This window comes from Lacerta agilis, chromosome 7 (genome assembly GCF_009819535.1).
Source record: "Lacerta agilis isolate rLacAgi1 chromosome 7, rLacAgi1.pri, whole genome shotgun sequence".
NCBI classification, from domain to species: Eukaryota; Metazoa; Chordata; class Lepidosauria; order Squamata; family Lacertidae; genus Lacerta; species Lacerta agilis.
The window spans coordinates 50,964,509-51,252,866 of record NC_046318.1 but is presented as its reverse complement, the minus strand read 5'-3'; the positions used below and the strand labels follow the sequence as shown (position 1 = coordinate 51,252,866).

Here is a 288,358-nt window from a genome sequence, read left to right as displayed (position 1 = left end):
AAAATCTCTCACTGCCTCCATTTCTTCCCCTTCTTCTTTTGTGGTATTATTTTCAAATCAATTGATCACTCCACCTTATTTTTTATACTTTCATTATGTTATCTTCCCCAATATTCAGGGAATTAGAATTAGATTTTTAAAAGAAAGAACGAAAATAGATTAAATGGCACCTAACATCAATGAGTGCAATTCTCCAACCCTCTCCACCCTCTCCTCAGTTGATGAAAGGGGGAGTTGAGTGGGGATTTGAACCTAGGTCTCCCAGGTTCTAGTCTGACACTTTAACCACCACCACCCCCCTTGCAGTGGCAAAACCAACAATAAAACAAACCTTGCTGCTCCTGTATCTTTGAATGGTATTTAACCAATGGCATAATAATTACTTTCTCCATGTGCATCTATTCAAATATGGATGATTTTGTCTCCTGGTTAGCTGAAGAAAAAAAGAATCCCCCAAAATGGCTGAGGGGTATGTAGGAAAGCGACGCTCAGCATGCTGACTTTCCAATTCAGCTAAGCAAATTTGCCTCTGTGCTTCTTTTAAACTAAAGAGACACTTATCGCATCTCACTTGTTTAAATTAGGAAGGAATTTGAGCTATGGAGGGCATACATGAGGAAAGCATCTGGCTCTTGGCTGGTAATTTAAAGGGTAATTTGGTTAAAACACCGAAAGACATTTAGGCCAAGGCATTATCGTACAATATCAATGCAGAGCAGATCTCTTCCCAGATAATCAGGTCTTGGGTTTTTTGAGATGTTTTTTTTTTTTTACACCCGATAATAATTTATTCCCATTTTCTTCATACTTCTCCCGTATGTCTTTAAAATATTAAAGCTGTGTCTTAATTTCTTTATGCCAAAATATTAGACCGAATATAAGTGGTGGAGCCTGTAGAAATAAAGTGTTTTAATATACAAAGAGCCTTGTTGGATAATAGCTCCTGAAAGAAAGATGACGCTAAGCTTGGTTTTTCTCTTTTGTTAAAACCCAGACTGGTATTAATCAGGCAGCCCAGTGTGCTTTAGCTCCTAGAGTAGTGCAAGCAAAGTATTTCACTTAAGCCTGTAAAAGCAGCAGCCTAAGCAAGGATGCCAACTTAAGCAATGAAGCACCCCAGTTTCCTATTGTCTCTACTTAAATAACCAGCGCTCCTCCATTCACATGAAATGACCTTGATACAAACCTTGAGCCAGACATCCCGGAGAGTGAAGTCAAATGGGCCTTAGAAAGCACTGCTAATAACAAGTCCAGTGGAAGTGATCATATTCCAGCTGAACTATTTAAAATTTTAAAAGATGATGCTGTTAAGGTGCTACACTCAATATGCCAGCAAGTTTGGAAAACTCAGCAATGGCCAGAGGATTGGAGATCAGTCTACATCCCAATCCCAAAAAAGGGCAGTGCCAAAGAATGCCCCAACTACCACAGAATTGCGCTCATTTCACACGCTAGCAAGGTTATGCTTAAAATTCTACAAGGCAGGCTTAAGCAGTATGTGGACCGAGAACTCCCAGAAGTGCAAGCTGGATTTCAAAGGGACAGAGGAACCAGAGACCAAATTGCAAACATGCGCTGGATTATGGAGAAAGCTAGAGAGTTCCAGAAAAACATCTACTTCTGCTTCATTGACTACGCAAAAGCATTTGACTGGGTCGACCACAGCAAACTATGGCAAGTTCTTAAAGAAATGGGAGTGCCGGATCACCTCATCTGTCTCCTGAGAAATCTCTATGTGGGACAAGAAGCTACAGTTAGAACTGGATATGGAATAACTGATTGGTTCAAAATTGGGAAAGGAGTACGACAAGGCTGTATATTGTCTCCTTGCTTATTTAACTTATATGCAGAATTCATCATGCGAAAGGCTGGACTGGATGAATCCCAAGCCAGAATTAAGATTGCTGGAAGAAATGACAACAACCTCAGATATGCTGATGACACAACCTTGATGGCAGAAAGTGAGGAGGAATTAAATAACCTTTTAATGAGGGTGAAAGAGGAAAGCGCAAAATATGGTCTGAAGCTCAACATCAAACAAACTAAGATCATGGCCACTGGTCCCATCACCTCCTGGCAAATAGAAGAGGAAGAAATGGAGGCAGTGAGAGATTTTACTTTCTTGGGTTCCATGATCACTGCAGATGGTGACAGCAGTCACAAAATTAAAAGACGCCTGCTTCTTGGGAGGAAAGCAATGACAAACCTAGACAGCATCTTAAAAAGCAGAGACATCACATTGCCGACAAATGTCTGTCTAGTTAAAGCCATGGTTTTCCCAGTAGTGATGTATGGAAGTGAGAGCTGGACCATAAAGAAGGCTGGTTGCTGAAGAATTGATGCTTTTGAATTATGGTGCTGGAGGAGACTCTTGAGCATGGACTGCAAGAAGATCAATTCTGAAGGAAATCAGCCCTGAGTGCTCACTGGAAGGGCAGATCCTGAAGCTGAGGTTCTCGAAGTGACTGGCATAAGTTTGGCCAAACTGCGGGAGGCAGTGGAGGATAGGGGTGCCTGGCGTGCTCTGGTCCATGGGGTCACGAAGAGTTGGACATGACTGAACGACTGAACAACAACAACAAAACCACAAAAACTTCACTGTTGAACAGATAGGGTAGTCACTAGAGAAAGAAGAAAGTATGATCACATATTCAGATGGAAAAGAAAAATAAGACAGGCAGATAAATAATGAAGACTATTTTTTTAGTAAACCAGTAAAAAAAATACTATAATAATCCATGCAAGATAACATCAGGGGACAAGCTATAAAGAATAAGTATTAGAGAAAAATAGGAACAGTTTTTTGGAAAGATGCAATAGTTGATTTCTTTCATTTAAGAAAATAGGCCAAGGTGGCTATCAACTTCGCTATTAAAAACAATAAAAATTAAAATTAAAAAACCTAAAGAGCCTAAAGGTGCTATGAAACAGTAGCAGAAGACAAACAATAACTGCAGTTAGAAACTCACATGAGCAGCACAGAATCATATGAAATCAGTTATTAAACCTAGATGTTAATGAAAGCTCTTTATGATTGGCCAAAATATAATGATGAGAGCAAAACAAACTTACCTTGAGAACTGTGGACAAGACCAGCCAATCAAAGAAGCACAAGAAGAGCAACATCAGACCAATTTAAAGGATGATGATGATGATGATGATGATTTAGTTGTAGTAGTAGTAGAACCATTATTAGACAGTAGCAATAGCAAAGGAACTAATCAGAAGCAAAGAGGGAAAATAAGAACAAGGCTCCATTATATATTTCAAAGCAGGAAAGATCATTATGCCATAGGGAACTTGACTGCGGCTTTCCACAACCTTAACTTGGCCACATTTATAGTGCTCCACTAAGAGTGCAGAAAAGTGCTTTCAGTGGCAGGGATTCAAAGAGCTACTTTAGGCATGACCAAACACTTGTGTACACAGCAGACTTTCTTGATTCTCCCCACTCCCTTACTTGGTGCAGACTATTCTAGAAACTATGCCATGTGTCCTGGTAGTCAGGGTGCGGGTTGCTTGGGCTCATGAGGATTCATTCCATGGTTCTTTGGATCTCAGCTGATGGCCAAAAGGCAGCTTCGCTGAAGTGGGGAAATTATCTCCCCAGAATGACCACTGGGAGGAGCGCAGAGAGAAGAAACTCCATGGTGCACCTGTAGCAGCAAAACGGGATGCTTTAATCTGCCCCACCTGCAATAAAACATGTCTCTCCTGTATCGGTCTCTACCGATGCAGTGCCACAGCAGGCACTGTAAGTCTTCAACGGTTTGACTTCACCCCTCTTTCATTGTCTCCCGAGACAGACGGATGCGAACAACAAGAAGTCCATATTTTATCTGGAAGCCAAACTGCTAGATTTCAGGAAGATTGATTTTAAATATATTGCTGAACTAATGGGCTAACAGCAAGATAGTCCCCTCTAGATATATGTGATCATTTCACTACTGCTATTACAAGCTCAAAAGGCACACTCAGAAGCAGAAGAATACTGCAACGATTGTTTCTACATTCAGTGTTTTATGCTGCAGCTATTATAGAACTATTGTCCCTCTGAAAGTATCTATTGCCCTGCTATCATTTATACATGCTTCATATTCTCATCTAGTGGTTATTTTTTCAGTTTATAATCATACAAATGCATGATTATTAGAGCCCAACACTTCTATGCATCTATAAAAATCACATACTGTACATGCTCTCCTAGGACTTTAGAAAGCTATTTTTAATGATACAAATGGCCAGCAATATTGCACTTGTCACCGACATGAAACAGGAGAAGTAATCTTCAAAATGTGTTGCAGTTTTCTGCACTCTCAGTTTGGGACCTAGGCATAACTAATTAGTACACAGTTCAGCCGGTAAGGGAGAGAAGAGAACAAGAAATTAAAGACAGGCGCTTCTGAGCTCCTTTCAGAGAAGTCAAACGAGGTGTTAGGCTGGCAGACATGTCTGTCAGAATACCAATTTCCTACGTGTGTTTGATGAGGAGGTGAGGGATGCTAAACACTTCGCCATCGTGCACTTGTCCCAAAAGTTAGCCTTCCTTGTAACTGAATTTTGTTCCCAGTGGAACTTCAGCACCAGAATAATCCTGCCCAAAGACAAATGGCTGGAGCCATAGGAGCCAACTCCTAGGGGCCTAGGTCCCTTTGGCCCCCGAATAATATATTTAAGGGGGCTCACCCCCCAATTTCTTTCATACATACATAATTCATTCATTATATTTCTATGCCACTTTTCACTCACACAAGTCACAAAGCAGGTGACATACAACAAAAAAGAACATAGTAGGACATTGCCTTTACAATATATATCATATAAAATGATTGACAAATCATCAGTGAAACAACCACCTTCTATAAAACACTATAGACTAAACAGCATCACCACAAGAAATGTCATATTATAAACTTCACAAAGCACTCATAATCCACAAAATAATATTAACAACATTAACAAACTAACACCCAAAAGCAAACTAAGCACTCTCTCCACCTCCACGGCTCATAGGTGTCCACTCATTTCATCAAAAGATACATACCCATAATGCCCATGGTGGCAACTCCATTCTGAAGGCTTCTAGCAATAGGCCCTGCCAGGTGTTTATCCCTATGCCCTGGCAAATGCCAAGTGCTGGAGCCAGCCATGGTTTTAAAGACTGAGGGGTAGAACTTGGCAGGTTTTGATGATTTAGGAGAAGGAGAAGCCAAGTGAGTCAGAGTAGAGTTAATGGGGAAGGAGAAAGACATTTAAAATCCCTGTTGAAAATACTCAAATTGTTTGACCATTATTCAGTATCTTTGGCCTGAGGCCAAAATAACACGTGGACATGTAGTTGCAAACCTGACAGTTGCAAACCTACATTCTTCTGAAAATAAACCGAAGTTTAAGGTATTTTATTTTCATCTAATAATTCTTGGGATGTTTGAAAACGTCACAAATACAACTCAGTGGAATTTATGGTCCCAAAAATGTAAGGTTGCCACATTACATGCCTAACCAGCTATATGAGAGTCCCTACATTATAAATTGTCAATTTCATTCAAGTCATGGGGTAAGAGGGGCTATCAGGGAAGCGAAGTGGGCAGAATATTCTCATTCAGTGACTTTTGAGCAACTTAACACCTTTTAACCCCACTCTCCAACCCATCCAGGTTCTTACTGTAAGTGCTATGGACCGTGGACCACAAACATCCACAGCAATATCCTCCCAGCCCTTGTCTATGGTAGTGACAGAGCAAAGTTGAACAAAAAAGAAAGAAAAGGGGGGTGGCATGTGTCTGGTGGGATTGAAATAAATGCCACACACATACATTCCAAGAATGGTACTCACCAATTTCAGTGAGAGCCAATGTGTTGTAGTGGTTGGAGTGTTGGATTAGGACATGGGAGACCACTTGGAAATGAAGCTCATTAAGTGACCTTGGGCCTCTCGCTCACTCTCAGGGTTGTTGTGAGGATAAAATTGGGGGGGGGGGGGTGGAGAACTAAGTATGCCACCATGAGCTCCTTGGAGGAAAGGTGGGATAAAAATGTAAATAATAACTTTCAAAGAAGAGATGGGCAACACATTCATGTTTGCTGTGGATACTGGAGTTCAGAGTAAACTCACGACAACTATTTATTCTTCATTTTCCTCTCAGATAGAAAGCTGCGAAAGAAAGAAAGAAAGAAAGAAAGAAAAGATGAGGTTACTGGGAGACTAATAAGAGCTCAGAAATACTAAAGAGGTTCCTTGTGCAGGTCACCCTTTTAGTCTCTGGGGAAACTCTTCTCCATGTCTTTATTTTTTGTTTACTTCAAATGAAAGATTTATAAAATGGGACAAAGGTGGGGCAGGGATGAAAAGAAGGTAGGGAAAAAGAAAGTGGATGGACTGACAGCTCCTTTTTCTTAAAAGCAAAATACGGAGTGTGAAGATGACAGAATTTTTGGATGGGCAACAAAGAGCCATCCATAGCAAGGGGTCGCGACATCTTCTTGGCCTTGTTCTAGTTCACTGAACAGCAGGACACTTATGTCTGCCTCAGTGCTAGACTAACCGGAAAAGAGATCATGTTAAAAAATATGAGTCAAGTGTCACAGGAAAAAGACTTACTTGCTTCATAAAATAGAACCTCTGGCATTTTCTCCCCCTTCTCTCTATTTCTCTATCTTCTTTATTCTTGCTTTTTTCAAAATGCTATTGTTGATAGCGAACTATGAACAAAATTGCCAAGAACTATTTCTTGCAATATATTCTTTCCAAAATGTTATCTACCCCCGCCATATATACAGTGGGGAGGGGATGGCATGCAACGAAAGTGAAACAAAACAGTTCTGTAGTGATACATCCTTGGCTAATCAGTATCTTGTTTGTATGTGGAGGGAGGGAAGTTACCGGGATCAATCTTTCGGTCTCCCCCTAAGAGGGTGAACAGCAGCAAACAGCACCTTCAGGTGGGGTAGGGTGGTTCCTATTGGGGGAATGGAAGGAGGGTTAAATCAGAAGTGGGCAATCTTTTGGGGATCAAGGAATCAAGGGCAAAATTCTCTGAGAAGCAGCAACAAAAAATACAAAAAAATTATTTAATGCACTGTGCCTGCTCTTCCCAGCTGCTATTCTTCACAGATATGTTACGGACCACCCAAATGATGCTTGTGGGCCACCCATGGTACATACACAACAATTTGGGAACCCCAGTTCTAAAGAGCACACTCTCTTCTTACTATTGCATTCACAGAATAAATGGGGATCCAAACCGATGATCTGTCATTCAGCATCAGTCACTCGTACATGCCTTACTGTGTCAAGAATAATCACTGTCATATCCCTGTGTTGTTGCTTTAGTTTGTTTTGGCTACTGGGTGTCTTAAACCAACATTACACAACTACTAATTCTGGAGTAGTTGCACGGGTAGCTGAAATTAAACATGAAGGGGATTATAGTCCAAATTGTGAATGAGGAATCTGTGGCCCTCCGGGTATTTTTGGACTCCAACCTGACACTAACAAAACATTTAAGCAAAGGAGCTTAAAGATGCATTTGGGGTGACTTAAAAAAGCAAGTGGAGCAAACCCGCATGCTTCTTTTGCCCATGTTTAGTGTGGGGTACCATTTGGTGTGTCTCACTGTATGCCTCTGCCTGCACCACAGCAGGTAACAGGGTAGAGTAGGATCATGCTGCCACGACTAATTTAGAGATCCAGGGCAAGAGAAGGGGGCAATCTTGAGCCTGCAAAGATACTGGTGACAATGACATGGCTGTGTTAATTGTCATTCACACAGTTTTATCAGTTGTGTCCAGCAGAAAGCAGTATTCAGAGGTTTAACATTCAACAAGAATAAATAGCTAAGATGCATATTATATTGCTAATAAAGATCTGAACAATTAGCAGAAAACGATTCTTCAGATTCAGAGCCTGGGTTACAGTGATAAAATGAATTTACTGGGTAAATACTTGCTGCGGACAGTTTATTGTGTGTGAATACATCATGAACTTTTTAGAATAGTTGTACCTTTGACATGCAATTTAATCTTCCATTTATTCAGTATTTAAGGAAAGAGGACAATGCGTTAATTTTCTTTATCTCCATTTCTTCTTCTTTTTTTACCAAGCTGCTAAAGCCGTGCTTTCTTTATTGCAATTCATCCATACATAATCCTCTGTAGTAGTTTTTTTTTTTTTTAAGTGCATCTAACATTTTCAGACCCAACTTTATAAATTGGTTTGATTTATTTCTGTCTCTAAGGCCTAAAACCATTTATTAAAACAACAAAACATTCTGCTATTCTGGTGATGGAGGAACAAAGTCTCCCCATTTACTGTGTAGTGAGAATTGACAGATGGCCAAATGGGGTGATAGATTTGATTTTAATGTGTCTTAAGAGAGTAAATGAACCAAAGGCAATCTTCATCTCATGTGAAAAGTTGGATTTTTGTGTGGCTTGTCTGCAACATTGAGGTGCAATTCTCACAGCACTTCATTGATTTTCCAATCAACCATGACCATTCAGATGGCAAAAAGCAGGGTCACAGAATTTTTATAAAGGCTCTCCTCTCTCCACCCACACCGCATTTCTCTGAAACAGCTTGCACAGACTTGGGTGCAGAGTGCATTTACACCATTTACTGTGTGCTTTTCTCCACCCAAATGTCCTTATGGGTTTGCAGATTGCGAGTTTCATTCTGCATAAAAAGAAGCAACTGTGTCAAGAGAACCATTTGCATCCAAAAGTCAGTTAGAAGAAAACACATTCACACCCCCCCCCCCAGTTGTTATAAGACAAGTGACAAAGTGGATTGCATTATTGGTTGAAGCTTGGCAGGGGAGCACATGCCAATAGTGGCACATGAACAACACCTGATGCTGCAAACATGTGATATGCAATAGGACACTATGCCATTGTAATTAAAAGCTTCTATCTTTCCTTTTAGAAGCCCCAGGCTGCTTGCTCTGGACTGGGGGAAAGGCAAACCTGTATGATTTGTACAACAGACATATAGTCTATCTGTCTCCCACGCCCCGCCCGATCCCTGGTCAGACAGCTGGGCCATATCCCTGCTCTGTTTACATTGGGGTGCCCTAGTCATCGAGCTTTATGAGTCCTAGGACTCAGCTACATTGACAAAGGAAAAGCGCTTTATATGTGTTGTTTACACCTTCTAACACTGTGACACCAGATGGCACTGTGGAGTCCCGTTTTTGCTAACCCGATTTCTCATACAAAGTTTGAGACGCGTTTAACTGAAAAGCTTATTTGATGTGTCTAGATCCAGCCCTAAACAAGACAAAACACAATTATTTGACAAAGTAAAACCCATGAAAGACTTGTCTGCTATACTGGACATAGTTCCTGCTCAGGTATTCTGGTCACTTGCTCTACACAGAACATTCTCCATTTGCTAGAATAGAATCATCTGGCTTCCTCCACATGTGTCAAACAGAGATGGGCAAACTATGCTTTGCCAGATGGCAAACTATCACTATGGTGGGGTGGCGGGTTCCACTGGAAATTTTCTTTTGCTAAGGCTGGATGACCTCGTAAAGCCCTGAAGAGCAGCTCTTGTCTCCCAGCTACAACAATATACTGATAATGAAAAGAAGTTAAATAAAGTCAACAAGATGTATATTGCAAAGTGTACATTTCAGTGAGGCTTACGAGGAACCATATAGCACAAAAATAATTATCATTGTATTGAAGCATGCTCTAAGCAGCTGACAACAGACAGGCTTTCAGATAAGGTCCTGTTTTGAGGATCTTCCTCAGTAAACCTCTTCACATTACCAGTATATTGTTGTTACAGTCCTGTGCCTTTCAGCACCTTTTCATGGTTGTTATGTATAGAACTGGCCCCTTGTATGTGATTTTGATCTTGTCTCATTGCTGCCAGAAGGTAAGTTTTGGAGAAAGAGAAAGGGTTGGGCGGAGCTTATATTTTGGCTCAGAGCATAAACATATTTCCAGTACAAAGACAGACCTGCTGCAATTCCACAGATCAGCAGCACCCCTAGAGATACCGTGCATGCGTATCACAACTGTGATACATGCATGCTAGCTGTTGTACATGCACACCCCAGTCAGGGCCTCTGTATCCGATTTCCAACTGCTATGACTGTGGTATACCAGTATTTATATTAGTACTGGTATATTAGCAGTTTTCATTAAGTTTGCTAATTCACACCGTAATCTACCAATTTCAAGCATGTTGTTGCAAATCACTACAAAGGCAGTTGTGATAGTGAAAAATTAGTGGCTCTACATGGCAAGTGATTACTCACCAGTAGTTCACCACACAGAACAGCCTCTCTCTGGTTGCAGATCTCAAAAAGTTGCTCATATGGGAACTGAGGTCTTCATGTATCAATCTGCTATGCCCACAAAAAGGTAATGGCACAATAAATCAATTCACGTCCCACACCTCTTTTTTTTCTTTTTGCTGCTATAAACTAACGTGACAGCTGTTGTGGCACATGCCTTTAAACACTGTCCTCGGTATCATACTTGTGGAGTTATAATAGCAGAAATATAAGCATAGTTTCATAGATAGTTGGTGAGTCATGTACTTCTATAGAAAATGTGCATAGTGAGTAAGAATCATGTCCTGCAAGCCTTTGAAAATAGGCACATGGAGATATATTTTAAAAAACGTAATTCATATCTTCTCTGTCTTGCTTTTCTTGCATGGAAAATGGAGATGATTCATTTCACATAATTACATTCTTGCCTTTACAAATGTAATGTGTATGGACCACATGGAACTTTGATTCTTTCAGCATTTGAATAGATTGGAACGTTTGGGGATATTAGTGCAGCTCACTGTAACAAAAGTCTGGAAGTCGTGAATACATTAATTTTTATCATGAAGAAGCATGCAATAAGACCGGACATTTATTCCTGCAAAGGAAAGAGAAGAGAAAATGTTTTCTACAGTGTCATCACTGAAAATTCAGTTTGACTATTGCACCATAATAATAGCTTCTGTGGGGTAGTGATGGGACTAGGAATGAGATTAAATGACTCAGCACCAATTGTGTGAGATTAATCATATCTTTCAAAATTATCTACATAATTCATACACATATTTTCAACTGTTGTCATTTCAGATGTGCAACTACATAATATCATGGGTCCCTTTTCAGAACAGAATCTTTTGCCACTGTGATTCATAGCAAACTGGAGATTACCCGTGTGTAATTTCTCATTTGTTATTTAATCATCCTGACACCTTTGGACAGAGGATAAATCCATTACTAGCTATAATAAATATGAGCCAAAAAGAAAACATTGTCATAATTAACAATAAATGACAGTTCAATTAAAAACTGTGAATAACCATGTTTATTTTAAAAACAAAACATTACCATTACAGACATTCCCAGTCACTAATCATGGAATTTTTGCTTTTTGTAGTAGTAGTATTTCATAGCCTTATGTCTTCAGGTCACCTAACAGAAAAAAACAAATTCACTTCAGTAACAATAAACTGAATAGATAAAAAATAAAAACAACAGAATCAGACAAACCACTAAAACAGTGTTACCACAATAACCAAAACCACCTCCCTCATTAACACCATTAAAACTGACCATTAACCCACCATTAACAACAACAGGAATATTGTTGTTTAAAATTACACAGAAGTATAAGAAAAAGGAATGGACTACACCTGGCTCTGAAAAGATGGGGACACCAACGTGATCCACTTTGGGGGCACATTCCATAAGCAGAGGGCACCATGTAAAAGGCCTCTCTCTTGTCATCTCCCACTGTGTTTCTGCCTGAGGAAACCCTCTGGTTGGTTCCAACACCAACTGCTCTAGGGCACAGACATTTAGGGTATCTAGAAAATTTACCTCTTTGTCATGACTAGAACACATATATAGCCAGTCTATGTGAAGGTAGTTGAAGTCACCCATTGCTACAATGTCTCCTTAATCAGATGGGTTTCCCTCTAGTTCTTTGATCCTCTATCAATTAGTGAGAAAAGAAATTGCATTCAAAAATTATCAAATGGAAGGAGAAAATCTTTGTGAAATCCTCATGGTTATGGTGCAGGGTTTGTGTTGTGTTTTGTGAGTGTTTGCAAATATTCTCACCAGTGTCTTCTGCAGTCTTTTCAGGTGCCTGCATTCTGATTCAAGCCCAGGGGAAGACCTTGTGAGCTAACTCTTCTCATCAGATCTTTTCTGATTAGGAAGCCTGGGCAGCTGGGGAGGCTGCAGAGTGCTGGAGAGATGGTTACTGCATGGAAGAACACACACACCACCTCACAACAACAAGGTAAGCTGGAAACCCCACATCCACAGAAATTCTCAAGTGACCTGAGAATGAGGGGGGGGGGGAGAAAACCTTTGAGAAACTGGAGGACAGATTCTGGCATAGTACCAATATGAACAGGGTTCAGGGGGAGAAATGTAATACAAAGTGTACTGGTCAGGGTAATAATAAGAGGTCAGTGATTGAGGACTCTCTGATGCCCCACTTCCATGATTGCACTTTTCCCCAGCTGAAAATGAATCCATACATTTAGAAACATTTCTTTGGCAGATCCTTAGACTTTCTCATGCTGAGACTCCCAACTTTAAAACATGCAAATTTCATATTTTTTTGGCTGCACAGCCAGAAATATGTGAGATTAACCGATAAGGCAATTCGTAATATCAAATGAATGTAAATGTATTCATCAATTCAAAGCAATGCACAGTCTGTTTATATACACAATACACTAATAAATAGCCATGCATTAAAAAATAATGAGGTTTTCGACAAAACAACATCCTGTAGTGTATCGGGTCATAAAAAGATGCTTAAAAAAGGGACAGAAGATTATGGGTAAAATCTGATTAAAATACAAAATCCCTGTTATATTTGCAAGATAAAATAAATGTTTTATTAGTTAATTGTAAACAAAAGCACAAGTGCAGTAAAAGGTAATTAAAAATGTAAAAGTGCAGGGGGTGATTTATTTAACTGCAATAATTTTAATATTACAAGTGGTGTGTAAATTGGTAGCAGGCCTGTCATACCGAAATCATTGAAAGTTGCTCATATATATATTTTTTTTACGATGAGCTATGGTCTTTGTTCTCCTTTTTTACTTTCATTTTAAATATTTTAAAATGGCTTATGAATAATGCTGCTTCTAGGCTTTGTAGATCTTAACACAGAATCAGGCATCCATCCCCCTTTGTAGATGAGGATGTTTTAAAAAGACATCATAGAATTGGAAAGGACCTCAATTTTCATTTGATCTGAACAGATGTAAGGTCAATAGTAATAAACAGAAATAAGATCTTTTAATAAAATACCTTTCAAGAGTCACTTAGATTTTCTTTATTGTGTTGTTTTGACATTTTAGGCCCAGTAGCTACTGTTGTATGACAGTACTCTTCACTGTGCTCCATGTACCCAACAAAAAGTACTGCATGGTTCATCTGAGGACAACAGTACAGGGGAAACAGGTTCAAATACCTGCTGTGTAAAACCAACCTCACAGGGATGTTGTGGAGATCAAATGGGCCCCAAATAAACTGCTTCCAGTATCCTTGGAAAAAGAACAGGATATAAATGGAATGAAAAATGTTGACAAAGGATCATAGAATTCTAGAGTTGGAAAGGACCTTGAGGGTCATCTAGTCCAATCCTCTGCGATGCCGGAATTTCAACCAGATCATACATGACAGATGGTCATCCATCCTTTACTTAAAAACTTCCAAGGAAGGAGAGTCCACTACCTTCTGAGGGAGTCCATTCCACTGTTGAAGAGCTCATACTGCCAGAAAGTTCTTCCTGGGGTTTAGCTGGAATCTCCTTTCTTGTAGCTTGGAGCCATTGGTTTGTGTCCTAGCCTCTGGAGCAGGAGAAAAGAAGCTTGCTCTGTCCTCCATGTAACAGCCCTTTAGATATTTGAAGATGGCTATCATATCTCCTCTCAGTCTCCTCTTTACCTGGCTAAACATACCTCAACCATTCCTCATAAGGCTTAGTTTCCAAACCTTTATCATGTTGGTTGCCCTCCTCGGCACACATTCCAGCTTGTCTTCAGAACATCAGAACATTATATCTCTGAATGTCAAGGTGAATTCACAGCTGCATGCATGTGTGAAATAGCCATCAAAGACCAAGTGCTGCAGAGTGAGCTTTCACATCACTGGATAGCACTGTGCCTACTGTGCCATTTTACAGAGGAACTTTATATGTTCAGCTACAAGTCAACGAGTGATATTGGTAGCTTTAGGTCCCCACATGTGAAATGGAAATGTCAAGGAACTGCCTCACCGGGTTCTTAAAATTTTGTTTCTGAAGATCATATAGCCTTAGAATTGGAAGGGATCAAGGGGCTTCTCACCACGCTACCCGCCATGCACAGAGTAGAATTCATAAAGTGTGAGAAGATGGCCCATTTTGACATCATACTTCCACTTACAGCTCTAGCAAAAAATCACAAAGGAAAGCCAGTGCCTTGATAGAGTGTTAGAGAATAACTTAACTGATGCCATCCCTAAGCAATCACCTTCACCCTATCAAACAAATCAGCTAACAAGCTGATCCTGAATGAGCTATACTGTACTGCTAGGAGGAACTTTAAAGCCATTATTTAACTATCCTAAAATCACCACTATCGTTACATGAACAGTGCCCTGCAACAGTGCACTGTTGTGCGTCCCCCTCAATCTATGAGATTAGCACAAAGTTAAATAACCAAAACAATAAAGGAGAAATAAAACTGGTGTGTTCTGCCCCACTTCCAAAGAATCAGATTGTGTTTCAGCTGTAGCATCAGGAGCTGATTCCTAGCCCTGAACAGACCTGCGTAACCTGTGATCCATCACACCAGAGGTAGTCCTCCATTAAGATATTATAGCCTACTAAGTGTTTAGTATCTCCTGTTTTACAGTCCCAGGCTGGCAGCGAAAACAGTTTTATTATACCCTCTGTATACTAAGCTGGTGAGTTGCATTTGACTTGGTCAGACACAAGACATTCAGATGTCAGGTTTGGGTGAACATGTCTTCTACATTACAGGACAGAGTTCTCTGTTTGAAGGCATCCAACATTTCAAGGACTGTATATGCTGGGAATCTAAGGTAAGAGATCCATGTAGCGGAAGTTGCTTCCATATCCAGTCACTACGCAGAGACAGCTTAAGGTCCTAAATAGTTTACTGCTGTAGAACGTTAGGCTTCAGTAATGCAGTTCTGGATGTTTATAAACACACACAGGCTTTATAGATAAAGATACAGATATATACAAGCACAAAATATTTCTGTTGCTTCAGTTTCAAGACGTAACACAGTCCAGCTCATGGACAGAAGCACAGACCAAGCACTGTATAGGGGGCACTGGGCCATTACCATAGCAACTGGCTTGACTGACCTTGCACCTGTTGGCTTATCTCATACATGGGATGATTTATGCTCATGAAGGAAATTAACCGCTTCCTCCATGTCTCATTCCAAGTCTGGTTTAAGATAAAGAACCATAACAAGGGCAAACAGGAGCTTTGAAGTTGTCCATTAACTGAGAATGAGCCAGCTCCCAGACCACCTGATCACAGTCTTTCCTCCTCGGGTAAAATGGATTATATTTCTGTTTAAATTATAGCACTTATTTCTAAATTTGCATTTATACATGGAGTTGCATTCAATGCTGCTATTCCGCTAGTGCAGCAGAATTTCACTTGCATAATGGATTCCACCCCCCCCCTTTCTCTCTTATCCCCTGTAGCCTCCTGCACACCCTCAGAATCTCTTCCAGAGGATAGGAAGACCCTCCAGAACAGATTCTGACTGTGCACAGGGAGAGGAGGGGAAGGGATGTCCTGTTGCCCAAATAGAACTCTGCATGCACAGTGTTGGAGATGGTTAGTGTTATGAGCTCTGACTGAGGAAAATTCCTAGAGATTTTTTCCAAACAGAGATGAAATTCCTGTGTTGCTTTCCCCCTCCAAATGCTGGTTAGAATACACAGACCCCTTTAAACAGCAAGCCCCCAGGAGAGAGAGTGTCTCCCTAGACAACTGCTCACTCTCTGAGGCCATTTCTGTCACCCTTCCTAAACTTGGGATATTCTCCCTGCCTGCATCCAGGCAGCTGGCACGACAGCTTCAGACTGAAGTACTTGAAATTAAAAGTGATGTTTTTTACCTTAAAGCTGGGTTGGCTTGCCCTCGGCAATGTGAAAGCGGCCACCTTACTTCAGATAAATATTTATAAATATAATGCATAAAGGGGGGGGGGAGAGATCTAAAGTGGAAAACAGGCATACCTCTTACATACTTTCACTCACTTATTTCCAAAAAGTTAAGTAGCACTTAATTTCGAGTTATTTCAGCTGTTAAGCTTACATGTCTTTCAACTATTTAGGGCTAGAATTTTTTTTATTTTTTATTTGCTATGGGAAAGAAATTGTCCTTTAAGCAAGCTGAATGTTAAGATAATTTTAAAAAAAAAAACAAAAAAACACACCACCACCAACCTACTAGAATACTCTTATAGGTTCTTCTACTGAACAAACTCACCAAAACTATGAAGTTTCTCTTACTGTCACTCAAAGGCCTGATTCCCTTGCACCTGAAAATACTTCCAACAGATCCATCTGGCACCCACACACTTAGCACAATGCATAAATTGTGCCTTTCTATGTGGAATCTACCATGGGCGCTTCCAATCTGTGACACTGGATACAAAGGTGTCAGATGTTCATGTCATCATGACATGATGTTTGCCAGGAGAAAGGGAAAGCACTTTTGACAGAACAGTCAGGTCACATAGCTGTCAACCCTTCCCTTTTTTTACAGGAAATTCCCTTATTATAGCATTGGGAAACAGCAGGGAGGGTTGACAGCTATGGTCAGGTGACCATAATCTCTCTATCTCGTTTCTTGTTGATTTTGGCCACTACTGTACTAGCTTTTATCATTGCATCACTTTGTTGTGGTGTTCTGATAAGTGCCGTCCCCCACCCAAAACAGAATGAAGCCCACTATCTTTATATGCTTTGATCAGGCAAAGGAACCAGCAAATAACATAGTCGCAAATAGTAATGTGGACAGAAATTATACATACACATTGTCTAGCTGAAATTTTGGCAGACGAGGAAACCACAGTCTAAAATGCATATATACATATAAACCATATTTCTTGATGTTATATTACAGGGATCGGTCTTTGAAAGTAAAGAAATAAAGGACATTCATTTAAATTGGGCAGGAAGGCAAAACAAATAGAACAAGTCTCTTTTAAAAAATCACAACTTATAAATAGCAACCCAAACTGTCTGTCTGACTTAGTGGGCATATGAGGTTTAATTTAGTTCTCAGTATGTCAATGAATTCCAGATGATTTTTTGCAGTTGTGTATTATGGGTACCATATCTCTGGGTTTCACAGTGTCTTCAGAAGCCAGAACTGTGGCTGTTGTATCTTTTAAGAAATGGTGTGTGAGTTTCTTTTAAAAAAATAAAATTTAATAGGTAGTCAAATGAAACATGGCAGAAAAAATAATTCTCTCTCTCTGGAAAAGCAAAAAGAATTAGTGAAAGGAAATGAAAACTTCAGATGTTTGCTTTCTCATGTCTTGCTTGTATTGGCCCTGATTCTGGAATTACTTATGAGTATGTTTAAACTTAAACACCTGAGCAGCCCCTAGGAGGTCTGAAGCAAAAGAAAATTACATCTGTTGTAAATTATTAGGGGGATCGGGTTCATGTTGCTGAGTGATAGAGACGGAATGCTATTCCTAGGAACACATAAACATGATTGGGATAAGTCTTCACAGAGTTATTAAAGCAAAGCACCCTTTTGCCCTGGGTGTAGGAGACAAGAATCAGGCTAAAAGAATCAATAGCAGATTGCACCAAAGTGATGAATCATGTAGCACCACAATAATAATAATAATGAGGTGATGAAGCAAGTGATCGCTTAAGTGCTTTACCACAAGCATGGCTGGCCCATCCATTAGGCCAGATGACTCACCCCAAGCTGCAGATTTTGAGGTATTATTAGAGGGCAGCAAAGTATTGAAAATTTACATTATTCCTCATTAGAGGAAGAACATGCCATGTGGATTTTCTGTCTCACACATCAAAATGCCTTGAGCCGTGTCTGATCACAAGCTTAGTTCCAAGTTTAGCTACACCACCATTTAAAGCACGTACACACAGAGGCAGTTGTTCAGACATCAGCTCCACTATCTCCACTTTTTATCTATGATGACAAGAAAAGTCATCATGGATAGAATAGAAGCCCGAAAACTAATCTCTGATTGGTTATTTTTGTTGTGATTTCTTCCTCTTGCCTGTAACCAATACAAACAGAAACCTTAGAACCTCTCAAATGCATAGATGAAACGGAAAGTCTGTGTTTTGTAGCGAGAGATTTCATATTACATTCGCTCCTCCTAAGGCTGGGGTGGTTGTGTGTGCATGTACAATGAATAACTTGTAGCAGAGGCAGATTTAGAGGAGCTTGGTCACACTGAGCATGGAGCCTTGGGGGCACTGCAGGGCTTGCTGCAACTATGACGTAGAATGGAAGGTGAGAGGGGGAGAGGCAACAATTTTTGGTGTTGCACAGGGCACTGCTGAAATTTGAGACCCCAAGGACTACCACTGCTTGGAGGACAGAGCATTCATAGTCTATTTTTGGTTCTGGAATTCTGTTCCCACATATAATTTTGACCTGTCTGGATCAGCAACAACACTGCAGATAATTTTTAACAGGCGCCATGATTCAGGCCTTTCTTCATGACTGGCTGAGGTCATATGATGGCCATAGGAGAAGCCTGACCACGCTAGAGCCAAGCCCTTGATAATCCAGATGTGTACACCTGCCACCAAGCATAGCATTTGGCTTTCAGTCCATGTTGATAAGCCAGAGGCTTTTTATGATAAGTACCATGCTTCCTAATATTATGCGAGTGAATGGAATCTTAAAATAGTGTGAATGCGTGTGCTAGACCAAATAAATTGAGATTCGTATGAATTCAACCACCTTTAATATTTTCCCATTGAAAGGTAGGAGGGAGAGCTATAGATAGATCAGTAGATTGATAGGTAGATGTAAAATGTAAATATATAATGTTTAAAATTCATTTAATATGCCAGGGTTGCATTTAAAGCCACATCTAATGAAATATTAAACTTCACAGGAGCCTTCCCATTGATTTCCATAGGGTATGTGCTGTGTTTTCTGTTATCTTTCCCTCTTCAACTTTGAGAGCAACAAATGGACCAGCCATTAGAAGGTTAAGTGTCGAATCTTTCACGCTATATTGAACTAAATGGAGCTGGCAGTGGTGCAGTAGTGTGAAGATCACAGCCTAAAGGTGCAATCCTTAAAAAAAGATAATTTTGGACTTAACTTTTATTGATACAGATGGGATTTATTTCCATGTTTATGTGTTCAGAATCAGGACATGAGAGAGTAAATCCTAAGAGGAATAATGAATTAGAAATTCTTAGCCTGGACAATAACAAAAAGTGTCATTAAGTACTTCAAAGGCATTATTATTATTATCATCATCATCATCATCATCATCAACACCACCGTTACTATTATTCTAATTATCACCATTGTTGTTGTTGTTGTTGTTGTTGTTGTTGTTGTTGTTAAAATTTCTATACCAGCCTTCATCTGAGGACCACATGCCAGTCTTCTATTATTTCACCACTGAGCAGCTCATATCACCAGGACGGTCTTCCTTAGGTCTAGTCTTAATCCCACCCCACCACTCAGTAATTTGAACCCATTGGCTCAGGTCCTATTCTCTGGAAAAAAACAGAAAATGCATTTGGACCATCATTTATATGACAGCCTTTCAGATATTTGAAGATGGTTATCATGTCACCTCTTAATTGTCTCTTCAGGCAACATAGGGAAAAGACAATTTTCACTAAAAATGTCAATGACTGCTCTAAACAGATGCAAACATTGGTTTATACTGACTGACATGATGATGCTCAGATAAAGAAAATGCTGTGAAACATAAGCCTCTTTTAAATTATGCCATGTTCCATCAATGAATGAACAGTGAACAAGACTGTACCGAATAACCCCATCGCCAACAATAGGCACTCTGGCCTGCCCCAACCATTGGGATCCATGCATTCAGCTCAGATGTCTACAACACAGAAGTTCCCATGATCTAGAATATTATTGAACATTCATCCTGCTTTGCTTATGTGGTGGTTAGGCTATGTCTACTCTTTATTTAGCATTTGTTCTGATGTGTCTGTGGATAGATTATATAACAATCAGCATGCACCCTGATTTGATTGTAAAGTCCATCAGTCATTTGTTCAGTGAAATTCCTTATCACGAACTGCAAAAGCTTGTTTGCATTGTAAAATGGAATTGTTGTGCTCGGGTGACACAGTGATTTAGTCTGCTTTAGTTGCGCAAACCTAAATTTCCAGTATGCACTTGAATCCCTCTTGCAAAATGTGGACCATCTGCAGGTGACTTTTTGCTCCTACAAAGCTTTCTTACTGAGCTGGGCAGGCTCCAGTCAGATTTAATGGACTGCCCTAATGCCCCTATTTAAAACCTCAGTCTGCCCAGGGACAGAGGAAATGGATAATGAAGAACTCATAAGCAGCAGCAAAGTTGTTCTATAAAGCCTTCTCTTTCTGTTTTCTCATTCTCTCTCTCTCTTTAACTTGAATGTTTCCACTTCATTAGTTTTACACATTTAAAAGTTTTACCCCTCCTATCATCATTAGATACCTGAGAAAATGTTCTCATTGATTATTCTACTTAAAGGTTTCCAAATGATCAACTTCTTCTTTTTTATGACATAATACTCATTGAGTAGAATTTCATTTGTTTTCGCAAGAAGGAAAACTAGGTAATAGCTACACCCAGTTTCAACATAATACTACAACCTAGCTCTGAGATCCTGTGTAGAACACTATTCAATGTTTTGTAATTAGCCAATTTGCTTAAAACATCAAACCCAGTGGGAAGAGGTTCTACCCAGAGAAGGATTACTAATTAAACTATTCACCAAACTTAAGCATCAGCAACGAACAGAGACCTTTTCAAGTCTTCCTGGTAGAGGAGTTCATTTAAGGACACTTCTTGGTGGACAGACCTCTCTTCTATATCATCTGTAGAGACCCTTAGTACGCAGCCTACACTGTAATAACATCCTTACTGAAAGGTGTATGTTTTTCCATCATGATGTATTTCAGTAAATACTGTAGGTGAAAAGGATCGTAATTTTTTTTTGTACATGTCACAGCAAAATCTCATTGATAGGATCAATCAGATGCTGTGCAGTGATTTGGGATTTTAAAAGGGGTACCAAGATAATATTACCATCTTAAATAGATACATTGAAATGTTACTCATATTTAGGTATATACTGCATCTTTCAGTATGTCTATAACTGTCACTGGCAAACCTAAACATATGAAACCAGAGAGCTCACATGCTTCCATTCACATGCATGCCTGGCATGTCCCATGTGCCAGTTTGCACTTTTGGCTACCAATGCCAACCTCTCCTACAATGTGAGGCTGATTCAGGTATGTGAAGAGGAAGCTGATATACCTTTGCCTTTCCATTGCATTCCATTTTGGCTTTTCTTGCTCTTTCTGGGGTGCTAGCTGGTATTATGAGGTTTCTCAAGTTTTGAGTAAAAGACACAAAAAACTATCATTTTCAGATACTCCTAGTCTCTGCAGCACAAATGTGAGTTTTCATTCTACTGAGATCATGATGACACCCTAATAAAACACAAACAATATAATGAATATAAATAAAGACAGTTTTCAGCAGGCATGTGCACACTTCTTGCAGACCACCAAAAATTCTACTTTCTCCAGTGCAAGATGTTCAAGTATGTAACGGAGCAACAGCTTGTATTTCTCTCTTTTCAAAATGTTTTGCACAGGTGACATTGTTAATTAGATGCTTTTGAATTAATTTAGAGCAAAAGTGGGGAACCTGTGGCCCTCCAGACAATTCCTATCAGACCCCAGCCATTGGCTGTGCTGGCTTGGGCTGATGGAAGTTGCCATCCATCAACATCTAGAGAACCACAAGTTGGCCACCCCTAACAGAGACTGCAATGAGAAATATAAATATTTGTCTCATGAATAGGTTGCATCTATGCCATTGAGGGAATCAGAGGTCAGATGGATAGACCAAGCTATAGAAAGGAATGGAGATTAATTCAATAGCTGGTGCTTCATCATTTATTCTGTTTCTGATGCTTTGGTTATGTCGCCAAAACAGCACCACCTGTGTATGATAGAGTGATATCGGCAGACTTGGAGGAAATCACAAGCTTCATGGAAGTATAAACATATGTGGGGCAGAGGGAGACGGGAACCTTCCAAACAGCCAACCAGAACTGTACACCTTCTAAGTGCCCCAGGAAAAATGGGACATCCTGTTTTTTCACAGATCTAGGGGGCCATTTTGGATGCCATGATCCAGTGCACTCTCATGCCAAAAAAGCACTTTTTCAGGATGAGAGGAAGGCACAGGTCATGTGACTTGCCCAAGAACGCCTCCTAGAAGACACGGGGTGATTTTGCATCAGAAAAAGTTGGATGGTATGGAATTGTGGGTGTTCAATCCCATGGAAGGCTTACTGAGGGTGGTGGGGAGACTATGGGAAGGAACACCTGGAATCCTGAACATCACTATGCTACACTACCACTTATTGTTGCAAGTCCCCCTTGTTATCATTTATTGTCCTCCCCTTCAGATCTTTGGAACTGAAAAAAAGCAAGGAATCAAACCCAATAAAAAATAAGATGCAACTGAACCTTGGCATATGTAACCAACTTCATATTCCTCCCTTGTTTACTCCTGACATCCATCCCCTCTGCTGTTGAATTTTAGGTTGCAACTCCCTTGGGGCAGGGAACTTTCCTCTTGCAGTGTGCACCGCACTGTGCACACTAATCCAATACAAATAAACAGGCGATGCCTGTGCTGCAAAGCATGACTCCTCTAGGCACTGTTACTGCGCTCAATTCACAAGCCTTTTCAAACATGGTGGTGGGTGGTATTGGTTAGGAGAAGGCTATGTTTGAAAGAAGGAAATCCATAACAAGATAAGGAGAAAGCAGCAGCAGTATCAATTGCAATAACAGTTGTAGCACATTCCACTTTTTCTCTATACGATTTTAACCAAGTATAAGACCTAGCAGGGGTTGAAGCTTATTCCTTTTGTCTTCTGAACAATAGGGTTTTTATCCCATCAGTTCTCTGTTACTTCCATCCACAAAGTTAGATACCCACCCAAGTTGTTTCAGCAATTTTTAATGAAATATAATATATCTAAATTGCTGTTTTAACTAGATCTGTTACTTGAACACACAGTATTCAGAGCCCTGGACCAGAAATTGATGGAAAAAAGAGTTCACATTAAAAAATAAATGCCCTAGGGATTACATCACACAGCTGAGAGCCAGGCTGTGTACACACTATATCATTAAAGTATAGTGTTCAAAGCATATTATACCCTCAAAGAATCCTGGGTACTATAGTTTTTTAAGAGTTTCTGGAAAATGTAACACCGTAAGGGGTAAACTACAATGCCCAGAATTCTTCACCGGGGGGGGGGGGTTTCCCTCTAAAGGTATAGGGTGTACACAGCCCCAGTGTGAGATCTATTGAGCTGAGTGTTAAAGGTCAACCTGGAAAAATAAAAATAGGAGAACTGCCAAATGGTTTGAATATCATTCATGAAAATTAAAAGGTGTGGTGTACATGCATTTGATTGGGGGGGGGGGGGTTACCATTAGACTTTCCTGATAGGAATATGCAAGTTTTATATAGGCAAATCGATTTCAAAATTTCAGAATCATTATTAGTTTACAGTCCTGATTTCAAACATAAGTGATCTTCTCTTTATTGACAGGCAGTTCATGACCGCTGCACAATCTGACACATGTAGTTTGATCATATTGCAGAGTTTGTCAGATATGTTGGTGATTTTCATGTGGTCTTAATTATGAATCAGTGCAATGCTTTAAAAGGAGTTATTCATTGCTAATGCTTTCAAAATGTAGCAAGTGATGCTTCCTTTAAAAAATGCTCATATCCACAGGCACTTCATTCTGGGTGACCTCTCTTCTGTATCCCAGCATATGCATTTTACTTAAAGCTATTGGTCAAGGAAATGATTCATTTTCCATGGAATTCAACTTTGCAAGTTTTGAATTCTCAAACTGGAGAAGTGTAAACCTCACGGGATTGTTTATGACTGACACAATATTTTATCTGCATACTGGGGGGGGGGGGGGGGGGGGGACACTTATCAAATGAAAGAGAAGAAGAGAAATTACCGGAGATTTGATCTCCCTTACAGCTCCTAATAGTAAAATACGCCATGTGATTAATGAACCTGTCAGCTGTAATGGGAAGAATATGTAACAACTAACTGTGCATTACTTGTTTGTGATTTTTATCTTATATAAACTCAGCCAAGTGTAATATGATAAGATTAACTCTTTATACATTTAAGGTAACATTAAAATTATACATCTTTTTCTACATCCCTGTTCTTCCTTCCAGTTGTATTAAAATTGAGACTTCAAGAATGCATGTCCTTAAATCAGTCCTTATTTAGCATATCTGAGTCTTGCTATAAATATTAAGACATGAGAGAAGAAAGAGACGTTGCAATCTCTAATGTGTGCTTCCTTGTCACAGCTAGTTTGTTCCTTCAGGTCTGTTTTCTACTGCTCAGTGACTGTTTAATTTAGTGATGTGGAGTAAACCCTTGCAAGGACATTGCTGAGCATAATACTGCTTGTGAAAACGGGTAGAGGGAAGCCAGTCCTTTGGTTTTGTAGGCGAGCATCCTTTCTGAACCTCTCCTTTCTGAAAATAAACATACAATTAAAAATCATACAGCATCTAGCACAGTGCATTACAATTGCTACTGCAGTCAGAAAAATCATTATGTGGTCTGCCAAGATCACAATCTATTTTCAATTGGGCCCTGATGGAGGGAGTTTGGCAACCACTGCCCTAAGGCCATGAGGGCTCCATCACATCTCCTTTCAGTGTCTGAAAACACACAAGGACTATACCTGCAGTCATGAGTTGCTTCAGGATACATAGCTCCTAACTACAGCCTGTGCTGTTAGGACTGGTAAGCACTACACAACCTCGATCTCATAATAAAGCTGTCCAATCTGGACGTAGCAGCTGTCATTCATGTCTGCCTAACCTTGAGGCTAGACTACTGTAGTGCACTCCTTCCCTGTGGGTCTGCCTTAGGGCAAAACTAAAGGTTACATGCAGTAATGGTCCTTTAAATGCTCCTTTTAACAGAATGGGGGGGGCGGTGAGGGGGTGAGGGAGGGGATGAGGGAGGGGAATTGCTTCGGGACAGAAACTCAGGATAAGAGTTTGGTGCAGTGTTCAGCCATTTATGCACTTATCTGTGGCATTTCTGGTGCAAATTTGCCCACATTCATTGGTGTATTTTAGATGCTTGACTTAGTTTATGCCCTTTAGATGATTGTGCATTCCTTCAATGTGTGTTAAGATTACTCTGCTGCATTTGAGGGCCTGTCTTGCTTGTTCTTCTGAATGGAGCCCTTGAATTCTGTTCTAAAGTTCTTCCCTGCTAGCACCTCTGCCTATGTTTGGAATGCAACAGGAGAAAGGGCTTTGGAGTAGGAAAATTGCAAGTAGGCAAAGAAATGCTTCTTCTTCTTCTTCTTCTTCTTCTTCTTCTTCTTCTTCTTCTTCTTCTTCTTCTGTCTCGATCACTTCTCATCCAGAGCATATGAAAACTATGAAAATTGTGGCTAATAGCTGTGTTCTGCCTCCACTGCACGCCTCTGACAACCACAAGTTGCTGGCAACCACAAGTAGGAAAGACATTTGTTGTGCTCAAGTCCTGCTTGCACACTTCCCATAGGAATCTGGTTGGCCACTGTGAGAACAGGATGCTGGACTAGATGGGTCTTTTGTCTGATCCAGCAATGCACTTCTCATGTCCTTATCTAAAGGGAGAGAGTACCACAAAAATTACATTGCAGCAATGCTCCAGGTTCTGCAATGCAATTTCCTCTGGGTGATGTTTTGCCTAGAAATACTTTAATAGCTTAGGTTTCATGCATAGAAAGAGACAGCCCTAGTCAGCATGGTCAATGGTCAGAGATGATAAGATTCATAGTCCCACATCCGGAGGGCACCATGTTGACTACCGATGCAGGGTATTAATAGCAAGCAGAAACAGCAATATAGCTTGCCAAAGGTCCCTTGCCCTACCCCCAGCTTTGCATCAGTTCCTCAAACTAGACAGGTACACATCAAAGTCTATAAAATGCTGGTTGCAAAATGAGCAAAACTGAAGGAGACAGGAAAATAATTTCACTGGCCCATTTCACTTGTTTATGAGAGGCCACTGCTTCTATCTCTTCTCTGCTACGTCCAGTAGCTGCTATTATAATCAGCAATTTAAGAAATCATTCTGGGGAAAATAATATTTGCATTCATAGTATGATTAAACTTAAAATAGTCACAGGGTCTCTGATTTTATGAATGTTTCAAAAAAAAAATAACAGATGATTAAGCACTTCAGAGAGAGGGGGGAAATAAGGCATTTACAAGGTTTGTCTTCAGTGTTGGCAGGAAATGCCTTCTCTGGCTTGTTTTCCTGCTGCTGCCATATGAGAAGTCAGTTAATATGTTAACATGTTTGGCATGCCAAAAGAAAAGTCCTTAAACCGCACCCACAGACATTAATGATAGACTTTGTAAAGGTTATTAATAATCTGCATTCGTGTTTTACTGCCAGATGCCAAGAAAAGCATTCTGCTCCTTCAATAAAAGCACTCTGCTATTTGAATTTGTACCATTAAAGAGCAAGGAAATTCTTAGGAAAGGTATTTTGAGTAACTATAATAATAAGGTTTCATTTGCATTCATGTCAGACAACGAGAATTTAATATTTAATATTTTACATTCTTATTCATTATTTACCACTAGGATACTGCAGGATGGAAGGGGCATCAAGCAGCCCACAGAGAAGCGGGGCTCAAAGGAAATTAGACAGAGTGCAGCCTTCCTCTTCTCTTCTCCTCCACTTTTTCTGGGGTCTGAGTTGCTGGGCTCACCTAGCAGGTTCTGGGAGCAGGCTGAACTCTCTGAGTCTTCAAAGAAACTCCTACGCATGTTGAAAGAAAACATGGAGGAAGTTGTGGGGCCATGTGGACTAGCCTCACTCGCTGCTCCATCTCACCATCCCTTGACAGCTTCATGTCGAGCTGGCATGGGAAGGAATTCTACCTGCATTCAGGTGTGCATGAGTATAGCTCTTCCGTGGAGGGAAGGACCCCAATCATTCGGGGTTGGGAGGCAGCAGAGCGAGGTAGTCAGTTGCAGAGAAGGAGGGGGATGAGGAAGGGATGAAGAATGGGGGAAGAATGAGAAAGACTATAGGGCATGAGACCTGCCAGGAGGCTACCCCTCAAGGTTGGGTTGAGTGTATGGAGGAGGGACTGGTCACATGTGCTGATGAGTTGGACAAAAGGACAAAAGGGCTGCCTGGCCATTGCTGGATCAGTCAAATGGTCCTTGCAACAGTCCTCCTGATTAATTTAGATACGTCTGCTTGTCTCCTCATTTATGAGTATGGTATTATACCCTGGATTCAAGCTTGGGGTCCCCTGAGACACATACATACACACAACACATAGTAAAACAAGGTAAAACATTCCACTTACAGCCCATTAAACAGCCCTTAAATTTGGTTCTCCACATTTCTGCAGCAATTTTGCAAATCCTCATGAGAATACATCTAATAAACACGTTTGTATACACAATTGACTAAAGTACACATTTTTGCAAGCACTGTCTCCTAATACAGTGCATTTTGTATGTTATCTTCTCTAATGTATTCCTTCCTTTATATATCCTTTTTATGCCCATGTTTACCTAGTATATGCATTTTCGTAAGCGTTGGTTGAAGAATGGTATCACAAAATTTGAATAACTGAGAATTTCAAATGTGGCTCTGATTTGGTTCTGAAATTGTTTCAGAAATTGCAAATTTGATGAATTCAACCTTAAATGTGAACTGAATCTATTTTTTCTGCCATCCCTAGCTGGAGTCTATCCTTGGTGTACTCATTGTGAATTCACCGACTCCCTCCGTGGGTGTGTGCCATGGTGTTGGTGACTCAGGGACAGTTTCCTCAACTGAATGGGTCATTCAGCATCTCCCAGGTCCAGCCCAGTGCAATTTGTATATAGGATTGGCCTTGGTGGCATCCTTGTCTTCTTGGGAGTCAATGGAAGCGTGTGCCTTTAGGGGTAACATCAAACCTTTGGAGAATTGCAGCACCTTCTGTGGCTGTAGAGAGAGGTGGGCACATGTTTTCTTGCAGGCATCTGGTTTTGCTGCTACAGGGTGCACCATGGCATTTCTTCTCTCTGTGCCCCTCCCAGCAGTCATTCCTCCTGTGGTCACTGGTGTGGATACAGAACCTGTCTTTCTTCAGGCACTGCGATCGTCTGCAAGTGATTCTCATATAGTGGGGTTAATGTTGCCAGCCTTGATGTCACGTTTACAGACATCTTTGTAATGCACATTTAGAATCTACTGGAATATCACCTAGCCAAACTGTGCACGGAATATTATTATTAACCAATTTTTCCTTGGTACATATACATTTCTCTAATTAACATCTACATTTACTTCCAGTGACTCCCAATTTCAATTATGTTGAAAGCTTTTGCTTTGATGCAATGTTCCTGTAAGTTGGTTTGGTTATTTATATATATTTTACAAGCATGAAGGGGTGTTAGTCGTCAAGACATCATGAATAATATAATGAATGCCTAGACAAGACAGTGAAAAGATTTTGTGGCTGTCATCATCCACTGGATAATGTTATCTGCTGCAGAATATGTTGTGCTGTATCGTGTAATATATTGCAAAGACTGCACAGTATGATTGGGCATCTTAAATGCTTTCAGTTACACAGCCATTTGCAATGAGTTTTTTTTATCACATTATGACAGGGAAATAAAGGGGGGAAAGGGGAAAAATAAAGATGGACAAATAGTTTTAGGGCTGTTTGGGTGCTTCTACAGTGGTTCTGCATTAAACTTTAATCAGATGTTTTAATTTAGTTCCACAAATGTGACCAGTCTCTCTTAAATTTGGTGCCTTTTTAACCCTGAGCCATGCTAACTTTTTAGTTTGTAAAAAGCAAACAAAAAAAACCTTGAATAAATTATTCCATCAGCGCCTTGCTCTGCCCTTCTTTGCAAATTATAGCTTTCATTTACAGCACGGATGTGATATAGCAGAAATGCAGATTGTAAATACCACTTAATATCATGTAGGGAATGTTTGGAAAATAGCCAGCCTCAGTCAAAAGTGTTTAAGAGGCTGCCCAATTTGACTTGGGATTTGAGTAATTTCACTTCATAAAAAGGCTTCATTTCCCCCCATTCATTATTGGGGGGGGGGGACACAATAAAACATTAAACATTTTTTTTAAAAAAAACTTCCCTATACAGGATTGCCTTCAGAGTCAAATAACTCCATACCCTCCAACATTTCTCCAGTGGGAATTTGGACATCCTACCATACCCTCTAACATTTTTCCAATGAAAATAGGGACATCCTAAGGAAAAGTGGGACATTCCGGGATCAAATTGGAAACTGGGACAGCTTCTCTAAATCAGAGACATCCCTGGAAAATAGGTACACTTGGAGGGTCTGATCACTCTGATGTGACTGACCCTACCTCTAGCTCTCCTAGTGGGGCCTGCCATAGGCCCCAAATGCCCTTCACCAGTAGAAAATATACTGCATGGTAACACCGGGTGCAAGCACCATTAGGGCTGTGTGGCATCTTATGCATGCTGGCTCCTTGCTCATCTATTAATGGTCAAGTATCCAGCAGAGGAGGGAGTGTGATGTTAAAGCTTGTGCACTTTATTGTGTTCCTGCTGAACCATACAGGGCCAGCAGGTCATTGGAAATTTCCTGGGAAAAGACACGGTCCTTGGCCTTGGATAACTATATTCTGCAAAATACTTACTAGCATATTAGAATCACTATAGTAAAGGGGAGGGGAAATCTCATTTTCCAAGCTGTATTTGCATTTTGTGCACTGGGAAATGGAATTTCCTTAAAGCAGAATTGATTCCTTGAGGGAAGATATCTGTATCAGCATAAATACCGAGAAATTACTGTGAATTCAATGTTGCAAAAAAAGAAAAATCTGGAATGACCCTAACTATGCAAACTATGGTCCATAGCATACATTGTTGGTATTTGTGGATATTAGTGGCTGCTTTGTGTAATTCAAGTAACTTTATGAAAGCATTATGTAGCATTTTATGAATTACTTACAATATATGTGTCTGTATTCCTTGCATAAGAATGTCTTGCTATGTAATCTCATAATGCTCCTGGACCTGGAGCAATGCTGTAATAGCATTTTAAAAACACATGCACACACTAATTGCATCTGTATACTTAATATGACTCTGTGTTAACATTCCATACCTCTTTCCAGCTATGCCTGTCCATCCAACAACCAAAGATTTGTGCACAGCTGTTAAAATGAGTATTATACCCTTGATAGGCAGCATTGAAAATATACTGGAAGAGGAGCTAACACTGCCCTGTTTTAATTCTGTTACGTCTTTTGTTGTACTAAGTCATGTGCATGCCTCTAATTTTTAATTCTTCCTACTTAAAAAAAGAGGGAGGCTCATGTGTTCATGTGCAAGCACCATTGGCCACACATGACAACTTCTATGCACCCAAGCTCTATGTCCAACTGTGCATAGACAATATTTATTTTGCTGAGGATATTAAGCAGCCCATTCACATTTTAAATGTTTGAAAACTCAAATCGGAATCGGAAATGGAGAAGTAAAGGTTGTATGGTTTAGGATATGAAGGGAGATCCATGAGCTTGAAAAGGATGAAAGAATCATTATCAGCTGTGTAAAAGTATTAAGTGGAAAATAATATTCATGTTGTCAGTCATATATATTTCAATACAAAAATGTTAACTTCTAGTAAGTTACCTATTTGTTTTCTTCTTGTGCACAAACTCTTATTCAGACATAGCGGCTGAATAATATTTTATATTTTAATGCCACAGTACGTAATAAACCACCAAGCCGTCTCTATTTCTTGAAGGGTAAGATTCTCTCAGTATGTTATTCACACTAACAGCATTAATGAAATACAAAGAATATAGTAAGATCTACACTGTTCATAATGTAGATGTTGTCTTTTCAAAGAAGGGCTGATTGTATTCTGAATAGGTCAGTCTGTGGGCCTGACATTTCTCTTCAGTTTTCCTATGACCTTTTAATAAGCGCCTTGTTCTTCCACTGTGGAAAATGGAACTGTCTGTTTTGAATCAGTAAATATGAGAGGCAGTTTGAACACCATATTTATTGTTTTGCATTATTATAACTGCATTAACCTAATAAAGAAAAAAATTGCACATGGGCACATTAGGCAATAAACAGTGGATCTGTATTAAGGAGAAATGTGGAAGGATGGAAGTAAATAGTAGGCTAGCAGCACAATCCTATACGCTGTTCGATAGGACTTACTCCCAGGTAAGTAGTTATAGCACTGGAAATCATGCAGCAATCCTAGGAGAGTGGAAGGGGCGTGAAATGCAAAGGCAGTTCTACTACCAGGCTCAAGTCAGCAATCTTGTGTTCCTTTGTCCGTTTTTCATTTTCTTTTTCTTTTTAATTCACTCTTCAACTTGGGTTATGTTAGGCATGTAGAACAGCTTTGGACCCAAGCTGCTGCACCAGACTCCTTGCACATACCCCTTTTGGCCATGAAAGTCAGAGCTCCCATGTCGGTTGGGCCAAGGCTAGGGCAGATCAGGCAGGGAGGGAGGCAGCCAACAGTGGGCCTCCCTCTCTGATGTTGGAGCTGTCTCTGACATCAGAGAAATAGATCCAATCTACTTGGAGTTCAAAATGAAGCAGGGCAAAGGCTAATAGAGTTCTGTCAAGAGAACAAGCTGGTCATCACAAACACTCTTTTCCAACAACACAAGAGACGACTCTACACATGGACATCACCAGATGGGCAACATCGAAATCAGATTGATTATATTCTCTTCAGCCAAAGATGGAGAAGCTCTATGTTGTTGTTGTTCAGTCGTTCAGTCGTGTCCGACTCTTCGTGACCCCATGGACCAGAGCACGCCAGGCACGCCTATCATTCACTGCCTCCCGCAGTTTGGCCAAACTCATGTTAGTAGCTTCGAGAATACTGTCCAACCATCTCATCCTCTGTCGTCCCCTTCTCCTTGTGCCCTCCATCTTTCCCAACATCAGGGTCTTTTCCAGGGAGTCTTCTCTTCTCATGAGGTGGCCAAAGTACTGGAGCCTCAACTTCAGGATCTGTCCTTCTAGTGAGCACTCAGGGCCGATTTCCTTGAGAATGGATAGGTTTGATCTTCTTGCAATCCATGGGACTCTCAAGAGTCTCCTCCAGCACCATAATTCAAAAGCATCAATTCTTCGGCGATCAGCCTTCTTTATGGTCCAGCTCTCACTTCCGTACATTACTACTGGGAAAACCATAGCTTTAACTATACGGACCTTTGTTGGCAAGGTGATGTCTTTGCTTTTTAAGATGCTGTCTAGGTTTGTCATTGCTTTTCTCCCAAGAAGCAGGCGTCTTCTAATTTCGTGACTGCTGTCACCATCTGCAGTGATCATGGAACCCAAGAAAGTGAAATCTCTCACTGCCTCCATTTCTTCCCCTTCTATTTGCCAGGAGGTGATGGGACCAGTGGCCATGATCTTAGTTTTTTTGATGTTGAGCTTCAGACCATATTTTGCGCTCTCCTCTTTCACCCTCGTTAAAAGGTTCTTTAATTCCTCCTCACTTTCTGCCATCAAGGTTGTATCATCAGCATATCTGAGGTTGTTGATATTTTTTCCGGCAATCTTAATTCCGATTTGGGATTCATCCAGCCCAGCCTTTCGCATGATGAATTCTGCATATAAGTTAAATAAGCAGGGAGACAATATACAGCCTTGTCGTACTCCTTTCCCAATTTTGAACCAATCAGTTATTCCATATCCAGTTCTAACTGTAGCTTCTTGTCCCAAATAGAGATTTCTCAGGAGACAGATGAGGTGATCCGGCACTCCCATTTCTTTAAGAACTTTCCATAGTTTGCTGTGGTCGACACAGTCAAATGCTTTTGCGTAGTCAATGAAGCAGAAGTAGATGTTTTTCTGGAACTCTCTAGCTTTCTCCATAATCCAGCGCATGTTTGCAATTTGGTCTCTGGTTCCTCTGCCCTTTCGAAATCCAGCTTGCACTTCTGGGAGTTCTCGGTCCACGTACTGCTTAAGCCTGCCTTGTAGAATTTTAAGCATAACCTTGCTAGAGTGTGAAATGAGTGCAATTGTGCGGTAGTTAGAGCATTCTTTGGCACTGCCCTTCTTTGGGATTGGGATGTAAACTGATCTTCTCCAATCCTCTGGCCACTGCTGAGTTTTCCAAACTTGTTGGCATATTGAGTGTAGCACCTTAACAGCATCATCTTTTAGGATTTTAAATAGTTCAGCTGGAATATCATCACTTCCACTGGCCTTGTTGTTAGCAAGGCTTTCTAAGGCCCATTTGACTTCACTCTCCAGGATGTCTGGCTCAAGGTCAGCAACCACACTACCTGGGGTGCATGAGACCTCTATATCTTTCTGGTATAGTTCCTCTGTGTATTCTTGCCACCTCTTCTTGATGTCTTCTGCTTCTGTTAGGTCCTTCTGTATACTCTATAAGCTTCTGTAAGCTCTATACACTCAGCAAAAACAACACCTGGAGCTGACTGTGGCTCAGATCATCAGCTTCTTATAGCAAAATTCCAGCTTAAACTGAAGAAAGTAGGAAAAACCACTGGGCCAGTAAGATACAATCTAAATCAAATTCCTTATGAATACTCAGTTGAAATGAAGAACAGGTTTAAGGATTTAGATTTGGTGGATAGAGTGCCTGAAGAACTGTGGATGGAGGCTCGTAACATTATACAGGAGACAGCAACGAAAACCATCCCAATGAAAAAGAAATGCAAGAAAGCAAAGTGGCTGTCCAATGAGGCCTTACAAATAGCAGGGGAGAGAAGACAAGCAAAATGCGAGGGAGATCGTGAAAGATACAGGAAATTGAATGCAGATTTCCAAAGAATAGCAAGGAGAGACAAGAGGGCCTTTCAAAAAGAGCAATGCAAAGAAATAGAGGAAAATAACAGAATGGGAAAAACCAGAGATTTGTTCAAGAAAATTGGAGATATGAAAGGAACATTTCGAACAAAGATTACCACAATTAAGGACAAAAGTGGAAAGGACCTAACAGAAGCAGAAGACATCAAGAAGAGGTGGCAAGAATACACAGAGGAATTATACCAGAAAGATATGGAGGTCTCATAAAACCCAGGTAATGTGGTTGCTGACCTTGAGCCAGACATCCTGGAGATTGAAGTCAAATGGGCCTTAGAAAGCCTTGCTAACAACAAGGCCAGTAGAAGTGATGATATTCCAGCTGAACTATTTAAAATTTTAAAAGATGATGCTGTTAAGGTGCTACACTCAATATGCAAGCAAGTTTGGAAAACTCAGCAGTGGCCAGAGGATTGGAGAAGATCAGTCTACATCCCAATCCCAAAGAAGGGCAGTGCCAAAGAATGCTCCAACTACCGCACAATTGCACTCACTTCACATGCTAGCAGGTTTATGCTTAAAATCCTACAAGGCAGGCTTAAGCAGTATGTGGACCGAAAACTCCCAGAAGTGCAAGCTGGATTTCGAAGGGGCAGAGGAACCAGAGACCAAATTGCGAACATGCGCTGGATTATGGAGAAAGCTAGAGAGTTCCAGAAAAACATCTACTTCTGCTTCATTGACTACGCAAAAGCATTTGACTGTGTCGACCACAGCAAACTATGGAAAGTTCTTAAAGAAATGGGAGTGCCGGATCACCTCATCTGTCTCCTGAGAAATCTCTATTTGGGACAAGAAGCTACAGTTAGAACTGGATATGGAATAACTGATTGGTTCAAAATTGGGAAAGGAGTACGACAAGGCTGTATATTGTCGACCACAGCAAACTATGGCAAGTTCTTAAAGAAATGGGAGTGCCTGATCACCTCATTTTTCTCCTGAGAAATCTCTATGTGGGACAAGAAGCTACAGTTAGAACTGGATATAATAATAATAATAATAATATTTATTATTTGTACCCCGCCCATCTGGCTGGATTTCCCCAGCCACTCTGGGCGGCTTCCAACAGAAATCAAATACAAAAATATCAAACATTAAAAACTTCCCTAAAAAGGGCTGCCTTCAGGTTTTTTTCTGAATGTCAGGTAGTTGTTTATTTCCCTGACCTGTGATGGGAGGGCGTTCCACAGGGCGGGCGCCAGTACCGAGAAGGCCCTCTGCCTGGTTCCCTGTAGTTTTGCTTCTCGCAGTGAGGGAACCAACAGAAGGCCCTCGGCGCTGGATCTCAGTGTCCGGGCTGAATGATGGGGGTGGAGACGCAACTGATTGGAACAACTGATTGGTTCAAAATTGGGAATGGAGTATGACAAGGCTGTATATTGTCTCCCTGCTTATTTAACTTATATGCAGAATTCATCATGCGAAAGGCTGGACTGGATGAATCCCAAACCGGAATTAAGGTTGCTGGAAAAAATATCAACAACCTCAGATATGCTGATGATACTACCTTGATGGCAGAAAGTGAGGAGGAATTAAAGAACCTTTTAATGAGGGTGAAAGAGGAGAGCGCAAAATATGGTCTGAAGCTCAACATCAAAAACACTAAGATCATGGCCACTGGTCCCATCACCTCCTGGCAAATAGAAGGGGAAGAAATGGAGGCAGTGAGAGATTTCACTTTCTTGGGTTCCATGATCACTGCAGATGGTGACAGCAGCCACGAAATTAGAAGACGCCTGCTTCTTGGGAGAAAAGCAATGACAAACCTAGACAGCATCTTAAAAAGCAAAGACATCACCTTGCCGACAAAGGTCCGTATAGTTAAAGCTATGGTTTTCCCAGTAGTAATGTACGGAAGTGAGAGCTGGACCATAAAGAAGGCTGATCGCCGAAGAATTGATGCTTTTGAATTATGGTGCTGGAGGAGACTCTTGAGAGTCCCATGGACTGCAAGAAGATCAAACCTATCCATTCTCAAAGAAATCAGCCCTGAGTGCTCACTAGAAGGACAGATCCTGAAGTTGAGGCTCCAGTACTTTGGCCACCTCATGAGAAGAGAAGACTCCCTGGAAAAGACCCTGATGTTGGGAAAGATGGAGGGCACAAGGAGAAGGGGACGACAGAGGATGAGATGGTTGGACAGTGTTCTCGAAGCTACTAACATGAGTTTGGCCAAACTGCGAGAAGCAGTGAAGGATAGGCGTGCCTGGCGTGCTCTGGTCCATGGGGTCATGAAGAGTCGGACACGACTGAACGACTGAACAACAACAACATCCTATGCGACCTGGGCTGCTCTTTCAGGCACCACACGATTACACCCCAAGTGCTGTTGAGTGGGAACTTGTGGCCCTCCAGATGTTTTTAGACTCCAATTCCCATCAGTCCCAACCAGTATGGTAGCTGGAGTATAGCAACATCTGGATGAACAAAAGTTCGCTTCCCATCTCAGCCATTGCTCAACAGCATAAACATTTCAGCTGTTTAATACTGAAGAAACATGTGCGCTATGTTGCCCAGCTGTGTTTAATGTTGAAATTAGTTATTTAGAACAATGTGTATGCTGGATATTAAACAGCAGTAAAATATTTTAAATACACCATCCAAGCATTATTTTACCTCATGCTTCAGGGACCAAGCATTAGATAAAAACATGTCAGCTCTGCAATATAAAAAGATCTTGGCTTGGGAGGTCAGCATGAAGAATGCTTCATTTTGTTGTGGATAAAATCATGTGTATCATAATATATATCCCTAATTCCGTTTGGCTATTTATCAGCAAGTATTATCACATTTTTTACACACATTCTTTTTGTTCTTGCAGAGTAAAATCAGTAATGCCTTTGCTGAATACATCTGTCTGTGGAATGGCCCTGTGAAGAATTAGCTATATAAATGTTCGCTAGCTCTGTAAGGGAATTTGAAAATTAGAAGCTTTGATCTAATTTCTGATATTTCATAATATTTCAGAGTAATGGGTAAGTCATTATCTTCTATTAGATTTCTGCTGAAAAGGAACATCAGTTGGATCTTGAGTGTAATAAGGAACAGTAGTGTCAGTTCCAGTGTGCTTTGTCAGAAGCCGCCGTATACCTAAAGAAAGGGGGCTCACACCTGCTTTGTAAGCTTAGAGGAAGAACCTGCTGGCTTATTAGTCTTTCATATCATCAAAACCCAAAATGTGGCCTAACATTGTGGTAAAGTTAACTTGAACAGTAAAAAACAGCAAGATTCCATTCCACCTTAGTTGCAGATTTTCTAACACATAATATGTGTGCTGACTTACAATTGTGATCCACCTGCATTCAAATTTTCGTGCACACTGAGCAAAATAAATATATATAAAGCTGTGGGTTGCATTTATACTATGTGAACAATGTCTTCACACAATCGGCTTACACCAGCCTTTCCCAATCTGATGTCCTCCCCAAACTTTGGACTACAACTGCCACCATCCCCAACCATTGGTCATGCTGGTTTAGGATGGTGGGAGTTAGAGTCTTAAACATCTGTGACCAGGTGGGGAAATGTTGTTTTTTTTTTTATAAAGAATTTATTGGTATTTAAAAAGAATACAGACAAAAAAGAGAAAAAATACATACAACTACAAAACACAAAACAACAAAAAGCAAACTTATACAAAACATAAAACAGTTATAAAAACAATAACACCCCTATTTCACTATTTTAATCTTATTTACTCACTTACTTGGGGGGGGGACTTCCTCACGTCCTCTCCTCTGCGTTCATTTCAAATATACTGTAGTAACTTTGTAACTATTTTAACTCTACTTTTATAACTAATCTTACTCCTTATCTAACATCTTATATCTATCACCTTATTCTTAACAAAAATACAAAAAATACAAAATTCACACTTAAACTTCTTATATCCTATTTTGAACTAACATTTTAATGCTATTGCCTATAATGTCCACTGATTTCAATTAAATGTCTAACTTTTCACGTTGTTTCAAATATTCTTTGAATTTCTTCCAGTCTTCTTTCACCTTCTCCTCCCTCTGGTCCCTGAGTTTGGGAAAATGTTGGCTTACATTCTACAGGATATGTGGTTCATATATATATAAAAACTTGATATTATGTGAAAGTCACATGAGACAAAATAGGTCTAATAAGAAGGAGGACTCCTTTGTAAAATACATACATACTTGTAATTCCAGGATTTATATGATCAAATAAAAGGGGGTAGTATTCAACTATGCTTTATGCAGAGTAGATTCATTGAAATTAATGAACATGACTAAGTTATGCTCAGTGTGCTGGCCCCAAGGGTTTGTCCATGAAGCGAGGTCCAAGTCCAGTCCTGGGTCTAGGGGTCCAAAGGAGGTCAGTCCGGCGGGGAGCGAGGCAGGGAGCAGGTCAAGGTCCAAGGCAGGTTCAGGCACAAGGTTGCAGGTTGAGCACACGCTTGCAACTATGTTGCTCACGCAACTTGGGCTGGGTCTGGCTGGCTTTTATCTGGCCCTATGCTTAGGGCCGCCCCGATCCTCTGGAGACTCGCCTCTCCTCCGGGCCTGGAGGCGAGCACTCCTCCTGCAGACACTTAACTCCCTTCGCCTCTCTGCCCTGAGCCTCTGTAGCTCAGGAGAGGCTGGTGGGTTACTGGACCCAGGGGATGCCTCAGCTTCCTCTGAAGAGGCTGGGAGTGGAGCACCTGCAGGCAATGGGTCCTCCCTCCCATCAGGAGCCAGAGCAGACTCTGCTGATGCCTGCACCTGGGGATCCAGCACAGGTGGGGATCCTTCAGGCTCAAGCCCTGGCCCCGGCTCAGCTGGTTCTGGAGGCGGGGAATCCTGTGCAGGCTGGGATCCCTCAGGTTCAGCATCAGAGTCTGACTCCCAGGCCATCACACCATCCCCCCTCCCAGGCCTCCCCCTCAACTGAGGGGCCGGACCAGGCTTGCTGGGGTAAGCTGCATGGAAATCACGGAGGCAGGCAGGTGCGTGGACGTTTTCCACTGGCTCCCATGAACGATCCTCAGGCCCATACCCCTTCCAGTCGATGAGGTATTGGAGCTTCCCCCTGCGGTATCGTGAGTCGAGAATGCGCTCCACCTCGTACTCAGGCTCCCCCTCAACCAAAACTGGCTGCGGTCGTGGATTGTCTGGGTGGAACTCATCGGGCGGGGCGACTGGACTAAGTAGGGACCGGTGGAATACTGGGTGAACCTTGAGTGATGGAGGTAACTGGAGGCGAAACGCCACCGGTGACACCTGCGCAGTGATGGTGAATGGGCCGGCAAACCGTGCATCCAGCTTTCGTGAGGGCCGAGAAGGATGCAGGTGACGGGTAGAGAGCCACACCCGATCGCCAACATGGAGTTCTGGCCCCTCCTGACGATGTCGGTCAGCCTGGGCCTTGTATGCGTCCTTGGCCTGGCGCAGTTGCTCCATCAATAATTGTTGCTGGGACTGAAGCTCCTGAAGCCAGTCTGTCACTGCAGGGACCGCGGAAGCTGGCAGCACGTCCGGGAACAAACGTGGATGGTAGCCGTAGGAGGCCTGGAACGGGGTCTGCTGGGTGGAGGCGTTCACTGCATTGTTGTAGGCGAACTCCGCCAATGGCAAGTGATCGACCCAGTCATCCTGCTGGAAGCTGCAGTAACACCGGAGGTACTGCTCCAGCACCGCATTTGCCCGTTCCGTCTGGCCATCGGTCTGCGGGTGGTGGGCCGAAGATAGACAGACCTCCGTCCCAAGGGTCTGGTGCAGGGCTCGCCAGAAGTGGGATGTGAACTGGACGCCGCGGTCAGAAACCACACGCTCGGGAAGGCCATGCAGGCGGAAGATGTGCTGCATGTACAGTTGAGCCGTCTCCTTAGCTGTGGGTATGGACGGGCAGGGGGCACAGTGCACCATCTTAGTGAAATGGTCTGTGAAAACCAGGAGGCAGGTACAGTGACGAGATGGGGGCAAGTCTACCACAAAGTCCAGTGAGACTGTGTGCCAGGGACGTGGTGGGACTGGTAATGGCTGGAGCAGACCGGGGGGTCGCCCAGTAGGACCCTTGGCCCGCCGGCAGACATCACAACCAGCAACATAGCGTGCCACATCAGCCTTCAGGCGGGGCCACCAGAACTCCCGGCTTACCAGATGAGTGGTCCGGTACCGCCCAAAGTGCCCTGCTGCTGGGGCATCGTGGGACATCTGGAGAACCTCAGCCCGCAATGGTCCTGGTGGGATGTATAGACGACCCTGGTGCAGCAGTAGGCCCTGGTGCAGGGCCAGCCCTGGATATCGAGGGCATGACCCGTCAGACAGTTCCCGGAGCCGTTCCTGAGCCCAAGCGTCGACCCGTTGCTGTTCTCGCACCCGAGCCTGCAGTGGCTTGGCCTCCTGAGTGGCCAGGAATGTGGCTGGTGGTAAGATAGTCGTCGGTACTGCCTGCTGTACAGTGTCTGCGACGTCCTCGGGTTTCCGGGACAGGGCATCCGCTTTCCGGTTTTGGGAGCTAGGGATGTAGCGGATCCGGAACTGGAACCGGGAGAAAAACAGCGCCCACCGGATCTGCCTTTGGTTCAACTTGCGGGTGGTCTGGAGGTACTCCAGATTCCGGTGGTCCGTTCTCACTTCCACCGGGTGTCGTGCCCCCTCAAGATGATGGCGCCAGACCTCAAAGGCCACCTTGATGGCCAGTAGTTCCCGCTCCCACACGGTATAGTTACGCTCCGCCGGAAGGAGCTGCCGGGAGTAGTAGGCGCAGGGTAACAGCGGCGCATCGGGTCCGTGTTGCTGAGACAGGATGGCACCGAGAGCCGTACTGGAGGCATCAGTCTCCACCACGAAGGGACGAGAGGGATCAGGATGCTGTAAAATCGGCGCCCTCTGGAAACAGGCTTTCAACCCCTGAAATGCCACTTCAGCCTCCTCATCCCAGGAGAAGGGTGTCTTGGGGCGCAGCAGTCGGGTTAATGGGGTGGTGCGATGAGCATAATCTGCAATGAAGGTCCGGTAATAGTTGGCGAACCCTAGGAACCGCTGTAAGTCCTTGCGGTTCCGGGGCGCTGCCCACTCTCGAACCGCAGCCACCTTCCCAGGGTCCATCTGCACCCCGTCAGGGGAGAGTCGGTGTCCAAGGAAGTCCACTGACCGCTGGTGGAACTCGCACTTGCTGAGCTTGGCATACAGGCGGTGCTCCCGCAAGCGCTGCAACACGGACCGAACATGACTCTCGTGACGGGCTGGGTCACGGGAATAAATCAGAATATCATCTAGGTACACCACCACGTATTTGTCTAGCAAGTCCTGGAACACGTGGTTGATGTACCGTTGAAACACGGCGGGTGCGTTGCATAATCCGAACGGCATAACCAGGTATTCAAACTGCCCATACCGGGTCCCGAATGCCGTCTTCCACTCGTCCCCGGCACGGATCCGAATCAAGTTGTAGGCCCCTCGGAGGTCCAGTTTGGTGAACATCTGCGCCCCCTGCACCCGCTCCAGCAATTCTGCAATAAGGGGCAAGGGGTACCGGTCTGGGATGGTGATCTTATTCAGGGCCCGGTAGTCATGGCAGAGGCGAAGCTCCCCACACTTCTTCTTAACGAAGAGTACAGGAGCGGCAGTGGGTGAGGTAGAGGGCCTAATGAACCCGCGTTCCAGGTTCTTGCGAAGGAAGTCCTGCAAGGCTTCACGCTCTGGCTCCGAAAGAGAATATAGGCGGCTTACAGGCAGGGGTGCCCCAGGCTGGAGGTCTATGCCGCAGTCGAAGGACCGATGAGGTGGCAGCTGGTCTGCTCCCTGTTCCTCGAACACGTCTAAATAGTCCTGGTACACGGCAGGGAGCGTTGACACAGCCTGCCCCATGGGGGCAGCTGCTACTAACTCGGACTGAGCATGGGAACCCGGGTCTGGGAAGCGTACAGTCCGATTGACCCAGTCGATGTGAACATTGTGCGACTCCAGCCAGTCCATCCCAAGCACCAGGGGAAACCGGGGCATGGTGGCAATGTCCAGGGTTCGCACCTCCCGGTGCTGCTGGTAGCACAGGACCAAGGGCTGGGTCTCCCGAGTAACAGCGCCCGAGCGTAGGAGCCGTCCGTCAATTGCCTCCACCTGTACTGGTTCCGGCTTGTTCTGAAGCGGCACCTGATGCTGAGTGGCGAAGGCAGAGTCCATATAGGAGCGGGTTGCCCCCGAATCCACCAGAGCGTGGGTGAGAATCCAGGGCCCACCGGGGGGGTATAGACGCACCGGTATCATGAGGTGTTGCAATTCCACTGGTGAGGGCCCATCATGCGATGCTTGGGGCCCCAGGTAGCCTGGGCCATCGGCTACTGGGGTTGGCCGTTTCACCTGCGGCTGGTGTTTCTCAGGGCAGGTTCGGGCGTAGTGTCCACTCCCACCGCAGTAGAGACACAGGTTCCCCTCCCGACGCCGAGTCTTTTCCGAGGGGGAGAGGCGAGGCCGCGCTGCCCCGAGCTGCATCGGCTCCTCCAATGACTCAGCTCTGGCCACGGAACTGCAGGGAAGCACCGGCGCTGGGAGCCCGGAGTGCCGGCGGCCCCGGGCCTGGCGACGGTCCTCCAACCGATCATCTATCTGCAGACTCCGTTGGATGAGGGCATCCAGTGTGGCAGGGCGATCCAACGTGGCCAGCTGATCCAGTACCTCGTCTGAAAGTCCCTCGAGATACTGGTCCCGCAGTGCAGAGTCGTTCCAGGTCAAGTCCTGCGCCAGCAGCCGAAATTCTGTGGCGTAGGTGGCCACTGTGGACTTGCCCTGTTTCAACCGCCGAATTGCCCGATTGGCTTGACTCCCCTTCTGAGGGTTGGAAAACGTGGTTTCCAGAAGATTGCAAAACCCCGTATAGTCTGTCAGCAAGGGGGAGTCTTGCCGGAGCAGCGGCAACGCCCACTTGGCCGCCTGGTCCTTCAGCAAGCTGATCAGGAAGTGCACCTTGGTGCGGTCGTCGGGGAAATCCCGAGCTCGCCCCTGAATATACAGCTTGGCCTGGGCGAGAAACATGGGAAAGCTGGCTGGGGACCCATCAAATTTCTCTGGCAGGGCCACGGGGTACTTGCCAGGAGCTGGGGCGGCGGCCCCAGGAGCCGGTAAGGCATCCAAACGCTGCTGAAGCGCCGTAACCACATTGCTTAGCTGCTGCACGGTGTGGGTCAAGGCCTGGTTCTCCTGGGCCAATGCCACCAGCGCAGCCGCCTGGTCAGCCATGGCTATTAGTTCCTCCCGAACGCACCCCAGCGAAGGGGGAGTGCGGGTGTGGCGTGAGCAAACTGTGCTGGCCCCAAGGGTTTGTCCATGAAGCGAGGTCCAAGTCCAGTCCTGGGTCTAGGGGTCCAAAGGAGGTCAGTCCGGCGGGGAGCGAGGCAGGGAGCAGGTCAAGGTCCAAGGCAGGTTCAGGCACAAGGTTGCAGGTTGAGCACACGCTTGCAACTATGTTGCTCACGCAACTTGGGCTGGGTCTGGCTGGCTTTTATCTGGCCCTATGCTTAGGGCCGCCCCGATCCTCTGGAGACTCGCCTCTCCTCCGGGCCTGGAGGCGAGCACTCCTCCTGCAGACACTTAACTCCCTTCGCCTCTCTGCCCTGAGCCTCTGTAGCTCAGGAGAGGCTGGTGGGTTACTGGACCCAGGGGATGCCTCAGCTTCCTCTGAAGAGGCTGGGAGTGGAGCACCTGCAGGCAATGGGTCCTCCCTCCCATCAGGAGCCAGAGCAGACTCTGCTGATGCCTGCACCTGGGGATCCAGCACAGGTGGGGATCCTTCAGGCTCAAGCCCTGGCCCCGGCTCAGCTGGTTCTGGAGGCGGGGAATCCTGTGCAGGCTGGGATCCCTCAGGTTCAGCATCAGAGTCTGACTCCCAGGCCATCACACTCAGTAATTTCAATTCCAATCAGTTTGCTTTGAATAAAACTTACTTGAATACAACCCAAAGATTATTTCCTTGTGTGAGTGGTTCAGACGTCCATCTGTTCCCCAACTATTTTATGAGGAATGAAATCTGAACTCAACTATTTTATGAGTAGCAGACTTTCAGGGTCTATTCTGATTTTCTTGTAGAGCAATAGAGTGCTATGAAACTCCAAGCAGAAAACCCTGGGTAACCAAAGGATCTGTTGCTGTCAGAAACCAAATCAGTTATAAAAGAACAGCAGGGTGGCAACTACTTCCATGAGAACAAGTCACAGCAGTGTATTCCTAGAATGGAATTAAAAACCCATGCATGAATTATATTGAACTGACCCAGATCATATGAACCAACCCAGACCTGTGATCTTCATGTGTCTTCTCCAGGAGAGGTCCAGAGGGTGGCAACACGAGAGTGGGCCTTTTCTGCAGTGGCTCCTTGCTTGCAGGATGCTCTCCCAAGGGAGTCTCACCTGGCACCTTCATTACATATCTTTAGGCACCAGGCAAAAACATTCCTCTTCTCACTGACCTTTGGCTGATAAAACCATTTATGGTATTTTAAAATTGTGTGTGTGTGTGTGTGTGTGTGTGTGTGTGTTGCTATGTTATGTATTTTTGTGTTTTTATATTGTAAACTGCCCTGCGATCCTCAGATGAAGCGCAGTATAGAAATTTAATAAAAAATAACAGTATTCTGCTAGTTATAATACAGTAATAATACCTTTATTGTCAATGTACAACCTGTGTACAATGAAATTAACAGAGCCTCCCTCCCCCCACACACAAACACTCAATCTCATTGCACTCTGTGTGCTTGTCCCCCCCAAAAGTCAGTTGCACTATATTATTTTCCGTTCAGCAGCCTAACAGCCCACGGATAGAAACTGTTTTTTAGCCTGTTGGTACGACTGATTATACTTCTATATCTCCTGTCAAAGGGTAGAAGATTAAAGAAGTGCTGGCCGGGGTGTGAATCGTCCCTGACAATTTTTCTCGCTCTCCTAAGGCATCGATCCCTTGCGATGTTATCTAGCGGGCTCAAGGGACAGCCCATGATATTAAAGATTACAGCTACAACAGAAAAGCAAAGTTCTGTCAGAAATGCTCACCAATTTGAGAAGGGCTCAGGTTCAGTCCCAAACATTTCCAGGCCCAGCTGGGAGGGACTCCAGTCTAAAACCTTCAAGAGCTGCTGCCAGTCAGTGTAGATGACATTGAGCTAGCTGGCCCAAATGTCTGACTCAGTACAAAGCATGCTCCTATGTAAAGAATAGGACTTTCGCAGGGGCCCAGTCCAGAACCAGACCAATCTGGGACCAATCCAACCCAAATCTGGCCCCAGATCACTTTAGGGATGAGGGGAGGATGTACTGCATCTCCCCACTGCCTGATTGTACTGCAGCCAGCAGGATTGTGGGAAATGTGGTGGTGAAGCAGAACCCTGCAGCCAGCAGGACTGACCCCTCTACTCATCAGTGGAGCTTTCCTTCCTGCTCATTCTGGCTGTGAGTGCTTCTTCCCCTGCTGAGGACATGTTTGTGCAGCCAAAGAGCAGTGTGGGACTGTTTGAAAGCCATTTTGCAAATCCCCCTATGCTGCTTGCAGAGGCTGCCTGCCTCTCCTTTTCCACCTGACCCCAGTGCCAGATTTAGAGCAGTGTGGGTGGTTTCCCTGCATAGGGTGCCAAGCTGAGGGTGTGCAAAATTGAGAAGATCCATAACTGAGAAGATCCATTTGGGGATGTCAAAATTTGGTCTTGTACATGGTGCCATATTATGAAAGATTACTGACGCCTGCCCCTTACTGACTCCTCAGCCTTCTGACAGCCACAGATTGCTCTAGCCTGAGGCAATCTGGGGTTATCTCAACCCAAACTGACCGAAGCCTGTTTCTCTCCAAGTTGGCCTGATTTGGTTTGACCGAATCTGGTGTGCAGCCCTAGTAAATATAATTTTGAAGTAAGGTAGATGCAAAATGAAAACACAGAGAAACATGATAGTTAGCACCAGTCAAGAGCAGAAGGCGTGTGGGTGTGTAAGTAGTAATGTATTAGGTCTGGTTTTTAAGTTTATTGTGGCTGTAATCAGACACAAGACCTAGACAAAAAAGCATTTGAACCGCATGCAAATGGATTACTGTGTACAAGGCGCAAGTAGGAGAACTTCAAAGATCATCCAGTAACCTTCAGGGAGCAGACTGGCTTGTAGGCACAGCAAGCTGGTTGTGCCTTTCCATTCTTGCAATGCAAAGCCGAACAAATCAGGTGTGAATCATTTGATGCATGGAAAGATTAACCAGCATCATGAGTGAGAAGCTGGCACAGGAGGAAATCTGGCACTACAGACAAATAGACAGTTAATAGGAAATGTTGTCAAAAAACATTGAGATAATCTGATTATAATTCTACTGAAGCTTGGCAGTGGGCCTTATTTGTGATAATAAATTATTATTCTTGTTGTGTTTCCTGTTGTTCCCAGCTTTCTCTTTATTTTAGCATCTGCTACCACTACAAATCCAGAGGAGACTATTTCAAGGATTTGGGGAAGAAAGAAAAGTGATTATCAGACAGGTCACATGCAAACAGCTGGCTATAATCTGAGCACTCTGAGAATCGTCTGAATTTTCTTTATCAGGATAATCCCCTGTGTAGAGAAAAATCAGTGCTGATGATTTATTAATTTTTTGACATAGTTTTGCTGCAAATATATACTAGGAGATCTCTGTCTTCTTTTGGATGCCCTGGGGTCTGTGCATATTGAATGTCTGCTGAACCAGTGCCAGTTGTACAGGCAAAATCCACCCAATGGTGATCTGGAGGCTGGTAGTTAAATTAAATCAGTGGGGGTCTATTTAAGTAGAGCCAAGTTCTTTGGTCTAGTAAATGGAAGCAAAGATCTGTGAAAGTTTTGTGGAAAGGCATTCTCTCTTGCATGTTTCAATGGGGTAACTTCAAACTTCTTTGGGTGGGAGATGTCCTACTCTGATAGTTATGTCCTTGTGTCACAAAAGAAATATAAACAGTCTTGCTGGATTGTAACGTTTATAAAGATTTCTGGGAGAAGTCGTTTGAGAGGAAGTGTGGGATACAAATTTAATACAAAATAAATAAATAAATAAATAAATAAATAAATAAAGTATGGAAACCTATGGCCCACTTTATGTTGTTGGACTCCAGCACCCACCAGCAGAAGCAGCCTCCCCAGTGAAGCCACACACACACACACGGCCATCTGTTCAGCAGAACAAAACTGAAGAACTTTTAAAAAAACAAATTGTTAATGGCAAAAGAGAAAAGAATTAACGCGGCCAATTTTTATTTTTCCTTCCATGTAAAGTGCTTCTCAACCAAAGGGACAGAACCCACCAGAGAGTCCTCAGCCACTTTCAAGTGCACCTGAGCGCCACAGCCTGCCCAGGACCTCCTCTCTTGCTGGTCCTGCTTCCTAGCCATACCATAGCCTTTTCACTGGACCAGAGCCACCAGCAGCACCTCCTTCCCTTCTGAGTGAAGGATGCTGAAAGAGAGAGAAGTGCAGCGGGCAGGAAGAAAGGAAGATTTTCTTCAAAGGAAGCGAAAGGGCCACAGGAAATGTTGAAGGAAAAGTAGAAATTAAATAAAAGGGTAGTAGTAGTAGTAGACGATGATGATGATGATGATGGTGATGGTGATGGTGATGATGAAGATAATAATAATAGGCAAAGTGGGAGTAGAAAGAAAGAATAAGGAAGGAATCTGTCACAGGAGGAAGAAGTGAATGTAGAATAATCACCTGCTACCTGATTCCTTAACTGGTATTGATGGGGATTGAATCTGTAGTCATCTACCGGTACATACAAAGAATGGAAATTCCCAGACCATGCCCCCCAATAATAGTACATGGCATAATTAAATTAGATTTTCATTCATAACTGAGGACATTGTTTGGCCATGCAGACTGGGGCTGATGGGTTCCCCATCCTTGGTTTAAGAGATCAATAAAGAACACAGCATTATAGTTTTGCCAGCTAGTTGACAGGCATAGAGTCTCCCCTCAACGTTTTCAGGGAAAGAATTCAAGATCTGATTTGTGTGTAATGCGAATATTTCCATACATATAGAGATTTAACCTGAGTACTTATAACAGGGAAGCATACAAAGGAGGTTGACGTGCTGGTGTGTGAAAACTTATTTTTTATCTCCTCCCCTTGGGACACTTTGGAACTGTTGTACCATTGTATTACCATTGTTGTTCAATGAAACAAGCCTAAGCCATTCATCAATTTACACACTTCCCCCATTTTTCTTTCACTTGCCTTCTCTCTCTTTCTCTCTGTCTCGCCTTGTTAATAGTTCCCCAGAAATCCTATCACTTTGCTGGAGGATTGATGTAAGTCTCCAGCAATTAACATAATTACAAGCCTGATTATCTTCTAATTGCATTATGAGTATTTGGTTATTCACTACACAAATTAGGGAAAATTAAAGAGGAGCAAGATCCTGCGGTGTGGGCGGCATGGTTTTGAAAACTGTTTATGAGCATCCAAATGCTACAATATAACAAGATGGTGAAAATATGCACTGCATTTCTTTCCACTTAATGTTTTCATTGTCTTTGTGGAAGACTTTATTTTTCTCGTGTGGTGTTTCCCTGTACAGTTTCAAATTTATGCCGAAGATGCTAGGTGCTAACAGCACCATATTTGAGGTTAGTCTCTAATTTTAGCATGCGTCATAGAGAAGAGCTACAGAAATGCTATAAAGCACCCATCATCCAGGAATGTGGTTGTTGGATAGTGTTCAAGGTGGTAAATAATATGCAGCAGAAACAAAATGTGTGGTGTCTCTCAACGGGATTTTCTTTTTTAAAAAAGTGTTGCCTCCTATGGAGCAGTGCTGAAATAAGCTAGAAAGAGAGTCTGCACTGGTTTTCTTCCTCTTTCTACAGTCAGATATGCCATGCAACAAGACACATATACCATAGATAGGCTTGCATTGGTCTCTTACCCTTGAAATAAATTTCCATTTGATTTTCAAGAATATAGACATATAACAAAATCAATTCTGAATCCAAATATCGAGATTGCTCTGAATCTCCTGACTTCCCCCCATCCCTTCCATGGGTCCTATTGATACTATTTTCCACTGCATATCAATACTTCTCCAATTTTTAGTCTTTCTAAATTATCTATACATTCTGTTACATTATAAGTGTGTTTAAAATCCTGCCAATGTTTTAACCTGCTTGCAATGTTCTTGTAAATAAATTATAAAATTTTCCCATTCTTTTTTAAAGTTCTTGTCTTCTTGGTTCCTAAGCTTCCCAGTTAATTTCACCATTTCGGCATAGTCCATCAACTTGATTTGCTATTCTTCTCTCATCGGGGTTGTCTCTTCCTTCGATCTCTGGGCTAGTAGCATTCATGCCGCATTGGTCTATTACCAATTTGCATGTATTGTGCTGATCTGTTGGCATGGTTCAGGACTACTGTGATGTTGCCTAGAGTGCTGGTGCTACACTAGAAGATTAAACTCTCAACTCTGCATAAAGCTCATTGGATACCCTCGAGCCACTCAATATATCTCAGCCTAGCCTGTATCTCAGGCTTATTGTGATGCTAGAATAGAAAGGGGGGGCACAAAATGAGCAACCTGTGGCCTTCCAGACTTTGTCTACAACTCCCATCATCTCTGAATATTGGTCATGCTGGCTGATGGCAGTTGGAGACCTACAACAAGCTGGAGAGCTCTGGATGAGGTTGCACTCCCTCTGAAGGAATAGGTACATAGTTTGTGGGGGCTCCTAGATTCAATACTGTCGTCCTAGGTACTTCCATGGCAAGGAGTGCCTCTTATTAGCTTAGGTTGGTATGTGTCAACTGCACCCTTTCCTGAACAAGGATAGCTTGGCTTAAGTGATGCACAAAATGGTATCTTCATGGTGGAACTATGGATAATATTCTTCCCTTGGGACCAAGCTCAGGCTTGAAGCAGAACACTGTTGCCAGGTGGTAGGTTGGAACCCCTGGACCTGTATATACTACACCTGTGCTGAGGGAACTGCACTAGCTGCCCTGAACTACTCAGAAGTGCGCGTGCACATGAAAGCTCATACCAAGAACAAACTTAGTTGGTCTCTAAGGTGCTACTGGAAGGATTTTTTTTATTTTTTTATTTTGTTTTGACTATGGCAGACCAACACGGCTACCTACCTGTAACTACTCAGAATTACGTTGCACAAAGCATTACCTGCCCCTGTGTAAACCTGTAGGATCACTTAGATGAGAAGTGAAGAGCCTTTTCCATCTTAAGGACCACATTTTCTCATGGGGAAACTTTAGGGGGGTTGCATGCCAGTGGTGGGTGGGGCCAGATCCAAAACTGGGGACAGCAAGAGGCACTTTCCTTTATACAGACTATATTCTAGGCAGGCAAAAGTCAGACTTTTAACACACACTCCTTTCAATCTTCCATCCAGAAAACGATATATTATCAAGATTTAAGGACATATTCCAGCTAAGCAGAAGAACTTGAGGATGGTACAGTGAAGGGCCTGACCTAGGGAGGGTCTCAAGGTCCTGACAAGACACATCTGGTCCCCTGGGCATGAGATTCCCCAGTCTTTATGATCCAGATAATTATTTTACTTCTGGAGCCATGCTTAACAGAATATTATAGGGCAGTGTCCAAATACATTTTCTTCTGTTGCCCCTACACTTTGGAATGCCGTATGTGTGGAAGGTTGAGCACCATCAATTATTTGTTTCAGACATCTTGTAAATATGTTTGTGTAGGAACCCACAACAAGCTAAATTAATGGCAAAGCAAACTTCATCCTTGAAGAAATCTGGGGGGCTGCACGGGGTGGTAACTAACTTCCTGCAGCCAGGCTACGCTTCTGAGTCAGTTCTCCAGGAGCTGGCCTCCTGGCAGAGGCAGATTTAGGGGAGCACAACCGGTTTGCCCACACTGGGTGCCTCTGCAAACTACTCCTGCTAGTTTGCCAGATCTCGGGTAGGCACTGAACACGGCTTCAGGGCAATAACAGGAATCTGCTCTCAGGCATGTACTTCAGAGTACATAAGAGGGCTTTAGCTAGATGCTGGACTAATAGTAATAGTGGCTAGCAGCACAGAAGGATGGTGGCTTCTGTCCTTTTTCCTTTGCTCAGGGTGAGTGGGGGGTAGATTAATCATGCTTATAATGCAGAGAGGGCATTTCATGTAATGAGATGGCCACCCACCCTGCTTCGTCTGTTTGTTTCTTCAGAAGGCAGCTGGGATAAGGAGAGATTCCCACACATGTATGGACTGTGCATGCTAATTGAAAAGAAGTTTAAGTCAATACAATTATCCCGTGTGTCATTGCAAAGAGGTGCAAACTTTAGCAGAAATAGCAGATAAAGAATTCGAAGCCATATACCAAGATGTGATGTGTGGCTTGGAGAAGAAAATAAAATGTCCACTGTTCATTTTGTGTGTGTGTAAACTTTAGACCACCCATTTTCCTGTAGGATCCCAGGATGGGATCACATATTTTCTTCACAGAACAGTGTGAAAATGAAAAATGCTGGATTGGATTCTGCATTTGACAATTTAAAAAATCTGATATTTTAAAAATATAGCTCCTTTAAAAATAATAATAATAACTAGCTCTGGGAGGAAGGGTGTGATTCCTCAGCTGGAGTAGGCTTGGAACAGGTAAGGGTCACATGCCTTGTCAAGCCCAGGTGCTGCAATCAGCATACAAAGCACAAAATGGAAGCAGAGCTGAGGTGCTGTTTCTGCTCAAATGCCCAGGTTGATGGATATCTCAGGATCTCTGTGGGACTGTGATTCAGTTTGGACTTTGGACATGTGCATTGACCCTGGACTGGGGACTTAACATACTGACTTCCTGCTAGGAAGGCCAGGGATTCAGGACACAAGGGGATATTGGCTTTGCCAAATAGATGGTGGCAGTAAAGGGGGGGATCTCAAGCATTGCAGGGAGTTGGACAAGATGACCCTCGGGATCCCTTCCAGTTCTATGGTTTTTTCCCACTAATAATAATGTCACTGGGTTGCCCCAGCCACTCTGGGTGGCTGTGAGATTTGGAATGTTAGCTGCTTTCAGATAAAATATGTTCTTTAAGTGTATGGTTTCAGTTACATCATTCTCTTTGCTGGCTTAATTAACACTGGGTTGCCAGGTCACATGACCGAGCTGAGCAGGATTAGAATCCAGCATAGGTTCTACTTTCCTCTGGCCTGCCATTCCCCTGGCATGCTCCTTTTGCTGGGCTGGGCTTAGCCAGCTGAACTGGGATTTGGGACTTACGGTATATTGTCATATCTCTGTCTGAGATGGGTTTGGCAGCATAGACTGGTTGAACCAGAGATCACCTGGATCCTAAATTGCTCAGCCTGGTGGATATGGGTTCACATTTTCTCCCTTAATCTAGCAAGTGAAAATCACATTTATGTTTTAAATAACGAAAATATTTTTAATACTATATCCAACTGTGTTTTAAGTTATGCATGTGGTGTGACAAAAAATGAGAGTTTTTATTTGCATATGAGAGAGGGCTATGTGTGATTGCGTATGAAAGAAACTGGGTGGGCAACCACTTCCTGCTGTGCCTTAGGCAGCAAAGTATCTTAGGCTGGCATTGTTTTCATGGTAAGCAAATTGGTGGAGTATTTTAAGAATAATTCGGCTATCTACCAGTCTTTGAGGTTTACATGTAGCCCTACTTAAGGAAGGGTAGTGTCCTGTGAGCACCAAATCAAGAAATGCAAAATAAAAAATGACAAAGCATACATTTATAGTAGCTCCTGAGGTGCACAAGATACACACATGCACTTCTATGTAGCTGGCACAAACTTTTCCAGGTCATGCCCAGGAGACCACTTGAAGTAACAGTGGGGCCATTCTCCTCCCCAGGCTTTTGTATCCTCATCTGGTGGAGCACACACATGCAGCCTGTCTTCTCCGACATGGAAGTTACTGCTTTGTTTACCTCTTCAAGCCCCTCCTAGTCCTAGGAGACAGTGGGGCAGGGGACAATTCAGCTGCCCCTCACCTGAACAGCCTCTTCCTCTGCTTCCAACACGTCCTGTGCCCTCACCTCTGTCTCGGACTGCTTGGACCCTTTCCCTTCCTGCTGCCCTGACTCTTGCCTCATGAGGGTACCAAACCCCATAAATCACTGGCTCTCTCTCTTGCATCAGCCTCTGGTCCTGCCTCCATTGCACACTTATCAGAGCCCTGCCAGTCTCTGTCAGGTAGTAATGGCATAATGTGATCAGGCATTCCAATAATTAAAATGGGTACTAGTAAAACTTCTTAGTAAAACATAGCCCGCTCATGCATAAACTCCTAAGAATGTATTACAGTTTAGCCTAGAGCAGTGTTCCCCAACCTTGGGCCTCCAGCTGTTTTTGGACTACAGTTCCCATCATCCCTAGCTACCAAGGCCAGTGGTCAGGGATGATGGGAGTTGTAGGCCAAAAACAGCTGGCGGCCCAAGGTTGGGGAACACTGGCCTAGAGGATGTGTAGTGGCACAGGAAATATGGGAGAAGGGAGACTTTATCTTGAACACTATAGTTTAACCATTGCTTGTCCTATTCAGGGTAGACTCAATGGGCGATATTCAGCTTCTGCTTGCACAATGGGACTTTTCCCTTCTCCTCCCCTCTGGATGCATGTAGTTATATATTGCATGACAATCACTTACTCAATGACCCTTAAGGTATGAAAACCATGATCATGACATTATAAGTTATGTGAAATCTCTGTGCTTTGATCTGCTATGGCTGATCAACTCATGCAAATCATTTAAGTGAGCAACATCTATACATGACCTCACCTTATTCCATTTCACTTCATCACTGTTTTTAGGGTAGGTGATTCTAATCCAGACTTCTAACTGATCTTTTTAAAGAAATATCACTTTAAATTTATTGCATTTGTTGTTGAAAATACAGTGAGCATGATATGGACAGTTGCTACAGAGCCTATAACCCCTTATTGTATTTATCCGTTTAGCACAATTGCTGTTAATGCTATCTGCTTTGAGGCACTCAGTTCTGTTTTCTTAGATCCAGGAAAGTTTGGCCTTTGTACAACTTATTATAAGAAAGGTTAATTTGGCAGCTGTATTTACAACAACAGAAACCCACAATGTTTCATTGAAGAACTTGAATAAGACTTTCCATATGCAGCTGGCCTCACCATTGACATATTATCCACTTTTATAATTTCCTCCTACATTAGAAACAAACAGCAAAAACGAAGTACTGTTTCACTTCTCATTATTTCATGTTCACCTTATTTGTTCACCTGCTGCAAGGTAAATAAGAGTGGGTGGTTGCTTTTTATTTGTTTAGCTTCTGAGAGACACCCATACTGACAAAATGAGCATAATCTCTAAAGTACAGCAAACCTCTTTTAATGACCACAGCAAATGTTTGAAATAATACCTTGTGAAACACATATAATAAAGTTGTCCAGAAGAAATTAATAGTTTCTCAAACAATGTTGTGCTCCCTGCTTTACAAAATAATCCATCCAAGCTGTTTCCACTTGTCTCCATATGTTCAGGATTTCTTTTGACAACAGCAGAAAAATCATAAAGTGCTGTTGATTTCTCTGCTCTGAGGTGGAGGTTGCAGGCAGGCCAGAAGAGAGGAGTGGGGGCAGGTGATCCAATTGTCAGTGGGGTAAAATTTTGAGGGGGCCTACTCTGAATTCCCCTGGTAGAAGCAAAGGGGGACCCTTTAGTAAAGAGTATTGAAATGGGATCTTCATTTCCCATCTGGTCTGGACCTATTAACAGCTTTGCAAAGCTCTGCCTGTAGGGCTTTTGCAGGATGAAATCTCTGAATCAGCCATGGCAAGAGAATGAGAAGAGGAAAAATGGGATAAAATGTTTCAGTGGTAGGAATAGTTTGCACGCTTATAATCCTAGAACACTGTCAGCTGCTTCATCCCTTGAGGATGTTTCTCCTTGACCTAAATATGGACTTTCCTCACATATATAGCACCACCCCTCATGCACCTATTTGTAGAGAAGAGGCTGCCCACTATTCTCACTTGCTTATCCTACCTGTTGGCCAGTAGTGGATGGTGAGGTAGAGGTGCTCACTTGACCTCCGATCAATTGCATCACTGCTGCAAACTGGGAGGTAGACAGCGAGGAGGTGCAGAGAGGCCAGTGTGGTGCAAAGGCACCAGCAGAAGTGCCACCCATGTGTTTGCACTGCACCACCCTCACTGCAATCTTGTACCCACCCAACTTAAATCCGTATAGCCTCTTTCTCTTTCCCCATTCAAGAGGCTGCCAAAGAGGGACACTCTCATCAGAGCTCTGAGCACATCACTTGTATATACAGCTGGAGGGACCTGCTGATTTTGGTTCTCTTGGTTTCTCATTTTTTCCAATCTTAAATTCAGTTGTTCACATTTCTGTAGCAACTTGCTATTTTAAAAAATCATGAAAATTATTAAGCGTTTTAGTGTGAATTTCCATAATATACCCATTTTTGTATGCAGTTTAGACTAATGACCACATTTTTAATGTAATTTTCCTAATACACTTCTCTGTGTTATTTTCACTAATATATTCCTTTTTATGCACACATTTACCTAATGTGCATTTTTGTAAACTTTGGTTGGAGAACTGCATCGCAAAATTCAGAAAAGTGTGAATCTTGAAGGATGACTTTCTTTTGGTCCTCATATTGTTTCAGAAGGGGGAAATTGCTAGGCTTGAACTTAATCAACCCCCCCCCCCAACCTGTTCTTGATGTTGGCCAAAATCCATGAGTATCCCATAGCTTCTTGATAAATAATCTTGTTTGATGTGCTTTCCCTCAAAGCAGAGGCCATCCAATTAGAGAATGGAAGCTACAGTTAAGCAGAGGTGTGTACATTTCGGGCAGCCCTTGAGCATGTGCACAAGACAGCTTCAGCTAATAGGCATTCAGTGTGGGGAAGAAAATCAGGTAATGGGCATTGGATAAAGATATACCCATCTCCTCTCTGGTGTGAACAGCAACATCAAAAAGTGACTTGAAATGCAGTGGTGGCTGGGAGAAACAACCTCTCCGTGTTTCAAGCCACTAATGTGTACCTGTACATTTGGTCTCTCAGCAGAATCGATGAAATGGCGCTTCTTCCCTTCTCTTCCTCTGTAGCCTGATAGAATGGCTGCTGCTTGAGAAAGGGAGGAGCCTGATGGAACCTCACATCTCCCACTTCAGTGCAGCCTAAGTATTTTTCAGATACATGCTCCCAAACCAATGGTAGTCTTCTATAATATGCATTTTTTTCATACAAGTACTATTTTTTGCCCTGTTATTAGATAGGAAACAGTACAAAGTTCTGCATTAAAAACCCCACAGGCGTCATTGTGCTGACTGTACATTTCTTCTGCAGTCTCAGCAGAGTGTGATGCCAACAACGGATGTAAAACCTCACACAAACTTTATTATAAGGCTCCCAATAACCGAAGAGTTACAGGAACCTTATACTTTCTTTTGCAATTTTCCTGAGAAATGAAAGTTTTTTTGTAAATTATTTAATCAGAATGAGAGTGTAAAGGATGACTCAGGCAACAGCTTGCCTGCTTCTGCCTACTACACCTTGACTATAAATAATAGCAGAGCAGAACTGGCTTTGTAAAGAGAGTGGTGGGAACAAGTGAAATGGGCTGTCTTGGTAAGCTGAATACAAGTCACCCAATGGTTGAAAGGAAAATGCCAAGTTAAAGGAAGCAGTTTTTGATTAGTGAACTAAATTCTTCTGTTTAAATAATCTCTATTAATTTTCAAATGGCATGCACCAACAATCAACAGGACCAACATAATTCATTCCCATGGGATCTTACAATGTGCTGGTTTTTTGCAGTCCTTCTTCTTCGGTGATCACTCGTAGCTGAGTAAGATTTTCTTCCATACACATGGTTTTAAAAGTGAGTCCGTAAGTGACTGTGGAGGCCAATTCTGGATCCACACATCCTTCCTCAGAAGGGACATAGGTTTCCAGGCGGGAGTTGGTCATGGTCTGGGTTTGCTAAGCGTGACTTCCTCTTAGCGCATTTCTCCCTTTCGTCCTGGGTTTGAGCGTCTTGAAAACTCATGACACCTTTGGTAAAGGCTGTTCTCCAATTGGAGCACTCACAGGCCAGTGTTTCCCAGTTGTTGGTGGAACCTCCACCAACAGTGGAACCTCGGTTGTCAAACATAATCCATTCCGGAAGACCATTCGACTTCCGAAGCATTCGACAACCAAGGTTTTTTTAGATTTGCGACTACACAGAGTACCCGGATAGAAAGATGCTTCCAATAAAGCATCAAAGTCCTTCCAAAAGAAGGCCTGCACCTCAGATGTTGTAAGTGACAGAACCTCCTGTTGATCAGATTTTGAAAATGTAACCAGTTCATCTTTGTGGGGAGTCCCCTGAGCAGCCTGCTACAGTGTGTTAGTCATGCAGGTAAAGTTGTTAGAGAAATCCAGTTTCCAACTACATTTAATCCACTCGCTGATCCTGACTTGATTGGGACTTCCAATGCCACATGACTGACACTCTCCCTGCAACTGGAAGAAAGCTTGCAACTTCCCTGCCATGGATTTTGCCTTGCACTTTGTCTGCAAGTGCCAGCATCTTGCTTGTATAATTATTATCTTCCTGGTTTTCAAAATGGTTTGTACTCAAGTGAACGTGCCCGATATAATTTTGGATCCAGTCACAACACTACAAGCAGAATTTTTAGGAAGTTTTGAAAAGTGTGTTTGTAGTTATTTTTATTTTTATGTTCATTATGATAATGCACATACTATCTATGTGGTGGCAAAGGTAGAAATAAGTATGGATTGAGGGCTTAACTACATAATCAGCAGACTTTTGTATCTGCTGCTGGACTGTCCCATTTCAGAGTGCTGGTAGGAAAATTAAATATCTCAAGGCTCATGTTAAAAAATATCACTTCTGGAATTTTATTAGATTTTTATTTCTAAAATATTCAGAGTTATTACTGGTTGCTATGTCTACAGTATAAAGAAACCACACCTCATTTTATATCATTTCCCCCCATATAGAATGATTAAAAAGGTTCCTCTCCTAGGTCTTATAAATATTTATATAAAATATTTCTGTCGCACATTTTCATGCTAAATGATAGCCTACATCAGTGATGAAATTATTAAAGAAGGTGAATAAACTACTATATCTGACAAAACCAGGATCAGTATTTGAATCACTGTTTCCCCGGGAACAAGATGTAGATTTTCTCACCTGGATCACCAAGTCCGGGTACATAGCATTGTTTCTGCCAGATATTTTGTAATGTGGAATGAAAAATGTAATTTATTTTCATTTTTCATGCATGCATTTTGCTTCCAATATTAAGCCAGAAGACAGGTCCCTACTAGTTGCCATACCAGCAAGCTAAAATGGTATTTACCGTATATACCCGAATATAAGCCGACCCGAATATAAACCGAGGCACCTAATTTTCCCACAAAAACCTGGGAAAGCTTATTGACTCGAGTATAAGCCGGTTCACCTTTGCCGCTGTGGAGGAGGAGGAGGAACGAGCAGCCCGAAAGCAGCCCTTTGGGCTGCTCCTTCCTCTTCCTCCTTTGGCAAGTTTGCATTTATGCGAGCAGTTCAGGAATGGAACAAGCTGCCTGGGGAGAGTAAAGAACCGCTGTTCTTGTATGCTTCTTAAGGAATGGTTGACTGGGGAGAACGGGTGGCGGCACAAGCGAAGAGAAAGGGCTTCTTTCTCGACGCCCCCACCGCCTGCCTCACTCAAGTATAAGCCGAGGGCAGCTTTTTCAGCACAAAAAATGTGCTGAAAAACTAGGCTTATACTCAAGTATATATGGTATTTATTTATTGTTTACATTCCCACACAAGCTGGTGGATGGAGAAACTGCTTATTTGCAGCTTTTATACACTCCCATTTTTATTCTGGAGTGATGGGAATCCCCTGAATATATAGTGCATCTGTTATTGATAATTACGTATGAAAGTGGCTCAGTTCATATCATATCCTGAAATCTATCATTCCTTAGTGCTCCACTTCCTGTGTTATTGATGTGAAAGCTTGATGCTGGTACAAACCTCCTCATGACTGATCTGAACAGAAGTTCCAACCAATTCTTTAACATGGACACTACTTCAATTTATTTCTACCTTGTTTAAAGAAAAATAATGCAATGCACAATATAAAATAAAAACCATCACTTTAAAGCAATAAAATAGATGCATTGGATTAACAACTTGCATAATTTGCTGCAGTAGAAAAAAATATTATGAAGACTAGCATAAAACAATTTAGAACAAAGGAATATTGAAATCACATATAGGGCTGGGTGCTTGTCAGATGAATCTCAGCAGGGATGGAATTCCCTGCCAGTGGCACCACTACTTACACCAATTGAAACCCATCTAGCCTAGGGACATCTAGAGAACAGGGCCTCAAAGCCAATCTCAGAGGCTGGAACAGGCAGGCCTTACAATATTGTGGTCTCATACCAATTAGAGCTTTAACAGTTTGTGGAAGCATAAATTGAGCCTGAATATGAATCTAGATCATGTAAGATCACTGATATGTTGAGAACTGTGCTCCCTTGAGCAATCTGGGTCTTCCTTTTGTATCATTTGCAGCAATGAACATCATTTAGTCCTCCCAAGGTTTTTCTGCCTGCATGACACACTTCAATATGTACATATCTCAATTCAGAATGGAAGGTGTATCCTACTTCGCACAAAATGATATGTGTGCATGACTGATTATAAAAAGGCTGGAACCTGGCCTGTGCATATTTACCTGGCTATCATACATCCATACAGTTGTCTGAATTAGCCTTTATTCTGGACTAGTTCTTCTGAATACTGCTCTGGAGCAAAGGGTTTGCCAGTAGCAGTGTGTCAACATTATTACTATTTTTACCCATTCTGATACAATCAGGATACTAAAGGTTAAAAACTATCTCATTTTGATGTGTGATTAAAAATGAAGCGTTTCTTTTCTTTTTATGGCAGCTCTTTTCCTCCAAAATAAATAACTTACTTAATTTCATCTTGATAGTGTGCTGTAGCACAGCAGATAATTATTTTCTGATACATTTTTACTGATGGCTCTGTCACTTCAGCTGACAAATCAGGATTTATTGTCATGCTTAAACCTAAATGATAATGTAAAGTTCTCACTGCTGCTGTTATTGGCCTTGGACAGCACTTCACAATATATAAATTTTGGTTGGTTTTTTTTGCGAACAGACATTTATGCTACTGGTTTCTGTTTTGTTACTGATATATTGGACTGGGGCATTCTTTAGTGGGGTTTGTTGCTGTTGGTTTTTTGGGTCTTTTATTTTGGATCTTTATGTGGAAATTGATTAATTTGGTTGTGTACTTGTTTCCAACTACTTTTATTATGTTTGATTTTTTATGTTGTAAGGTTTTATATAGATAGATATGTTGTAAGTCACATTAAGCATGGTTTTAACTTTGGAAATGTGGAATACAAATACAATGATTGATTGATATTGCTGGGTTTTCAGAAAGTGACAGATGACAGTGGGCCAGATAATTGGGGGGGGTGTAATGGGCTCAAATCTCCTTAACTTCTCTATTCCATTAATGCCCATGCAGGTGTATAGATATATGGCTGAACCAGACAAAATGTTTGATCACAATGTTCAGTATTAAGCATATTTTCCCCTATTGTCTGCTTGCCTACATATTAGCAGGCATACAAAACAACCCCTTGTGTATTTTAATTTCTGTGAAATTGTATATTGGCTTTTCTCTAAACTTCTCCATTGTGCATTGTTCTGCCGCCACCACTTAATGCTCACAACAACCCCATTAGGTAGGATATATATATATATATATATATATATATATATATATATATATATATATATGTATATGTATATGTATATATATATATATAGTGATTTATGGGCTGTCCAATAACAGAATTTCCAGGTTAGATTAATCATGGAATGTAGCATATTAAAACTCAAAAGCAAAATTCCATAAAGTAATATAGACGAGTGAGCTTCGTGGTGGTTTGGGATTTAAATATGAATCTCTGAGGTTCTTGTCACCACTTTGACCACCCCATCAAACTGAGCACACATTATGAAATATATGCAGAAGGGGATGTGTGTGTGTTATACTACCCCAAGATAAATGTATCTGTGTCCTGTACTATATCTCATGTTCCCAAGCACATGCATCGGGTTTAAGTTGACTAGAAATGGCTAGGATTTGCAGGGCATCCCCAAATCAAGGGTATTGTGCAAGCAGATATTTCACTGGTCAGGTTCCTGTCAGGTTCTCTGGCCTTCTCAACTGTGGACAGTGACACAACGACACCAGGGAGGGCATGCCTCTCAGAGTACCTGAGACACACCCTCAGTGACATCATCATCACCTCTATGCCAAAGGATCTGAACTAGTGAATGGCACCTTAAGAGCAAAGACAGCTCTGCAGTGGAAGCAGGTCCAACAGCAGGATCCTGAAGGCTGCTGAACCTTGCTAAGACAACAGCTCTCCTTGTATACACTAGACAGCATCATCCAAAGTGCTCTTTCCAGGGTCCCGAAAGGCTCTGCCTTGCAGGATGTGACTCTTCCTTACTGGGTGCGACTCTTCCATGCTTCACATTGCTGTCATACCAGTAAGTGTCTCGCAGACATATTCCTCTGTGAGTCTTGGGGCTTGATGGGACATAGCAGTGCTGATGTAACTGTCTGTTTAGAGCCGTATTGCGTCCAATCCCCAGTTGGCACTATCGGATGACATTTTAGTAACTAGTCAGCGACTGAGCAGGGCTTCCTATGTTCTTCACCTGACATTACTGGAAAGGATGAACTGGGGAGCCTACGTAAAAGGGTAGTTTTTAATGTTTTCATTCACATCTTTAATGATTAGGTCAAACTGAATGTCTTTTTTTTGACAATGAACTATAACATTTCACATGCCAATCAGTCTTTTAACTTTTGTCCTAACTTTTGTGTTTCTAAAAAAAGAGCACATTTAGTGGTTTTAGCCACATTTCAGATTACTGATGGGCATTTTATCTTCACAACATTATCTCCATATTAGCATAATCTGACCTGACTCTTTCCATCTTCTCAGGACAATGTGAATCACTTGCAATGTCATGCTCATAATGCCCCCTCCCAAAGGAAAATAAATTGTACGAAGTCTATATGGTTGTTTAACAAACAATTACAATACTCCCTTTTGACTGAACTAGTTTTGTTGTTTTCTTTACTTTACTTTACTTCATTATTTCTTCTCACACTTAAAAAAAACAACCTAGCTGTATCTGATTTCACCAGAATATATAAAACATGTATAGCAGTCATTTTTATCAACCACCAAAATATCCACCTGTCTCTTTGATGTGACAAACCATGTTATTCTGACATTGTTGCTAGAATGTGATTCTCTGAGGAGCCACTCACAAGCAACCAATTATTGCTTCAGATGATGAAAGAATTCATCTTTCATCAGAAAACTGCTTTTGGTACATTTTCAGGAAAAGCCTCTCTTCTTCCCTTTCTACACTCACTCTCTTTTAAAATGCCTACATGTACACAGTTTACCCAATTTGTTTCATGACCTAATAAAATCTAACTTTTTCTGCAACAGACGTCAGTGTTTGTTCGCATGTGAAATTAGTTCTCCCTCTCATGCCACTTAAAATAAACACTTTATGCAAAAAGCAAGTGCATTTGGGCGGGGGGAGGTGTTCAAAAAACTTAGAATAGAATTGAAACGAGTCCCATTTAGTTCATCGATTTGCCACAAGGCAGAAGCATCCACCATAACCATTCTGTGACAAGGCAGACAACAGATATGCCACCAAAACATGCCTTTAAAAAGCCTACTATCTCCAGATGACTAAAACAAAGTCACATACCATAGAAGGAGGAAGCAAACATCAAATCTCATAGTATCAGATAGTACAACACCCAAAACAAGCCCTCCAATTGAACATGTCAGGGACATCATCAGAGCAAATCCTCTCGTCGGCATATCTGAGGGAAAGAAGGTTATCCAAACTCCTGGCTGTATTCTAGTCATTTGATCTCAAATACATTTTCAAGACCAACCCATCCGAATGGAGTTATGTTGGCTGTACTGAATGGAGTTATGTTGGCTGCTTCTAGTTCATGGATATTAGACAGTTCTGTCCTCTGAATCCTCTTTTCTCCATTTGTTGTTGTTGTTTAGTCGTTTAGTCATGTCCGACTCTTCGTGTCCCCATGGACCAGAGCACGCCAGGCACTCCCGTCTTCCACTGCCTCCCACAGTTTGGTCAGACCCACGTTGGTAGCTTTGAGAACACTGTCCAACCATCTTGTCCTCTGTCATCCCCTTCTCCTTGTGCCTTCAATCTTTCCCAATATCAGGATCTTTTCCAGGGAGTCTTCTCTTCCCATGTGGTGACCAAAGTATTGGAGTCTCAGCTTCAGGACCTGTCCTTCCAGTGAGCACTCAGGGCTGATTTCTTTAAGAATGGATAGGTTTGATCTTCTTGCAGTCCATGTGACTCTCAAGAGTCTCCTCCAGCACCATAATTCAAAAGCATCAATTCTTCGGTGATCAGCTTTCTTTATGGTCCAGCTCTCTCTTCCATACATCACTACTGGGAAAACCATAGCTTTAACTATACGGACCTTTGTTGGCAAGGTCCTCTTTGTTTGTTTGTTTTGTTTTGTTTTTTTGTTGCTTCCCTGTGTGGGCTTTGGTTTTGTGCATCCTCTAGAGCGCCATGTAACTGATACTCCCTAGTCCTGCTCCTCTCCCATCTGTCATTACTGTAACATGCCCCTACCCACTTCTCCACTACGTGACAGCTTTGTTCAACATCACAAAACTGCAGCTGGGCTTGCTGGTGGCTGCTATGCCTAACACAACAGCACTGACTCATAAATTCAAAGTGCTGGTCCTTACCTTTAATATCCTAAATGACTTAGGAACCAGACTTCTGAAGCAACATGCTCCCCTGCATGAGCATTAAAATCATCCTCATTAGCTATTCTCCAGATTTTCCCCACCATCTGAATTGATGCAGGTGGTGATCAAGGAAATGGTGTTTTCTTGTTATGTCTCCCCAGCTGTTCATAAAATATTCTGTCCAGAGATTTTCAGCTGGCACCAACCCTACTGTTTTTTTGGCACCAAATGAAAAACTGTTCATTTGCCCCAGCATTTTGGTCTCATCCTTAAGGTGTCACCCCACCCCCCTATTTCCAGAGTTGATTGTGGTTTTAATTGATTTTACTAATGCTTTCCAATATTTTATGTGTTTCATTTTATGTTTTGTTTTTAGAACTATTCTAAAGTCACAAGCTACTCTGAACGTCTTTGGATGAATAGAATGGGATATACTTAACTGTAGTAAATAGAAGTCTCACTCATCCTGAGAGCTTGATTATTATTATTTTCTCTTTCTCTCTTCTCAGTAGGTTCATTAAAGTGTGAAATATACATCAAGGATGGAGTCCACTCCCACAACAACAGCACTTCACACTCCACACACACACACACACACACACACACACACCGCAACACCTCAGTGCCCCCCAATCTGTTCCATGTGTTTGTGGGAACTCCCAGAGCTGATTTGGGGGAGCACGTTGCATGAGCAGAAGTCTGCTCCCCTTTGTTGTTGTTGTTGTTCAGTCGTTCAGTCGTGTCCGACTCTTCGTGACCCCATGGACCAGAGCACGCCAGGCACGCCTATCCTTCACTGCCTCCCGCAGTTTGGCCAAACTCATGTTAGTAGCTTCGAGAACACTGTCCAACCATCTCATCCTCTGTCGTCCCCTTCTCCTTGTGCCCTCCATCTTTCCCAACATCAGGGTCTTTTCTAGGGATTCTTCTCTTCTCATGAGGTGGCCAAAGTACTGGAGCCTCAACTTCAGGATCTGTCCTTCTAGTGAGTACTCAGGGCTGATTTCTTTGAGAATGGATAGGTTTGATCTTCTTGCAGTCCATGGGACTCTCAAGAGTCTCCTCCAGCACCATAATTCAAAAGCATCAATTCTACGGCGATCAGCCTTCTTTATGGTCCAGCTCTCACTTCCGTACATTACTACTGGGAAAACCATAGCTTTAACTATACGGACCTTTGTCGGCAAGGTAATGTCTTTGCTTTTTAAGATGCTGTCTAGGTTTGTCATTGCTTTTCTCCCAAGAAGCAGGCGTCTTCTAATTTCGTGACTGCTGTCACCATCTGCAGTGATCATGGAACCCAAGAAAGTGAAATCTCTCACTGCCTCCATTTCTTCCCCTTCTATTTGCCAGGAGGTGATGGGACCAGTGGCCATGATCTTAGTTTTTTTGATGTTGAGCTTCAGACCATATTTTGCGCTCTCTTCTTTCACCCTCATTAAAAGGTTCTTCAATTCTTCCTCACTTTCTGCCATCAAGGTAGTATCATCAGCATATCTGAGGTTGTTGATATTTTTTCCGGCAATCTTAATTCCGGTTGGGGATTCATCCAGTCCAGCCTTTCGCATGATGAATTCTGCATATAAGTTAAATAAGCAGGGAGACAATATACAGCCTTGTCGTACTCCTTTCCCAATTTTGAACCAATCAGTTGTTCCATATCCAGTTCTAACTGTAGCTTCTTGTCCCACATAGAGATTTCTCAGGAGACAAATGAGGTGATCCGGCACTCCCATTTCTTTAAGAACTTGCCATAGTTTGCTGTGGTCGACACAGTCAAATGCTTTTGCATAGTCAATGAAGCAGAAGTAGATGTTTTTCTGGAACTCTCTGGCTTTCTCCATAATCCAGCGCATGTTTGCAATTTGGTCTCTGGTTCCTCTGCCCCTTCGAAATCCAGCTTGCACTTCTGGGAGTTCTCGGTCCACATACTGCTTAAGCCTGCCTTGTAGAATTTTAAGCATAACCTTACTAGCATGTGAAATGAGTGCAATTGTGCGGTAGTTGGAGCATTCTTTGGCACTGCCCTTCTTTGGGATTGGGATGTAGACTGATCTTCTCCAATCCTCTGGCCACTGCTGAGTTTTCCAAACTTGCTGGCATATTGAGTGTAGCACCTTAACAGCATCCTCTTTTAAAATTTTAAATAGTTCAGCTGGAATATCATCACTTCCACTGGCCTTGTTGTTAGCAAGGCTTTCTAAGGCCCATTTGACTTCACTCTCCAGGATGTCTGGCTCAAGGTCAGCAACCACATTACCTGGGGTGTATGAGACCTCCACATCTTTCTGGTATAATTCCTCTGTGTATTCTTGCCACCTCTTCTTAATGTCTTCTGCTTCTGTTAGGTCCTTTCCACTTTTGTCCTTAATTGTGGTAATCTTCGTACAAAATGTTCCTTTCATATCTCCAATTTTCTTGAATAAATCTCTGGTTTTTCCCATTCTGTTATTTTCCTCTATTTCTTTGCATTGCTCGTTTAGAAAGGCCCTCTTGTCTCTCCTTGCTATTCTTTGGAAATCTGCATTCAATTTCCTGTATCTTTCACGATCTCCTTCACATTTTGCTTGTCTTCTCTCCCCCGCTATCTGTAAGGCCTCATTGGACAGCCACTTTGCTTTCTTGCATTTCTTTTTCATTGGGATGGTTTTTGTTGCTGTCTCCTGTATAATGTTACGAGCCTCCATCCACAGTTCTTCAGGTACTCTATCCACCAAATCTAAATCCTTGAACCTGTTCTTCACTTCAACTGTGTATTCATAAGGAATTTGATTTAGATTGAATCTTACTGGCCCAGTGGTCTTTCCTACTTTCTTCAGTTTAAGCTGGAATTTTGCTATAAGAAGCTGATGGTCTGAGCCACAGTCAGCTCCAGGTCTTGTTTTTGCTGAGTGTATAGAGCTTCTCCATCTTTGGCTGCAGAGAATATAATCAATCTGATTTCGATGTTGCCCATCTGGTGATGTCCATGTGTAGAGTCGTCTCTTGTGTTGTTGGAAAAGAGTGTTTGTGATGACCAGCTTGTTCTCTTGACAGAACTCTATTAGCCTTTGCCCTGCTTCATTTTGATCTCCAAGGCCAAACTTGCCAGTTGTTCCTTTTATCTCTTGACTCCCTACTTTAGCATTCCAATCCCCTATAATGAGAAGAACATCCTTCTTTGGTGTCATTTCTATAAGGTGTTGTAAGTCTTCATAGAATTGGTCAATTTCGGTTTCTTCAGCACTGGTAGTTGGTGCATAAACTTGGATTACTGTGATGTTAAAAGGTCTGCCTTGGATTCGTATCGAGATCATTCTATCATTTTTGAAATTGCATCCCAGTACAGCTTTCGCCACTCTTTTGTTGACTATGAGGGCCACTCCATTTCTTTTACGGGATTCCTGCCCACAGTAGTAGATATGATAGTCATCCGAACTGAATTCGCCCATTCCTGTCCATTTTAGTTCACTGATGCCTAGGATGTCAATGTTTATTCTTGCCATCTCATTTTTTACCACATCCAGCTTACCAAGGTTCATGGTTCTTACATTCCAGGTTCCTATGCAATACTTTTCTTTACAGCATTGGATTTTCCTTTCGCTTCCAGGCATATCCGCAACTGAGCGTCCTTCCGGCTTTGGCCCAGCCGCTTCATCAGCTCTGGATCTACTTGTACTTGTCCTCCGCTCTTCCCCAGTAGCATGTTGGACGCCTTCCGGCCTGAGGGGCTCATCTTCCAGCGTCATATCTTTTATATGCCTGTTGTCTTTGTCCATGGAGTTTTCTTGGCAGGGATACTGGAGCGGCTTGCCAGTTCCTTCTCCAGGTGGATCACGTTTGGTCCAAACTCTCCACTATGACCTGTCCATCTTGACCTGTCCATAGCTTCTCTGAGTAATTCAAGCCCCTTCGCCACGACAAGGCAGTGATCCATGAAGTGATACATGGATCACTTGGATCACTTGTTGTTATATCCATGGATCACTTGTTGTTATATCCATGGATCACCAGTGATACATGGATATAACAACAAGGAATTTCCCCTGAAAAAAGTAAACCAAGCCACACTTATGAAAGAAGGCCAAAAAAAAAAAAAAATCCTCAGTGTTAATCTGATTGGTATGGATGACTTTTTTTTTTTTGTATGAAGAGACTAATTAGAATTATATACTGTGTGCTATGCAATTGTTTCTCAGAAGGAATATGCTATATTAATATAACTTTTTGGCACCATATGAATGTATGTCCTAATACTGGAAAGTGTTTGAATTTGTACAAATTTGTTCCAATTATTTTCTTTTATTGAAAAACACTTGCACACATTTTTACATGAAGCATTGCTCAAAGCTGTAAAAGGCTGTATTTAAGTGTGCGCATCAAACTACGTGCATGGTCAGCGAGTGCGAAGTATTTTAAACATGAGGAGACTCCTATAAATAAGCCATATATTTGTTGCATATTTTCCTTTATGCATAAAGACTCGTCACTTTGTGGTGAATATTTCATTGCACTTTCCTCCCGAGGAATGAATGGCAACCATTCACTTGTAGAGGTGTATTTGAGTACACCAGCAAGAAGCCTGGCTTAACCTGTTCCCTGTCTCTGGTGCCCATCAAGCTGTTGCTTATCTTCATAGACCTACCCTTTCATCAGTACAGCCTCATTCTGGGTTCTGTTTTGTCACACCATGGTGGCTTGAGTGTTACAGAAAATTGGGAATTACCATATATACTCGTGTATAAGCCAACTTTTCCAGCACATTTTTAATGCTGAAAAAGCCCCCCTCGGCTTATACTTGAATGAGGGTCCCCAGCAGAGGCTATCAACAGTGAAGAAAGAGGAACAAGCAGCCCGAAAGCAGCCCTTTTGGGCTGCTTGTTCTTCCTCCGCTGCTGTCGCCACCAACCTCTGCTTCTCAGCAGCACCCTAGGTAGGCTTATACTTGAGTCAATAAGTTTTCCCAGTTTTGTGGTGAAATTAGGTGCCTCGGCTTATATTCGGGTCGTCTTGTACTCAAGTATAAATGGTATGGAGTGTTAGGAATTATTATGTATCTGCTATGTTTAGATACTGCCTTTCTGACATTGCTCTCGTGTGTTCATGGTTTAAAATAATGGCTTACAATTGTTCGTTTTGTTTTTAAGACCTACCTTATTTCTGTGGTTTTAAGTTGTTTTAAACTGTGTTGAATATTGTGTTTTAATTGTTGTAACCCCCTGGGACCTTAAGGTAATATATTATCATTATAAAAATAGGGAAAATCTATCTATTTGCTCAGACTTTCCCTAAGCAGTAGCACTGCACTCTTCTGCCTTACTATTATCTGTGATTTGGTTTCTCTGTTCCAAATTGTCATCATTTGTATTTTTCCTGTTGTGAACCACTTTGAGATTTCATTTAACCGTAAGTGAGATAGAAATGCCATTAAACAAAAACAAGATAAATAAGATTCTGTGCCAGAACTATGAGTAAATTTCCTGTCAGTGGTCCCTGTTTTCTCTGTTTTGTATCTGTACCATGGCTCATTTTCTATTTTGTTAAAATCCTGAAGTCTGGCCAAAAAGAACTGTAATCCTAAAGAATTCTGGCATTTCTTTTTGCCATCATTTCTTCTCCAGCAGAGTTGTCTTCCACACAAGGGATTTTTCGCTTTCACATAGGAGTCTGCAACAGTTCTACTCAATTTCAGGAGACTGATGTATAAGCTGTTATTCCTAAATTGCTCATCCTTCCCCACAATCAAATAGACTACAAATTGGATAAAGTAACTGGCCTTGCCCAACTATGAGGCAGAATTTTCACGCTTACTGAGTTTTGCAACTTTTCAAGCCATTCAGCCATGAAGACTGAGTATGACTTTACTAAGCTGCATATTCCAAAGCCACATGTTTTATACATTGCAAAAATGGCATGCAGACTATGTTTGGGGCAGTCACCCTTTCTTCAGTGTACTAATTTAGTCATACTTAATAGAAAACCAAGCCATATGTCAAGACTTCTAATTCAAATATAATTATATGCAACAGAAGCACAAAATTCCTAGACTTCAATATGTGTCATAACATTACACTAAAGGTTGCTGGAAACCACAGGAGAGGAGAGTACTCTTGGGCTGAGATTTTCCTGGGAGTAAACACCACCAGGCACGACACAGAATTTACTTTTAAGTGGTGCTTTTTTTCTTTAAAAAATATTTAGGGGTGCTCTCATTTTCCTACTCATATTGAAATATTACCCTTCTATGAGGCCAAACTTAGAGTCACAAAATGTTTAGGGGTATGCGTCCCCCCAGAAAAAAAGCACTGCTTTTAAGTGGACATACATATAACTTTTAGGGTCTTGAAGACATAAATTTTAGTATTTTGTGCCTATGGAATGGAGCAGAGTTGTTCTCTTTACACCAGCAAGGCTGTTAGCTTACCTGTGTGGGGATGGGCTTGGGGAGGGCAGTGGCACAGGCAGGGTTGTGCACCACTGAGAGTGCCAGAATGCCTCTGTCAGTACATCCACACAGCTCTGAGTTTGCCACTGCTGCCCAGCCCAGATCAGCAGCAGGGACATGAGTGTCAGGATGGTGGTTCCACTCACATGGGCTGCTGATGATTTTAATATTTCAGATTGCTTCCATGCTCATGTAAACAAATGGAATCACAAGCCTTAAGACAAATTCCAAGCTCTAGCCAACCATCTACTTACAGTAATTGCTTTTATCTTCTCAAAAGGCTCACTGCACAATCCAAAACACCCATACTCAGCCCAAAACAAGCAGGTTGTTCCTTATTCACGATGAGAGATATGTGTGCTATGTACCTCTTGAAGCTGTCAAGAAGCAGGGCAGGCTATGCAACACACATTTAAAGCACATCACTTCCACCAAAGGATCCTGGGAAGTGTAGTTTGTTGAGGGTACTTGGAATTGTAGGTCATTGGACTACAATTCACAGGATTCTTCGTGGAAAGTAATGTGCTTTAAATGTGCATGGGTTTTGCCTTAAATGTAGGTTAAGGATCTGCCCACAATCTGTCTTCACCCAGTGGTCATGATAGCAGGAGGTTGACCAGCATGTGGGGGGGGGGGGGTTTGGTAGGGAAAGGAGGGAAATTGCCTTTATATATGGCACACGTAAGGAAATTGTGACATTTGAATCTGCTGGGAGGGTGAAGATTTGCCAAATCTGAGGAGACAGTGGAACACACTGATGACTTTCAGTATCTGGGCAGCATATCCTGCTGGAAGTTAAAGATCGATCTGACATGGAATTGGATTTGTGACCACAACATTCAGTCACAGTAGCAGATGCAAAATATGCCAATGAAGTGTAAAATGATATTGCTACGGTCTCTTGTGCTTTGCATCTGGTAAAAGTGTAGCATGTGCTGAGAAAAGAGGGCATTCAAATAGTATCTCCTCTTTGAACAGGAATGATACCACTGAGCACTGCTAATTAGGTAGGAGTCCTCCGAACAGAGCATTCAGAGTAGAAAGTAATCTAAATGTGCAGCACAGAAGAGGAAATGAATATTAGTTTAAATACACTGTGCAGGTGAAGGAAGAGTGTTTTGCAGGGTTTCGTCTCAAGGACAAGGACTAACCATTATCAACAGGGCTTGATAGTGTTGTGGTTTTATGCGGGGGAAATGCAATCTGTAACAAGTGTTGCTGTATACTCCCAGCCTCTTTGAGGAGTGTTCCAGTTCAGTATCCTAGCTAGCCTGGAACAAGAGTTTTATAGTGCTCAGGGGAGAAGGAAATGCAAAGTTTCATGCCAAGCTTATCTCACAGGACAAAGTTCTTTGTTTTATTGACCTTGCTTTTCAACTGAAAGCCCTCACTGTGGCTCACAACATATAAAAACTGTGATGGATATACTTCAAACCATTAATTTCAAACAATACAAATGCCAGCCTTTCTGAACCAGGGCAGAGGCCTGGCATTGTCTTTTCTTGCCTTCCTCTTTCTCGCAGAATCCTTCCCACAGGGCAATGGATGAGAGGTGGCAGAAGAGGAGACAGTCCAGCCTGAGTAGGAACAGGCACCTGCTTTTGTCTTCACCTGATCCTTCCCACTGGGCATCTGGTGTTGGATAGCCTGTGCTTTGCAAAGGGGTAGTCCAGCAGGAACAGCCATCTGACCATAGTCTTTCCCTGCTTCTCCCATCCCTTTCTCTCTGGGTTCCTTTCCACAGGAGAGACAATTCAGCTAGACAAGGAAGAGGCATCTAATGTTATTCTTGTATGCCTCACTCAACTCTGAATTCTGAATTGTTATCAGGATATCCTGGATCACCCACTGGCGAAAGGCCATACCTAAGTGGTAGAGCATCTTCTTTACATGCAAAAGGTTCAATCCCCAACATCTTCAGGTAGGGCTGGGAGAGACCCCTGCATAAAACCCTGAAGAGCTGCTGCCAGTCAGTGTAGACAATACTGAGCTAGATGGACCCATTGTCTGACTCATTATAAGGCAGCTTCCTATGTTGCACCTTTAATGTTTTCCTGAAATCTTTAGAGCACAACTGGTATTCAAACTGATTAATTGAAAACCAGGGGGATCACACATGTAACTGTTTTTAATAATATTCCCAAGCATAAATGTAAAAAGTTTTAAACAAAATTGTTTACAGGGAAACATGAGGCACCAAACGTCTTACTGGTCTGCCCCCGTCCCAGTAGAGCACAGCATCTCATGAATTAAAACCTCACAAAACTAAGGTATGCTCTTTAGGGCAAAAGAAAAGGAAATATGCAGCTCCCTGGTCCATGGTAAAGATGAGCTGGAAAAAATCCAGCTCACTAACAGATGACCAGTCCAATTATGTTTAAGCACTTTATGGAAAATCTAGTTTATAGAAAGGTATTTATGGTATTGCAACTGCCTCTCTAGATTCTCTCCGACATATAATTCTTTTTTCAATCTTTCCATAAGAAAATCAATTATTTCATATTCTGTTTCAGTTCTGCTTTGCCTTGCCTCAGTTCTTCCACCCTCAAACTGAAAGCCCCCCCCCCACCTTTTCCCTTTCTTTCATATCATCTCACAGCTTTCAGGGGGGGAAGCTGTCTTTCTGTATGCTATGTTCTTAGGCTTTAGCAATTTTCCATTTCACTTCTTCCTTGTTATACTTTTTCCATTTAATATTTTGGGAGAAAATTTGTTCTTTTGAAGGTGAACAGGATCCTGTCAAAATGATTCAAGCCAAGAATGTTTAAGTAGAAAGTTTAGTTTATGCCCAGTTTGCTTTTAATTCCCTTTAACGCTTGGGTTTTTTGGTGTGTGTTTTTTAAATAGAAAGCTCCAACAGAAGACATTCATATAACTTTTGGGCTTTTGCATGCACACTTGATGCTGGCTTTGGAGAATGTCCATTCTCAGCTCTGGTATACCTGACCCACTGCTAAGGAACTGAACTGTGTAGGTTTTTCCAGTTGTGGGAGTTTGCCAAATAGAAGAACAGTCCACCTTCCAAACATCCCTGTTTGCTTAGTGGCTATTTGGTTCAGCACAGTGTATCTCTTCAGGTTTAATTTTTTTACATCCAGAAGGGTTGGAAGAAAGAAGTTAGAGCCACAGTCAACAGATCTTCTGTATCCATGGGCCCTTCTAGTTCTTATAGCACTTAGTGTATCATTCTATGGGATGAAACAATTGTGTGCTGTCAATATGTTTACACACTATTGACCCTTTCTTAAATAGATTGATAGTTAAGTGTCTAGACGGTTGGCACTGTCCTAGTTCACACATTCATCTTCAAACGGGGTGGGTAGCCTACATGTATAAGTCATCACCTGATCTTGCAGTAATCAAATGATAAATAGAGCTCAGTACATGGTGTGGCTACAATTACTGCTTTCCAGAGGTAGTCACACCTGCGCATAGTGCTATTATGAAAAATGCCATAGGTGACCAGTTCTTTCATGCATTTCAGTGGGTATTCAAGTTGCTTTGAAATGAACTTGAAATGTATTGGTGGCATATTGGGGCCTTTGGTTTTTCTTTTCACAAACACTGCAATGTATATTAATTTTTCAATGTATAGCAATTTATATTCCATTTCTATTAATGTAGAGCATTTCAAGCATCACTTGAAATGGTGGGAGACCTGGTCAGAGCAAATTGTGTGAAGATGAAACTATGCATACAAGGCAAGACTTTCTATATTCTTGTATTTGGGATCTTGAAAAAGTAGAAAAGTGCGGAAGATTTGGAAAAGTGGATAAAAACATTATTTAAACTGGACATACTATAAATAAGAGGGTACTTGGAGAGTCCCCTGGTTTGTTTGTTTATCACAAACATCCTCATCAAAGCAGGCCTATATTTAAGACTCATTTATTGTTGCTGCTGATGACTTCTAAAAACTGCTAACCTGCATAATTGAATATTCAAAGCGGGCAAGACAGGGAGGGGAACCTGTGGCCCTCCAGATGTTGCTAGAATGCAATTCTACCATCTCTGGTCATTGGCCCTGCTGGCTGGGGCTGATGGGAGTTGGACTCCAGTAATATCTGGATGTCGAAGGTCCTCATCATTTGTAGGCCAATGAAGCATCCCTTAGTCCACAAGTAGATTGTCATCTGCCAGTTGGGCATAACTGCAAATTAGATCTCTACTAAGAGGGACTTATCTCTAGTTATGAAAAAACACAGCAAAAGAGATCATGGTAGAGATTTAGGAAATTATGCTTGGTGTAGAGAAAGTGGACACAGGTTTTTCTTCCTCCACCACAGTAACAGATCATGGTATCACCCCATGAAATTGATTGACATTAAATCAGGATAAACCTAAATGCTTCTTCACAGAATGGCTTAGATTGCTTCAAATAGGAATTAGATAAATTAATGTAAGAGAAGTCTGTTAGCCATGATGAAACTTCATATTAATGGGAAGTATGTATCTCATTAACAGTTGCTGTGGGCAAAAATGGGGAAACATTATTATTATTATTATTATTATTATTATTATTATTATTATTATTATTATTTGCCCTTTCCAGTAGCATTTGGTTGGTAACTGTGGGAAGCTGAATACTGATGGACCTTTTGGTGTAATCTAGCTGTGTTTCTCTTATATTCTTATGAACTGAGGCCAGTCCACATATCTGAACTGGATGTGGGAGGGAGAAGGTCTTCTGAATGGCTGTAATATTGCAAATATTCTAATATGAATATTGAATATTCCTGCATTAATCCTGATTTCTAAGAAAACAGGATTGCATGGCTGAATGTTTCTCCCATATAAATACAGACATCCCCATTCGAACCTAGAAAACATGTTTGTCAGGAATAAAGCTCACATGTTAGGGTTCTATGAACCAGGAGGGTTTGTTGTTATTGTTGTTTAATTATTATTAACCCAAGAAGCATTAAGACATGTGATACTACCAGCCAAATTTTGATACCGTTTCAAAAAAGGCTGAATGTATAGACTGAACTTTGGAATATATTTATTTGCAGTACTCTATAAAAATATTGAGTATCATATCAAGCTTTAACATTTTTCAGTGAAACAGTAATGGAAAGATCATGCATCACTGACACATCACTGTATATTGTAAGAAAGAGGGCTGATGTGTCTCTGCCTAATTCTTAACAGAGAAATTGTTCAAGTACAGCTCAATTCTGTTAAAATTTATTTCCTTAATGCTGTCAAGGTTGTTGATGTGTTCTGTAAATGCTGATTCAGGAAATCACAATTTTCAAGGTCATCTCTGACGCGCTTTTTAAAAAGTAGACAGGCCTCTCTGTTGAGCTGCTGGAGCTTAGAACAGATGCCCAAACATTCTGAAGGAGAAGTATGGTTGAGATTGCCATGTTACATTAGAGAAAGGTGAATTGAACAAATGAGAAATGAAACAAATTAGTTTTATTAATTTATTACTTCAATTCCTAGGCTGTTTACTATCCAAGGATCTTGAAGTCATTTTACAATACATGAATATATATATATCTACATATGTATAATGTGTACAACAAAAACCATGTCAGCGGATTGTTAGTATTGTGGAGAAATCAGTAATGGTTGCTCCCTGACTCCAACTGCCCATTGCCAACAGGTGAAAACTTATTTCTACCATGGGCTGAGTGAAATCTAACAGTTCAGCCCCAGGAATGGTCATTGATATCTTACTAACCAAAGGTGGTAAAGGTACTCCTAGCAACTTCAACCAACCCATGTTGACAGGAAGTCTTCTTTTGTTAGCTGTTGGCTGTTTCCAGAAAACACTGCCCACAAATGTCTTTGGAGGCAAGAGAGTGGGGCTGAATAGATTTGTATACAATGCTATCAGTATAAACAAATTTTAGTTGCCAAGAATCTATTTCTTAAAAATGGTTTTAAAATAATTACAGCTAGAAATGATTTCAGATAAAGCTATAATACCTTGGCCAATAAACCCAACCCCAGAAAGAGAGGTCTCTGCATAGAGTCCTGTGCACACAACCAACATGAATACAGATGTGAATCTCCATTGCAGACAAGAGTAGAATAGAGGTAGGGATTACTGTGGTTGCTCCCTAGTGATAGCAGTGATCTCCAGGGAGTGTGCAATTTTGCACCACCACTGAGTGTGAGCTGGAGTTGGGGAGCTAACAAAAGTGAGTGTATTGTTGCCAATGGGGGCTTGCGCCCATTGGGACTGGTAGGGTGGAAGTCAGTGAGACCAACAGTAGGTGGAGCTAGAGCCAATTCTACTTCTGCCACTATATTCCCCTTTGCAGAGTCAAAGAAGAACAAAACAGACTGAGGAGGAAACTTTCAGACAGCGACACCCGGAACTGGTTGTGAATAGAAAAGCAGGCAAGTGGGGGCTGGCACAGGGCAGACTGAAGTTGGCGAGGGCAGTGCTCCATTTGCCTTAAAGGACACTGATAAATACATGATTGTATACTTGATAGGTTGGGTTGATTGCATATGTTGTATTTCTGTATTTTGGATCTGCTAGTAGTTTTTATGGCCCCCAGAGATTGGCTGTTTTAGTTTATCTCTATTCTTTTCTATTCTATTCTATTCTATTCTATTCTATTCTATTCTAGGTATATTATCTAACTGTTACACTTTAAAATGTGGATTTTATATTTTTTGTATTTATTTGTGATGATTTTGTAGATTGTTCAGAGACTTCTTTGAAATATAGAGTGGCATATAAACTACCAAAATAATTCATCCAGATCTATTGAAATAGTAGCATACATCTTTTGTTATGGATTAGGACATGCAAACCAATCCAGATACTTAATGAGTTAATGTGGGTGTGCTTTGTGTGTAACAAGTCAGCTGTGTAAGGAAAAGGATCCTACTCCCACATGCTTGTTCTGCTTGAAGTTCTTGCATTTTCTTGTTCTCTTTTTCATACATTATAAGGCTGAGCAAGAAAAGCTGGAGTTTTCTTTTTTAGGAGGGCCACAGGGGTAAACGGGAAACCAATTCCCACAGGTCCTGGTGCGCAATTCAGTGAATTAATATTGCACTGGACCTTCTGCTGCTTCTGGATTATGTTGTTTTATAGCATTTGTCTTCTGTATATTGGATATACTGTCATGCTTTATTTTTATCTGTTGAGTGGACATTTTTTCCATTTTGTGTATAAACAGCAGCATTTAAGTTGAATAAAATAAATATTTTGGGGGGGGGAACTGGGGAAAGTCATTTTTGGAAGGGAAAATATGTGGGGTTTAAAGTTTGGAGCTTAGTCATGCACTTTCACTTTGTGCTCAGTTTGTGGTATTAAGCAAGTCATTTGTCTCCATCTAGACCAGCACTTTGTTGCCATGTTGTTGGCCTCCAGAGCTTGGCATTTAGAGATATGCTGCCACTGACATGGCTACCTGTACTGATAGGAGCTGCTTCCATTGGTATAGTATGTAGAAGAGACTTTGGGTGGTTGGGACTTAGGGAAGGTGTGATGGTAGTAGCTTGGCAGCATAAGTAAGGCTTGTAGAATCCCCACTAGCTGACATTACTGTCTGCTTGATGTACATATCTCATTTGAATTTATAGGAAAGCCAACTGGAATTGAAATGTTGAAGAAAAAAATAAGTGTTGATCCACTGTTAGTTAATTTATTGTCTGTTTGTCTCCTGTAAGCTATGAGCTTTTTGCTTTCCCCTGTGTTGCTCAGTTTTGTTAACTGTTTTACTGCTTATGGTTTCAAAGCTCTACAAACTACCTGCTTAATTTCAAATCCTTTGCTTTTCTATTCTGCGGTTACTAGTGACAAACAGTAATCATCTTGGTAGGTTGTCAGTAAGAAAACCTGCTAAGTTCATTTAGGGTTTCCTGATTTCATTTTCAATTTAACCACCTCTATCTGTGCTTGACAACTTGACCTTGAGCTTTCTATTTCAAGAGAGACAGCATGTGCAAAGAGAACAGTATGGAGCCAGACTTTATCTCAAAGGTGATTCAAAATGGGTGGGTTGTTTGATTAAGAAGATATGGTATGTGCAGAACAGAGTTAAACATTCTGAAATGCCACAGCTTCTGCTGTTTTAAAGAAAGCATTTGGAGCAAAGCCAGCTTAGGCCTTACTTAAACTTAAGCACACTTACTTGGAAGTAACTCAATTTCCATTTAAATCAATGGGATTTACGTCCATGTAAATACATCTGGGTTCAGGAAACCACCTTGACAGAGTTGTACACAATGCTAACGACTGAGGCAAACAGGGTGGGAGACTGACAGAAATGTCTCCCCAACACCAATTCTTACTAAACATCTTCCAAGACAATAATGCCCCTGTACACCACAAAGAACTCATAACCCATCTACTCTCAGCAGCCAGAAACATCATAACCAGACACTGGAAAGACCTGTCAGGAATAAGCATGGACCAATGGTACCAAGTAGTATGGGAAACAGCCCTATTAGAAAAACTAGCCAGTAAGCTGAAACTGACACGGGGACAAACGGAAGAAGACACCTTCACCCTGGTATGGCCCCCCTTCATCACACACAGCCCAACAAGATAATGACAAAAAATCTACCAACAGCATACAAATCAATATGGCTAACCTGACCAAAAACACCCACCCACCCCACTCACACAGGAGACCAAAGAACACCACAGCCAACCACAAAAGAACAATCACGCCCCACGCCAACCCCGACCTCTCTCACCACCAAAGGAGCACAAGCGAACAACAGAGAACCTGCACAGACAACACTGACACCAAACCCTACACATATTAAGTAAAACAGAAACATCGTCACCCTACCCCACCCATCTCCCCATCCCACCCACCTCTCTCCCCCTAATGTCTCAAGAACAACAACCGATCTGTAAAAATGTTATCTGGAAAAATACAAGAGAGACATTGCATTACCTTTGTAAATCAAGAAAATCTTTAATAAAAATATTTTTTAAAAAGAAAAGAAATGTCTCCCCAAGTCTCTTTGCATTCAAATGGATTGTGGAAGGATGTGTGGGACAGAAAAGAGTACAACTTTGAGATTCTGGAGAAAAACATAAAAAATGCTTGACATTTTACTGGGCAGGGCTGGGCCTTAGTTGCCCTAACAGACCAGACTCCACTGAGTTTAGTCAAAAAGCAGCATAAATGAAGAGTGGGAACAATGTAACAAACTAAAATACTAGAAATCAACAATGGTGATTCATTGTAACCATGTTTCAGAGGCACCCTCTCAGTTAACCACATACCTGTACAGAATCCTGATAACTAGCAGTGGGCTCAGCCATACAGGGCTCTAATCCCATGCACACTATGCATACATGTAAATCTGCCACTGTGAACATGTGGTTTTTGTATGTATGGTTATAAGGGCAGAGACTCATCAACCACTTTGCCCAAGCCTGCAAGGAGTTCAGCTTGGCAAAGGCTGATGAATTTTCTACATGTAGGGATTTTTCTACTTGATTTCTAAGATTATAGGACCAGGACGTGCACATGCTGTATTTATTTTCCTAACTATAGCACTAAAATTATAATCTGTAAAGGCAGGAAAATGGGAAAAAAATAGTTTCACTATATATACTAAAATAAAAGCTTTTATAGATCAGTTAAGCAAAATGATTATCATCAAATCCTATGAATTAATGCACATTCAGCTGTCTTTTGTGTTAAATGAATTTAATTACTTTACTTTTATAAATTTTGACTACACCTGAACTACATACTTGTACCAATCCTTGAATTAAACAAACCTAACTGGCCAAATTTGCATGACAACAAAACTAGAACAGGTTTGCTGTGGGGATTAAATGAGGGGGAGAACCATAAACACCACCTTTAGCACCCTAGAGAAAAAGGTGGGATACAAATGCAATTAATTCAATAGTAAAAATAATGTTTTGTTTTCTTCTCCTTTTTTGGCCTCTGCTGTTGTCCCCACCCCACCCCCCATGCACACTACTTTTCAAAGCTTTGCTTTACTTTCTTATGCCACTTTCCAGTTTAATTGTCCTTAATAATCATAACAAAAAGGCTATGTTTGCAAGATGTATATGCCATCTAGAATTGTACATTCTCAGGTCCTGCCACCAGCACTGCATCCAGGTGGCTGATAATAACTGAAGTCATTATTCCCAGACAACTGAGACCCAAATGGCTGAGGGAAAGATGTCACATGCCTTAGAAGTTCCCAAGTGCATGGGGAAGTTCCCCATATTGTCTTACTGCTCTGTGAGCATTCAAAATCTCTTTGCGGTGTGCAGTAGGCAATGCCAGCGAAGATTTGAATTGCTTCTTTCAATCGTCATCTTGGCTATTACTTAATTTCAAAATGGCTCATTTCAGTGGTAGAGCGTCTGCTTTGCATGCAAAAGGTCTCGCCTTCAATCCCAGTATATCCAGGTAGAGCTGGAAGGCACCCGAAACCCAGGACAGCCAGTGCAGATCAGTGTTGACAATATTGAGAAAGATGGAGAAATATTGAGAAAGATCGACATAAGGCAGCTTTTTGTGCAATCAATGAAGCATCAATCTTGCATTCTGGACATAGCAAGCTTCCTTATACAATGTCAGACCACCGGACCACCTAGTCCATTTCTACCTTGCACTCGCCATGACCCGTTCAGGATCTCAGACAGTTTCACATCACCAGCTCCCTGGCGAAGAAGCATGGCCCTGAACCTGCAGCTGACTGCACACCAAGCTAGATCCGTTGGTCCGAGCATGGTGCTGATAATGCCAACGTTTCAAGTTCACTCCCTGTATGTGACAGCTGCATATTCCTGCATTGCAGGGGCTTGGACTAGCTGATCCTCGGGGTCCCTTTCAGCTCTGCAATTCGGCGATTCTACACTTCTAAACTGCAGGCTGGAGCTGCCTTGAAGAAGTTCAACTCTGCACATGCTCAGAGGCTCTCCCCTCTCTTCCACATTGCTTCAAACGGTCCAAGAGCAAAGCTAAACTACTGGGGACAGGCAGGAAATGGGGGCTCAGCCTTGCTCAAACTATCTTAAAGTCCTAGCACCCACCCACCCACATTTTCTGTCATCTTTTAATTGTCTCCTGTCTCCCCCCAACCCCCTTTTTGCCTCGTTTTCCCTTCCTTCTTCCTACAGAAGCGTGGAGATGCCATAGTAACTAGCCCAGGTAAAGGCAGAAGTGCAGGAGCAGAGTTGGCAAGGGAGGCCTGGCTGGCGGACCCCACAGCGCCCCCTGTCTGCGCTCCGCGCGCGCTCCGCGGCGAAAGCAGCAAATGGCTCTGGATTCGCGAGCTCCTTTGTGTGGAGCACACTCGCAGCGAAGCGGCCGAGGCGCACGCCGGCTGCCTCCTCTCCGCCCTGCCGCCAGCGACACGGGGCAGTCCTGCCGGAGCCGGGGGTCCGCCTCAGTCCGAAGCCCAGCGGCTCGACGGTAGCTAGCGGGGGCTCGTGCATTTTTCCGGCTCTCTCCCTTGACTCCTCTCGAGGCGGGGAAATAAAGACGGGGAAATAAAGACGAGAGGGCGCGGGCTGGGCAGGGAAAGGCGAGGGCGCCAACTCTCCTCAGGCGCAGCGCGGTCCTGCGCTGCTTCGGCGAGCGGCGCGTGTGGGGACAACGGAACTCCTCGAAGTTACCTGCCCAGCCGAGAGAGAGAGAGAGAGAGAGAGAGAGAGGAGGCGGCTTTTGCCTCAGGTAGCCGTCGCCGCGCCGGGCGAGACCGGTGCTTTTCGAAAGAGTTTCTCTCCCCTCCCATCAGCCCTTCTTCTCTTTTACGAACCGCAAACGGATGTGAGGCAGGGAAGGTGTTTCTTTCCCACCCCCCTCCTGCTTCTCCTCAGGCACCTCAGTTTTCAGGGGTTTCCCCGCCCCCCGCTTTCTCTCTCTCTCGTTTTGTTTTGTTTTGTTTTGCCTGAACGCCGACACGAAGCGGGAAGACGAGGAGTTTGCTTGATGTTTTAGTGCGATGGACGTACGATTTTACTCGCCGCCGCCTCAGCCGCCGCCTCAGCAGCCGCCGCCACCCTCGCAGTCCGCCGCCGCTCCGGAGACCCCTTGCCTGGGACCTTCTCCTTGCTTGGACCCCTACTACTGCAACAAGGTGATTCGGCGTGAGGGGGGGCCCTAGCTACCCCACCCCACCCTCTCTCTTTCCTCGAAGGGAGTTTGGCTTGGTTGGCAGATGGCTGGGCAGCTTGAGAGAGACTTGGAGCGGGGCAGGTTGCAGGGTGTGTGTGTGTGTGTGTGTGTGTGTGTGTGTGTGTGTGTGCTTGTGCTTGCCTTGCCGTTGTGCAATGTTTGTGTTGTGCGCGACGACGGGGGAGGCAACTGGGCGCTTTTGCGAAGCCCCTCTCGGCCTGTTGTGTGGGGTGGCCTGGGCGCCTTCAAAATGCAAATCCATGAATTGGCCGAAGGAGGGAGGGAGAGAAAGCCGCCTCGGGCTCGCAGCCCTTACTCGTGAGTAAGTCCCATGGCAATTTATGGAGACTCCAACGTAGGGAAATGCTCCCGGGACTGCAGCCCTGCCCTGCCAAAGCGCAAAGTCTTTTCTCAAGTGGCCTCTCTCTCTCTCTCTCTCTCCACGTTTGGGATGCTCATGCGGGAGATTTAAATTCACCCCTCTTTTGGGTGTTACTTTAGGGGAGGCAGACTCGAAGGACAAAGCGTGGCCAGATCGCAGCCTGGCCAGGGTTGGGGGGGTGGGGGACTGGGGGGGGGTCCATATTGCAGAAGCGTGGCAAGTTTTGGATCGAATAGAACCAAGCCGAGAATCAATTCAGCGCCATCAGAACACGTTTCCTCCTAAATAGGAAAGACGAGGCAGAATTTGCAAAGCCCTGGGCTGGGCAGAAAGAGAGTGGAGTGCACTGCTCAAGAGTTTCGCGGGACTTATTCCAAGTATGTGTGCAGTCCGGGTCGTCTTCTCCTGTCTGGTTTTGTTCTACAATCTTTGACGCTTAAGGCTTCTGCCCCAGAACTTCAGGGCCACTGATTCCTTATTTTCCACATTCTTTTTTCTTCCTGGCTTCAGGCAGCTGCTAATGCTACTATGCATGATGTGCAACTCCCCCCCCCCCACACACACACTGTTGTAGAATGGGCAGTGCTGGTCATAGGAAATAATCAGGAAGTGCAAGCTTTCCAAAACACTCCCCCAGGAGGGGAGAGGAACAGAACTGCGAGCAAGCATTGGTAGTAAGATTTGTTTAAACCTGGGTGCCTGTTAAGCTTTTGTTTAAGCGCATAGTCTGGAAGGCTGGAGCTTTTGTAGGCAGCACCAGATCTTTTTGTGTATGTGCCATATAAACTCCTCATCTGACTAATCAGCACCTGGCTATTCCTTGCTTGTTGGTGATTCTGTGCTTGATTATTGATTTGCAACAGAGAAGGAGTTAAAGATGCCCTTTTACAAAAGGGGAGTATGTTCGAAAGTGGAGTGTGGACATAAGCCCTGGGGTTTTTGTCTGTTGTCACCGTTGTGTTTGTGTTTAGGAGCTATTTCAAGTGTTTGTCTAAGGCAAAATGCACCTAGACATAGTGCTGTAAATACAGACTTTTGTTTTGCTGCTTCTTTTAAGAACACAAACTGTTGCACTGTGATAAAGACCCATTCACTTTTCAGGAAATATTTCCTGCATGATATCATCTGCCATTCATTATTTGAGGAACCCTCATGAGGACAAGACTTAACAGTGTCCTAACATCTTAAACTTGGAGCTTGATGGCAGAAATTCATTAGGTAGATTTGTGTACAGTGATCATCTGGGCTGCAGCACTTGGGCTTTTAATTGTTACAATCAAGTAAAACCCTTCCTTTGAAAAAGTTACCTCTTTTATAAAGAAAGAAAGAAAAGATCGAAGTTTGGATAGCAGGAATGAGCCCTGTATATGTGCCAGGCTTCTCTTCATGTGCTAAGGCTTCTTAAGTATTGAGCAATGATGATTATAGAACTACTTTCACTCTGTGACTTGCCACTATAAAATATAATCTCGATTATCTTTTATTGTGAATTGTAAGCCTGCCATGCTGAAAAGTAAAGAAGCATTGGGTAGAATTAATGACATAAGCGCCAAAGTGCCTGAAGAGCCATTTGGCAATGAAAACTGGACGAACGGTTATTAAATCTATCAGTGATTTAAAGCTTCAAAAAGAAGGTAATGACTTGAATACACATTTCGCTCATCATACTCAAGATGGTGAGCCAGATTTAATTTAAAAGTTAAATGCTTTGGAAAATCAGGAATTACGTTAATATATTAAATCATTTTCCAATTAAGTGCTTTAAATCATTTTGGGTGGCCATCATTTCTGATTGAATAAATTAATTTAGAAAGCTTCCCCCCTTCTCTGTTTGCCCTATGTTCCTAGTCAGTTTTTTATTTGACACCCCCCCCCCAAAAAAAAAAACCTGGTTTAGTCTAAGCATAAAGAAGCAAACTTCTTTTGACTGTGAAAATGAGGCACTCTATTTAACTTTGTCAGGACTGAGAATGGATTTTAGAAATGCTCAGTTGTAAGACTTGCTTGTTTCTTTCTTTCTTTTTCTTTTTCTAAGCTTAGGAATGACATACCAGGAATGTTTCTTGTAAAGCAACATTCTTCAAGCAATGTATATCTCTGTCAAACAGCCCTGCCAATGACCATTGATTATAGAAAATGGACTTAGAGTAGCTTTGCTGGCTGGGCCCCTATGAGGCATGTGTTGACTGAACATCTCATTTTCCTCCAGTCCCTCAGCCCCATCTATCCAGGCTGATTAACGTTGTTATAAAGCCTTAACTTTATGTGTGCTGTTGTTCTTGGGTACAAAGAACATTTTTATGAACAGCTGTTGGAGAATTCCCCCCCCCCCAAATGCTGCATCATCTTCAGCAGATTTTATGAGTACAGATGCAATGGGAAGCCCTATAACCTAGAACACTAATAGCAGACTTATGCCTGTGTTCACAGTTTCCTCTGAACTTTCAAGCTGATTAGACATTGCAGGGCAAACTTGTTTGCTTTGTATAAACTGTACTATAAGCTGCATTTACTTCAGAGTGATCCCTTTTAAGCCTGTAGAGTGGATCACAGTCTTAAACTTGTTTGAAATGACTGGAAATCAATCAATGATCCTCGGGTGAAGGTCTTCTGACATACAATGTCATAGTTCATGTGTAGTATAAGAGTTGGCCGTATCTACACACGTTTGTGGCGCAAGTTTAAATGAATCACCCGTGACCATGTTTTAAATAACATACAATAGCATAGATCTTTCTGCTCTGCTGATTTTTCTGTTGGCCGTCTTTGTTTCAAAAAATGACTGAGGTCTTTATAAACTTAAAAATAATGTCCCGAAACATTTTAGTTGGCCATTGCCATGTTTTGCCTTTCTGCATAGTGTGCTTTGTACGTATTGTATTGGATCATGTTTCTTTCCCATCAAAACCTCAGAGGGAGAAAAGTGAAAGAACAATGCAAACAATGTTGGTTATGGCAACTGTGTGAGGTATCTCTTGTACAAACAGAGAGATTGGATGGTATGCTGCTGTATATAGGTCAGTCTTTTAAATAACATAGTGAAGCTCATAGGCTGGGCAGGCAGATTTAGACTTGAGGTAATATGGTTTACCTCTGAAACTTCCAGGAGAGCTGTTTAGGGATGGCAGCCTAGATCCTCATAACTTAAATTTCCCTGGAAACAATTCTGTTGTTATATGCACAGGGCGTGAGCACAGCAGTAAAATAATCCACTAGCCTTCTGCTGTTTAGAGATGTCATGCCTTTAGTTTGAAGATATATCCATAACGGCCAGTATTTACTCCTTACATATACTGATTTCTTAAGTACTGTGAGTAGACGGTTGCTTATAATTTTTGTAAAGTTGCCGTTATTTTGAGCACAGCTGAACTGTTTAAGTATCTGCTTTAATATAATTTTGTTTTGACACTGGTAATAACAAAGATGCTGACTTATGCCAACAATAGGAGGGGCATAATGGCCTTTATGGCTCCCAGTAGCTAGCATTGCAAAATTATGTACGGATTTTATCCCACCCCCTGAGATTTACTGGTAAATATATATATGCCCATGGCTCATTTGCTGTTTACTTCTTTATACTTGTCAATGTGGTGGAAAAATACAAGCTGATTAGATAGCGAGAGAGAAAAACCTAGACTAAACAAAATGGGGGCAGGGAGCAATGCAACATAAGGAAATGAGTACATAAAACTTCTTTGTGGGCAAGTAGTATTTTAAAACTTCTTTGTGACTCCATAGTCAGAAAACCATAGTATTTACAACAAAGATTTTTGTTAGTCTTTAAGGCACTATAAGACTTTGATATCTATGTTGCAATCTACAACACAGTACAAAACAACTACCCCTTGGAAAATGTTTATAGTGTTTATTTTACTATTGTATCTTTATCATGCCAAACCAAAACTAAAACTGAGCTCTTTATAAAAACATCCCAGAAGTGTATCTCTTTCACAAGCATGCTTTGTTTCTGATGCCTGGTAGTCAAACTCCTACTCCCCATTGAATTCTATGAGAGTCCCTTAGGAAAACTCCTAAGTGCTTACGTAGCTAATATTTTGAGAAATTTCAACATCTGTGTGGAATCAATTGGGTGTTGAATCAATTTTGTTCTTTATTGTTTTCTTGAAAGGGTAGTTTTGGGTGCTCACAAAACATTTTTACTCCATATCTGTGAGTTCCTCTTAAAGAGAGAGAGAAACTGTGCTTGTATTACTGATTTGTTGTGTTGATGTTTTTAATAAGCTTCGATACGTTTTATGGTACTAGTTAATGGCCACTACTTATTGTGGACAAATTAGATTGCAGTTGCCCAAAGAAGCTCAACAACTTTTGTTCCCCTAAAAACTTTGACCTGAACCCCCCAAAAGGGGGTAGATCACTGGCAGTTTTTAACTCTGTGAGTAGATCGCATTCTCTTGGGAGTTAGCCACCCCTGACATAGTGGGTTAGATTCTCTAATCTGTGTGTAATAATGAGTGGCTCAGACCATCACTTTACCTATAAGCAGTGACTTCTGCTAGTCTTCTCTTGGGAAAGGCCTGTGCGAAACATATTCTCATGAATGGATACAGCAGGAGCCCTAGATTCCCGTTCATTGCAATTCTTATGCAGCTGAAATATTTGCTGTGTTGACCATGTTGAACTAGGACATGGATGAGGCCCTTCAGATGCTGTTGAACTCCAGTTCCCATTAGCTCCAGCCAGTCTGTGGTCAGGAATTATGGGAATTTTAGTCCAGCAACATCCGGAGTCTCACAGGTTTCCCAAACCCTGGTGTGGGGAAATCAGGATGTATTGTGCAGCTTTACCTGTCACGGTTTGAGGTTTTCAACTCTTAGGTCCTGATCTTGAAAGTCTTGTGTCCTTTGATACCAAAAAGTATTAGATAGCACAGAACTATTTTCACAGTTACTTTTTTTAACAACAAACCACAAAAGTTTTGATAATAACATAACCTAATAAAAATATAACATAATAAAATATATTTAGGCTCCCTACCAAGGATACAAACCTAGTAAATGAAATGCCATTGATTCCAATAGACTTTGCTCAGAGGCATGTCTGTTTAGGATTAGGGTTTGAATACTTGCATTAGGTGAGAGACCAGAATTCCTGAAACTCTATACCCAAGGCTGACACAATAGCACATACTGAATACTCCTAGCACAAGCTTTCCCCTTTCAATCAGGGTTTCCACAAACTTTTAATAGAAAGTAGGCATCTATTCTCTTCTATCCATGCTCTTTGTGTCAAAACATATAACGGTGGCAATTTCTGATATTTTTTTTTATGAAAGTGATGCTTGCTCTGTGTGGATGTTTTCATTAAGGAATTGTTAATCATTAAAAAACCTGTTATAAGCTGATCAGTAAATGAGGTTCTCAATGCAAGTGCCAATGGACAGTTAATTATAGACAGTGAGACGTGGAATTTGCTTAACCCAAATGAGATTTTTCTGGTGGTAACATTTCCCCCTACAACATTGGGCTTGAAAATGGCAACCTTGTAATATACTCTGCAGTGAAAAGTACATTCCAGTTTGGCAACAGATTAGACAAAAAATTCTGTTCAGTTTGTTGTCTGTGCTGCAATGTTCAGCATACTGTGGATAAATGATCTGGGCTGAAGATACATCTTTTCTACTTGCATTTTAAATGTCTGTTTGTATGTAGTCCTTTGATGTTCTCTTGCATATATATGCAATTATATATTGTTACTTTCTTCAAATCTACTTTAGTGTACTGTATAAACCAAGTGAAGTTTGTTTTTTGTAAAATTGCTGTGTCCCAACCTCTTGTCCAACCATTTGATTTTGTTGGTTGTTGGATCACCAGTCTTGAGATGATTCTGAATAGCTTGCATATCCATATTTGTGTATGAAACATGTTGGATTACCTTTACACTGGAAACCAGTAGCCAATGATTATCCAATTTTGTTTAAATTGATGCACACACTATACATATATATTGCAGCTATTGGCTGTGTGTAATACATCTCACTAGTGTTTAAACAACTGCATTGTCTCCTGGTCTATTTCTGAGTACAAATTAGTTACTGCCATTGAACAAACAACTTGGCACGATGGTACTGAAGGACTGCCTTCTTCCTTATAGACTGCCTGAATGGTGAAATTCTCCTTGGTGTTTCTTTGCCCACAGAGCTGGCCCTCTCATTAGGCAAAGTGACATTAAGCTGCCTCAGGCATCTGATTTTTGACTGCCATGAAAGGGCAGCAAATTATTTATTTTATTATTGTTTCTTTTTTAAGCGGGGGAGGGGTGCTTGCCAAAATAAGTGTCTGTGGGTACTTTGCACCTTTGAGCATACCAGGTCCTGTTCTGTCTCAGACAGCAAAATATTTGGGACTGGTTTTGTTCTCTGAGTCCCCAGCCTTTGAATGTGAGGTGGATGGTCTGGCATTTTCTGTGGAAAGGCCTGGCTTGTGGTGGTGACACAATTATGGAACAGTACTGTATCCCCAGGGCAGCTTCTTTGTGCTAGTATTCATTGGGGTTGTTTTTGTTTTTTTTAGCATTGAGTGAAGACAGTTTTATTTGCTCAGGCCTTTTACATTAGGTGGTTGTGCTAAGGTACAACTGGTTGTTGTTCATATTGTATTGATTTTTTTTGGTCAGCAGTTTAACTAGTATGAATTAATCTGAAAACCTTTTTACAGAAGAGCAGGATAGGCAATCTTTGAAATAAATGAATAAAAGTATCAGTCATTCCTGCCCCTATCACTTCTTTGGCTGGCTTGTCCCATAGACCATAATGCCATTGAAGACAACAGCAACTTGTCACGAGAAGCCCTGTATCAGTCCTCCCCCCCCCCCAATACTGCAATCTTGTTTATTCAGTACTTAGGCCTTTCTCAGGACCATACACACCATACATTTAAACCACTGGGAGCTGTAGTTTACCCTTCACAGCGCTACAGTGCCCAGCACCCTTAACAACCTATAATTCCAAGGAATTATAAAATGCCACCCTCCACACAACCCCTACCTCTCTGGGGCACAGATGGTAGGAGGGAAGTAGGACAGGCAAAACAAGAACAACAACAAAAAACCTGTGTACTATTTGTATACTTAATTTGTTGAAGTCAATTATATCCAATTCAGCATTGTTTTCAAAGGTATATAAGGTACTGGCAACATACAGAGATTTATGTGTAACTTGTGTCCAAGGTGGGCCAGTGCATACTGTGGTTCATGTACAGTGATATCTCGGGTTAAGAACTTAATTCGTTCTGGAGGTCCGTTCTTAACCTGAAACTGTTCTTAACCTGAAGCACCACTTTAGCTAATGGAACCTCCCACTGTCACTGCGCCACCAGAGCACAATTTCTGTTCTTATCCTGAAGCAAAGTTCTTAACCTGAAGCGTTATTTCTGGAGCGTATGTAACCTGAGGTTCCACTGTAATGGGTTTCTCAACATTTGGAGGAAATGCCTCCATTGTGCATGTGATGTGCAAATGGTAGAGTCCTTCATCTTTTCCATATTGAAACTGATACTATCAAAAGAGGGATACACTGTTTGTGTGGAAACAGCAATACCAGGGTATAGGCATCCTGCATATGGTGGCTCTGTCTGTGCTAAGGATCAAAGGCTTCCCCTCTCTCATTCCAGCTTTCTCTCTACCTGTGCTCACTTTCTCACAGTTTTCTACAATAGAGGAGCATAGGACACTATCCATATCTAGCATGCCTACTTGATTCTTTAGGACGCTAGTCTGCCTGCTGTGCTGGAAGGGAAGTTGATGTCCCTGCTGTCATTAGATGGGAAAAAGGATTTGGTATAAGGACATGAATTTCATTTCTTCTTTCTGGTGTGGACAGTGTTGAGGTAATTCATTGGTGTGTCATCTAGGGCAGGGAAGGTCAGAAGATACTGTGGGATTATCATCTACTGGTAGAACTTTGGGTGATTTGCAATAGAATGGAAGAATTTCTGCCCCTAATTGCTAAACAAGAGCAGTACACCAAAATGATCCTTCTCCAAATTAGACTGCTGAAGTGAAAAAAAAGAAGATTTGAGTAACCAGGAATGGATATTTATGTGAAAGGACTGTGAGTTCAGCTTATTTCTGGTACTCAAAACAAATCCTTGTGCTCAGTAGCTGCTCAGAGGGAGGCTCCATGTTCTTGGATATTCCTTTGGAGCAGACTATTGCTTTCTTGCCCTACATACACACAGAGGAGGATCACGTTGTCTAATCCATGTAGAATTTTGTTTATAGTTATAAAACATGCATAAAGGGAGAAAAGTACTATCATTTTACAGGTTTGTGTGTTATATATTGTGGTTAGGCTGAGTGGTATCCTGCGTGTTCTCATCCATTAGACTGTCCTCTCATTCTCTAGTTAGTTTCACTTTGTAAGCTTAAAGATTTCATACTCAGGGTCTCTTAACAGTTAAGGCATAGTTAATGTGTGTGGGGTAGCCAACATAATGCTATACAGATGATATTGGACTACAGCTCTCATCGGCTCTAGCCAGCATGGCCAATAGCCAAGGATGATAAGAGATGTAGTCCAAGAGCTGTATACAGAGGGCATCATGTTGATTACTCCTGATCTATACTGAGCAATCCTCTCTGGGTTAAGAACATAACTAATAAGTAGTTACTTGCCTATGTTTTGTAAGAATCCTAACAACACTCACACACTAGTATTCCTCCAGAAACTGACCAGTCCATCTTCTGCCCATCTCCACAAGAAAACAAATCTTTATATCTTTATGTCTTCTCACCCTGTTAGTATATGATGTCATAACTACTGAAATTGTTTCCCTAAAAATCCACATCCCTTGCCCATTTAATAGTGGTAAATAAACTACCAGTTCTGTGGTTTTCAGCCGTGAACATAATAAATGACACTACAGTATAGGTCTCCTTCTTTCAAGTTCTAGCATTGTGATACTTCAGTATTATATTCCATCACCGCCACCCTTTGCGAATGCAATCAAATTTTTTGAATGGGCTATAATTCTTCCACTTTGGGCAAGGCCATCCTTACATCTGACAATAAATGTTTAACGTATTGTATTTCTCCCCCCCCCCCACAAAGATACATGTATTGTAAAGCTTGTCAATTTATTTCTGGATCAGTCCAGTTTGTGTTGTTTACAATACTTGCTTTCCATGGAAGAGGCTTCCAATGTTACAAAGTCCCTTTGGCAAAGAATAAAATTAAGCTGATACACATTGTGCATATCAGCCTCAAGTAGCATGCTTAAAAAAGGGAAGTAAATGTAAAATGGCAAGAAAAACTTTCAACAAAGGTACATTTTACATTTGGCAAATGCATTAATTAAAATTAGTCATAGAAACCTACAGATAGTAGAGCTTAGCATCATAGTTAATGATTTATTTTATGTTAATGACTTTCTGCTAGGGCATAAAAGACTGCTCATAATGGACTCTCAATGCTCTATTCAGTTGCCAAGGATAATGGGATAATCTTCCCCAAAATTAAGCTTTTTTTGAAGTATATTATGCTGTTATTTTTCAAGTTAACTCTTCAAAATTTATTGCAGCACTAATCTTTCAAGACCTACTTGTACCCTTAATGGAAATGTGTTTTAGAAACATCAGGTTCCTTGCTCGTTAACCAGGTCAGTTAATTATGTTGGAAATGTTTCATTTTATGTTTAGTTTTATATTCTAGAGATTAATATTCATGAAGTGGAAGTCTTAAATGTGGCGTTAGATTCTGTGCTGAAGCTGTAGATGTTCTAGCGGATTGCTTAAGTGAAGGGGTTGGGATATAAAGCTTTTTAGAAATTTCCAACCCATAACTAACTGACCAGTAGTGAAACCATTTTTTCCCCTTCCATTTTGGACTGGGATGTTTGTGGGTTCTTTTTTTTTTTTTTAAAGAATTTTGATAATTGGTTATAACCAACACTATATTTCAATAACAGATAATTTGCCTACTGAAGTTTGCATAATGTGCTAATCATGTCTAGTGGTTAATAAAGGCCTCCTCTCTCACTCCCCTGATGGCTATAAAAGGCTATTATGTTTGTGGCAGCAGTTCAGGTACAGCTGCTGTGTGTTAATAATGCATCATTGTCCCACTAATAAACACAGCAAAGGTCACCACCCTAAGCACCTAAAATACCTATTTTCTATCCAAAATATTTATTAACACCTTAAAAGCATATCTATTCATTTTAGTTAACTGTATGTGAGTTAATGACACTCATAGCTTCTTGTGTATCAAAGCTTTTGACTCCTCTGTTATACTGTGGACATATGTTAGTGTTGTAGGTAATCTTTTACTGCTATGTTCCCTGCCCCCACCCCTGCCCATTTTAGCAAGCTGTGCAGTATGTGAAGACTGGTCTGACGTTGTACAATTAACTTGATATGCTGCTTAGTAGTAATGCTAAGTTTTTAGGTGGCTTAGTTGAAGATCATAGGATAAGAGATCAGGCTGGTGGGTATGAAGGACAGGGGTTTTTCTACCGCTGCCCTATAGCTATGGAACCCCCTTGCTGAAGATGTACAAGCAGCCTCCTCCCCGAGAGTGTTTAGGTGGCCTCTGAAAACATTTTTGTTTAGGATTGCTTTTAATGGGGGGTTTTAATAGGCAGTAGCCCCTGTTTTTAGCCTTTTGGGTGGCTGTATTATAGGGACACAAATCCAATCACCTAGAAAGATATGAAATGTTATGGTGATGTTTACATTTTTTATGGTTTTAAATAGTTTTAAAAGTTGCCAGCTGTCGGGGAAAATACTGTATTTTGAACTGCGCCTAGTAAAAGTATTAAATAAGTAAAAATAAATGAATACACAGTCTTGAAGACTGGCTGACAGTAATCATAGTTAAAATGTAGTGGCGTTAATTTGTGTGTGTGGCCATGCACACATGAGTAGGGTGTGGATGAGTTTTTTGCATCTGTTTGTGCAGTACACTTATTTAAGTTTTAGCTCAGTGCTCTGTGCTGTATGTCTGTGGCCTATTTATTACTCACATATTCCCGTTTAAAAGGCAGGGATTGCTGTATTCATAAAGGCTTTATAAAATATACTTTCTCCAGACAAAGAGGATTCACATGGGATTTCCATTTTGCCAAGGAAACATGCAAATCAATAGGCCAGCACTTATCTGCATTGAAATTAGGTATACTGTAATTTATGGGCATAGCAATATTTTTTCCTCCGTGTTCCATAGCCTAACATTCTTTAAGGTAACCCTGGTTATGTCTCCTTGGAGAGAAGCAACTGAACAAATCTCATTTTCATATCATGTGCTATTGTCTCATGTTTTCTGTTACTCATTTTGATAACCTTGCATTTCTCCCCTCCTGTTTTGATTTGGAAACAAATGTTCAGAGAGCAGAGTGATTCAACTGTGTTTCTATCATCAAGAGAAATGAGAAAAGCCTGACTAACTGAAGGAGTTTTATTTGTGCCATACATAGCACACAACAGTTCATTTGTCATGGTTTAAATATATAATACAGACAATAAAATGTGTGCAGGCACAGTTGTGATATATGTAGTGCCTGGCCCCGTTGCTATTGTTCATGGTCTCTACGGTTGTCATACATTGTTCTTTGCACATCATCCCCTTACTTTGACACAATTTCTAGCTTTCAGTGCTGCAGCATTTTCATTGCACAATATACATGAGTTTGACAGGGTGTGTTGAGGACAACTCTGGCAAGCAATTGATATTTTGAAGTGGCAAGCGTTTCAGCAGCTGCTTGCTTGTGAAAAAGGAATGATAAGATATACTGTATTGTTAGTTTCAGGCAAAGCATTAAGGTTTAAGCTCTGTAAAAATGTACACATTATTCGTCAGTGGTGAAGCAAGTCTTTTATGTTTTTTAGAGCTTAGCTCCCTGGCTGATGTGAACTAGAATGACATTGGTTTAATGGTCAGTAAATGAATAGGAGTACTTTGAATTTGAACTGCTGCCAATTTTGCACCAACAAAGAAACTGACAAAAGAAAGATTTTATGTGAAATGCAAAGCGCAAGAAATGTTTTGGAGGGAGAGGAGTAGCAAAACTCCAAAAGAAATATTCTTTAAGGCAGCGTATAATTTAAATGATACCAAAATGGTTAAATTATATTCATTTCATGTGGCTCAACAGTTTTGGACAGAAGCTGTTACATTTAATGTCTTGCAGAACTTGTGTGTCTGCCCAGTCTTTTAGAATATATCTGTGTGGAATTCACAGTGTGTTTTTCTAAGTACCGCACTGTGCCCTGAAGGCCTGTTGGAAGAACATTAGAGTTGTCCACTGCTGGGGTTCCCAAGTATCTCTCGCTATCTGGTAGTGCGAAATTGTAGTTTAATCAGTTGTGGCATTTCCAGTGTGTAACATTCATTAGCAAGGCAATTTGTCATGACTGTTAATAGTCAGAATGCATCTGTTCTCCTCCTCAGTCACTGACCATGATAGGTACAAAGGCAAATATTTCCATTTCTGAACTTAACTTCTACTGAATTGTAATCCATGGTTAACTGCTTCAAGATGCATGCACCAGCAGCACATCAGCAGCACTTACTTGACTCTGCTTTTTATAGGTTTGTTTCTATAAAGTATATTAAAGGCATTAAAGGGTAGGCATTCTTTGATTAGCTGTTAAGCAGGAACTGTAAGTTATGGGTGTGGTATTATCTATATTCTGAGAATAACACTACAGTATTTAGAGAGTATCATATATTAAGATGAATGAATATATATATTAAAATAATAGCAGCAAGTATATAGTCTGCCAGTGATTATTCATTTGGAGTGCTTCACTGATTTTATATTCACTTAATATTTTAGAGCCAAAATTTTCCTTTAAATTAAAAAGAAAAAACTATTATTGTACATAGCAATATGATCAAGATCTAATTAGAAAAACTTCATATGTCCACCCTACCCCTGCAAACTCCCTTGTAGTCATGGTTCTAAAAGTAAGAGGTTAATTTATTTCTGTTAGATGTTTTTTACACATAGATATTGCTCCTATGAGAGACACAAGCTTTATGGTGCATTCTTAATTTTAATAAAAAGTCCCCTGCATTTGATACTTAGAAGAGGAAGAAGAATCTGAACCCAATGTTGATAAAATCTCTTCCTGCTGATAACAAAACTGTTACTGTTTAAGTTCTCATTTAGCAGTTAGTTGGTACGCTTCAGTGAATGTTGTCAAAAAGGCTTTTCTCTTGAGTGATAGTCTTGTAGGAATGTGAATAGAGATTTTAATTGTATATCATGTGTGTATATCAGAGTGAGTGGATTCACTGACTCTACTTAGCTACATCTTTACAGGTCAAACATGCAAAAATACTGATATATATATATATACAATGTATATAGCTTAAAGATGCTGCCAACCACTGGGTTGCTTCCAGTATTATGTACAGTACCTTCATTTTCATTATAAAGTGACCAGAGAATGCCAAGATGTATTTTTTTTAATAGCCTTTGCTCAGCAAAAATTTATAGCTATCACAAAACTAGGTTTATTTTCTAAGCCAGTGAAAATTTTAGCTGAGGCCAACTCTCCTTTAGTAACGTGGTTTCTACAGTCTTGATTCACAAATCAATAAATAGGAATGCATATGACTGAATGGGACCTGACTTGGCCTAAATCTAAGGCTTATATTTTACCTAGGATTGCACAGTGAATATGACTTTGAATAAAAATGCACAATGTTCTAGAACCAATGTGCACTCCCAGCTGAGATGACTACAGATGTGAAGATAGTGCAAGCCTCTTGTATGGGAGGAGATCTGGAAGTTCTGGTTTGGATTAGTAAGCAGAATGCTTGAATCACTCCACTTTCTTATTTTTCTCCCTAAAGTTTCAAACATCTAGAGCTAGCTGTTCTTTCTGTGATGATTTAATGTTTGTTTTGTGCCACTAGGGTACTAAGCATTATAACAGTGTGAAAAGTGACATTCTAACCAGGAAGCATAAAGCCTAACCAGGGGTTAGCAAACATTTTCAGCAGGGGGCCGGTCCGTTGTCCCTCAAACCTTGTGGAGGGCCGGACTATATTTTGAAGGGGGGGGGAGAGAACGAATTCCTATGCCCCACAAATAACCCAGAGATGCATTTTAAATAAAAGCGTGCATTCTACTCATGTAAAAACACGCTGTTTCCCGGACCATCCACAGGCCGGATTTAGAAGGCGATTGGGCCAGATCTGCCACCTGGGCCTTAGTTTGCCTACCCATGGCCTAAGTGTTAAACTACATATTGCATTGAAAATCAATAGAGTACTGTGGTTTCCTGAACATTATTATAAAATTGAAATGAAGCTATTATTGGGAGAGGGGCTGCCAACTAGTTTGCAATGGTGGTGTTGGAGTTGCCCTCCCTCACTCAATTGTTTTTACTCAAATTGCCCACTTTGGTTTGCCTCATGAAGGGAATACCCCACAGGGCAAACAGCAGTTGCCCTTTGAAAAAGGGAAAGTTGCTCCCACTCCAAAAATATTGGCAGCTTCCAACAGCTCAGTTTGGGAAAAGAGGTCAGAGGATCCAATCACAATGTTTCATGTAAAGTGTGGCTTGTCCTTGAGTTGACTGAACGGGGCAGAAGTCAAAGGAATTTGTGACATCCCTGTAGCCTTTATCATCTTTATCCCGGTTCTGTTCTTAGCACCCCAAAAACTCAACTAGATTTACCTCAAGATTAGATCTTCCCTCAGATATTCGAAGAATCAATAGGTGATATCACTTGTTGCAAACAGTAAAATGCTTGCATACTATGAGGTAGTAGAAATCTCAGTAGGATGCTTAGGTTCCAATCTTCAAGGCTGACTCTAATACAGTACCTCCTACAGGGTTGGCACACTGTCAGAGCCGTCTTAAGAGGATCTGCCGCCCTGGCGCGGCTATCCCTCTGGCGCCCCCGCCATGCCGCCTCTCCGCCGCCTCCCTCCCGCGCTTGCCGCCCCTTGGGAGGGGGGTGGGCGAGCGGGGGATGAGGGGCGTGGCGCTGGAGCGGCGCGGGGCTCTGCGCGCCCTTCCAGCGCTTCCGGGACGGGAGGCGAGGGCGGCCGGGTCGCGCTCCCGCGCGCATCCGGATGGCGCGGCGCAGCCGGGCGGCGCGGCTGGGCAGCTTGTGCTTCATCGGGTGGGCGGCCGGCTGCGCGCGGAGCGCGAGCTGCCCGGCTGCGCGCAGGAGCGCGAGCCGGCCGCCCTCGCCTCCCGTCCCGGAAGCGCTGGAAGGGCACGCAGAGCTGTGCTCCTGTGCTCTGCTGGGCAGCCAGAGGGCGTGGCGTGGCCGGCCAGCTCCCTTGCCGGGAGTCAGAGGGCGCTGCCGGCAGGCGCTGCCAGCGGGGCTGGAGGACGGAGGCGCCCTCCAGGCCATTGCGCCCTGGCGCGCCGCGCCACCAGCCCCAATGGATGAGACGGCTCTGCACACTGTCTCTGAAACTTGCTCATGAGGAGCACAACATCAACACAGGCCGGAGAAAAACATTTACTTGGATTAGACACTCCTGTATATGTTAACTTTCAAAGTAGTTTTTAAAAAATGCATTGAACAAGGAATTGCAGTCGGGTGAAATATGGAGAAAAAGTTGTCTCTGCTTGCCTTGGCTGTTAATTAGGCAGGTAGGCCAACCCTGTCTTTATTTCAGTATAGTGTAAGGGCTGATTGTTTTTCTTAAGTCTTTAGAGATTTGTAATAGTTCAGCATGGTTTGTAATTGTTAGACACACTGATGTTTTAAGATTGTTGGTGTTATTCATGGGTTTTATCTGTACTTTTGTTTTGTTATGACACTGTGTTTCAGATGGAATTTATCTACCTTGCCCTTAAATGGATATGATATATCAATAGGATTAAAAATAGCTTTATGTACTGAATAAATATCTTACATAGCACCAGGAGGTCTATAGTACCAGGTGGTAGGTATGAATTCAAAGTCTTTATTTCTGCGCACGTAGCAGAAGATGCTGCAGGGAACATAGCAAGCTAGCTCCACTGGAAGACCCTTAAGACCTGGTTGTAGCTGTATAGGACCCTGCCTAAGAAATTTAATTCAGGGCCTGCTTAGGATATTGTTCCTTAGTGAGCAATATGTACTTTCCATTAGGAAAACAGGTAGATTTGGGTCTTGATGAAACAAATTACAGGTACAAATTTAGAATTAGTCTTAACATGTCTGTAATTTAATTTGTTGTATCTTGACTCTCTGTTTTTTGGGAGTGAGATTTGATACTGAGGCCAGGGAAATGGGTGTCAGGGGATGGTGGGGAATGTCAGCAGGCAGTTCAGAAAAGTAAGAACTACTAGATCCAGAAAGAACTTTGTCAGGAATTATGCAGGTCAGAGGGCAACTAGAATGTACGGGGTGGAGGAGGAACTAGCATGCTTTTCACACTGCTTCCTTTCACACAGTAACTTAACACGTAATTGGAACACCTGAAGAGGGTAACAAAGTTTTTGTTGATATTTGACCAGTCCTGGACTCTAGGAATGTGTTCTAGTTTTGCCTAATGATGCTTACTTCTGACTAAGGAATGTAGCCTTTGCCAGTGAATGAACCAATTATTATTTGCCTTTTTCTTTTTTATATACCAAGTGTAAAAATAGAAATATTGTTTACATATACAGGAGCAAGGAAAGGAGGATGTCACATCCCATTGCTAACCTTGTTTATTTCTGTGTGATGCAAACTTTTGATCTGTACTCTGCTTGTGTATAATCACCGGCAGGAAAAACTGAAACAAGCCTATGACACGGTTTGCTCACAGCACATCACAAATTGTTAAAAAGCAAAACAAAACATGAAACCCACTGTATCTGCAGTGTTCTGCAGTGTATCTGTGTTCCTGGGAATAATCCTGGGTGATTCATTTAGGAGAATGCTGTCAGATTAATTTGTTCTGTGTTCTCACCAAACTGAGGTAAATATACAGAAGGTAAAATTACCATTAGTGAAGAAACTTCAGTTAAATGTGTGCTGCTTTTTACAGCATACTCTCATTGTCTTCACTTTCTTTCATGGCACCCCCTGACTTTGATGGGTAAAGGGCTTCATCTTTTCAGTGTGACAGTCAATCTATGCTGAAAACTGCAGCCATCTAGTTGCAAGCTGAAGTTAGCCCCTTCCCCCCCCCCCAGCACAACGCTTTTACAATCTCATATTTATCCAGTTAATACAACGGTATAGTTTTGTTTTTTGGTCAGAGAGTCAAGGTTTTGAACCAGAAGAGTTGGATGCAGTACAGCATTCTAATAATTTCATACAAGTCATTTTGGGCCTGCTGGGAGGAAATTTGACTTTCATAAGTCAGTGCTTGTAAACTGTTTATACTTGCAAGTATATAGTTGGATATACTATTGTAAGTGGGTGATGGAAATTACAGCATGGAAAAGCACCTTCCAAAAGAAAGTGTGGAAATATGTTTCATGTGAAGTCTTCTGACTGGAACACTGAATGGAAGCACTCTGTTGTAGCATTCTGTTGCAGTTCGCACTTGTACTTCGGAATACTAGATTCTGGGGTAAATATCTCCGGAATGGTGTTGCCTTCTTTCCCTACTTGTACATTTGGCTAGGATTTGAGATGCCATTTGCCCAAAGCAATGCAAGTGAGCAACCTTACTCCCAACACCAACCACCAATGCCCCATTATTCTTTTAAAAACTGCAACATGTGGCTCAAAATCAGTGGCATGCCATGCATGGTATGCTGTGAATTGTTTCTCCTCCTGCCTCTAGTGGTATCCAATCATAAAACCCTAATGCATTCAGAGATCCAGTCTGTAGGATAAGAGCCAATGAATAAGAAGACATTCATTCTTTATTGTGAGATGCCATACACTGACCTTTCCAATAATTCCAACAGTATCCTTGGAATGCCTTCTGCCTTCTGTAACAGCTTGTAGATAGCTCACTGGTAGTGAAATCCACTTCGTTGTCCTAGGGCTTTTGTGCCAGTAGAGGTGTCCCCTAATGGTGAAGGTGAGGAAGGTATTTTTTTGCAATACCTCTCCCTCCATGGCCTCAAAAATCTGTTCTAGAGGATTTCCCAACCTGCCAGATTTTCTTGTGAGTCCTGGGCACCACAGGGGGAATCTGCAAAAACATCTCCTTCTCCACTGAATCAAAAGCCCTTGCCCAATTGAATACAACTGGAAGTTAACATTTATTTATTGCACCTTATTGATGAAGTATTAGTTTTAACACATATTTTTTATTTCATCTATAGATAATATCATTTATGATACTTTTTTATTTTTAAGATATGTACCGGTATATTTTTAGAAGAAGCTCTGTTCACAGTAGCCTGGCTACTTTAATAGTAGTTTATGTCTTGATTTCAAAAGATGAAGTCCACTTAAAAAGCAATTACCTGACAAAACATATTTGCAAGTAATTATGGCCAACCTTACTTACAATAGTTCAACAAACCCTATATTTTCTTAACATGGTATGCAATTAGATTATGATTACACCTTCACAATGGTTTATTGTAAGAATTGAAATACACTCCGGGAGCTCTTATTGCATTTTAAACACTCTGTTTGCTTGGGACCACTGATAGCTGTCAGTCGCTCTTCCTTAATACAATCTCATTTCTCTGTTTTTACCTTCATGTGTTTTAAATTGAGTTCAGTGGCAATAAAATGCTTTCTTCTCTTTGTTTTTGAATTTTTAATGTTCCAGCACTTGAAATAGCTGAAAATTACACAATGCTAGCCACAGTTTGGTAGGCTATGTATGTCTTTAGTTTTGTTGGCTCACTAAAAAAAAAAAACCAACTACTTTTCATGTCAAAAAGAAGGGGGGAGAGGATGGGTTCAGTACAGCGTGTGTCCTTTTCTTGTTTTTAATATTAATCTCCAAATTAAGAATTACCTCTTTAACATCTTTCTTACTTCACTGGTTTAAAATTTGCCTTTCATATGGAGGGCAATCTTTGGGTGAGTCATTCCAAAGTGCTGGTGGTGTTTGTTCCTTCCTTATAATTGCATTTAGTGTAAAGCTCTCTGCTCTGGGTTATGTCCACTTAGTTGTTTAGATGAAATAGTGTGTTGCTGAGATGGACAGATTGCACTATTGCAATACAGTGGTACCTCATGTTAAGTACGCTTCAGGTTAAGAACTCCGCTTAAGAACAGAAAAAATGCTCTGGCGGTGCAGCGGCAGCAGGAGGTCCCATTAGCTAAAGTGGTGCTTCAGGTTAAGTACGCTTCAGGTTAAGAACAGGCCTCTGGAACGAATTAAGTACTTAACCCGAGGTACCACTGTATGTTTAAATGCAACAACACATGCAGAGTTTATGTCATGTTTTTATATTAGCCATTTCCTTGGCTTCATCTTAGCTTTGGGATTTTAGAAAACTTAGCACTAATAGTTTATCTTAATGTCACAAGTTTCTTTCTGAAGACCTTACCGGTATTCATAAATATTAAAGGAAATTTTGTCTACAAGTTCCTTTCTTTTGTCAGAATTTAATTTTATTCAGGAGCAGACATAATGTCCTAACGTACATTGTCACATTTAATGTAACACGTAAATCACATCTTACTAAGGATTCTATTAAATAATTAAGAAGAAGAAGAAGAAGAGTTTGGATTTGATATCCCGCTTTTCACTACCCGAAGGAGTCTCAAAGCGGCTAACATTCTCCTTTCCCTTCCTCCCCCACAACAAACACTCTGTGAGGTGAGTGGGGCTGAGAGACTTCAGAGAAGTGTGACTAGCCCAAGGTCACCCAGCAGCTGCATGTGGAGGAGTGCAGACACGAACCCGGTTCCCCAGATTACGAGTCTGCCGCTCCTAACCACTACACCAAACTGGCTCTCAATTAAATACTGCATTTTTTAAATGTCATAACTTGAACCTGTGACCAAAGTGTTATTGGCAAATAGATGCTTTATTGGAACCTGCAAAGAGTTTGTAGCTTTCTTCTAGGGAGGTTTGACCAATGTTGTGTTTTTCTTTAAAATATTTTCCCAGAATTTCCATGCCTGTTATGCAGGTGCTAGTTTTGTTGGGCATCTAGTTTCTTATGCCACAGTGAGATGAACTGCACCACTTGAGTTCAACCACAATTTTTCCATAGCCAACAAGCACCAGGTCCATGAAGCCAGTAAACCTCATTGACACATGCCTGCAGTTACAAGCAAAGAGGACACTAAACAGTGTTATCAGTGACTACTACTAAAGCATATTCAGAGGCGGTATAATTCTGAGGACCAGAAGCTGGTGATAGGCACTGGTTGGTATTTGATTAAGTCAGACTAGATCCATTGAAACAGGTGGATTTACCTTAATCCTAACACAACCCAATTAACTTCAGTGAGCCCACTCTGAGCATGACATAGTTGAAAACCACCCATCATTGGATTGTCATTGTCAGCTTGACTTAGTCCTAGAGGATGGATCACTTTGCATGATCAAGAAAACCACCTCTCTTACCTGTATTAGCAGCAGAGGATGGAAAGTCTTCCCATTAATTTATGATTTCTTCATATCTCTTAATAGGCATTCCTTGGAGTTGCCAGTAAAACTTTAGAAAGGAGCTTCTGCTGTGTGTAGCGGTTTTAATATAAACATCCTACTTGGTGTGTGTGCAGACATGAAATGAATAATGCACCAAAACATGGATGCTGTGAGCAGACAGTGATCAACTAATCCCACTGTCAGGCCTAAGGCAGGTTCTTCAAAATACTTGTATCCATCAAAATATCTGTCCAGAACTATGAGAAAAGCAAAACTATGAGTCAATGAAAAGGTTGTCAGTTTTTGTAGTTCTGAAAGCCTTAGGGAGGCATTCATGATAAACTATGAATTCATTTTTGGTTTGTTAAAGGGAAATCTGTCTGTTGCTCTAAAAAGAGAAAAATATATTTGTACAAATAAATTAAATTAAAATGTTTATTATTTATAACTTTAATAATGTTTTTATTCAGTATTATTTACATAAAGGTTATCCAGAAGATAAAATTTTGTAAATAAAACAAATACAGAAAATATAAAACAGATTTCTAAGTATTAAAATTAACCTAGCACAACTTCTTAAGCTTCTTGATTATACTGTATTGTATTTTTGTGACAATTAATGTACTAAAGAATTAAGAGTTGAAAGAACAAAGAAAATGAAAACTCAAAACTATGCTGTATTTTAAGGAAGCATAAGTTCTTCTGAAAGTATTTCAAAAATAGACTCCATTTTGCAATAAAATTGTTGTGCCCATCTTCTAATTCCTTGGATTAAAAATAAAAATATAATCTATTTCATTTTGACCTTAGAGCAAAATCCCAATGTTTATCAAACTATTTGTCTAATGTTTAATTTAACTGGGGAACTCTATTCCTGTATGAGCAAAACTCATATGGCAACTATCAAATGCAAAGTCAAATCTAGATGTTCTGTATCAATGATAATGATAGTAATAATAGAGAAAGTGGTATTTGATACCCCAATATGTTAGATATTCTAGGGACGTGGGTGGCGCTGTGAGTTAAACCACAGAGCCTAGGACTTGCCGATCAGAAGATCGGCGGTTCGAATCCCTGCAACGGGGTGAGCTCCCGTTGCTCGGTCCCTGCTCCTGCCAACCAAGCAGTTCAAAAGCACATCAAAGTGCAACTTGATAAATAGGTACCACTCCAGTGGGAGGGCAAACGGCATTTCCGTGTGCTGCTCTGGTTCACCAGAAGTGGCTTAGTCATGCTGGCCACATGATCCGGAAGCTGTATGCCGGCTCCCTCGGCCAGTAAAGCAAGATGAGCACCGTAACCCCAGAGTCGTTCGCGACTGGACCTAATGGTCAGGGGTCCCTTTACATATTAAATTTGTAGCTTTCCCACAGTATTTGTGTACTATACAGCAGGGGTTCCCAAACTGTGGTCTGTGGACCACCAATGGTCCATGTGTGTCATTCACATGCTTCATGGCATATGGCGTCAAATATTAATATTGATTTTTAATTGTACTTTTATTGCTTCTTTTATATCACATCTTGTATTTTACTGTATTACAGTCTGAATTCTATGGATTACACATTATAATTCAATAAAATACAAGATACAAAATAATAGAATACAAAAATACTATACAAACCAAACAGCATCTGGCACAGTGCATTACAATTGCAACAAAAGGCAGAGAAATCATTAAGTGGTTCTTTAAGACCTTCAGCAATTTTCAAGTGGTCAATGGTGGGGGGGGGCAGTATCGGAACCACTACTGTACTACATTTCCAACACTTACAATGCTAGCCTCCTGGTTGTTTCCTACACCTCCAACATGTTTTTGAATAGTACATTTTATTCTATTGATTGTTGCTGGAGTTAGCTACCAGCTTGACAACACCTTAATATATAATGAGAACCTAAGGGCTTTATTTCAGAGTTTTTCCCAAACTCCCTTGGAAATATTACATCCAACATCTTGTGCTCATTTTACCATTTATTCTTTCACTTGCTCATTTTAGCTTTCATATTTCAACAGCAATTTATATATCTTAGATAGTTCATATTTTTCAGTCTTTGAAATAACTTTCTCAAATTCTGTTAATTCCCTTAACGAATGATTTGCTCTTAGATACTCTAGTAGTAATGCTCTTATCTGAAAATTCTCAAATCTCGAAAAATCTTCTGAATGACTTCTTATTTCAGCCCTATTATTTGTTTTATATCTAAATAGGTTGTTCCTTCTCCAGTTCTTATGTTACCCGAAGGTCCACTACAAAATTATTATGGCATAAACTTTGTGGCCTGGAATTTAAGTCTATGAAAGTTTATGGCATGCAAAATTGTTGGTCTTGAAAGCACTACAGGATACTCTGGGCACCTTCTGGCTGTCCCTACAGGCATTCCTGCCACTTACACAGGGGTTAGGTTCTGGGCCCCCATGTGTATAAGTTACAATCGCGTAAGTGATGAGTGTGTGGTGCTGTGATCTAAACCACAGAGCCTAGGGCTTGCCAATAGGAAGTTCAGCAGTTTGAATCCCCACTACAGAGTGAGCTCCTGTTGCTCGGTCCCAGCTCCTGCCAACCTAGCAGTTCGAAAGCACGCCAAAAAATGCAAGTAGATAAATAGGTACTGCTCTAGCGGGAAGGTAAATGGCCTTTCCCAGCGCTGCTCTGGTTTCGCCAGAAGCGGCTTAGTCATGCTGGCCACATGACCCGGAAATACTGTATGCAGACAAACGTCAGCTCCCTCGGCCAGTAAAGTGAGATGAGCGCCACAACCCCAGAGTCGTCCGCAACTGGACTTAACTGTCACGGGTCCTTTACCTTTTAAGTGAGGAGCATCCTCTAAAATGCCTCTAAATGCTCACTTGTTTATGGCTGTCCAGCTCACTCTTCAGTCCAGACCAAACCTGGGAGAGAGCTGCTGGTCCGTGCAGATGGTCCTGGGCTGGTGACTTGGCCATGGTGAACTAGCACTCTTTCTTCCTAGCAGCTCTCCTGACCAAGCACTATTTGACATTACCGTATTTTGTGGCTGAAGAAAGGGAACACAATGCAGTGTGCTGGACTCCCTGCAGGATGTGTGGCGGGGCATCCCTGGGGGTGACAGCCCAGCCAGTAAGGAGCCCAGGAGACAGGCAACCCACCGGGGCGGGGAGCAGAATTGGGGCCACCAGGAGCCTCAGGCCTCCTGGCATTGCTTCACCTCCAATGACATGGCCTCCCCTCTTTCTGAGACCCCTTTCCCAATTAAACAAAGCTCTGCTGCAGTCTCTTTGGGGCTTCTTCCACACTCATGTCCTCTTCTGGCTATGGGGAAGATCTCTCCTGCCATTTCCTGCTATGATTCTATTCATTTATTTCCCAGCGCTGCTCGTATATGTGGTTGCACGTGAGTCAGTCACATGTAAGTCGGGAGACTCCTGTATTTTCTGGTGGAATTCAATCACATACTGTAGTGGCAAATTCAGGTTATGCAGTCATTGTTGATTAAGAGACCTTGCACAACAAACCTGCGTCCTGCAAAAAGAGAGAGAGAGAGAGAGACCTTTTTGTGAAAAGGATAGTTTTGGAAGATTTTCTGGGCAGTGTGGGATAACACATTGTAATCTAACCTTCCGAGAGACAAATCAGAATGAACAGGTTGTCTGGAAGGTCCCTCTGCTGTCTAACACAGCTACTCCTCTGCACATTTTTAGCACAACATGCATTTCCCCAAATCACATTCATATTGTTGTGTGCTCCATGTGAGCTAAATGACTAACCTTTAAATTTATAGGTCTCCTGGTCTTTTAGTCACTAAATACATTTTGGCCCAACAGCAGAGCGCTATAGTAGTTGTGCTTGGTCCATTGCCTGTATTCATGCAGACAGGCTTTATAGGCGATGTGGTTTGTTTGTGGTTGTATGAAATCAATGAAAATGTTTACATTGATCTCAACTGACTGTAGCTTGGATATAAATATTGCCTACTCTTTCATTTTAGAAGAAATGCACAGTTATTTAATAGTTTCCATATACTGGGAGTATCAATATTCAGTGCTGCATGAATTAATAACATTTTTAAAGTAAATATATGATGCAGCCATGCTATTTAATTTGGGGTTAATAAATGCTTGCCAGACAAATGTGCAGTCATGTAGTTGGGCAAATGCACAAAAATGTCATTAACTTGTTTATATCTCTAGGCAGTGATGTATGTGACAATGACTCTGAATTGTCTTGCTTTGCATACATCAAAAACTACCTCATTTGCCAAATACGGCTGTGATCTTTTGTCTGTATTAATTGAGAATGGCATCCTTATTCATCATGTACAATTTTCTTTGTAACCATTAAAATACCATCCAGAAATGACCCAACTGAGGAGAACCACAGAATAATACATAGCTCTCAATGATCTGTTGTTGTAAGCTTTCAGTTTTATGCCACTGAAATGAATGAGACCGGAATGATATTTGAGTTGTAGTACAATTGCTACAGAGTAGAGATTTCTTTCTTTTTTCTTTTTTCTTTTTGGAATATATCAGTAACAGCATTTTGCTTAAAGCAATTTCATCAGCAGTGCATTTTTGTTGCCTCCTTTGACCTTCTGGCAAAAACAAAAGCTCATGAAAAATATATTAAGATAATTTACATTACTTGTCAAAAACTGTGTTTGTTTCTTGGATAATAAAGGTTTCATTCCCTTGATTAAATTTATGTTTATATTTGACATTTTCCTGGGGTACATAAATCCACATGGCAGTTAAAGTCTATGCACTCCCAGTACCGAGTGCCAGCTTGAGTTGAATTTGGACACATCGCATAAATAAAAGTGGTTTTACATTTCACCTTCATCTGGTAGGTAAGCACTCCACCTTTTCTTGTGAAACATAATCGCTTTTGACATGGCAAAATTAGATCCTGGCTATTTATTATCTGCTGAAATCAAAAACCATAACTGGAAAAGCATGTGGCAAGTCCATTGGAGCAGCTTGCGTGCAGAGAGGAAAAGAGAAGACTTTCCAATTTTTTTTAGCTCAAGGTGATTTTCCTCTAACACCCAGAGCATTTTAATTAATTACCCTGAAAGATAGAGTAAATTATTATTTGAATACTTTATGGCATTACATGTTAACATTTCAAGGACAAAGTGCTTTACTTGCTTTTCAACAATGCTTCATCTGTCAGAATATATCTTGTGAATTTATGCAGTATACCACAGTGTAAAGGATAGGTCTTGACTACTATGAATTATTATTAGGAGCCTTAGTAAAATTTGGTCTCCTGGAATAGAAATGAATATTTATGAATGTTTTGTTTGGGCCTGAAAATTAGCAGAAGTGCAGATCTCTCCTGCTTCCTGCAGTTCGCACAATGGGGTTGCCCCCCATTATTGTCAGTATAGCACTGAGGTTTTACTGTATAGAGTTGTGTACTGATGTTGTGTATCATTTTTTACAAACTTAGTATATAACAATAATCCTGTCCCCTGCCCTCAGCATAGTAGTCTTTCTTTTTGTACATTTATATCCCACCTTTCTTTCACAATGGAACTCAAGGCAAGTGTAGATGGGGTTTCTGTGCAGTCTGCTATCCAGGCACTGATCCTGACCTAAACCTGCTTAGTTTCAGCAAGGTGACTTCATCATGTGATCTCCAGCCCATGCCCTGGCGCAGCTCTAGCTCATGTTGGATGGGTATTTTAATGTATAATAAATAATGTAATCTGTTTAGCAACATTTGTGTGTGTGTGGCAACTTAGGAAGTGACATTGGGGGTGGTGGTAAAGGGCTCTAGTGCTTTGTCCACTGTCCTTTGCTTTGTTCCATATCAGGATTGGACTGCTCCTGCATCTGCAACTTTACATGGAGGTGTAAGCTCCCATTGGGTTGTGAGGAGGATTGGGAATGCAGTGGGGGCACAAAAGGCTAAAGGCCCCATACCCATACCCACACCGACGTTCCAATCTAGATCCTGTCTGGAAGAAAATTCCTGCGCTGAAAGACAAACTACGAGATTAATGTAATGTGTTGTTTGGCTCTTAGCTACAGTATGGCAATCAGCCTTTACCTGGGCTTTGCTATATTGCCACATTATTGAAGCTAAGAAAAGATGAAAGAAGGCAAATATGCATCTTGGTTCCACTAATCAGAACAGTTACAGTACACACCCTAAGGTGGGGGCAGTTCTTCACATTGGAAATCCAAGACAGATCATGGAACCTGTGTGCATTGGCCATTGAGGCTGCCATATGTGCATATGGGAAGTGCCAGGGAGGCTCTGTTTTCTATGCATTTTTCACAATCACAGTTGTGATATAGCAGGGAGACTTTCATCTGTGCACCACCACCTCCAAAATCTGGATGAGGCTCATAAAAATATTCAATCTTCATGTGTGTATATTTATAGTATCTTTACCTGCACCTTGTACACTATTAATGAGGTCAGAACGGTGACCTGTAGTTGAAAATTTCATTGTTGCAAACTATTGCAACTAGACTATGCATCTATTTGCCAAGTTCAGCAATGATTTCATTTGTTGGACATTAAGTGCATTTAATGAATTCCGTTTACTCCAGATTCTGTAATTTTATGCGATTAGTGAAAGAAAACAAGATATAAAGCTGACACTTGCCAGTGAGTCTACTTAGAGGTAGAAAGCACATAAAATGTCTGAGCTGTTAACTGAACTTTCTAATCAATAATAACAAGCTGTACTCAACAGATATAATATGTCTTTTGCTATAAAAGCACCACAACCTTCTCCTGACTTCAGCCAACCATCAGTAGATTAGATTAAATTCCCATTTGCTGCATTATATTAATATTTTCAGTCCAAGAAATAAATGCGTCAGTTTCTATGGCTACACTATAATGGGCACAGCCATAAGAGAATGCCTTAAGGGCACATAAAATACTTAATGTACAGATTGAATAGGTGCACATTATTTATTACTAACATATCAAGCCAAGAATTTAGTGATCTCATTTTTTCAGATTTGCTATTTGAACCAAACTAATTTGCTTGGCTGAGGTTATTGACTATTTAAAGACACAGTGGGGTTTCTTTAAAAATAAACTTTAAAGGTAAATTTGGTTTAGAGCCTTTTCATTATTACTCTTGTCATATTATGTTAATAATAAAATGTAGCAGTCTTCTTGCATGCCAATTATCAGGTGACAATAATACAATGTTTGTTAAATGGATAAGTTGTGAAGTTTAGTTCTGAAGTTTGTTTTGCGCATTGAGGCCCCCTGGACACCCACCATATAAATAAATTCACACAGACATGTATTTTAGTTTAAAGGTTTAGTTTAGTTTAATGGGCAAAAATGTAGGCCACAACTTTATTGATTACACAATGTGAGCGGTATTGGCTTAGACATTGGCAAAACTATAACTGACTCCTGCCCACCCAGCAGAGAGTCTGGAAGGGTAAACACCAAACAAGGGAGCTACGTTGATGAAAACCAACTGAAGCTCACCCCGTGGTTCCTGTGGTCCTGGCATGGCCCTAGCCCCTCAAGCGCACATCGGACGAGATCCAGGATCCATAGATTCCTTTACTGGAATACTGGAATACCTCCCACACACATCACTATGCCTAACCACCAAACCTTACAAAGTTGTGACGATTGCTGAGAGGTAGGTGAAAACCAAGTGGCCAGTGCCAATCTGCCAAATGGAAAAATTCCTACCAGGCCCCTGACACAAGACAGGTGACTAACCGAAGTCCAAAGCACTCAAAGCAAAGAATGGGTGGGGTGTGTGTGTTCGGTAGCACGAAGCAAGTGCCTCAGCTACGTCGCGCTGCCGCTTAAATACCGGTAGGCCCCCCAATTGAGCCACTCAAGCCTGATTGTCTGTTAAGCCTTGCCTGGATGCCCCCACCCCAGCCAGGTGGGGGCATCCCAAGGTCCCGCACGCAAGCAGGACCCTCGTTGAAGAGGATCCCATTTATAAAAATATATAGCAATTTTTACATAACTTCTTGCTTAGTCTGTTTTATATTACTGTATGTGTATCTGAAGGCATCCTTTTCACGTGTTCCAGGTTTGAGTACTCTGCTATGTCAGAAACCTACTGTAAGTGGGAAGTTATCACATTGTGGAAGATGCTAGCAGGCAAGATATGCCTTCACTGTTTAGAAATGCATCTTATAACTTTTGTTATCAAAACAGTGCAAACACTCACAGCACCTATATGTGGTATCAGAATTAGGGCAATAAAATAGAGTGTGTTGGTGTAGGGGAAGCCTGCCAAGGAGTTTATGAAATGCAATTGACCCCCTTGATTGGTTCTACCTTCAGTTAAAAACAAACAGTATTCTGGTATTTGGGAAGGGAACATCATGAACTAGTAAAGCATTATACTTATAGGCTTTATTGGCATTTCTGGTTGATGGGCACCTAAGTCATACGCAGAGCATATTTTAAAAACCTGCTGCACATGGGAAGCTAGTACATGAGAGCGAGGGCTAAAACCCTCATATATTGTGTTACTTGTGCTCCAAACATGTGATCCTCACCTGCAGTCTGAAGTGGTACAATCCTGGATGAAATGTACCATCTAGCATTTGGCCTGTTTGATTATAGCATTGGCCAAAACAATGTTTGGTAGGTAAGAGTAAGTATTGGTTGCACCTTCTGTTACAACAATACATGCCAATAGCTAGTACATAGGGAAACAAAAAGGTACAGTATATATTAGAGGATGGAAAATCCTCAAATTCTAGTTTTTCTGACTTGAATGTAACAATTTCAGAAGAGTGTTGCAGGATAAGTGTCATACAAACTAGATTAGGGAATCCACCATGTTAATGACATACTATTCAAATATGTTACATGCAATATGTAGCTGCAGCCCGTTGACTTGCATTTTATTTCTAATGAGTCCGCTGTTGTTGAACAGCATACTAGTAGCCCTCTGCTTTAGAGCTAGCAGATTTAGAAGAAAGCTTTAAAAATGTGCAGGATAGAAAATTTTTTTTGACTGCTTGTTGAAAGGAGTGGGGGGAGTCGATAAATGCTGTTCTAGAGGAGTTGCCAAGGTCATAGCAGGGCCAACTATTATGTTGGTCCTGGAGCCCCCTCTAGTGAAAAAAAATGACTTGTCTGGTACAGAGTTGCTCTGGGGTACTAAAAAAATGTAAATGGTGTCTATTAGACCCAACTGGATTGTGTTGTTTCCGGTGCTGCTGTCCATTTTCATTACCCACCAGCAGAGTACAGGATCTACTAAAGGGCACTTGGGAAAATGTTGATTAGAAATGATTGAACCTGGTGCTTGCATACTCATAAACAATGTCTCTGTATCATCACTAGTGTCATATCTATTGTGGGTTTTATCATGAACAGGTGGAAGTATGTGGAATGGATTGCAACAATCCCCAACTTGTTAACATTTTTACAATAGGGTACGACTGGGAAGCCACTGAGATTGTATCCTGACCATAGACTGTGAATATACCCATTCTGAAAGAATTGATGAAGGAAAAAGCTGTATAAAATATTATTTTGCACTTCCTACGTCAACTGATATTATGCTTGATCTTAGTCTGCTAATATAACAGTAGTAGGCTGCAGTGCTGCCAAGAGCTGACATTTCCAGAATTTCACATGTCAATAAAACTGTTTAAAACATTGTAGGGAGTCTGAGTGAAGACAAGAGAGACTTAGCAGAACATATTAGTGGTTTTAACAGAGGCCTCCCAATCTAGTTAAGCCTTAAAATTTATGTTGTGGAAAATCTCATTTTTAGTAAGTCAAAAATAACCTTTGTGACAACTTTTATAAACATAAAATGCTAAAGAAAAGTGACAGTTATTTACAGAGCATAGCTTATGTAGAGTGTGAACATAAAGTTATAACCTATGAACTGGTTAGAAATAGAATAATATGCCCATGAAGTACTACAGACTTGGGAAAACACAGAGTGTAATGTCTTTGCCACCTCATAAGTGACTAACGTTTATGGGCCCTTTGTGGGCATTTGCCATTATCAACACTACAGTAGTCTTTTGCTTTTAAGTACTCTTGTGGATTAAATACATCTTGTTAAAACAACCAACTGACTATTAGATTCCAGAGAAAACATAACTTCTGCAGTTTTTCTGCTGCTGATGGAAGGAAATATGGAAGGAAATGAAACATCTGTAGAGTGTGCAATTGATTTAGCTGTGCTGTGTAAAGAAATACATCCAAGGACAGTGATATTTCTGTGAAGCCACTCCTCTCTGGTGCTGTGGCAAACTATTATGATGCAACTGTTTGGATATGTTAATTACAATTAGAATATGTTACACTATCCAAGGCAAAATGAGGAAATAGTTGCTTCATGCACTTTCATATAACCTCCGCATGAACAAATCAGGATGAATGCTCAAGAAAAGGGTTAACTATAAGAGGCTGATGTGGCTAAAGCTAGAGGGGAGATAATTTAGACAGAAAGTGTTCACAGTTTTAGGTCTAATATATGCCCCATATTTGCCACTTCCAACCTCTTCTCTGGGTGGACAGGCACAAGTAAGACATGAAGCAGGCATCCCATAGTTGCTGACAGAGGCTTTGAATCATGTGCATACATCAACTTTATTTTGTGAGTTTCCTTTCCCCACACTAAAGGTTGAAGGTTAGTGCAATGTAAGATACAAATAGAAACCATGTTATCAATGCAGAACATTGGCTTATGTTGTCAAGTGCCTTATCTGACTGGCAGCTGCTCTTTGAAGCTTCAGGCGGATAACTTTTGCCAGCTGTGTACCAGCAGTTTTACTGCAAACCATTCAAATGGTGATGCCAAGCTCTGAACATAGGACACTGACAAACTGAAATATACTAAGAGAGCAACCAGTATGATGTGGGCCTGGAAAACAAGTCTTGTGAGTAATGGCTAGAATAGTTGGGTTTCTCTAGTATGGGGAAGAGAAGGTAGAGAGGAGACATGATAGTTGCTTCAAATACCTGAAAGCTTACATAACATCAGATGGAGCAGAACTGGGCAGGACTGGAACCAATGGGTGGAAACTGCAGAGAAACTGAGTTTGATTAAAGATCAGGAGAACATCCCAATGGTACAAACTGTTTGACCCTGGAACAGACTGCATTGGGAGGTGGTGGACTCTCCTTCACTGCAAGTATTACAGCAAAGACTAAATAGCCATCTGTCAAGGATGCTGCAGATGCAACCTGCATTTTAGATTTTAAACTGAGGAAGGGGTTGGCTTAGATGTCCTACAAGGTACCTTCCAATTTTAAAATTCTGTGATCCAGTAAAATAGATACCAGTGTGCTAGCATGGATTTAGGCTTGGACTTTCTTTGTAGGCAGACTGTTGAAATCTGTGCTTCTACACAGGATCGCCAAGTGATACACAAATACAGTACATCAACCAAGGCTGACTTACTTTGTATTGCTCCCTGTGAGTGATATTAATATAACACCAATAATCTAGTACAGTTATAATGATTAGTGATACTATTTATGTATTTTTTTAATATTTATGTTTCATATCTTTTTTCTCTTTTTTGGTAATGGGTTTATCAGTCTGAATTATCTTTAATAAGAGATTACCTCTGCTGCTGATGGTGATACTAGCTTAAAGTTAATTGCACATAATATAAGTGTATATTAGGGGCTCGGTTACAGCATTTTAGTTTGCTTTTAATGAAATAAAATGGGATTACAGTATAAGAAGCAATACTTGTGTTCATGTTGCATTCTGATGCTTAGCGGTGGTGTGGGAGATAATCAGCAGAGAAAGGTATTGCTCTTCTTCTCTCTAGGAGCATAAACAATGGGAGGCACAGGATCCTGTACTCTGCCATACTGCTTTCCTTTCTTTTCCAATACAGCAGTGCTAGTTGGCTTCTTCATAAATTAATAGGAAATTATTAATTTGCTTTTGTTGGTGGTCTTTACTTTTTTATTTATCAGCCCTGTAAAACAACAATTTTATTTAGTATGTAGCATTTAGTCTTGGTCTGGTAGATTGGTGGGACATACCCTCCATCATTTCTCTGATGAAAATAGGGACGTCCCATTCCATAATGATACTTTTACTATTTATACCCCACACATTTTACTGGGTTGCCCCAGCCACTCCAGACAGCTTCCAACATATATAAAAACATAATAAAAAATTAAACATTTTTTTAAAAAACCTTCCCTATACAGGATTGCCTTCAGACGGCTTGGGGGTCGGATAACTCCATATCTTCCAACATTTCTCCAATGAAAATAGGGACATCCTAAGTAAAAGTGGGACATTCTGGGATCAAATCAGAAACTGAGATAGCTTCTCTAAATCAGGGATGTCCCTGGAAAATAGGGACACTTGGAGGGTCTAGTGGGATAGTGTGTGAGAGAAAAGTGACACTTAAATTCATGCAATCTGCTTTTGAAAATAAGTTAACAAAGCTTTAGAGCAGGCATAGGCAAACTCAGCCCTCCAGATGTTTTGGGACTACAATTCCCATCATCCCTGACCACTGGTCCTGTTAGCTAGGGATGATAGGAGTTATAGTCCCAAAACATCTGGAGGGCCAAGTTTGTGTATGCCTGCTTTAGAGCAGGGGTCAGCAAACTTTTTCATATAAATGAATGAATTCCTATGCTCCACAAATAACCCAGAGATGCATTTTAAATAAAAGCACACATTCTACTCATGTAAAAACACCAGGCAGGCCCCACAAATAACCCAGAGATGCATTTTAAATAAAATGACACATTTTATTCATATAAAAACACGCTGATTCCTGGACAGTCCATGGGCCGGATTTAGAAGGCACTTGGGCCGGATCCAGCCCCTGGGCCTTAGTTTGCCTACCCATGCTTTAGAGCCTATGATTAAGAAGCTTTTTCTAGCCCAACACTGGTAGAATTAATGTAACAAAAGCATATACGAGAATATATTGTATTGTATTATTGACTCAGAAATCTATGCTTAGAGGTTTTTCACAAGTATCTATTTTCCTTGGGAGTTTCTTCTTTGTACAGTGCTACCTGAGTGGAATGCAGTAGTTCAGGTTGGCAAATGCTGCTCATCTGGCACGCATATTAAATCACAAGCATTGTGCTTATGTTTCACAAGTGTTGTTCTGTATAAAAAGTCCCACTCCACATTATCAAGGGCATTTTTGGATATTGGTTTGTAGCTTTCTTTTTTTGATGAAGTTCTTTTGATCCTGGCCAATATCATTGTTAATTCCATAAGCAATTATTGTAGTCCCAATCTTAAAATCGTATATGAATAACAATATATTGAAAATGTGAAATATCATTTTGAAATTCAGTCAAAAATTCCAGGTCATTAAATTTATATATTTTTAAAATTGTAACACATTTCAAAGTACCTGATTTGTTGCCAACGTACAAAGCATCAAAGCCATCAAAAAAATACTGATAATTTTCAAAAATGCTGGGGCTATGGCAAGTCTCCATGGAGAGAAAGAGAGATCATTGTTTTCTTTCTATAATGAAATGAGTGAATAGTGTGTTCTTATGAAACAATTTGTTGTTTTAGTGAGAGTGATGCCCTTTTATATGCAGTGGTACCTCTGGTTAAGAACTTAATTCGTTCTGGAATTCCGTTCTTAACCTGAAACTGTTCTTAACCTGAGGTGCCACTTTAGCTAATGGGGCCTTCCATTGCCGCCGCTGCGCGATTTCTGTTCTCACCCTGAAGTAAAGTTCTTAACCCGAGGTACTACTTCCGGGTTAGCAGAGTCTGTAACCCGAAGTGTTTGTAACCCGAGGTACCACTGTACTTGAAGCATAGAGAGGCAAGCCCATTTCAGGTGGTCACAAAGAACATGTGGCAATGCAGCAAGTGTTTGGATGCATCCACTCCACTTGAACCTTTCAGACTTCTGCAGGAACAGGAGCATAGCTGAACACACTTAGAAACTTCCCTTTCTGATAATGCAGTGTTCTTGATTGCAGGAGGCCTATAAGTGTATAAAACAGAACAAACTTAGTAGCTTTGATCAACATGGAAAGGTTGTTAGTGCAGCAGGCTTCGCCAGTGCACACGGGAGTTGGAGAAGCCCCAATTGCTCTCCCAAGTTTGAGCCATCCTGCACTCATTTTTAAATGCCTACATTTCTTACAACAAAAATCTTTCTCCATTTGTACTAGTTGCATTACAATGAGCAAATCAGACCTTTGAAGTAACATCTCCCCTGTCTTCTAATAAATAATTTTCTATGCCTAGGTTAAGCACAGAGTTTTATCCTTTGAGTCATCTCTGTGCCTTTTGGAGAGACATTAGCAATATATATTTAAATAAGAAAATGTGAATGATATATTTTGAAGCATTCTTAGAAGTGAGCTATTGCTCCTTTCTGCTGTAGTCATTAATAATGACAGATGTATACAGTGTTCACCCACATTATTGTCAGTACCAGTGAAAGAGAGAGAATATTTATTACTTGAGGAGGAGAGAGGAAAAAGACATGAAGTTTCATTGGAAGAAAAGAACAAAGCTGAATGTGTTGCTTTCAGATATTTAACGAAGTGCCTTTGTGAGGGTTTGGAGCTCAGTAGAAGTGAATATCAATATTTATATAGCATTTGCTCAATACCTAGTCCTCTAGGTGCTTTTCAAAACACAGTGAAGTAAACTCAGTGCTTACATTATATAATAATATTTACATATCATGTGAATGTTATTATGGAGTAAAGTGTGGATATATATACACTCACATTTTGGGGAAGGGCTTTAGCTTAGTGGTAGAGCATTTGCTTTGTATGCAGAACATCCCCAGCATTATCAAGTCGGACAGGGAATCTCTTTTGCCTGAAACCCTGGAATGTGGCTGCCAGTCAGTGTAGGCAATACAGCTAGATGGTCCAATTTTCTGACTTGAGACTATGTGGTTTCCTGTGACCCTGAAACAGAACAGAAAATTTTAAAATGGAAATCTGTGACTGTTATGTATTGAAGTTCTCACCCTAGGCCACTAGGGGTGTGTGTATATGGTTCATTCTGCTGCAGTTTTCACTCAGGTCTGCACATGCAAAAGAGCAGTGTTTTTCAACCACTGTTCCGCGGCACACTAGTGTGCCGCGAGATGTTGCCTGGTGTGCCGTGGGAAAATTACTTTATATATAGTCAATATAGGCACAGAGTTAAATTTTTTAACATTTTCTAATGGTGGTGTGCCTCGTGATTTTTTTCATGAAACAAGTGTGCCTTTGCCCAAAAAAGGTTGAAAAACACTGCAAAAGAGGAATTGAAAGTGAAGTTCAGGGATTGGGTAACTACAGAAAGTTGTTACTGTTGCTTGTAGCTGAGTTCTATATAAGCAGGCTGCTGAGCCCTTCAGCTCACTTCTGTTCCAGCCTGAGAATAAACGAGAGCTGCTTGAAAATCACTGTGTTGTCTGCTGTGTCCACCCACTACTTAACAGTGACAAAAGAGTGAGGTCAAGAGTAAGCACTACAATTTCAGATTTCAGTAACTGTAGTGGGAGTGTGGAGAATCACAGAAAGTTTTAAACTACTCCCCAAAAAAGTTCATAGGAGCATTTGTTGTGGTTACTTTGTGTACCTTGTAATAACATTGCTGTAGTTATCAGCACAAATTAAACAGTCCCTTCCTCTATACCCATCAAGGGTACTGTATGTAGGCCTTTGGCATGCACAACTAGTATAGATTCAGATTTAAAGTGATTTTTAAATGTGAGAATGAAAACCAAGATAAACATTTGGAAGAAACAAGTTCCACGCTGCAGGATCTAGCAAAGCAAAGGTCAGACCATCCTCTAATTTAAGATACGGTATGATGGCATTGGCAAGTGCCTTAAAGAGGGGTTCTTATGCATAATCCCTACAGTGAGGCCTTAGGAGCAGGTCTTCCTAGCAATATGTCTTGACTTGGCTATGGTGTAGTTTTGACAGATAAATACAGGCTTAGTTCTCACTAATGTGGATCTGGAGATCCTCAGTGAAGTTCACAAAATCTTCATTAGCAGGGCTGGTCTAGATGTTGCACTTAACTAATTTAACCTGCGTTTGTGTTTCTTCACATGAAGAGATTGTCAGTGATTTGGAGGGCAGTAAGAAGAAGCCTAATCATAGGGATTAAGAGATGAATTGAAAGTCAGAAAGTTGAGTCAGCTGGAAGAAACATCATATTTCAGGAGTCTCGTGGCAAAGGTTTGGAAAGGGAGAGGGAGAGGGAGAATGGATCAATGGATTTTATGTAATATAAGATGTTTTTGAATGTAGTAGGAAAGAAGAGATGAGTGCAGATGAGTGATTATGTGCTTGAGAGGAGGGATACTGCCATGGGAGATAGTGACAGGGAGTTGGGAGCAGATAGGGTCAAGGGAGCGTGTAAGGGATTACACAAGGACATCACTGGATGACATGGCAGGAGGAGGGTTGAGGGTATGTAAGAGGGAGGAAAGATAAAAGAGAAGAAAGGGTCAGGAGAAAGAGAGAAGGGGGGAAATAAAAGTGGATAGTTTCATTTTTATTGTGGAATAAGGATGCAAACTCTTGAGCAGAGAAGAAAGAGTAATGAAATAGTGTGGGCACTGCCTTAGTAAGGCACAAAACTCTAAAGGTAAAGTAGTGTTATTTAGCCAGGTAAATTGAAGACAACAGTGCACCAACCTCCTAGGGGTGGGGGGAAAGTGTCATGTACAGGGGAGGTATAAACCCTGTTTAGATAGGGTACACTCCTGTTGACTGCTATTCTGAATATATGGTACAGATATGCATACCATTGTTGTGTTGTAGGAACACGAAAGAGCTGGCTTGGCAGTAATTGGACTTGAGGGCTTTAAAAATGGGGTGCTGAACTGATGCACTCTGAGTACTTTAGCTCTATGGTTCTAATACTACTCTTATTTCTCAGCTGATTTAATGACTATTATTTTTACAGTAACATCACTGTTGTACAGAAAATGCTTTAAAAAAGGAGATGGAATTGTAAAAGTTGTGAAATAATGATTTCCACCTGTGTTTACATATAAAAGTAACTTGGAGCACGATCTTATTACAGACAGAATTGCCTCCATTATGGGAGGGGGGAATATTAATTTCCTTTCCTTTCCTTCCTTTCTTTTTGGTAAACAGCATTTTAAAATTCAGTTTTGTATCTATTATGGGATTTATTTTTTTCCAAACAAATAATTTTAATTATGGATATGTTTTGAGGTTGTTTTTTTAATTTTTGAAAACACTGGAATGAAAGTTGATTCTAATTCCTTGGGTTGGGTCCAAAGTGCGGTGAGCAGCCATCAGAACAATTAAAGCACACAATTATAGGGCAAAATATTTAGGTCGCTCTTTTGTATCAGAATATTTCAGTCTGAAGCTGGAATCAATCTCTCTGATAGTCAGGAAGACTCGCTTTGCATACAACATTTTAGGGAAGAATTTGTAGATTGCACTAGTGCTGTATTATTATTATTAATCAGCTCTGGTTAATTATTAACCTGCTTGATAAAATCCTGTACTGGTCAAAATGACCGTGATACTGTTATCAGGAACAAAGAAATAAAATGTAGGCCCAGTATAGGCAGTGGCGAAGGAAGCCGCTTGGCCACCCGGAGCGGCAAACCCAGGGGCGGGGCATTGCTCCGTAGCACGCATGTGCAGCGTCGCTACGTATGACGCATGTGTCGCTACGTAGCGACGCTGCGCATGCGCGCTATGGAGCGGCGCCACTGGCAGATCGTGAGCAAGCCATGGAGCAAGGCTTTTTACTGGGTGGCATTGCCGCCCAGTAAAAAGCCTCGTTCCGCAACTTGCTCACAAACCTGCTTGGCGCGCGCTTTGCTTCTTCTGGCTGGGGTGGAGGTGAGGGGTGGGTCAGGGAGGCTGATGCCCCTCCCTGTCCCGCCCCTTGCCTCCACCCCAGCCGGAAAAAGCAAAGCGCGCGCCGAGCAGGTTTGCGAGCAAGCCGTCGGTGCGCGCTTTTTACCGGGTGGCGGGGCTCAGCTTGGGCATCGCAGGGGGGGGGAGCGCCAAGTGTCACCTCCTCCAGGGTGGCACATGGGGCGGACTGCCCCAATGCACCCCCTTGCTCCGCCCCTGAGTATAGGAATCCCCAACCTTTTCGGACCACATGAATGTCTTTGACCATCACTGGTGTGAGAATCATTGAACTAGACGAGTCTTCAGCAATGTCTGATGGAGTCCTTGGTATGAGAATAGGGATTTTTATAAGGATGTCCCTGCTGGATAAACATTGCTTAGAGTTTACTGTGTGTGGAGTTGGGCTCATGTGGTTTTGTTTAAGGGAATCTTCTAGTCAAGGGGCTGCTTGTGTGAACTGGGTCTTAAGAAGTACTACTATGATTGTGAATGTGATGCTGTGCTTCTGAATCATGACTCCTAACCTGTGTTTACTTGTACTGTTGATTAAGCATATTCTTTTGTCATAGCTGCTTAATAATATCATTTTGGAAGTACAACAAATAGACAAAAGTGAAGATAATTGCACTATAGCAGTGATGGATGTTGACTCATTAACATGTGACACACCCCCCCATCTTCCCGTGCACATAAAAAAGTTAATTGACTAGGTTTCTTTTAGCTCATTACATAGAAGACATTTCTTATAGCCAGAATCACATTCTGAATTCCTTCAAATGAGAGCAGAATGGAAATATAAGAAATAAACTGTGTTCTCGTTTTGTGTTTCAAACTGCTGTGATTTTCTTTTCTTCTCTTACGAAAATGTTTCCGAAAATTCAGTTTGATTCTTGTCACAGTTAAAAATCCTGAGTTTTTAAAGGTATGAAAAGGCTTTCTATTTGCTCTTTAATTTCCTTACTAATATGTTGGCATGTTTGGTTTGAGCCTGAGCTAGTGGAAGTTTATTCTTAACCAAAGCAGTTCCTTTTTGAAGAAAGTAGGTTAAATGTGAGTTGTAGAGCCCCGGGGCTCTTTTTTTTTTTTTTTGTTCAGCTTTAAAACTCCTTCAAGTGGGCCTCCTTTTAGGGACCTGGATTCATATGTTTGAGAGGTTGATCCAAATTAACATCAGAATACTTCCTTTCAACTTTTATATATACAAAGAATTGTTAAAAAAAACCCCTACTATACTAAACTAACAGGGTTTGAAATCCCTCTGAATAAAGAGAGTTAATTTTCCTTTTGCTCAACGGGATTTTTAAATGCCTGTAAGAGTATGTTAAGGTGCTGTAGAGTATAATAAAATGCTATTACTGTCAAAAAAAAGGTACATAATGAAGGCATCTGCACAAAAGGCTCATATAAATGTCAATCACTTCCTTCTGGCTTATACTCTTAAGTGCAATATTTGAAGTAGATAATGTTTAATGTTTGGACAACATTTCAGAACCTTCCATTTTCATCAAAATATCAATCTGTCTTTATCGCACCATGGAAAATGGCTTTGTACGTTATTTAAGTGGCATTTTTTAAGGAAACAAACCAATATTGCATATAACATTTTTAGTCCCCAAATGCATGCATGTGTGTATGTATGTGTGCATGTACTCACATGAACACACACATAAATGCACACGTGTGCATGTGCACACATGAGAGCATTTTCAGGTTGCTGCTTAAAGAAAGTGGGCAGCCATTTCCACAGTTCTTTCAGTTCCTTTGTTATTTCCACCCAAGTGTCATCGCTTCCACAGTGCACAGTGCAGGTTAACTGGGAAGCAAGGATATGGTTGTATCCTTCCTAAGATCTAGTTGTGTGTTGGTAACATGTAATGATTTGAAAAAAAAGCAATGTGGAAACTGAGAAAACTCATTATGTTAACGTCTGTGTTCAACTGATCATATGAAAAGCAATGTTCAAAGAAATCAGATCTGATCTATAATGGGGAGATCTTTTTAGCCTTTAGAAATTATCATAGGATATATCTTACTTTACTTAAATTATTGTTATTTGGCGTTAGAACATTTAAAGACTTTGTATTACTTAGATACATACATTCACTCAATAAATTAAAATTGATTTTAAAAATTTAAAAAATGATGTGTTCTACTGCTTTGTGTAATCATCCAAAGTTATGTCTGAAATGTGTATAATTCCATCAACTAAGCTTATAGTTTTGCTTCTATACGGCAAATAAACACTGTGTCGGAAAGTAGCATCGTAACATCTAATAATTGTAGGTCTTTATAGCTTGAAACTTCACGCTTATCTATTTTTATTGTCAAGTTTATTAAAAGCTCAAACATATATTATTTCAAAGCATATATCAAGAACAAACCATAGTCAAGCACAAGTTCAGAGGATAAATAAAAACAACAATAATATTAGTTTCAGTTACACACTTAAGCTTATTTACAATAGTACGTGGAGATGTACAGCTTGTGTGGAAGGCTTCATATCAAATATGAGTTTTGAGAAAGGGTTTAAAAGAAGCAAAGGAGGTAGAATCACATAGGTGAGGGCGTTTCGAACAGAAGAGGCAGGACGGGAGAAAAGTTGGAGGGAGAAGGAGAGCTTTTGACAGCTGCAAGTAAAGGGGCTGGTGTAGCAGAGCTCATGAGCAAATATGTATTGGGTTATGAGAGCAGAGAGATAAAAGAGGACAAAGCTATGACGAGCTTTTAAGATAAACACAAGAAGCTTATGTAGTATATGGAAATGAACAGGGATTTAAGGAGGTAAGAACATAGAACATAAGAAGCTGCCTTATTCTGGGTCAGACCATTAGTCTTTCTAGCTCAGTATTATCTACATTTTCAGACAGGGGTCTCCCCATGCCGTACCTGGAGATGCCAGCGATTGAACCTGGGGCTTTCTGTATGTAAGGCATATTCTCTGCTCCTCCCCAATGTTCAGTTACCCCTCTCCTCATGTGAGGTGTCCTGCATGATTAGAAGGATGAGAGAAGTGAACAGTTTAGGCAGCAGAGTACTAGATAGCTGTGGGTGGAGATACTGGAACACCAGGCAAGAAAAGCTTACAGTGGGAAGGACCAGAGGTAACTATTGTGTGGAACACCCCATAGTCACCTTTGACTGGACTTAACCGCCCAGGGGTCATTTGCGGGGATTCGGTGCTGGAGCTTCCCGTGTGTGAGTCTAGGCCACCCACACACGGGATACCAGTTGCTGGGGAAATGCGGCCAGCGTTCCACGTGCGTATTGGCATGGGCGCCGGCCAAGCCTCATAACCTGAAGTTGCGTGAGTAAGTCGGAAATGATGATGCCTCGGAAATGAATGGATGCCTCGAAAATGAATGGATGCCTTGAAAATAAATGAATGCCTCAAACTAACTTGAAGTTACTTGCGACCTCCTGTACTGTTACCAACGTAAAAGCAATTAAACTAAGGGCAAAGTTAAAGCACTAAGGTGAAACCCCTGACGTTTTTCAAAATTAAATAAAAACCTTTTCCCCCAATAAAGACAGACACTGATGTTTCTTTTATGGCTTTGGCTGACCCGCATAGGCTTTTACTCTTTGCTGTTCCTAGCCCTATGCTAAGCTTTCCCTAAACTCTCAATCCCTGCACCGCCAAATCTTCCGCAATACTAAACTAAATAAAACTATACCGCCAAATCTTCCGCGATCTAAACCTATGCTAGGTCTAAGGGCTATCTAACCTTCACCGCCAAGTCTTCCGCGATCTAGACCCTAACTACCACCTGCACACGCTTCCAACCCGTCCAGCCCGTCCAACCCGCTCCCTTAAAACCCTTAAACTAAACTGTACTGAACTAAGGATAAAAGAACTAAGATGCCTAAGCGGGGAGCCTCAGCCTTTTATTGATTACCAAGTATGACATCACGATCAATATATTACCAATAGAAATGCTGTTGCTGCCCACCAAAAAGGCGGGAAGCAGATTAAACGACCATTGATAACTTTGAAAACCTCTGGAACTACAATTTTAGGCGGAGTAATCCCAGTGGCAAAATGCCTCCGCTCAAAAGTGAAAGTAAAAGTAAGAGTCAGTGGCAAAGTGCCCACTGACTCTTACCCCATTCTCAAACGGAAGGATACGAAAAGTAGTGCATAATAACCATTAATATAAACAAATAACCGCGGATCTTAACGGATCCACGAAGTGTATTCCCACAGTCATTTACCTTTACCTTTTATTGTGTGGAACAGATGGGAACAGGAGATCGTAAGGGTCAGAAGTGACGTGACTTGGCAACATTCTGAATGTGGGGAGCAAAGGGGAGAAAGGAGTCAAAGCTTCTTCATGTCTGCTAATCCAGGGTGTCCTGCTATTATCAATAGCTAGGGAGAGGAGTGAGGAAAGCAGGATGCCAGGCTTGGGAGAAAAGATGAGAAAAGATGGGGTTACGCGCTCATCTCGCTCTAAAGGCCAAGGGAGCCAGCGTTTGTCCGCAGACAGCTTCTGGGTCATGTGGCCAGCATGACTAAGCCGCTTCTGGCGAACCAGAGCAGCTCACAGAAACGCCGTTTACCTTCCCGCCGGAGCGGTACCTATTTATCTACTTGCACTTTGATGTGCTTTTGAACTGCTAGGTTGCCAGGAGCAGGGACCGAGCAACGGGAGCTCACCCCATCATGGGGACTCGAACCACCAACCTTCTGATCAGCAAGCCCTACGCTCTCTGGTTTAACCCACAGCGCCACCCGCGCCCCTTCGCCACCTGCCTCTGCTGTTACTTGCAGTTAATTCTAGAATTGCCTGGCTCTAAATCTGTTTCTGTTCACTTATTTTACTCAAGATAAAGTGGTTTTCTTTCCCTACAAATGTAGGTGCAGTATGGCACATCTTGTAGAAAGACTCGTCTACAAATGCCTTTTATATTTCTTAGCATATATTTCTTAGCGTATCTAGTATGTATTACAAATGCAAATACCCTTTAAAACATTTATCTGGAAAGGTTTACAGATTTTAGTAAACATGTTGGATTTCCCCCTATCTTACTTAGGAACTGGATTAGCATTTTTAGACTTTTACACTTTAACAAGTTACTGTCATTGATCAGCTACTTAATTACCATTGATTCTCCATGTGAGTACATAATCTCATGGCATAGCTAGAGTAACAGTTGTTAAGAACAATTTAACATCATACTCTCCCTGTGTATAAATATATAAAATCATTTTGCTTTCCTTTTTGGGCAACATGTTTCCTAACAGCTGGGATTTTTTGAATAACTGCCATCACTTAGGAAAAATTGAAAATCTTTTTACAGATTTGTGGTCAGTGTTATTGAATTCCAGTCCATATAAATGTTGATTAAAATCTGTTTAAGAGCATAAACGTTCTGAGATTATGCTGAGGATCCATGGTTTATAAAAGTAGGTTTTCTGTGTGAAAAAATATGGAGATAAACACATATATTATTAAATAATATTTCAGTGTTCTGATTTGATTATGCTGTGATTCGCCCTGAGATCTATGTAGAAAGGGCAGTATACAAATTTAATATTAAGTAAACAAAATATTAATAATTATGAATCTTTGCTAAAATATGAAAGTCCTGACAATGGCAGTTTATTAACTTTTCATTACACCTATGTTAACAATCCACCCTTTTTTTTTTTTTGCTCAAATCCTGCTACACAATCCATTCTATGGTGAAATATGTGTTTCTATGTTCAGGGCATCTTCTTGTCAAATATTTCCTCTCAGGTTAACATCCCAGGATGCAATGTGTTTGGGCACAGAAGTCTCTGTCAAAGAGGAAAGGCCAGTGGAATATGACAAGGAGGCTCCTTGGGACTGCCATTGACTTCTGAGAATCAAGAGATTAAGGCGCTGAATGTCATTGGAACCTTTGGCTCAGGCTTCGGCTATCAGGAAAAGACAAATGCAGTTCCAATAGTTCACTCTCAGGTCTGCCATAGTCCATCTATTTTTCTGACCTTGAAGTCAGTATCTGTTTCAAAGATTTAAGTTATTGGACCTGTGAAGATTTAGGCATGCCTTTTGTCTCGTGGTGAAGTCTGCCAAGCTTATTTATTTATTAAATTTGTATGCCTCCCTTCATCAATAGATCTCAGGGCATTTCATAACATAAAATCCAATATAAAAAACATACAAAATACATGATAAAAACAAAAACCACAAACCAATAAACCTCCCTTCTCCCCCTCTTCCTTCTCCTACTAACAGATTTTAAAGAGGGTATAAATAAGATGTTAATCAGCCAAAGGTCTGGTTGAAGAGGTGCCTGTATAGGTGTTACCTAGAAACCTACCTAGGGACACGAGTGGCACTGTGGTCTAAACCACAGAGCCTAGGGCTTGCCGATCAGAAGGTTGGCGGTTCGAATCCCTGTGACAGGGTGAGCTCCCATTGTTTGGTCCCAGCTCCTGCCCACCTAGCAGTTCAAAAGCATGTGAAAGTGCAAGTAGATAAATAGGTACCGCTCTGGCGGGAAGGTAAACACCATTTCCATGCGCTTCTCTGGATCATCAGAAGCGGCTTAGTCATGCTGGCCACATGACCCGGAAGCGGTATGTCGGCTCCCTCGGCCAGTAAAACAAGATGAGTGCCGCAACCCCAGAGTCGTCCGCGACTGGACCTAATGGTCAGGAGTCCCTTTACCTTTACCTAGAAACCTACCTAATGATGGTAAATCAGAGCATGTTACTCCCAGAAGTAACATAATTACACAAAGATGACTGGGAGCCTTTATAGCACTGGGGGAACATAGGTCTTAGCTGATGGCTGGGGTCAGAGATACAGTGGTATGGCTGGGGTGAAAGAGTGGTCTTGCTATAAAATTTAATTTGCCCACTTTTCAGAAAACAGGCTTGTCCTGTTTATAATGACTATAGACTGTGGGCCTGTTTTTGGAGTGAAGTAGTCCAAATCCACAACTGGAATTAATGGTGTGTTACAGAGTGTTGTATCCACCACAGAATCCAGAGCCCTTCTGCTTGTGCTGGTCAGGTTGGAAGGTGTTGGGGGAAATGCATTTTGTTTTTGTTTTTTTGCTGGGCACCCCATCCCATCACCATTGTGGGGGTTAAGCAGAATAATTTACACATTCTCTTAAGTATCACATGTTCATCATTTACAAAAAAATTAAAGTTCTAAAAATGTAGCTACAGAACTAAAGTAAAGTAATAATAATGTCATCCTTTGCATACTATATTTTTGGAAATGCCCAACTATTAAGACATGCCCTTGGTTTACACCATGTTTATTTCACAGTAAATTACTGTAATGTGTATATATTTAGTGAGTCAAAAGAAACTGTAAAACAACCCAGAGTATAAAGGAACAAAAAGAACTTTCAACAAATAGAATGTATTCCCACCTTAACAAAAGAGCTTTAGAACTTCCCAAGGGTCATCAGTAGGTCAGCTACCCAGAGAAGATAAAGAATAGAATTTTGATGTCTGTTTGCCTTGCCTCCCACAAGTGAAATATACACACCATTTTAAAAATTTCAGTTTTAACACTACAACCCTTCTTCTTAATTGTTTATACCATTTCTCCATTTTATTTCACTGGGCATTATCCTGTTTTTTTCTGCCTCATTACACTTACGAAAAATAGCTGCGTGGCCTGATCTTACAGATTGGTGTTAACTGACACTGTCCAATTCAGAATCATTCCTGTCAGTAGACTTGTGTCTCTCTTTAAAATGGAGAACTATTGTTATCTACATACTGAAATAGCTTTGTATGCTAGCATTCTTTCTTTCTCACAATGCTCAAGGTACATAGGAAATCCTGCACTTCTGTTCATTTAAATGGCCAATGACCATGTGAGGATTTTATTTTATTTTTTTGCTATAGATGGGGAGGGTGCTATGAAGATTGGAAACATTTTTTTTCCTGTTCCCCAAATATCTGTTACATGTACTGTTGAAATGGGGCTGGTTTATTGGAAGGCAAATGTTGCAGCTATCAAACATAAGCTACACTTCTTGGCTGCCAAATGTGAGTGATTGGCATAAGCTGCTTATTTCAAAATGTGTTAATTATTCACAGTTTCTGCAGAATTGTTTTCCTTCACACATGATTGGTGGCTGTGATGACCATTTTGATGAGCTGCTTGTAACATTATTAGGGTGTTTTTGTTATTTGTTTTGCTTTCTGGTGCCTTGCGGGTGGGTATGCTTCTCCATCACAATTAAAGCATGTTTCTTACAGTGCCTAAAGCCAGAAACTGAAACACACAATTTACCAAGTCTACCTCCTTTCACTAGGTGCTCATAAATGTAAGTTATGCAAGTTCATGAATAATGATACATTAAGAGTGCTCTTTAGGACATTAAAAGTTAAGTACTGTGGTTCAGCAAAAAATATTACACAGGAAAAGATTTGTAGGGCAGAAGGAGTTTAAGGATGAGAGCATAACTTATATATCATGTGTGTTTATGACTAAACAAAGATGATAGAAAGGTACACTCCATCCATAACTGCAATTTCTTGCTTGGGCTTAGTACAAGCTTGTAGCATGGTGGCAAATTCTGAAGTGCAGGCATTCTTCCTGACCACCCCATAGCCTGGTACTCTTAGCCATGCCCCTTTGTAAGACGACCGGTATATAACAAAAATGCATTTTTGATCAGTGCAGACATTATTTCTTCAGTAACAAGCCAGCTTTTTCCCCTCAACCTCTGCTCTGTCTAACATCCAACTTGATGAAAAGTTCTGTTGGACTCAGTATTTTATGGTACTTGGTTGGTCACAATAAAGAGGCCTTGGAATATTCCAAAATAACAGGCAGTTGTCTGCATTAGCCTTGTCTGCTAATGTAACCCACCCCTTCCTATGCTTAGCTTATTTGATTGGCTTGTAAAGAAAGCTTATTTATTTGGCATGCAGAGGATTAGGCAATAACACCCCAAGAGATGAAATCATTAACATCTTATTGTAATTATTTGTATGGTTTTAATAGATGTTATATATGTATATCGTTTTAATTCTATCAATGTTTACCGGTAATTGGTTTTCAATGATAGTTTTCTCTTTGCTTGTTTGTTTTTAATCTGTAAGCCACCTTGAGTCCTGTCAGGGAAAAAAGGTGGGGTTTATATAAATATATTATACTAATAATCAACCATACTGTGAAATAAGTGGGGATGCTGCTTTCTCACTTATCCCAGCTCCATTACAATAATTACTTCTGTAACTGTGTTCATTAAGTTATGATATCAGCTTTGGAAGTTGAACTGGATATCTTGGTTCCAAACAAGCTATTTTAATATGTAGAATGACTTACAAATAATCGTTTCCCATCCATTATTATCACAGGTGGCAAAACTTTTGTGCTTGAATCAGGGGCTGCACCAGACTTTGGGGGTGGGGTGCTGATGATGAGCCCTTAGCCGGACTACAGATCTATGGAGCCAATAAATTTCATAGATGTATGGGCTAGATCTTCACAATTTGGGTAACTCAGCATGGTGGGAGGCTACCACAGATAGCAACTTAACTTCACTTGACTTCCATTTAAAACTATCACCATCACCTGCCTCTTAAAAGCATCCCGGGGGCTTGCAGGAGTTGTGCCAGTGAGGGGCCCCTCAAATCCCTTGGGACCTTAGCGGGTGTCCAGGCTTGGCTTGATTGACCAGAAATTGAGGAATCTTCAGTTTTGTCTCTATACAAACAGAATGGTAGCAGGTTCCTCATATTTAAGGTACAGTGCAGATAATGGCGGCTTTTGCTAGGGAAGGGTATGTTTTTAAAGGAATGATTTTGATTAAATTATTTATACAAGGCATCTACCCATCCTTGTTTCAATTTGCCTCTAGATGTTTGAGGCCAATGTGCTAAGAGTCACAGATGCTGAGTTCACATGTTACATTATTCACATAAGTGCAGTTCACTTGATAGACTGAACTTGTGCTACTCCTGCCATCAGTTATTTCCCAATCCAGAGGGTATCTGTTGTGCATTTACATACTATTTGACTTAAATTGACTGAAATTATCCCCTTTGGACCATTTTACATTAGCAAGATTGTTGGAATATATCCTTTACCAGGTGTGCCATCTGCTGCCCATAGCCATATATCCCTCCAGTGGAAAGCTGAGAAACCAAGTCATCCCTGCAGTCACATTAGTCTTTTATCTGTTTGAAAGATTATGCTCCAGGAACTTGCATAGTACAGGGCGAAAAAGTTTCTTATTCTTTATTTAAACCATTCTACGTTATTCTTTTATGCAGGCATTTTTCGACAGGTTTTTGTTTCCATAGCTTCACATTAATAACTTGAGTACTCATTTCAAAGAGGTAGTAGAATAATATGATTGAATAATTTCTACCATAAACTAGATCCATAGTTCTGTTACTGTATATATACAATATTTATCTATCTATCTATCTAAGCTGAAATTACCTATCATTTCCCCCCTGGAATTATCTACAAATGTTTGTAGAATTTCCAGTCGTATGCTTTATGCAAGTTTCTTTATCCTAAGTTTTTCACCCTTTTGGGATGGAGGCAGGGCCTGCTATCTTCAGTCGCATGGATTTTAACTATAGGTTACCTAGGAACACTGGATTGATTCTAAACACTAGAATGGCGAACTTTGACCTCCTTCATAGCAGATGGAACATTTAGTGAGCAACTGGTCATGTGTAATGTTAACTCTTAGCAACTAACAAAGGGACAACATATGCCCTGTTCTTCAGCTTTGCACAGGCTGAAAATAGATGTTATTAAAATTGCATCCTCCAAGCACTATACAGTTGTAACATGAAATATTATGTTCATTAGAATGGAGTAACATTTCCCTGTATTGCCTTTGCAACAACTGCACAGCATGTTTTTAAAATGAACATTAACAGACATTACACATAGCCACAGTTGTCAGTGTTTAATTAAGGAGGGTCTCTGCAATGTAGAATGTCACTGTTTGTAAATGTGTTATAAAAGGTTCAAATTAAAATGCTGTACAATTAGTTTGCATGACAAAATGACTTTGCAAGACCCCTACAATAGACAATTTAGAGAAATAACTATTCTGTGTTTAAAATACTAAAGGAGCAACAATTTAAGCAGATGGCAGTGGCTTTCCTCTTGATTATAACTTTGAGGCATGCTTTACTAAATGGAATCAGCGGGGTTCATTAAGGTCCCGTTTGATGTATCAGTATTATAAAAATACCATGTTAATTATCCTCAAACGTTGCAAGTTACCTCCATTTTCCTGCAATCAGAAGATGAGAGAAACCCTGTGAAGCAAATTAGTCCTAATTGAAAGAAGACTGATTAATATTTAAATAAGGCATTGTGTGAGGGATTCTGCCATGAGAAAAATAGGCTGAACATCTGAATTAATTGCATAGCAGGTTAAATTAAATTTCATATAACGGGTTGGAAGATGAGTTGGCACAGTGCTTTAGCAAGGAACACAATGGCTGAAATACCCGTCTTTTCTTCCACTCTTGGCTGGATTCCATCAAGGTCCTTGTAGCCCTTACCTCTTTGTTGTCCCTCTTTCAATGCAAACAAAGGTACTAACAGAAAATTGCAACTACATTAAAAAAAAGTTAATCCTCCCCCTTTTTAGGGGAAAATGGAGGGAGGGGAGAAAACACCTGTCTACATTTTGTCTATTTCTCTTCCATGTTAGCTGCAAAACTAGGAAACATCATTGTCTTTCTTTCTTTTCCCCCACCCCTCTGTTCCACATTTAATGAGGATTGATGACATAAAATGCTAATGGCTGGAATTTAGTTAGAATTGTGCTATTAGTGGGTTATCACTGTCTGACATTTTCATGTACAGGAGCATACATGTGGAGCCTGTTTAAAGTGATTGGGTTACTTAAGGGTCCCTGTTAGGGATATTTAATCCAACATAAATTACTTATGCACTTTGTTAGTGTTCAAAGAGAGTGTGTCACATTGTACATGTTGGCAGTTTTCCAGTCAAGAGCTGTTAATTACTGTACAGCTTGTGAATACATTTTGTGGCGATAGAAAGTGGGGAGGGGGGGCAGAGGAGGAGAGGAACTCTGTATCCGTAGTCTGTTTTACTAAAAAATGGCTAGGTGAGAGTGCAGGGGGGCAGCAGAAAATTATACTGAATTCATTTACACCCTTAGGAGTTACAATGCGGTTTGTTTTCATGTTGAAAATAAAAACAAACGACAGTACAGCTCCCTAAGGGGTAGAGTACTTTAGCTTTAAAGAATTCCTGCCAAAAACAAGCCATTATCTATTTGCTTAGCGATAAGAAAAAAAGATCTTCTCTAAAGCTTTATTTCAGACTCTCACATCTTTGTAAAGTTCAGGGTTTGCTACAATACTGTTTGCTTATCAAATTGCATACAAGTGATAACTCAGGAAATTGTGCATACAACGTATCTATCATTTCTTTTAAGTGTATGACCATATATGTATAGCCAAGTTCTCTTAACATTGTTGAACTTACACTAGTAAATTAATTTTCATCCCTCAGTACAAGGGATGGGATTGGGGTGGGTGGGGAATAAGCAAATGTTGGTTGATATAGTTACACAGCTTAACCTTGGCAAGTAGCCATAAGAAATACCACTGACCAACTAAATATATTTAACATGCAGTCACATAGATCATGTTACTCTATTAGCAGGATAAAAAAAAATATTATTGTTTTAGCAAGCTATCTGAGCACTGTGCAGATAAGGGTCTTTTGCTGCCCTTCATTTTCGTAAAATGGAAATGAGGGGAGCTAACATTTGTCCTAAAGTAGTATCTTTCTTTCACATTGTAGTCTAACATTTCTATTACTTGCGGAGTTGTCCATAGAAATTCCTTATCATGAACACATTTCATTTTCTGTCTGTATTTTGAAAATAGCTTTGGGCACAAAATATGCAATACTGTATTATGATTATGCAAGGAATGTTCTTTGCATGCATCATTTATAAAGCTGGGAGGGGGGCTTTCCCAGCAATTTTACAGATACCTTGCCCAGCTAAACACAGACTGTGAGCTGTAGAAAATCTAACCAGCTGTTTAATAAGTTAACTTACACTTGTTATGGGTCATCTTATCTGTGAACAGTTCTATTTCCTGATTTGCAATTCATCAGAATCAGTATGAGGTCATACAAGTAAGTTCAGGTTATGTCTTCTCTCTAGCTGAAAATGGTTTTTCTGTGCTTTTTCTTTTTTTGCAAGCTATTGAACATGTGAGGAGCAAGGGTGCAAATCTCGAGCAACACGGTACCCATTGGTACCTAAAAACATGGGCCTGGCAACTGAGGAAGAAACTGGTTCCTCTTCCTCTGATGTATTCTGCTGTTAGTTGGATTTGGCAGCGGCATAACTTTGTTCAATGTGCCCCACCTATTATTTCTGTTGCTGCACTTTATCTAACCCAATTACTATTTCATAATTGATATAATGGCCTGGTTGGCATGACACTGTAAGCCACACTATGGCTTGCCAGGACTGTGTAAATGTGTGGCTCCCAGAAACAGAAGCTCATAGCCACTTTGCTACTCCCCAGTTTCCTTTACTGCTGCACTGCATGCCAACTGAACCTGGGCTCATGGCTAAACTCTCCTCAGTAACTACCAACTTTAGCTAAGAACGCTCATGGTTAGTTGGATTGAAATAATAGGGACTCTTTAGATCCTTTTCCCACCTTGGGTTTGTAAAGAGCCTGAATTTTGGCTAGAGTGTGTGATCTAAGACAGGTTTGTCTTACAATGAGGAATAGACTGGTTGTTGATTAAGATGTCCCAAAGCAGAAGTGCTGGAAATGATTGGCAGTTGTTGGTTTTTTTTTCAGCTGCTGCAAGAGCATGGGGCTTCCCATGCTTTCCCTCTAGGGCTGGTCGAAAATATATACTATCATTCCCCCCCCCCCAACAATATATTTTTTAAAGTGTTTACTAGAAGTCTAAAAAAATACTTTTATCTTTCGGTACCTACATTAATTACATTTTTTTTTAAATTAGTTAACTGTTGTTGAGAAACGATGAAACACTTTTTGGGGGTGGGGGGACAAGGGTATAGAAATTTAATAAATAAATAAATAAAAACAAAGCAGCCCCCATTCCTACCCTATTAAATAAATGACACCATGATGAAATTAGAAAGGTGCACTGCGGACTTCCGGCGAGGGCACCATTGCCGGCAGTTGGGAGCTGTCTCGGCCTCGAGGCAGCTCCGGTTTTCCTGGAGGCCGGGAGTCCCGCAACCGCGCAGCGGGCTCCGGTAAGCCGCGGGAGGAGCGTCCCGCGGTCTGGGCACTCCGGCGGGCCCCATTGCGCCGTCCCATTCTCGGGCTTCCCTTGTAAAAGGGAGGCTTGAGTGAATGGGTAACGACGCGGGGCTGTGGAGGCTGTCCCCAACCAGGAAATCCAAGCGGCGGCCGCCGGTGGCATTTAAGCGCCCCGTTCTTCTTCATTTGAGGTAAAAAATAAGAAGAAACCCGTAAGCTGTAAGTACGGAGTCTAATTGGAAGTAATTTGGCTTAATTTGGCTTTAGGGCAGAAACGTTAAAGAGGAAGTCCGTTTCTCTCCCTTGTGACAAGAGAACAGTAACATCGGCTCTGGCTGTTGCTACTTTTGGCTTATACAATGTTTTTGTTAGTTCTGCATTTGATCTATTAAGAACCCCTGTTAGGGGTGGACTGAGAATTTGGAGGTATTTCTTTTGAGAGACGGTGGATTACAAGGTGAAAATTTTTTGCACTCTGATCAGGGGGAAATGGCGGCTGTAATCTGAGATTGGAAGATGGAAAAGTACTGAACTTTGTTATTTCCTGCCAACTTCTGCCCTTTTCGGTTTCGTTTCTATAATGCCTCCAGACCCAGCAATGACTTCAGAACAAAGGAAAATTCTTTTGAAACTAGAGCTTTTGCAACAGAATGTCACCGAAAGATTTTTAGAGATTGGAAATGCTTTTAAGAATTTTGCTAAGGAACTCAAAGAAACAATCAGAGAATGCTCAGAGACTATATCTGAAGTAGGGAAGGCGCAACTCCAAGAAGAAGAAAAGCCCTGTCGACGTGAGAGGTCCGGGACTGATTATTGTGGCGTTATAATGGCTTTCTGGGGTGGGAGCCCAGAAATGCAGGAACTACAAGTTTGGAAATTACAATTACAATCCGACTTGAAGACTGAAGTGGAGATGCTTGGTGGCGATGTATTACTTTCTTTGAAGAGTTCAGCAAAGATGCTTTGGGACAATGTTTTGGTTTTTGGATACTAAGGAAAAGATGACATTCTGGACAATGGTTTGGGAAATGGTTGGGGGGAAGTCTGGTGGGTGACTGTGATGGGAGGAGTGAAAATGGCAAGAAGGGGGTAGGGTGAAAGAATATATATGTTTAATCAGGAAGGCTTATCACGGTACCCCGACGTCAGAGAGTAAAAATTGATCTGGAATAGAAAAGAAATACCTAGGTTTTTTATGATATTGTTCTGGTTTAATATTTTATAAGGTATGAATTAGAAGTAATAATAGCAGCAGTTTTGTGGAATTAAGAGAAAGAAAAGGTTATAAGAAGTTAAGATTTGCAATATGATGTGATATTTTTCGTTTAGAAGTTAAATGATATAAGATGTTGAGATGAAGAATAAGAATGATGGTGAATGAATAGTTAAAATAACTAGAAAAAGTTACTAAAGTAAATTAGAACTGAACGCAGGAGAGAGAACGGGGGATGTCCCTCTCAATAAGATTTGGAATAAGATTATAATTAATAATTGATGTGTTCCTGTGTGTAAGGTATGTATTTGTTTTCTTTTATTTTGTTGATGTGGTTTGTAGTATTTGTTTTTTTCTTTGAATGATTGTTATTATTTGTTGTTTTTCAGTTGTATTTGTTTATTTGTTGTGGAAAACCAATAAATTTTTGTTATAAAAAATAAAAGAAATTAGAAAGGTGCACTGCCACCAGCACAGTTGTATTTGTGGCTTCATATGGATGATTTACAGGTATTTTGATTATTGGATTTTATTCTTGTTTTAAATTGCATTTTTGTGGGAAGCGATACATAAATTCAATACACCTAACCATAAGGAAGGTTTGTAAACTGGAATAAAATCAACTGACTGGCTGACTGTGAGCAAGAAATAGGTGGCTATTGGCTGATCTGTTAACTTGTGGTCCACATCTACATAGTTCACCTCAACCTGTTGCTTGAGGTATTTTTTTCTTGGGGGGGGGGGGAAGGAACCTGGGGCAAGGGATGGAGGGGGATGTAAAGTGCAAGAGCCAGGCAAGAAGCCTCAGTAACTCTCTGCCAAATGCTCATTGAATGGAAGAAGTAAGCCACCTCACCTTTGCTTTATATGTGAATGGGGTGACATGTGCATAATTACCCTTGTGGCTTGTTTGGACCTTTGGGCACTAGCCCCGCTTCTACAATTAAAACCCATTGGTTTTCTCTATGTTGGCTAGCTTTCCCTTCAGTTGGTAGAAGAGGAGAAACTCCTGTCCCCTTTTTGCCTTCTTCTGACAGTGCCTGCCTCTCCTCACTATTAAGTGTTAAACAAGTTTGTTAGTTTAGCCTGTACTGTATTAAGCTGCAACCTTGGTCTATAAAGCACGACAATACAGCATGCGCAGGCTAAAGTATCTATGGGATAAACAAATACATTAGGGCAAAAAACCAGCAATACAGAAACCCGGAACCACTTTAAAATTCAAAAATATCCACAGCAGCCTAAGTAGCAAAGTCCCACATTGACAGAACAATTCAAAACAATTCACTAAAAGGACCTTTAAAAGGGTCAGTGGTTGCAACTTAATATTCAGGCACTACTGTGCTTGGATTGGCCTGTGGTTTTTCACTTGAAAGCCATGGGGGTTAATTATAGTAGTACAGATTTATATTATAAAAAATAATAGAGACAGCTTTTTTAAACTGATTATTATTTAGATTTAAATGTACTGATTATTAATGTTATTTTAACTACAGCACAGTATTATATATGGAAGCTAATATGCGACCAGAGTATGTGCTCTGCTATTGCACCATACTGTAACTAGGGATCCCACTTATTCTAGCTTTCCTTCTGGAAAAGAAAAGGCAAAATTTATCTAAGGATGAGTCTGTTGACAATTACGAACTGAAGTTCATTCATAGACAATTCATCATTTAATGCAAGAGCCGATTCTCACAAGCCTATTCATAACTACCGTAAATTACTTCAGCTCCTGATGACATGCAGCTGAAAATTGAAGTTGTCTCCCATTGAAAAATATTATGTTTCAAATGATGCCTGTTCAGAAGAAAAATGTGCCTGTGGCATTTGATCTCTGGAGGCTATTTACACATATAAGCTTTAATTTGATGTTGTAGCAACCATGCATATAGAAATTCTCCTAAGAATTTGGACTGAGAAGAGACCACCGAGAGCTAGTGTGGATGGTTAAGAAAGACATATGATACAGTGCATCCAGGAACACACCTCCTCATAATGTACAGTACAGGGTGATTCATAATGAAGTATACAGTTTCCATTCACTATAAATGGAAACTGTATACTTCATTATGAATCACCCTGTACTTTGCATGTACAGTATTAACATTCCATGTTAAAATGGGCCTGCCACTTAAAAGTAGGGTTATCAGGGACAATATTGTAGTCTGCCCAACACATGTGGATGGATGTAGGAGGGGGGTTGTCTGACTAAGCATTTCATAGCAGAACGACTGCCAAAATATGTTTCATTGTCTGTATCTTGTATTTGTCTAATAGAATTGAAGAACTTGATTAAAATAAACACCATAATGTACAATGTCTCTACTAAAAGACAAAGATTCACTGTTCCAAACCATGGTTATGAACAGCTGTCTAACTGTGAGAATCCCCCCCCCCCCCGTTTTCTTTGCAATGCCTGATGATTTGCTTATCTTCACAATTGTTGAAAGATGTAATTAGAACATTTATTTCGTGAACAGCTTTTAATGCACAGTCAATAGTATCTGTGGTTATCTTAAAATGAAACAGTTATTACAAAGAACTTATTGTTAAAATTAGGGACTGCAGATGCAAAGTTGTATTGTTTATTCTAGTTCTTTCTGTGTGCTCTGTAAGTTCTTATAGCATGGTAAATTGAATCATCCTTGTTTGGTTTCTAATCCTAGATGATTAGCACTGTTCACAAACCCAGACCCCTTAAAAAAGTTATAGGTGATAAATTTGCTGACCATAGGAATGATCAGACACAAGTTACTGAAATTTCTGGCAGATATCATAGCGTGCTCACAGCATTGCATTTAATGTAGTTTAGGTGGTCATCCCATTTCCATTTAAATCACAGGAAGCAATGAGAAAACTTTAAAATTAATGTATGTTTATTGTTAACTTCAGCAAATATAATTGCACTGAGTGACTACAGATTACCAAGCACAGAGACACAAGTGATTTGTTTGGTGGTCTGTCTGTTCTTTAATACATCAGCTTGATTCCTGTAATTTATTCCACCTTGACTTTCGCTTTAGATTATTGCAGTGCATTTCAGTTGTAGCTATCTTGGACGATAGCTTGGAAAAGTACATATGGTAAAACCGAGTCTCTAATCTTGTTAGGAAGCATTAGCCATAGGGAACAGGTTACCCCAGTTCTTCAAAAACTTCACTGACATCGTTACTTCCAGGTCAAATTCATGTTATTTAGACTGATCTTTAAAGACGTATGTTGGCCATTACCTGTGGAACCATTTCTTAGGCTTGTTTTCTAAACTCCAAGAAAGGCAGTGCACTCAAACACCCTTTCAGTATTTTTTAATCCTTGCTTTCAATTGGAAATGACCTTTAACCTCTAAAGAAGCATGTGTGAGGGGTGCGGATGTGGATGTGTCAGCCGGAGCTTCCTCTTAGTTTTAAGGCAAATCTCCTGTTTCTTTACAAATAAAAAAAGAAAGTAACTGAATTAGGCAAGTGTTGTATAAATTACAGGGTTTTTTTGGATTTGAAGAGAATCAGTAGAGGTAAGAATAACAACAGATCTATGAAGGAAGTATACAAATTACTGAATGTTTTGCATACTACTTATTAGGCAGAAGATCTCTAAGCTGTTTACAAAGGGCAACCCAAAAGATTCATTAAAGCACACTGATAAAAGGTAACATTTTTTAAAAAGTTAATATTATACAGTGTTTAAAACTATAAATAAAACCATCAATTTAAAAAGTCATTATGCTTATTAAAGATCCTGGTTGGCGACATTGGTCAGAAATGTACATATGCTCTTCATTTACTTCTCACAATGTTGATTTTCAACAGTGAGTTGCTTGGGGGTATTAAGTCACTCTTGCATTGTTTGGTCCCATGCTATAAAAATTACACCTATAAACCAGAACCATGTGCATCATGTGACAAATACAGTTGCTCTCCATCTTTACCTCCCACATATCAGATACTAAGTAACCTATAAATTGTGCCATAGAATTGATATTTTTGAGGGGTTGACTCCATAAATGTTTAATTCAACACTTCTGCTGAAATAGCTGACAGTTTTGGAGAAAGTTCACTGTTTTAAATGGACCTTTGATCTTGGTTTATTACAGTGGTTCTTGTATTTGTGTGACAGATCCTGTGTCAGATACCAGGAGCGATGTATGAAAGGAAGATCTGGTTGCCCAGAAAAAAACATGTTGAAACTATATGAATAGCATTCTGTAGATTTTTCTTCCAGTGTGCAGGTACATAATTCCTCACAAAATAAGCCCAGACACCAAGCTACTCGACACTGTTTTGTTGAAGTTGTTTGTCACAAAATAACCTCTCTGATACTATGGGTTTATATCAACAAAAATGGTAGCATAATGGCCTACTTTCTTCAAGACATCTTTGAAGTGGCAGAGTATCTTTAATTTTATTTCAGCTTTGGGATTTGTGAGTGCTTAGGGAGCTATTAGCTTGGGTGGATTCCAACACAGTAAAGAATGGGACTAAAAATCTCTAATAGCATACATGTTGAGAGAGTGTAGAGTACTTGAGTTGATAGAAGGTGTCTGTAAACCAGCTATGGTGGTGAGTGGCCTTTGTGGTCCTGGGGAATAGGTGACTAGGTGTTGAGCTTCAGTGTGCAAATGCACACTGTGGAGATGTTGGCAGAGGAAGCATGAGGTGGTTTAAGTCTGCCCTGCCTCTCCATCAATCTGTCTTTGAGCACCCGCCCTACCCACATACAGGTTGCTGTTGGAGTCCAAGTAGGAATTTTTGGCCACTAGCTGATTGGTCTTGCTAGTGTGTTTTTCTACCTACTCTGTATTGATTGGGTGGCAGATTTAATTAGGTAGCTTTTTTGTGGGGGGACGATGACAACACAGCTGTTAAATAGGTTAAATAAATGTGACCCAGTTCATCCAACCTTGTCTATTACTTTCTAATTTCCCTGTGTGGTCAAAATAAAGGGACTAAAATTCTCCTACAGAATGTGTTGGGAGAGTGTATGATTAAAAACAGAGCTCTGTGGATTCATGGGTTCGTAGAAGATGTCTAAAAGTTTTTGATGCATTGGACTTGTTGGATAGAGGTTGTAGTTGGAGATAACACATTAATGCTGCAAAAATATGTAACTAACTAGATGTTACTACTAAATCTGCATCTGCATATTTTTTGAGCTACTGTTGGATGATACAAGCATCTCATTATGAGGGAATACATATAACTGTATTCTTGTCTTTGAGAGATCCTTCTCATATATGCTTTTGGTAAACATGTGTGCTTCACATTGTGATGATCTTCTCTGTAGGCATTTGATGTTTATTTATGGTATATTTGTTTTTGGACATCAGTGTTTTAGATTCAAGACAATTCTTCTCATATGCTAAAATGACAAATTTCAAGACGTAGAATATACCATTGAAGATCTCAAAGGGATCAATGATGTTTTAAGTTCTCAAACATAGGGCTAAAGTGACTTGAACTTTATCTATACATGTGTTATGATGACAGCAGATTCCAGATCTGGGTATAGGGAAGAAGTTTCATTGCTTTTCACTTCCTGGACTCAGCTACACTGGCAAAGAAAAAGCACTTTACAATCATACCTCATGTTATGGCCGCTGCGGGTTATGTCTTTTCAGGTTAAGCTCTGCACCGAACCCGGAAGTACCAGAACGGGTTACTTCCAGGTCTTGGCGCATGCACAGAAGCACTAAATTATGTCATGCGCAGATGCGGCGCTGTGGGATACGAACGCTACGGGTTGCAGACGTGCCTCTGTGACAGATTACATCTGCAACCCGAGCTTCCACTGTACAGTATATGCGTTGTATATGCATTGTAACACTGTGACACTAGATGGTGCTGTGGAGTTCCGTTTTTGCTAATCCAATTTCTCATGCAAAGTTTAACAAACGTGTTTAACAAACCGAAACCATTCTTTGATGTGTCTAGATCCAGCCCACCTTTGCTGGCAAGTGAATTACCCTAAAGCATGTAGGCTTAATTGAGGGTCAACCATGTATTCTAAATAGGGAGATAATGGGTTGCTTTACTATGCTGAATACTTAACATCTCAATAAGAATGGGTTGTTTTGGCAATCAGGCAGTTCAGCCTAGGTTGTTAGGGGTCCTAAGTCTAAAATTCTGTATGTGAAAGCCAGTGTGGTGTAGTACGGAGTGTCAGACTAAGACCTGGGAGACAAGGGTTCTAGTCCCCACTTGACCATGAAGCCCACTGGGTGACCTTGGGCCACTCACAGTCTCTCAGTCTAACCTACCTCAAAGGATTGTTGCAAGGATCAAATTGAGAGGGAAGAGAAACTAGGTTTGTCACCTTGAGCTGCTGGGAGGAAAGGTAGAACATAAATAAAATAAATATACATATGTATGTTTATGTGCTGCTCCTTTTCAAAGGGAGAATGGAAGCATACATGACAGTTTGTGACATGTAATGGGTTCCCTCTATGCAGTTTATGGTGTGGAGAAGGTGCTTAAAGCTGTCAGAACTATTGTAGACTGTATTTTGGTGGGGGCAGCAGATGAAGGCAAGGGGGCTTCCTGCATTATGGATAGGCTTACCTCTTCCTACTGTAAACCTCCATGCATCAGGGCTTTCTCCTCCTGCCAAAGACTCTCAGGAAAGTTTGGGGCAGGGGGAAATAGCAAGAAAAGGCTAAAGACTTTTTTTTTAATTCCTCTTCCCTTCTCAGCAGCACAATTATGTCTTTAGATTTTAATGATTTTGTAGCTTGCAAAAACTTTACCATATATATAAACCAAGAGTGATATCAGGTTGTCATATTCAGAGTGCACCCATTGAAATGAACCCTGAATATGACTTACCAGTAGTTGTTATCACCCTAATATTATAATATGCTTTTCTAAACATATTTTCCCCCACTTTTTAGGATGTTGCAAGGATTTTATACATTTGGTACAATAAAGGAGAGTGAGCTGAAATATATTTTAGCCAAGCAATCATTTTAAAATTTTCATACTTTCGACAGTGACTTTTATGCATGAAGTAAGGTAGGATGAATGGCCTACTTCTGTCTGTTTTCATTACTCCATTATTTCTCTGTGCTGCTCCATCTTTTTTTTTACTTTCTATGCCTTGTGGGATATTAAACTTTCTCTAATTATTTCAATAAGATCAGGGGTTATCGATTTTTAGGGTATCATTTGCTTGTTCCCTAATAAAACCTGGCTCTGTGCTGAAAGCCAACAAAGTTATTTAAAAACAAAACAAAACAGAAAAACCACCACTTTTTAGTAAAATAGATTAGAGTATATATTTAAAGGCCAAAATTATATCACATGTAGTTTTTCTTTCCTGTTAAAACAAGAGCCTCATTTGTTCTAAAAGCTAGAAAGTATTGCAGTTTCGGTGTTTCAAATAAAAAAATATTTTTAAAGGTTTTTATTGCATATTAAAGGTACGGTACATACATTAGATAAAATACATATTACATATCAATTTATTAGTTCTACTACCGGAATTGAATTTAATCTAGAAGTTAAATATTATATGTATCGGGAATAAAAAAAATATTTAGGTTATGTGGCAAATTTCAAATATTAAGCGAACCTTTAAAATGAGTAAATAGGGGACATTGGAATTTTAAAAAAGAAGAAAAGCAGGAACCATCAGTAAGTTTGTGTAGCATTGAAAGTTCTGTGCAGCTAACTTATTTTCTTACTTTTCGTTCTAAAGTATTTTATAAGCATATTCCCTTAAAAATAACAGTGAAGATGGTTTAGGACTGGAATAGGCAGTATACAACCTTCAAAACTATTTCACACACCCATTTATTACAGCTTACATTTATTTGCACCAGCCACCAATGGCTTCTGCATAAATTGGATCTCATTAGTTCCTTGATGGCAGATTTGGCTCAACATGCATGGATTTCCTTGCACTTATGATACCACGTTAGGCTGACTGTGGAACCCTCGGGTAAATTCAACCTGTCTGCCTAGTCTTGCTCTCCCAAGGCCAAAGACAGTGATTCATATACATGATTATGGCTTCAGGACTTCATCAGATACGAATGATGATACAACATATAGACACTGGATAGCCTTACCTAGGTAAAACACGGCAACAACACATAGATAACATCTTAGTTTGGGCTTTGTAGGCCACCTGTAGACTACAACCACCCAGTAGCAGATGGTGTTGGGGCAGTGGGGCTAACCTAACCTCTGGTGAGTCGCATCATTGTTGCTTACCGGGCAGCTAGAAGGTAACAGTGTCATTCACGCATGGCAAGCGCACTGTGGAGGCACTAGATTGGCTCCACCAGTGCGTTTGCACCACAGCCAACTCACTGCCCCCTTGCCCCCTCTACCTGCTAGTAAGCAGCAGCGAAACGACTGACTGGAGGGCAACCCACCATATTATCTGCTGCTGCAAGGAAATCCTTACAATCATAAAATGTATGCAGTGTAAATAAAAATAAAAATCTTGATGACTGCTCCATGGCTTTTGATAGGTCTTCTGCCTTGAGATTATTTTAAGTACATGAGTTTGGGATTGATTTTAGGGGGGACATGGAATACATGTGCTAAATGTTAGCGGTCTTGTCCCTCTCCTATTGTCCCATGGTAGTTCAAAGTAATTATTATAACATAGATTTTAGTTTGGATATAGACAACAGTGGTATCTTGGGTTACAAACACCTCGGGTTACAAACTCTGCTAACCCGAAAGTAGTACCTTGGCTTAAGAACTTTACTTCAGGATGAGAACAGCAATCGCATGCCGGTGGCGTGGCAGCAGTGGGAGGCCCCATTAGCTAAAGTGGTACCTCAGGTTAAGAACGGTTTCAGGTTAAGAACAGACCGCCGGAACGAATTAAGTATGTAACCAGAGGTACCTCTGTACATGGTGTTTAAAGATTTTTATCACCTCAGATGTACATTATTTGGGGCAGTACTTGAGTACTGTAATAGACTAAATATAATTCACATTGACATTTACAAAGCATAGTTTATATAGATTCTGCTAAATAATACCATAGCTTTGTAAAAAAAAAAATGGAAGCAAACTGATGCCTGGATAAAAACTGCATTACTGTTTTTGATCAAGGCTTAAATGTTTACACATTGGGTATTTTAACTAATGTATACAGACATCATTTTAAGACTAACTGAGGAATTGTGCTGCCTCTGACTGGAGTGCAAAGGCAATTGAGCTTGAAAATTGAGTAAAACTATACAAGCTCGTTTCTCTCTGTCTTTTGTTTTTAGCAGACATTGACATCCTACTTAACTTTCAGAAAAGATTCAAAACTATTTCCCAAAATCCTTGAGAAGATGTGGAAAGCAAGCCTGTCGCTTCATGTCTCCACATAGTTTATATGTAGGCTGTAGGCATGGTATCCTCCACATGTTGTTGGACTCGAACTTCCATTAGCCCCAGCCAGCACTCCCAGTGGTCAGGGTGACTCAGGGAACATGAGAGGCATAGATCAGAAACTTCAAGAGGACACCATGTTGGCTACCCTTCATTAAAACTCTTGTTTTTACTGAAGGCACTACTTCCTTACTTTGAAAGTTCTTTACAACCTTGCCTCTCACCTGTCTATAGTCATATATTGATGCATCCCTGCTTTTGACCTTGCTTCTCCAACTTCATCAGCCCAAAGGCCCCATCTTTCATTCAACAGCTCTTATTTGTTCTCCTCAGTGCCCATTGGAGCTTGGACACCCTCCAAGAGTTCTTAGTTGTGCTTATTTGCCTCTTTTTTTCTCAATTCCTCATGGATAAATCTACCATTATCTGTGAACAGAGTCCACAAATTCAATTAGTTGGTCTCTAAGGTACTGGAAGGATTTTTAAATTTTTTATTTCATTTTGACTATGGCAAACCAACATGGCTACCTACCTGTAACACAAATTCACTTTCCATCTTGTGGCAAGCACAAGGTGAGAAATGTGTGGTGGTTAATCACTGACCATATGCTAGACATGGAACCTCTGTCTTTCTCCCAGGACAAAGAACCTCTGTATTTCTCCCATTCTCTGCAATGTCTTTATTTTTATTTTAAAAATATTATACCTTCATCCAGGCTTCATCTTACCTCCAAATGGAATTGAAGGCAGCTAACCATTCAATAAAAGCTATAAACCATATTAAAAATAAACGTATTAACACAATATGGTTAGCAGGAAACAATACCTAGGGATAGTTTTTTTAACCCTTTCAAATTAAACAGGAAAAATGTTCAGCCAAAGCCCTCTTTAAATAACCAAGTTTTTACTGGCCTCCCAAAACAGTGAAGTGTAAAGATTAGAACATCAGCTGACAGAGAGCAGGTACCGCTACCGCTAAACTTTGCCTCTGGTAGCTGACAGCCTCTAAGAATCTGAAGCAAGAGCCTCCAAGGATAAAGGCAACATACAGAGAGGAATTTCTGAAATAGGGTTGTCCTTCAGGTACCCAGTTCCAAGCTAAACTTAATGGCTTGGACACCAGCAACTTGAATTGAACCCAGAAACAAGCAGGCAACAATTACAGATCAAATGAGACAGGACTTCTAAGTGTCTTCAACTCTTCTAGTGGTTGCAGGTGTGATCTTCTTGCCCTCATCCTGAAACTAAGAGAAGAGGAGGGTGGGATTGTTCCTTCAGTTGTGCTGAATTTTAGAGGCACCAGGAATCACCTCTTTTGGAATTCCTTCAAAGTATAATCCACAAGTGGAGAATGCTGTTGCACACAGGTTCTGCTTACAGGCTTCCCTTGAAAATCTGGTTGGCCACTATAAGAACAAAGTGCTAAATTAGATGGGACTTTGGCCTGATTCAGAAGGGCTCTTCTTATATTTTTAACTGCAGGGTAAGTCTCAAGAGCATATAATCAGTGATGGGGACTTTGGGAGGGGGAAGAGAGTTGGCGATGGCCACATTTTGGCTGACAGCAAGGCCGTTCTACATTTGCTGGTTGAAGTTCTCCATCCTCAACTGAAAGCACACATTTCTTCTATACCCCCTTGTTGCTCTTGTCTCTCTCCCTCCCATCCATCTGTTGTCACAGGAGCTTTGCCAGGAAAAACAAGCTGGAAACCCTAGCAGTGTGTAATTGTTAAGTGGAATAAAGGATACAGAGTAGTAAGATTATGCATTTAACAGTAACAGTAATTTGAGGTGAAAATAGGTTGCTTTGTCCTATTCAGCTGTTGACGTTTTCTGCAAAATTGGGTGGGCTGGAGTGTGTACTCTTATGGGACAAAACTCAAAAGTAGGTGAGTGTCAATTTAAACTATGTATGGAAGTTACTTTGCTTCAGGCAAAGCACTAATCTATAGTGCAAGCATTTTATAAAAATAAAACTAGTAGGTTGAAATGCCAGTTTGTGCCTGGTAGGTAGCCTATGAACTACTTAGTGCATGGGGGTGTGTGTGTGTGTATATATATAAAAGGGGTGAATAACTGGCTTAATTAGACATTTTAGTAACATAGCACCTAAAGCACAAGTGTAGACTTCTTTTTCTGCTTGCTCTTTTATTTTGTGGTGGTCATAATGAAAAATAAAATAAAGTTATCGAGAGCTGAAGTAGAAGGAAACCAAGTGTTTTTTCCATTCACCTTATTATTGAGCTGTGGTTACATGAACTTCCTTTTTTCTGTTATCAAAACCTCTCAGCTAAATGTCAGTTAAATATGCTAATAACCAAACAGTTTCAGGGGCAAAGAAACAATGTAGAGGTAGTGACTGGCGCACTCTGTATTGCTCTTTTAGTTAATAAAATAGTTGTAACATATATAAAAAATATTTCCCAGTTGAAAAAAAGTGTTTCAAACAATAGCAATAAATAAATAAATAAATAAATAAATAAATGCAAGCAAGCTGTGGTCTTTAAAGTGGATTACTTAGTAAAACTGAAAGTGTGTTGCTATGTCGCATTATGACATAGTAAAGTAGTGCTGTCCAAGAGATTAAGGCTGTCATCCATCGGCCTAGGACTAACCTCCATTGAACTGTATAGGACTTACTTCTGAACTGACAGGTACAGAATTTCATTGTAAATCTAGTAAAACTGCATAACCGCACAAGCTGTATGGGTGATACCAGTGTTAGTATATCTACTGAAAGCACTGGGTGGCATTCAACTAAGTTTTACTCACAGTAGAAGAAGAAGAGTTTGGATTTGATATCCCGCTTTTCACTACCTGAAGGAGTCTCAAAGCGGCTCACATTCTCCTTTCCCTTCCTCCCCCACAACAAACACTCTGTGAGGTGAGTGGGGCTGAGAGACTTCAAAGAAGTGTGACTAGCCCAAGGTCACCCAGCAGCTGCATGTGGAGGAGCGGAGACATGAACCCGGTTCCCCAGATTATGAGTCTACCACTCTTAACCACTACACCACACTGAAGTTAATTAACATGAGTAAGTTAGCTCCATTGATTACATTGGGTTGACTCTGAGTGACACTTACTTGATCCCCACACATTGGACATAAATCCATTGATTTCAGTGGATCTGTTCTAAGTGTGCCTTAGCTGGATTATCACACTATAATTACAAAACTGTAATGCCTCAGATGGAGAAAGAAGACAAGTGTCACAGGATGGATGAACTTTGCCACTCGGGAAAGTCTGATAATTGCCCTGAAATAATTGCCTTATAAGGTGTATTGTTGCAATAACAGAAAAAAATCTTAATAATACAAAAAGGAATTTGACTGGAAATGAAGACATTGATCTGACATAATAAACCTTAAATCAGAAATTCTGACTGAGTCTACGCTTCCAAAGCCTCTTCAGCATGTCAAATAGCATTTAACTTGGCTGACTTGGCAGAAATCTTGCTCCAGAATACTGTGTTGGTAATAGGCTTCAAGTGATTTTATTGGTGCTGGTAAAGGTCATTGTGACCTCAACACCACCACCTCTGAACTAACTATTTTCATCAGTTTAAGCTTTAATGGGTTGAATCATAACATTTAATTTAATTAAACCACATTTCCATTTATGAAATCATAACAGTATTGTGTGAAGTTCATGCTAAGGCACTGTAGATAGTGTCAGTACATAGTTTATTCACAACACGGCACTGAGTTTAGTTGTATCTGAGTAAAGTCAGGTGTTTCCTGTGGCTTTTTGGAAAAAGAATAATGTTCTTGTCTAGCTTCCTAACTGGTGTGTCCTCCATGTCTTCCAAGTCTTCCATGATAGGGACCAAATTGTGGGTGACCATCATTTATTGTTTACAAGCTTTGCCTCCATTCACAGAGGTTGCAGTTTGCAATGGGAACCCTGCAGGGAAGAAGAAACTCAATCCCCACTGGTTGTTTTTCTGCTGAAAATTACCTTTTTTAGATGCTTATTGGCTGGAAGAACAGATAATGGTACTAATTTGAGGTTTATTTTCACTTTCAAAATATGCCATCAAGTGATATTTTCTTTCCTTGGAATTGTGCAGCATCCTTGAATATTCAGCAGAAATATTAAGTTGGATTTGGCTGCTGCTATCAGTAGCCCTGTAAGTAGCATATTGCATGGAGACTGTTTACAGCTGGTGAAAATATTGACCCCCTTCAGGCAATTCTTCAGCGTCAAAAGTGTTTGCAGCATGGCTGAACACTTGCACAGCCACATTCTTCCTACTCTCACAAGTCTAACCTCCCATCTCCACTAACAGTTGGGGGGCCATGTGGTAGTGGTCAGGTCAGTAAAATGTGGAAAGCAGCAGTTACGTTCAGGGTTGTGTACAAACATTGCTATGTATGTTGAATTGATTAGATTGTCCCTTTTGTTGTCCCCTCTCCAACAAAGACTGTCAGGGAAACTATTCTAAAATATATTTTATTTGGGCTCTTCCAATTTTATTCTTGATTTCCCCACCAGATATTATTATTGTAGAGCAAAAGAAAAGCCAAATACTGTGTATACACATACAAACCTACTTTCATTTTCTTTCTTTCTTTCTTTCTTTCTTTCTTTCTTTCTTTCTTTCTTTCTTTCTAATCAATGAATTTGTTTTATAATGATGAAATTGCAAATGAAGTCTGGTCCAGAAAGATTAATTTAGTCCTGCTCACAGCTGTGAAGACTGTGGAAATAAATATCCCCTGCAATAATGTGTTCTTGACAAAGGGCATAACAAAAGAATGATTTCTATTCAGAGATAGGGGGAATATTTATTTTGCATGCTGGGGGGAGGGGTAGTGGTCTGTTGCTGCGACCCTGACCTAGTTTTGTAGCTGCTTATTATTCAGCTATATGTTTCAGCTCTTTCCGTAATTTAATTTGGCAACTTTTTCTGCATGTCTGCTCTGAGCTCATACCAAGAGCACCTACTGCTATGTCCCGTCCAAAATCACATTTGTGTTTTGTTTTTAAAAAACCTAACACATTCATAACTCAAAAAAGAAATTCTTTAATTGTTACCAGAGAACTGCCTGATTACAGACTGAATGTCTCGTCCAGGCCCTGCCATAATTAGTAACCACTGTTGACATTTAGATTTAAATTGAATTTTCTTCTAATTAAACCCAGAGGGGGTTGATCCTCTCAGATGTACAGGTTAATAAAATTAGTCAGAAACTGTTAAACAGTAAGCTGAAATCTCTGAGAGTGCTGTGCCAGTGTATTGTTAGAAAATCTGTAATTAATAATAAAAGGATTCATTAGATTGCAGAATTGCCTTTTTCTTTTGGATTGCGTATGATTTTGTTGCAGTTATTTCTTTAATTGGTTCCCCCCCCCTTTGGTAACTATAGTAGTACTAATTTTTATAATACTTGTGAATATATAATCAGAAGCACTGTAGCACTATTCATCCATGCCTTGCAATGTAATGTTTAATAACAGAATCTCTCTCCCCCCCTGACATGCACTGAATGGTAATGAAATACAAAAGACAAGACTCGAATGGCTTAAATTTTGAGCAATATTATTCTTATCATCAAACCATGCAGGGCAGATAACATCTTCATTCCAGTAGTGTCTTACTATTTTTGCCCAATTAATAATTTGAACTACATCTAATGAGTCTGATATTAATTTGTAATTTCTTTGCCCACATATTGCCAATTCAGTTGTGATTTACTTTATTTTTGTCCGGCCAACAATCTGTTGTTCTGCTTTCTAATCCTACTTAGAGAAGGAAAGAAAAAAAACAATTAGGAATGTGTTAATAATGGGAAAGCTTAGTTGTCAAGACAATACAAAAGCACAAACAATGGACTTGCAGGGAAGGTACGGCATTTCCTGTGATAGCCAGGGCATGCAAAACTGTAGTTATCCAAGACTAATACATAACTTTATTTCTCATATTATTATCTGCCACTACAAATGTTTCATCTCATAGAAGATGACGATGAAGTCACACGTTGTTGTTTGGTCGTTTAGTCGTGTCTGACTCTTCTTCACCCCATGGACCAGAGCATGCCAGGCACTCCTGTCTTCCAATGCCTCCTGCAGTTTGGTCAAACTTATGTTGGTAGCTTCAAGAACACTGTCTTCAAGAAACTTGTCATCTGTCGTCCCCTTCTCCTTGTGCCCTCAATCTTTCCCAACATCGAGCTCACACGTTATTCTTCATTTTAAATTTATACTACTACTAGCTGGCCCGGCCATGCGTTGCTGTGACTGATTTCGTGAAATGGGAAAGGGAGGTGCAGTGCAAAAGTGGAAGTGTATGCTTACCCACACTTTTTCTTGTTGAAGTTGAGGATGTGTGGTTTCCTTACCGGCTCTGCAGATGCTTTGGGTGCTGCCATAAATGGCAGTCATTTTGTTTCTGGGCGTCCAGACTCTCCTCTCAGTGGAGACGGAATCCCGGAAATGACCAAAGGTTTTTTTGCGGCCGACTCCGCAGGCGCTATGGCCGTCTTGTTAGTGGAGGAAAAATGATAAGATAAGAAACCGCTTCTTATCTGGCCGGCTCTACAGCCGCTATTGGCGCCGCCGCTGTTTTGTAAGTGGAGGCGGCATTGGAAACTTGAAAGGTTTGACAGTGCCATTTCCGCCTGTCCTGGCTCTGTAGGTGGCCGAGGTAACACCGCAGATGGCGGAAGCGACGTTTCGTCTTGCTTTTCCTCCCCACCCGATGGAGCCATGGCCGCCAACTGCACAAATGGTTGTTCCTGCCTGCATAGGTCTACAGCTGCCGCTGGAGACAGCAGCGGCGTTTGTGAGCGGCGTTCACCTCTATTGGCTGGAGGTAGTGATGGAGTAACAGGAGGAGGAGGGGTTTGAGACATTTTTAGTGTGTTATGCTGCATTCCGTCCACTGGGGGCGCTGTGTTTTTTGGCACAAAATCCAATTTTTACCTGGGCTAGGTGTATTATTTTTGCAATCTAACTACGTAAGATCCTTCCCATATACCCATGGAACGTTGTGTCCAAATTTGAAGTAAATCGGTCAAGCAGTTACGGAGAAAGGTGGTACAGCACAAACACCCAACTTGAAGGATTATATATAGAAAGAGATTAAAGGCAAAAGAGCGATCCTAACATGGTTGGAGGGGGATTATGTTGTGAGAGGTGGCGCTAGAGCCCAAGCCCTGCCAACCCAGCAGTCAAGGCAGAAATTTGGGGATTGCTTTTTTTAATCACTACACTATACCTGCACTAGATAGCTTTAAAGAAGATTGGACAAATTCATGGAGAATAAGGCTATCAATGGCTAATAGCCATTGCTGGCTATGCTCTGCCTCCCTGGCAAGGGGCAGTGTTGCTTCTGAATACCAATTGCTGGAAACCACAGGAAGGGAGAGTGGTCTTGTGCTTAGGTCCTGCTTGTGGGTTTCCCCATAGTCATCTGGTTGGTCACTGTGAGAACAGGATGCTGGACTGGATGGGCCATTGGCCTAATCCAGCAGGCTCTTCTTATGTTCTTATGGCATAGCTGAGAGGTCCAAGAATCTGACCCCTTGAGGGATACAGAGGATTCAAAGCTGCTGTTGTTCTACCTTAAAATGTCAAGGCTTATTGCTTGCTATTGCTGGTGAGAAAACTGACTATTTTTGGTGATTAGCTTTAGTCTTCTGGAGTGCACCTGCACTGTGACAGATTTTCCCTTTCCCTCCACCAGCGGCACTCCTCTTTGCCAATGGAGGCCAACAGAGTGCCATTCTAACCACACAGTGATCAATATGGTGGAGGGAAGGGCAGGTGGATAGAATTGTTAAATCATAATTATGGTGCATGAAAGTTTTAGTTCCACCTGTACTATGGAGTTGCAATAAGACCTTGATTTCTTTTCACTTGTCCGTCTGCGATACAGCAGTAATCTGACCACTTTTTGAAGCTGTTGCAATAGCATATAGAAGAAAGTATTTGCAACAAGGCACACCAGTGGCAGCTCCGGCTGCTACAGAATTGAAAGATACTGCTCGGATAACCTCTTGGATAGATTCATGCAGTATATATTGTATAAGTCTACCCTGGAAGGTAGCTTAGGAGCTGCAGCTGGAATGGAATGCCACAGCTTGATTGCTATGGGGAGCAACAAGAAGGGATCACATGGTTCTGATTCTTGAAAGAACTGCCCGAGAACCACTCAGCCCCATTCAAGGATTTGGATAGCAATGGGTTAGCTTCAATGGTGAGTAGGATGGGCTTTCTCAATGGTGGTGCCCTGCTTATGGAACTCCCTCCCAGAGGAATATTCATTTAGTCTTCACTTTAAAAGTATTTAGATATGAGTTAAATGTTCTTTTGTTGTTGAGGATTTGGGGTTTGATCAATTGAAGAGGGCAAAGCTAGCATTCAATATAAATGGCCCACTTTTTGGCCCTGGCTTTTCATTTTTCATTTGTAGATGGAGCAGTAAAGGAACAAGGTGAAAAACAAATGTGGTTAGGTCACTAAGGAAAAATGTACAACAAATGTACAATAAGTGAAATAACTCACACTGTATTCAGTGCATAGAGTTGAGTACCTATATGATAATTTTAAATGGTAACTGTAGTTGCAGGTGCAGGGATTTTCTTCTAAAGTGAATGGAAATTTCCTTCAAATGTGTTTGTTTTTCCTGCTTTTTTGCGTGTCTATTCAAATATCTATGTAAGGTTTCTACACAGATAACCTCAGAAACAAAGTTAGTTAAAAGCAGCATGGGCAGTGTAGTAATATTTAAATACAAGGGTTTTTAGAATAAAATAATTGAACAGAAAATGTATTGATGAAGCACTCTCATCATATTTTGCACTGTTAAAATGTAGTCTAATGGGGAATCATGACTGGAGGTCAGTCCACTGACACATTTTGGACTGTTCTTTATTTCTAGAGATCCACCGCTCAAGAGAAAATGACTAAATTGCAAGTGTGAACAGCAAGGTCTCATAAACATTTGAAAAAACTCACATACTTAATAAATTCCATAATGATTTTTTTTAGTTCAATGGCATTCTAATTACTTAAATTCCAAAATGCTGTCTAAGTACTATTATGCCATGGGTCATCATTTGAAGGCTATTCTTGTTCCACAGGGTGTGTTGGTACAGTTTGGTTCGCCCTGCCCTATTGTCTCTGTTCCGTTCACCATTCTTATACCTTCTACCTATTTTCCTAATAGGCTATTTTCCTATGGAAATTTGTGTAAACATTGGGTTTGTTTTATTTGCTTAGTCTCTGTAATTGGCACAAAGCAGATAAACAGATCAGAAAGCTATGGCCTGAAGTCTTCACAAAATGTTAAATGGTTAAAAAGCAACCCTGAGCTGGCCTCCTCATTCACATCTTCATGCAGACAATTAAAATGAAAGATTGCTTTTGCTCAGGATGTTTATATTCAATCTGTAGCGACTATTTATAGACACCTTGTGCTTTTTATTATTATTACAAATGACCTTTGTGGTTCTGGGTATTAACCTGTAGACTAGTATCCATAAGACATGGGGGGGATGCACGGTAGTTTCTGGGCAAATAAGTGGATCAGCCATATTAGAGAGAAAACTAAACATCTGGAGAATGGAAGAAATCTTGTTTGTTTGTATACTACCACTTGCTAACTGTGTAGAGCGTAAGTGGGTATTGAATGTATAACTAAGTGAGGTAGTGCAATTTAAATGGAAAGCTTTCAGTTCAGTTTTCTTAAAAAATAGATTGTCAGGACTTCAATCCTTAAAAGAAATAAGAAAGAACTTCTCATGAATTTCTTCTAAATGAAGATTCATCAGCACAGTGTTCTTGCTGAAACCATATAAGGTGTGATGTGCATATGGGTTTAGTAGTACCATAGATATTCAAACCTAATGGAGCTAAGGTTTCGGGCATGTGGCTGGAAGGTTAAGCCCCATGCATTGGGAGCACACATGCTGCCATCTACAGACAGCACATAGTAGTACCAATATATTTGCATGCTTTGCTCTTTGAAGCATTTAACAATGCCAGTAGACTGAGACGGCCCGAAGTGTATCATCCTGTGCTAACAGCAGGATTTATCTTGCCCTGAACACTCCAGACAACATATCTGGGCATGCACTGCCGCTCACACTGCACAGTTCTATGGGCATATTTCCAGCACTGCTCTTGAAGTGAATAATCAATGAATATGTCTCTGTCAGTTCACATCTGTGGTTGCCTGATATGTAAATATTCTGTTTGGCAGTTTTTGGATGACTTCCTTGTTCTTGTATAGAAGTTATGTACTCTTGTGCTGTGATTAAGCAAGGAGAAGTGTTTATGTTTGGCGGGGGGAAAGGTTTGCTATGGTGTGCTAGAGAAACCTGTGACTAGAATGGGAAAGGTTGTTGCTTCACTTCTTTCCCCACGCATAGCCTGACTGAAGTCAGTGGAATGCCCACAGATATCATACAAAATTTCACTAAATATCAGGGCTTTGCACAACAGCCTTTCACAGCAACATAAAACAATGATTAAAATGACTGGCAACTCAAGAAAATGTGTTGGCGGAAAATGTGTTAAAAGACACCCCTGAAAGCCCAAAGTGAGAATGCCTGCCAAATCAATACTGGAACAGCATTCCACAGGATGGTACCAGTGGCACTAAATGCCCAACTTCTGGATGAGGCCAGTCGGGCCTCTGTAACATGGGGGACAATTAACAACGCTCCTCTGTAGTAGTTACGCACATGATTCTGTTCTTGTCATCGCCATTACTTGCACAGTTGACCACTAAAGCAAACAGGAATATTACAAATAAGTGTCTTTAACTCAGCAGCCTTTCATATATATCACACACACACACACACACACACACACACACATATATATATATATACACGTGATTTGGAATTTAAGATGCTTTCTGTACCTTAAAATATATTGTGTGATAGTGAACTTCCATTTTTCAGTTTATACATAATCAATTTTGGTGACTATTAAAGATGTTTCACCTTTTTTGCCACTTAAGTAAAGTTTAGAATGCTAGGTAACACCAAATTATGCTTTGCCACTTCATGAATGAACCTTGGATAATGAGTTTCTCTTCATGTGCTGCAGTGTCCTTGCTGCCATTCTGGTTTATGGCAAGCTATAGCTTGCAAATTACATTTGAACCAGCAACCTGTGTTAACCAGGTTTGATAAGCTAGGGCTTGATGCTTTGAAATGTTGGTTGTAGGGCAAGTCAACCTATTGTTTGTCAGCTCTGTTCTGCAACATACTATGGTTTGCCACAAACAAAGAAAGAGTCAGATAGGGGGAAGGGAGTGCACTAAATGAAGTTCATTTATGTAGTTTCAAACTATAATTTCTCTCTCTGTATATATGAACCAAGCCATAACATAATAATTATGGCCATGTTCATAGAAACAATTAAATTTAGCAAAGATGCTTGAAATCTTTATTTGTTCATTATGGATATTTCTATACCATCCTTCATTAAATATTCTCAGGGCACTTTACATAAGAAGAAAATACACAATTAAAATATAAATCAAACAGCCGAAAGTCCTTCAGATCCAGATAAAAACTATCAGAGGTGTACAATTATCCCCTCAGCTAGACCAGTAAAGAAAAAGCGATTCATATATGTTGTATGTGCAATATAACATTGTGCCACCAGATGGTGACATGGAGTCCCATTTTTCTGTACCTGTTTCCCCCTTTTAAATTTACAACTCTTCTTTGATGTGTCTAGATCCAGCCCATGTTTAAAAGGCCTGGGAAAATTGAAAAGGACAGTATCTGAAAGGACAACACAGGAGGGATCTGGTGGACCTCTTTGGAAAGAGCATTTCATAGTTGGTGTTTCTACCACTGAGAAGGCCTTCTATTTTCAATCTGGTTTGCTTCTGCCTATGTACACACTATACACAAAACTAGAATGTGAATATTTGATTCTATACATAAGGCATTTCCCCGACTTTCAACATAATGTTTCACAAAATATTCTTGTGGTTTGAATTCTACTGGTCCATAAAGATTTGCAAATGACCCACTAAAATGATAAATGCCAACTATTTGTTCAACCTATTTTCTTAGTTTTGAATTGAAATCTTTAGATCTTTTCCAGGAAGCTGTTGCACTTTGAAAGGGTGTGCTGTTAATGTTAGTGCTGTTAAAGAAAAGAGAGAGCTGAAGAAAATTGCTGTTGACTGGAATCAAACTACACTTGTTGCTTACAATTGATTGTATGTTCTTCAGCCACAAAGATAAATTAGAACACAGAAATGCTGCAATAGAAAAGTGGTCTAGATGTCAGCAACAGTATAGCTATTTTTATCTTTCTGTTGTAAACCATAGCTTACAGTGGCTGAAATGACATTGAACTGTTTTTTCTCTTTTGATGATTTACAGCCTGTAGAGTGCATTGGAAGTAACAGATATCACGTTTTATGTATTTGAAAGTATCAACACTGATGAGTTATGCTTGAAGATTTTGAGCTTGAGTCAATATAACGTAGCAATTTCAATTTCTTAGTTACCCCCCCTCCCAGGGGAAAAACATAATAAACTACACACACAGGGAATACTATCACTGTAATGAACTTTCATTTCCCGCCCTAGTTTTACTAATAACAATCAAGTGTACTGAACTAGATTTTTATTTTGTGAAATATGTATTCTTTTCTATCCTAGGGAACCAATGATGAAATCTCTATTTTTACCCTTGGCTTTGCTTAGGTTAGGGGCATTAAATACCTGTATATGCTGTCACTCATTTACAAATATGAGTGATAAAATGCAATACAAACTGAGCAAAGGGCTACATTAAGGTTGTTACAATGTTAAAAGTAGACAGTGCAACCTAAACAAGTTTACTCAAAAATAAGGCTTTTTTATTTTAAAGGGACTTGCTTCCATGTAAGTGTGCATAGGATTAGAAGGTAAAGCTGCAGTACTGAACTCCATGTTGTGGGCTCCATTTAACACAATGAGACTTACTTTTGAGTAAAAAAAAATAAAATAAAAAATCCTTCCAGTAGCACCTTAGAGACCAACTAAGTTTGTTCTTGGTATGAGCTTTCGTGTGCATGCACACTTCTTCAGATACACAAAAGCCCCTACCAAGAACAAACTTAGTTGGTCTCTAAGGTCCTGCTGGAAGGAATTTTTTTATTTTTTATTTTGTTATGACTATGGCAGACCAACACGGCTACCTACCTGTAACTGTTACTTTTGAGTAAACATGCACAGGACTTCCCTTTAAATAATATACATAGAATTATTTCTTCTGGTTCTCTTCCCTTTTTCAGATTGATTTTATCTGAGCATTTTAGGTCAAGTTACTGAGTCTCTTAAATGAACAAAAACAAAAATTTGCATTTAAATGGAAAATGCTTTGAGCCTGAAACTTCTCTCTCTCTCCCCTCTCTCCCTGTGAGTGTGTTTGTATGTGTGCATGTGTGTGTGTGTGTGTGTGTGTGAGAGAGAGAGAGAGAGAGAGAGCAAAACAGTTGGACAAGTAATGAAGTAAAGACCCACAAGGAATGCAGTCTCATACCACCTGTGCCTGCATTTTGAGAACAAATTCCACATATATAAGTATACTTACTACTGTTGAAGGACTTGAAAATGAATGACCACAACTGAAGTCCTACTGAGCCCATGTATTCACATTACAACATCACACACACACACACACACAAGTCTTAGCTGAAGTCAATGCAAAACAATAGAATTATGGGACTATAACAGACCTTGGAAATAATCTAGTCCAATAATGCAGGATCTGCAGTGCAGAACACAACTAAACCACTGCTCACACATGGCTGTCCAGTCTCTGATTAAATACCTTCAATGAAAATAGATATATTCCACCAGCTCCCAATGCAGAACAACTCATACTATTAAAATGTTTCTCCTAATGCTTAGCAGAAATACATTTCCCTTCAATTTCAGCCATTCATTCTAGGTCAGCGGTCACCATGTTATATATTTTTCCTGGTACTGTGAAATGCTCCCAGTTGCTGTTAGACAGCAACACCACCTGAGTTCATGAGGGCTTTCTGTTTGTCAGGTTACTGCCTTCTATATTTGTGTTCTGCTGGCAATAGAAGACTTTTCTTTTTAAACAAGCTTTGGATCCTTTCCTTCCTTAATTTGATTTAATTATTATTGAGGTTTTTTGCCCTTGATGCTGCTTTTAGTCTGGTAATTTATTATTATTTGTGTAAAAATATTGTTGGCATCCATCTATCTCCAGAGACAATTGAGTGCTCCTCTGGGGGTGAAGTAAAACCACTGGAGAGTCAAAGTGCCAGCTGTAGCTGCTGAGACTGGTAACCCGTAATTGCTGCCTCCTATGCTGTTCTTGCTGTGTTAGCAGTATCAAAGTCATCTCCCCTGGGGCACAAGTCTGGGCAGTGTATATGGAGGTCCTGGGTTGTCCAGAGGACAAGATCCCCCTCTTGGCCTCACTGATATGGTCCAAAGGAAAGCAGAACAACACATTTTTGCACCAGCTTGGCTGCAGGAGTTACCAGAAGGAGGCGTACAAGATGTCATCCAGCCATCTTAGGGACTCCATTCCTTATTGTGTAGGGCTTACTCCTCAGCCTTTTGTTCTCCAGAAGCTGTCCTACAAGACAGTGGGTATAGATTTTTCCTCAAGATTTACTCCTGCCTGAATAAATAAATAAACTGAAATTAAAATTTGTGAGCCACAGTATTAAGCACACAATACCTATTTTTTTATTGAGTGCAAATGTAGCTAACATTCAGTCAGTTTTTATGTGATGCACAACACTCTTGCATGTCATGGCCTGCCATAATGGGAATGTTTAATGATTTGCTGTTGCTGTGTCCAAGCAACACATTTTTAGGCCTCAAATCTGTCAGTAGGCATGCTACTGCAAGTCCCTTAGCCCTGTATAATTGGTATAAAGCTAGAATAATGAAGGCTAGCCTACAGAAGGCTTCGATAGTTTCCATCAACCTATGCATAAATCCATCATTGACCCCTATGACGTTGGACTCAATCTTCTTTTTGATCTGCCCACTTTAGGGCCATTAGACTACAAATAGGGACCATTATAAAGAAGTATCCTGTATGCACAGTCAGAATTGCTAGAATTGCCCTATTTCCAGTACAGAGCCTACATCATTTTTCGAAACTGGCAAGTGCTTTTCAAGAGCAGCTTACTCCAATGAGTACAAAGTAGAGCAAGTGTCTTATCTTATGCTGCTTTTCTTCTGTTCTTTTAAATTTCTTTCACATGTGTGCATCTGAGAAATGGCCATATCACAAGATATAGAAAGCTCAACTATGTGACAGGGAAAAGGGGGATGAGGAGTTACCACTCCCATCTCTCAGATGCACACATGTGAAAGAATATAAAAATGTTACCCAGCTATAGAAGAAATAGTACTCTAGACCTTGCAAAGATGTTGATTACATTACTTGTTAGTAAAAGCTGCACCTTCTTGGGATTATGTGAATGTTTGTGAATTGTTTATGGGGATGGAACATAGTTCAATGGTAGAATATCTGCTTTGTCTGTAGGAGACTCCAGATTCTGCCTTTGGTATCTATCGTTTTTTTTTTAAAAAAAGAAATATTTCTGATAAAGACCCCCCATTGTTGTCCGAATTGTGCTCCAGAATTTGTTGGCAAATTCTGGATATGAGTAAGCACCACTAGAATATTGCTGTCAGTTGAGCCCTTCTGTTCTTTGTGAGTCTGAAGTTTTAGAGGGTTGATGTACTCTATTTGATAGATCTATTCCCCCCCCCATTAACTTGTCCAGTCACATTAGATACAAGTACATTGCTTGCCATTATCACATCCCCATCATCTTGCTCAGTTGATGAGGTCTCTTGAAGGCAGCACGTTCATTACTGAGGAGCTAAAAATAATCCTCTTGGATTTTGTGTGGTTAGCCTAAACTCTGTCGTTGAATGTGTTTGATCTAGATGGTTTTCTTTTGCGTTTGTAAAGCCGTTGGCTCCCTAACCCTTGAAGAGAGTTGGCTGTTATCTAACCCATGATCTTGTAACTGGTTTCCCTTCCTGCATTTCATCAGAAGCATCTGTTAACTGACAGGCACAAAGCAGTATAAGAATATAATTTACCATGAGTTTTAATTACTAGTTGATTGTTCTTGTAATAGTCAATTAATTTAGATATCATATTTGAGATATAAAATGAGTTTATTTTCAGCTTTCTGTACTGAACTAAACGTGTGTTTTAATTTTCATTCTGCTCCTATATTGTAAGAGTTTTCTGGCCTCTGGCTGAGACAGTTTAATTACCTCTAATATTTAATTTTTTCCAGCATGAAAATAAACCTTCTATACACCTGCGGCATTATCTTAGTGCATGAAAACTTGAAAGTCAATCTGTATAGGTCTAGATCTATGGTGTAGCCACTGTAGAAAATAAGAAATAACATGGCATAAAATTTAATTCTGATGCTTATCATGCAGGGAAAGCTAATTTTGAATTAAACTTGAGTGGAAACAATTTATGAATCACATTGGTACAGTTTTAATGTGACCCTAATCTTGGAGATACTAGCATGAGTCTGACCAAACTGTGGGAGGCAGTGAAAGATAGGCGTGCCTGGTGTGCTCTGGTCCATGGGGTCATGAAGAGTCGGACACGACTGAACGACTGAACAACAACAACCATCTTGGAGATTATTTGAGTTTAACTCAACTAGTTGAGCAGGTTAAAAGCAGTAGCATTTTGGTAGCCTAATTGCTTTACATTTACAATACAGTAGTTTGTGCAAGTTACATCGTTCGTCTTTAGAAATAACATACTGTAATATGGAGGCTTTGGTTGCTTTGCTTTTATTAGCATTCTTCTCCGTTTTTACATGCTTCCAGAAAGGCAACTTCCATATTGCTTTATGCACTGCAATAAAAGTGTGTTTGTGCCTCCTCTTTTCATTTGGAGGTGCCATTCACTGACCAGTAGAAGAGACCTCTTTAGAATGCTTTCCTGTCTATAAATAATGGAGTGGGGGACAAGCTTATTATCTCTTTGAGAAATAAGTTCTTTAAGGATGTGCCTTTATCAGGAATGAAGAAACTCTGCTGGATTTGTCAATCTTAATTCAGGAGCTGCTTTTTTCTGTTGAGAAAGTAGATCATTTGCTGCGAGTAGCTGTGGGGATTTTTAAGAGTTGAACTAAGCAATTAAATGTAGAACATTACAAGGGTTTGGGGTGGGTTGGCGTGGGGGTGTTTTACAGTTGATCATTATGCCTTAATGGCTTAACGCATCATTTGTAGTATGGTCACTTGTGTTTGGTCATGTTCCAGTGGAACATGAATGACACAAAACTGGTACATTTCTAGGTGCTGATTTATTACACCTGAATTTAACTGATTAATAGGTGAAATTGATCATGGACAGTAAAGAGAAAGTAGAATAGATTGGATTGTATATTTCTTACTCCACGGAAGCCACTGAAATCCTTATAACCTCACAACTACTGAAAGATGAACCTATAAGTGACAAAATGGGAATAGGTTACTTTTAAAATGGTCAATTACAAGCAGGTGTTCCATTTTTCATTTGGTTTTGCTGGATATGTTTTTCTTACTAAGTTTTTGTTAAAATTGTTTACAAAAAAACTCAGTTATTTTAATTTATATTCATTTAGTATTATAAGAATGTATTGTATTCTGCATTTTACTGTCTCATCTGCTATGTATGCATTTGTACATTTATAGTGGCCCCCAAGGAATGATTTCTTTGAAACACATCAGGCCTGGAGACTTCCTCTGTTTTTACCTCCAGATAATCTTCAGAAAGCTAGTTTTCAATTATATTAAGACATTGTTAGAAGATAGGAAAGGACTCTTCAAATAGAGACTCTATAAGCATGTATCAACTAACATTATTTGTTCCCATTGTTATGTGGGAAACAAACCATGAGTCTGGGTTTGGACAACATGTTAAGTCAAGGCTTATTGTTTGCTGTCGCTGCTATAATATACCCAGGAGCAGAAAAAGAGCAAATCAGGGACTTTTGAACAGTTTGACAAGCATGCTGCTTGTTTAAATTAAACCATAGTTAAGCATTAGCTATGGTTTAACATGACACCTTTGAACACACCCAGAGAACATTTCCTATAAATGTTTGAGTTACAGGTGGGTAGCCATGTCTGCCATAGTCGAAACAAAATAGGAAATTCTTTCCAGTAGCACCTTAGAGACCAACTGAGTTTGTTCTTGGTATGAGCTTTCGTGTATCTGAAGAAGTGTGCATGCACACGAAAGCTCATACCAAGAACAAACTCAGTTGGGCTTTAAATGTTTGGACATCTACAACATATTTGGGGGTGGGTGGGAACAGCTAGAATGATGTCCTGGTAATAGATTAGATAAGCCTTCCTCAACCTTGACTCCCCAATGTTGTTGGACTGCAACTCATCCCTAATTATCTGGACCAGTGGTCAGGGATGGTGGTAGTTGCAATCCAGCAATATTTGGGGAACCAAGGTTAAGAACAACAGTGCTAGATTGTTCTAAGCAGTGCTTTCTTCTGAAGGTACACAGGAGTACGCATACATTTTGTGAATTGTTGTACTTTTGTTCATTTACTGTATTTATTTTTCCCAATTTGAACTATAAAATGGTAATTTTATTGAGTCAAAATGACAGCACCCCTTAAATTTTTAAAGAAAAAAGCACTGGTTCTAAGTACAGGTGGCAACCATTTTGTTCGTGTTCAATTGATGCACGGCCACTGATGCACGGGTTGTTTTGGACTCAGAAGAGGCCAGAACAGGGGTGGAGCACGGCAGGCTTATGTGCACTGCACCAACTTGTGTGGGACCAGGAAGGCAATCCCCACGGAAGTTGGAAGTTCCCTGTATAAGCACACTATATGAATGAAATGAATTTTGGGCTTTCCTACATAACAGATCTTTATTAAATGCCCTTCCTCCAAATTTGAGGCTACAATGCTATACACATTTACCTGGCTGGAACAACCCAGTCAGATGGGCAGGATATGAGACTTCTAAGGATACATACCTTTGATTGTATATGTTATAGTTGTACAACAGCCTGTAGATTAGGTTGAGAGATAATGGTTTTTGAAGATCACCCATCATGCTTCACAGCTGTGAAGCTTTGAACCTAACTGCCTCACATCCATTCTAGCCCCAGCTCTACACACTACATGAAAGAGAAGGCAAGGAATATCCTTTCAGATGAACATGGTGAGAAGAACCACTTGTGATACCATTCTGTCTTGGAAATGGGCATGAAAATATGACTTTGTTAGTGGCTTTGTATACTGTATATCACTAGGTCCCTGTAGTTCTGGTATTGAAAATGTGGGATGCTTTGCATTTCTTTGTAGGTTGTCTGCAGATTGCAGAGAGGTCATCCAATCTGCAGTGAGCGAACCCTTGGAAATTTTTTGTCAATCTTAATTCAGGAGCAGCTTTTTTTTTTTGAAAAGCTTCTCCCTCTTTCTGTTCATAGAAGCCTCTGCTTGAATCACAGCCTTCTGTCACTGGAGGGACACAACTCGCTACAGCCCAGTGGGCTCTATCACCATTTATATTCTAGTGTCTTATCAGGGATGTCAACTTGAATAAAATATTGTGGGGGCCCTGGTCAGCCCCACCCTGCATAATTGATCACATGACACAGTGCGCACACACACCATTTAAATGGCAATGGCCATCAACTTTGTGGGGCCCCGGCCCCTCAAATATTTTATAGTGGGGGCTGAAGCCCCCACAGCCCCTAAGGCTCCTATCTGTCTTATAGTGACTTACGGTGCTAGAAACAGATGTAAAATATATTTGTCCTTTTGGTATGGAAGGTATGTTATGACTATTTAAAAAATAATAATATATGGCTTATGATTATTATACGGAATGTAGGTTGGCATATATTTTATTGGTAGTTCATACTACTATAATGCATGGTGTCATAAGAATTAAATTATATGAGAAAAGACATATCTGCTTCTTATATCTGTGTCTTACAAAGTGAGTCACTTGAACTGAAACGGCATTAAACCTGTTGACAACCTGTATTCAAACAGATCATTGTGGCGAAATCAGTTTGGAACTTTAGCGCTGAGAATTCTGATGGGAATTGTGTTGCCTTGTCTTCAAAATATAAGTGTAACATATATGTCATGGTAATTTGAGTTGACCTTTTCCCTAAGTTTAGACAGTAAAAATTAACATTAATTTATGGTTTACAGATCTAGGATTAGGTTTGTTAGGGTGTTCTTGTATCATTAAAAAAAACAAAACTCATTTACCGGTAAGTTTTTTGTTTGTGTGTGTGAAAACAGAATGCAAAGCTGAGACAATAAAAAGCTACTTTGATTTCTTCCGCTCAAACTTCTGTTTCCTGAGGTTTCCTTCCACGTTTCCTGTAACCATTTTTATTTAAACTTCTTGCACTTTTATACCTGTCACATTTCAGCCTTTTATGTTCTGTTTGAAAACAAGTCTTTCTAAATAAGCTACAAGGTAGTTTCTTGAGCAGACCAGAAAGATAGCCTGAGGTTGTCCTGAGAGTTTTCATTTTATCATTGTTCAGACACAGCAAGGTCTGCCAGGTACAACTAGTGTAACAAGCATTCCAGCATCTCCATCATGCAGTAAGCTGCTTCTGGCAAACAGATCCTGTACAGTGAAAACACTGGTGGAAGAGCACAGATTCTGTAAATCATGTTCCTTTCATTGATTACAATTTCAAAGTGCATTAACCCTCCTTAAGGCTCCAGGCACCACTTTAGTAAATACTAGTGATGTGTACAGCTGTTCAGGCAAGCTTTATGAAAATACATTTGTGGATGCAAGATAAATACACACAGATAAATGTACATGGACACATACCTGACTTCAGGATGTAAATATGTATCAGATGTATCGATTACTTTCCCATTTATATGTGTATTTACAGCTTGTAAAAAAAGAGAAAATTTCATTTGCATATATACAATGGGTGAAATTTTAAATCAGCTTTGATACATTCCATATTAAAATAATAAATCCATCAGCTATGCAAAGCAGCCTTTCCCAACCTGGTGCCCTCCAGATGTTTTATACCGCAGCACCCATCAGTTCCAGTCAGCATGGGAATGATGGGAGTTGCAGTTGAAACCATCGGAGGATACCACATGGGGGAACAGTAGAGTAGAGAAAGTAGAGCAAGTTATGTGGAAGCTTCAAATAATTGCATGAATTCAGGTTTTGTTTACGTAATCAGGTTTTTATGAAGTGCAATTTAGCATCTGAGTTATCCATAGCCTGGATTATATTTGTTTCTATTTTTTTAAAGTGCCTTTCCTGTTGGGTTTTTCATTTTTGTACTTCCATGCCAGTACTTTGAAGGCTTTAACATTTATGTGAGTTTATTCAGAAAAAAAATTAGACTTCCTTTCTGCTTGAGGAGCTAAGTGATTTACTCTGTTTTTGAGCTTCAGGGCCAATGCTTAATTTCCTTTTTATCGCATTCTTAGTTCTGTATGAAGCAATTTCCTTTAGCTTCACTGCACCAAAATTCTTTGGGTTTATGCTATTTACATTTTGCATTGGTTTTAGGATTCAGTTTGGGTTCAGCTATAGTGGACCCAATCTTACCTTAGTTTGTGCATAGAAAATGATAGTGAAAGGGTACAAATTTGAAATCCTAGGGTCAGGGATATCCCTGTCCAAGGCATTAAACAAGGAAAAAGGTCTCCTGTGTCCCCAGGTATCAAGGAGCAAAGCATCCTTCAAAAATCTTGAATATGCAGCAGCATCATGCACAGTATAGGCTTAAGCAAAGGAGTTTCTCCAGTCACTGCTAGGGGAAAAAAGTGAAAGATTTGTGCTTTCACATGATTCTATCCCATATTTCCCATATAATCAGTCTTCCTTGCCTGCTGTGTGCTTTATGGAATAGGTCTGAAGGAAAGTCAGTGTGGATACTGGTAGTTCAGCAGACACTGTAAACTGGGACTTTCAAAGGTTTTGACAGAGTTGTTCACCAAAGGCTCCTGAACAAGCTTGGCAATCATGGGATAAGAGACAGATCTTACGCATTTGTAACTGGTTAAACAGCAGGAAGCAGAAAGTAGGAATTAAATAGTTGTCATAATGGAGGACTGTAAGAAGTGGGTTCTCTATTGGGCTTTGGGCTTTTAAACACATTCATTAACATTCATTTATGGCTAATCCTAAGCACAACTTCCACCATCCCTGAGTAAGGACCATGCTAGTTGGAGCTGATGGAGATTTCCCTCTGAGATTTCTATGGCTTTTGCATCAGATTCACTCTAAAAATTGCATACAACTGCAGAAACCACATCCATATCTTTATGAATCTAATCAATTTGACCTAAATTATTGAGACTACATGCCTGTGACTGTGTGGTTGCAAAGATTTTGCAGTCAGTGGGTTTTGTGTGTAGTAGTATGGTTCTGGTGTGTGTCATTCTATGGTGGCAGGGTGCCCATGACAGTTTCTCAAGTTTTTTGTTTGTTTTAAAATTGTCACAGACCCCACCCACTCGATCTAACGACTGTACCATACTGTTGTATTCAATAATTAAAGGAATAGGCATTATGTATGTCATCCACTAGGTGGCTTCCTCTCAGTATTGTAGTTCTGGCAACATTTTTGCTTCAAAAATCAGTCTGTGCATGCACTACCATATTTTGCCAGAAGTTGCTGCCACAGACTTAAATGGGGCAGGAAAATCTTAATAATGTTCAAACAACTGCTCAGATCTTTACTAAGCCAATGAAGAATTGCCTTACTTTCAAAGACTGAACAAAGAATTACATCAGTAGTTTCTCCCATAATTAAAAATAAATATGTAATGTACCGGTTAAAATAAATGAGTAAACTGGGAGCCAACATGTCAGTTTTAAGCACTATTTAACTTGTTCTATCGGTGTTAACTTTTATTGGATGGGTTTGAAATCTGACACATTCATGGACCCCATCAGGTACACGTGTGTAAAGTTTTAAGTTAGCTCAATGGGTGCCATTTTTATAATCTATAGAATTTTGAAGCTTATTATGGTAGGTTTTTGTTTCTGTTTTGCTACTCGTCCATACTAAAAGAGCATTGTTTTTATTTGTTTCTGTGTTTGTTTTTATTTTTTAAACCACCTTGTGAGCCTCAGAAGAAGGGTAGTATAGAAACTTAATTAATTAATACTCTGGCACTTTGGTATTCAACTTAGTCATGTGTGTGTTATTCCCATACTTTAATGAGGAAAAAGCTTAAGTGAATCTGAAACTGGGTGACATTCTTTTTTTGGCAATTTCTGACTGTTTGTTTGGATTCTGTAAGTTTGAAACAAATTCTTTTTGGTGAAAATTCAGGTCATCTGTCTTTTCATATTTGCTTTGTGGACTACTAGTAACCGAATTAAGTTTTGTAAATAATGGTTTAAGTAAAAAAAAAAGAATATGAGAATTGAAGTTGTTTGCCATCGTCCTCCTCTCCCCACCATATTTTTACATAACCCTGTATTTGTCTTCAGTCTTCTGTTTTTGGAATCCTAGAAATGGGCAGGCAAAGGGGAGAGGGGAGGGTGGCTTTGACACAGCTTGTTTCAACTTCTGGGTCAGTTTAGGGAAAATATATACATAGACCATCCATGTGTACATCTTGTTCAAGGAGCAAAATGCTATCATTCTTGATACTATGATCAGATGGTTCTTTGTGCTCCTGTTCAGCTAAGATGATACTAAGGGGTTGTCCTGCAGGGATATAGAAGTCAGGTCTTTGCTGTGAGTTTGTGCCTTATCCATCTTCCTCCCAAATGTGCTAAGAGAGTGAAAAACCTCCTCCTAGTTGACTCTTGCTAAGCTTTTTGTTTTGGCAATGACTGTCAAGCAAGCTTTGCAGTTGCCTCCTGGAAAAAATCCTCATGTCTGCTGCTCAGACATTGTTTTGATGGTCAGGAAGTAAACCCTTGAGACAGGATGCCATTGCCAGTTTCTGGAAATTGTGTTTAGGTCCTGCTTTTGGACTTTACACAGACATCTGGTTGGCCACTGCGAACAGGATGCTGGACTAAATGGCCTGATCCAGAAGAGCTCTTCATACATTCCTATGTTCTTGTGCAACTCTTTCCTGTGGGCTTCCTTCTAGGTCTTTGCTCACCTCTCTTCATACTCAGAGCTCCGTATGAACCATTTATTGGTTAATAAGTTATCTGACAAGATAGCCACTTTGTACCTAATTGCTCAGTTTATTTATGTATTATTGATGAGCTCAGTCTTGAACTCCATGTTCCTTGGAGGCTGCTTGATAAATCTGTCAGCTAATCCTGTGTAAGACACAGAATTTCCTGCTGTAGCATAATACATGACATTGCTTTTACTTTGTATTCCTGAAAGAAACCTGGTTGTGCATTTTCAGTGGGCTGTGTCTGGCAGCATGAAATAAAATCAGATACATAATTCACACTGCTTTCTGCATTACCTAGAGTTCCACTGTGATGCCCTGTAATGTGGTGAATATCTGTTCAGCTTTTTAAATCAGTATTCTGGCTGTTCTGGCTTATAAAGGGTCACCCTACTGAAAGCTATTTGAGTGAGGCAAAGGAAACAGGTGTTTTTAGCCTGGAAGAAAGAAGGCAGTTTGAGAATCCAGAGGGTTCTTATGAAGAAGGAAAAGGTGACAGTTTATCACAGTACCTGAGGAAATGCAAATTAGAGGGCTCAGGCTGTAACAAAGAAAATTTAGGTTAGCTCTCAGAATATAAATAATGGCTATTACTCTAGAATAAGTTACCAGTAAAGTTGTGAATTATCTTTCTGTGATGTTTCTAAGGCAGAATTAGGTAGTGAACTGCCTCTGGTAGGCTTAAGTAGGGAACCCTTATAGAATTTTCCAAGTTTTATGACTTCAAACTGAAGACACATTGCCAAAGGTGTAAGCCCCATTTACTTAGAGACTGTACTGAAGTAGCACATGATGGATTCTGTTCTTACCTATCTGTGAAATCTGTCTCACACAACTTGATGGGTGTTTGCAAGTGGAACTACACCTTGCTGGGAGCCACAGCCTCACATCTTCTCAGGTATAACTAGTAAAAAAAGAGTGTGTGACTTAACTGTCTGCTAAGGAAGTGTAGTGAGAGGGGGACTTGATCATGTCTTCTCTTTGCAATTGGATTTGTCTATTTGTAGTTAGGTGTTGGGTTAATGTTGGTGACGATGTTGGATTATTTGTTTGTTATGGAAAATTAATAAATTTTTATTTAAAAAAAGGAAAGGGGAGAAGGAGATCCTTTGAGGTCTTCAGAAGAGGACCCTGCTTTAGATTCCCCTATGGAACCGTGTAAGATTTATGATGGTATATGGTAGAGCTTTCTTGGTGATGTATAGAGCTGGGTCATATCTGGTTTCCAACATCGCAATATATCACCAGCTAAACATCGTGATACACCAATATACACAATATCTGAAATAAGGACAGAGCTATGTAGAGGCATTGGCTGGCTTCACAGTTCTTCCCACATTGTGATTTTTGCATAGCACTCACATACATCATGATTCGTGATGTATTGCCAGGTCAAAATTTATGAAACCAGCATCATGATATGGACTTGAAACTGGTTTCGGGCGATATATTGATATATATATGATGGGACTGATGCACATCTGTCTTCTGTGAAAAAGTCACATCAAGCTTGTTGATGGATAGTGACACCTATTGATATTTAGTGTAAACCATTTTTGTTTATTCAGACCTTTAGTAATACTTAAGTTATAAATATTTTTCTGACCTGTCACTGTTACATGTTCCACAAAATGGTATGACCACAGAGGAAAGAACAGGGAAAGAACAGGGAAACTTGTCACATATACTTGTCACATGAGCAATCTTTGCCAGGCTTGGTTCATGTTTGCAGAGATAAAAGTGACTGCTGAACTTCTGTTTCCTAGATAGAACCATGCAGGTTCTGTAGTTTTTTGTATGGAAGTCAAGTACCTATATATTCTAATTCTGTGAATGGCAAAATGTATTGCTTTCAGAAATATATTTCCCTCGCACTTGAAGGTCACATTGAATGAAGCTGTAGGACAATGCTAGAGAACAGTCTTATTTTTTTTAGATGAAGTAATCACACCCTCTGGGAAAATAGAAAAAAAAGGACTTTGCACCATTCTTGGTTCATAACTGAGGATGAGAAAGACTTTCCAAAGGAAAATAAGCGAGAATATGAACTTTTCTTGCTGTGACCTTGTTAGGCTACTACCCTGCATATTGGCCAGTCTGCAAGAAATCCTGCTCATTGTGGCTAACTCAAGTGTCTGAAAAACCCAAAGTTAGGAAACTAGATACATGTATGTGGTTAAGTTTTAATTAGTGAGATGGATTCTGTGTTACTAACTATCCACAAAGATACTGGGGAAAGCAGGTCATTTGAACTGTATCCTTCCTCAGCCTTTTCTCACCCTCTAACAAAAACAAACTCAATTTCATGGTGAGTCAGTTAAAGATTTTAATGCAACACCAAATTCAAGGAATCTACCCAAGAGAGGGTGCATTCAGACAGGATTATTACATTAGTTTTCCTGGTTATAATGGTAGTGCTGCTGCACAATTTATATATTGCGTTAATGGTTGCTTTATGATACTGTAGCTTTTTTATCAATATATCACTGCGTTTATTACATTTTAAAGGGCGGGGGAAGTGTATGTTGGGATTACTGGCCCAAATGTTGCCCTTACTCATAAACATCCCACAACAGCCCTGTGAGGTAGGTTAAACAGTAACTGACCACAAAGGTCACTCATTGAGCTTCCTGGCCAAGTGGGGATTTGAACTCTGGTCTCCCAGGTCCTAGTCTGACCCTCTAACCACTACATCACACTTTTGCATACAAGAAGAGATAAAATTGTTTAATGTGTATATGACCCTCAACGTTACTTTATGCAGCCACTGGGTTCAACTGAAAAGCCAAGTCTGGTGAGAAAATAGATGCATACTTGAGAATCCTATGTATGCCACCCTGAATTTGCAGATTGAGAAGGCAAAATATAAATGTATGAAATAAATATCAGTGCACCCATGAATTGTAGTGTGCCATAATGCACCTGTACATTGTGTTCACTCTTCGGGGGGGGGGGGAATGTAGCAGTGGAGAAACTTGAGATTGTGGAGAATGTAGGTTCCATAATAGTGAAGTATTATTATTTATTAGACTTGTTAGTTTGTGGTTACACAAATGTCTCCAAGCAACCTGCAACACATTAAAAAACATAAACATAGATAGGTTTTATCATTGTGTAAAAATACCAAAATACATAACATTAATTAAAATATATAAACACACAAAAAATACCCCTTCCCCCAATATATTTTTGCACAGAAGGGAGAACAGTGCTGGCTGTGGCCTCTCCCATGGTTTGGACTGCGAGGAGATAAAAATCTAGAAGAGAGGAAAGACATAGCTCAGCTATTCTCAACAAAGCATTGCCTGCTCTTCCTGTGGCGTTTCTTAAATTAATTATTTTTCTTTAATTCATTAAATCCCAGAGTGTAGTATAGGCAGTATGAAGAAGTTCTCACTCATAAAGAGTTCTCACCTGTCATGTGACCACTGAACTTCTCCCCCCCCCCAAAAAAAAAACATAATGCAAAGTCCTTTTGGCGGATTAGAAAGTGACGGTTCAGTTTCTGCTAAAATAAATAAGTGTGCAAAATTTACTAGACATCTAGGTGCACGTTGTGCAAACGTGGTACAAATTCACAGTAAAAGGAAAGAAGCTAACTGTTAATGCAGGATGTTGGACAAGCTAATGTCCCACATGAAGACTGCTAGACACCTATCCTAAACTATTGCTTCTGCTTTACCCCCCCCCCCCGTATTGCTTGCAAATGTGTAAGAGAATATCAGGCCACTGTGAGATTTCATATCTTTTTCTGAGTTGTTCCCAGCGCATGCAGTACAGTAGTCTGAAAGGGGTTCCTAGTGAAGTCCCACAACTGTAGGTATGTAAGAAATCCTTCTATTAATTCAATACACAGAGGGGAAAGGTCTTGTAAAGTCAAAATCAGTGAGTAATCTGGCTGGTTTAACACAGACTTGGCTCTGGCATGGGGGAACTTGGGCAGGCTGCCCTTGATGATGGCACCCAGGTGCCTGCCATAACTTAAGCCTCTCCGTACTTGCATACTTGTGAGTTGACTTATCCAATGGCAGTGGCCCATTGCAGAATGACCACTGCCAGCTAGGTATATCTGCTTGCAAACTAGTCCAGCTGGGAAGCTAATGGCTGTCTCTACCACAATGCTCAATGTTATGCAAGCAGGCTTTCTTTGCAGTGGTGCTGTAATGGGCCTCTGCCTCTGGGTGAATGGGAGGTTGATGGCTGCATCTCTCCCTCTCTGTCACCCACATTTTTTCCTGTATGGTGATATCTCTCACAAAAGGAGCTAATATAAGAAGGGGGAAGGGGAAGGGGATAACACTAGAATCATCATTGTGATTATTTTTCTAAGATGCTAAGATAAATGAAAGAACTAATACAGTATATGACCCTATTGAAAGTCATGCTCCTGAATGGAAATCCCAGCTGTCATATGGAAAAAACACTCACACACACAAAAAAAGAAACCCAGAAGCTTCCCCAGTCCTTCCAAACAGACAAGCAAAGAAGAATTCTTGCTCAGCTCCAGGATGAGGTTGTTCCATAGCAGAAAAGGTTCTCCTAGCAGCCAATTGCCATTACACGGATGGTACCATGAAGCAGGTCCTAGTTTTACAAGCAGAGATGGAGGAACAGTCATTGTCATTTATTTTCAGAACATACAGACCTAAAAAAGCTGTTCATTTAAAATGCAGTAGTTTCTCTTCCCTGGAATTCTGTTTTTAAATGAATGATCATATTTATTGCTCTAAAATGTTTACAACAAGGTGCTTTTAGGATTCTACAAAACTAATCTACCCTTGAAAGGTTGGGCACATTTGCCAGAATTGGGAGGCAGCTTCAGTGTTGCCTGTCCTCTTCAGATGTGTCTGATTGCTTTCGTCTCTATATTCAATAAACAGTTTATTCAGTGTTTCAGGATTTCAGTGGTCTTTTAAAAATGCATTTAACCCACAAGGTCAAAGGAAGATGAAATCCCACAGAGAGGGTGCATAGTTCACCTCTGCATGCCCACAGCCTCACACTAAGCAATATGGTAGCCCACCCTGTGGTGTCTGATATATTCACCACGTCTCTGTCTGGACTCTCCTTCTCCTCCACTTAGTTTGATCCTGCTTTTGCTAGCCTGCTGTGCTCAGTGCTGCATCTTCATTCACTGCAGAGAGAGATGACAATAATTTTGAGACTCAGCCAGGCACTGACACATGCAGCTCAAGGCAGAAAGCTAAACAGACTTACAACCTCTCTTAAAGTGTTGCATTAACTTCTGTCAGAGGTACAAGAAATGAATGAAATGGAGGCTTGACCTCTGTTCTATGGCTTCAAAATTTATTCTGCTTGTATTGCACATTTAACCAAACATGCAACTCCTCTATATTTCCACAGGTACTGTAAGAACAAATTAAGTGAGAAGTAAACACTCGTAATTTTAATAATATTTATGATTCTTAAGGATTGTTTTCACCACCGGTGCTATAATATGATCTTTGTGGTTGACTGGAAGCAGCTTCTAAGGTATTTTCCATATAACTGGCACCAATGGAGAAATCCCACTGGTGATCACTTTCAGTTCAGGAGATTATTATTCTTTTTTGTTCTATGTATTCCTAATCAAGTGATTAAATTGCAAGGCAAAAAGGAATGTTGGTATGATTTTAATATTGAATCAAGATTCCTTTTTCTGATTGTTTTTAATTAATGCACATACATGATCATACATAATGGTAATCTGTAAGAAAAAATATGTAAATTATAAGCTCTGTATATAATTTGTATTTGCTCAGAAATCTAGATCTTTAATTTAAAGAAGCAACAACAATAAAAATGGAAGTATAGCGGAGCAATAGTATCAATAGTCCATAAATTGGATCATGTTGTTTAGATCTGGAGAATTTTGTCAGCATTACAACAATTTACGGTGGTACCTCGGGTTGCAGACACGATCTGTTCTGGGGTGCCGTTCGCACCCCGAAATGTCCCCAACCCAAGCGGCGATATCATGCATGCACATGTGCACACGGCGAAACCCGGAAGTAAACACTTCTGGGTTTGCCCCGTTCACAACCCGCAGTGAATGCAACGCAAGGTATGACTGTACTTACTGATCAAAATGTATATGTGCTTTTTAGCTCACGTAAAACTATTAAATATACATCTTTATTTTTGTGGGGCAGCTGAACATGAGATTGGGATCTTAATCTGCATATTATTTTTTACAAGCATGCTCCTGAGAACGGACTCTTATGTTTGTTCTGGAGTCATTTTCTGAACTTTTAAAAATTGATAAATGCTGAAAGCAAAGGAAAAAAAAGAAAAAAATCCCAATCACCACATGCCTCAGTCATGAGACATGGGAAACGCAGCAGTCATGGCTTATTGATTTATTAATTGCATCTATGTCTCACCTTCCCTTCAGGGAGCTGAAGGTGGAGAACATATTTCTCCCCCACTTCAGTTCATCCTCACAACAACACCACCATGAGGTAGGCTAGGGTGTGTTATAGGAGAAGATCATTCCATGAATAGAAGGAGAATGGAGTCTACACTACTGGCCTTGCCCATGGCATAATGTGTCTCTCCACACAAAATAAAAATAAAAAAATCCTTCCAGTAGCACCTTAGAGACCAACTAAGTTTGTTCTTGGTATGAGCTTTCGTGTCTGAAGAAGTGTGCATGCACACGAAAGCTCATACCAAGAACAAACTTAGTTGGTCTCTAAGGTGCTACTGGAAGGATTTTTATTATTATTATTTTGTTTTGACTACGGCAGACCAACATGGCTACCTACCTGTCTCTCCACACAGTGAGCACAGACATCTGAACCTGCATGATCAGGGTTCCATACAGCACAAAAGCCAAGCACATAGAGTGTACACTGGCACTTCTACTTTAAGATGAACCCTAGGAGATGATAGGTAGGTAGGTAGGTAGTTAGGTAGATGATAGATAGATAGATAGATAGATATAGATGATAGATGTATTGTCAGAAACAAGGGCTCATGCCTTTTAGGGTTTGTTTGTTTGTTTTGTTTACCTTCACTTGGAAATTTCATGCTGCTGTGTAAATCACATGCAGTATTGCCAAGTTAGGAGAAGATTCTGTTTCAGTTTCATAATGACATATCATTTACAGAGCTGTTCCGTTTTTAGCTATAATGGTTTCTGTAACGAGATCAATTTTTCCCCTTTAGCCTAATCAGTAGATGATTTACTTCTGTAATCTATCTTTGCTTCATCCATATTTTTCCATTTCTGACTAGCAAACCCTAGAAATTGCTCTTTCTGGATCTGGGCTTTGGGTTTGTTTTTTTAAATGACTGCACTTTGAAAGCTTTTTTGGGATTAGTGTTTTACAGAAAATATAGCCTAAAAACATTAGTAACCCTTCCCCCAACGCATTAAAATACAGGGGATCACTAAGTAGTTATGGTTCATATTCTCTCTCTCTCTCTCTCTCTCTGTTTGTGTGTGTGTGTGTGTGTGTGTGTGTGTTTGAATTTTGTAATGCTGTGCTTCCTAACAAACTGCACTATAGAGCAAAATCTTTCCTGTTTTTTTTATTAAAAAAAGAAAATTATATGCAGCTAATAAATCAAATTATAATATTGGCTAGAAGGCCAAAAAATGTATCTAATACAAAATTATATCTAAAACTTGTGAAAATGGCTACTTTTAGTCAGCATAAGCAATCAAAATGTGCTGACTATTTAGAATTCTTAAGCCATTTGAAGAAGAATATCCTGGCAGGAATAAAATAAAAGGAAAAAAATAATGTTCCAGGAAATATGTTTATTTGAGTTGCTTGCTCTATGTCTATAGCAACTTTGCAGAATAGAAGTTGATCACTTTATGTTGAGAAGAAAATGTGACCTTTTAGGAGAAACCTGTGTGCTTGGGGCCCTTTGTCACATCAGCATTAATCACTTGACAATATATGCAAAGGAGAGCCAGCTCATACCCTTCTGTCTCTTTAAGAATTTTTAACTCTCCACAAAGACCCTTTCATGATTGCAAAGCAAGTCAGATGCTAAACTTTGCTTGAATACCCAAGAAAATAGTTAATCCCACCTAACAGGAACTCAGGAGGAAAACCTTCCCAATTCACACCTCTCTTGCCCTACTTCCAGTGAATTGGAACACAGGATAAAATTGGGGCTGCTTCCATATCTTCTTAGACCATTAATTCCAACAGGGTAAGTGCCCTGGCTGACATCTAGGGTCCCACTCGGCATAAAGAGCAGGAGGATCCTCAAAGACAACAGGGCTCCCTTAACACATTTTTAAGTAAGTGAAGTACAGTAGTACCTCGAGTTGTGTTCGCCGCGGGTTGCGAATGACATGGGTTACGAATGTGGCAAACCCAGAAGTGGGGTTCGCCACGTGTGGATGCACAGAAGTGTCTGCGTGGTCTGTGCATGCACAGAAGTGCAATATTGCGCTTCAGCGCATGCGCAAAAGCTCCGCTCAGGTTGCGGACTTTTCGGGGTGCGAACAGCACCCAGGAACAGATAATGTCCACAACCTGAGGTACCACTGTAAGAGATATTACCGTTTCAAAAGAAGCCCCTGCCCCTTGTTAAGCTCAGGGTCTAAAATAACATAAGAATACTACTGTATTTATCTCTGTGGTGTGGACAGCCAAATGAGATGTCGTCCACTATAGCTTTGTTCACAGTAAAATTGCATCAAATAAATTGCTAGTTTCTCTTGTGGGAAGACCTTCTTCCAGCACCTGTTGGTTCCATACCATCACGATCACTGTGAGGAGTCTCACTTATAGGCCATTCCAGTCTTAAGTGTTTGAACCCAGGTGGAACATATCTCAACCCAGCTGGTTCTTATGTGAAACTTCCCTTAATTCTTCTACTGCTTATGTTTTCCACATCCATACTTCTTGTGTCACAGGAGGTATTCATGTTTATCTCCCCCTCCCATCCTTAATACCATTCACAAACCTTTGAATTCCTGCTGCTGTGTTATAACATTCTTCCTCAGAGAGGTGAAAGCCATGTTTCCTCCTGACAATAATCCTACAATTACCCTTATTTATTTTCCTTTTACCTTACTCAACTTATGGAAATACATAGCCCTTATCATAGCATCCTAGAAACTATCTCTATCCCATCTATCACAGTGCTGAGAAAAATCTGTTTAATGGACCTGACATCCCCTATACCCTTGGTAACAATGTATTTGTTTCATTATTTGTATTAGGTTGTTACTCGTCCTTCACTCTGAGGTTGGGCATCTTGCAACAACACAAATAATACAAACACAAATGCAACACCATAATCACATTAATTAATAGTTTTCAGGTTGATCATAAAAATAGTTTTCAACTGTCATGGCCAGCGAAAAGGGAAAAGTCTTGGTGAGATATGTGACCGTGATAATTCTAGCTCAGGTAGAATTGAAATATTCTTTCATCTGTTGATGCAGGAGCAGGTCACATTGTATTCTTTGAGAGTTAATGTTGGCTTTGCTCTCCCATTTGGCACGGCAACCAAGGGTAATATATTATTTATTTATTATCTTTATCTCATCACTTCTTATTGAAAAAAGTCTCAAAGTTTCTTATAACAAGTTGAGAATGCAAAGATTCCATAACATGGCCAAAAGCAAAGAAAGCATGCATAGTACTAGAAGTGTTCATCCAGCAGCAATCAAGAATAAGAAAAATACCACTCCCCACCCAACTAAAGGAACATCAAGAATAGCTCCCCCCCCAAAAAAAACAACCAAAAACCAAACCACACAAAGATCCAAATGCCTGGGTAAACAACAACATTTTTGCTTGGTGCTGAAAAGCTGACAAGGTTGATGCTAATTGAACCTCCCTTAGGAGAACATTCTACGACTGGGCTGCCACTGAAAAGGCATTTTGTACATTATAGCACTGCAAGTTCTTTGGTAGGATACTTGCATCCTTTAAGTAATGTTTGCGTTGGGTAAGTACTAGTCTGCCTATGTTGGTCAGCCAAAGGACACAAGGGTATATTCAGCAGTTGGGACTTGCATAACGTAGACTGTAAACATCCCTGCTTTAATTACCTGTCCAAAATGTAAATCCTTTGTTTGGTGACCTAGTAACAAGCATGTAATACAAATCGGCCCACTTAGTTTTCACTGAAGTTTTTCAGATCCCTTAGCTGGCAGCGAATGTAGAGCATTAATACAAAATATTGCATATTGCAGTCTGGCAAAATGGTCAGCAACCCAAATTGAGCATTTTAGACCTATTTATCAGGTAAGGGAAATAAAATTTACTGCTGGGGGGAAAATAGCAGAAACTTTAAAAAACAGCAACTCTGGTGCAGATCCTTAAAACTTGAGCTGGTGGAACCATTAGAAGTCAAGATTGTACAAAGTATCAGAATTTCACTTACCCTAAACTTTATCCACACAACTTTTTTTTTAACCTCCAACTGGAAAAATGCTACAGCTATTTGTTAAGTGTTATTCTGCTCACAATATTCTTTCTTTATCTCAGTATTGGTTATACACTTTATTTTCTGTTGCTCTCCATGGGTGGTCTCCCACTAATAGTTCCTACACCTGATTTTCTTCTGCTTGACTGTATTACATGAAGCTTTAGTATATGCAGACCTTTCATGTCCTTCACATTCTAGCTTGACATTTCTTCTATTAAGTCTTTGAGATGTAGCATTCTAGCTGACCAGGTGCATTCAAATTGCTCAATAAAAATATATATAGCTCAGTTTGGATTTTAGTTCTCAGACACACTGTTTTTGAAAACAGATAAGGATTCTTGCCATTAGTAGTGCTTCTCTCACTAGGTGGTTTTTCTTAATTAATTAATTTTATTTTTAGTTGTTTTTAGAAGTGATAATAGTCTTCTAAAGGACTTGTACACATCAACAATGCACAATCTAATTAAGTCATTGATTACAGAGTACCAAATTGTCTTTAATCCAAATAACTTGGTTTGATAGCCTGTTTTGGGCCACAATTCTCAACACAGTTACCTGAACTAAATGGGACATACTTCTGAGTAGGTATGTATAGGAGGAATATCTTGTTAATGCATGTCTACTTGGAGGTTCCACAGTACAGTACTTAAAGGGTCTTATAGCTATGCTACATGGCACATTTGTATAATTTGCCCTTGGCTACAATTATTTTTTTAAAAGAGATTGCCAGTGTGCCATGTCAGATTCAGACTGAAAACCTAGCATTTGGGGAGCAAGGGTAGGGAGGCTTTAATTATTCTCCCCCGGAGTGCTTCCAATCTGGATCGTGCACCTACACACCAACAATTTGAATTGGCAAAATTGTCCCATCAGAGTAAAAGGAAGCTTTCCAGACACAAACAAATTGCAGGCGTTGAGGAGGCACAGTTCAGATCCCCTCGTGCTAATGTCCTGATTCAACTCACCAGCAGTGGTGGGGTGCAGTCACCCTCCTGACATTGGCTGGCCTGGGCTAGGGCAGAGACACAGCAAGATGAGTGTAATGCCAGGAATCTCAGCAGTTGTCAACCTGTGCACTGAGATAGCCATACCTCACCACCATCCTGCCCTAGGCCCATCCAGCTAAGCAGCAGTAACTCTGGTGTCAGGAGGGCAGCTCTGAGGCTCCACTTCCCATGTGCCATCATGTTGGCAATTTGTGAGGGATGAGGTTTGCACCATTATAAAAATCAACTACCGGGTTAGTGTGCATAATATTTTAATCGAAGTTGCAGGCACAACCACCCACCCCTATGCCACATTAAATATTTAGTGATTTGAGCAGAAAAGATTGACTACTTTCTGCCATAGAAATTTCAGGTAAAAGTCCTACTGCAATGTTAGGATACAGTGTTAACTGCATAATACTTTTTTCATTTACAAGGTGTATAGAATCCTTCATTTGTTTCAAGTCATACCAGGAATCATGATACAGAATCCTGATAGTCTTCTTTCTCTTCTTGTTGGTTCCACCCAACTGCTCATGCAGTACCAATTTAATGTGAAAAGAAAATTTGTCAGAAGTGATTTATCATGTTTGAAGTATCATATTAATTTTCTTTTAACAATGGGTTTCAACTAGCATTAGCATGGCACTTGGAAGCCCAGATATAGTTCAGAGTAAGTATCATATAGCTAAAGAAAGCATAGTCCAACCAGTTAAGCCAGAGGACTATAAGTATTCTTGGATTGACATCAATCTGGCTGATGAGTTGATTCTAGTAAATTAACAGCACAGTCTACAGCACAGCCATAACATAACTACTCAGAGGTAAAAGGTAAAGGTAAAGGGACCCCTGACCATTAGGTCCAGTCGTGGATGACTCTTGGGTTGCGGCGCTCATCTCGCTTTACTGGCTGAGGGTGCTGACGTTTGTCCGCAGACAGTTTTTCCGGGTCATGTGGCCAGCATGACTAAGCCGCTTCTGGCTAACCAGAGCAGCACACGGAAACACTGTTTACCTTCCCGCCGGAGCGGTACCTATTTATCTACTTGCACTGTGTGCTTTCGAACTGCTAGGTTGGCAGGAGCTGTGACTGAACAACGGGAGCTTGCCCTGTCGTGGGGATTCAAACTGCCGACCTTCTGATCAGCAAGCTCTAGGCTCTGTGGTTTAACCCATAGCGCCACCCGCATCCCTACTCAGAGGTAGAATCCATTAAATCCAATGGAATGGTTTATGGCTTAAGAATATCACATAAGAATCTGAATTTGAAAATTTATATATGGGCAGACTTCAGGCTTGTTAGATCTAGTTTCGGGTGGTTGTTTTTAGAACTCCAGGATCTACCAGCCAGAGTGTGGTACAAAAGACATACAGCTAGAAGTGAAGAACTGGGTGCCTCCAAGCACATTCCAAATCCAGGGATTATTACATTATTCAGTATTAGAACTGAGTTCACAGCTCTCTCACACAAAAGTTCTCTCCTGGCTACCTTCATTTCAGCAGCCTAGATTAGGTAGGAAAAAGACATTGTTGCTATTGTTAAACAATTGTGAGTCAGAAAACTTCACTCCAGAGTCAGTGGATTTTCTCTGGGCTGTCTAGGGCTGTGTTTTGTAGTAGGCAGTTTGTTGTCTTGTAGGTACAGCAGATTAAAATGATTTTAGTTTCTCCTACTGCAAATGGTTTTCAGGAAAACTGTGAGTGAACAAGGATGCGGAGGAAGCTGGGAAAGAGTTCAATTTTAACTCCTGTCATTTTAATTCTTGTCAAGGATGATAACAGGGCAATCCTATACTGTACATGTCTAAACAGAAGCAAATCCCATTGAGTCCAGTGGTGTTTCCCAGGTCAGTGGGTATAAGATTGCAATCTAAAAAGGCTAGCTTTGCACAAGTCAAACACTGGATACAACAAGCCAGAAAGGCTTCCAAAAAAACTAGTTTAATTAAAACTGTAATCCTACCCACATTCACCTGGAACTGTGCTCCATTCAACTCAATGGAGCTTAATGCTAATTAGACTGTATAGGATTGCATTGTTTAGTACTCTAAAATAACATGATACAGGGAAGTGATTTGGTACAAAAAGTAGGTTTTGTAACTTGAAGGCTATTGGGATAAAATCCTTGATCCTTGTTATATACCTAAAAAACAAAACAAAAACTTCATTACTTCCTTGCTCTAACTATATGATCTCTTACACTTGCGATTAAATTGCACAAAATATCCCCAACAATACCATGGAGAAACAATTACAGGTGGGTAGCCGTGTTGGTCTGCCATAGTCAAAACAAAATCGAAAATTCTTTCTAGTAGCACCTTAGAGACCAACTGAGTTTGTTCCTGGTATGAGCTTTCGTGTATCTGAAGAAGTGTGCATGCACACGAAAGCTCATACCAGGAACAAACTCAGTTGGTCTCTAAGGTGCTACTAGAAAGAATTTTCGATTTTGTTTTGACCATGGAGAAACAATTTTAACAAGCATCGTACAATTCTCAGGATTTGTCTCTTAACCGTCTTCTAAAGGTAAAGTAGGAAAACAATGAGAATTACTTGCACATTTAGATGTATACTTACGAGTAGAATACCGAGTATGAACTAAAAAACGTGGTGATAAAACGTGTCTTCATTTCATAGTTGTGTGTACTTGATGGTATTTATATAATAGGTTATGTAATGTTACACTGACAAAGAGATTTATCGCACAACTGTATTGAATAACATGAAATGTATATCTATTCTATCAGTTTTGGGATGGCAATTTCAGTTATGGTAGCAGAGAGTAATTTATTTTCACTCTATCAAGTCAACTGTTGCCGTAACATGTCTTTGTTTAGCTACATATATTTACTGCCTCAAATTTCTAAAGCTTTTTCCTTATTTTTTAAATGGGTATTTAATAAAGTTAATATTTAACTAATTATAAGTTGTTATTTATCAGTACTGAAACGTAGATTCTGTAAAGAGCCATTTTTAAACTTTTCCATTATTCTGCTTTTCTTGTAAAAAAAAAAAATCCCATTCACTACCACTTACTGCAATAAGTATACATGGTGCACGAAATGAGCCATTTTGTTTTAAAACAGATTGCAGATGAAAGGAAACCATTCATTGCCTGCTGTAATTACTAGAGCACTAATTACTCCTAATCACTAGCATCCAGGGTCAATAAGGATGACAACAGGAACATCAAAGACAAGACGTGCACTTGCAGTTACACATCTTTTAAACCAGGCTATAATTTTTTAATGGCGGCCGTTTGTCACTTGACGCTAGAAGCATTCAAAGTTGCTAATTTTCAACCCACAGATAGATAGATAAATAAATGTATATATTTTTTTCATTTGCAGTTTGACGGTGAGAACATGTATATGAGTATGTCAGAGCCGAGCCAGGAGTACGTGCCAGCCAGCCAGGTGGGTTAATTAATCTTCTCTGCCTTGTTTCAAATTGTAATTAAACAAATTCAAAGAGTTGCATTGCAAATGAGTGGCACTATCAGTAACTGCTGCAATCAGAAATAATCATAATTTATAAACAAAGCATTTAAGCCTTGTTTCCAGCTAATGAGATAGCACTGATAAAACGCCAGAGTTGGCAGTTGTTGAAGACACTACCTCGTTTGCTCTCCAGAATGCAAGCAGCTGTTTTGCCAGCATGATCATTCCCAAGCAGTTGTTTTACCTTTAGGAAATCCTCTTCACAGGTGCATGCTATTTGTTTATCTGACTACAGACAACTTAATCATTATAAGCCACAGGTGCCACAAATTGCTTAACTTATCACGTTCAGGTCTGTTTGGTCTGAAAGAACTGGTGTATTCAGTTGCAAGGGCACTGAATTCTAACCTGCCACTAAATTCTAACCTGCCACATGGCCTGTTTAGACCTTCAGAGTTACAAAACAGACCAGACAATAAAATACTAAAAAGCAAACAAAAGCTCATGCTGAATCAGGTCTGGCTAGTCCAGACATTTGTTTCTGATGCTGGCAGGTAATAATCCATAGCATGTTACAACTTTCATAGATAGATAGATAGATAGATAGATAGATAGATAGATAGATGACAGTTGTAACATACTAGGGTAGATACACACACACACACACACACACACACACCACACATACCCTTCATTCTGTAATTAAACAAACTTTAACATGACTGGGCCATGATGTTAAATATTTTCTTTTTTAAAGCTGTGTTTAAAAAGAGTGTTCCCAGAAGATTACTTCCCAGTTGCCTGCTGAATTTATTTTAGAGTACTTTTGGAACTTCTATGATTGAACTTGCTTGGCTAAGACTGCTATAAACTCTGCACGTAGTTTTGAATAGAACTGTTGGATTAAAATTTGGGGGTGGGATATTCTTTTTTAACCTTTACATCCAAAAAAACTGTCTTGACAAGTTTAGCAGTACTGTGTTAGATTAAAGCAACCAGGCATCATCTTGTTCATGCCTTAAGGGCTTTGAAGCACAAGGGCTAATTGAATTTGTTTGAAACTGTAGAAGTACAAACTCTCTGAATGATTGCTGTTACAAAGCAGCTGCTACCTTTCAGAGAATCATTATGTCTGTCTTAAATAGTTTTGAACAAAGAATGTACCTCCACATTTTCCAACTGAGCTATTTTCCTTCTGCTGATATGCTCTATACCATGCATATTAAAATACCAGGTATCACTTCCTTGAGATATTTTAAGGTACTTTTAAAAGTTGCTTATACATTTTATGCCACAGAACCATCTCAAGTACTTAGCAAAAGGATGCTAAAATGCCCTTTATTGGTTGTAGGATCAATCTATATGATTTTTCTCAGAGTTGATCCATGGAAACTAGTAGAGGTTGTCATGTGCATTGTTTTCAGTGGGTATACTCTGAAAACGGCTTACTGTTGTCTACAGCCTATACTTTTAAACTTTAAATACATGTATTCGAAATACGACAAGAAAGGAAAATTCCACAGATGAAAAATGTTCATGCTGCTTCTCATGAATTTATACTTCACAACGAGAAATAAGATGAATGTACTAAGAAAGCTGAACTTCAAATTCCTTATGTTCACTAGAATGTGTTCATATTCATGGAGGCATCTTAGGGCCTTATTCTAAGGCTTTAAAAGTCAATTCATCACCTTTAGGCTAACATAAGTAAAAACTCAACTGTCAATCAGGAAAAAAGTATAACATCAAACATCTGCATAGCTTGGTAATCCAAGACAACTTGCCTCACAGCATCACTTGACAATTATCATTTCTGTTCAATTTTCAAATCAGTACATGCTTTGGGACTTATGTACTAAGTTGCTAAGTAGCAACATATGGCTCACTACAGTTCCTGTGATGTTGCTGGAAGCAAACAGCATAATTCCAGACTTGAAATGATTTCTACAGAAAGCCGTTCTTGGAAATGAGCCAGAAGTATAACTATACCATAAAAAATAATGATATTCTTTTAGTTTGTCCCAAAAGACTGTTTGATGCTGCTAAGCTTGTGTATATTTTATATATGTAAATATTGTATTCTTGGTGACAAATATCTGGTGTAATGTTATGCATCCCAGGCAGCTTTTAAAATATTCTCGCCGCTCAGATATTCATTATCACACAGTAAATGATGACGTTTTCATTAATAATTGAACTTCGGTGTGATGATATTTAAAATAGCATGGAATGTGCACCCGTTAGGGACTCTTTTGCCTTTGCCTCATGGCAATCTTCCATGGTCATCTGTGTGCACCTCCTGATAGTATTTTCCATGTGACATATCTTGGAACTTTTTAGAGTTGAGTATTTTCTAGAAACTTGAAAAGATGACCATAGTATTTTATCAAGAGTCCCTTGGTTTTGATTATGGAATAGGTAACACCAACCTGGAGAACACATCAGACATGATGCCCTACGGAATGGGCATTACCTGTTTCCATAAGTATCTAAGATCTGGTGCTTTAACATATAATGATTGTTATATATGAGATTACGAATGAATTTTCACCAATTCCAGCCTCTAAATCAGTGAAACACATCTGATAGGCATTTACCCCATCTTATCAAGAAATCATAGAGCCTTTCTAATTTTTCCCATTGCATGTGATAGGACATGACCTTTGCATTTTGCTTTCTAATTTTTTTGTTAATGAATTGGTCTTCCAAACCTGACATTGCACCCCTTTATTTTTCACATATTTTTTTTTTGTTATCCTAAACAGCTTTGATATTGGCAGTCTGGTGCCTTCCCTTTATAGTTCAATATAAGCCTGGATTACAGTTATTATTTTTTTGTGCAAGGCTATACCTCATTAAAAAGATATGTTAATTTAAACACTGCATGCTATCTAAAATGTGTTATACAACTTTTATCAGCTGCAGTAGCTGACTTCTCTGTTAATCAATAAAAGAAAAATAACAAAAGCTATTATTTTATCTTGCAGAAGGCAAACAGAAAATCAATCATCCAATGATACATTTTCAGGAAAGTGCTCGGGTTATTTCCTCCCAGCTCATAATGCCTGCTTTTATTTTCTGCGTGAGATAACATACCCTTGGATGGTTCATACCCAGTATAAAATGCCCCTTAAAATATGCACTGTATGTTCTTCTGTGCTTCTTTTCAGGTGTAAAAAGTACCCTGCGGGTACCATAAAATGTAGGCTCCTTTCTAGGAAACTTTTTCTAGGGCAGCAGTTTAAAGATAAACAACCATGGGGAATATTGAATGAACTTCATAAATAAGATGACCATCTAGGTCTATCTGTGGGCATTAAAGTATTTTGAACAACTTATGAGGCAAACGACTGTGGACCTGTTCCTTGCTGCAAAGGCTCCCTCTGTAAAGTGAGCTTGACCTGTTGACCCTTGACCCAGTGAAACAATAATGATAGGAGGCTACAAATTAATCTAGTTAATCTCACAATGTCTGGCATCTCAACAAGCCCAAACTAGTTACTCAAACCCGTCTTCAGCATAGCATTCAAATGATTACTCTGTGCAATCCCAGAGGTATTCATTACAGACAAAATTGCTCTTGCTGCCTTGCATACAAGCTGAGTTTTCAATGGGAAATGAAAGGCTGCCTGGAAAAATAGGACACCTAATTAAGTTAAACTACTCTAGCATTTGGCTTGACATCTTCATTACTCAAAATTAAAAAGATGCTTCACTTGAGCACACAAGTTACTATTGTTTATGTTGTTGCCTTAAATTGGCGGCTCACACGGCAGTCTGTTTTTCAGAATTATATCTTTTAATAGCTCGCATATTTCTTGCAGTTTATAAAAATGTCTGAAGAGCTACCAGAGGTACTCATAATAGTCTATATACTATAAGTACAAATGATTGCATATCCAGTCCTAAGTCTCAGCTGTTAGATGTTGTGCTGGACTCTCACACAAGGCTTACCCATCCTGTGAGTCTTTATTGATTTATTTTTTTTCTCATCCACCCTAATTTTGCAGATTAAATTGAATACTCCTTCCAATAACTGTGTTCCCAAGACAAGATTCCTTCTCCAAAAGATGCTTGGGACTGTTTGTTTGTTTTTTAAGTAGTCTTTTCAGCTCCCTTTGAGTGGTGCTCAGTGGAAAAGCAATACAACAAAATTGTATAGAGCAGTCAAAATCAGAAAATGGAAGTTCTTTTGTCAATCGCAGAATGGAAACTGAATAATTATGGCTCAGTGTTACTTCTAATTTTGAATTAATGGGTTGCATCCTAAGATGGAAAGAGATTTTTACTGATTTACTTTCCTGCTTGCAGCTCACATGACCCTCACCCCGAAAAACAGCATAAGAGGTGACATAGGGGATTATAAGAGAGCCTGTGTGGTGTAGTGGTTAAGAGCGGTAGACTTGTAATCTGGGGAACCGGGTTCGCATCTCCGCTCCTCCACATGCAGCTGCTGGGTGACCTTGGGCTAGTCGTACTTCTCTCAGCCCCACTCACCTCACAGAGTGTTTGTTGTGGGGGAGGAAGTGAAAGGAGAATGTTACCCGCTTTGAGACTCCATCAGGTAGTGATAAAGCGGGATATCAAATCCAAACTCTTCTTCTTCTTACAAAGGAAGATGGAACTGGTGACAGTCACCCCCTCTTTTCCATTCAGATGCCCCTTTTGTCAGGAAAGGACTGTTTGTGAGTGGAGAGTCACCTTTAGATCCAACACGTGTGTGTGTGTGTGTGTGTGTGTGTGTGTGTGTTTTCATGTGCAATAAGCCCCAATTTACATATGGTATCATGCCTAAAGCTAAAATTGTGTTTAGTCAAAACATGTTGGGTTAAATGGGGAGTAGGTTTACCAAAGTCATTTTCTCCAGAATCCCAGTCTCTTTCCTTACCCTTTATACCCCCCCCAGTTTTTTTTTTGCTACTCTTGTAAAGCTGAATGCACACAAATTAAATGTGTGTACTTTGCAGGCTTACTGTATATAGTAGAATAGAGGTAGATTCAAAAGGGAAATAATACTAAGCAAAATTTGACTGTGTTAAAATATAGCTGTCTTCGTCATATTAGGGAGTCACCTATTCACATACTGGAGTGCATTGTGCCCCTCCCCCATCAGATTAATTCAGCTAGAAAATAGGTTCTGTAAAAATTAATAGAGAATTACTAAGAGTGATTTTGGATTTCACCCCAGGAAACCCAATTTCCTTTCTTTCTGCATAGTACACCTTGTTGTGTTCTGATATGCATTAGGACGGAATGTTTTCATAGTATGTGACTTTACGTTTGCAGCCTAAGACTATCACAGTAATGAGAACATATGAAAAGCACAGTATCTTCATTGCCAGTTTTAAAGTCAAAGATGCTAATGAGGCATCTGACAGGTTAAATGTAGTGTATAATATACATTGTTGTGTAGTAGCAATGTTAATATTAAGACATATTTTTATGCTGCAGTTTGATTGCTACATTGTTTTTAATGGTGTGGCGTTGATTAATTCTACTGCGTTTCTTTCCAGTATAACTTAGGCTATCTGACAACCGGGTCTATAAAACAGTACTTGCAAGCAAGGATCATTGATTCCAGCAAAACTTACTGGTACTTTCAAGTACTTGTGTTCAGGGTTGAGGGATGAAAATTATCACTTGGACGTTTATTTTCATACTAAAGCTCTATGCTTCACAAACACTAAAATATAAAAGTAATGGGTGGCAGACTGCATGGCTGATGTAAGGAAAGAAGAAGAGGAGCAGAAGGAAATCATTTTCAATGGGTTTTAAAAATCTTGTTTTATCTATATGTGCCACTTTGATAGCTGAAAAGTGAAGTAAAGATTTTAAAGAAAAGGGAGGGAAGGGGAAAATACTCTAAAATGTAAAAAAAAAAAAAGTACATTCGGAATGGAGTGGAACATCATGAACCTCACATGTTCTAACAGGATGCAGTCTGATCTCTTTAAATATAGAATAAAAGACAACCAAAAATTACAGTTAAGAAGAAGCAAAGAAAAAAGCATGTCTCATATGACAGGACTCAATTATTACATTTGTATAGCTTTATTAGGGGAGGGCAAGACTTAGTCCCTGGTAGTGCTATATATTGTTGCAAGCAAAGATCAGATTGCTATCTAAAAATGTTTGGGTCTACGTATATGGAAACGAACTATGAAAGACCAAACCTTGCAACAAACCCAGATACCAACTCTATCCCTGAATCCAGGAGTGGCTGGCATGGAGGACCAGTGCCACAGACCTAATCACCTGACATTGTGTTGCTGACATGTACTGGGCAGTGAAGGGCAGGGCACAGTGGCAGTGAGGTCAAACTTCCCCAATCTCACCACCACCCTGTCCTCACAGTCCTGGTGTGTGGCAGTGACACTACTGCTATGAGGCAGCTTTGTGGGCCCAGTGCGCCCCAATGGCCATTACTGCTTTTACCTACTTGGGCAAAACTACTACAGAACCTGCAGGTGGTGACAGCAGTCACGAAATTAAAAGACACATGCTTCTTGGGAGAAAAGCAATGACAAACCTAGACAGCATCTTAAAAAGCAGAGACATCACCTTGCCAACAAAGTTCCGTATAGTTAAAGCTATGGTTTTCCCAGTAGTGATGTATGAAAGTAAGAGCTGGACCATAAAGAAGGCTGATCGCTGAAGAATTGATGCTTTTGAATTATGGTGCTGGAGGAGACTCTTGAGAGTCCCATGGACTGCAAGAAGATCAAACCTATCCATTCTTAAGGAAATCAGCCCTGAGTGCTCACTGGAAGGACAGATCCTGAAGCTGAGGCTCCAATACTTTGGCCACCTCATGAGAAGAGAAGACTCCCTGGAAAAGACCCTGATGTTCGGAAAGATGGAGGGCACAAGGAGAAGAGGATGACAGAGGATGAGATGGTTGGACAGTGTTCTCGAAGCTACCAATATGAGTCTGACCAAACTGCGGGAGGCAGTGGAAGACAGGAGTGCCTGGCGTGCTCTGGTCCATGGGGTCGCAAAGAGTCGGACACAACTAAACCACTAAACAACAACTACTACTACTTCAGAACCTAATAATGTCAGCCACAACTTCAAGGATTCATTCACCTGTTCATCTTCCAGTGTGATATATATCATCATCTGGCAGCAATGTCCTTCTGCATTCTGTATTGGACAAATAGGCCAGTCTCTGCACAAAGGAGTAAATGAATACAAATCTGTATATATTGCTTAAGACATTTAATAGTTTTTTAAGGTGCCACAAGACTTAAACATGCTTTTTAGTATCTTTGTCAACAGTGTGCATTTTCCACTGTTTGGAGAGGTAGCACGTATGCAGCAATAGGACCATACTGGTATTTCATCAGACACTGAAAAGATGTGGGCATGGTGAGGGGTCCAGTTCACATTTGGATTGTAATAGCGACTACAAGGAGCTAATGCTGCTTGGTTACTTTCTGAGTAACAGTTACTAATCACCTAGTAGAATCAGTGAATAGATTATTGCATCTCCAGCTATTTAGCTGCCTTAAATTTCCATGGAAATGGGGTTCTATCTGTTGGCATGGCTTTTTCCTTTTGCTGCGAGCAGCAATCCTATACACACGAGAGTAACCCCCATTGAATTGAATGGGACTTAGTTGTAAGTACGCATGCATAGGATTGCGATGAACCCGTTTAAGGTTGGGTCACTACCTATATGAAAATAGCTGGGGAAACTATTCAAATGGCATGTTTAATTAATAAACACCTGTTTCCTTTTAGGGAACTCTGAATTTGCCGCTTTAAAAATCAGTTATGCAGCAGTCAACATTCTCCTGGTCTTGTAGTGGAAAAATAATGTCTTGCTTGAAGCACTGCCCTTTATCTAATGTGAATTAAAGAAACTGATGAACACTTCACAGGGAAAATGTACCTTCTGCAATAATATGCTCTTGATGACTTCTGCTTGACTTAATTTATTGTGTGCTGTTGTCTGTCCAATAAAGAAATATAAGAAATTCTTTACAGGATCATTGACTTAGACATATCAGTGATGCTGCTGGACATTTTTTGCTGAGTGTTAAGATGATTTATAAAGTAGATTGAAGTGTTGTACAGTAATGTATTATATCAGGGGAAGAGAAGCTGTCACCTTTTAGATGTTGCTGGACTACAACTCCCATCATCCCTGACCATTGGCCATGTCGATGGGAGCTGGAGTCCAATAACATCTGGTGAGCCATAGATTCCCCAACCCTGATTTTTCAGTTCTACACTATCCTAGTTTCTTTATGTGTAGTTGAAAAATGTTGACCACTGCTTGTTTCTTCAATACTCCTAACTTTCAGAAAGATGCATGTTGTGGCTTTCCCTCTGTTTTAACAGATTATGTCTACAGTAGTCTATTCCTAGCTACAAAAATACTCATTTCCATGAAAGTCACTATGATGTAAGCATGTGTAATTGGGTATAAGCAACATGGCTTGACCCACTGAAGGTGCTAAAGAGCTTACTAATGATTAGGTTGCATTTTGCTACCACACTGAGATCATCATTCTTTCAGTAAAGTATGGTCAATAATATTTGTGTCTAATAGATTTGTGGGGAAAGAGAGGTGGACCGCAACTGCTGGAAAGCAGTCAAATTTTAGTGATTGAATTCAAGCTAGAATTAGTCACTGAACAAGCATCAGGAAACAAAGCCATTTCCATGTAACCTAAAGGAGAAAGGTGGCATATATTTATACTTAATTACTATCTTTTCATTTTCAAATACTTTGATGATAGTCAGGATGTCATTATAATTATTATATATTAGCTTCACTTATTAAGTCATGCTCTGTGCTTTGCCATGAAATGTTACTGGGCATATTTTACAGTCCAGTTAAGAGACAATAGTTTAGACTCACTTAACTGGTATTGTGTCAGGCAGTTCACTCACACTGCTGACCTTCAATACATACTGGAACCTGATAATTTGTTAGAATGTGAATGACTGGATCCTATAGCATAGGATATAGCATACTGTTGTGTCACAAGACCTGATATTATAGGCAGATACACTGACACATCTCAGTTGTGTTTTAAATTAGCGGTGGGATGTGGGGTTCATGCTTTCATAAGTTCGTTGATACAATCGGAAAAATAGAAACTATCTATGTCTAAACTATCTCCAGCAAAACATAGATTGATTTTCATATAATAAGTGAGCATGTGAGATTCCCACAGTGAAGTCACCATCATTTCACTCTCCTTTAAGTATTACACAGATGCTCTTAACCTGCCCTCCGTTCCTCAGATCATGGATATCCTCACAGGTGTACACATCCTTTACATATAATGCTGCTGCTTCTCCTCCCTTCCTGTTTGGTCTCTTCCTTTTGAATAGGTTATACCCCTCATTTTCTACATTCCAATAATGAGTCTCATTCTCAGGATCCAGCCCTGTGTGAAGGTGAGTAGTCACAGGTAGCTTGCTGAGAGCATTAAAACTTGTGGTTTAGTTTGTTCTACATTGCCATAAGGCAGCTCTAAAAAGGACACCGCATTAAGGTTGTCTTTTTGCTCTTTCACCTTGATATACAGCAGGTTGCTAAGAATTACTTGTGCTTCCCTGCTGTTTTTTCAGTAAGAAGCAAACTGATTATATGTTTTGCTTGCTCTTATCTTGGCAAAGGGGTGTTTGGGTTAGAATCTCCAAGCCACTCAGTCATCAAAGGCATGTATAACAGATTTTCAGTAGAATATCCTGATGATTCAGCTCCAAACATACTAGCAAGTATCTGAGTCAAACCTGGCAGCCATGCCTTATACTGAAGGTAGGTGGGATTGATGGGCTTCTCCCGTTGACCCACAGAAGACCAATTCCCTTGTCCAGAATGTAGGGATCTAGAACTTTCCCAAGGCATTCTCAGTCTTTCATGGATATCCTAGCTTCTGTTAGGAGAGGCCCTTCCTAAGAAGTTTTTCTTTTTTGATTGGAATACATGTATTCCCAGAACTTGACACACATGTATTTTCCTTCTCCCATTGCAACTTTGACAGTATTGCTTACAAATTTCTGGAGAGTAGCTCAGTGGTGCCCCCCCCCCAGCAGGGTTAACTTTCAGAGCACCTAAGTCATATTTCCCTCTAAGCTAGTAAAGAAGAGTAATGTGGGGTATCTGAGTGCATTTCCCATTGCAGTTTCCCCTTGGCCACAATATGGCCAGAATGGAAGCAAAAGTAGGCAGATTGGAAGCAAGTGATTGAAAGGAGATAGAATTCAGGAGAAAGCAAATTATACCTGTGTATGTTCTTCAAGTCATTCAGGAATACTTGAGCATTATAAGCCACATTGCTGTGGCTTTATACAGTGCTTCAGTAAATATGCACCTGAAGGCAGAATAATTTCAGGTGTTGTAATGCTGCTACAACAGTTTCAAACCCTACTATCTTACCCAACTCTCTCTCTCTCTTTCTCATGCACAAGCCCCTTTCACAAAATAGTCCAGTTATAAGAATACACTTACAGGACTTAGTGCTGATGAAAACAAACACAGCATAAGTCTGAACATTTCAAGAAGAAAAGAAACGAGTTTTCTTTTGTCTTGCTGACATCCAGCATAATTCAGTTGGTTCACTGTTATTTAGAAAATTATTACTCTGCTTCTGTTGGATATTTACCATCTGCCTAATTAACACCACCAACCAGCAGGGGAGGGAAAAACCTTAAGCAATCAAATTATCATTTAGGTGGATGACTTTACATTAATTTGTATGTAAAAATAATAATTGTAATTTGGAATGTGGTTACAAATATACAACTTGATCCAGCTGGATAATGTAGGCATGGAAGCAGTACTATGTACAGGGATCCAGGTTGCATCCAGCTTCTGTTGTTGGACTGAAAGTCATGAGAGCTACTGCTCCAAACAGATGGTAGGAGCTGTCAGCACCATTAATTTGTTGGGTGGACAATGGGTGGTACTGTCAACACCATTCACATTCTCTCCCAAAACATTTTGTTTGTTTGTTTGTTTGTTTGTTTGTTTGTTTGTTTGATATACCACCCTTCATCATAATATCTCAGTGCGGTTCACAGATTGTAGGTCCTGGGTGACCAAGTTGATATAACTAACAGTATTGATTGGTGTATATGTGTGTAAGGTTGACACTGGCATCTGCAACTGTGCATAGAGCTGAATCTACTTGTAGATACCCATATAACTGTATCAGAAACAGACTTACATTCTGTTTCTAGGTTAATTTGGTTCTTCTAGTATAGCCGAATGAATGTTTTCTTCTCCTTTACACCTTAGAGCAACATTGAAGCAATATCCCCCCCCCCTTCTATTATTTTTGTTCTTGAGTGGCAGAGAATCTTATGAGGTCTTTTTTGATCCAATGTTAATTTCATAAATTGCATTCCACTTCCAAAGTTCCCATGAAAAAGGTATTCAACCCGATCAAGACTCTGAGAAAATTGTAATGGGGCCCTTGAATTCAGCTGCTGGGGAGGGGGTTTTCTATCTAATGGAAGCTGTGAAAATATCAAAGGTTTTATGCCTTTGAGGCAATTTTTATTCTACACACAGTAGTGCAATTGCTTTATTACAGTGTAAGGGTGTTTAAAATGGTCTCTTTTCCAATGCAAAAATGACTGCTTAATACTGTATAGGATTTGAAAAGGGAATATGGCCATTTTGTTTAAGGTTTGCGGTGTTTTTATTTATCTGCTGCCTTTTATCCTACCCTGTCTTAAGGCTTAGGGTTCATGACATTTTAACTGAAACTCTGCTTTTCATCTTTCCACAGTCTTTTCCTGGCCCGAGTCTAGAAAGTGAAGATTTTAACATACCTCCCATCACTCCACCTTCATTACCTGACCATTCACTGGTACATTTGAATGACACAGAATCTGGTTATCCTTCACTGTGCCACCCTATCAACCATAATGGCCTGCTTCCATTCCATCCACAAAACATGGACCTACCTGAAATCACAGTCTCCAATATGCTTGGCCAAGATGGAACACTGCTTTCAAATTCACTGTCGGTGGTAAGACTTTTCTCTACATACTTTTCAAAGCATGTTTCAAGTGCCCTTATATCCTTCTGTAATTGAATTTAAGCATCGTGAGTACTGTTTTGTGGTTTGCATACGTAGCTTTCTTAATAGATTATGTCTGATATGCAGTGGTTTGAGCTAGTGGCTGGTGAACTCTTCTTGATTCAATTAAGAATTGGCAAAACTGCCCCCCCCCCAAGAATCAGAAAATATTTGTTTCTTTTCCTGACTCCAGAAACATTTAGGGTGTGTTGCTTTCCTGATGAGCAGAATGGGGCCCAAATATCAGGCCTCCCACTCCTTCCCTCAAATATACTGGGTAGCGGTATATGGTAGAGAGCTATTCCTTAGGCTTCCTGGTACCTGTAACACAAGGGAGAGAGGGAGGGAAAACCCTGGTTTAGGCTTCATAGTGGAACCTTTGAAGGTAAATGTATTTGATTCATAATTAAACTAAGCATTGTGAGCTGGAAATATTTATAGTTTCCAAACCAGGCTGGTAAAGTTTTGGTTACATCACCTGCTTAGATTTAAACCTACATTCAGACACAAGTAGAGTTCTTTCAGTTTGACTGGATATGGTCGAAAGTGACCCTGCTTTTTCTTGCTTCTTATTATCACATGTGTTGTTCATTCCAATGTTGGAAAATATTTGAGGACTAGACAGTCCACTGAATTTTCTGTTCTCTTTTGAGGTCAGAGCTTGACCAGAGTCATTCTATTCTACTGGGTGAAAGGTTATTTTTAGTAATTTTGGGAACTACTTCAAATTTGCTTCAGTTTCAACTTACAGATAAAATAAACTATCCCAGCTTTACATAAAGGAAAGCGATCTGAATGATATGGAGGGTCTTAGCAATAAAAAGTAAAAGTACCTGGAGAAGGTAAGGGCAAGCCTCTGGCACTTCAACAAAGTGCTCCAGCAGTGCTTCATGGACATGACCCTTTCTGCACTGAAGTTAGAGTTTGGAAGCTGAGTGTTCCCTTAAGTATTGAAGCTTCATATCTGATTCTTGCAAAGAAATGGGAACAATAGAACTTAGAGAGCTTTTAGATCATTGCACTGAACAGCTGGAGCAAGGGAAAGGAGAGGGAGACCAAGGGATGCAAGTAGCCAACCTTCTTTTGAGATCTTAAAGTAAGACAGGCAGAGAGAAACTCAAAATTCAAGGGGAGAAAAATGATTTAATAAGACTCAAATAGTTTGTTTTCCCTTGAATTATATGTGATCATCGTTATTTCATCACAGGGGGTATTTATTTAAGGAAATTGATAAAATCATTCATATTAAAGCAATCTCTAGGCGGTGCACAATAAATAAAACGTAGAACAGCAAAATCTTTGTTTAATTCTTTCTCTGAGTTCATCAGAGCCCTGCCTTAACACTTCTCAGAAGACTAAAACCTCAGTCTCGGCCAGTGGATGTCAACAAGAATGTCATCCAGGCAGGAATCAAGCAGTGGAGCAAATGATAGGGACTAGCCCCCTGGAACTAGTGACAGATATTACGGGAAAGGGTACGGGCAGAATCATCCATGATTCACAAAGCAACTTCCTTTCCAATTATAACACACTAAACTGTATGGAGCCAACTCCTAGGAGCCAAGGTTCCTTTGCCCCCCAATAATATAATTGAGCACCCCCAAAGTTGATGGGCATTGCCATTCAAGTGATTTGTGTGCCCCATATCATGTGATTGATTATGCGGGGTGGGGATCCAAAGATGAAGTAGGCAATTCTGTCACTACACTTTTTTCTTGTATCCTGGCCAAACTTGCAGTGGAACTTATTTATTCCCCACTTTTTCCTCACAGTCCCCAATGACCTAGCTGACCTCTTCAGCAAGTGCTCCTTCTATATCTTAAAATTCTTTTATCCTGCCTAAAACTAAACCTCATTTTCCCTGCCTAGGTCCCGAATCCATCATCCATCACACCTTTCCTTTTTCTTTAGCAGTCTGAGCTCGTTCTTGGGAGCTCATCAGTCCAAAGCAATTCAATATAGCACTTACTAGATTGTATTGAGATAAGACCTCATTCACTGACAATGGTTGTTTTGGAAAAGGTTGGTTTTGGGTTTTTTATTGTAAAGTAAGAAACCAAGGTTATTTATTTTTTTTGTACCAAAGAACATCTATGTTCTTTTAAAGGTCTATTATCTGCATGGCAGTTAAAATAGAGCACATATTCTTTCAACATTATGACATATTTTGGAAACTAAAGAAGGAAAAGATAAGATGGATTTCACTTTATCTGAGTGGTTTAAATTTTTAAATTGTTAAGTTTAAAGTGAAAAAAGACAGTAAAAGGCAGTAAAAGTGATGGATTTATTTCTGAAATGCTCTTTTCTGTACTAGCAACAAAAGCTGGGATAATGCGGGTTTATTATCTAGCTTAGCATATATTCAAAGCTCCCTTTGCATTCTAAAGGGCACTGAACAAGTGTTTTGACAATGATTACATCAATAGGTAGAACAGAGGACACATGAAACTAAAGTAGAAATGTTTCTATAAGTTTGTAGCAAATGCAGCATAACAATACATCCAAATGCTTTCACTGTAGCCTTTCCAATTTGCTGCTTACAGGAAAGAACGACATTGAATTATACCACTTTCAAAGAGGACCATTGTTGTTTCCATTTCTGAAATATTCTTAAATGTTTGCATTATTTTATTTTATATAAAATTTTCAATATGTCAGAATGTTATATGATTTTTTTAAAAGCTATAGAACACCAAAGATCAGTTCAAGTTACCAGATTTAGAATAACAAAATCATTTATTTAAAATAAAATAAATCTTATAGGGATTCAGTTTCTTCATACAAAAACTCAATATCACAGCATTAGCGTTCCCATCATATTGGCTGCAATAAAGGCTGCAAGCAGTTATATAACATTTCTGCACCAATAGCTGAAGCCTATTTTTTATTTTCGTAAGAAGACTAAAGAAAGCATCTTACAAAACACTGGAGGAAATGGAACACCTCTACTTTATTTTTCTGTATCATGTAACATAAAATTGTTTATTTTTTGTAACTGGTGGTAGTGAACCTTATGTAAGAAATGCCAGCTGTCTGCAACGACAGCAGCATTTTTTTATAGTTTGAGCTAAGCTCAAGTTACTTGTGGATCTCAGCTTGCACATAGTCAGAAGGATTTCTAACTTTCTCCCTTCTCAGTACCACTTTCCCTTGAACACATCAGAAACTTCTGACCATCTCCCTCTCTCTCATCTTCCACCACTTCACATGAAGCGAATCTGTGTGTCCCATAAGTGTGAGCTGAACTATGAGTGCTTTATACCTTCACCTGGTGTTGTCTGATTACATTTAATTGCTGTGTCATGCTGAAAACCAGGACTTGCAGTGTGAGAGAAAACAGAATCCTTGTGACCCAAATATGTGGAGTAAATAACAAAATAATCAGCTGTGTGCCTGGATTCAAAACACAGGGCTAAACACAGGGCTAAACTCTGCAGCAGGGGAGAGCACCCAGTAGCAGAGTTTAAACTCATAAAAGTCAAGCAGCAGTATAAAGTTAGGAACATAGTTTGTTAGACACTTTTATCTCATTTAGTCTGCTTGCAAACAGCATCCCCCTCTTTCTACCCCTCTTAGCATGAACAGGGCCACACACTGTAAAGTAAGTTTTCAAAGCTTTACTTACAAAACATTCCAAAGGTCAGATTCATGCATTTATCCAAGCAGCAGCAAGGAGAACACAGGCAGCATACGCTTGGGTAGAAAATAAAGATAATTTCAAACAAGTGATCTTAGCTTGGATCTTGCTTAGACACATCTTCCTTGGTCATTGACATGGTGGAGAGAGAGAAGGAACAGGAATAGAAGGCTTCGCTTCCTGCCTCATCAGAGAAGAGGGTGTGTGACTTAGCCGAGTCAAGGAATCCAGCTTTTTTCTCCTAACCCCATCATACACTAACTGGTACTCATATATAGTTATGTTTGAATGCAATTTCCCACATGCAGAACTTGCTGTGACCCACTGACAATCTGTGCATTCTTCCAGAACTAGAACATTACTGAGTTGCACACACAAAGCTTATAGTCTAAACTCTAACAGAGTGGGTGCACTGTAGATAGAGGGACCAAAAAATATATAGTTGCACAAGGATAATGTGAATAACATGTGAGAGAGAATTCAATTGACCATACTTAGATTTAATTTCTGCCCAATGGCACAACCCTATACATAGGGATCTATTCTGAAGGAAGCTCAACTGATTTCAGTGGAATATATCTCCAGGTAAGTGTGTTTAGAGATAAGGGTGTATAGGACTGCACCCTAAAAATACTACCAAAACCACCAAATGATACAAAAGGCACTTTCTATATATAATGCACATTCCCAGTTTAACTGTCTACCCCAGATGGCTTGATTCGGAAGCTATTTCTCTATGCTGAGATAACACTATATGAAAATAAAATCCTCATGAGAGTCCATAGAAAATCTACACACACACACACACACACACACACACACACATATTAAACCCACCAAAAAGTAATGAACAAAGTTGCCTCCTCAACAATACATGCATGTGCAGGTATATACACACTCACACTGTTTCTCATTCAGTAATGGAGGAGTACAACTGGGTAATATGGGATGATGCTGCCTAGATAATATTGACTTCATTCAAGCAGCAATATTAGGAAGAATATGTAGATGCAAAATCTCATCAGTTTTTGAAAACTGACAAAAACACCCATTCGATTGTCTCTCCCAAAGCTTGCTGTGAAATATCATGAAATAATCTAAGAAATGCCTGGTGTTAATGCAATATGGTGCTTTGTTCCCCTCTTAACAGAGATTCCATAGAGGTTGAAGGAAAAGAGAAACCAAACATTTATAAAATTGTTGCTGTAGATATAATTAGATCCATTTTAGGACCAAAAGTTTTATGTAGCAAACTGACAGAAGGATACACAATAATTATAGTTCATTGACAAGCTGAAGAGAGTTCCCTTTTTATCTTGCAGCTTTAGAAACTAAACTGTAAATAAATATGCTATTTGACAGATTGTAATTGCCATCAGCAGGGCATCTTTTCATTTAATCAGATGGTGTTATTAAAAAGGGGGTTACAATTAAACATTTTATAATGTGACGTAGAACTCCATTAAAATTCTCCAGCAAACAGTAATTTGCATTTGATGCTTCTGCAGCCCCTTTCTATTTGCAGAAATGTTATTGGCTGTGACCTTCCACTGGATGGGTCTCTGTTTGCTGCTCTTTTCATTCTTTGATAAATGATCTTGAGCATCCTGTCTCTCTCCCTTTCTCCCTGCCTCACAATGCACTTGAAAATATAGCATGTCTACATTAGATCCTTTTGACCCTTACAGTGGAACATGCAAAACAAACGAAATGAAATGTTGAATTCTCTTGATGTAGAATTAATGTTCTGGATTTATTTTGCAAATAGTAGGTTCTGTCCAATTTGCTATTAAATCTGTTTCACTCAAGAGTAATAGGATTCTTTTAAAGGAAAAATAGCACTTAGGGCTCAACTTAGGAAATAATTTAATATCACTCAGTGAAGGATACTGTGGAGAACACACACACACACACACACACTCTGAGTGAGAGAGCGTATGTTAAGGCAATGTCTCTTGCGGGGTTCCCCATTTCACTTATATTCCCGTTCTTTACAGATGTTCTTTATAGAAAAGAACTGATTGAGCTGTAGCTCTATATCCTGCCTTCTGAATAAATACAAATCTATTTTTTTCTGTGTGTTTGTGTTATAGAGACTATACAGTGGAGTATTTGAAGTACTGATATAGACATCTCATTTCTGGATCGCCACAAACATACATTTCTTTTAAAAAGTTAGTATATGTGGGAAGAAGAGAGAGCAGGCCCAGTATAATACATTTTGCTGCTTGGGGTGAAGGATGAGATGGTACCCCATGATTCCTCATGTAGAAGCCAACTGGAATGGTATTTCAATCTTAATTCTGAGTGGGTACATCAAAAGGGAAAAAAAATCTAGAATTCACACATGCTTTAGCTGCACATGCTTTATTCATCAGTCTGCATCCTTAACCTGCTTAGTCTTTTCACAAGCTTCACCTTCTTTGTGCCTCCTTTCCCCTGCCCTCTGCACTCATTTGATGGAGAACTGCTACCTATGAAAGACCAGCACTAAGCACTGTGCCTTTGAATACTAGTTGCTGAGGAGCAAAGTAGGGAGATTGCTGTTGCACAAATATCCTGCTAGTAGACTTCCCATAGGAAGCTGGTTGGCCACAATGAGAATAGGATGCTGGAATGTCAGTATTCTTACCTGCCCTTCACCGTGAAGTCCTGGGACCAGTTATAATAATAACAACAACAACAACAACAACAACAACAACAATAATAATAATAATAAATTAAAACTATCTAGAGAATACAGGCAACCCCCTATTTATGTGTCTTCAATATGTGAATGATTGTGCATATGTGCATCACACCAAACCCAGAAGTGACCCAAAAAGTCACAAAAACATCTCAAAAAGGGGTGGAGTAGGGCAAGGGTGGGGAGTGGCGGGGGCAGAGTGGAGTGTTTGCAGACATTTTCAATGGTGCTTGAAATACATGCCTTGGAAGGTAACTCCTGCGTCAATGGGGAGTTGCCTGTAGTTCATTCTTCAACATATAGAGGTAGTTGCTCAGTTCTTCGGATCCTGGTTATTTATTTCATTTCATCCACTTCAAACAAGCATTCTCATCAAGCAAGCACCCGCAATGTACAGATGGAGAGTGGAGACTGAAAACAACATGTCAAGCCATCCCATTCTGCAAGATTCATGATTTTGAGGCGTATTTAAATGATCTATGGTGCAGCCGTAATGTTTGGCAAGATGAGCCACCTGTTGTTTGCTTTTAGCATATATAAAAAGAATTAAAATGAAGGCATGTATTTAATTTATGTGCCCTGCTTTCTCTGGCTTTACTTTCACCATGGGTCATGTAATAGGACCTGCAATGTTGAGGCATAAAATAGCTCCTGAAAGGGTAACTAGTTACTACTCCTTGGTGAAAGGAGATCTGAAATGAAGCGTTGGCAGTTCCATTGAATCACAGGTTACCAGGGAGACTATGGCTCATGTTGCATGTGCTTATGCCATAGCTGAGCCATACACAACACTTGAAGTTCAGCCAGGAGTAGGAGTTGCACCAGGGATTCCAGAGGAAAGGGAACAAGCCAATAGAGCTAAAGAATGCATGGAAACATGTCATAGAGGGGAAGACGTTGCTCCAAAAAGGTCCCAGCACAAACAGAAATATCCTTACAGTCCTCTTGCCAATGAGTGTCCAATTGCCAGCCTAGTTGTGTAGAGCTTAACATGGTGATCCAACCACCACCATCCCAACAAGTCCAGGGGGTGGATTAGGCAGAGGAGTACTTCTGCCCAACTCTCCTGGCTCAGCTGACCTGGCAAATGGATGGCAGACCCACTGATCAGTTCCTCACTGGCAGGCGCAAGTAGAAAGTCTTGAAACAGGGTGTTTTGAGAGCCAGTGCAGGATCCACTGGATCTAAAGCTGGTCCCACTGTCGCTACACAACAACATCAGGCCTGATTGTCCTGCCATCCACCTATGCGTAGCAGGGCTGCAGATGCAGTGCTGGCCCCCTTAGACTACTATACAGACAGGGAGATGTGGCAGGCAGCAGTTTTGATGTGGGCAACCAAACATAAACACAACCAAAGACTTCCAGCTGCAACCCTGACAATTCCCAACAGCTTTTTGACTTTGCTTGGACTACCTGTTCCTGTTGGTTCTGTTAACCCAAGACCCATAGATTGGAGCACTGAGGAATAAGGAAAAGGACTTTGCTTTGGCTGAGATTCCTGCATTGCAGGGGGTTGGACTAGATGACCCTTGGGTTCCCTTTCAACTCTACACTTCTATGATTTTATGACTCAGTGATAGAGAAGGCCCCAGGTTCAGTCCCTGACATCTCCATGTTTAAGTGGGAAGGACTCAAAAGCCATTGGCAGTCTGTGTACCCAGCTAATGAACCAGCAATTTGGTATGAGGCAGCTCCATGTATGTGAGCTGGAAATATTTTCCCTATTCACTTTCAGTCATTATCCACTGCCCAGACAAGCTGGTATGCTCTATAAACCAGGTTCTATAAAGCTACTTTAGGCTTATGAAAGGCCTTGAGTTTAGTCACTAGGATTCTTGGCTTCACCTTTTTCTTTAAACAACAGCTACCTGCTCCTCGTTGCCGTATCGCAAAGCTGTTTAGCATGCATCAATGTGTTGTGAACTAGATGAACAGATCTTTGGATCCTGGCTTTGAATTTGACCGATTTACACAGGTCCAAATAGGCGATGATACGGCTGATCTTACTGTACCCATTTATTAGTCTGAGCAATACTAAATCTAGGCAGGAAAGAGACACAGGAAGAGAGAGAAATGACCAAACAGCCAAGTAGAATAGTTTTGTGTTTCCATGTTACATTTCATACTTTCTTGCATCCTTGTGATAAATCCTAAGCTTCTGATTATTTTCAGTTTATGTTATATGATCCTTACTGGAAATTTGAAGACTTACTCTAGACATACTCTCCCCTCCCCTTTTGTGGGGGCTTATTTACTACCCTTAGTAGTAGAAAAGTCCTATTTCAATCATGTTTGAAATACCTCATTTTAGACAAGTACGTGCTGCTCTGCTTACAAAACATATATGAGTGGAATATGCAATTACCACAACTCAGTTGCCTGCCACAGAAACATTTCAGCATTATAGCATTACAAAAATAGAATGACATGCATAATGAAAGATTTCAAGATTCACCCAAGGCATTTATTCTCTTCACCTTAATGTTCTCAGCAGAAGCAGAGTATCCATTAAAAGGTACTATGAATTATGGTTGCCTAGCAACAGGAAAGAGCTTGTAACAGCACCACAGAATGAAATGGCTGGTTGATAAAATGAATTTTCTCTGAGCATTAGCCTGTTGAAACTGCCTTTTCTTGTGGAACATAAAGTGCATTTATTTGTCTCATGCATTTTTTATTAGAAAATTATTTGAGTTCCAGAGACTTGAATCATTTTGCTACAGGAGATATTTGATTTTAATGTGTTGTACTAAAATAAGTGATAAAAGACATTTTCTTCAAAGTAAAGACACCACACAATTCTAGGTAGCTTCTTTGAAGTAAGAAATAAAATCTTATATCGGGTATGCAATTACTTATTTCTAATTAAGAGTGACATTAAGTAGCAACAAAAGTAAACTTTTAGATTTTTCTTTGAGGGACAAAGTTTTACATAGTAGGCAATATGTGGTGAATAAGGCAAACAGTTCTGTTGTAGGTTTGGCATGAGAAAAAATCAGATTTAGCTTCGTTACATGGTACATCGGTTTCTATAGAAGCCTGAAATACAGAAACAGCTGTAACTATTATTCATATCTACAGTTTACTTTAATTCTTATTTTTATCTTAAATTTCCATAAGCATTGGAGAAATTGTGTGTGTGTGTGAGAGAGAGAGAGAGAGAGTGTGTGTGTGTGTGTGAGAGAGAGAGAGAGAGAGAGAGAGGGAGAGGATATGACATCTGGTAGATAGGCTTTGTTTTAGCTATTGCTAGTAAATCATAGTATATAGAATATGAACAGCTTTCTTTTAAGCATTTTATAAGGATACAAGTAGCCAATCTAGTGCCCCCCATATGTTTTTGGATGTTGCAGTACAGTTCCCAATCCCTGGTGGCCAGTAAGCAGGGATGAGGGAGTTGTAGTTCAACATCATTGGCTACGCCTATACCAGATTATATGTAAGGATAATCTCTAAATTGAACTGTTTCCCCTTCCTGTATCTGGTTTATCTAACATCTGTAGCAGTCATGGCACAAACAGAAACTTTCTCTGTAATAGCCATAGAGTCATCCTGTGTGTGGCAAATGGGCAGTGTTGACCTAGAATAGGGAAGAAATATTCTTCCTGTGGTCCTTGGTTGGGACTGAGTTTATGCCTGTATTAGGAGTCTAGCAGCCCTTAGCAAGTGGCGTAGGAAGTTACAATAGCCTCATGAGCTCCACCTTTTCTCCCCTTTCCTTCCTTGATGAAGTTCATAGAATCACTATAGGTACAGGGTCTAGACCTTGGATTGCAAGCTAATAAGCATGGGTAGAGAATACAGGCTTTAGTTGCCAGGAAACATTACATTGTTTTCTTTCTTTCTTTCTAAAGTCTAAAGAAGATAAATAGAAAGAAGCAAGAATAAGCAGAGAATAAAGAAAAACAAAGAGGAGAGTATAAAGAAGAGAGAATAAACACTAGGCCTTCTGTCACAATTATATCTTAATCCTTACAAAATAGAAAATTCTTTCCAGTAGTTAGCACCTTAGAGACCAACTGAGTTTGTTCTTGGTATGAGCTTTCGTGTGCATGCACACAATCCTTATTCCACACACAGAAAAGTGAACCCTCCCAGCTCTCACCTGTGAGCTTCCCCCTTCTTTCCCCAGCCTCCCACCCTGGGAGATCCTCTCTACCATGCCTCTCACGCAGGGCCCTTCACCTTCTTGTGTGTATCTTCATTAATCCACGATAGGAAACTTTAAAAAAAACAAAGCATAAATATAGAGAGAAAGCAGAAAATTTAAGATCATAGAAAAAGAAGATAAGAAATAAAAAAGAAGCGAAAGAGGATATTCCAATTATCTGTTTGCCAATTACCGGTAATTATATTCGAAGCATTCAAATTATTCAAAGTGTGCACTCCAGAAAACCTCTAGCTGAGTGTGTTAGTGTCTCCACTCAAAAAGTCCAAAAGTAACTCTTCAATTATTATTGAAGAGCTATTTGACAGTGGAACGGTCTCCCTTGGGAGGTTATGGACTCTCCTTCCTTGGAGTTTTAAAGCAGAGGTTGGACGGCCATCTGTCATGGATGCTTTAGCTGAGATTCCTGCATTGCAGGGGGTTGGACTAGATGGGGGTCCCGTCCAACTCTAAAATTCTGTGATTCTATTGTCATTAAGTGTCCAAAATAGTCATTTTCTGTTCCAGTATGATGGATTTCTCCCCAAGGGTTCCAACAGATCTTAAACATGTTATAGTACATACTTATTTGCTTGTAATGTTTTCCGTAAATCGTACTCAATTCCAGATATTCAAGTCTCATTTCCTGATGTCCAAGCTTCATACTAGTGTTTTTTAAAAAATGTTTTTCATGGTCTGGAAACTATTAGTAGTACATAACATTTTAAAAGTAAAATAATGTAGCTTGCAATTAAAGGTAAGATAATTTCTTCAGGTTAAGAAAGGCTTATGGTATACAATGATAGATCAGACAACTACTAAGGCAAAATTTGATATTTTCGTCTGTGATCCACCTTTTTGCACCATACTGGAGGGGTTTGTATTGGCTGGAGGTGTTATTCTACCCAGTCCTCCTACCTTCACCCACAAAGTGATGACAGCATCACTCCACTGGCACAGAGCTCCCCATTCTGCCCACCAAATGGGCAAGTGGGCTGGATCCCAAATCACTGCACCACCTCCATGTAGACACAGTGGTTTGCCTTCCCCAAGCTTCCAACCTGGCTGACATGAGCAATGGGGCTGTGAATGAGGTGGTGGCTCCACCAGTCTGTCACATCTTATTGTTGTCTGGAGGGGGCTTGGATTCTCTTACTGGACAGTTTGGTTAATAATATTCAATAAAATCTTTTAACAGATAACTGTAACACACTTTAATTGCTGGCAGGTCCTGTTTCTAACTTTTTAAAGTTCTTTACTGTGCTTTCTTATGCATATACTTTCAGAATAAAGTTCCACTGAATTCAGCAGGAAGGGAAAAGGAATAGGATTGCAGTCTTTAATAGTGGAGATTGTTTAGTCTTATGTCACATTATAAAGGACAGGTAAAGTGCGTGTGATTTATTTTAAACCATTTTGAAACAGTTCTTCATTAGGTTACATGCTGAGGTGTTGTAATTTAGTACTGAACCTTTTATTAACTTTGTGGATCAATGCAACAGATTGATACTGATTGCAAACAAAATATTCCATTTAAACAGATAATTTATTATGTTATTAGTATTTAAGGTGTTACAAGAAGATTATTCTGTCAGCTCTAGTTTATTAATAATACTGCTTCTAGATGAAGTCATTTCACACTAATTTGCTGTTTCATTGTTTTTTCCCCTTACAGAAGACAGATGTTCATAACATTTCTCTGAAGATTCCAATGCTTTGCTAACCATAACATTATTTATTACTTGTTGTGTTTCATTGCATTCGTGAATCTTTTTTGGAAAGGCATAAGACTTTGTATGGGAAAACCTGCATAGCAAAAACTAAGTTTAAATTAGAACACCTCATTTAAAATGATGTGGCTTTTTTCCGGTACTTTACCATTTGACAATGCATATATATAATATGATGGGTATGTTCTTCTGAAGAGTAGCTTTTAAAGGTCTTCCTGGTTGCATACGGTTTTGATTCATGGATATGGGGCCAGGGGCTCTTTGGGTTCCTTTGACTTCTACATGACTTAGAAACCATGAATACAATATCAGAAATCACTGGAATTTTTTTTTGTCCACATGGTTATTTATTGTTGCTGTTCACAAACCAACTGACCAAGCTGTTTGAATGCTTTGATTTCAGCAAAACGTTTTATGCCTTTTGTTTCATTTATTCTATTTATCAAAGCCAAGTCTTTAAAAGAATTGGCTAGAAATACCATTCTGGAGTGTACAGTCAGAATGAGACATATGGTAGATAAAAATGTGTAAAGAAATAGCTAAATGTGGCTGTAAGTATTTCTCAAACATTCATCCTAATAGATGGAATCAAAGATACATAAACACTACCCACAGCCAAATTTAAACAATGGGTCTGCCAAAACAGATAATATAGTAACAACATGACAGTATGCAGCATGCTGTTGAACCAAATCTTTATTTGTCTCTTGTGTTGTTAATTATCATGCGCTGTAACTAAAGGAGTTGCAATAGAATCTACACTATTCAGTTATATTGCAAAGACATGGGAGTTGTGTGTAAGGCAGATCAGGAAAAAAACTTTATAAAAAATGTTGGGGGGGAATGCTTATTATGTAGCAGGAACTTAAGGAAGCATACCTTGCAGCATCTGGTTGGCATAACTACATCACCAGGAAAAAAAGCAAAGTATTCAAGGGCAGAGACCCTGCTGTTTTTCACCCTTTAAGACTGAAAAATTCATAATTGGATGCAGGACTGAATTCTGAGCATCAGAACCAAACTACACTTTGACAGAAGTAAATTTCACTGAAACCAGTTACCTTTATTTCCAGGTAATTGTATAGCACTTAAAGCAGAAAGCATGGTCCTCTTTCAGGTACCAAGTCTCCCATAGATACTAACACAGATACTGTTCATCCATTCATCATTCATTCATTTTATTTGTATGCCTCCTATACACAGCAAAATCATGTTCAACATGGCCTATAACAAAGAAACAGATGCATTTCAAACAAACACTACAAAAATAATTTCTTAATAAAACAGAAACACAGTAAAAAAAATCATAATAACATAGCAAAACTAAAATTTTGTAATAACATACAAAATCCCCATATTTCAATTCTATAAATATAACAAGATTAATTAAACAATATGCAGCATCCAATAGCAAAAATAACAAGGGAGCTTCAGTCCTAGAAATACTCCTCCCATGATGCCCCTCTCCTGGAGCCACTTGCAAGGTTTCCAAGGGCAAGGGAAACACCCCTCTCATCCAGCAAATGAGTCCCACTTTAGGAGGAGGGATCATAACCCAGTGGCACATGTTTTGCACACACAAGGCTCCAGGTTCAATGATCCTGGAGAGCTATTACAAGTCAGAGCAGATAGTACTGGTGTTCTAACTACTAGCCAAGTGTTCTTCAATCTTAGTTCTCCAGATGTTGGGATACAACTCCAACTATCCCCAGACAGCTTAACCAATAGGGAGGACTGATGGCAATTGCAGTCTTAACAACACCTGGGGGCTCAAGGTTGAACATTTGCCTAACCTGATACTAGATGGTTTCCTATGTTCTTATGGAATCCATTGTACTTAGGTATATTTAGAAATGAATGTATACTATAACATTCTTTATTGAGAACTGTAGCTTAGTGGTAGAGCAGCTGCCTTGTAAGCAGAAGACCACAGTTTCAACCCCCAGCATCTCCAGGTAGGGCTGGGAGGAGCTCTCTGTCTGAAACCCTAAAGAGCTACTGACAGTCAAGGGTCAGTGTAGACAGTACTGAGCTAGATGAAGCAATGGTCTGCTATCCATTTACATTATTACAGTACCTTCAACATTCAGAGAGTAACAGAAGCAAATAGAGAGGCATGGAGAAGGGAGCAGCGAAAAAAAATATTTCCTGCCTCAAACTAAACTTCTTCCCAAACACGTACTGCCAGTGGCATTGCTAGATACTTAAAAGAATCAGTGTCCAGGGATATGACACAAATTTGTGCATAATTTGCAAGTACTAATTCATATGGAATTGATGTGGGCCTCTGAGAAGATGGTGCATGCCTAGGATCTCGCTGGCACTGCATTTTGTAGCAATGTGGAGCCACCCTACAAGCTGGAACCCAGCAGAAGAGACCCATTGCTCAAGCCTCACTGGGCCATCCCCTTCCCCTAACAGTGTCACAGCATGCAACATATTAAAATGCACAGTCAAAACATCTTGGAAGTGCTTAAGACACTGCTAAAATAATCATAATTGTTTGGAAGGCAGTGAAAGATAGGTGTGCCTGGCGTGCTCTGGTCCATGGGGTCACGAAGAGTCGGACACAACTGAACAACAACAGGTGTCATTGAGGTCAGTGAAATTCAGTTCCATGTAAACTTACTTAGGGTTAGGCTTCATGTGACATAGATGGATTTGTTCACATTTTTACCAACACAACAAAAGAAAAGTTTTGTATACTTTTAAATAGGTCCCTTTTTCAAAGTGTAACCATAGTTACAGTATGCAGTTTTTGGCTGCAGGTATAATCACAGAGCAACGCTTGATCTCTGCAATTTAACAATTTGCTTAGCCAATGATCATGAAGGTGGTGTACAGATGATTGGAGACAGTATTATAAGCAAGAAAAAAAGTATGATGTGTAAAACTGCACAGGTGCAGGATTAGTAATTATCTCTATAAAGCAAAAACTGTCTAAACCGGCTTTCCCCAACCTGGCACCCTCCAGGTGTTTTGAACTACAACCCCCATCTGGTACATCCATTGGAAGCTATAGTTCCGAAACAGCTGGAGGGAAGCAAGTTGAGAAAAGCTGGCCTGTATAAGTTGGTATGAGGTTTTTGTTTGTTTGTTTGTTTTGTTTTTTTTAAAGAAAAAGGATGAATACAATAAGAATATTCTGTTATAAAGTAGAAAATAAAGGAAGAGATAGACTTTTGCTCAATAATATAGAGGTCATTGAAGAAAAGGTTGTTTTCTCTCTTGTTTTGCACCTTAAATGGTGAGCATTTAAGGTCCACAACCCCAATCTGCATGTTGCCATCTGATTGGATTTTTATTCTGATCCTGATCTGATTTTAGGATGTATTTTAACAGATTGTCTGATTTTATGTTAATGCGTTATACATTTGATGTTAGCCGCTCTGAGCCCGGTTTTGGCTGGGGAGGGCGGGGTATAAATAAAAATGTATTACTATTACTACTACTACTACTACTACTACTACTATTATTATTATTAACACTGGAGAAAATTCTTAGCAATCCCCTGAGGTACCCTTACATGTGTCAGGAAGGTTTTTTAAATCTCTCTTCCTCATTTAGTTACCTTATGCTTTATACTGTACTAGGGATGGAGAACCTCTGCCCCTCCAGATGGTGTGGACTCCATAATCCATGACTGTTGTTCAATGCTGTCTGGGGCTGATGAGAGCAGGAACGCACCAACCTCTGGAGGACCACAGATTCTCTCTACTTTTTATTAATAAATATTAATTGTGCACCTGTGTGGTTTCTTTCTCTCTCATGGTCAGTGGTGCAGGATTTATTGAATTATTTTTTATTTTGCAAGGGTAAAGCTGTCATTGTTCAAGATACAGATACTGTACTAAGTGTGTGTGTGTCCTATCTTGATCTCTGATCATATGGTTTTATTGGTCATTTTAACATTTCATGCTTTCCAGAATGGCGAAAAAACTCCAGTGAGGCTCAATTCTTGAATTATGACCTGCTTTGCCGCAATAGGCATCAGCTAATTTGGATATGACTGTGGAAACTGTTTATAAGGAGGAAATTCATACCTATCTTCCACGTACAAAATACTTTTTTAAAAAAAATCATATATATATATATGTGTGTGTGTGTGTGTGTGTGTGTGTGTGTGTGTGTGTCTGTGAAAGGGGTGTTTAAATGCAAGGTCACCTCCCTTAAGCAGATTTGATTAGAGTGGGTGGCGCTGTGGTCTAAACTGCAGAGCCTAGGGTTCGCCGATCGGAAGGTTGGCAGTTCAAATTCCCGTGCCGGGGTGAGCTCCCGTTGCTCGGTCCTAGCTCCTGCCAACCTAGCAGTTTGAAAGCATGTCAAAAAGCAAGTAGATAAATAGGTACTGCTCCAGCGGGAAGGTAAACGGCATTTCCGTGCGCTGCTCTGGTTCGCCAGAAGCAGCTTTGACATGCTGAGCACATGACCCAGAAAAACTTATCTGTGAACAAATGTCGGCTCTCTCGGCCAGTAAAGTGAGATGAGCGCCGCAACCCCAGAGTTGTTCGCGAGTGGACTTAACTGTCAGGGGTCCTTTACCTCTTTATTGTTTGATTTCCTTTACGTGTGAAATGGATAGAACAGAACATGTTTCCAACTCTGGTTTGGTCAGATTTCACCACTCCAGTGAGGTGCTTGGGACTAAAAAGAAACAACTACAATTAGAAAATAGGGGGGGGGGAATGAACTAACAAGCTTTCTCGCCTGCAGCAAGGCTCCCCTATTATGTCTGAACATTTATGAAGCTACCAGTGGTTGATTTATTACTGCTGTAATGAACTTCACAGGCATCAACAGATTAGTATCTACTTTGACAAAAAGCCATTGTCAAATCTTGTTGGACTGCCTGATCAGTTTACTTTTGTTATTAATGACTCTGGCCAGCTTTCTTGATCTATGAGCAATACTGTTAGATGACAGAGGTCTTCCATTTGGGCAGGAAAAAGAGAGAGAGAGAGAGAGAGAGAGAGAGAGAGAGAGAGAGAGAGAGAGAGAGAATCAATGCAGACACAAAATAAAAGCATTTTGTTTCCCAGCATTTTGTTTCCTATCAATGCTGTTGATCATATAGATTTGTAGCTTCAAACAAAGTCATTAAAGTAAGTACTTTTAGTGTATGAAATCTTCTGTGGTATTTCCCCAGTGTTTATTGTGAGTTTACCCGTGTACTGTGTTTTCTGTAGCTGTTGGAACAAATGGATTGTCCAATGTTCCTTTGAGTTGTCCTTACCTACTGTTCAGAATACAGTTAACTACTTATTCAACTTCATCTTCTTCCCTTTGGAATGTCACAAATAAACCTCAGTGACTAGACCAAAATAGTTATTACCATGTTGCTTGCTTTCCAGTGTTCCAAAATGTCAGACATTTGACCTGCGTAGCTTTTAAACATGACCTCATTGCTGCTTTCCATTCATTAAGCTATCCCCTTTTGCACTCTTGTCATAAAAGATAAATGAAGATTCACACAATCTTGGTGTGAGTGAAGATTTATTGTTTATATTAATGTAGATTAAGTAGAAACAAACCAATTATAAATCATGCCAATCTTGTCATTTTAAGACTCCATCAGTTTTCTTATTCCCATGATTACAATTTCTGGCCCTTTATAGCACTTCAAAGATGAACAACTCACACTACTTTCCAAGTTATAGTTAGCAATTAGAGTGTATTCTGCAGTAGAGTTCCGAGATTTAATTATGCAAAATTCATGCTTTCTCCAATTAAATTAATAAATATATCAGACTTGTCTTTTATGCAGTCGATAATAAAATGTTCTCAGCTCTGTATGTGAACAGTGCCTCTGGAAGTACATAAAAACATTAGTTCTGCCTCTGAGACTTACAGAATAACCTACCTCTTTGGTGGGTGGGAATTCAGTCAATCAGTGTTTCGGTGGCTTGTTTCCCTCAAGGAAACAGATTTGTAATCTACTAAAGATAAAAATACTGGCATTGGAACAGCATTCTAGAACTTTTCTGTGTGCTCCATTTGATTCTTTTGTTTACTACTTGAAAGCGATCACACCTAGATATGGGATGTGAATACAGATGGATCTGAATCCTACAGCCATCTGCAGAATTGTAATTGCTGTCTGTACCCACTAGTAGCAAGTGATTGTGTGACTGTGGTTGTGGACATATTACTCTGCATGGGTTCCACATTATTATTATTGTTTGTTACTTGGTGCCACCCACTATATCCGCCCCTCTTTTTTTAATACCAGTAAGCTATTGGGGGTTCTGAACATAGCTGTCAACCTTTTCCTTTTTTGCAGGAAATTCCCTTATTATAGCATTGGGAAACAGCAGGGAAGGTTGACAACTATGTATATAGCATTGGGAAACAGCAGGGAAGGTTGACAGCTATGGTTCTGAACCAGTGCCTCAAGAGGGTAAGGATCTGGATGAGGAATAGCACACTGAAGTTCACTCCAAATATGACACATGCTCCATTTCTGGAGGAATACAGGCTCCTAAACAGAACTTGTTTTGGATGGAATTCTACTCCACTTGGGAGTTCTTCTGGATTCAGCTTTACATTTGACCAGGTAGCAGCAGTGGCCAGGATTGCATTTACCATATCAGGCTGACATATCACTCATTCCTCCATTATCAGTTACTTCAATGCACTCTTCATGGGTCTGCTGTTGGTGAATTTTTGAAAGCTGCAGTTGGTCCAGATTTCAGCAGCAATGAAGTTTGTGGGCATATACTTATGGAATCATGTTAAGCACTGGCTGCTCATTTGCTTCCAGGCATAATTTGAAGCATTACATATTACCAATAAAGGTCTAAAGGATACCTGTGGGATCACCACCCTGCCTGCTCCCTAAGATCAGAAGACCTTCTTTGTGTCCCACCTATGTTGGAGATACAATGACAGTAACAAGATAAGTGGCTGCACCAATATTGTGGAACACCTTGGTGCACAAATTATGGGTGGCTCCCTTCTAGCTGTATTTCATTGGTTGTTAAATACATGTTTCTTCTTGGCTTTTGTAGGCAAATTATGAGTTGTAAAGGTCTTGTTTCTTCTGTGGTTTTTGCACTAGAATGGTGATACTCTGGTTTCTCTTCAGATCATAATAATCTTTAGAACAGTGAGATTGTGTGTGTGTGTGTGCGTGTGTGTGTGTGTGTGTGTGTGTGTGTTCTATGATCACACACACACACACACACACACACACACAATGAAGCAGAGAAGCCCTCAAACCACCTTTTAAGGTCTACTCTCCCCAAACAAAACCTGTTAAAGGCATGCAAATTGCTTGGGATTTTTTCTTTTAAAAATCCACACAGACACTGAAAGGAATGGAATTTCCATTCTGATGAGCAAGGGACCTGGACCAACCTGAACAGGAGACAGTTGTGGTTTACTGTGGTTCCTAGCAACATTCCTAACACTTTGAAAGCAGTGAGCAGCCAGATGCTGAGCACAGTAACTTCTTTCTGTTTGAAGCTTTAAAAATGGTGGGAGTGGATGGATAGCCCACTCAGCCACCTCATCACATTTCAAACACATCCACTTACCCCAAAGTGCTGTGATTTTCTCTGGCATCACCCAGAGGCCAGCAGAGAACAAAAGCCCAGTGAATTTAGTTGGTAGAATCATGCACAGCCCCAGTATTTTTGAAATTCTGTACAGGGAGATCATGCGTGGTGTGGAGGAAATAGACATAAGTTTTTGGTCATCTCTCATAATACTAAAAAAAAAAACCCAGGGTCATCCAAGTAACTTGAACATTGGGAGATTCAACACAGATAATAAGTGCTTTTTGCAACAGTGAATAGTAAAACTATGGGATTAGCTACCACAAGGTATCATGGTGGCCACCAATCTAGACAGCTTTAAAAGGGTTAGACAGCTTCGTAGATGGTAGGATTATTAGCAGCTGCTGGCATTGCCTCCAGCAACAGAGGCCACTGAACACAAGTTGCTCAGGAGCATGAATGGGGAGTGCTGTTCATGTGCTGCCTTAGGGGCTTCCTATAGGGATCTGGTTGACCTCTGTGAAAACTGAAAGCTAGACTAGATATACTTTTGGTCTGATCCAGCAGGGCTCTTATGTCCATGAGCAAATGGCATGTTCTGACCATGACATGCAGAAAGTTGATCCATCCTGTTATGTGGCTGTCTTGGGCCATGGTAGTTGCAGATGCACCCAGTACTTACCACACATTAAGATATTTGTGTGACTTAAAGTTATTTGTACAGAAGAGGCAGTAGGATTACCTTTTAAGAACTGCTCCATAGGACAAGACTTGTTAGAGAAATGGTCTGCTGCTATTATTCAGCTGAGAGATGTAAGGAAACATCATAAGTCGATGCAGTGTTCATGCTCACAGGGAATACAATGTGTTAGCCTACAAAAGTATCTTTCCTGGATTTATGGATCTGCCCAGCAAAAATAAATAAATAAATAAATAAATAAACCACTCATTATGCACATCAGACCTATTGGGATGAATTCAACACAGTGCTATAGAAATTGTTCTGTCAGTGCAAACATTTCAGCTTGCCAGATGGAATAGTCTCCTCTCCCTCCTTTCCCTGCAATCTGTTCTGGGGGTTTTTCCAACCACCCTTAGACAATTTGTGGAAGATGGGGGCATGGGGAAGGAGAGAGGGGAAAGTCCCGTTGTGCTAGCAGGAGTCCTTGCACTGGCTTCTGCTAGCAGGACTCATTAGTTGAAACTGGCCCATTGTGTCTTTAAGATAACTTGTGGGTTACATTTCTCCAGCTCTGACCTTTGAGATAAGTGGAATTAAATATTACTTCCTTTGTTACGTATCTGTTACTATGACTCTTCCACAACTACAAAAGCTATACTTATAGTAACACATCATCTGTCATGTGGAGGAAATACCAGAATGATACAGCTTCAAAAAGCACAGTAACGTTGGGAAGCAGAAAAGAAAAATAATTTGATTTCTTAATCGGTGCACAGTTCAGTGATGTTAGACTTTTGATATATAACATGAAGAGCAAGATCAGATTTGGCAAGTGTTTACAAGTTAATTAGCCGGTGCTACAGTTTCACAGATGCTGTGGAAGAAAACAACCTGCAGTTATATAATGTGTACACAAAATGCTACAAAATGTGGTATACTGTACTAGAGCAATTGTGAAGCAAATTCATTGTTGCAGGGTGAAGCAGCAAATTGGGCATCAGACTGAAAGCATTCTAGAACATTTCTACTCTTGTTTCAGAGTAGAAATGTTCAGCAGTTCTCCCAAGTCTCCAGCAGACGCCATTCTTATTTGTGCTACCATCCTGACATCTTGCAACTGTCACAGTGACGAGGGACCTCATATATTCTGTGGCCCTTCTTCAGGAAAATTGAAGCATAATTTAATCTTTTTGAACATTAAGCAACTATAGAAGTTTTAATACAACTGTTTCAGTTTTACATCAACCTGGAACCCCATCGATACTACTAATACATGTAGAGATTTATAATGTATAAGTGATGGCTTCTTGCTGAACTATACAATGTTCTTTTTAAATGACATAGAATTGTAGAGTTTCACAGGGTTCAGGGGTCCAACCCCTGAATAAAAGACAAATTTCTTGCCTTGCTTTTGTTGCACAGCAACACAGATTTATTACAGTATTTCTAGTGATTCTTAAGGGAACAAGGTGAAGCTGAGGATGGTGTGGCATTCAAGATCTGCATTAATAAACCATTGCAGAGTACCAGATGGCAAGTTTGGTTTGAAGAGAATGGACATGCAGAAAATGTTAAGGTTTTAAAAATCTTTGGAAATACTAGATACTGTATAAGCTTTCCAAGGCAAAAGGAGAGTGAGTGATGCATTCATCTGAAATGGCATATCATTGCATTTCCCCTTAGAAACTGCACCTGAGGGCAGAGCATGGGTGGGGACAGATTCTTTCAGATTCTGACTTAGCATAGCAAGAGTAAAATGAGATACTGCAGTGATGCGAATTGTCACTCCTGGAACAGGGATAGAACAGCATATTACGTTGCAATTACTGCTTGTCATTGACAGGTATCAAATTACATGGCTGGACTTATTAGAAAAAAAAGAGTGAACAAGGTATTAAGAAAGAGGTTGAAGAAGGATTGCAGGAAAGGAGATGCTGCATAAATATTGGAGCAGAAGAAGTAGCCAAGCAAGGAAGCTACAGGAAGGGATGTCAAGAAGGGATTAAGACCTTTACCTATCATGCAATAAGATTAAGCATCAGCCATTGAATAAATAGATACATGAGATGAAGAGATTTCTCTCTATTTCTTTCTGACATGATGAATTTTTCATAATTCTCATTTGGGGCTTCTGAGAGCTTCTTGCCAGGAAGCATGTATATGATCCCAGTTTAGATTCCCTACATTGTCACCTAGGAAATATTGGTTGTGTTTGGGTTGAATTGAGTGCACTGTGATGTGAAGAGAATCACCACACAACATTACTGTGGGTTGCTGGCTACACATTGCACCCTAGAAACAGGCATACTTTTCCATATAGATAAGCCCAGGAGCGAGCAGCTTTTCAAAATTGAGAATACCATCCACAATATTGCCAAATTTAAGTTAGCGTTCTCTTTGACCGTAAGGCTAGAATTTTATTTTATTTTTATTATAAAGTGTTGAAGAGGATACATTAGGTGCCCTAAAGGGCCAGGGTGAGGCCCAAGAGAACTGTGTTGGTGCCACCCACCCTTCCACATTTAAGATGCTTAACATATGTAGGTGGGACATTTTTGAAGTAGAACTGTATTGTTTCTGAAGCAAAATATAACAAAAAGGTGAAACAGACCCATAAATGCCTATCCAATGTTAGTGTGCATAACAAGGTGTATATGGTACTTGCACTTAATTCAAATGAATTCACCTTTCAAGTGCAATGTGGATTGGCTGCTGTAAATAAATGATGGGATTTTAGCATTTGTTTGTTTGTTTGTTTATTTGTTTGTTTATTTATTAGCATCAGATTTTTCTTTCCATACTACCCTTATGTTACTTTAAAGGCTTGGCTTGAAGACTTTGGAAAAACTTTTACAATGTAATCTTGCATTTAAGATTTAGAAGCAGAGACATGTATGCAGTATAAAAGGCACTCAGACTGTAGTGTGTTTTCTAAGTATGTTAGTATATTCTTTGTTTTATTGTTTTAACCTATATATTCAATTCTAGTGTTGTTCTTAAATAGCTTATCCAAGGTTGACAGTCATTCCTTGCTTTCTTTCCACTCTGAATTGCTTTGATACATTTTCTTTCAGAGAGTCATTGAATGAGCCAAGTATATTTTTTTTCTTAAGACAGACATAAATGTCACTTGAGATGAGATAAGTTGTTTTAGATTGCCATGGGCTGTTTTATCTGTTTTACAATGTGATCCTATACATAGCTGCTCAGAAGTAAGCCCCATTGGTTGAAGCCTTTAGCTGCTCTGGCAATAAATTTTACCATTTTCATCCAAGGGGAAAGTTTTGGTGAATGATGGGGCTTGATTTGCATGAAAGTGGGGGGGGGGGTGATAAGTAAGTGGGAGGGCCAAATAGCAAAGATTCGAACCTTCCCTTAAATGGCTGCGGTTCTGGTAATCAAGCCTGTGTTCTTGCATGGGAGAATTGCCATTGCCATTGCTGGTTTGGTTATGGAATGTTCATGGAGTTCCCAACTGCTATAAGCTGTGAATGAGAATATAAGAGAATATAAGAATATATATCAACCTTCCTCAGATCGGCACCCTCCAGATTTTTTAATTTGGCTCAAATTCTTATTAACCCCAGACTTTATTGCCAGTGGTCCGGGATGATGGGAGTTGTGGTTGAAACATTGGGAGGGCACCCAGTTTGGGGAAGGCTGGTCTATTTAGTGTGACCTTATGTTAAATTTACACCAACCAAGATGTGGTTCATTTCCTTGTTGGACTCTGTCAATGAGCATTTGTGGGGAATATTGGTCTATGTGAGGGGTGGGCAACCTAAGGCCTCTGGGGCCAGAGGCCGCATCGCCTTCTAAATACGGCCCACGGACAGTCCGGGAATCAGCGTGTTTTTACATGAGTAGAATGTGTCCTTTTATTTAAAATGCATCTCTGGGTTATTTGTGGGGCCTGCCTGGTGTTTTTACATGAGTAGAATGTGTGCTTTTATTTAAAATGCACCTCTGGGTTATTTGTGGGGCATAGGAATTTGTTCTTCTTCTTCTTTTCAAAATATAGTCCGGCCCACCACATGGTCTGAGGGACGGTGGATCGGCCCATGGCTGAAAAAGGTTGCTGACCACTGGTCTATGTTTCCTGTTGATACTTGAGACATACATTGAAACACATTGGCAGTGGTGATGTTTGCTAGACATTGCTAGGTGTAAACAAGTTGCTCTGGTGATGCCATTTGCTCATTATGAGGCTTGAAAGGGATTCTCTCCCCCCCCCCCATCCAAAACTGGCTCAAAAAGCCACTGATTTATTTATTTATTTCATATTCATTGAGGTGTGGGGGCACTTTGCAAGCTTAATCCTGGTTTTCCTCTCACATAATGAATAAGTAATCTGTGTTTGGCCTTGTGTATTGATTTTTGACAATTATGTAACTAATAGCTGTTTTTATTTTAATAATGCAGATCTTTCAGTGCTTCATTCTGAAATCAAACCTTTTCACATTGGCTTGCCCTCCTGTTCCAAACTATATTTGTCTTTTATTCCCTCTTTGTTCTGTCCCCAGCCATTGAAGCTTCAAATTATTTTATTCTGCAACCTCTTATTTTTCTTGCCCCTCTTTCAGAACTCATTGCCAGTACCCCAGTCTCACTTTAAAATTAAAGGAATTGCACATCTTATCCACATGATGGGTAGAATATTTCTGCTAGTTTTTTGGTAGATTTCTCCAGTTGTAGTTCACAGGGCTAGGCTTTGGGAGTACATATAAAGAGAAGAGGTGTTTTATCTTAAGCGTGGTTGATTTTACTGTAGAGGGTGCAAGAGGATGAAGGAAGTGCTACAAAACTGGTTTCAGTACAATACCAGTTAATTGCAAATGGGTACATTCTTTCTGAAATGTTGGGTCATTTGTAAAATGTCAGCAAGATGACAGTGAAAAGAAGAATCTCTATTTGCCTCATAATTTAATATATATATATTTGTGAATACTATATCCTCTTGTTTAATGAGATATGCCATGATTTCCCTCTGTTCTTTGAAGACTGTGGCCATTTGTTTTCCAAATACAGCAAAACCAAATCATTAAGTTTTCCTGTTTTAAAATATACAGTGCTTGGGGTGGCAAACTGCAGTCACATTATTATCCTGCAGATATTAATAAGACAAAGTTGTAAATAATACAATACAGGAGAAAGAGAGACTTATTAGCATATCATTAAACCACTTTAGTCCCCAGAGCAAAACCCATTTTTTATCACTTACTAGAAGTGTCTTGCCTTATAACTATACATATATGAAATTGACAAAGGCACAACATTTGACTGTGATGCTGGGTAGCTTGTTCATTTCGCCATAAAAAGACATAGTCAGAATATTTAAATTGCTGCTACTCTTATTAATATCAGCACGGTCATATGCGTTTCTACTCAGAAGCAAGTTCCATTGAATTAAGAGAAAATTACTACTAGGTAAGCAAGTATAGGATTGCAACTTAAGACATTTAGGGTATTGTTATTGCTCATAAGTATTTGAGCACTGTTTTCAGTTAATAATTCTGGGAGGAAATGTAATTACTTTAGTATTGTTACATGTAATAATAGCTGTAATTTCTTATGTAGTTTAATTATAGAATGTTATATAGTTAATCATAAAACCCCTTGATGACTCTGAAGAGTCTTATAGTGCCCATAATTTCCCACCACCTCACTGGACAGTGGAATGTTGATGAATGAAATAACCAGTACTCCTAAACCGATACATTTAAGAAAGAAACTTCAGTTACTAGGCCATTTAGCTTTAAATTGTTTGATAACTTGCTTAAAATAAAAAGCAAAATGGTCTTGCCTATGTTTTCTTCTCAAGTATTTAATGAAATGCATCTTCATACTATAGGAGGTGCTTCAGAGCTACGGTACTTCTCTATGGTTTCAACCCCTGTTGTTGCAGTAACATTTAAAAGCCTGGCACTATGTGGCAGGACCAATGTCTTTTCCATTGTATCGTCATATTGAACCATAGGCGATGATGGTGTTGAATGGGGTTGCATGACTGGTCCTTCTGACATGGTGCCAAGCCTTTAAATACTTTGACTGCCGAATGAAGGCATGAATAATTATCTCACATTGCAGCTCTAGCATATATGAAGGATACCTGATTTGGTGCCATAATGCAATACACTGCTGGCTTAGGAGTTCTAGGAAAGTGATTTAAAAATATGAAATAAGGAGTTCCATTTTCACCTGTGATTCAGGCTTAAGTTATAATTAAGTGTAAAGTGTCGATGAAGGCAAGTATGCTAATATATAGGCTCACATATTAAAATATTAACCTATTAGAATTAGGATGCACTGGGTATGGGTTTTTTTAAGATTCCCCATTAATTCTTCAAAATGAGTCACAATTAGAAGTTTTATTGATTGCTAAGAGGGTCCAAATGAGTGGACCCTGAAAGATGAAACTAAATTAAAGGCATCTGTCCAAATTAAAATGGAAGCATGCATGAAGAATATACTAAATGAACATGTATGCTCCTGTAATAATACTTTTATTATCTTCAGCTTGCAGGCCAGACTTTTAATTATGACCTCTTTTTATATATCAAGGAAAACCATGTATTTGGGATTAAAAACCTATTTCTTTAACTAGTCAGGTTAAAGGCTGTGGCTTGATACATTCCAGGCTGCAACTTTTATAAAAACCAGAGAACACTTCTAATAACACTTTTCTAATTTAATGGTTCAGTGCACAGTCAGTAAAGATTTAAATAATTCAGAAAGAAAGCCTATTCTCTTCCTTTATTGGAAGTTTGAGTCAGGCAAATTCTTTGACATTTAATAGGTTTTAACCCTTTTAATAACTTCTTATAATGAAATTTATTGGAGGTTGTTTTAAATAAAGGGTTATTATATTAGAGTGAATAGCAGTCAGTGTGTTTTTTATGATTAGTTTTGAGACCTTGGCCCTGTGTGACTCAAAAGGTTATTAACACATCAAGTAGAAGAGAATGTTAATATTCACAAAATTAAGTGTGTACCAAGAAATGTTACGCTAGTACATTTGTGTCATTACATGATCATGCTCTAAAAACCTGCCATTAACATTTGAGTATTTAATTGTTTTAAAGAAGCTTACGGTCACTTACAAGAGCTGATATGGTGAAAGACAAGATGGCTTCCTTCAAGAGAGCATTACCCAATGTTAATAGTAGAAACCAATAATTGAATGCTATTTTTTCTTGTTTTTTTATTACTGTTAAATTTATTTTAAGCTTTATAATACCAGTTACTTAAGAATAAAATTAGTTTCTCATCAAATGAGAAGTTAGAAGAAGTTATATTTTGATTCTAGCCTGAGGAAGATGAGGTTATTTAAACTGCAGCATGCTGTAAACCAGAGATACTGACAATGTACATCTTTTGTTACTTAAACTTTATCAGTAAATCACTAACTCCTTTAACAAATATATGAATATTTCCTATATTAAGGGTATATTTTGCACCTGTAGTGGGCATCTTTAATTATCATATTCAGATCACTTTTTTTATTTCATCCTTTTGAATTATTGTATTGCAGTCCATTGTAACAAGTGACCAAATTGCAAAATTCAGCTACAGATTTCAACCATTACTGCTGTGATTAAAATGCACAGGGAGGTTTGTGACAGTCCTTCAAAAAAGTGTTTTCTTGATACAATGGGACTGTTGATCTGGAAAAAAATATTTCAACCCTTGGGTGAAAACATGACATTCTTAGAGCAGTGGAAGTTCTTTTGTTGCATTTGGCCCATATGACCTCTTTGTCAAAGTCTGGGTGGGAGGTAAGGATGCTTGTTTTAAGAAGCTTGCTGTGGTCGGTGCTGAACAGTGAAATTCCCTGTTGTTATTACTGAAAACTGTACTACCACATCCTGCCACTAGCCATCCATGCAACTTTTAAACGTTAATAAGGAGTGAACAAATGGATTTTTAAAGGAATGCTTATGTAGCACTTAAAAACTTTAAAGGATGGATAGCTCACCTGGAGAATACAGAAGGGCAAAACTAATCACAGGCATGTCTTTTATTTCAGCTGCGAAACTGGACTAACATGGCAGCTGAAGAATTTGCTGTGAGCTCTGTTTTTATATTACATCTGTCTTTCCCCTTGGCTTTGGAGTTAATTTTCATCTTGCTTCAGCTAGCATGTATAGCAGGGGTGGGCGACCTGTGGCCCTCAGCCATATTTTATGTGGTCCTTGACCAAATTCTGAAGCCCTCTGCAAGTGGTCAGCTCAGACCTCGTGACAAGTGCCATTTGTTCCTCCCTGGCAGCTGCTGGGTAGAGAAGAAAAGTGAAAAAGGAGTTGAAAAAGTGTTGCGCTGCCCATTTTTAGTTCTAGCCTCACCAACAGCCAGTTTTGGTCCCACACACAATTGATGTGAGGTTCCTGACAAATTGCCCCAAACATTACCCACCTCTAACCTGGGTGCCTTGTGGAAATGGAAAGGTACCTGAATTCACACAAGATGTACCCCCGAATTTCCATCAATTTCCTCCTTCCAATGAAGCTCAACACTACATCTCACATTGTTCAGGAATGTCTCCCAACAATTGGCAGTGGCATTTGAGCATTTGCAGAGATGTGCAGTAAAGAAAAAGGGGTGGGAAAGCCATTTTCTTTGGAATCAAGGTATTATGATTCATGTAAGCATGATTACTGCGATCAAAATCAAAAGAACAACTTTGGTTGTTCTGTGCTCTAATAACTAATGTCATTAAAGGCATAGTTATTCACAATTCATACTTATCTGATCCTTGTGCAGTTCTATGCTTTCTTCTTGATTCAGTCAGTTTGTGCAATTGGAACAATTGGTCGGGCAAAGGCCCAGTGGTAGATCATGCACTTTGCATGTAAACGATCTCTGGAATCTTCAGGTAGGACTGGGAAACCTTGGAGAGCTGCTGCCGGTAAATGTAGACTATACTGAATTAGGTTGACCATTGACCCAACTCAGTATAAAACATTTTCACATATTTCTGTAAATTAAGAACGCTGACTGCAGCCCCAAACAAATTCTGCCATAGAGATTTGCTGCCAGTATTCCCTTCCATATTTGATCACTTATCAGCATTACTAGGTTGAACCTATTAACAAACTGCCTCACTCGCTGCCCCAATAGCTGTCTTACTCATTTCTTACACAATGTGGTCTTCTTCTTCCTCTACCTTTGTACATGCAAGCTCCTTTTTCCTTCTAGTTCACTATGGTGCTGTTTCAACTGCACAGATACCAGCCATGGGTAGTTTTCTAACTAGGTGCTAGTGGCGGGTAGAGCAATAAGCAAAAGTGGCTGGCTAATTTTACCTTTGTACAGTAGGCTTCTTTCTACCTGCACACACACACTGCCCTTCATCCAGGAAAAGAAGAAGCATTATCAGTGTTCATAGACACATTCCAGCCAGACAGAAATGCCACGTAAGAATGCAAGACATGGCCCGTGGGGAGAATGGCCTGAGAGAAGGAGTTGTGGCTGGAGAGGTGGCCAGATAGAGATGCCTGGGGCCTGAAGTTCCACACAAACACATTCTCTACCTGTACTATTTTGTAATTGCAGGAAACAGGATGTGGTGGTGTTAATGTGTGGATTACAATTTCAGCTATCTATTTTAACAAAATTCAGCTCTCATTTCAATATTATTTTTTTTAAAAAATGCTATGATAATGAGCCACTGCAATGTATCGGAAAGGCCCTGTAGATAAGTGCTAGGGGGCGGGGAATACTTTGTTGAGTAATTGTACAGTATAAGCTCTAGTCACACTTTAACTCCTGCAATGCATTTCAGTAGCCTTGAGGAAAACTCTCTCCAGCATTCAGGGTCAAACGATAACAGGCAGGGCTAAATGGAAGGGCTTCAGAGATGCCTCACTTCTCCTTGTTCTTGCTGCATCTGGCACACTTCCAGGCCTTTCCTGCTAACACCACAGAAAGCAGCAGCTGGTGACTAACATTAGCAAATAAGGCCTCAGGGCTGCCCATATTCAAGTTCTTCATTCACCAACTGCTATTCAGCAAAACAGCTGGATCAGAAGCGATACAGCCAAGAAGTAGTTAGAGTTTTATGTGTACAACTGTTCAGATATAGATTGTCTGCTAGAGGCAGAGATAATGATAGCTTTCAAGGCTAATATGTTTGACTAGGATGGAGCTGGTGTTTGAAAGAAGAGATTAAAGTGCCAGTAACAATCACAAAATGTTTTTCAAGATTCAAATGTAAGCCATTGGTTGACAGTATACATTGATTTTCCCCTCTCCTCTTTCCTTTCCCCCTTCCCCTCCCTAAGTATCAATTCTACACATGCCAGAAATTTTATTACACAAATCTGCACAAAGCCTGTTAAAAGTGATAATTCATATTGCAATATTCCACATTAAAATGTTTGGGTGAAAAATAAAACAACAGTGCATGTTCTGGGACTTCTAGATACAGCTGGCATGGATGCATTGCAATCCATGTGCATGCCAAAAAAAATTAAAATAAAGCAGATCAAAACCTAATCTCCATAGCATTTCATAACCTATAGTCAAGTCCTTAGTTCTTGATGGAAATATTACAATATTATAATTAATAACCTACCTGTCGTCAATAGTTATATGATGATCTCTAAGGGTTGTATGGTTTGTAGGAGTTGCAAGCATGTCTGTGTCCAACCTAGTTCAGACGTAGTTGGAAGAAATGTTTCCTGCTTGGATGTTGAACCACAGTGAGCCTCAGGTTCCCCATTTCTCCCTCTTTATTCCATCTTCTTTCCCACCTTCCTTCTTTCGGATGAAATTTAATGCTTTTAAACTACCCACATTTCCTCATGATGTTCGAACTTGGGGAACTGTGATTTGCCAAAACTATGAGCTATGGTCAAGCCAAGGTAAAATCATGGTTATAGACCCTGGCTTGTTCTCAATTCATGTTTCAAACAAAGTTCACTTTCCCAAACTCAGACATCATAGGGAACTGTGGTTAGCTCCTGGTGCATGAATAAGCAGAGGGGAGCAAACAAGCCCAAAGCTCCCCATGCCTCATTCTCATGTAGGAAATGTGGCTTGTTCACAACTAAACTGGGCCTCTGTTTTCATAACCAAATATGCAAACTTTCTGGAATTTAAATGTTATGATAAAATATAAATCTGAGAGAAAATTTTATTATTTGCAACAATTAGTTTATGATTAGACTGACATTACTACTTTCTGCTATATATGTTGGGCAGACTTCCAGAATGTGCCCCTTCATTAAATATCTAGAGCTGTTCTGTACTGTGCAACACTTGAAAATAAATACATTTACAATTTCCAGTCTTCCATCCTCATATAGTCAAATACAGAAGCACTTCTATCATCACTTACATTACCCATTTGATTACTTGATCTCCTAGAATTTCTAGGGTTGTGTCCAATGCTGTGCCAGCAGGGTTTCACTGGTACAACAGGACTTTTTCCTTTCTTCCCTTGCGTGCCCACAGACTATGCTCTGGAGGTGACATGAGAGGAGGGTCCACTGCGTGCTCAGAAGTCAGTTGTGCCAGCAAATTACAGTAGGACATTGTGGGATATCCATGGACAAGTATATTTGTCTTCTGGAGAAGTAAAGCACTTCATTGTCCATTGATTACTCCTCATCTCAGCAAAGTTTGGATTCAATGCTTGAATTAAAAAAAAAAAACCAGAAGTCCATTAAGGTTAAAAGCAGTGACCCAAATAACACAATGGGTTAATTTGTTGGGTTCAGAACTTTAAAGCTCTTTGCATTCATTTATGGTTAGTCAGTTAAATGATAGCATTTCTGAAATCACAATAGTTCCTCAGGCAGTTTTAGGTATATTAGAACTACAATACCATCTACTGAAGAATTCTGCAGGCCTCATATTGAAACCCCATTGATTTAGGAAATGTTAAGATTTAAATCTAATTATACAATTGCAGCTCATAATTTTTCTGTGCTTGGAGTGTTTTTCAAGGCATGATACGTGAAGGGATATTCTTCACTGAAGTCATTAGAATTTCCTTAAGCATTGAGCTATTAAACACTGTTGTTCTTAAATGCTGCAATGTTGTTTTAAAGGTTAAGCAAAATATTTTCAAACTCCTAATGAGACAGAACACTTTCAACAGTGGTATAATAATGACACACACTCACTTTACAAATTCTCCTTTTTCTTTTAGATGCAAGAATTACGGAATACAGAAGGAGCTCAGTATAGTTCCCACCCCCAGATAGCAGCCATGAGACCAAGGGTTCAACCCGGAGATATGAGGCAGCCTGGAATGCTGCAACATGGTCAGCTGACAACCATTAACCAGTCACAGCTAAGTGCTCAGCTTGGTTTGAACATGGGTGGAAACAATGTTCCACATAACTCCCCATCTCCTCCTGGAAGCAAGTCTGCAACTCCTTCACCATCCAGTTCAGTTCATGAAGATGAAGGAGATGATACTTCAAAGGTATGACTAGCAACATTCTTTTGTTTTTCAAGGTTTGCAACCAGCAGAACATCACAGTGTAAGCGATTCTATAGTAAATATTTCATTCAGTTGTATGATATTCTTTAGAAATTATTTCCATCAAAACAGCATATTTCTGAAAGGTGCTAACAAGAAAGATGAGGTTCAAGACTGGAGTAAGAAGTATGGCAGGAGAGCTGTTCCACAAGAAAAAAAAATTCTAGATTTTTCTTACATTGTGTTTGTTTTAATGAATGAGAGCATGGGGGCATGTTGACAGAAGCAGAAGAGGGTAGGAGAATAGCACAGAAAAGGAAGGTGAATTCACTCAAACAATATGTAGTGATAGCCACCAGCTTACATGGTTATTTTGACCACTTAAGTGTTCTGAATGAATACTGCCTTCCAGTTAAATGTAACAATTCATCCTATTGGTTCATTAAACATGTATATTTCTGGTATTGCTATTTATAATTGTGACACATTAGATGCTTTGTATGATCACAAATCCGTATTCCTAACTAGACAGATGACTGTGTGTTGCATGGTTGTTTGAATTTCACTTATGAAAGGATTTCATGGAATTTAGAGAACAGAGAGTAATGAGAGGACTGTAAACAGCAAATGTTAACTAACTGAAACATGATCACTAAAGTACTACTGCAGCCTGTTCTGTTTATGTAGCAGAGACTTTACCATTTTTACTTTATATGGTAAGTTATAAGTAGAATTTTATGTTGTTTGTTCAGTCTATTATGCAGATGGTACTTGATTAAAATCTATTTTAAACTATGGTGATTACTGCGAGATAGTGTGAACGAAACAGCTCTCTTACTGCCATTAAAGGCCTTGGAACTATTGCAGTTTATTTTAAATATGCTTATAGGCGTTCCTTAACTTCTCAGGGGACGTTTAGATATCAACAATGTGCCTTATTTGATAGTCTTAAATCCTCTACTATATATCCTTGTGATCTATTATTTGTGCAACATGGTTAATACACACATTTTTAAAGTGAGAGACTATTGCTTTCTTGTGATAAATAAGTTAAATACATCACTATAATTAAGCAATAAGGCCTGACAGGAGGTGGATTACCATGAGCTAACTACACCTCTAGGGATTTTGAAGCACAAGTCTATGCTTAGCAGAATAAGTATGAGGATTTTTTTAATTATTTCCCATCTGTCTCTGTTTTGGTGGTTAGCAGAAAAGTCTGTGTAACTGCTAGATGGTTGTAAGCATAAGGTAGAACATCATCCCCATTATTTTCAAGGTTATTAGTTGTGGAATTCTTTTTAATTTCCACGTTGTAAAAAGAAAAGAAAGAAGAGAATTGCCCTGAGGAATATTCACTCTGCAGCATGGTAGAGAAACAAGTCAAAGCCAATGGATCACTTAAACTCCTTCAGAGATGTTCAATTTGCCAAATAATAGTTTCTATACTTAACCTTTTGTGAACATTAAAAGTTACCGGTACTCACAAGGGTAAGCAGTGAGTTATAACAGTAGCCCAAATATGTAAGATTATATTTAGATGCTTTGAAAAAGTTGAATTTCCCCTTGGTGCTATATTTCTGGCATGATAATGCATTGCCGTGTGAACATGACTGGTCCACCAGGGGAAACGCTTTGGAGCTGTACATGGGAAGATGGTAGCCTGACAATTGTGAAGGCACTCTAGTGCTTTGGTATTTAGGGAGCAATCCCAACTCGCTCCAGCCTAGTGGGGCCACCACTACATCACCAATGCTGCTTCCCACAGTGCTAGGGGATAAGGTGGGGGGCAGACAATGTCTATGGAATCTGCTACCCCAAAGGTGTAGTAATGGCCACCAATTTGGATTGACCAAAAGGATTAGACAAATTCATGGAAGATAAAGCTGTCAGTGACAACTTGGTAAGGTGGCTATGTTCTACCTGCACTCTGGATGGCAGCATGCCTCTGAATATCAGTTGCTGGGGAGCACAAGTGCAGAGAGTGCTGTTGCACTCATGACCTGCTTATGGCCCTTCCTGTGGACATCTGTTTGGCCACCGTAAGTACAGGATGTTGGATTAGATGAGCCTTTGGCAACAGGTTTCTTATGTTCTTATGAGTCTAGGGGCTGAAAAAGACAACATGTTTGGGTGCTCTCCTAGGCCCAAAACTTTTCCCAGGTGAAAAGCTACCACAGCAGATAGATTGTTAGGCTTGCATATTTTCCACTACAATGCTGCTATTAGTCCAGAAAGAGCTATTACATAAGTAATCAATTTGCAGCATAAGATGGAAGATTTAAACCACAAAATTTAAGTTTAATGAGCCTTGCTCTTTTTCCTGAGGTTTCTCCCACTTTTTGGTAATAGAAGGCAAACAGATTTGGTTTAATAATCCATATTGTGCATACAGCTTGATCACTTCCATTTCATTCTCCCTCTGATGCAAGCAGGTAAACAAACCGGGGGGGGGGGGGCTTAGTTGAAACTCAGGATCATGACTTGTTTCTGTCTAGTCATGATTGCCCACCAAACTTAACTCATATTTGTTGACAGTTTATGGCTACTGGTTTTTTAGACAGCAACAAACCACAATCCCAGGTTCAGATATATTGCCACCCCCAGTGTGAAGCAAACTGGAAGCAACAAAACTGTGTGCCCCCAGCTTCTTAGCTTACAGTTCACAGGGCCTGTGTAATATTGGTACAGTGACAACCATTTTAAGACTGCAACCGTTGCAGACTTTATGGTCTAAGCCAGCTTTTTGATTTCTTTCTTTTTCTCTCGTCCGCACTCCCCCTCAACCCCACACATTGCTTTCCTTAATATCCAGTCTGATGAAATGTTTTTGGAAAACTCAAAAGCTTCTCACTAAACCTTTGATATTTGAAGATCTGAAGAAGAATTATATGGAAGATTTTCCCTATTTCTCAGCAACACCATCTTTATACTTGCTCTGTGATTCTTTCTTGGCTTCAGTGGGAGTGGCATTTAGAACACAAACAACATTGTGCTTCTTAATGAATTGTTGGAATTATCTTACCCCAGCACCAGTATCAAAGTTTTAATAAAGCTGTTTTCTGTTCTCTTGTCTGGCAACTGAACCTCTAGGGGAAAGTACAATAGACATTTGACCTTGAAAGGCGAAGTGATAAAAAAAATGATACCCCTGGCCATAGGAGTTATGTTGATCAGCAGCTACATAATAGAGATTCTTTTAAGTATCCAACATCAGATACTGTTACACAAACAAGATTTCAAAAATAGTTTCATGGTTTTTGATACAGTTGAATTGCAATCATATACAATTAATGTCCAATCCCATCCCTATTAAATCAGGAGGAAGACACATTGATTCCTATGGGTTTTTTTAAAGCATGCATACAATTGCTGCCAGTACTAAAGAGGAAGGGAAGAAATATCCATCAGAGAGAATGTAACTTTTACTGCACATGGGTTGCGCCAGTGGTTGAACGATAAGCCAGTGTATAATGTGTTATGAAACACTTTGCAGTGATGTCATGCCATTAGCAGTAAGACTTGAAAAAGATGAAAAGCTAAGCCAGAACTTAGATGCAGCAATGAAATGAAAGCAAACTGTAAATGTATAATAAAATTATGAAAATAAGATTACATAACCAAAAATATCTAAAATGCATTTTATAGATGAAATCATGTAAGATGCCAACAATTTGGATTATGAAAAGCACTCTAATTAAAATACAATTTCAAGCAGCAGAACCCCAGGTGCATATTGGTTGAGAAATGGGGATTTAGTTTGCTCTACAATCGTGATAGTTTGTATTGAAATATAGTCTTTGAATTCTTTGCAGATCAATGGGGGAGAAAAAAGACCTGCCTCCGATATGGGAAAGAAGCCCAAAACTCCCAAAAAGAAGAAGAAGAAGGACCCTAATGAGCCACAGAAACCTGTTTCTGCCTATGCATTATTTTTCCGAGATACTCAAGCTGCCATCAAAGGCCAAAACCCAAATGCTACCTTTGGCGAAGTTTCTAAAATTGTCGCTTCCATGTGGGATGGCTTGGGAGAAGAACAAAAACAGGTACAGCAATACACATATACATATATTAAGTTGATTTAACTTTCCATTAGAAATGGGTCTATGGCTACTGTGTTTCTTTGATTCCAAAGAGAACCAATGTGCCACATCAGAATATGAGTCATAAGAGGACAACTTGCTACAGGAAAACTGGATCAGCTGCATTAGCATCCTTGCCTATATCTTGACAGTGTTGTTGTGATTGCACCACACTGCAACTGCTGTTATATTAGGAGAGCTTTGGCACAGATATGACCAAACAGCTGCAGTTTTGGTGCTCATCCCAGGCACATTCCACCTTAGAAGTTGATTCTGATCTGTTGATCTTTTCAGGTCTAACCTATCCTTCTTTGCTGGTTTGAAAATTTCCGCAGGATCATACCAAAGGAGTGCCTGTACGTTCCTTCCACTTCGCTCTTTTATAGGAGAGCCTGTATTCCCTTTTAGTCAGTGCCAGTGGTCCATCAAAGGAAGCCCTTCCCAGTAATATCTCATATTCTTCTGGCTCCAGCAGAATGTGATTGCTGTTAGCACACTGATGTGCAAAATGTTATTCTGTTTTTAACATATCTATATGTTGTGTGCCTGGGCCCTTGTCAGCAGAAAAGTAATAGGTGCCCATGATACACATGCAGCCCCATTCCAGACAGCATTTGGAATGGCTATTGTTTGAGAAAATTGCATTTCCCAAATGACAATGTGTTTCTGTTTAAGTGGTAGGAAAGTGTGATTTCCTCATCACAAAAGAAACCTTTAAGAAAATATATCTGGATTACTTTGCAATGACTGTGAAATTATTGTATAATAAAAAGATGTCTAGAAGGGCCCAGGCCATGTCTTGGGCTTGAAAGAATTAGCAGCTACCTTTGTAATGCAGCCCTTCTGTGGAAAAGAGAAGTGAAAGTCTGTGATTTCAGATGTGTGTGTGGGGGGGGGGTATTATTTTAACACAAATGCAAAAGGGAACTCTCAGCACTTCTTTATAGTCCTCCTGATTGTCTCTTCCAACCACTTTGGGTCTTTCTTCAAGTGAATGGTGAGGGGAAACTATAAATGAGACCCGTGAAATCAAATGATAAGGAATACAACAATTTCTAGACTCCTAATATCATTTTTAAAATATATATATATATAGAAACAATATCTTCCATATGCAGAAGAAAAATGAATTTCTTGACCACATGTCTGCTATTTAGCTATTCCCTCTGCACTGTTGCTGCTGGTTCTGCTTGCTTTTTGACACAGTCTAAATTTTAGTCGAGTTTTGCTGTGTACTGTGTGGCTTAAGGTAAAGGTAAAGGTACCCCTGACCATTAGGTCCAGTCACGGATGACTCTGGGGTTGCGCGCTCATCTCATTCTATGGGCCGAGGGAGCTGGCGTTTGTCCGCAGACAGCTTCCGGGTCATGTGGCCAGCATGACTAAGCCGCTTCTGGTGAACCAGAGCAGCACACGGAAATGCCGTTTACCTTCCTGCCGGAGTGGTACCTATTTATCTACTTGCACTTTGTGCTTTCGAACTGCTAGGTTGGCAGGAGCAGGGACTGAGCAATGGGAGCTCAACCCGTCGCAGGGATTCAAACTGCCAACCTTCCGATTGGCAAGCCCTAGGCTCTGTGGTTTAGACCACAGCGCCACCTGCTTGTTGTTTTAAGCTGAATGGAACCAGACTTGAGGCTGCATAGTGAAGGGAAGGCTATAAATGATTGTAAATGTTGTTGGATGCCAATTTCCATGAGCCCCAGCCAGCATGACCCATCAGTCAGGGATGATGGGAGTTGTAATCCAGCACCACTCATAGGGCCACAGGTTCCTCATAACTTCATAATGCAACAAGAGAAGGTCCCTGTTACCATGCACAGAAAGAATTAATTCCCCTCCACTACCACCACCATACATTCCCCTCCACTACCACCACCATACAATGCTGCCCTTCCTCAGGCCATGGCTATCCCCCACCTTAGTTCCCCTAGGGAGAGGTAACAGAGATCTTGCAATCTGAAAAGACAGAAGGTGGTGGTAGTCCAAGAACTACTAGGAAAACACTCCCCTCCACCCATTAAAAAAACAACCCTTCTCCTGTCCCATTATAGGGAATTCACAACAAGCAGCCAGTCAGCTGAGATGAACAAATTTGTCCCTTGTTTAGAATTTACACAGAAATGGTTGCATACAATTATTTTCTTTTGAGTATTTGCCAGACATGTTACATTAATTGACTGAAACATCCAGGGGTTTCTCATTTTCCAGCTGTGTTTATTTGACTAGCATATGGGAGCATGCAAATTATTAAAGGAAAGCTGTGTTAATCACTTGGCTTTGGCAGTTTCTCTTTGTGAATTGCAGAGAAACCAATGTGTATTCCATTAAAGAACACATAGTACAGCCATCTGAAAAGTTACTACCTATTGTCATGTAAATCTTAAACCTTCAAGCCTAATTCAAGCCAGCGACCACTTCGGCATTATCTTCAACAAAACAAGATTTTGCCCTAGGAATCTGTTGAGAAAGGTTATTCTTCTTAGCCATCATTATTATTTATGTGTGGCTTATAAGGACAACTAAATTGGCTAGTGGGCCAAACACTGGGGCAATGTATAGCTTGTCCAGGTGCATTAAGGAAGGATTTCTCCCCCTCTTCAATACTCTAATGTATACAGCAGTGTCTATTGCTTGAAGTAACATGCTGGGTTGAATGGACTATTTGTCCATTTCAATACAGGAATTCTTCTATAATATGTGAATATATTATATTTCAGCATCATGTGAGTGGTTGCTTGCTTCAGGCTTCTAAAGTACATGCTGTGTTCAGACTAAAGCTCAGGAGCAAAATAAATTGTGGCTTCCTTAATCTCCCACCCTCTTCTCCCAAGGCCAGCATTAAAATGATAGAATCATGGAACTTCAAGAAGCCTCAAAAACTTTTCCAGAAATATATGTTCCTTCGGAAAAGACAATCTGTCAAGACCAAGATGTGAGTGGCCTTTGTATATCCTTGCTGGATGTAGGATCTGGGAATAATCTTATATCATTTAAGCATGGAATATACAAAGTTGATCAGCAGTATTTTTGTTAGTGGGTCAGTCTAGGATTGAACAAAGGAGCACTGCAGGACCTTTGGATGGGCTTTCATATGGCAATAATTACTTGTCACCACAATCCATGTTTTGGTCCTGTCCAGGCTAGACTATTGCAAAGTGCTCTACTTGGAGGCTGCCTTTGAAGGTGGTTCAGAAACTTCAGCTGCTTCAAAATGTAGCTGCCTGAGTACTATTACACAACTTTATTATATCAGCTGCACTAGTTACCAGTGGGTTTCTGAACCAGTTCAATAGGTTTTGACCTTTAAGGGCCTAAGCTGTTTCACTGCAAGCTGTTTATTTGACTGCCTGCACTCATATTTTCTTGTCCATGTCTTATGACCTGCTTTGTAGACTTTCCTGCTGTGCCCATCCCCATGGTCAGTAAAGTGGGTGGCCACAAGAGAAAGGTCCTTTTCTGTGGTGGCACCATGACTATGGTACTCCTTCTTATTGGACCTGCACCAAATCTCTATGCTGCAGGCTTTTCTGAAGGCCCTGAAGAGGAATCTTTTCCAACTGGCCTTCCAGGCATGATGTTTGTTAGCTGAGTGACAGTCTGACTCAATTATGTTCTCCCCGGTTCTGTATTTTTAAAACTCAAGTGTTGATTTGCAGTGTTTTAAATTTTCTATAGTTTTTAATCTTTTGTTTTATTTATACACTGGTTTGGACAGGCATTTTGCCCAGAAAGCTGCCTAAAGAAACTTTAAACAAATAAAATAAAAACTTCCCACATTATTTGTGAAATAAATATTGTTTGCAACTCTTATGGTGTTAGCATCTTCCATGTACATCTCTGAGCAAGACAAGACTGGCTTAGGGCACCTTGCCACCACTTAATCCCTATATTTCTTTTCAGCTGTGCCTTCAAATGTTTATGACATGGGTACTGAGTTCTGCCACTGAATCTTTTAGCCACTTGTGGTTTGGGTTAGGAATGTTGCCCTCTGTTCCCCCTCCACATCACTTGGCGTGCCCCTTTGGTTTCTTTGTAAATAAACTTACACTGGCCATTTTTCTCTGCTCGTGCAAAACATGCACATGGCAATTAAGAGTTAAAAGTATTGTGATAAATGGAGCTTTCCTTGGCTTTCAGACAGAAATCTGAGTTAAAAGGCAGTGTAGGTAATTTTTCTTCCCCATTCTGGGAGTCTAAGAAAAAAACCAACAACTTAAATCCAAACCAGATGTAAATGTAAAATGAAACTTAAATTCCTAGCTGCTGCTAATAATAAATAGATGCCTCAATAGTTTCCGCAATCGGTTCTATCACCGATTGAGAATTGATAAAAAGAGATTGATAATTTTTGCATCCCTAAAGTCTGCTGGGATCTCCTCTCTCCCAGATTTTTTTTTTGATGAGTTTGTGAAGTTGTTGTGTATGTTTAATTCTGCCCACTTCGGCAGGCATCCCATCAGGTCCACAGGCTTAAGTTGTTTTTCATTTGGTTAATAGCTGTACACAACTCTCCCAGATCTGGAGATACTGCAAGCTCATCTCTAATTTGTTTTTGTGGAATTTGTGAGAGGACCTCAGCAACTGTGGGGGAGATGCTGTGGTTAAGGAGATGCTGTTAATGTTCTTTCCAGCTTGTGCAATAGCTTATTTTTTAGAAGTGTGGTACCATCTGTTGAGCATAGGGGGCATATGCCATGATTTATTGACCCATAGATGGTCTTTGTGGCTTTAAAGAAACTCTGTGCATTCTGAGTGTCTGCTAAGTGCTGGATCTCTTGAGCTTTTTTGATCCACCATGTGTTCTTTAGTTCTCTGGTTCTGTGTATGCATGCACTAGATTAAAATAATATGGAATAAGAATATCAGAAGGGATCAATTTAAAATTGCAGGAATTGTGCTTACTCTAAAACATGAGTAGGGAACACTATAGTCTTTGTGGAGATCATGAAACTGCCTCCCATCTTCCATTGACCTTCTTTTGGACACACAAAATGATTGTGCTCCTTTGGACCACATCAGCAAGGCCAAGGGTGTTTTGTGACTTGCCATCTGAACAGCCCAGGACCTCCATACACACTTCTCAGGCTTGCATCCCAGGGAGCTCACTTTGGTGATGCTAACACAGTGGTTTGCCTTCATCCCAATAGGCACACTCCACTGTCTCATGAGACAGATGAATGCCAACAACAATTCACTGTTCCCATTAAATTCAAAAAAATTGGCAATAATTAGAGAATATTGAGATGTGTAGCTGGAAGTATCCATACCTGCCCCAAACTATGTAGGAAGAACTCTGTTGCTTTATTTCCAGTAACAAATAGAGGTAAGCAGGATAACGTCCCTTCTTCCACATCCTTTGTCCAACTCCATCTTTTCCACACAAAGTATCCTGTTCCTTCAGTTCTCATTCCCAATTGAAATAATGTACAGGTAGCTTCATTTCCCACATCCTTCTGTCTCTATGCCTGCGTCTTGTTCCTTCATCCTGCTTTTTGCCCTATTATCTCTTTGGGATTGTAAGCTCCTTGGGGGCAGGGATTTGTCTTTTTTGCCCAGTAACTTTGTAAGAATCTGTGTTCCCTGAAGGTAATGCATGAATGGTAATATTAGTAGAAATAGTAAATATTAATAATAATTAATAGTTCACTCTATTTCTGGCATTCAGAGGTGAATGTTCTGACTTATATAGCCAAAATGGCAACATCCCTACACTATAGGGAGTTTCTGAGAAACAAACACATTTACAAAAGTACAGTAAAAAGCTCATTGGCCATAGATTGCTGAATGCCTATTGTGTAAGAAAAATAGGAATGGATGGGAGAAGGAGTGGAATGGAGTTTGGTGGAGGGCATTGCTGGCTGGCTGAATCACTGATCGGGAGCTCTGTACACTGCAACAGTTTGTTGTAGGTACTATATGTTGATAGTGCCAATAAATGAAAATCAACCAGGAGAAAGCCATGACTAAGTTCTAACATAAATTGGCACAGATAACTTCAGTATTATGATTTGCAAGCTTGTAATTAAATTGGAGACGTTTCTCTTTCTGACATTAGCAGCTCCTATTGCTGTTTTTATAAGACAGGTGACTTATGATGCAAAATAGCTACCATAGATCAACAGACATGGCTTCCTTATTACATGAGTGCAGTACCCACTCTGTGGAGATGAGTGAGTACCTCAGGTGATAATCTTACCACTTTTTAATTAGCATCTCCAAATGGCCGTGCAAAATGGCCGCGCAAACTAGCTTAGGGCAGCTAGTTCTGTTCTGACTTGATCTTTCTGACAGTTGAAAGAAGGTGCAGCGACATGGTGAACTTCGCCCTCTTTGCCTTTGCAAGTCAACATTTCATACCCAATCTCATTGGATGGGATCCAGACCGAGTTGGTTACACATTAGTCCCCTTGAGATCAATAGGACTTCATTTAATCATGACTAATTGGTCCCAGAAATTTATGTAGGACTAAATGTGTGGTTAAATGTGGTCAGGATCTGACTTGTTTAATTTAGGTCAGCCCAAGAGAGGTTCTTTCATTATGACCACCACATAGTAATTTCTGGAAATACTTCGCTGTGGCAGGTTATATGGGGAAGTCTTGCCCATATACCAGTGCCAGCCACTGCCAGGAATCTGTGGCATGAAAACATACATGCCCCAAGTGATCAGAGTGAACTGTAGGTCAGCCCAAGTGACTCTTGCCACTCCATAGAGCCCCTCCTATGCAGGAAACATTTCCAGGAGCTTCTACAAGATGACTGTGACATAAAAGCGGAGTTTGAGTAAACCAAACTAATCCTAATTGCATATTATTATTCTTACTGGATTTATTCGTCATTTACAATATAAAATGTCTCAAGGCGATCTACAAAAGCATACATAATACAGAATGTAATATACATCAGAAATATATGAGAACATAATGTTCATCGTAATGTAACAAAAGATTCTAAAAATATAGTAGCTTTGATCAACCACATTAAAAAACAACAATTATTCACTCTCCATTTTTTTAGCTTTATTTTTTAATTGGATCATGGTGTTTTTGTCATGTGCATAGTATCAAACATTGTTTCTCATATTTCAACTGCTATCTTGCTTGCTTAGTTAACAAACAAGCAAAGGTTTGCAAGGTAAGAAAGATAAAGAGAATAGGGAAGTTTGCTGTGTAAATATTGCAGGTCATGATGTTTTAATTTATAACCCAACAAGCCTAGTTGCTGATTTGCCACTCTTCCTTCTTTTTCAGGTGTATAAAAAGAAAACAGAAGCTGCTAAGAAGGAATATCTGAAGCAGTTAGCTGCATACAGAGCAAGCCTTGTATCCAAGGTAACGTGTTTTTAATATTTAATATTGAAAGTCAACCTGATAAGTTGTTTTTTAATGGCCGGGTGTAAACCTTAATAAATAAATAAATAAAATAAAATAAAATAAATAGGCATTGGATGGATTATAGGTGTTCCAGCCATATTTTTTTTATTGTCCAGCTGCGTAATATGTTAAAACAATTATTGCTTCTCTAAGCTTTTAAGTTAATTCTGGGAATTGCTGCTCAATACAAACAGCCGTTTGTTTATGCTAGATGGCAAACCCTACCCCCCTTTCACCCTGCATTTCCATAACTTGGAGGCATGAGCAGGACCGCAAATGAAAGATAAAATTGACTATTGATAAATCTTACGTCTGCCAATGGAAAGTTGTACCGCAACCAGTAACTGTCTGTTTTGATTTCCAGTAGTTTGTGTGTACTTGTACAACATGCTCACCACCTTGTAGGTGACAAATGGACTAGTTGTACATGGCATGGGCTTGGATTAGTGCCTTGTACTAATGCAAAAGCCACTCTCGCAAAGGCAAGGTAGCTTCTCCACCCTTCAGTTTCTGCCAGTACCTCCCTCCTGCTGCAGCCCTCTGCACCTTTTCCAATGCTGTTCCAAAGGGTTCCTTGACCTTCAGGAGTCGGTGTGCAGAGGGTATGTAGAGGAGGAGTGGTGTACAAGAGAAGCTGTGTTTCCAGTTTGGATCCAATCCATTTTTCTCCCCTGTCTCTTTTTTCCCTCCCCCCTCCCCAATAAATGTACCTATATGTTATCCTTTATCTATGCAAGTTGATCCTAAAACCAACGTGGCATCTTTTGGTAATATTGGGATAATGTGTACTTGTCATGGAGCACTTAAGTAGCTGTTTCTGAAACCCGTTGTAAGCATCCGTATGCTTGTGCAGCAAGTCTTAACAACATATTTGAAAAGTCCTATATATTCAACTACAGTGGCTTGAAATGAGAAGTGTTTTTATGCTGATGAGTCTAAAATTTGATATTTCAATACTCTAGATTTATTTTATTTTATTTGTTAGGATTACCAGTTGCCAAAAGGTGACCACTGTTCACTTGGAATTGATGATACAAATGTACATTAGTCTCCATTAAATATATTACAATGTTCGCTAGAGCTTTTCTCAAAGCCTATTCCCCACTCCTGTCTTAGAATTATTGAAATTAATGGGGCTACAGTCAAGCTGTTTGATGTGTGTGGAAATAAATATATAAAGTAAAAAATCACATTAAAAAGCTTTTTTATAATGCTATTCAGATTATGATATTATTTATAATACTGACTAAGCTTTTGCATTGACCTTAGTTGCAACTTTTACTACTTTTGCTAGTATTTTGTATAGCAAATTGTATAGCCTTATTTAAAATGCTGCGAATTGCAATTTTGAATTTAAAAAAAACAAGCACTTTTATTGCTTAACATGGCATTTTTGTGTTCAGGCTGATAGTAGATATGTTAGTTTACCTGTTGAGTCGATATTTATAAAGTATTTTATGGAGGCATCTCTAGAAGCTTAGGATATAAAACATGCCTTGTTTTATTTCAAAATATATAATGTGCTATTTAGATCAAACTGGGGCCCCTTCTACATGCAATCAAATATAGTATCTAACATGTAACATTCATTTCATGAACGATTTAGGCATTTACCTTTCCTCCTTTGGAGAACAGCTACATTTGTTAGGGGGCTACTTTGGGACTCAAATGCAGGCTGTTGAGTCCATACTTCAACTGGCATCAAGTCTCTTTTAAAAATATTATAATCTGTTTATTCAAATATTTACGTAAGAGACTACATATATTATTATGAATAAAAGAAAATAGATATATGAGATGATCCAAGATATAAACAGGTAAAAATATAAATCAACCAGTGTTTATAAAAGCATGTATGTAGATAATTTCATTCCTTGTAAAACCCTAACGTTATTCAAATCTGCAGACACATAAAAATCCCCATTGAAACCTGAATAAAGAGTATTATCATAACTGTATTTAGATGGCTAAAAATATAAGCAAATATTACTATAGGTCCCCTAAAGAATATGAATTAATTAAGTCTTGTACTTTGTTATTATGATTTCCCTTTCGCCAGAGCTGCCAGCCTGTCCATGTCTACAATTCTGATATCCCAGGACTTGGCACAGATATTTTAAACACTTTACAAATATTAGACTGTCTTTGAAAGACAGAGAACAAATAAACCAGACAGGTCTTTCTTTCCAAATTTAGTAACAAGTCTCACTTTCCGAACCACTGAAGTCTTTCTCCTTAAGCTGGTAAAACCTTTCAGCTTTCAAACAAATGTCCTCACACCATCACTGATGCTGCACTTCCAGTGCCTGGATCCCAGCTTCCTTAACCTGTCACTTCCCAGCTCCGGTACTCTGGATTCTTGGCCCCATTTCCTCTCTACCATCACCACTCCCTGCTTTTTCTCCAGCCTTGCACTGCTGGCTGCAGCCTAAAGAGGCAGGGGTCTAGGTTCATAGAATTGTTGCATTTGAAAGGACCCCAGGGGTCATCTAGTCCAACTTCCTGCAATGCACACAGGGAACAATTAACCTCCAACCCAACCAGGCAGGCTGGTAATTCTCTATCTCTAGCCCAGGCTTCCTCAACCTCGGCCCTCCATATGCTTTTGGCCTACAACTCCCATGATCCCTAGCTGGCAGGACCAGTGGTCAGGGATGATGGGAATTGTAGTCTCAAAACATCTGGAGGGCTGAGGTTGGGGAAGCCTGCTCTAGCCCCTGAGACTCTGCCCAGGCCACACCTCCGCCAAGCTGCACTCTTCACTGAACCTCACCTGTTTCCTCCTCTAGTGTTTTTACCTGGCTAGAATGTGATAATTACTCTTGCTTGCCTGTATGGAGACTGGAGTGTGTCTGACCAGGCCTATTTTGCCACACCCACCACAAGTGCATGCCCCCACCCCACCAATAAGATTGCATTTGATGGAATGCAGTTCTGAGGCTGAAGAAGGTTCCCCACCCTAGTGGGGTACATAAACACTGGAGCAGTGAAACAATGCTATTAGTCAATCCCCACCCAGTTTAAGAGAGCTTTAGAGAATGTTAAAACCCTTCACATTGAGAAAGAAAATGACTCCCCCTCAGTAAGGTCCAACATTTCTTTTATGCCATAATAATAATAATAATAATAATAATAATAATAATAATAATAATAATAATAATAATAATAAATAAATAATGGGCTACATTTTAAATCTATTGCCTTGTGTTTGGGTTTTCTGTGTGCAAGTGGAGTAGTATATCACATTGGGTGCGGGTGGAACACATATTCTTACCTACGCGCCGAGAATTGAATTCCCTTTATCATTTCCATTTAATTTTGCTCAGTTTACTGGAGAAAATACGTTTTTGTTGCCATCATTACTACAGCTTGACTTGGGCAAATGAAGTTATCATCTTTTTTCATTGTATATCATTGCGCATAATGAACCAATTTCTGTAATGTGCATATTGGCTGATTGGTGGTGATGGTGCATACATCAAAAGGAATACAAATGGTTCTTCACAGGCTCCAGTGACCCCAGAGTGCCTGGAGTAACGTTAAACTTATTTTGACTTGTAAATGGAGGAAATGTGACATGGAGGTTATAGAGTAAGGGCATATATGCATCTTCCAACTCTTGTTTTGACATAGTACTGCCTTCTTTCAAAGGAACATTTTATCTCCCCCCCCCCCCCGGCATGTTTCACCTTCCACTAGTTATTCATTCAACTTCTCCCTAAGAGATGAATTATTATTCAGGTACATATCCACTGGCAAGCCCCGGGGGAGTTAATCTCTTACTCTTTGCTGCATTTATGTGAGCACATCTAGTTTATAAGTCAGCTCTGATGAAATGACTGTGGGGAAAACTGATGTAAATAAACTTTTAAATATATATATGTTATATGGAAGTTATTAGGAAACACGGTTATCCACTGATTGTTCCAAAAAGTTTCTTTAAAAAAAATGTTGCTGGATAACTTTGTGTTCATAACTGTATATTGGGTTGATGACCTAGAATTAGTAGAGCTGAGCCTGCTGCAGGTAATTTCTGAGACCTTGCATAGACTTATCTCTAGGGCAGAAATGGGGAGTGCAGCTCCCACCCTCCTGGGCTCAATGGAGTTGGATTCTCACAACACCTGGAAGGCCACAGGTCCCACGTCCCATATCAGTTCCACATGCTTTCAGTCATGAGTCTGCTTCATCCTGCTTGAGATCTACAGAAGGAGCCTCTGCATAGCCGCAGAAAAGCCCTCTAAACACAAGTCTCGGTTTGTTTTTACTTATTTTGTTTAACAAAATTTATATATACAGTAGTGTAGTCAGTTTCACAATGTCATTCACAAATAGTGATGTGATAGTTACTGAACTATCATTACTTTTCTTTTTGAAGTAATAATAATAAAAGCCATGTGCCCCTCCTCTCTGTGTCCTTGGCCATACTTTGGAGGAGATGCTCACCTAGGCACTTCATCTGCTCTTGTCCCACCCTTTCTCTCATTTGCATCTACCACTCAGTACCTGTCAATGGGGCATCTGGAATGAGCAAGGGATCATATACAAAGCAGCTATAGAACTGTAGAAACAACAGTAAGGACTTGGCCACGCCTCCTCTTATCCCACTGCTTTCTCCCAGGGAAAACTGTTCTTTAGTGGTCAGTCAGAGCAAACAGAAAATTCCGGTGTTTCCCAGATTGCAATTTGTTCCGATCTATCGCTAAAGAGGAGGTTTGAGAGTGGGACACTGCTCGGACCCATGTCTAGAAAGTGTGGCTCAAGCAGAAAACTGCTCGGACCTGTGCTTTCTAGGCTCGCCACAAGCGGAAATGTGGGTGAGCCCAAAGACTTCAACTTGATGAGAATGAAAGTGAATGCAGAGGCAAGAGATAGGAGGAGGAAAACAATGGTGTCAGGGAGAGAGAGAAAATATTAAGGATGCATTTGCATGCCTTCCCAGAGGTAGTAACTACATCATGCAAGTCAGTAAGTGGTATGTTACATAGCTGGACATATTCATGACAGGAAAATGTTTGTCTAATTCCTGGCTCTTGTTTTCAAGGTCATGTACAACTTCTTGTTTTGACTTGCCTTTAGGTTTCCAGTGCTGTGTCTTGCATTATTTTGTATTTCGGCAAGCAGAACAAACTACCGTAAGAGCTTGTTGCAGTCATGCCCTGCTTTAGTCTTTCCATAAGCACCTGCTTAGCCTCTGTGAGAACAGAATGCTGGACTAGACGGCCCTTTGCTCTGATTCAGCAGTGCCCTTTGTACATTCGTAACCATGTCATGCATTCAATCACTTTGGTTATCATGCTAACAGCACTAACAGCCTTTAAATATTGTCTGGTGTTTTTGTTTTATTTTTTTCTGAACAGAGCTACAATGAACCTGTGGATGTTAAGGTATCGCAGCAACCTCAGATGATGAACACAAAGCAGTCAGTATTCCATGGATCTACACAGCCTCATTCGGCATTGTATCTAAGTTCCCATTACCACCAACAAGGAGGAATGAATCCTCACATAACAGCCATACATCCCAATATTCCTAGGAATATAGCACCTAAGCCTAACAGCCAAATGCCAGTGACTGTTTCCATAGCCAATATGGCTGTGTCTCCACCTCCATCCCTTCAGATGAGTCCTCCTCTTCACCCGCACCTCAGTATACAACAACACCAGCCACTTACAATGCAGCAGTCCATTGGGAACCAGCTACCAATGCAGGTCCAGTCTGCTTTACATTCACCTACAATGCAACAAGTAAGTCCTACCTATGTTTTTAATCTCTGATGGTGCATTAATATTTGTGTTACTTCCCATTTTTGCATTGGCTCAGAGTTCCAGGTTTCATATTGCAGCTGTGAGTTATGATCCCCAGAAATCTGCTTCTCCCTGTGGAGGAAAACCAGGTGGTTCCTGTTCTCTAACCATATAAAAATTCACACGCGTGTAGACAACTTGCAGGCTAGCATGTGCAAGGCAGAAGCTCAGCTGGTTATTATATGTGAACCTATCTTCTTCCAAGCTTGTGGCCACTTCGTAGCCTTGTTGAACACAGGAAGCTGCCTTAGCCTGAGTCAGACCATTGGTTTGCCTACCCAAGCATTGCTCACTGTGACTAGCAGTGCCTTTCCAGACCTTCAGCTGGAGATGCCAAGAACAGAACCTGTGACTTTCTGCATGCAATCCATGTACCAGAGTCCTGATGCCCCACAACCATGCTACTTCCTTTGTGGTAGCAACAAGTGAACTAGTTCATTGCATAGAAGTAGGGAGATGCCAGGAGGTTCTGAGCTCCCCCTGTCCATTTCTGGTGTGTGTGTGTGTGTGTGTGTGAATGCTGTTAGAACTTACACAAACAAAGGAGAGAAATGTTGTGGCAGTTAGAGCCATAATTCATATCATTAATCATTCTGAATTGCTGTACAGTGGTGCCTCGCAAGACGAAATTAATTCTTTCTGCGAGTGTTGTCTTATAGCGGAAATTTCGTCTTGCAAAGGATGGTCGGAGGAAGCGCAGTTTTACCGGGGGGACCACAAAACGTTTTCATTTTGCAAGTCGCGGCCATAGGAAAATTCGTTTTGCGAGTCACCCTTTCGTTAGCGAATGCCTTTCGTCTAGCGAGCTTTTCTTTTTTCTTTTCTTTTTTTTTTAAAGATTTTTTATTATTTTCCAATAAGACAAAGAAAAAACACAGCATAAACATAAACACAATATAACACAATACATGAACACAATAAAAACAATAACAATATCAACAAGCATAAAGAAAAAAGAAACATATACAAACCTTAACAAACACCTATCTTTGTACTTTTCTTGTTTCTAACTTTTCTGCTAGGGGACTTCCCCTGTTCCCTTCACTGCCTTCAAAATCATATATACGTTATAGGTAACTTTGTATCTTTTTCCATTAACATTTGCCATATTTCTTATTACTCTTAAGTTCACTTAATCCATTATAAATCTTAACTTAAACACAATTTCTTAAAATATTCTCACAATTAAATCAGTCACAAAAAGTTTCTTCTAAACAATTTTATCTAACATTAACTTGCTAAAGCCGATCTTTTGCTTATTTCTGCTCAAATATTAAGTTTTTCAGATTTAACTAGATAGTCCTTAAATTTTTTCCAATCTTGCGACACCTTCTCCTCTCTCTGGTCTCGGATTCTAGCGGTCAGTTCTGCGAGTTCCATATAGTCCATTAACTTCATCTGCCATTCTTCCACTGTTGGAATCTCTTCACCTTTCCAGGTTCTTGCCAATAAAATTCTAGCCGCTGTTGTGGCATACATAAAAAATACTCTATCCTGACTGGGTATCTCTTCATTGGTCATGCTCAAGAGAAATGCCTCTGGTTTCTTACTAAAGGTAATTTTCATTACCTTTTTAAGCTCATTATAAATCTTATCCCAGAAGGCCTTTACCCCTGGACACGACCACCACATATGAAAAAAGGTACCTTTCGAAGATTTACATTTCCAACACACATCCGTCATTTTAGAATTCATCTTAGCTAACTTAACTGGTGTCAGATACCATCTATACATCATTTTCATTATGTTTTCTCTTAGACTATTACATGCAGTAAATTTGATACCTTTCTGCCACAATCTCTCCCAGTCATCCATCATAATATTATGACCCACATCTTTTGCCCAATCTATCATTGTCGATTTAACCAGTTCATCTTTTGTATGCCACTCTAGCAACAAATTATACATCTTGGAAAGGTTTTTAGAGTTCGATTCGATCAGTTCTGTTTCCAGTTTTGATTTTTCCATTTGAAAATCAATTTTCTTGTCTAATTTAAATGTTTCATGAACCTGATGATATTGCAGCCAGTCGGGGACTTGACTTTTTACTTGATCATAGCTTTTCAGCTTAAATGCGTCACCTTCTCGCTGCAATATATCCACATATCTTAGCCAACTTGCAGACATGTTAGGTCTCTTATAAGCCTTGGCTTCCACTGGTGAGATCCATCTAGGAGTCTTTCTCTCTAACAAGTCTTTATACCTTATCCAAACCTGATACAAAGCTTTCCTAACTATATGATTCTCTAGCGAGCTTTTCGTCTAGCGAGGCATTCGTCTTGCGAGGTACCACTGTACTGTGTTTTATTCTTTTTATTCATCAACAGTACTTAAGAGGAGTCTTCCCCTAAGCTTACAACTCCCATGTCTCTGACCATTGGATGTGCAAGCAGGGGCTGATGGGAGCTGAAATTCAGAACTTCTGGAAAGCAGCAAGTCGGGGGGAAATGCATAGTAGAGTTCAGATGGGCCTTATTCTACATTGTGTTATTTCAACTAGAACATCAAAGTACTTGTTCCTGGCCGCAAAATAAAAGAACCCCATTATTTTCACTTGATATTCTCCTAGTCTTTTCTTTCTGAGATACTTTTTTTGAACATTAAAAGACAGGTTATTAGAGACATACCATCAATTTACATTGCAATATGAAATCAGTAGCATCTTGTTTGTGGACTTTTGTGACCCCGCCCTCAGTGCTAGGCATTATTCAGATGTTTTCATTTAGTGTGCACTCAGGTGACCAGAGCTTTTTCCTAAGCGGTGTCAGTTAATTTAGATTCTCAATATATGAAGGTTTCCCCAATTATTTCCCCCCAATGTGCTTTAACTTATGTATGTTATAATGAATCCATTATGTTGCTCATTCACTTAGATTCATTGCCCCTCTCAGAAGTTTCTCACAGGTCACCTGTCAGATATTACCTTCTAAATCATGAGCTTCATTAGAAAAAATGCGTCCTAAATGAAGTCTAGCTAAATTAGTCACATTTCTTTTTATTTTCGTAGGCTAACAAGACATTTATACAGGAATTTTGTGTTCACACTGAAAACAAAAAGCACTGCAATTCTTTTTAAAATAAAAACACCACACCATTTCCCCACATCTTTCAGAGAATTTGGTAACAGAAACATTGTTGCCATTATGTGTGTAACTGTCAGGTTTTTGGTAACACAGATACTTTTAAAATGAGTGATAGATACTCATAAAATGAATCAACAGTGCCAATGAAATTCCATTGCTGTTTTCAATAAAACAGAACAGAAGTCATGTATAGGGAACCCAAAGTCTACCTACTGAATGTCTACTGTGTGTTTGCAACGATTTGTGAGCACTCTGATTAATTTCCTAGAATATTGAAGTTCGTGGATCTGATTATGAGCCAACTCCCTTCTCACCCATTCCAGTAACACCAAACTGCCTGCCTGTCCTGTGAAAGACTTGTTTCATACAGGTTTTTTTGTCATTTATTACATGAGAGGTAACTATGACATATACATACCTCTATCCTCATAGTGCTAGTGTGCTGTTCACTCTCCTGTTCTGTCACACCAGCCTTCCCCAAGCTGGTGACCTCTAAATGTTTTGGTCCGTAACTTTCACCATTAGCCTCAGCCAGCTTGGTCAGGGATGAGGGGAACTTGTAGTTCCAAACCATCTAGAGGTCACCAGCTTGGAGAAGGCTGTGTTGAACTAGACACAGAGGCGTAGCAAGCCCAGGTGGTAACCGCTGCGGAATTGTTTTTGTCAACCCCCCCCCCCACGTCACCGGCAAAGTGAGGCAGCCTCGCTCCGCAGCTTGCTTGCAGACCTGCTCACCGGTCTTCCTCTCTCCCCATGCCACCGCCAGCGTGCTCCACTTTTGCAAGCAGAGAGCGCTGGCGGCAGCAGCAGCGGTGGGGGGAGAGCAGCCCGGGCTGCTCTTCCTCTCCCCCGCCATCACCGTACCCACCGCCAGCGCACTCCGCTTTTGCGAGCGGAGCACGCTAGTGGCGGCTTCGGTGGGGGGAGGGAGAGGCGCCCAGAGTGTCACCCCCTCCAGGGTGGCACTGGGGGCGGAAAGCACCCATCGCCCCCACCTTGCTATGCCACTGACTAGAGATAAAAGTACTGATCTACTAAGCTGTTGTTGTTCTATGTTCCCATAATAGAAGGCCTACAATGCCGTTCTTTATTTTTATCACTTCCGTTGCAATGTGATCACATGGGTGGCCTTTTCAGACATTGCAGCTTCACTTCTTCTGTTTTTATCCCGTCAGTTCTTGGGCGTGCTGTATTTTTGCCACTCTTTATTTCCCCCGCCCTCCATTTCCCCCACGTCCCATGTTTCTGAATGTGGCTAACAGGCATGGGGAGAGGGAATCATTAATATCTGTCAACTGTCTTTATAACCTTAAGGGAAAATCTTTGTATGATATCACACAGACATATTTTCAATTTCCTTGTGTAATAAACAGATGCTTTAGGATTTGGATGCAATTTAAAGGTTTAAAAAAACATCACATTGAGATTGATGAATAAATCAGTTGTGAAGACAAAAACATTGATGCCTGTTGAAAATACCTCTCCAGACAGGCAGGAAATGAAATTAGTTCCCGGTAAAGTGTAGAGATGAGGATCGCACTTTAGGTTCTGCTGCAGGCTTTTTAGTACTTGCTACAGTCGCACACAAAAACCCCAGCTAGGGATACAGAAATCTAATTAAAGAGCAAATGTCCTGTCTGACATCAAATTAATCTTTATCAAGTCCCCTATTTTTATTTCAATCTAGCGCAAGAAAATGAAACTTAAAATTCGAGGCATGTTGCAAAACAGTTGCTGATTTTATCTTGAGCATTACAAAGCAAAACATTTGGCATTGTCTCATTAGCCCACAGAGCATCCAGTTTCTGATATGTTTTTATTGCATTGTTGTTTGCAAAACCCTTACATAAAATTCTATTTAAGCCATTCTGCATCAGAGTGGCACAAGCGTCCAGTGAATATTATAGACTGCTTGAAACAGTAGCCAAGAAATTAGGCCTTTTGTTAGCTTTGCAATTCTAAAATTCTTCGGTATTAGAACAGCAACATGATTCCCTGGGTTGTGGGAAGCTCCTACATCTGTTCTGTTGGCTTGTAACAGGGGAGAAGGGAGCCTTCGTTAATAAGGAATCCTGATAACCCAAGGTTCAAAGAACTATTAATTATGGTATGACATACTTTGTTCCTTGTTGTTTTCAATCAGTATCCATAACTGTGAATGCTTTTGTATATAGGAAAAACAAACGAAAGTAAGAGCCATTAGTCGAAATTCAAGAAAAGCCACTAATCAGAGCTGACAGTTCCAATATAAGCCTCAAATTAGACAGTTCCAAAGCACTTCCAATATAAACATCAAATCACACACTTGACAGCTGAAGGAGCTATACTATACGAAATATAGGCTCCATTTGCATTGTCAGCTTTAGTACATGCTTTGACTGAAGAATACTAAAATCACAATTTAGTGAGACAGCTGTTTGTCTGAGGGTTGAAGCTTATAGATGAGCATGTAGAAGCTTGTAGACAAGTCAACAAAGCAGGCACAGCATAGTATTCTGATTTAGGCTGTATCTTCTGCATGTGTAAGCCTTAATTGAAACTGGGGATTTATTCTGAAGTAAGGAATCATTGGATCGGGTTACTAGTCCATTTGACTTCATTTGTAGCCTTGGACAAAGTATTCCATACACTTGGTGGCATAGGGTCACTGGAGAATATTTTAAAACTGATTTTTTTTTAATAAAAAGGGGGGGTTAAATTGACCCATAATGTTGTTGCCTGAACACTTGGTTTTATTTCCATTTATCTAAAATATTTCATTTATCTAAAATGTCACTAGTGCCCATGTCCTGTGCACTACTGACATTTTAGACAAAGCGAGCAAAGGGTGTTTCTTTTTCCTGGACTATGGGCAATCATAGGGAAGTACTGGAGCTTTGGGGAAAAGGCAAGTGTTGCAATCAGATTATATGTGCAGAGGTCTCTGCTTGGCTATTGTGGGAAACAGGGTTCTGGACCAGCAAGGATCTGTTGATCTCACCATAAGCTTAAAAGATGGAGAAAATAGAGGCTGGAGAGAGAAGAGATATTATAGATCATTAGGATTAGGGGAGCTTCCATGTACTTGGTTGAGGCCATAGCCCTCCACCCTGAATCCTAAAAAATAATCATTTAGAGACAATGCTTAGCTCTGCCTGAGCAGTACTTAGTGCTCAGGGTTTAGACGTAAACTGAAAGCATTTTTTGTGTGTATGTGGAGAATCTCATTTTACATTTTGAATTGCAAGAGGACTTCTCAGACAAATCACATTCAATTTGCAAGACATTAGAGCATTGTGAGATAGGCAGATTTGTATTCTGAAAACTTCAGAAGCATAATTTTCCAAGACCCACTTCAGATAGCAATCTCAAAGACTGGTCAAATGGAAAATCTGGTTAACAGCTATGGCATTTCCTGAATACATAGATAATGTAGTCACAGTGACTCATGCTCTGGTAACCTTCCATCTGGATTACTGTAATGTGTTTTACATGGGGATACCATTAAAAAATGACCTGGGAACTTCAATTAGGGCAGAATACATCTGGCAGAGTGTGGTCTGTGACAACCACAAGGGACCATGTAACACCAATACTGAAAGATCTTTATTGCCTGCCTGTACATTTCTGAGCTGATTTTAAGCTGCTGGTGCTAACATGTAGAGCTGTAAATGCATTGGAACTCATATATCTGAAGGCATGTTTCTCCCTCTATTAGCCTGCTTGGGCTCTGAAATCTGGAAGGGTGGCCCTTCTCATGCTGCCACCATTAGAGTCCCACCAAAGGAAGATACACCATGTGGTGACATGAGATAGGGCCTTTTCCATGGTGGTTGTGAAATACCCTCTTCCTGGAAGCACAATGGGTGCTGATTTTGTTAGCATTCCAGTGCCAAGTAAACATACATCTGTTTCGCAAATCCTTTCAGGCAATTCAGTCTGGCACTGCAGTGAAAAGGGCCATAGCTCAGTGGCAGAACATCTGTTTTGTATGCAGGTGGTCCCTGATTCAGTCCCCAGCATCTGCATCTGCAGGTAGGGCTGAGCAAGATTCCCTGCCTGAAACCCTTGAGAGCCACTGCCACCCAGGTCAGACAAAATGGCAGCTTCTAATGAGATGTTATTTGAGGTTTTCTGTTATTCTGATTTTATCATTGCTTTTATCTGCTCTTTTCACTTTCTGTTTTATTGACTGTGATTTTAACAGAAGTATAACCTGCCTTAAGATCAGTGGATGAAGGGTGGGACTAAAAATATTTTAAATAAATAAATAGCCATAATATTACTTTGACTTTACAGTGGTACCTCGGGTTACAGACGCTTCAGGTTACAGACGCTTCAGATTACAGACTCTGCTAACCCAGAAATAGTACCTCGGGTTGAGAACTTTGCTTCAGGATGAGAACAGAAATCACGTGGCGGCAGTGGGAGGCCCCATTAGCTAAAGTGGTACCTCAGGTTAAGAACAGTTTCAGGTTAAGAACAAATCTCCAGAACGAATTAAGTTCTTAACCCGAGGTACCACGGTAGTGCCGGTGAACTATTTAAGAGAGAATTTGCTCAAGGAAAGTGAGGATCTGTGAAATGGGAGTGCTAGTTCTCAGCGATGGTTTCCGAATATCAACTTAGGAGCCACAATTACATTTGCACCAATCTTATGTTTTAGGTGGCAACATTAGATTTCATCTTATGGTAGAAAAGTGGATACAAGTTTGTTAATAATGAACTCCTTTTTATTTATTTATATATTTATTATTACATGTATATTTCAACTTTGTCTCCAAGGAGCTCAGAGTGCTGCACATAACCCTTTCTCAATTTATCCTCACAACAATCCCGTGAGGTAGGCTAGAGTGAGAGACAGTGACTGACCCAAGGGTCACCCAGTGGAAATTTGTGCCCTGGTCTCCCATCTCCTCTAACCACTACACCACACAGGCTTAAATAATAGGATTTCAAAAGAAAAAGCAACAGTGTTCTAACAACTCTCCATTTATATGTTAACCTCTTGGTTTGAAGTAGTCATTTATTCTATTTGCCAAATGCAAACAAGGGTCATAAAATGTACCGTTTCAACCAGATAGGCTCTACGTAGCAAAATGAAACCTTTATTTTAGTTAGTGTGCCTCCTTCTGATGTCATCGGGAGGTTCATCTCTGTTCTCTTCTAGTCAGAATTGGTGGGTGTTTCTGCGCAAAAAGTGCTAACCTTTCAGCAATGTTCTCTGTATAACTAAATACTGTATATTTAAGCTAAATACTGTACTGCAAATCAATGCATACCATTCTTGAAAATCTGATCTACTCTGCTGATTTTGGCAAACAGCATTTAGGCATACTCACTCTTGGCTGAAAACAACAGCAAGTTGGGTTTTTATGCTGCTTTTGCTACATTAGTCCAACAACTGTTAAAAAGCCTTAGTTGAATTTTTGTGTAGTTGAGAAAGAAGTGCAAATAAAAGAAGGAGCAGATGGTCCTTTTGTGACTGAACCAAATAAAAGGGGTTTGAGAACAATAATTGTGAATAGGTGTAGTCTAATAAAACACTCAGCCACCTGCTGCCTGCATCCTTCAAAAAGATTCTGTTGCATATTCTTGGAATTAACTAATAGTGTATCCTTGGGTTGAATCGAAATACGAGCTGTAAGAAACACACAGACCTTTCTTTTATTTTCCCGTGTTGAATGAGTTGTTTTTCATGGCTTTAAAATGTCTCTGTTCTTTGTCTCCGAGTTCTACACTATTGCAGTGTGTTATCTAACATTTCTTCTCAACCAATTAAAAAAAATGTGTGTGTTTTTTTTCTCCTTTTGGAAAAGCACAAACATCCTTCTATTTTCTTTTCTTTTTTTTCAAGTTTGAAAATATAGAAGTACAACATGGTACTGTGTCAGAACTTTCAGTTGAGAGGTTAACTTCGATCTGCAAACCTTATTTTGAATTCCCCCCCCCTTTTTTAGGGTTTTACTCTCCAGCCTGATTACCAGAATATTATCAACCCAACATCTACAGCTGCACAAGTTGTTACCCAAGCGATGGAGTATGTTCGTTCAGGGTGCAGAAATCCCCCAGCACAGAGTGTGGACTGGAATAATGATTACTGCAGTAATGGGTGAGCAGCCAGTGAATGCCACCTTGTGTTGAGTAATATTTATGACAAAAGCTGGGCAACAATTGTGGTATCTATTTTTATATTTATCATCTAGCTCAGATTACAGGGTTCTGATGCCTTTGGTTACTAACAGATGTCTAGTGAAAATAATAATAAACAAGCAGTGGCTTGCTTTACATCAGACCAATATATTTTACTATTAGGGAGACTGTTGTTTAAAAGAACAAGGGCTGCAGTACTGCACATAATTAATTGCAAATAAGACTCGCCCTCCACTGAAATCAATGAGGGAAACAGAAAATTGTGTCCAACCACTACAGTAAACAGAAGAGAATATTACCTTGATAGCCATATACTGGTTGGCAACTGTCTGTCTCGGGAGACAATGAAGGAGTGCACATTTGGGGATGGAAGTCAACCTGTTAGAAGGTTACAGTGGCTGTAGAAACCAATATGAGAGAGACATGTTTTGTTGCAGCTGGGGCAGATGAAGGCATAAAGTTGTGCTGCTGCAGGTGCACCATGGCGTTTCTTCTCTCTGCACTTCTCCTAGTGGTTGCAGACTACACACTTCTTATCCAATAAATGAAGATCTACAAATTTGGTGGGGTTCGTGGCCCTTTCCTCCTCTCAGCAGCCATCCCTGCCTCTGTACCCCATCGCTTCTAAAGTGATGGAGTGTCTGGGACAGGCTTCCTCAACCTCAGCCCTCCAGATGTTTTGAGACTACAATTCCCATCATCCCTGATCACTGGTCCTGCTAGCTAGGGATCATGGGAGTTGTAGGCCAAACACATCTGGAGGGACGAGGTTGAGGAAGCCTGGTCTGGGATATTGGTCAACTTGCTTAACTAAGGAAGAATATTAAATATGTCTAATACAGGGATGGGGAACCTGTAGCCCTCTAGAAGTTGTTGGATGCTCTTCTCTCCCAAATGCAGACCAGGGTGCTTTTCCCATCAACCCCAGACAGGATGGCCATTGGTGAGGGGTGATGGGGTGATAGTCCAAACAACATGTGGAGGGCCAGAGTTTCCCCAGCATTAGAAAGAGCCTGTGCTTTTCTGTTTCCATGTGCACAGCCAAGCAAAGATGCTTTGTGTCCAGAGCATTTATGTCCAAAGACTTCTGATGGGGAAGGGGCAGTCAGATAGGCTGGTTTATAAAGGGGCACAGGCTTACTCTCTGCTGGGCTGCGGTGTTCCCTGGAGCCTTAGCTGGAATTGCAAGCCTGTCTTTGGCCCGAAACTGGGGGACTTTGCTAACACTTCTGGGCCTGCTTAAGATATCAAAACACTGATCTCAAGGCTTAACATGTGGTTTTGAATGTCAACACTAAATGTAATTCTCTTTTTCTCTCTCTCTCCCCCCTCCCCCCAAATTCTTTCTCAACAGGGCCATGCAGAGGGACAAAGCTTTGTACCTTACCTGAACAGTTTGGGAAAGCGCCTCTTCTTTCCACTGAGGAATGCAGGGAAGTCTTTTCATCCCAGATTGCTATATGCAGTCAAGGCAGTTCTGCATTTATTTAGAAAATATAAGTTGCTAAGCACTTAGGACTATTTAAGCTGGTGGGTCATTCACTGGGGGGGGGGTAGTCTCGCTCCTTCCTCCACCCCCTTGTTTCTTTTTACTTTCTCCTTCAGCATCCTTTAAATGGACGTTGCTTTTCTTCTTTCATTTAGGAAGGAGGCTTGGACCATTCAGATTTTATGTTGGTTTTTATTTTTGCTGTGAAGTGCTGCGCTAGTAACTGCCTTAGCAACTGTAGATGTCTTGGATAAAAGTCCTGGATTTTCCATTGGTTTTCATAATGGGTGTTTATATGAAACTACTAAAGACTTTTTAAATGGCTTGATGTAGCAGTCATAGCAAGTTTGTAAATAGCATCTATGTTACACTCTCCTAGAGTATAAAATGTGAATGTTTTTGTAGCTAATTGTAATTTGAAACTGGCTCATTCCAGTTTATTGATTTCACAAAGGGGGTTAAATTGGCAAACATTCATATTTTTACTTCATTTTTAAGCAACTGACTAATAGTTCTATATTTTCAAACTGTTTGAAAGAAAAAAAGGAAAATTATTCCCAAATGAATTTAATTAAACAGAAATTGGCTTTCTGTCATTAGTTATACAAAAAAATGTTTAGTGTTGGGAAAAGAGCAAACACATTTATTTTGTACTGCCTAAAACTGCTTTTTTATCACTTTATGTGTAATGGTTAGTAAACGTCATTTACGTCCTCTTATGTATAAAACGGCCAAATGCTTTCTTGATATTTTATTAGATGCTGAAACAGATTGGAAACATCTAAATTATAACCTTTACATACGGCTATGTATTATTGTTTCTTCATACTGTGTCTGTATTTAATCTTTTTTATGGAAGCTGTTGCGCCTATTTATGAAATAATAAATATAGGTGTTTGTAAGTAAATTTGTTAGCATCTTAAAGAAGATTTTTTTTTAAACTACTTTTGTTGGCATCAATGTATTTGCTGCTGGTGTGAATACTTTTAGTTTAGTTTTTACAGTGATATGAATAAAGCCAAACCAGCTTTTCATGGCAGAAGATGAAGGTAATCAACATTTATTCTATACTTCCTAAGTTGATCTGTGACCAAAATTTTAAAAAAGTAGAGGGGGGGGGAGCTAAATCCTTAACAAATTTCCCTGTATCTCTAGGTCACATTAGTGAAGACTAAATAAGGAGATATAGAGTACGTCAAAAGTCTGATGTGCACAGGGACTTCCCCATTCTCTTCTATGAAGGGAAGCTTTCTGCACATAGGTAGGAATAGTGTTACATGCACAGGTCATTCCTGTGCCTATAGATCACAGCAAAGAAGCCCCTACATAGTGCAGCTCCATATAATGTATTGGGGCAGCTGGAGCAGCGCCACTGTTTTAAATGGATGCCTTTGGCATCCAGAGAACATTTCCCCCCCCCAAAAAAAGGTGAATTATAATGGAAAAAATAAACCAAAATGTAAAGTTACCAAAAAAATACTGCAGTTATGAAGGCAAAAAGGGCTATGTCATGATTTTTATGAGTAGGAAGTAGCAAGAACAGGGCTAAATTCTTCAGTAACCACTGAATTGCCCAAGAGTAGAATAGTGATTAAGAGAGGCCAAAACTGAGTATTTTTACCACTTAGATTAAGGGAACTCCAACATAGTACCCTCCATATATTATTGGACCACAGCTCCCATAAACCCTGACTATTAGTCACATTGGGGGTGATGAAAGTTGTAGTCCAACACTATCTGGAGGAACCACTTTGGCTACCCCTTGGTTTAGAACATGAATAGTTATGAATAACCCATTCTGAGATGAATCCATCCACGGTCCTCCAAATGGGAATGGGCCTACTTAAGAAGGGATTAATAATGAATAAGGGATGTTGTAGGTGTGTCAAACACTGCCAGTTCTCCCATCTGTATATTGACTATGCCAGAGACAGAGTTAACCAATCAGTCTCCAATTAACATTGAAGGTAGCACTCTTAATTTTTTGGACCCTATCGTTGTTTCCTTAAGAGTTCTCCTTCTCCCCATCCAAACAGAGCATCAAATTATGTTTTGATCAAGCTGGTACAATTCGTTTCCTTTTGTCCACTTACTCTTGGCTACAAGCTCTGCCAGGCAATTCATATCTCCTGTTTGGGGAAAATCTAGTATTCTCATCTTAAGGGATGCTCAGGGTGGCAAACTTGTACTGGTTAAATTGCAAATCAGCTGGCTTCTATTTCATATGTGAAATAGAGATATTGTGTTAATCCAATCCAAAAGAAGAAGAAAAATGTAAAATGCCTGAAAAGTACATTATGTTTGCTTTGAAATGAAATTAGGCAATGTACAAACTTGAATCACTTGAGCATGTAATAACTAATAAATAATGCAGATCAGATGTGATTATTCAAATGGCTATAGCTGAGTTCTAATTTTCTTGTCTTGAATCCATATAGGAAGTCACAATTACATTCACGGTTTTATTGTCTTTATGTTGAGTACTTTAGAAATATGCCAGCACTAACAATTAGCTAATATTTCCTATTAAATTCTGTTATAGTAAAATTTCACTTCCCACTCAGAATAATTCTACAAAGAGAGAAGCAGCTGGCAGTTACGGGAATCAGCTTCAACAGGATTTGATGGGAGAATGCTGTGTTATCAATATCTTTGCTAGAGAGGCTGTGCTGTCACAGAATTCCATTTATTAATTTCAGTAGCCAACCAAGGTTCAAACTAGAAGCAAATATTAATGTCAATAAAACGTATGTCATAATTAAAGAACTTCTGTGTGGTGGTGTTGCTGTTCAAGTATATACTGGAGGTTAAAACCTCAGCCCTTTACACTGCTTGGAGGTATTTTAGTCATGTTTCCACAGAGCAAATGCACATTACATAACTGCATAAGTGGTTGTTCCCTAACACATATTCTGTGGAAATTTGGCCTGATTAGTGCAATGTGCTATTTCATGTTATAACTGCACAGGCAAATGTCCAGCCTAGAGAACAAAATTGCAGTCTTGAAAATGAGAGTAGCTATTTACTTGCCTAGAGCAATCAGCTGCCCTTATAATAGCATCCTGAATACTCACCTAAATGTCCGACTAAGTGCATATTTGCACACCAACCACTTTTAATTATGATTTCTTATATTTATCTACCCATAAATAAGCCCTGGAAGCGAGTATACTGGTAAGTTTATGTAGCCGGAGGTGAGTATAAGATTGCAGCCATACCCATGTTATCAAGCTTAGGATATCCTTTCTGGAAAGCACCATGCATTTAAAGCATTTTGCATGTTAATTATTGCATCACTGGTAAAATATTTTGAATGATAGGTGGAGGACTAAAACATACATTTCAAACTGCAAAATGCAACCATGAGAATAGTTTAGTTATATAAAAGATGTCCACAAATTATACAAGAGGCTAGCAACCCTTTCAAATTTCCCCTGTTTGAAGTCATTTTCATTTTTAGGGGCCTCCGATCCCAGCCTGCATCATTCCCTGCCTTTCTTGCATGTCTGTTTTAACCATATAGAAAAGGTTAAAGATTATGGAGGAAGTATTAAGTCACATGTTGGCAGTGACGTAGGAAGGCGGTGCGGACCCCCCCCCCCCCCCGGGTGTCATTACTGAGGGGGGAGACAAAATGGCAGTTCCTGGGCTGCTTCCTGGTGGGGGGCAGGGAGCCACACTGCTTTGCCAGAGGCCTTTCCCCCTTCCCCCTTCATTTGGACAGCTTGGGGGAGGCTTGGGGATGCTCCCCCCCCAGGAAGCAGCCTGGGAGCGCAGGGCAATGGTGCGCCACCCGCCTGCGACTCCCAAGCTTCCCCCGAGCTGTCAGAACATCAGGAAGAGCTTTCTGACAGGCAGAGCTGTTTGACAGTGGAAAGAACTCCCTTGGGAGCAGGTTGCCTCTCCTTCCTTGGAGGTCTTAAACAGAGGCTGGATGGCCATCAGTCAGGGATGGTCTAGTTGAGATTCCTGCATTGCCCCGGGGGGTTGGCTAGATGATCCTCAGGGGTACCTTCCAACTCTACAATTCTCTGGTGCAGGTTTGTGCAGGTTTTTAGGTACAAATTGGATGCAAGGGGTGCATAGGATTGCAGCCAATCTTATGCATCATCGGCTCGGGAGTAAGTCCCACTGATCATGATGAGACTTGCAGGCAAGTAGATTGCTGCTGTGCAGTCCTGCTTTTTAAATAAACGTTTTCCTTTTCAGATAATACAGAGCATGGTGAAATCACAATAAATAAAACCTCCCCTTCAGTAGTTTCAAGTGCTACTACAGGTTCCACATAATATCTGTCCTGCATTGTTTAGTGTGGCAGCACCTGTACTTTGGAACTCCCAGCCTATTGCAAGAAAGCATGAGCCTTTGCTATACTCTTTTCAGGCACCTGCTAAAAGCATTCTTCTTTAGGCAAGCATACCCAGCTGCTTAGGAAGTTGAAGTAATGCAGGAGGCAGTGGAAGACAGGAGTGCCCAGCGTGCTCTGGTCCATGGGGTCACGAAGAGTCGAACATGACTAAACGACTAAACAACAACAGCTAACCTTCCTACGCCACTGCATGTTGGGTCTCTTTCTTTGACATACATTATAGGTGTAGCATCAGGTACTGAATTTGCATGGCCTTTCCAAATTAATGACACTAGAACAGAACATTTGTAAGGAAAGATGAAAATGTTTGTCATCAACACTGACAACTTGGGACTTTGGGGGTTTTCATGCAGTATCCTGCCAAGTGTGAAAAAGTGCATGTGGTTGATTTCACCAAAGGCAAACATGGGCAGGAATTCACAGGAACCAGTAAAAAAATTACCCAGTGCTGGCAAAGGATTTCATCAAGGTTCATCACTTACCGGTATCTTAGAGCACTGGTATAGTGTTACAGGACTTCTGACAAAAAAACAATAATTTAATCCTCTTATCACTACAACATGGCACAGTGTATCCTCCTTGGCAGGGTTATTTTTCTATTTTCAGGCATGCTAAATCATAAGTGAAATGTTGTCCTTTTATAGAAGTAGAAAAATTCCCAGACTTTACTGTTGGCATTTTGGAATTCTGTCAAGGTTGCTGCTAAATGAAAAGAAACCCACCACTTTTTATGTACATCAGCACAAATTGATATTAACTGGTGATCACATTTTGCTAAGGACTTCATACTTGGAACATCAATTCATTCATGATATGCTACATTTTAAAAGGGGTTTGGAAAATTAAAATTGAACCAGCAAACATGAGGCAGAGCATAAAGGAACATGCATTTATTATGTATTTGTTATGTTTATAGCTCATCTTTTTCAGGTTGGTGTACATGGTTTGTCCTCCTCATTTAATCTCCACAGTGACCCTGTGAGGTAGGTTAGGCTGAAAGGCAGTGTCTGGCCCATGGTCACCCAGTAAGTTTCATGGTTCAATGAGGATTTGAATCCTGGTCTCCCAGGTCCTAATCCGACACTCAAACCATTACACCACATTGGCTCCCAAATGTACGTAGCTCCAGTCTATTCCAGAACAAAGGGTTCATTGTTTAATTCAAATTTACATTGAAACCAAGCATAATTGTCCTGGTGGGCTGTCAAGGCAAATATTAATTTGGCAAAGATTAATATTGACTTGCTAAGATTAGAATTGACTTGTTAAGGCTGTCTAGCAGCTGCATTTGGCAACATTCCTGCAAGTGCATGTCATATCAGAGTATAACGCTCAGACGTGGTTGCTTGCCAGCTGTTACTTAAAGCACCCTTACACCATTTTGAGTATTCTTGTTCTCCAGGCTAAACAGCAAGGTATTGCCAACTGAGAGTCTTTTATTTGACCGAAAGTTAAACTTTCAGTTCATGGCTGAGCTGATAACAAGTACCGGAAGCCAGAAGGTGGTTAGGATGGTATTTGAAACTCAGGTTCCCTCTACTGAATGTGGTTGTGCTGTTTCTTTCCTTAAAAAGTCAGAAAAACCACAGTGAGTAACTGTTTCATGCAAAGGGCTTAAAGCAATAACAACATATAGTTTGACATTCATGGAGCTGCTTAGATTCCTGCAATGCACTTGAGCAAAGCTAGTGAATTTTTTTGACACTTTCTTTGTTCATTTTGACACACTCACAACCTGCTTTTGAAATTCAGAATGCAATCCTGTGCAGCCTTATTACCTGCAATTAAGCCTCACTGATTTGGGGACTTACTTCTGAGTAAATAGGATCATACTGCTCCCCAAGTTTCTAAAGCAGATTGCCAACAGACAAGGGGGGAAAACAAATCTAAAGCCCCTTAGACTTATGGAACTACCGTAGTTTCATGGTATTTGGGCTCCTATTCCTATATACCTTGTGCTTTCTCAGAACATACCCATCTGTTGTACACTCTATTGGCAAAGTTAAACACAGGTGGGTAATGTATTGCCAGCACACAGCATATAAAAGCCAGGCACAGATCTTTCTTAAACATATGCATAGAATATCCTCGGTCAGTGAAACTAACCTTAAACTATATAAGCTGCTTAAGTTATGCAACATAAAGCACAGTTTAGCATCAAATATAAGCAATCACAGAGATTCTGGAGTAAAACAAACATTAGCAATGAAAAGAATAATGCTCCACTGTGGCTAAATGTCAATATAAATAGCAATGTGCTACAATTAAAGTTGATCTGGCCTTTCCAATAGAAGTCTGATTTTCTGGGATTAATCTCGACCTTTTCAAGTTGCATCAGGCTGAAATAAGTTGTCAGAACAGATGTGAATTTTATTTGCAAAGAACAATTGTACTGTTGTAACCCTTAGAGGGCCAATGTTCTCCAGATTGCCTGGCAGACGAATGCATCAGACACGGACATTTTGATGATTGTAGTCATGGAGCAAAATCCTTTCATGTCAAAAGATGATAATGATTTTAATTTTCATAAAAGAAAGATGTACAGTGGGTGTGTTTACCTTGGATGACTGCTTCTGCAGCACTGAGACATTTTCCCTTGTATATCTTTGTAATATGGCTGAGATATCAACACCCAAGCATTATCATGTCTCCATGAATTATTATTATTTTTGGGGGGGTACCCTGGCCCTGTTACGAGATCTTTCACCTACTCCATAGTTTTGGAAGTCTGGGGGCCCCAATTCATTAGACTCAATTTAGGGAGAACTGGGTGGAAATTATGGCTTTCACTAAAGCCCCCCACCATACCTTTCACCCCATAATTCAAACACTGTCTGTGCAACAAGTCACAAAGTAAGAAATCCTTTCTTAATCTACATAGGCAGAAAACCTGAATTATATAACAGAATTTAGAAATTTACAGAAGAAGAGAAGTGCTGCTGCCACCACCAGATGCCAAAAATGAGGCTGCAATCCTATGCATATAATTGTAACTAAGCCCACTGAAACTTATAAACAAGCACAGGATTGAGCTACAATTGTAAGGATACCACTGAAATCAAAAGGACTTACCGGTACTTCGGCTGAATGGGACTTAGCCCCAGAGAAATGAGTATATGAATGCTGCCTTCAATGGGGGTGTCAAGTTTCACTTCCCCTTATTCCCTCCCCCCATCCCATTCTAACATTTATTTGGTTTGTACAATTTTGATAAAGCTGATCTCCATGCAATACCATTTCCACAGGAAGAAAAAAATGCCCCCTTTCTCTGCATAGATCTGAATAATGTGCTGATTACAGTCTCAAGATGCTGGAAACGGGTGGGGAAAAGGTTTTCAAGAGAGGGGTAAATTTAAATCAATTTTGCTTCCTAAGTGGTATCAGCCAGTGTCAGTGCTGGATTTACGTATAAGCTAAACAAGCTATAGCTTAGGGCCCCACTCTCTTGGGGGCCACAAAAAAAGTTAAAGGGAAAAAACCCTGGATGTACATTTCCAAAATACAGTATAAGATAAAAACAAATAAAACCTACATACAGCAACAGTGCTTTGTGTTGTGTAGGCTCCTATGATGTAAGTAATGGGCCCCACCTGCTAGCCTGCTCCCTAAAATATCACTGGTTTGCTCATTTCTTTAAATTACTTTGATAAAATAAATATTTTGTTATGTTGAAATGGCTTTAGATACCTATTAGGTCCATAAATTATACAACTTAACAATAGTCAACACAAAAACAGCGACAATTTGTTGTTGACAAAGGAAAGCTGGACATATAAAGGGTCCCATTACCTTCAGTAGCTTAGGGCCTCATCAAACCTAAATCCGGCCCTGGCCAGTGTAGAGGGCCATAGACACCACTCTGACACCAGCGTCACTGCAACTTACCTAAGTGGTTCTAGAGAGAAGCTTGGTTACCTGGACTCACCAGTGGAACCAATCCAGCCCTGCCATCAGTGTGTCTGTGCAGCCAGAACTTCACCACTACCCCACCCTAGTCCCCCATCCAAGTAAGCTGCAGGGGCACCAGTGTTGGGAGGGCAGCTGCTGATGCACCAAACTAACCACTAATGATCCTGTGATAAGTATTTGCTTTACATATGCATGAACACCAGTGGATGGCCCTGGTCGCTGTACAAGATGTCAGAGACAAAACAAGACTGCACAGCTCACTTTCCCTTCCACATTCACTCAACATGCTTCTGGACATGCTATGTGATTGGTCACATAGTTTGGTTAAAGAAAAACAGTGATGCAGGGCCAATCACTGGATCTGGACTATGAGTTGGAGGCAGAAAGCTTTGAACTTTTGCCCTTGCTATAGTCCCAAATGGAACCAACCCCTCACTTCCCATCCATATTGTTTGCAATGGGAGATATCTTTCCATTACAAGTTGCAAGTGTGTCTGTACAGGGGGGGGGGGAATCTGATTCCAGTCAGGACCATGGAGCAATCCAGTTTCTTGACGATGCCCGCCCGCCCCCACACCATGCCAGCCATTGGTTAATGAAAAAGCAACTATGCAAGACCGAACTACATGACAAAACATCACATCTACTTTAGTCCAAAGTTGTACCAACTCTGAAATTATATTCAAGATTTTTATCCAAAGTGGACATCCTGCAACTCAAAGAATTGTAGTTGCAGGTCATTACCTTATTTGCATTTGCTTTTTTTATTTTTATTTTGTAGCTTTAGAGTGTTCCATTTGGATTTTGCATTTAAAAAGAAAGCAAAAGTGGATGTTGCTGCGAGTGTAATTCCCTGTGGAGGTTTATCTAAAAGGAAATAACCTTTCTCAAACATATCCTCCCAGCCAAGCACACAACTCTGATTCTTGAAATGAATTTGTTTATTATTTTGTCTTTCTGGGACCTTAACCTCTATGCCCAGAGAACTCTGGAAACTAGAGTATCTTTGTTGACAAAGACAAGGTAATTGGTCTGAATTGGCTCTCTGGTGAGCTGGACCTTAGACAGACGAGGGGAAAGACAGAGCATCCTTTTTCTTTTTCTTTTATGTATAGCAGTCAGAAGATGTCTCTGAGGCTTCCTATACGTGACTTCACATTCTAATGCGTTTGCACCAACAGATGGTTTAGATACAAATCTGTTAACTTCATTTGGGCAAATGGTCCCATACTAGAAACAAAATCCAGTTTTTAAAAAACACATTTTGCTTGAAGCTGTAAGTTAACATTTTCAAAGAAGTTGGAGAAAATTTTACTAGTGTCTATTATGTTAATCATCATACCTGTCATCAGATAACAGGCTTCTGTAACAGACGGGGACTCTAAAAGGAAATTTATGCTTTTTAAAAGGGCATTAAAATGTCTTTGTACATTTTGATTTATGTGTCACTCTCTCTCTCTCTCTCTCTCTCTCTCACACACACACACACACACTTACATGTTTGCAATTTCCCATCAGTTTTGTTATGATCATTTCTGCTTCAGAATAAGTTAGTATCTGCTCTGTCAAGCATAATGAGGCAAGTTCTTCTTCTTCTTCTTCTGTTGTAGTAGTAGTAGTAGTAGTAGTAGTAGTAGTAGTAATAATAATAATAATAATAATAATAATAATAATAATAATAATAATAAAATGTGTCATTGCTGGGAAGGATCTGATCAGTGAATGAAAGCTGGGGGAAAAGACTGCTTGGGGAAACCTAATTACTCCTAAGGGAACTTCCAACATCTCTGAGTCCTTTCTTGACAAGGTAGCCTATTGGGTAGCTGCCATGAAAAGCAAAAGTATGGCTTTTATGGGTGTTCAACTGTGTTCTGCAGGAGCTCAAAAACACCAAGGCAAGAGGATTTACCACACGGGACCGACTGTTCTATTCCTGCTGATATTACACTACTGTAGCTGTTATAACTCAACAGCCTTTACACACACACAGGCTGAATTTGTCATTACAGATGTGATTACAGAGGCAGTTAAATGATTTAAAATCAGATAGATTACAATGGACAATTGAACATGTGTGCAACTGCTTCCCAATTCTGGTAAGCATTATTGTGAGTCTCACCTCTCTCTCCACCATCAGAGCTGCCTTTGGATTAAAGCAGATTTCAAATGTCCAGGTCTGAAAGGCGACTGCCATAGGGACCTGTCTCCTCACGGACAGAATGGTAGTAACTGCTGATGTGGGTAGTCAAAGCTATGGCATGAGCATCACCAAGTGAGCAGCAACTCGGACCCTGCCAGAATATGCACATTTTCCAGGCTAGCCCCAATGACAACTTGTGCTTGCATGATGATGCCAGTTTTCTTTGGGAAATAGGCAAATTGCATTTATTCATTTTCTAAATTGAACTGTTCCCAGGGCTTTGAGTTGGTTATAGGGGGAAACTGGGTTTTGTCAATGGGCTTAGAACAGGAGCTCTGAGAAGAAAATGCAGAACTCTCCATCCCCATGACCACCAGCCCAGTCCCCTGCATCAGCATGCTTGTTTGTATTAAATAAATCCAAAGAGAAAAATGATCATGATGAGTGAATTTCAAAGTTCATCAGTAGAAAACATAAAGTAGAAAGAACTAACAAAAGCCAGGGCAGTGATTTAGAATTGTATAGTTGGGGTTTTAATAGCTGCAACTACAGAACTCTAAATGCTAAAAGGAAACAAGCAATGTGTGAATAGATTTCCTGCTACCTGTACTCAAAATACAGAAGAGATCATTGGTGCTCTGCGGATGGATATGCCAGGACTTTTAAAATATTTCAAATATGGATGTTAGGTTATTTGGATATCATAGCTGGCTATCAGTTCCCTAGAAGGGGCTGCTATTTTTAAAACCAGATGCCTCCTAGTGGCTTCCTCTATATCTGCCTTTGTATCCCAGAATTTCATAACTTAAGAGTCTCTGTGAGCTGACTCTAAATCCTGCTCTGCAACAGATATCCTAGGAGTCCCAAAAACTTACAAGGAAATCGGCATTTTACAAAAAACAACAAAACAGGATGGGTTCTTTACTGTACCAAGACAAAATGCTTCATCCCACATAACATAGCTTTACTTACTAAGTTAGTACAGGGCTAGAAAAGCTATTGCCCAGATGTGGGGAACTTTTAGCCCTCCAGATGCTTCTGAACTACAACTCCGGCAAGCATCACTTAGCAACAATGGCCAATAGCCAGGGATGGTCCCATTGAAATCGGTACAGCTTACTTCTGAGTAGACATGCACTGGATTGCACTGTGGGAGTTGGTAGATCAAAATGGCACTAGCATGTGCATGCCTGATGTTGCACAACTGATATTTGCTGCCCTTTATTTCCAACCCTATTTAATGCCGGGAAGTGAATCACTTCACCCTGCCTAATGGCATTACAGCCTTGATATCAACTCTTCAGTTATGCAGGTGTATGGAAACTTTTTTGTTTGATGGAACCGATGCTAGACAAAACTTGGTTGGAATAAACTAAAGCATCTGGTGGGGAAATAGAATAGATATGCACCAGGGCAGTTTCCTATTGCTGTACATTATTATTACAATCAATATCACTTATGTTCGGTCGTGTGGATTGTCTTCATATTAGTTATGCTTCATTTTGTTTTATGAAAAAGGATATATTTGAAAACTGATCAACATAAATTATGCAGCTCCTAAGTAATTTCTGATTTAAACTGTGTTTCTAGAGTTATCTTGATTTCAATGTGCTTAATGTGTGTTACATTAAAACTGAGAAGGTTTTACATTTATTCCATTAAGAGTAACTATGTTGGGTCAAGCAAGCAAGGGTCAACTCTGTCACTGATCTGGCATATAGGACAGAAACAACACCCCACAATTATATATGAGAAGTCACTTCAAAGTTAGAATCCTCTCAATACCAATGGATGCTTGATTTCTGAAGTTTGCTTTCTTAGGAAAAACCAGGAACTTGATATTAATAAGCAAACAGATCAAGGCCGTGCCTTGGAAGACAACCAAGTGAAACATGGAATTCAGCTTTGATCCCAACCATGTCTACTCAGAAGTAAGTTCTATCGAATTCATTGTGCCTTATTCCCAGGGTAAGTAGATTTTGAATCAGAGGTAGCAGGTGTGCTGGCTTATTGCCACAACACTTTCTTCTATTCTGCCTGAACTATGTTCTTCTTTAGTTTATGAGTATTTAAGCCTATAGGCATGAAGCTAAAATCAAATCTGTTCTAACACAGTGGAGCTCAGGGTTACGTTTGGGAAATGGAAGTTTTCCACTCTCACCCTGTACCCTTCTTATGAAACGTAACCCATAGGCTTCTCATACAAATCCTTCCATTAGGCAGAGTGATGCAGGTGCCTCAGGCAGCAGCTGCTGAGGGATGACAAGATCTTGGAGCACAGAGCTGTGTGTGCCATGTGGTCTGGGCTTGTCTGTTGCCCGCAGGTACTGTGGCAGCACCAATCTGGTCAACTTCCATACATGGAACGTGAAAGTAGCAGCATCTTCTGCTTTGCCTCAGGTGGCAAAATAACTTAAGCTGTCCTTGCATATAAAGTCTAAAAAGATGTTATGATTGTGTGGTATTCGAATACTTTGTGCCTTCCTGCCCCAATATTGCTTTAGCCCAGCAGTTTCATATATAAAACCCACTATACTTAGTTTCACTGAGCAATGGCATACATATCTTCATAGACCAAATAAGAGGTATTGAGATATCCACCCTGGATATGGCATTGCATCCCTGGTGGGAATAACAACTTATATGGTTGTTTGACATATATATATCTGTGTGTTCCAAAGAATGTATAAAGCAGCCATACAGTGGTGTGCATCAAAGACATTACAAACTTTAGGCACAGCTGTCAACCTTTCCCTTTTTTGAGGGAAATTCCCTTACTATAACATTGGGAAACAGCAGGGAGGGTTGACAGCTTAGGCCCAGTCCAGAAACATATAAATGAACCTAAGTCCTGATCGGTGGGATCATTTAAGGCCCCAACTATCTTTTTTCAGCTCACTGTTTTTTACACTTGGATTCATAGAGCTGGAATTAGTCCAACCCTATGCCAATGTAAGAAAGCTACAGCAACTACAGCATCCTGATAGGCTGCTGTTCCTAAAAATAGCTAATGAAGAAGAATCCATTACTTTCCAAGGCAACCTATTTGACTGTCAAACACTTGTACCATCCGAGGGTTCTTCCTAATCTTTAGTCTAAATAATTTTTATTTTTATTAGAATCCATTGGTTTGGGTGAAGAGCAACAGAAAACAAATTTGCTCCATCCGTTCAGATATTCTATAAAATGGTCACCTGAATTTACATATATACAACCCTACATTTCTAAGCTGTGGCTGAAAGCAACTCTGTACTGGTAAGTAAGAACATCTGAGATCTAGCTGCAGCCCATTTTGACAGCAAACAACAGTGGAAACCACTTTAGACTCTTGGAGTAATGTCAATTTACTTTGGGAAAGAGCTGCAAGTATGTACAATGTCCACACACAGTAATGGTGTTTTCACATGGTCAATGTAGTCACAGCAGGAGCATAAGGAGAAATCTTCTGGATCAAAACAAGAGGGCACCTGCATTAGCATCATGCTTCCCACTATACCAGACTTTTGGGAAGTCAACAGTGAAGGCAATGATTGGCCACAGTAACTGGTGTTCAGAGGTACACAACTTCTGAATATGGAGAGTCCATTGAGTTAGCATGGCTAAAGGCCACTGAAAAGCCTATTCACTAATGTCCTAGCACACACTGCTTCCACGTCAGGCCTACCTGCATTCAGCATGGAAGTCCAAAGGCGTTTCTAAGTGTGTTCAGGTGACCACACTTAGAATCCTTCCAGCAATCAGAAACCCTTTGTTGTCAGGGTACCTGGTCACAGAGAAGATGCTATGCATTAGCATTCAAACATATATAGGCATATTCAGCTTCCCATGCTGTGAACAGGAAGACTTGAAGTGGAGCCAGTGCATGCTGGGACACTGGGTACAATGCTTGTTTTCATGAAACCTCTCTCAACTTTATGCCCACATGCATTTGCCCCCAAAGGATGGCTAGGGCTACTGTGTTGCAATGGAAGGGGAAATGCTTCCTTTGAAATGTGGCTCAGTTTCAGAGCCCTAAATGATGAGAAGCCCTTTCTGTTTTGAAATCTGGTAACCTATGGCTCTCTGTGTGCTTGGAAACCTCAGCAATTGTATTAGTAAAATGGCCATGCAGCAGTAGAAGGAAAATAGGTTGCTCTGGCTTCATGCCACTACATTACCATCTTAGTAAATGGTAGCTAGCCATGTGTTCTGTCAAATACACAAGGCATGAAATTGGTCTAAGATTAGCCCTATGTGCCATTAATCCTGGAGTAGTTCTGGCCTTACAACAGCATATGATGAAAGAGACTTCTGGTTGGTTGGAGAATATTCTGTATCAGGAGCACATCATTCCTTGGTTGTTTATTATAAGACTGAAAAGAACCCACATGCTCATCTTGCTTTATGTTTTCCCTTTGCCGGTGGGGAGGGAATCAGTTAAATAGAATAAGCAAGCAGCTCACAAAAGGTAAACAGCAAGAAGAGAAGATAACCAGATGGGATACTGTCAAGGTAGGTTGCATTTTTCTCTCAATTTAATGATAAACTCTTACAATTGATAAAATCTTCAAGCCAGCCTATGTTTGGTACAGAAAATAATTTGTGCAAGGGAAGCATCTGTTCATTATCATTCAAGGGTTTAATTGTATGTTTCTTATAACCTAGAGGTGTTTATATACTAACCACATGCATTTCCGTATGTCCAACATCTAAGAGAGAACAGGTTTTGTTTTTTTTTTTTTTCATCTCACAAAGAAAGGTAGCTTAAAATTAGGAAAGAGACAATATACAAGGAATGGAAGCTTGTGAAAACTCAAATGATTGTTCAAAGAATTCTACAACAACACCAAAAACCTATGAATGCTTTCTAGGGATGGAAGGATCAGTCTATTCTGGTCCACATCAGTTTCACATGTATTTATTCATAAATCCATTTCTTTTTTCCATTTTATATATATATATACCCAATTCAAGCTGCATATGTTTCAGCCACCTGATATCTAACTTCCCCCCACTGCTCTTGTGGTACTGATGTAGATGGGGGGGGGGGAGACACATTAGCAGTTCGCAGTGGGAACTTTCTGCCTCATGCCAAAGCCCCTCTACTACCCACCACTTGACAGGGTCCTGAACCAGCTGCTCCTCCTGTGCTGGAAACTTAGGGAGAAAAGTACTGAACTCAAGGGCAACTGACACAATAAATGTCAGGTGCAGTTTTGAAGTTACAAGATTTATTGTCGGGGGCTCAGTCCCATTTCCAGAGTTGTTTCTTTTTGTTTACGGCTTGTACTCATATATTTACAGTGTAGTGTTGATGGAATGTATTCAAAAATATTCTCCACTCCAGGTGCAATAAAAAATGACCTTAAAGAATGTGCTGTGGGGCATTTATCTATACTTTCATTGCAGCTTCCTGTATAGATTTAAGTGAAAATTTATGCTTGACTTGCTTTAATACATTTAAGGGGCCCCAAATGAGTCTCTTGTCCAAGGGCTCCCAAACTCTAGGGCCACCACTGCCTGCTTAGATGTTTAATCACTGAAGGACATGGTAATGAACATGGGACATAGCTGTAGAACCTTCAGCACTATTCAAAGATGGTGGTGCCTTACACAGCATATATTGGTAACACTAGTATATGCCTATGTAATTTTGGACAGAATGCATATCAATGATACCTATTTCCCCAAATGAAGTTGTTGTTAAGTATAATTGTTTAATTTCACACAGAAATGGAGAATGCCTGTATGTATGTTGCTAAGGGTTTGACTGGAAAATTCCACTGGTGTTCTCTGCTAGCATTCACATGAGTGTTTAACCTTAGAACACGAGACTAAGGTGTTTAATCACAAATTCACCATTTTGAAGGTAGTTGCCTTTGCCTTTTGCTCCTAGACACAGTCAGAGAAAGAGGTGATAAGATGCCTCTCCAGGAACTGCATAGCCTTAGGCTGGATGCAGACTAATGCAAAATACGGGAGAGACAGAGCATTTATTTCAGCTCTGAAATAAATTATGTTATACATTTAAGAAATAGAAAAAAATGCTTCCATATGCATATGATTTATACAACTTTCTGGATGTATCATTCATGTTTTTGTGCCTGTTTTTGAAGACGTTCTGGTTCATAAAGCTTTGAAGAATAATTATGGGTCTGGACAATTTTTATTCCAAAAGGATTCAGTTTTTATGCATCCAATTGCTTCATGCCGAACAATATTAATATCCGCAATAGTTGTTTTAGCTCATATTGAATCCAGTAATGTCAGGTGACCCAGACCTTTATAGTCATGGCTTTATAGGACTGACAAGACTGGATACAAATAATGAAATTAATCACCATGGGAACCATTTTTAAATACCCATCAACCCTCCCACTAACGCACTTTTTTTAGATGAAAGGATGCAAAAAATGAGGTCCTCCAAGGACAGGCCTACTCCTCATGGGTTGCCTTGTGATATAGGGGAAGGGCCGTGGATATGCCTGCCCCTCTATCGTGTATACTGGATTCTCAGCTATGTGAACAATAAGAATGATACATGATGAGTAATTATAAGAATGATCTACTTTAGTTCAATCACTATCAGTGTTAGAAACATAGAAAAGTGAGGTGCCCCAGCATACAATTCAAAAAGATGACATCATAATTTTCTGTAAGTGGATACATATTCTAATAGTTCGATTCACAACTATAGCCTATGAGCAAAAATACACAAAATATATTAGCAGTAGCAATTCATGAATGTAAATGTGGTGCTAATCAGGAAAAAGAGACTAAGGAGTTACAGTACATAAATCCCCCAAAGCCCTCAGCCTAATTAGTGAAGATAAACTGGTTGACAGATTGCACAGCTCGAAAAACATACAGCAAAGAAGGTTATAATATTTATTATTGTGGTATAAAGAGACTGATTAGACAGCCCTCACCCCCCATACATATAGATCTAATCGCTTGCTTCCACAAAGGATAACAACTTGCTCTGTCTGCTTGGTTTGATAAATTAATCCAGATCAGGTCCAAATAAAGGGATTTGCATTCTTTAGAGATTAATGAACTTCATGCTAGTAGAGAAGCATCCTCACCAAATGTGTTAATTGCATCGCTGCTAACGAGAACAAAATGCATCATCGCAGAACTGAGGGCAACTTCTTAGATTATACAAACACATCCATATGTAGGGAAATGTGCAAATCCAAAGTGTTGGAAGTTTAGGGTCCCTGGTATGATGCGAATATATAAGCTCACAGATCTCCAGCCAGGCACAACCACACATTTATCAAGGTGGGTGCCTACACTTGCACAGGGTTCCTGCAACTTGGGCATTCACATGTAAGCAAACTGTAATACCTGAAGTAGCCTATGATTGTCCAAGCACTATTCAAACTAGAGATGGATGAGCTCCCCCCCCCCCACTCAATTCAGATTCTGAAAGCCTCTGAAGCTTGGAAACATCCTCCCCACCTGTCCCCCTTAATCGCCAAAGCATTCTCATTGCCAGCCTGCCCCTATCTACACCAGTGATTCCCAAGCTTTTTTGCCATGCCCCACGTAAGCATCTCTGAAATCCTGATGCCCCCCTCCCCGTGACAAATAATTTTTATTCTTAAAAAAGTGAACTCCTATTCACATGGAGGAAGCCCAAAACACCGCTCTGGAAAATGGCGACCACTCCAACTGAGCAGCTACAGAGCGGTTGCATTCAGGGGGAAATTCCACAACTGTTGACTGAGTGCTCCCGGAACGCTACTCCCCCTGAATGCGCCCAGTGTATTTTCTGTTTAGATAACCCCTCCACTGTCACCAGCTGACTGCTGTGTACATTGTGACTTTAATTTTAAAAATGTGTATGTCACAATATATATTTATATACTGTATTTGACCATAAAGCTGGACCATAAAGAAGGCTGATCGCCGAAGAATTGATGCTTTTGAATTATGGTGCTGGAGGAGACTCTTGAGAGTCCCATGGACTGCAAGAAAATCAAACCTATCCATTCTGAAGGAAATCAGCCCTGAGTGCTTGCTGGAAGGACAGACCCTGAAGCTGAGGCTCCAATACTTTGGCCACCTCATGAGAAGAGAAGACTCCCTGGAAAAGACCCTGATGTTGGGAAAGATGGAGGGCACAAGGAGAAAGGGACGACAGAGGACAAGATGGTTGGACAGTGTTCTTGAAGTTACCAACACAAGTCTGACCAAACTACAGGAGGCAGTGGAAGACAGGAGTGCTTGGCGTGCTCGGGTCCATGGGATCACGAAGAGTTGGACACGACTAAACGACTAAACAACAACAACAACAACAACAACAACAACAACAACAACAACAACTGTATATGAGGCCCCTAGAAACATAAGAAGTGCCAAAAAAAATCACTGTTAATAACTCATTCTCAAATTGCCCCCCCCTTTAAATCAAATTGCCCCCCTGGGGGGTGCCCCACGTTGGAACCATGGCTCTAAACTCTCTCCTCCTCTTCCCTGTAGGTTTTTCTTGTCCCAGGCAGCTGTGGCAGGAGCACTCATGGTAGGCTCAGAAAAAGAGGAGGAGGAATGTTTTCTTCTCTTTGGCCCACCTGCTGTTATGGACCACTGTTATGTTAATGTTCCTGGGCCTGGTGATCAAAATCAGAAATGAGCTCTTTTTAGAGGCATGTTTCTTTTTTTAACACCCAAAGTTCATTTCAAAGTTTGGGTCAGAATAAGTTTACTAGCACTCCTTATCAATACCAGTTATGTGAGCATTTAGTAAATGTTTGTACCTAGCATAGATATTGGTAAGAAACAGTAACGGAAAAGGATAACTGAAATGATCAAGGGGGTGGAGCAATTCCCCCATGATGAAAGGTAAGGAGTATGGGGAAGGGGAAAAGTGATAGAGGTGTATAAAATTGTGCACAATGTGAAAAAAGTAGATAAGGAAAAGTTGTTCTCCTGCTTGTATAATACTAGGACTCAGAGCCATCCTATGAAGCTGAATGTTGGAAGATTGAGGGAGGGAAACTGTGGGATTCGCTTCCATGGGAGTTAATGATGGCCACAAACTTGGATAGATTTAAAAGGGAATTGGGCAAATTCATGGGGGATAAGGCTGTCATTGGCTACTGGCTATTCAACCTACATAGCCATATGCCCCTGAAATTCAGATGGTGGGAGTTGGGGAAGTGCTGCTCTACTCAAATTCTGCTTGCCAGCTTCCTATGGGCATCTTGCTGTCCACTGTGAAACTAGGATGCTGGACTAGACGGACCATTGACCTGATCCTTCAGACTCTTGGGTTATTCTGTTCATGCAAAACCTTATTGCTGGGCCATGCTATGCCAGAGCCAGAGACATCCCCAGCAAATATGGGGCTTGCATGGCATTAATTTGGGCTGCCACAAAAAAAAACTTTAGATATTACTGCTTCTGCATAAAGTACTGCCACAGAGAAGAATTGTTGACTGGCACTAACATGGAGAGAACAAACCAATCAGAAGCAATGAAGTTCTAAAAACTGGCACAGTAAGAATATTTTACACAGTAGAACCATTTCTCATCATGAATGCTCAGGAACAGTTCGACACAAAAGGATGTTACTGCCTCCACGCCCATCATTAAGGAAACTCTGCAATAATACAACATTGTGAACAGTGAGGAGACTGTTGCCAAGCAGGGTGTGGTAGGAGATGAAAGATAAAATGGATGGCAACCAGAGTCATTATAGGACTGATCCAGAAAGAGACCACCCATGAAGAATAGGTGATAGCTCTTTTATGTAGCAGCAAATTATGTGATGTGCTGTAGGTGGTGCAACTGCCAAGATCTCCGTTCTGCAGGTGGAGTATGTTGTAGGAGAGCCTGGAGGTTTACCAGAAAGCAAAAATGCCTTGTGAACATGTTTCTGCACCTCAGGTGCTTCTAGTTGAAAAGTGCCCCAAATTCTGCTAAATATAGATTATTCTAGGGTATAAAACATGCTTGAACCAAAACCATCGCTGTTAACAGCTGTCAAAGATGGGATCTGGCAATTGTTTAAGGACTAAAAGAGCTTTCTTTCGCCTCCAAACTATAGTACAGATATCATTAATATTAAAAACAATAACTGCTACTTTATGGGAGTGGTCAAGTACTGAATGTTGCTAGAGCTTCAAAAACGTAAGAGCTGTGTATGCAACCATAGGGGAAGGACTAAGCTTGCTACGTGGTTGCATTCTTAGAATGCAGGATGCACAGGTAAGAAAACACCTAAAAGTAGCACTCAGACAAGTCTTTGGTTGTTAAGTTTACTATGTCCTCAGAGAAATCTCAATCTAACATGAACCCACTCACGGTTAAAAGGTTTTTGCTAAGCAATGATTGCCCCTCAAATATTTCTGAGGGTGTTTATTTTGCTAGTTTTGCTTTTAGAAAGTCGACATAATGTAATTGGCCAGGTGCCATATGCCTTGGCTTTTGTTTTGTGTTTTAGATATTTGTCTTTCCTAGAAGCAAACAAGAAATTATCAGTACTGAAGGCAAGATGATAGGGCTGGATAGACCAAGGAGATGATGCACCACTCTCATAAAAGCTGATTTCAAATTATAATGCTGAGCCTATTTAGGAAAACTGAATTTCAATATTTATAGAATGTTTCATACTTTCAAAAAAATAGGCAATATGGGAATTATTCTTGGAAAGATGCCTTTGTCTAATCTGCAATATCACCTTCTGGTCTCCTTCTACTCCCTAAAACCATCTGTTTCACTGATAGAATGTGTGTGTGTGTGTGTGTGTGTGTGTGTGTGGAGTACATCTGGTTATACATATATATATACTTGAGACATCAGAGAAGATAAAAGTCAAATGTTACATCTGTATAATATATTATACAAAATTATCCTTAGAATATATTTACTATTACTCAGCCTTCAATATTAATTTGACCTCATTTTATGGCAACATTTCCAGCCTCTCTTGGGTCAAGATTTAGTGTTCTTAAATATGACTGTTCATCACGCATATTGGTTCTTGTCTGGTGGGAAAAAAACTACGCATATAGGTGTGGGATGTAAAAGGACAGGGGCAGTCAAACCCAACTTCCTTATATGGAACTCTACAGTTGGGGGTGAACTCTACAGTTGGGAGCTTCCAACTGTAGTGTGTATGCCGAGTCTCCATGTCGCTGGTCAGTTGTGTTAATCTCTAAGACAGTTTAAAAGTAGCATTATTAAAATGCACCGTTGGCACTAGTCCAAAAGTAAAAAGAGGGACTTTCTCTCAAAAGGAGAAAGTCACCATATGTATGTTATTTAGTAACTTTTAAGCCTGCCTCTAGGATCCTTATGTGACTAGATGATGATTACTTGTAAGTAAACGTTATACACTTTACCAAACACTGTGAAGTGTCTTATTGAAAGAGGGATAAAAAGGGGAAGACACCAGGACAATATTTTTAATGACTCTAGCGAGTCTATGCAAACTATCTGCTGCGCATATGAAGTAAAAAGGGAATGTTAGCTCTGCTGATATTATCGAGCTTGTAAACGCAAGTTGGGATAGGATATCTAAAACAATATATCCTCTCCCACATCCCTCAACATTCCCACAAAGGGTTAGCGGGCCCAGAATTGCATATTTTTGTGTATTTTTAAAGGATTGCATCGGATTGCAATTTTGAGTTGAGTGGATTTTCCTGGTGAGCACAAGGCCTAAAGCATCCATTGTGCTGAAAAGGGGAATTAACTACCCCTCCCCTCCCTCAGTGTTCACAGTAATCCAAGGCAGTGAAGATTTGTTTAGAGATTTTTGCATTTTAAGATTTTTGAACATTTTTCAAAAATTTTGGATTTTAAGATGGCTAGTGCAAATTTTGATAGTGATACAAAACTAGGGATGATTGTGCTGAGTGAGAATAATTTTATGCACTGGAAGCAGCGCTTAATAGCATATCTAGATGCAAAGCATGTTTTGGAGGCTGTTGAAGATCCCATGCCTACTGGCACAAGTAGAGAGGATTTAGCCAAGATAGCAGCTTGGAAGCGCAAGAACAGTGAAGCTAGGCATATAATTCTATGTGCACTTCGCAATGAGCATCTATCATTAATAAATAGTAAAGATGATGCATCTCAGATCCTAAAAGACATTGAACGCATGTATGGAGAATCTTCCAGGAACTCCTACAGAAGCTTGATGTATAAATTAACCAGATTGAGAATGAATTATAAAGGAGAATTCACAGCACACATCAGCAAATTTACTGAGATTATTCAAAAGATTGACCTCACTCCTAAGCCTTTTGATGAAGAAACAAAGGTATCATTTTTGCTAGCATCCCTAGGACCGTGTTTTGATCCATTTGTCAGTCTAATGGACCATAGAGAAGGTCTAACTTTCAAAGACCTGACCAGTCATTTAAGAGAAGAGTGTAGAGAGAGAGCAGAGTCTCCAGTAAGAAATGCAAGAAGCAAGGACAGTAATTATGCGTCCAGGCAATTTACAAAGTCCAGAGAAATGCCCAAGAAAATAATTTGCTACAATTGCAACAAGGAAGGCCATATTTCTAGGAACTGTAAAGCTCCTCCTAAAGCAAAGAATTCCCAAACCTCTCAGCCAAAATGGCAAAAGAAGGGGAAATTTGAACGCACTATGCTACTTCAAGAAAGGAATTTAGCTGTTCATAACCGTGAAAATAAACGTAATATGTGGATTTTAGATTCAGGAGCCAGTTCACATTATTCATTTAAAAGAGAAAATTTTAATGCGATAAATGAAGATGAAGAATCTGAAATAGAGATAGCAGATGGCAGAGTTATTAAAGCAAAAGGTGTAGGTTCCATGGACTTGAAATTCAATATAAACAATGAACCTGTTAAGACCAAAGTGCTTAAAGTTTTGTACGTTCCAGAACTAAGTTGCAATTTACTCAGTGTGTCCAGTTTGGACAAGAAAGGTTTCCAAATCACATTTGGAAATGGAGAGTGTAATGTGACTAAAGATGGTGAACTGTATATTCAAGCAAAATTAATTAATGGTGTTTATGAGATTGATATTTCAGAGACCCAGTCTGCAAACGTCGCGCATTCTAGCCAGAAAGATGAAGCTGATATGCAACTATGGCATAGGAGACTAGGACACAGAGACACCACCACCATTATGAACCTACAAAAAGGTGATCTTGTAAGAGGTTTACAGGTAAAAGAAAGCAAAGAGGCTCTGACAAAATGCATAAGCTGCATTACTGAGAAGGCTGTGAAACCTTCTTTTCCACGTTGTGCAGAACAAAGAAGCACTAAAGTGCTTGATATCATATATTCGGATCTATGTGGTCCAATTAATGTTCCATCACTTGGCAACAACAAGTATATTCTAATTTTTATTGATGATTTTTCAAGATATTGTGTTGCATATTTCATCAGAGAGAAAAGTGAAACAGTGGAAATGTTCAAAGAATACATTGCCATGGTCAGAAACAAGTTCCAACGCGCTCCAGCTGTGTTGATGACTGACAATGGAGGTGAGTACTGCTCATGTGAAATGCAGACTCTCATGGCCAAGGAAGGAATTGTACACGTAACCACAATTGCTTTCACGCCACAGCAGAACTCCATTGCAGAGAGAAAATTTAGATCCATTATGGAAATGACAAGGTGCATGCTAAAGGAAGCATCCTTGCCACAGAAGCTGTGGGGAAATGCAGCTGACACAGCAGTTTATTTGCAGAATAGATTGCCAACAAAAGGAGCAGAGCGCACACCATTTGAACTTTGGCATGGCAAAGTGCCTAATTTGTCACACATTCGTGTGTTTGGAAGTCTGTGCTACTATCACGTGCCCAAAGAACACAGACAGAAGCTAGACTCCAGAGCACAAGCAGGTGTCTTTGTTGGATATGCATCTGGAGGGAAAGGCTACAGAGTATTGGACTTAAAAAGTGGCAAAACCAGTGCGCACCATGCAATTTATTTTGATGAGCATGCGATGGTTAACACAAAGAATACAGTTATTGACTGTTCCAAGGAGTCAGAATGGACTCAAGAACTTATTGACTTTCCTTCTGAAACCCCAAGAAGTGCTAATCTGCGTTCTAATGTCATAGCACCCCCTACAGGGAATGCACCAGAACATGCAGAGGATCAAATTCCTACTGGCTTCAGAGATGAAGAGGATGACTTAGACATGCCACCATTGGAGGAGGATGAGGATGTTGATGCGGTTCCAGAACCAGAGATCAGACGCTCATCCAGAACCAACAGGGGTGTTCCAGCACCACGGCTGTCCTATTTTGCAGGGTCGGCATCTCCACAGGAACCTTCCACATGGGAAGAGATACAGAAAATGCCACCTAAGGAAGCTAATCTCTGGAGGAAAGCCACGCAGGACGAAATGGATGCATTGCATCAAAACAAGACTTGGACCCTCACGGAACTACCTCCGGGTAAGAAAGCCATTGGCTGTAAATGGGTTTTCAAGATTAAGAAGGGGTCAGAAGGGGAAGTTCAACGCTACAAAGCTAGACTTGTGGCACAAGGATTTTCACAGAAATATGGTGAAGATTATGATGAAACGTTTGCACCAACTGTAAGATACAGTAGTGTGAGAATGCTTTTAAGCATTGCAGCATCCAAGCAGCTGAATGTAAAGCACATCGATATTGCCACTGCGTTTTTGCATGGACAGATTTCCGAGGAAATTTATATGAGACAACCCAAAGGTTTTGTGAAACCACATGAGGAACATTTAGTGTGCAAGTTGCAGAAGGGACTGTATGGTTTGAGACAGGCTGCTAGAGCCTGGAACCAGAAATTGCACAAAATGTTAACGCAACTTGGCTACAAGCAAGGAAACGCTGACAAATGCTTGTACAGTAAGTCAGGTAATGGACAATTCTCATATATTTTGGCTTTTGTTGATGACTTGATTATCGCGACATCAAATAACAGAGAATATGTGCAGATTGTGAAACACCTCAGCAAAGAGGTGGGAGTCAAAGAACTAGGAGATGTCAAGTACTACCTAGGAATCCAGGTGGAAAGAGAGGAAGACGGATCGTTCCTTCTCAGCCAGCGACAGAAAATAAATGAACTGATTGAATGCATGCAGATGCAAGACGCAAACCCAGTTGCAACGCCCATGGCCACAGACTTTCTGAAGAATCAGCAGGATTCGAAGCTGTTGCCAGATAACAGTGAATATAGGTCGGTAATTGGTAAACTTTTGTATTTAGTTACCACATGTAGACCTGACATAGCCAATGCAGTGGGGATTCTTAGCAGGAAAGTGAGTTCTCCCACTGAGCATGATTGGGCTGGTGTGAAGAGGGTGGTGCGTTATCTGAAGGGTACAGTGAACTGTAAATTAAGGCTACCAGCTGTCAGAAATCCTAAGTTAATTGGGTACACTGATGCTGATTGGGCTGGGGATAATGCTGACTATAAATCAACAAGTGGTTATGTTTTTATGTTTGGGGATGGACCTGTTGTATGGGGCAGTTATAAACAGAACTGTGTAGCATTATCTTCCACAGAAGCTGAATATATTTCTGCATCGGAAGCGTGCCGAGAGATTGCCTGGCTCGATGAACTCATCAAGGACTTTGGTTTGGTGAGAAAGCAAGCTGTCAGTTTGCTGGAGGACAATCAGAGTTGCATAAAACTGACACAAAGTGAAAAGTTCCTTGCCAGGACAAAACATATAGGTGTGAGGTACCATTATATACGTCAGGCAGTTCAGGATGGACTTGTGGAACTGTCGTACTGCTGCACCAATGAGATGGCTGCGGACATCCTGACAAAACCCTTGCCTAGAGAGAGTTTCCAGAATCTACGAGTCAAGCTGGGACTCTGGGTGGTTGAATAAAGTTGAATTTGCCTGAGAAGGGGTATGTGGGATGTAAAAGGACAGGGGCAGTCAAACCCAACTTCCTTATATGGAACTCTACAGTTGGGGGTGAACTCTACAGTTGGGAGCTTCCAACTGTAGTGTATATGCCGAGTCTCCATGTCGCTGGTCAGTTGTCGTGTCTATCTCTAGGACAGTTTAAAAGCAGCATTATTAAAATGCACCGTTGGCACTAGGCCAAAAGTAAAAAGAGGGACTTTCTCTCAAAAGGAGAAAGTCACCATATGTATGTTATTTAGTAACTTTTAAGCCTGCCTCTAGGATCCTTATGTGACTAGATGATGATTACTTGTAAGTAAACGTTATACACTTTACCAAACACTGTGAAGTGTCTTATTGAAAGAGGGATAAAAAGGGGAAGACACCAGGACAATATTTTTAATGACTCTAGCGAGTCTATGCAAACTATCTGCTGCGCATATGAAGTAAAAAGGGAATGTTAGCTCTGCTGATATTATCGAGCTTGTAAACGCAAGTTGGGATAGGATATCTAAAACAATATATCCTCTCCCACATCCCTCAACATTCCCACAATAGGTCCTTATGTACAGAGCTGACTCTGCAAGCAGACAGCAAACAGCCAAACAGCCGGCCAAGTGGCTGGCTGGGGGGGCGTGGCTGGACTCCCCTTTAAAGGCAGAAGTGCGAGCCGGAGGGCTTCCTTTCGGCTCGCTTCCTCAATCTCCCACCCTCCCTCCCTATTTGCAGGTTTTCTTCAATGGCCTTGCTCTGGACTTCGGTTGGTCAGGGGCCTGGTAGGAATTTTTCCACTTGGCAGATTGGCTTGGCCATGTGGTTTTTGCCTACCACTTAGCAACTGTCACAACTTTGTAAGGTGTTGCGGTTAGGCATTGGGTGACCTTATGATGGGGGAGGGGGAGGCCTTGCCATCGCCTGCCCCTCCAAGCTTAAGGGTATTCCGTTAAAGGAATGCGGGGGTGTGGATCTTGTCTGAAGCCCGGGGCGGGGCTAGGGCCATGCTGCGACCCCTTGGGAACCCAGGGGGAGCTCGAGTTGGTCTGAATCGATGGAGCTCCGCCTACCAGTGGTTTACCCTTACTTGACTTCCTGCTCTGCGGGCAGGAGACAGATATAGTCAGGTCCACTCAATGCCTAAGCCAATACCGCTCACATTCTGTAACCAGTAAAGTTGTGGCCAAATTTTGCCCAATAACATTAACCTAATATCCTTGTGTTTTATTTCATCCTCGAGGGGGCGGCCATGGGTTCTCGACACGCAAATGTACCTACTTCAGGCAGCACAATGTGTGGAATGGGGGGAGTGAGAAAATGAAGGCAGAAATTGGTGTCTGAATGGTGCAGCAAGTCTTTTTAATGTGTTGGCCCTATAGGAAGGCAGAAGGAGGAGAAGAGTACAATCAGATGCCCTTGGGGAGTCTATTCTCCACAGTTTTGTGGTTTTCACAGGCACACTGCCTCCAACAGTGGTGGCAGAACATATCTATCATGGCTAGTGGCCAGAGATAGCCTTATCATCCATGAAGTTACCTTATCTTCTTTAAAAGGTGACTTATACTGCCTCAGTTTGCACATAGCACTAAACCAAATCCATTGCTAACTATAAATGAGTGAGTGTAACCAAGAACAAACCTTGGATATAGTTTGTGGTTTGTCTGGTGTGAGATAAACCACAAGCTTGGGCTCAGGTGTAGCACTAAGCCAAACCATGGCTTAGCTCCAGGCAGCATGGCAGCAAGGCCAGGGGAGGAGTCAAGCAGCTGTGATTTTTTGCTCTGAGCGCTTCCACGCTTGCTTGTTCATGCTTAGCCATGGTTTGACTTACAGTTACATGTGAACAGGGCCACTGAGCTGGAACATGGGTCTAGCTCAGCATTGTGTACATTGAGTGGCTGTGGCTCTCTTTAGAAAGGGTCTTTCCTGGCCCTACCTGAAAATGTTGGGGGTTGATCCCTGGAAATTCAGAATGTAACGCAAGCGCTCTACAACTCACCTATGGCATCTATAATTACTGAAAGCATGAAATCAAAGTTTTGTTTAGTAAATTCCAGTAAAGATATGGAGTCCAGTCATCTCTAGTTGCAGTCTACCTCTTCAGGCTCCCTGGTTCCAAGTCCAAAAATATCAAAAAGTAAGCCACCAAGCTATGCAATATTCCTTTCTAAATGAAAATTATCACTGAAAATTATCTAAATTATCTGGTTTTTAAACCTGCCAAATAATCCATCTTGTGGCTATAACATCTAACACAGTTTGCTGCACAAACCTCTGGTTTGGAGGACTTATTGAGCACAGCTGGATGCAGTATAAAGAATGCCCAAATAATGATTATATCCTACAGGTGTGTGTGTGTGTGTGTGTGTGTGTGTGTGTGTAAGTAACAGAACTCCACTCAGAAGGCTTGGTGAAAGAGGAGAGTCTTCATTAGATGCCAAAATGACAACAAAGATGGCACCAGCTTGATATGTAACATGAGTGAGTTCCAAAGGGACATGGATTACATGCCTCATGGAGGCCTTTAGCAGTTCTCTTCCATGCCAAAGTGCACAACATGGGCCAGTTTTGGCATTTCTTGATTTACGTTTAGAGACTCTTAACAACAGCAGAATGCAGAGGTTTAATTGTCTCATTGCACAGAGAAATCTTCTGGAAACTCTGAAAACCAGGGTTCAAACCAAATTGTTGTTGTTGTTCAGTCGTTCAGTCGTGTCTGACTCTTCGTGACCCCATGGACCAGAGCACGCCAGGCACGCCTATCCTTCACTGCCTCTCGCAGTTTGGCCAAACTCATGTTAGTAGCTTCAAGAACACTGTCCAACCATCTCATCCTCTGTCGTCCCCTTCTCCTTGTGCCCTCCATCTTTCCCAGCATCAGGGTCTTTTCTAGGGATTCTTCTCTTCTCATGAGGTGGCCAAAGTACTGGAGCCTCAACTTCAGGATCTGTCCTTCTAGTGAGTACTCAGGGCTGATTTCTTTGAGAATGGATAGGTTTGATCTTCTTGCAGTCCATGGGACTCTCAAGAGTCTCCTCCAGCACCATAATTCAAAAGCATCAATTCTACGGCGATCAGCCTTCTTTATGGTCCAGCTCTCACTTCCGTACATTACTACTGGGAAAACCATAGCTTTAACTATACGGACCTTTGTCGGCAAGGTGATGTCTTTGCTTTTTAAGATGCTGTCTAGGTTTGTCATTGCTTTTCTCCCAAGAAGCAGGCGTCTTCTAATTTCGTGACTGCTGTCACCATCTGCAGTGATCATGGAACCCAAGAAAGTGAAATCTCTCACTGCCTCCATTCTCTAGAACATCTGCCATTTTCATAGTATTCCAGCTCATTTGCTCTCCCAGTTTCTTGAGTATTATCCTATTAAGTAAAAGAAGATAATGCCTGATGTTTTCAGATAGCTATTATTTCTCTTGAACGTTTCATATCATATTGGGTTCTTTCCTTCCAATTCAAGCCACACTTCTGCTCATAAATTATCAGGGGACTGGCCCTTGCTTCATCTTGCCTCAGCATCTATTAATAGAACTTCTTTTGATCATTAAGAAAAAGAGCATTTTATGTCTTTTTTATTGCCTCGTAATATTGATGAATTCGACCCACATTGTGATTCATCGCTTCAATTGGTTTGATGTACTATAAGATGGTCTTAGCAGGCCTGTTGGCTAGAAGGTGCCTTAGGTTTTTTTGTTTTCTTTTTATATTATTTATTAAAAATAAAAAAATATAAGACAGAAGAAGACAGAAAAGAATATAAAGATTCCCTGCCCCCCTTAACAATAGAGATTCCTTGGTTTTTGAAGTTTTTAAAGCTTTCCTATGGACAGTCTCTGGCTGAGAAAGGTAAGTAGTAGTTATCCCAAATAATTGTCTCTCTAATATTAAGGACCTCTCTTTCCACATTAATTTCCAGGCAGGCTCTTTTTTTCACAGCCTGCCTTAACTCTCCTGGACATCCCTCCCTCCCAAACATCCAGACTGCCGGTAGCTGCACAGATCACAAGTTACAGAGGCCTTCATTTGTTAATCTGCCAATTTACACCACTCTAGTCTGCGGGAGTGGGACAGGTCACAACAACACATTAAAATATAACAGACTGAATGCTCATAAATGTCAAACAGGACCGAAATCTAAACTACAGTTATCCAATAACACTTGAATCGTGTCTACTCAACAATGTTTCTGGCATGTGGTCAGGTTGAGCTGATTTGTCACCTGAGAAACACATTCCAAAAGAGTAGCCATGTTTAGTTTCTTAAAGAAGAAAAAGGTTCCCTTTGATACCATGCAGATTAAAAAATGCATTGTGGGGCGAGCTTTCAGACACAAACACAAGAATAGCCACAATCAAAATTTATCCTCTGAATACAATTTCTTCTTTACA

At 40.3% G+C, this 288,358-nt stretch overlaps 1 protein-coding gene across 3 annotated transcripts; it reads left to right on the top strand.

Moving 5' to 3' along the window:
• Positions 1-82,108: 82,108 nt before the first annotated feature.
• Positions 82,109-258,828, top strand: TOX (thymocyte selection associated high mobility group box). Of its 3 annotated transcripts, XM_033155284.1 has the most exons (10): positions 82,109-82,515; positions 184,814-184,879; positions 196,660-196,902; positions 225,360-225,398; positions 229,488-229,766; positions 233,579-233,809; positions 241,099-241,179; positions 246,582-246,968; positions 256,051-256,202; positions 257,598-258,828. In XM_033155284.1, the coding sequence occupies exons 1-10, from the start codon at positions 82,381-82,383 to the stop codon at positions 257,632-257,634; spliced, it is 1,650 nt and encodes a 549-aa protein (XP_033011175.1). In that variant the 5' UTR covers positions 82,109-82,380; the 3' UTR covers positions 257,635-258,828. The 3 variants fall into 3 exon arrangements, with proteins under 3 accessions (XP_033011175.1, XP_033011176.1, XP_033011177.1); XM_033155285.1 differs by lacking the exon at positions 225,360-225,398 and having other exon boundaries at positions 82,111-82,515; XM_033155286.1 differs by lacking the exons at positions 82,109-82,515; positions 184,814-184,879 and adding an exon at positions 187,902-187,931.
• The last annotated feature ends 29,530 nt before the right edge of the window (positions 258,829-288,358 follow it).

What these genes read in the sequence shown, in the direction of transcription:
- TOX (XM_033155284.1), top strand. Translation starts at nt 82,381, where the DNA reads ATGGACGTACGATTTTACTCGCCGCCGCCTCAGCCGCCGCCTCAGCAG. An exon ending in TGGCAGCTGAAGAATTTGCT is followed by an intron (nt 225,399 to 229,487) that starts GTGAGCTCTGTT and finishes TTTTTCTTTTAG; the next exon opens with ATGCAAGAATTACGGAATAC. An exon ending in TGGGAGAAGAACAAAAACAG is followed by an intron (nt 233,810 to 241,098) that starts GTACAGCAATAC and finishes CTTCTTTTTCAG; the next exon opens with GTGTATAAAAAGAAAACAGA.